Source organism: Zalophus californianus, chromosome 4 (genome assembly GCF_009762305.2).
Source record: "Zalophus californianus isolate mZalCal1 chromosome 4, mZalCal1.pri.v2, whole genome shotgun sequence".
Classification (NCBI taxonomy): domain Eukaryota; kingdom Metazoa; phylum Chordata; class Mammalia; order Carnivora; family Otariidae; genus Zalophus; species Zalophus californianus.
The window spans coordinates 171482437-171710532 of NC_045598.1; the positions used below are offsets into that span (position 1 = coordinate 171482437).

Below are 228096 nucleotides of genomic sequence, written 5' to 3' on the forward strand. Positions count from 1 at the left end.
GCATGGATCAGAACCACCGGGGTGTTTGATAAATGCAGAGTCCTTGGCCTCAGCCCAGACCTGCTGAAACAGGATCTTTGCGAGTGGGAATCAGCGGTTCAGAAAGTCCAAGCCCTGGCCACTGCCAACATTCGTCCTTGTTAGCCCACAAAAATATCCATTTCAACACCTCAAATGATTCTCCTGCACATTAAATTTTGAGCATCGCTGCTCTGGCGTTTTGCAGCCCTCGTTCACACCAGGAAGCGAGAAGAGGGGAGGCAGGGTACCCCTTCGCAGTGCGTGCGCGCTCCCAAGCGCCAGGTCCTGGATGCGGGAAGGCAAGTCGTGTCTTGAGAACGGGGAAGTGGGCACCCAGTACCTGAGTCCTGGAGGGCGCCACACCTCGCCAAGCGACCGCAGGGCCTGACTCAGCGGCCGCTGTCGGAGTGAAGGGGCAAAGGCGGCTCTTTCTGGGCTCACGACACCCGGCTGCGGCGCGCACCTGGGGCGGCTGCCAGGTCTGGGGACGCGCGGGGGCGGCGCGGGGGCGGGCTCCTCGGAGGACCGCTTGCGCGGCGGGGGTGGGGAGAGGAGGAGGAGATAAGGTTGGGGGGCGTTTGAGACTTAGGCCTGCCTCCCACCTCCCCAACCTCCGCCTCCGCGGCCACCTTCCGCTCTATAATTGGCCGCCGGCTGGCCTTCCTTTCCTCTTATCTGATCCTGGGCGCCTGGCAGGAGGGAGGCGCCGGAGAGGACGCAGCTCCGGGCTGCACAGAGTGGGGAGCTGGAGTGGGAGAGGGAGAAAGAGAGGGAGAGGGAGAGAAGAGGCTAATTAAAAGGGGGCACAACGCGGGAAGCAAGCGAGAGCCGTGCGCCGCCAAGAACCAACTCACGGCGAATTTGGATCCTACCTAGGCGTCGAGAGGTCCCCATCTTCGGCTAGAACATTCCCCTGCACAGGTCAGTTCCAGTCTTTCTCTGCCCTAATTCGGGTCGGCTTTGAAAAATCTAGTCGTTAGGAAGGAAAAGTGGAGAGGGCGAGACACCTGCAGAAGCAATGCAATTCCATGGGGGACCTTTTCTACGCGTGCGCCCAGGATGGCCCGGAGACCTCTGGGGTGGGATGGGACGGTGCACCCAGATGCCTCCCCGCGGGGGTCGCTGGACAGGGAGTTTGGAGGTGCTACGTGATGCGAATGCAGAGACAGCGACAATGCCTTGTGTTGCTCCCGGGAACTTTGCCCTGTACTTGGGTGCTGTGAGCGCGCGGCGGGAAGAAGTGGGTTTGGCTTCGAGACTGGCGATTCCAGCATTTCCAAGTAGAAGGGGCTTAGTAGAGGCGACAATCTGGTGAGAAAGGGGGCTCAGGAATTTGTCTTGGAGAGATGAATATGAAGAGCACGCTATTTCTATTTAAGTTGTATTTGGGGGCGCTTGGAAGAGAAGTCGGTGGAGGTCCTGGGAGCCAAAATTCACCCAGCCCCCCCTTGGTACGGCCACAGATCAGCGCTGGGGTCAGGCGCTAGACGCAAAGAGGAGCAAGCCGACCGAGCTTATTGATGGAGGACGTTGGCAGTAACAGCTCTTCTGTGCCTCTGCTCCAGGAAACCCGGATGCTTCGCGCGTTTTGCTTTGGTGTCTGGACGCAGGAGGTTGCGGTTTTGAGATGCATGAGCGGGCTGTGGTGTTGGAGGGTCCTCTCTGCCCTGGCTTTTCCACCCCTAATCTCCTCCAGTTTTAGCCCTTGGCACCCCCTTCCTGCTTCGAGCCTCCTGTTCCGCACGCAGCGCCTGGCAGAGATGCCGCCGGTGGAGCTGGGCTTTGGCATGCAGTGCGCACAGGCAAGACAGGGTTCGGGAAAGGCCAAGAGGAGCCAGTGTGGAGCCACAGGAGTGGCCTCTGTCTTTGGCGAGCGCCTGGACGCCGCCTGCAAGTCCTGGACCACAGGCACTCCGATTTTGGCCCTGGGTTCTTGGGTCCTCTGCGTGAAGCCTGCCCTCTGGCACAGGAGCTCAGGGTTGACTGGAGGTCACCCCTTCTACTTAGGTACAGGCTTAGGACTTGTCTTTAGGAGAAATGTCCAGATGGAGCTTGCATGCAGCTCTCACAGGGGCCAGGATTTCCCCCTGAAAAATGCTTCTGGAGCTGCTACCCAAGCCCCCTTCCCTCTGGAAGGTTTGGACTCCCTTTTGGAAGTTTTGGAGAGTCGGCTGGGTAGCAGCTGAAGGAAATAGGAGAGGGAAGAACAAAGAAGTATGGGGTAAGACTTTGGTGGCTCTATGGGGAGCAGAAATGCAAACAAGTTTTCCTGGAATTCCCCTTTAAGACTTAGGGGCTCCTCCCTGACAAAGGGCCAAGGAGGGCACTTCCTAATTGCAGCATGGGATGAAGAGGTCTGTGTTCAAATCCTTACACAAACAGGCTTAAGCTGGGTGCAATTAGGAAAATTGGTGTTCTGTTTCTGGTAAGGTGGTCCAGTTCTGCACACAGAGAACTCACAGGGACGTTTGGAAGGAGTAAATGAGTAAGTGAGTGAATGAAAGGATAGCATTTGGGTTTTTGCTTGTTTCAAAAGAGCAATTTGGATGGATTTCCTCTGAATCTGGCCCTAATAACTTGGTTATTGTAAGTGGACTTCAGGATATTTTTTTAAACAGCTTTATTGAGATATAATTCATATACCATGCAAGTATACAATACCATGGTTTTTATATTCACCGAGTATATTCACGGAGTTGTGTAGCCATCAGCACTTGCAAGCAATTTTAGAACATTTTTATCATTACAAGAAGAAATTCCATACTCATTAGCAGAAACTTCCCATTTCTCCCCAGTCTGACCCCCCACCCACCCCCCACCTCATCTCCTGACAACCACTAATCTACTTTTTGTTGATATTTCATTTAAATGGAGGCATACAATATGCTTGTGGTCCTTTGTGAGGGGCTTCTTTCACCTAGCAAAATGTTTTCAAGGTTTATCCCTGATGTACAGTATACTCACTCAACACTAGGCATCTCCTCCTTCTGCCTGGAGAGCCCTGTGCCAGGATAGACCTGAATCTCCACTGCAGCCCTGGCCTCCTGGGGGTCCCTTTGAAAGGACAGGAGCCGCATTGGTGAGGCCTCTCAGTCATTCCCTGGGAAGGATTTCTTGAAACCCATCAGAATTCCTGGAACAATTTTGGGCAGGTCCCAGGCTTCAGGATTGATGGGAGGAGCCCTTTGGCCCTTTTCCTGCTGCTAACGGTCCAGCTGAGGATTTCAAAGAACACTTGGGGCCTTCCATGCCTGTCTTGATTTTCTGAATCAGCCAGGGCTGTCTTAAGAATGGGCTGAACAGGGTCGCCTAGGTGGCTCAGTCGGTTAAGCGGCTGCCTTCGGCTCAGGTCGTGATCTCAGGGTCCTGGGATTGAGCCTTGTGTCTGGCTCCGTGCTCAGTGGGAGCCTGCTTCTCCCTCTTCCTCTGCCTGTCCCCCAACCACTCGTCCACTCTCTTTATAATAAATAAATAAATCCTTAAAAAAAAAAAAAAAAAGAATGGGCTAAGCAAAGTGGTGTAACTTAAGGGGCACTGGGTCAAGCCCCAGCCCACAAAAGGCTCCTTGGGGTGTGTGCCCTTTGGCTCTTAAATACTTCCTAATGTCACCTAGTAAAATACAGAGATCCTTGGCTGACAGTTGAGCAGTTATGTGACTCTAGAGCCACATTTGCTGTCATTTTTATCCAAACTCAGCCAAATGACTGTTGTTTTCCTGGCCTGTCATGTGTAACCCAAGATTCCTTTCAAGGACAAGGGCCTTCCTGAATTACTGCAGGCCGAGGTGGTATTGTTTGAGTCCCCCTGAGCTAACACATTATCTGGGATTATGACAGTTTGTATAGAACAAGGTCATTGGTAAATGAGACCCAAGATGGTCCCCGGGGGAACAGAGGAGACAGCAGGGGTGTGGGCGGACAGGAAAGCTTAAAGGAAAATGAATAAAACAAACTTCCTCCTTGGCAGATTTGCCCTTGATAGGGCTGCTGGCATTTTTTTTTTTTTTTTTTTGAGTACCTATTGAATACCTGCCTTTTTCTCTTTCAGAAACACATTTAAGTCCCTCAAATACTTGCAGAAGTAAATATTTTTCTTCCTTTAGAGATCAGATCGCTGAGCTTCTGGGATATAAACTACCTTGCCTGGGGTCACAAAACCAGCCTGTGACAGATAACATGATTAAGAAAAGTCTGTATAAGATTTCAATCCCACTGGATACATTCTCCATCAGCTTCTTGGATAGGGGGTGGGGGAGGGTTGTGTGACGGAGGCTGTCAACTGAGGCCGTGTAATCTAGTAGCTGAAACCAGGTGGAAGGCAGAAAGATATGGGGGAATCTAAACTTGCTCCTTTTGTGCCCCTGTCCATGTTTCTTAACCTCTCTGAGCTTTAGTATGCTCATCTAGAAAACAGGAATAACAGTAGCCACTCTATAGGGTTAAGATCTAAGATGATCTAGTACAGAGCCTGGAAGACAAAAAGTGGCTGCTCTTGTCTACTGCAGCTTCTTCCTTCTTTCCACGTTCCCCATCTCTCTTTCTCTGCTCCATTTTTTGAGAGGATGATGACTAGAAAGGCTATGGGAATTCTGAGAGCAGGGTGTCTACGTCAGGGCGTAGAGGCTAGACTTCCCATTTCTTTGAGGTGATTTTTTTTTTTTAAGATTTTATTTACTGGGGCACCTGGGTGGCTCAGTCAGTTTAGTGTCTGCTTTCAGCTCAGGTCATGATCCCGGGGTCTTGGGATCATGTCCTGTGTCAGGCTCCCTGCTCGGCGGGGAGTCTACTTCTCCCTCTGCCTGCAACTCCCCCTGCTTGCGCTCTCTCTTTCTGACAAAATCTTTTTTTAGATAAAAAAGATTTTACTTATTTATTTGAGAGAGAGAGAACACAAGCAGGGTGAGGGGCAGAGGGAGAAGCAGACTCCCCGCCGGGCAGGGAGCCCGATGCTGGGCTCGAACCCGGGACTCCAGGATCATGACCTGAGCCAAAGGCAGACACTTAATCGGTTGGGCCACCCAGGTGCCCTCCCCACCCGAGGTGATTTTTTTATCTATACTCTTGACGAACTTTTCCTGCAAGGGGCCTTTGTTGGAGCTACACTGGCAGGTGTCTCTTAACTTCCAATTTAGGGAACAGTGCTTGGTCTCTTTCCTCCCAGAAATTACCTGGATTGTTTATGAAAATTGATCCAGAGGGAGACTGGCTTTGCTGAGTTCATCAAATGATTTAGGATGTGTCTGTAACTAGGAGCACTCAGGGGACGCCTTCTAGGATAAATATCTGTTCCTGGATGGCTTTCTGTCTGGTTTTATACACAGATTGGTATCTACAATGAAAAGAATTGATATCTAAAAATGATATTCCACTGCAGGTTTTTCGCCTCTATTCTTCCTCTACCTCCCAGACCTGACCCCTGCCATGTCCCAAAACTGTGCTAAGCATTCAAAGTACAGTGGGTAACAATACACTTTGGCAGGTAGAAATGCAAATAGCCAATTACGGTACCGTGTTATGTGCCATAGAATGGAATATAAAGATTACTACCATAAGAACCATAGGGGGAGCATCTGGCCCAGATTTGGAAGGTCAGGGAAGCCTTCCTAAAGGATGGGATATCTGCACTGAGATGGGCAGCTACCCTTTATACTGCTTATAATATAGAGTTTAGTTAAAAACAATGCCCCATTTCTTTGACCAAGGAGCTATGTCAGTCCTTAAAAACAGAAGAGAACAAAGAAAAGCCAGGTAATGGATCATTCCTGAATCAAGGAGCTGTCACTCGAATTTGCCATGCTTTGGGGATGGCTGTGCCTTCTATAGCCTGTAGAATTTACAGCACCTAGTTTAAGACTGAGCAGCTGCATTTCTGAGGCCAATTTGCAGTCAAGTCCCTTGCTGTTAATCTACCTAGGGTCTTTATATAAATTAGTGAAAGGTGGTCTCTCTGAGCATAGCCATGCGGTTGGAAGAAGAAAATAGTGCCTTCTCCTCTGAATAACACAGCTTTTCATACAACTTGGAGAGCAGAGTGTCTGCCCATTTCACTCATCACTCACTCTTGGCCAAGGGCAAATTGTGCAGTGAATCAACTGCAACCGGTACACATAAGCCCTGATCATTCAGTCATCAATTATTCAATCAATCAATGTTTATTCATGACCTTTTATGCACTTTGAACCTTTTTGATTATGGGTTAAACTGCCATATAGATATCTTCTAGTACCCCAAATCCAGAAGGTAAAAGTAGTTACCGAGGTCCTGCAGTTAGATGGAGAGTTGCAGTGGGATAAGGGGAAGATGCAATCCCCTGGAGGTGTGCAGTGAGGGATGTAGGCGCTACATAGCACGCTACACGTTCTGTAGGCGCTACACAGATTATGGTCTGCTGTTTGGTGCCCTTCCACACACTGTTACTTCTCCCCGCTGAGATAAAACTACCGGGATCGAATATGTCACTAAGCACAAATACATAAATCAAGTATATCACTAAGCACACTGTTAGTTCAGCTGAAATATTTTTTTTTTCATAGCAAAGCTTTCCTGAAAAAGGAAGCAAGACGATGCGTTGATACACATTTTGGTATAATTTCCCTATCTCATTGTGGCCTGATAACAAACAGTTCATAGACTGGCGATTTTGAGGAGCACCAATCTAGGTAACGTGGGCCCATATCTGGCCAGGAAGGTGATCTTAGATCCTTTCTGTTTTTATACCATTTACCGTCTTCCTCTTTCCGTTCTTCTCCTCCTTCTTTTTTTCTACCTTCTTTGTCTTTATAATTTTTCATCTCCTTCCTGTTTCCTTATTTCTAGCTTATTATTTCTTTCCCTTCCATTGTGGTGTTGTGAATTTGATTCAGTTTTTTTTTTTTTTTGTAATTTAAAAAGCAAAATGAGAGGATCCCAAATACATAAGATAAGAAATGAAATGAAATGAAAATAGAAGACAATCACAAAATTTACAAGAGGAATTTACAAGACTAGAATAGTAATTATAATTATTGTACATCAATACATTAGAAAATGAGGATGTAATGGATTATTTTTAACAAAATGGAAATTACTAAATTACTCAAATACTCTAGGTTTACAGAAATTGTATATTATAAATAAGACAATAGGCATAAAAATTTTTAAAAGTAGTTAAAACGTAGTTAAAAAGTAGCCTCCCCCAAATGCCAGAATTCCATGGTTTTGCAATTAAATGCTAAAAAAAAGGAAAAAAATGTACAAAAAATTCAGTAATAGCAATACTATTATAACTGTTCCAAAGGACCATTTATAAAAAGAATGGAAACTTCGTATTTTTATGAAATATGTATATACTGATATACACATTTGACACAGCATAAAAAAGAAAGCTACAGATCATCTCACTTATTACTATCAGTGCACTTATTAATATGAATTAATGTGTATTAGCAAATAGAACCCAGTAACACATCAAAGAATAATATGCCTCTCTATTGTCATTGCAGTTGCTTTTTATAGGCCGTTATCAGGAATTATGAGTGCTCTTTGTTCTTCTTTTGTTCTTTTTTTAATATTTTATTTATTTATTTGTTAGAGAGCGAGAGCACACAGCAGAGTGAGTGGCAGGCAGAGGGAGAGAGGGAGAAGCGTCCCAGGGACACTGGGATCATGAAATGAACTAAAGGCAGATGCTTAACTCACTGAGCCACCCAGGTGTCCCTGACTTTGTTCTTTTTAAAAAGATTGTTTTGGATTTTCTACGTCCTTTGCATTTCCCTGCAAGTTTTTAGAATCAATTCGTTAATTTCTATAAAAAATGACTTGAGATATTTTATAAGATTGCTTTGAATCTATAGATTAGTTTGAAGACTTCCTAACAATTGGGTTTTTCAATCCATGAACATGGTATACTGTTCTGTGTATTTAGGCATTTTTAAGTTTCTCTTAGGAATTCAGATTTGTTTTTTTTTCTGGTTTTTACACCGAAGAATGTGGAACATACCATGTCTTACTGATTTCTAAGTATTTTGTGTTTATGATGTTATTGTATATGGAATTTTACAAACTATTTTCTTTTCCATTTGTTTGCTGCTAGAAGAACATGATTAATTTTTGCCTATTGATCTGTGTCCTGCAAACTTCCTAAATTTACTTATTAGTTTAAGTAGGTTTTTTTTTCTTTTATATGTTCTTTAGGATTTTTTGTGCAAAAAATCATGTTGATTTTCAATACAGTTTTTCTTCTTCCTTTCCTTCCTTCCTTCCTTCCTTCCTTCCTTCCTTCCTTCCTTATTGCACTGGCTAGGACCTCTAGTAAAATGCTGAATGAAATGATAAAAATGTTACAGCGTTGATATCCATGTCCTATTCTTGATCTTAGGAGAGAAACATTCAATATTTCTCCATTAAATATGATTTTTCAATAGATGCCCTTTATCAGATTGATAAAGTTCAAAGCTCCCCTCTATTCTTATTTGCTGAGTTTCTTTTAATCATGAATGGGTAGTGGATTTTTCAACTGCTTTTCATGCTTCTAGTGAGATGATATATATATTTATTTATATATTGGTCTAAGATGCAGAATGATATTGTTTTAAAATATTAACTAGTCATAACATTTGTAGAATATACCCCACTTGGTAATGATTTTTATTATTTTTATATATCTTGGTGAATGGATTTTTGTTTCTATGTTCATGAGGGATATTCTGTAATTTTTATTTTTTTATAATGACATCTGATTTTGATAAAAGGATTATGCTAGCTCACCTCTTTTTTCTGAAAAGGTTTGCATGGATTGATATTTTATCTCCCTTGATAGAATTCACTAGTGAAAGCATTTGGATTGTGATTTTCTTTTTAGGAATATATATATAGTAAATATTTATTTGAGTATAATTGACACACAATGGTACATGAGTTTCAGGTGTACAAGACAGTGAGTGATTCAACAAGTTTATATATTATGTTGTGGTCACCACAAGTGTAACTATCTGTCCTGATACATTGCTATTACAATGTCATTAACATATTCTTTATGCTGTGCCTTTTATTCCCATGACTTATTCATTCCGTAACTGGAAGCCTGTATCTCCCACTCTCCTTTATCCATTTTGTTCAACATCCAAACCCCTCCCCTCTGGCAACCATTAGTTTGTGAATATTTTTAATAACAAATTCAATCTCTATAATAGATAGAGGGCTGTTTGGATTTTCTGTTTTTTCATGTGTCTGTTTTAGCAAGTTGAGTGTTACAAGGGTTTTTTCCAAATAAGTTAAATTGTTGGACTTATTGGCATAAGGTTATTAATATTTTTCCTTTCTTCCTGTGAAATATGTAGTGATGTAATTTCTTTATTTTCCTTGTATTGTTAGTTGTGTTTCCTATCTTTGTTTCTTGATCACTCTTTCTTAAAATTTTTCAATTTTATTAATATTTCAGAGAAGGAAATTTTGGCTTTGCTAATTTTCACTAATATTAGTTTTATAGTTCTTTGACTTTTACTCTTATCTTTATTAATCCCTTTCTTCAACTTAATTTGGATTTAATTTGCTCTTATTTTTCTGGCTTCTTTAGGTGGAACATTGAGATCATTGATTTTAAGTCTTTCTTCTTTTTATGTAAATATATTAACCTCGAAATTTCTCTCTAATCCCTCAGCTGCATTCCACAGATGTTCATGTGTTGTCTTTGTATTTTTGTTCCCTTCAAATATTTTTCTTAATTTCCATTTTGATTTCTTCTTTGACCTATGGATTAATTAGAAACACGTTTAATCTCCAGTTTTTGAATTTGTAAAGATATTTTAATATTGTTGATTTCTAATTAATTCTGTTACTGTCAGAAGGCATACTCTGTAAACTTTCAAACTTTTGACATTTTTTAAGTCTCATTTTATGGCCCAGAATATGGCCTATTTTATAAAACTTTCTATGTACACTTAAAAAAAACAGTGCATTCTGCAGTTGGTGAATGTAATGTTCAATAAATATAAATTTGTTGATAGAGTTACTAATATCTGCTGTGTTCTTACTGATAGTTTGTTTAGTTCTTCGTCAGTCTCTGAGAGGAGTGTTAACATCTCTAGCTTTGCTTATTATTCCATTCTTCCATTCCATTCCATATCAGTTTTTGCTTCATGTATTTTGAAGCTCTATTATTAAATGCACACACATTTACGATGGCTAAGTTTTTTTGATTCTTGACTCTTTAACATTCTGAAGTATCCAGGATTTGAGGAGAGTTTTTATCTTGATTTTATTTCTCCTTATTGTGGTTCACTCTTTTCTGAACATGTCCCTTCTCAATTTCCAGTCTCTGGAGTTCCTGAACTCTTCTGCTCTTTGATTCTTTATGCTAATAAGACTGGCTTTCCACTTTATCTCTAGTCACAATGCCATGCCCAGTGAGGAGTTCCCTCAGGGAGAGAAAGGCTAATCACCCAGCTAATAGTACCCAAACGAGGTTTTCTTTATTCCTAACTTAGAACTACCCAAACGAGGTTTTCTTTATTCCTAACTTAGAAGTGTTATGTCATGATGCCATGTCATGATGCTAACAGAGAAGAGTAATAACCACTAACTTCCTCTGGGGCTTGTTTTTAAGTAGACCTCATTAGCCAATCCTGGAAACTTCTTTGATTCTTCTGGATGTGAGGAGGGTGGCATTTTCATTGGAGAGAAGAAATAAGGAATGGTAAACAATGTCAACATGCTGGGTAATACATTAGATCTGTTTTTAGTCTTTGCTTTTTAATCTACAGATCTGTATGACCTAGATCATTGATTGACTGTAAAAGTTTCCTTGTATACTGTGAACATTAAAGTGTAAACAAAGGAGGGTTGGGGAAAGCATCTCAGAGGTCATATTTTCCAGGTCCCCTTCCTTTCTATAGCATCTGTTAGGGGCAAAACCTAACCTGCTACTGCCTCTGAGCTTCTAGTAAGAGAGAAGAACCAGTTCTAAGTGTGGAGAATTTTTGCATCCAAATCCACATCTCTGTGGGTCAGTCCAGTGATTCAAGTTTGATTTGCAGAAGCTGCACAAAATGTCTTGTTTTATCTTCCACATGAAAGCTCTTCAAATAGTTGAAGACATTCATCACGTGCCTCTGATTCTTATTTTTCCTAGGCTTAAAACATGCTTAAAAATCCCCAATTCTTTTAAATCTTCTTTGCATGAACTTGTCAACTAGACCTGCTAAGTCTTTTTTTTTTCTTCTAAGTCTGTGAGTTGCTCTTGAGTCAAATCTTCCACATCCTCATATGGTTGATTATTTTGAATCTATATAGAGCTGTCATCTGGAAAATGATAAAATATGGGTAGGAATATATTTTGAAAAGTTTAAAGCAGTTCACCCATGCAAATAATTGTGTCTCTATCATTGTCTGCCTAAACCTTTTGCCAAGTTAATCCCAACACCTTAATATGATGGGGTAGATAAAGACTTCTTGGATTTCCTTCCTCCTTTAGTATATACTCAAGTAGTAAATTTGTTGATTGTTACCATTACTTTGTCCTTTGTGTTCCTTCAACCCGTTGCTAACATGGAATGAAGTAGAACTTTTTGAGAGCTTCCTGTGTTCTAAGTACATTATCTGCATTACCTCAATCATTGAATAAAGTAGATGTTAATTTGCACATTTTGTATAAAGAAACCAAGTCTAAGTGGTTAAACCAGTTAGCCAAGTACCCCTAACAAATTATTGGCAGATTGTCTTCCTACCTCCCAGTTTTCTATTTATACCACCACTTTGTGCTAACTCTGTTCTATTTCATACTTATTTTATGTAGATTTGCAATGTATTTGCTGGTGATCTTTCCTTTCAATAAAATAGTGAGATCACTGAGGGCAGGGATTATGTAGTATAACGTTTTGTATTTTCCTTAGAACCAAGTAGAGAGCTTTGGTTTCTAATACTACAAATAACACACTCTCTTAAGGTCCCTTAAGGCCATATGCCAGATGGCTAGCAACAGTTTTGTTTAAGTTCATAGTTTTTTTTGTAAGTCAGCACTCATTGGATAGAACGTTATCCAAGATTTGAATGTATAGGTGTGTGTAAGTCTGTGCAAGTGTTTGTATATGTATACGAGTGGTTTACAAAAACTTTAGAATAAATGTTTTAACGAATTTTGATAAAACTGGCTGTACTCAGAGCCTTTGCTCCTTATTAAACTCAACTACACAAGTGACATTAAATAAAACAAACACATGAAGTAGAAGAAGGGCAAATTAGTCCTAACCAGGATAGTTTGAAATTACTGACTACGAAATTGTGGCAGTGTTTTGAGAAAACTTGTACTAAACATTATCAACTTTCCCAAAATTGGGTTTATACCTTCTGAACTTAGAACTAAGTGGCCATTTTAATATGTTTTTAAACAACAGCAAAAAAATTAAGGCAGAGTTGTTTGTGTTGGGCAGGCTTTTAGGCAAAGTTTCAACAAATTAGGCTTTGACATTTTGGTAAATGTTGAAGTATCTCATGGCACTTTAATAGGAATTAGGATTTTTCTTGCCCCTATTTTACTGTCCAAAAATTTGGAGACTTGGCAGAAAACCTTGGGAAAACTAAAATTCCACTTCTCTCAATATATTACTCATCCTAATTTAAAGTAAACAGTAAAAAGGAAGATTTAAAGATAAGCTATGGATACAATTCTTTCCATATAAATAATACTGTTTTGTTTTTTTTTTAAGATTTTATTTATTTATTTGAGAGAGAATGAGAGATGAGAGCACGAGAGGGAAGAGGGTCAGAGGAAGAAGCAGACTCCCTGCTGAGCAGGGAGCCCGATGCGGGACTCGATCCCGGGACTCCAGGATCATGACCTGAGCCGAAGGCAGTCGCTTAACCAACTGAGCCACCCAGGCGCCCATAAATAATACTGTTTTAAAAAAAATTACCAAGAGTAGGGTAGAATTAGTTAGTTAATTAATTAAAATTAAATTTTATGAGAGTCCATAGTCTCTCATGATTCGTCTCCCCCTCCAATTTACCCCACTTCATTTTTCCCTTCCTGCTATAGTCTTCTTCTTTTTTTAAACATATAATGTATTATTTATTTCAGAGGTACAGATCTGTGATTCAATGGGTATTAAAGAGGGCACGTACTGAATGAAGCACTGGGTATCATATGCAAACAATGAATCATGGAACACAACATCAAAAACTAATGATGTAATGTATGGTGATTAACATATAAAATAATAAAATTTAAAAAATAAATAAATTAAAAAAATAAAATTTTATGAGATGCAGATTAACTTCCAGTGTGTCACGTTAATTATTGCTTCAAAACACCTGGGCATAGGAATTGTAGTATTTTGAAGAGAACAGAGAAAGGCTTTTGGATTATGGCTTGTAAAAGGATCTTTTTCTCCTATGTTAAAAACTGTCATGTGGTATCTGATAAAAGTCCTTGATTAAAGTGTATGCTGGAAACACAAATGCAGTGTGTTTCCTTACTTCTCCTTTTCTTTGCCTTGTTCTGATTAAAACCTATGGTTATGGTGTTGGGACACAAAACCTTAGACTATTTATTTGCGTTGAGAGAGTGATTCTGCTGGTATGGTTTTTTGGGGGTGTAGTGGACAGCTCTCTGGGTGACTGGCAGATTTGTTGATTTCCTGGTTGCAATAGGGCTGAAGCCTACTCCCATATCTTTTCAAATCCTCTGTATTCATGCCTTCTGTCTACATAAATGCTACTCACATCCCTTTGGATAATCCACCTAATCTTGTTCTTTTTGCCTCTGTAGAGTGAGGGTTCTATATATGCCCCAGGGTCATCCTTCCTTTAATTCATCAAAATTTATTTACCGTTTGCCCAACTTCCTCTGTGTTGTGACAAATGGTTGGTTTACTAATCTGCAGTGAATCAATCCAAGCTAAAACGCTCAATATATATAAAATAAATATATATATGTTAATCCCTTAATGTGTTGCTTATTCTTTTAGGGTAGGCACTTAATGTATTGCCTATTCCATTAGGAATTTTAAGGAGCTGCCAATATGTGAATATCTTAATCCAAGGAAATTAGCGTTTGGAAACGATGGTAGCCTGATAGAGGAAGATATTTTGGGGGTCTCTAGATACAATTGAGTACCTTCTTTAATTTTCATGATAGAATCTTAACTTGATTATTTACATGATTATCAAAGGTTACAGATCTCCCTTTTACTCGCAATGCAAGAGTTGCACACACTGCCATTAGGTATTATAAAAAAAGTACTTGCCAAAAAAATTATTTTGAACAATTGCTTGAAGGAAATACAATTATTTATTCCTCTGGAGTCACTGTATTACTCTGGAATAACACCAGGATCTCAGAGGTTTTTTAAGTGCATCAGTCATACTGCTTTGAGAGTTCACAGACTTACACTTCACTGTATTCATGAGATAACTGCTCAGTTAAAAAAGAAATTAAAGCTTATGTGATGTGGCCAAAGCATATTCAGAGGAAAATTAATGGCCTCAAATAAAGAATCATATTATATTACTTTAAGATTCAAAAAAATTTACAAAGAACAATGAAAAGCAAATAAAACGATAAAAGCAGAAAAGCAAAAAGAAGCAATTCCTAATGATAAATGCAGAAATAAATAAATTAAAAAAAAACATAATATTGACAAGTTAAAAAAAAAGCTTGTTCTCAAAAAAACTGCAAGGTGGACAAATATATAGATTCTCCATTCTGGAGGGACGGGAGAAATCAGAAATACACTACTTTAATACTGGTAATGGAGCTGTAACCAAGAAAGATATGTTTTAAATTGAGAGATCATACAACTCTGTGCTAATAAATCTTATAATTAAATATGTCTCAAATATCACAGTAGACATACCAAAAATATTATTTGCTATTTATCTGAAATTTGCCTCAGATCCTTTGTGAAACAATATTGGAGAATGAATGAATGAATATATGAATGAAAAAATGCCCTGGGTAGAAGAAAGCTTTTGAGATGTCTTTTTACTCTCTGTGAAAGGACTCAGAATCTCTCCTCGGTAATGGCTTATAATAGAGTTGTGGTCAAGAATTTGTAGACTGGCCTCATAAATTAATACCAACCAGTCACCCTTGCTTCTTCTCTCTCCATGCTGCTTTTCCCTCCCTCCTTCTTTTCTTCCTTTACTACATTTGTCCCCTTTTCATCTCTCTCTCTTTTTCTTACGGTTTTTCTTTCATTGATCTCCTCGTGAAAAAGCAAACCTTGGACTTGTTTTTAGATTCACACATGAGAGAAAAAAAAGTTATAAGAAAAGATGAAAGGATTATGGATTTCATCCCAGTGAAATAGAAGCAGAATAGTGATTCCATATTAGCACAAAGTGTTTTTTTCACGTTCTTTTTGATTACCAGAGGAAAGGGCCCATATATCATCTTTACTTTGTAGGCAATAGAAGGCAACAGTAGAACTTTCAACTTTATGTGAAAAATACTAGAGGAACACATTACTGTCAAGGAAATTGTGATTGTCTGATGACAATGGTCATTTTAGGTAAACTTTTGGAATTTATCCATTTGGAAAACTCCCTGGGCAATGTATGCCTTACAAATAGTCACAGAGGACTTTCTGAACTTCTTTTCCTATATATTTCAGATCATTTTCCCCATTTGCAGCATCGTCTCAGAAAATTTTCTTTTATCAGTTTATATTTCAGAGTGAAATATATGGTGCCCTAGGGAATGAATTACTTCCTGACGTTACTAATCCATGTTGGCTTGCTTGCCCGTCCTGGATGACTACATATACTTCATTTTCAGGCTTCTCAAAATCTTCCTCTGCTCTCTATTTCCAGGACTGCTGCTGCATCCCATGTGAAAAGCAGAGGATAAAATGAAGATTTCCCAGCGCAACATGCAAAACTGGCTGTTTCCAGCTCTGCTGGTCATTGCTTATTTTTGCGCCATTGTCCAGGGTCAAGGTAATGCAAACCTTTAAGATAATCATCAGGGCCTTGGACTCTAGCTACATTGGTTCTGATTATTATTTTTTATTTTATTTACCCTAATACTGTTGCATGGGTTCTACTGTGTTTCTAGGCAGGGTCATATGTTGGCTTTTACTCAGTTTTACCAGTTGTTTACCTTGTAGAAATGTGCCACAACTTTGATGAGGGTTAAGACCTCACCAGGGACTGAGCATAGTAATTTTGTGGTGGTTTGTTAAACAGCTCATTCTTCACATGCTTCTGAAGAGGCTGTGCAGATTTAATTAGGAAAAGCCAAATTTGCATGCTACAAAATCAGTTCCATTAATAAGGAGCTATGATGGGTGTATGTACCCCAGTCATGCCTTGTCTTTTAAATAGAGGGTCTACAAAATATTTCTACCACTTCATACCTGGTCTTTATTATTTTGTTCCTTTCTTAAAACTAGCACATAGTGTGAAGGTTACTAAAAGCCTGACAGAGGCTGCTGATATGCCATTTTAAGCATTTCCAATGATTTCTAGCTTTGTTTTCATTGAACTTAATTTTTGAAATCTATCTGTATTACTGGGATCTGCACTTTTATTCTCAATTTCCACTCGTTTTTATAAAGTATGCTAGGAGTTAGTAAACTACCAACTCATGGGCCAAATCTGACCCACTGCTTGTTTTGTCATCAAAGTTTTATTGGATGCAAATATTTGTTTACCTATGTCTGTGCCTGCTTTCACATTGCGAAGTCGAGTAGTTGTGAAAGAGACTGTATAGACCACAGAGCCTGAAATGTTTATTATCTGGCCTTTTGTAGAAAAAGCGTGCTAACCTCCGAAGTAAGTGCACAACATGTATAAGTAAGCAAGACTCCATTACTAGGTTAACATAATAATCTTGCAGAAGCAGAAATGTTGGTGCTGAAATAGTCATTCATCAGCTTAGCAAGGAAATCTACATGTGATAAAGAAAGTTATTTTAGGAGTGTTAATGTCTAAGGCTTGGAATTTATGGTTAGAGAAAAGTCAAATGTTAAGAACCACCCCACCCTGCTTCCTTAAAGCGAGGCATGCTTGTTTGGAAAGGCATGGAACTTGACCCTTTGCATGTTCAAATAGTGTTAAAGCCATATTTCCAACTGCTTCGTGCAACACATAGGAAACAGTTGGACAGACAAATTCTGGTTCCCCTACTTACATTAATACAAGGACGCTTTTGGAAGTGAGACTAGAAATCCCAGATAACTTACCATCTAAATTGTGGGATACTCGACATAAGGCCTTTGGAACAAAGGGCAGGCAAATCACAAAGCCCTTCAGAGCTGCCATCTTAGTCTAACTTAATTCAGAAATGGTCATTCATGGAGTAACTGATCATGCAGAGAGCCCTTCTGGGATACTTTTGGGGATGCCATCGACCAGATACACATTGTTGGCCAAATTCCATTTTTAATGAACATTTATGGGGCACACACTGTGTGTCAGGTTCAGGATACAAAGTGAGTAAAACTTCACTCTTTGTCTTCCAGCAGCTTACTGTTACTAAGGAGACGGAGGTATAGGCAGATAAATGGCCATGCAAGTTTTGGTGGGGGGGGTGGTTGTGTAGCAAAAGACAAAGATGGAAAGGCATACTGGAGCCAGACTGTGGAGGATTTTAAACAGCTCCATTTTTTAGAGAGACTCTGATAGCAATATCGATGATACTCGTATTTGTGATTTATAGGGGCTTGGGGAATAAGTAAGAGAGATCATTAGAAAATTATATCGACTATCTGGGAAGTAGCTGTTGGGGGCCTGAACTGGGTAGGAGAATATAAAGAAGAGAATGAATCCAAGAAACATTTCAGAGGTAGAAGGGATAGAAGTTGTTTTCGGATTAGACATGGAGGGAGTTGTGAAAGGAAAATGTCAAAGATGACTCTAAGGCTTTTTGCTGGGGAACTGAGTAGATGGGGCCTTTAATTTCGACCCCTATGTTATTATTGCCTTTGTATCTTTGTGTCATAGTTGTTTGTTTACCTACGCTCGTTAAAACAGTAATTCTTTCCTTAGGGTCTGTATCTCTGATACAGAACAGTGGCTCAGTCATAGTATACATTTGTTGAAGAGATTAATAAAAGAATAAGCAGGGCGCCCGGGTGGCTTAGTCAGTTAAGCGTCCAACTCTTGATTTCGGCTCAGGTGATGATCTCAGGGTCGTGAGATCAAGCCCTGCATCGGGCTCCACGGTTAATGGGGAGTCTCCTTGAGATTCTCTCCCTCTCTCTCTGCCCCTCCCCCTGCTTGTGCACATACACACACACACACTCTCTCTCTCAAATAAATCTTTAAAGAAATAAAAGAATAAACAATGAAGCAATGTTAAGCTGAAGATGATGAGGTCAGTCTTAGATACATATGGAGCTTTAAAGGGCTTGTGGAACATTCAGGACAAGATGTCCGGTGAGTAGTAGTGGATGGTCTGGAGCTTAGGTGAAAGAGATGAGGGCAGGGAATATATATGAATTGTTTTGTGCTTAGCTGATAGGGACCCGTGAACCAAAAAGGCATGGCCTGATGGAGAGAAGTGAGGATGAAATATGGAGGACATCAACAGTTAAGAAGTTAAAGGAAGAAAAAGGATGATGGAAATTTTCAAAAAAGCAATTGTAAAGAGGGTCAGGGGATTGTAGTGGCCTAGAAGTGAAGGCTGCAGAAACTTTCAAGAAGGAAGATAGTGGGACATGTGGGAGGAAATCCTAATAAGAAAAGGCTTTGGATGTCATTGACTTCTTTGGCTTTTAGGAAAGTATGTGAGACATTTGAGAAACTGAATCTTAGTTCTATCTACCATGACACCATTTATTTACATGTTTGGTTTGAGTAGAGAATAAAGAATGTGAAATGCTTTATTTGATTTATTTTCTGCTTTTTTTTAAAGATTTTTTAAATTTAAGTAGTCTCTGTACCCAACATAGAGCTCAAACTTACAACTCCGAGGTCAAGAGTCACATGCTCTACCATCTTAGCCAGCCAAGCACCCCTGATTGATTTTCTACTTTCAATTTTTTTTTCAAGTTTATTTTTCAGTAATCTCTATACCCAACGTGGGGCTCAAACTCACAACCCCAAGATCAAGAGTCGCAAACTCTTCTGACTGAGCCAGTCAGGTGCCCTTGATTTTCTACTTTTAAAGCAGACATAGTAGCGAGTTCTTGTGCATTGGCCAATTTTGACACTAATTTGCAAAGCCACATGTGAATGTGTTTGACATTCAATACAGTACTTTGCTAAAGGCAGGTGTGTTGACTTGCTAGCCGACACTAATTACTCTCAAACTTTATGTTCTTATAGATATTTTGGAGTCACATTTATTCACAAAATGAAAAGAAAAGGTCAGTGTGGTAGGCAGAATAATGTGCTCACAAAGATGTACACATCCTAATTTCTAGAACCTGTAAATATGCCATATTATATGGCAAAGGGGAATTTACGATTGCTGATGGGATGAAAGTTGTTCATCAGCTGACTTTAAGATAGGGAGATTATCCTGGATTACCTGGGTGGGTCCAATTTGGATCCAATCACTGGCATCTTAAATATGGAAGAGGGAGGCAGAGGAAGCAACGTCCGAGTGAAGTCATGTCAGAAAGACTTTGCTGACTATTGATGGTTTTGAAGATGGAAAGGGGACTCAAGTGAAGGAATGCAGGAATCCTCTAGAAGCTGGAAAGGACAAGAAAACGGATGGTCTCTGAGTGCCTCCAAAAGGGAATGCAACCCTACCTACACCTTGATTTTAGCCCAGTGAGACCCATTTCAGGCTTCTGACCCCCAGAACTGTAAGATAATACATTTCTGTTGTTGTAAGCCACTAATACAGTCAGTATTAAAAGGCATATAGGAAATTAACTTTCCCCCTCTTAAATTGCTTAATCAACAGAATGTGCTTTACACCTTAGTGTCTCCAAGTAATTCTTTCTGAAGAACTTTCTGTCTCCAGAGAATGTGAATGCACATTGGCTCAAAAATAGCTGTTTATACCTAGATTATTCCAGCGTCTTCTTTTCAAGACAAGTTGTGAAATGAACTGGAACACAGAAAACATATTGTTGTGTTGGCTGCAATAAAAAAAATATTACATGACAGAATGGTGGGACTAATACTTTCTCAGTATTTCATAGTAAATCTGCACTGGGTTTCAGCAGTATTTGTTTTGGAAGGTTATAAGCAGAAACCACTGAAGGTAAAGTAACTGTCATTTAAAAACCTCAAAGCATATAAAATTGGAGACTTTGCATCAGGGCTAGATTTAACTTTATAAAGATCTCTGTGTTAAGAAATTTACACCTATTTTTTTGTTGTTAGTAGTAGTCAAACATGTTTGGACAGTTGAGAATATTTTCTTTACTGCTCTTTTCAGCATCTTTATAATGGGTCATGAAATGAAACATAGTAGGTTCTAAGCAAGATAAAAACTCCCCCCCCAGTATATCTCACAGTAAATTTCTCTATTTTAAGTTCTCCTATTTATAGAACATTGGGCAACACATTTATTTATTTTTTTAAAGATTCCTTTATTTGTGAGAAAGCAAGAGAGGGGAGGGGCAGAGGGAGAGAAATCCTCAAGCAGACTCCCTGCTGAGCGCAGAGCACAACCCAGGGCTCAGTCTCAGGACCCTGAGATCATGACCTGAGCCAAAATCAGGAGTTGACCCTTAACCAATTGAGCCACCTGGGCACCCCAGGGCAGTGCATTTAATTGAAAAATAACTGAGATAAAAAGCCAAGATTTTTGTTGTTTGTTTAGGTGTTTTTAGATCCCTCAGAAAAATAAGCCAAATACTTCTCTGCTGCTTAAAGGTCATTTACTTAATAAATATAAGAGGTTGTTCTATTGATACTGCACCCAAAACTATGTTTTGAAAGAGAACACATTCTCACTGCCCATACTACTCCATCTTGATCAGTTAGAGGTTTTTGGTTGCAAATAAAAGAAACCTTCTCTGGCCAATTGAAGCAAAAAAAAAAAAAAAAAATGTATTTACTGGTAGGTAACAAAGTAGCTCATATCGTTAAAGTAAAAGTTAAATAATTAAGCTTTGAAAAGGATGGGACTCTAGGAACACCCTGCGTAAAATTTCTAGGAAACAGTGACCATTTTTTATTAGGGCATGTTATTGCAATGTAATGATGGTCTCTTTTCCTTCCTTCCATTGCTGGACACAAGTTTCAGATTCTTGGGAGAGTCTGCCCGACCCTGTTTGAGTCATTTTCTTACCCCTTAGTCAGGGGAATATGGCTGATTGATAACACAGCTGAGGCCCCATGCGGTGCAGAGGAAGTGTTGTTCCAGGGAAGAAACCAGCAGGGTACTAAAAAAGGCAGACAGGAGGCAATCATGGGTAGTGAAGAACAGATCTTCATTTCGGTTTTCCTGTATAAAAAGTAATGTTTCAGGAAATTAATGAAAATATTTTACTGGAAATAAATATTTGGGGGTGCCTGGATGGCTCAGTCGATTGAGTGTCCCACTCTTGATTTTAGCTCAGGTCATGATCTCAGGGTGGTGAGATGAAACCACGAGTTGAGCTCTGCATTGGCCGTTGGAGCCTGCTTAAGATTCTCTCTCTCTCTCTCCCTCTGCCTTTCCCTCTGCCCTTCCTGCCCCACCTCCCCAACACACATGCTTATGCTCTCTCTCCAAAAAAAAAAAAAAGAAATCTTTGCATAAGTTGTCACATGTCAAAAGAGCAAGATTTCTGTTGTTGAGTTGAAGTGGAAGAAAGGAAAAAAGAAAGCGAGAAGGAAGGGATGGAGGGAGGGAAGGATGGAAAGTTACCCCTTTAATAGGCACATTATGAAATAAAATTTCCCAAATGCCTATTGATAACAGCGAGGCTTCAATAAATCACGTGAACATTCATTTTCTGCCTACAAGATTTGATTTCTATGAGAATAATTGTAGTGAAATTTGGTGGTTTAAAAAAACTTCCCTCTCAAAAAAGAAACCCACAACACAACAAAACAAAAACAGCCCTATACGTTCAGTAACAAGCCTAACCCTGCAGTAGAGACGAAAATAAAGAACGGACCCTCCTCATTCTTCCTCCTCCATTCCTCTTCAGGATGAAATACATATATTCACAAATGTTGTATTTGGCCCAGTCCCACACAGGAAGCCTGGCTTCACCATGCAAGGAATGAGTTGGTTGGCTTACTCTGGGTTCTCGGTGTGGGCTAGAAGTCAAACTTTATACTCGTTTTTTGTCTTCTTAAAAAGCTTAGGATTTTAACTAACATGAATTAAATTCTGAGTCAAATTCACATCAGCATTTGTAATATTACTGGAAGTTAAGGGTATGTATAGAAGCACCTCCTTTGTGCTTGCAAAAAGAAAAATCATGGATCTGGCATCAAATATACCCAACTTTTTGTTTCATGAGATAAGAGCAATGATTTCTGTACTGCATTTACAGCGTTTTTCTCAATCTTGGCTACCATTGCTCTGATGCAAGTCCCAGGGTCTGTCTACCATACAGAGAAAAAGGAGTTAACTTTGAAGTTTGAAACTATGACCTCATGCCTCCTTCTTTCTTAACTAGCCTTTTTTCTTTTCACTCTTTTTCCCCTAAAGGCAAAAAACTAAAGGAAATGTGAGCTTTGTGTCTAACCAAGATTTTCTCTTACTGATTGTGGTAGTATTTTTGCTGATCTAGCAATAGATGTGGTCTGTTGATAAAAGAGAATGGTGGTATTGCTTTTTACTAGCAGTCATAATGGGACTGTAGTCATATGCATCATTGTTATCCTCATCACTTTCTCCTGGGGGTTCAAAAGGCTATGGTTATTAACTAAAAAAATGTGGCAGAGCTATAAACTCAGACCACATTTAAAGAACAGTAGCCTGGTGGGGCACCAGGGTGGCTCAGTTAAGTGTCTGCCTTTAGCTCAGGTCATGATCCAGGGGTCCTGGGATTGAGCCCTGCATTGGGCTCCCTGCTCAGAGGGGAGTCTACTTCTCCCTCTCCCTTTGACCATCCCCCCCTTGCTCATTCTCTCTCTCAAATAAATAAATAAAACCTTTAAAGAACAGTAGCCTGGGTAGAAAATGCTGTAAAGATTTCTAATCTTGGGGCACCTGGGTGGCTCAGTTGGTTAAGCGACTGCCTTTGGCTCAGGTCATGATCCTGGAGTCCCGGGATCGAGTCCCGCATCGGGCTCCCTGCTCAGCGGGGAGTCTGCTTCTCCCTCTGACCCTCCCCCCTCTTATGCTCTCTCTCTCTATCTTATTCTCTCTCTCAAATAAATAAATAAAATCTTTAAAAAAAGGATTTCTAATCTTGAACTTAGGAATTCTGAATATTGTTGACTTATTTGCCCTCCTTGAGAAGTCAGCACACCTGGGGTACTGACAGAATTGGTTGATCCTCTTGCAACTGTCTAGACTGCGTCCTCCACCGTCCTTGTTGTACTTCTCCACTTGATGGTTCCCAGGCATGTCAGCTGTCTTTCACCAGGGCATTCATGCAGAACTTGGTAATAAGCTTGGCCAATGAGGTCTACCAGCCCACTGGCAAGATTTGGCCAAGCAACTGGATATATTGTTTAAAATTGTTTAATACTTATTTTAAATTTTCTTCCATAAGTAATAAGAGCCTACCTATAAATAGATTATTCTCATCAAGTTGCAGACTAAGCAAAAATAGTAATAGTTTTTCTGTTCATCCAAATGTTAGATTTATTTTTTTTTTTAAGATTTTATTTATTTATTTGAGAGAGAGAATGAGAGATAGAGAGCACGAGAGGGAAGAGGGTCAGAGGGAGAAGCAGACTCCCTGCCGAGCAGGGAGCCCGATGTGGGACTCGATCCCGGGGCTCCAGGATCATGACCTGAGCCGAAGGCAGTCGCTTAACCAACTGAGCCACCCAGGCGCCCCAAATGTTAGATTTAGCCACCTTCCTCTTGAATTTCAAAATATTCTTATGATAAATCCATATTTTCCCATAAACGAGAGAAATGTCAACTCTTTGTTCCATTGAGAATGGCTAGCATTCTCTACTAAGAGGGAGGAAAGGGCAACAGAAAGAGAGTACCTACCCTTAAGATTGTGTCCTTCACTGCTTATTGATTTTGAATGAGTGGGTAGTTTGTAGAGGAGTAGGTTACTCATTCATCTAGCTCAATGAAGGGTGCCTTCTTAATATGGCTTTTCTGCCGAAGAAACAGCATTTCACTTGGGGTCAGGGACTGTCATTCACCAGTATGTGAACTTGGGCAAGTCTCTAGCTTCTCTTTGGTTCCCTTATATATAAAATCGGTATGGCACTGTATTTTTGTGAGAATTAAGTGAGCTTTTGAGATCATCTCTTAGATGATATAAAGGCAAGAGAAGCAAACATTTACAGTCTACTTTTTCTAAAAATAAAGTTTTGGAAGAAACAATCACTGAAGTTTCTTTAATAAGTGACAGAACTAAAATACAATTAATGCCCAAACCCCATATTGTGCTACATACCTATTAAGGAGAATGTTTGCTTCCTCCCCCTCTTTCTGTTTCCTAAAGTGAGAAAGAAAGGCAACGCATGAGAGTGGGTAGTAAGTGCTAACTTTTCTGTTACATGTAAGCTTTTTTTTGACAAACTAATTTCAAAATTATGAGATCTTGCCATTTGCAATGACGCGGATGGAACTGGAGGGTGTTATGCTGAGTGAAATAAGTCAATCAGAGAAAGACATGTATCATATGACCTCACTGATATGAGGAATTCTTAATCTCAGGAGACAAACTGGGGGTTGCTGGAGTGGTGGGGGGTGGGAGGGATGGGGTGGCTGGGTGATAGACAATGGGGAGGGTATGTGCTATGGTGAGCGCTGTGAATTGTGCAAGACTGTTGAATCACAGATCTGTACCTCTGAAACAAATAATGCAATATATGTTAAGAAAAAAAAAAGATAGCAGGAGGGGAAGGATGAAGGGGGGTAAATCGGAGGGGGAGACAAACCATGAGAGATGATGGACTCTGAAAAACAAACTGAGGGTTCTAGAGGGGAGGGGTGTGGGGGGGATGGGTTAGCCTGGTGATGGGTATTAAAGAGGGCACGTTCTGCGTGGAGCACTGGGTGTTATGCACAAACAATGAATCATGGAACACTACATCAAAAACTAATGATGTAATGTATGGTGATTAACATAACAAAAAAATTTAAAGGGAAAAATATTATGTAATTAAAATCTTCTTAAACTATTTCTTTTGAAATTCTGGAACACTGATGTAGGGTTCCAAAAATATGTTTTGAAGTTTGAATGACATACACAAGAGTAATATAGACCTACCCATTTTGTGAACTATCAGAAAAGATTAAATGTACTGGCATGACTCATGATCATATGCTGTGTATCTTTCTGAAAGATATAAATCAGCTACACTTCAAGAATGGATCAGACTTTATAATACATAATTATTTTTTATTTGGTCCTTTTTATTTTGGTCCTTTATAATCTCTTTCTCAAATGTTTTTAAATGAAGATCTTATTAATATAATATGTCCATGATAGCCTTCTTAAATGACCTTATCATAAAAAATATTGGATTACTAAAGTGAAAAACCTAAAGGCATAAAAACAGGTCCCAATAGAGTAGATTATAAAAGCTTACATATTCCAAGATGGAAAAAAAAAATCATCCTTGTAACATAATGAACATTTTACAAGATTGGCTTTAATTTAAACTAGACTAGAGCATTAAATTTTAACCCTAAGTTATAGGTCTTTGTCATAAGGTCAGTACTATTTGAATAAATGCTTATCTCTTGAATAAGAAACAGATGCTCTTGGGTTTGTGTCATTGTGCAAACTGATCAATTCATTAATGAGGTTATAGAAGGAGCATATTTTGAGGCTGATGAAGTCATGTGTTTTGATTTCATTATGTTGACTCTTCAGTTTAACTAATGGCAGCTTAAATGTTTCAACATTTAAACAACTTTTGTTTCTCTTTTTGCAGTGGCTCCACCCACACGGTTAAGATATAATGTATTATCTCATGACAGTATACAGATTTCATGGAAGGCTCCAAGGGGGAAATTTGGTGGATACAAACTTCTTGTGACTCCAACTTCAGGTAAAAACAGTTAATTGTGTTTTCACAATTAGCAACTTTTTACACATAGATAAATCATTTGAAAGTTTTGTTTTTAATTTCATATTTGAACTTGAAATCTTACCCTCTAATCAAGGAAATAATGTTCCTAAGGTCTAAAGAGTAACTATTAGGCTCCATAATTCTCCTCAGGAGAAATTTCCAGACTATTAAAATCTTCACTACCTCTGTTTCAACATAGTATGAATACTTTTGGTCTGTTGACACTTAAAAAAAATACAATACATCTGGAAAGCCAACAGTTGTGACCAGCTAAGTAAATTATGATTAATTAACTTGATAGTATATTACTCAGCAATTATACATTAAAATGATAAAAGCTAAGTAGACACTGTGAAAATAAGTGATAAATTAAAGCAGGAAAAGTAAAAGATTTATTGATCATGAAGATAAGTAGTTACGCAAAATTTTTTAAATTAAATTTTTGGTTTAATTTTTTTCTTCTATTTTATGTTTTTATTATACAAGTACGATCAATGAAACAATACAGAGTATGTAGAGGATTTGCCATTGTTACATAGGGCCATGGAGACAAGGACAAGGTCAATAGCATGAACTGCTTGAGCTCCACACCTGGTTCTGTGGTGTATAAGAAATGTCATTTGGGGGATGCCTGGGTGGCTCAGTTGGTTAAGTGGCTGCCTTCAGCTCAGGTCATGATCCCAGTGTCCCGGGATCGAGCCCCGCGACGGGCTCCCTGCTCAGCAGGGAGTCTGCTTCTCCCTCTCCCTCTGCCTGCTACTCTGCCTACTTGTGCTCTCTCTCTGTCAAATAAATAAATAATCTTTAAAAAAAAAAAAAAGAAATGTCATTTGGGCAAGTTATATAACCTCTCCATTCTCCGGTTTCTTCCTGTGTAAAATGCACAAACAGCACTAGTTCCCACCTCATGGAGTTGTAAGGCTTGGAACTCAAAATGTGATCTGAGAATCAGCACAGGCATCAGCTGAGAGCAAATGCAGAATATTGGTCCCCATCTCCCACCTGCTGAATCAGCATCTGATCTTTACAAAGATCCCCAGATGACTCCTATGCATGTTAAATTTGGGAAGTACTTGTGAGGACTAAATGAATTTATAAAGGTAAAGCACTTAGAACAGTGATGGTTAGATAGTCAGAGCTCAATCATATTGCCCGTGATGATATAAAGATGATTTGAGCATGTCTCTCAGATCTCATTTCCTTTCCTAGGATCCTGTTTCACATAGTCTGTAAGAAATATTTAATAATAGAATATTTGTATAATACATATATATTTATATACTTATAATAATTTTTCCTCTTTATTGGTGATGAAGATGGTTATATGGACCTGGGCTCCTTGCTGTTGGAGTCCTTTTCCCAACTCATTTAATGAGGCTGACAGATGCCCTGTTGTTTATAATTGTGGACATCTTACCCAGTGGTGGATTTAAAATCTCAAACAAAACAAACAGCTGAAACACCTGGCTCCTTGCTTGGCCATGAAAAACGAACCTTCTAGAAGGCTATTAGTAAATATTACCCACAGACTCCTTAGATTGATTCATGGTTCAGTGATACTGATGCCAACTTTACCCATGTTGGCTCACAGAAGTGACACACTTGCAGAAAGCAATATTTCATTCTCAAGCCTAGTTCAGAATTTTAATTTTGAAGTATAGCCCAATTTTGAAATAACTTTGACTTCTAAAAATGCTGTTTGTGTTCTGAAATAAGCCATCATGGGGAATTCAAGTTTAAGAGATTCTTGGGGCAAGTTAAGATGGCAGAGTAGTAGGGGGACCCTGAACTTACCTCACCCCTTGAACACAGCTAGATCAAAAAGCAAATCATTTTGAACTAGGAAATCGATCTGAGGATTAAGAAAACAATCTGCACAATTAGAGGGAGAGAACATGGCAGACGTGAGGTTTGGAAATGTGAATTGGGGGAGAGAAAAGCTGCGGTGTCACGGAGGGAAGGAAGCCCTTTTTGCAGAGAGAAGACAGAGAAAGAGGGGGAGAGGAAGAGAGAGAGTGGAGGCTAGAGCTGCTTACACCAAACCCAAAAGGTCAACACCAAGAAATATCATAGTGAAACTTGCAAAATACAAAGATAAAGAGAGAATTATGAAAACAGTGAGGGACAAAAGGTCCTTAACCTACAAGGGTAGACATAAGGTTAGTAGCAGACCTGTCCACAGAAACTTGGCAGGACAGAAGAGAGTGACACTGATATACTCAGAGTGACATGATATATTCAGTGTGCTGAATGGGAAAAAATGCAGTCAAGAATAGTATATCCAGCAAGGCTGTCATTCAGAATAGAAAGAGAGATAAAGAGTTTCCAAGACAAGCAAAAACTAAAGGAGTTCGTGAACACCAAACCAGCTCTGCAAGAAATATTAAAGGGGACGCTTTGAGCGGGAAAGAGAAACCAAAAGCAACAAAGACTAGGAAGGAACAGAGACAGTCTACAGGAATGGCAACTTCACAGGTAATACAATGGCACTAAATTCATATCTATCAATAATTACTCTGAATGTAAATGGACTAACTGCCCCAATCAAAAGACATAGTGTATGAGAATGGATAAAAAAAACCAAACCCATTGATATGCTGCTTATAAGAGACTCATAGACCCAAAGACACCTCCAGATTGAAAGTGAAGGGGTAGAGAACCATTTATCATGCCAATGGACATCAAAAAGAAGCTGAGTAGCCATCCTTATATCAGGCAAACTAGATTTTAAACCAAAGACTGTAGTAAGAGATGAAGAATGGCACTGTATCATAATAAAGGGGTCTATCCAACAAGAAGATCTAACAATTGCAAATATTTATGCTCCCAACTTGGTAGTAGCCAAATATATAAATCAATAATAACAAACTTAAACTCATTGGTAATAATGCAATAATAGTAGGGAACTTTAATACCCCACTCACAGCAATGGACAGATCACCTAAGCAGAAAATCAACAAGGAAACAATGGCTTTGAATGACAGACTGGAGCAAATGGACTTAACAGATACATTCAGAGCATTTCATCCTAAAGCAGCAGAATACACATTCTTTTCAAGTGCACATGGAACATTCTCCAGAATAGATCACATACTGGGTCACAAATTGGGCCTCAACCAGTACAAAAAGATGGAGATCATACCATGCATATTTTCAGGCCACAGTGCAATTAAACTTGAAGTCAACCATAAGAAAAAATTTGAAAAGATCACAAATGGAGGTTAAAGAACATCCTACTACAGAATGAATGGGTTAACCAGGAAATTAAAGAAGAAATAAAAAAAATAATACATGGTAGCAAATGAAAATGAAAACACGACAGTCCAAAACCGTTGAGATGCAGCAAAGGCAGTCATGTAAGAGGGCAGTATATAGCAATTCAGGCCTTCCTCAAGAAGCAAGAAAAGTCTCAAATACACAACCTAAGCTTATACCTAAAGGAGCTGTAAAAAGAACACCAAATAAAGCCTAGAACCAGCAGAAGAAGAGAAATAATAAAGATTAGAGCAAAAATAAATGATACACAAATTTAAAAACCCAGTAGAACAGATCAACACAATGAGGAGCTGGATCTTTGAAAGAATTAACAATACTGATAAACTCCTAGCCAGACTTATCAAAAAGAAAAGAGAAAAGTCCCAAATAAATAAAATCATGAATGAAAGAGGAGAGATCATAATCAATACAACAGAAATACAATTATAAGAGAATATTATGAGCAATTATATGGCAACAAATTGGGCAATCTGGAAGAAATAGATACATTCCTAGAAACATATAAATGACCAAAACTGAAAAGGAAGAAATAGAAAATTTCAACAGACCCATAATCAGCAAAGAAATTGAAACAGTAATCAAAAATCTCCCAACAGGGGCGCCTGGGTGGCTCAGTCGGTTAAGCGACTGCTATCAGCTCGGGTCATGATCTCAGGGTCCTGGGATCGAGCCCCGCATTGGGCTCCCTGCTCGGCGGGAAGCCTGCTTCTCCCTCTCCCACTCCCCCTGCTTGTGTTCCCTCTCTTGCTGTCTCTCTCTCTGTCAAATAAATAAATAAAATAAAGATCTTTAAAAAAAAAAATCTCCCAACAAATGAGTCCAGGGCCAGATGGATTCCCAGGGGAATTCTACCATTTAACAAAGAAGTAATACCTATTCGTCTGAAACTGTTCCAAAAAATAGAAATGGAAGGAAAATTTCCAAACTCATTCTATGAAGCCAGCATTACTTTGATTCCAAAACCAGGCAGAGGCCTCACTAAAAAAGAGAATTACAGAACAATATCCCTGATGAACATGTATGCAAAAATTCTCAACAAGATACTAGCCAATCAAATCCAACAGTACATTAAAATGATTATTCACCACGATCAAGTGGGATTTATTCCTGGACTGCAAGAGTGGTTCAATATCTGCAAATCAATCAATGTCCATACACCACATTAAAAAAAGGACAAGAACCATATGATCCTCTCAGATGCAGAAAAAGCATTTGATAATATACAGCATCCTTTCTTGATAAAACCCTCAAGAAAGTAGGATAGAAGGAACATATCTCAATATCATGAAGGCCATACTTGAAAGACCCACAGCAAATATCATCCTCAATGGGGAAAAACTGAGAACTTTTCCTGTGAAGTCAGGAACATGGCAGGGATGTCCACTCTCATCACTGGTGTTCAGCATAGTACTGGAAGTCCTGGCCTCAGCAATCAGAAAACCAAAAGAAATAAAAGGCATCCAAATTGGCAAAGAAGAAGTCAAACTTTCACTCTTCACAGACAACATAATAACTCTGTGTAGAAAACCCGTAAGTCTCCACCAAAAAATTCCTAGAACTGATACATATTCAGCAAAGTCGCAGGATATAAAATCAATGTACAGAAATCTGTTGCATTTCTCTACACCAATAATGAGGCAGCAGAAAGAGAAATCAAGGAATTGATCCCATTTACAACTGCATCAGAAAGCATAAGATACCTAAGAATAAACCTAACCAAAGAGGTAAAAGATCTGTACTGAAAACTATAGAACACTTATGAAAGAAATTGAAGAAGAAGACACAAAGAAATGGAAAATCATCCCTTGCTTATGGATTGTAAGAACAAATATTATTAAATTGTCTGTACTACCCAAAGCAATCTATGCATTCCGGGCAATCCCTATCAAAATACCACCATCATTTTTCACAGAGCTAGAACAAACAGTTCTAAAATTTGTGTGGAAACAGACAAGACCCCGAATAGTCAGAGGAATGTTGAAAAAGAAAACTGAAGCTGGGGGCATCATAATTCCAGACTTGAAGCTGTATTACAAAGATGTAATGATCACGACACTATGGTACTGGCACAAAAACAGACACATAGTTCAATGGAACAGAATAGAGAACACAGTGGACCCACAACTCTATGGTCAACTAATCTTCGACAAAGCAGGAAAGAACATCCAATGGTAAAAAGACAATCTCTTCAACAAATGATGTTGGGAAGACTGGACAGCGACATGCAGAAGAATGAAACTAGACCATTTTCTTATGCCATACAGAAAAATAAATCCAAAATGGATGAAAGACCTAAATGTGAAACAGGAAACAATCAAAATCCTAGAGGAGAACACAGGCAGCAACCTCTTTGACCTTGGCCGCAGCAACTTCTTGCTAGGCACACCTGCAGAGGCAAGGGAAACAAAAGCAAAAATGAACTATTGGGACTTCATCAAGATAAAAATCTTCTGCACAGTGAAGGAAACAATCAAAAAACTAAAAGGCAACCTAAGGAATGGGAGAAGATATTTGCAAATTACATATCAGATAAAGGGCTAATATCCAAAATCTATAAAGAACATATCAAACTCAACAGGCAAAAAATAATCTAGTTAAGAAATGGGCAGAAGACATGAACAGACATTTCTCCAAAGAAGACATACAAATGGCCAGGAGATACACAAAAAAATGCTCAACATTACTCTGCATCAGGGAAATACAAATCAAAACCACAATGAGATACTACCTCACACCTGTCAGAATGGCTAACATTAAGAACTCAGGAAATAACATATGTTGGCGAAGATGCAGAGAAAAGGGAACACACTTACACTGTTGGTGGGAATGCAAACTGGTACAGCCACTGTGGAACATAGTATGGAACTTCCTCAAAAGGTTAAAAATAGAAATACCCTATGACCCATCAATTGCACTATGAGGTATTTATCCAGAGGATAAAAAAATACTGATTCAAAAGGGCACATGCACCCCAGTGTTTTATATCAGCACTATCAACAATAGCGAAATTATGGAAAGAGAGCTCAAATGTCCATCAACTGATGAATGGAAAAAGATGTGGCATATATACAAAAATATATACATATATATACACACACGTATATACATATATACGTATACATATATGATATGGAATATTAGTCAGCCATCAAAAGGAATGAAATCTTGGCATTTGCAGCAACGTGGATGGAACTAGAGTGTATTATGCTAAGCAAAATAAGTCAGTCAGAGAAAGATAAATACCATATGATTTTACTCATATATGGAATTTAAAAAACAAAACAGATGAACATAGAGGAAGGGAAGAAAAAATGAGATAAAACCAGAGAAGGAAGCAACCCATAAGAGACTCTTAACTGTAGAGAACGAACTGAGGGTTGCTGGAGGGGAGGTGGGTGGGGGGATGGGCTAAATGGGTGATGGGCATTAAGGAGGGCACTTGTTGTGATGAACACTGGGTGTTATATGTAAGCAATGAATCATTAAATTCTACTCCTGTAATCAATACTACACTGTATGTTGACTAACTTGAATTTAAATAAAAGCTTGGAAGAAAAAAAAAGAGATTCTTGAACATCATTATGACTTTAAAGGTCAAAATACGAGTTTCCGATTTGTGGTACCTCTGAGAATTCCCCATATCTGATCTTGAAAGTTTATTCTTTTTCCTCCAGGTAATTGGTGTTTTAACTTTCCCTGATTAATTACTGATAATACTAAACTATTCAGTATACCATGTAGGTGGCATTAAAGAATCAGGGAGTCTTAGAAGTGACTTGTGTAGCCTCTGACCCAAATCTCAGCCAGATTCTTCAATCCTCTCTGCCACAGCACACCCACAAAGCAAACCTCCAGCTCTTACTTAAACACCTCCAGAGACAAAATAAAAATTGAGGGTGAAAGCAAATTATTTCTTCATGAATACTGGTTATATTTTTTCCAGTGACTCAGTGTCCTTACTACAGTGACCCAAGCCAATAAGACGGTGTTGACACTCTGTTATCTACTTGATCAAACATAAAATAGAGTGAACAAAAAAGTAATAAATGCATCCAGACACAAAATGTAGACATTTTAGCACTGCAAGATGTGTTCCAAATACAGTTTATACCAGTCTTTCCCAAAGCGCATTCCATGGTAACCTGCAAGATGCTCATAACTGTTATACAACCATTTAAATGGTTTAATGGTCAAAGAAATTCAAGAAGTCCTATTTTCTTTAAAGATTTTATTTATTCATGAGAGACAGACAGAGAGAGAGAGGCAGAGGGAGAAGCAGGCTCCCAAGGAGCAGGGAGCCCGATGCGGGACTCGATCCCAGGACTCCAGGATCATGACCTGAGCCGAAGACAGACGCTTAAGCATCTGAGCCACCCAGGCACCCAAGAAGTCCTATTTTAAAGAGTTTCATTGCAGAATTCTCAAAGCCTTTAGTAAAATAATACACCTATGCCTCTCAGGGATTCTAATACAGAGTATTCTAAGAAACTTTTTTTTTCTTAGTGAAACACACATCAAGAAAGATTTATGTGGTGCACTTTGTAGTAGATGAGCTTTAAATAATAGACGTTTGTGAAACTGGGTTTAATATCTTGGACATAAATGCATTTGGCAAGAAAAAGGCTCAGTTCTGCCTTCTAGTAGCAGGCAGCATGGATGATAGCAGCATCAAATTCCAGACATAACATCATTAATTTTATGAGACTATGATTACAATATATTGTAATCTGTGTTATGTTTAATTCATTCAGCAAATTTCAGATCCTTTTTGCTGTTAGGGCTAGCAGGGCGGAAGCTTTCAATTTCTCCTTTCTCAGACTTAGTACCTACTGCCAGAAATTAGAAAAGAAAGGCATATTTGGAATTTCGCCTAAAAGTTGAATATTTAACCAACAGTATTTCCACAAAAGCCTTAGATGTCAGTCTAATTTGATGGAGAGATAATGGAGGTTTGAAATCTTTTCACGATGCAAGCTAACATTTAAGTAGCCGGGCAGTGACTGGTTCTGTCAACATCCTGAGCCAGTTACGCTCAGACTTAATATAATTACATTGCTAATGCTTTAGGGATGCTTTGACTCAGTTTAGAGAGACCATAGCAAAAATTCCAGCGTAGATAATGGCACTCAGTCTGCCTTTATCTTTCCCTTCACTTTTAAGTGGAATTCTTTCCTTGAAGACTGTATCTGATGTTGAGGGCTTACTGTCTTCTAATCCTGTACTATGTCTTTCCCTAGTGTATAAAAGCAATAATGCCTTATGATGAAAGATTTTTGTAAATGTGTTTTGTCTAAATTAGACAAGTTATCTAATGCAAAGAGTACAACCAAGAATGATAAAGAACAATGTTAAATTTAAGTGCTACGTGCCTATGCACCATTAGGTATATATTTAAGTGTTTTCACCTTTTAAAATCTTGATTGCTGATTAATAAATTTTCTTAATGTATCCAGTTAACCTGTTTCTTAGTACTGATTTATCTTTTTGTTTTATTATAGGTGGCAAAACCAATCAGTTGAATCTCCAGAACACTGCAACTAAAGCAATTATTCAAGGTCTTATGCCAGACCAGAACTACACAGTTCAAATTATTGCATACAACAAAGACAAAGAAAGCAAGCCAGCCCAAGGTCAATTCAGAAGTACGTATTTACAGTTCTTAAAGTGCTACCATGGGACTCTGTTCCAGCTCTGAGTTTGAATCTGTGGTAAATATTGTAACAGGTTAAAATTGGATTGTTTAGATGAAGACATCTTGAGAGATATTTAGTGAAATCATCCATGAGTTCCTTCTATCACTAATACACTTCTGCTCCTCCCTTAACCTGTTGCACTGCATGCCTGTTTAAATCCTCTAAGTTTTACGTCTCAAATGCTCTCCTTCACACTGTCCTCGGAAACTTACCCAGACGTCTCATCTGCCCGGTACCTAATAGGTGCTCGATGAATACTTACGAGTCATTCAGTGGGTGATGCCTACACCTGCTTTATAGTATCCCTAGCAAATGCCAGTCTAGCCTCTACGTAAACAATCTATACAACACGGAATTTAACTCTTTTTAATAATGAATCAGTTGACTTTTATCATCGGCCTATTATGTGCCAGGTCCCATGACCAAGAGCTCTGTGAACATGGTAAGTGTTAGGGAGAGAGATATGTTCCGGCCTCTATGAAGGGAGATGCTCTCTCTGTCCCAATAATGGGCTGGGATAAGAATGGATGGGGGATGGCTTCATATTTGAGCCACTTCTCAAATAGCAAGTTGGGCAGACAGGGAAAGGCAGGGCATGCCAAGATATTCTAAGCAATGGAGAAAGCTTTGAGGCAGCCCAATCTATGTCATTAGAATGCCTTTCCTATATTAAGTTTAAAAGTTGTTCTTACAGGCTGTGCTTCTTCTGTCTTTCAGGAGATAGATATTCATTCATTTATTCTTTTTTTTCCATTTAACAAATATATATTGCATGGCTGCTAAGTGTCAGGCCTTATTTTAGGCACTGGGAACATAACAAGCCACTGCCCCCATGGACCTTATATTCTCGTGAGCAGAGACCCCAGCAACTACCTCTTCCTGGGAGTGGTCATTCATATATGGACGGCAAAGGTTTTTTTTTTTTTTTTTTATGTATTGTGAAAGCAAACAGAAGAGGCCTGTCCTGGTTAACTTTCTGTTTACTTCATTGTTAATACAGACTCTTTAAAAATTCCAATTTTTAAGGGATAATTTTAAACATATTTTAAAAAATCAGCAGGATAGTATAATAAACCCCTAAGTATCCATCAGTCATTTCAACAATGAGCTATTCATGGCTAATCTTATTTCATATACTATCCTCACCCCCCACTCTGCCCTAATTTTGAGGCAAATTCTGGACATCGTTTCAAATAACAATAGCTTTTCAAATCCTGCCATTAGATTAATCCACAAATCTGGGAGGCTGTGGGATTTATCCATGAATCTAGAACTGTGTGTTGTTCCAGCTGGATTTTCTGCCCCTCTCTCCTTTTTTTTTCTTCCTCTTCTAAGTAATGTTTTATGGCATATATTTTGTGATTTTTTTTTTTTAATTAAAAAGCCCCCGACTTGGTTAACCTGCTACCTCTTAAAATTTCTGAACAAAGACATTTGGTAAATCCACCTGTTAGTAGTTCATGCAGATGTTTTAAACATGACATTCTTTTGAGATTCACATTATCTGGAAGCTCTGGAAAAGGTTTTTTATGTTACTTCCAATATAAATCAGCTTCTGTCTGCCTTTATTGGCACTATACTTGCGTTTCTGGCCTCTGACATTTCAACATGAGTAAGCGAAATAACTCTTCTTAAAGTTTATGAGAAGCAGTGAAAGGACCTGGAGACATTTTACTTTAGACTGAAGTCATTGCAATTGATTATTCCAGATAGTCCATTGACTGAGCATCCTAACAAACAGGTAACATGAAAAATCTTTGCCAATAGCTAGTTACTGAAAACACTTCAAAGGAAATGCAATTGTTTTCAGCTTGCTTAGCTCTGCTGAAATTATCTTATTGAGACAGTCTAACTGGTAAGTTGGATAACTTATATGTAAGCAGATATATTTTTTAGCTACATCATTATTATTGTCACGGATTTGTTCTTTCCAAGTAAAAGTTTGCAACAGTGATATTAAAAGAACTTTGGATGGTTTTCTTTTTCATTTTGCTCCTTGTGAGATGGAGCTAAAGTCTGGTTTCCCCTCCCTGGAAAACTTCCACGGTTGGGTCCAGGAAAATGATGATCCAGACAAATGCTGTGCACCTAAGTTTGCAGTTAGTGTAGAGATTTGAAGTCCTCATAAGTCCATCTTCTGATACACAGGGAAGCATGAGAAACAATGCTTTTGGATTTTGAAGATAGAAAGGCATGTCTGATCTGGTGTGTGTATTTGGCCAAGCAAATCAAGCATGGCCTCAAGTTTTCTCATCCGCAAGTGGGGGTAATGATATATGCCTATTACTGTGGGTTAATGCACTTCAGCACATAGTAGGACATGGTTGCTGTTGTCATGATTAATGCCACTTTGCTTATGACAGTCTGTTTTCCAGTTTAGTTTGCCTCCTGCATGAGGAAGACAGCAGCTTGGTGTGACATTGACATATGTGTTGCATGTTATATGTAACGTAGGGGCACAATTGAAAGTGACTGTTATATATTATATATGTATATAATATCAGAATGGTTTATGGCCCTATTTTGGCAAATTTTCTTTTTGGCCTCCATTTTCCTCTCTGGAATGACATTTTGCTAATCTCTGCCTGCAAAATCTTGCTCATCTTTCAAGTCTGGCTCAAATGTCACCTTCCCTGTGAGGTTTCCCTAAGTCTCCACCTCTGGAATTATTCTTTGCCAGATCTATTTCTGCTTCTATGAACACTCAGCACATTTGTTCTCATATTAAAATTGCAGATTTCTTTTACAGGATGTAAGCAACTTGAGGCCATGACCTATGGGTGGGTGGGGTTGAAGATATATATTTGGAAATTATCCACAGAAGGGTGAGCATTAAAATTGTGGGGCAATAAAATTATAGGCGGGGTGTGCAGAGATACAGGGCAAATTTAGTATATGATCATGTTTCAGGAATGGAAGCAGAAAAAGGATCCAAAAAATGAGAATATAAAGGACGGGTCAGAGGAATACAAGAAAATCCAGGATAATGCCTTGGTAAAACTGACAAAGAAAAGAATTTAAAGAAGGGGGTGTTCCAAAGTGGTTAAGGCTTGTAAAGAAGTCAGAGAGTGAGGTCTGAAAAAAATGGATTTAGAAAGTTAGAGGGTCAGTGGGAACAGCAGGATCAAGGCATTTTATTATTATTATTATTAATTATTATTTTAATCTTGGAATTTAACCTCTAGGTACCAGAAAGCCAAGGATGGTTTCTAAGGAAACAAATAACAGAACTAGAGCAACATGACCTTGGCAACTGGCAAGTCTCAAACCCCTTCAGCAGAGGGATGGAAATCAGTAGAAAGAAGAGGAGGGGGGCGATGATAGAGACAGGGTTAATGGAATAACACCCTAGAGAAGGCAGGAAGGAAGGTTCAGAGGAAATCATTCCTTCCCCTACATAGCCCACCCTGCAATAAATCTGCTGATTTCCATTAAGTGAATGCAACAATTAAATGCGATAGCTCACCAGAGGATCCCTTCTGCCTTTTCATGGGTGTTTTATTTGTGCAGAAACCATTGCCATTGGCGGTGGTCTGAGCTGACGCAGACAAGTTAAGGTGCCAAGCAATAGCAGGAAACTGCTGTGGAGTATAAGCAGTGGAGAGTGAAGGCATGAAGGAGTAGATTGGTATGGGTTTATTAATTCTGGGCCCCTGAATAGTTCATACCGAAACTGACGAAGAAATCCTACTACTTATTAGTAGGGAAGCTTTTTTTTTTTTTAAGTTTGGAAGGAAATTATTTTGGATTCTTCACCTTCTGTTGCAGACAGACCAACTCCAAATGAAGATATTTGTGGCCAAGATCTTTCTAGAACAGGGGCCAACTCATAGGCCTTGTTCAGAGACCAGAAGATATGGCTTGAATCCTAGGCCAATACTTTCTGGTTTTATGAAATATGTTTTAATTACTTAGCCTCCTGGTCTTTCCTTCCCTCATGTAGGAAAAGGGGGTAATCATGCTGATTTTATAGCAGGTTGAATTTATTTGATACATCTGCCCATAGTGAGTACTCGACCAAAAGAATTCCTTAAGTGTTTTCCACACCTTCCCACGAGGAGGTGAAATAAAATAGCATTTCCAGTCTTTGGGAATGGAATTCTACCATGGAGCTAATTTCTACCTAATACTCTCGATAGTTGCAAGGGTTTTAGTAAAAATCATTGAATATTTTCTTTTAGACTTTAACACGACATGTTGCTATGTTTCTCCTTTTCTTCCAGTTAAAGATTTGGAAAAAAGAAAGGAACCAAAACCCAGAGTCAAGGCTGTGGATAAAGGAAATGGGAATAAGCCATCTCCACCTGAAGAAGGTCAGATTTTTTTTTTTTTATTTGCTCATTTGGGGGTTGAGTTGTTTTAATAACACAAGCAGTACACACATACCTGGCCATTGGCCCCATCACGACATTCCTTCCCTCCTCATACCCGCCGCCACTACTTTTGTCTCCCTTCCTCTCCATCTTCAGTACCTTGCCAAGTTCTCTTGGATTTATTTTCTATTGAAATACTGGACAGAGTCTGTTCATTTCTTTCCATGTCTATTGCCAGTACTCAGCAAAGCTGCCATTTCTTTTCTGGTATACAGGATTATTTAGCAAAATCTCAATTTGTTTTCTACTGAGAAGCTTGAAGAATCTTTTCAAAACAAATCTGACCTTACACTCTCCCCACACACACCTTAGAACCCGTTCAATAGCTTCCCACTGCTCTTGGAACCTTCAAGCCCTGCCTACCCTTGGAATTTACCTGTCCCTTCCTCTCCTTCCTTATCAAACAGCTCACTGCTTTCTAGCCCCGCCGGCTCTTTCAGATCCTTTAAAGATCTGGTCTCTCTCTGCTGCATTGTCTGCATGAGACACTCCCCCCATCACCCACTCTGCGTAAATACCTCCTCTTTTACCTGCAAGGCTTTCTTTGAAACACTTTCCTGACTACTGTCCTCCTTTACAGGCTCTCATAGAACAACTGATTTTCTTTCACAGCATTTGCCATAGTTATAATTTCACATTTCCTGAATTGGATCCTTCTCTCATTAATTTTCAATGATTCTCCTTTTTGTTATATCCATTTTTAAGACTAAAATATCCAAGTACTGCTTTAGCTGTATCATGTAGATTTTGAGATTTATTATTAGCATTATGTAGCACATACTATTTTCTAATTTCCAGTAGGCTTTCTATTTTGATCCACAAGTTACTTAGAAATGTATTATTTAATTTCCTTTTTTCTAGATTTTATTTATTTATTTATTTATTTATTTATTTGTTTGTTTGTTTGTTTAGAGAGTATATGAGCAAGGGGAGGGGGAGAGGGAGAGGGAGAGAGAATATCAAGCAGACTCTGCCCTGAGTGTGGAGCCTGTCACGGGGCTCAAACCCACAACCCTGAGATCATGACCTGAGCCACAATCAAGAGTTGGACACTCAAGTGACTGAGCCACCCAGGTGCCCCAGGATTGTATTATTTAATTTCTAAACTTATGGAGAGTTTTAAAAAAGATATTTATTTGTTTTTGGTGTTTAGCAAATTGCATTGTGATTGGAATATTTTTTAAAAATTTGTGGAGACTTATTTTATTGTTTAAATGTGGGCAATGAGAAAAATTTTAATCTCTTTCTCTAATGTATGATTTGTCCGTTTCTCTTTGTAACCCTGGTAATTTTCCTTTAAATAATGGGCTAGGTACATGTAAAATAAAAGTTGTATTTTCTCAGGGACTTTTTCTTTTGTAATGGTTCTCTTTATTTTTAGTAACTGAATATTTGACTTGAAGACAGTTTTGTTTAATATTAATATAGCAGTACCGGCTTAATTTTCTTTAGTAGTCACATAATACATTGATTCTCTATCCTTTAACTTTCACCCTGTTTGTGTCCTCAGGTTTAAGGTGAGTAATCTTGTGAAGAGCATTTAGTTAGATTTATAATATTATTTCTTACAATCTCTGTTTTTTGATTGGTGACTTTAGTCTACTTAGATTTGTTGAAGTTACTGAAAAGTTTGGGTTTGCTCCTTGTTGTGTGCTTTCTATTACTGTACATTTTTCCCTGTGTTTTCCCTCCTGTATGCCTGATTTATTTAGAATTGGTCAGTTTTTTAAAAATGCATTCCCCCCTGCACTGAACTAAAAGGTATTAGTAAAAAAAAAAACAAAAAACCCACAAAATTTTGTATACATTACCTTCAATTATCCATCTCCTGTATTTTACATAATTCATGGCAAATACATTTAGTTTATTTTTTATAAACTCATATATATATAAACTCATAAATATAATAACTCATAAAGTTATTATATTTATAATAATTATTATTTTAACAGCCAGGGTTTGTCTAGATTTTCCCATGTGTATGAATTTATTTGCTCAGCATTCCATCTTGTATGTCAGACCTTCTCTACATGTTCAGTTTCCTTTAGAGAAGATCTGTGTTGATAAACTCAATTTTATTCATACCAAAAATATCTTCACCAACCCCCCTTGGTGTTGAAAGATTAGCTGGGTGCCAGGCTGAGCGTTGTTGTCTCTAGCCATTTAAAAGATGTGTCACTATCTTCTGGCTCTTGTTTTTGACAAGCCTGTTGTCAGTCTAAAGGTTGTTCGTTTTCAGGTCATTTCTCTTGCACCACACCTACACCTCTGTCTATTTGTCTATCATCTATCATCTCTCTTGTTGTATCTTATATCTGCCTCAGACCCATATCACAGAATTCATTCTTACCCCTCTCTTTCCATATTTATAACCCTTTTGCAAGAGCCTTGGGAAACATGGCTCCCAATATCTTAAATATATCTGCTTACATGCTCAATCATAAAAGTAGTTTTAGAATTTCAAACCTATACACACAGTAAAAAAATCTATTAGAGTTCACTATATGCCTTTAGTGTGGGTGTATAATAAAACATCTGTGTTCAAAAGGATCTTGGGTTAGTTCTTTTCTTCCCTATTCATTGTGGTTTTGTCATTCATTTTTAATACAGCTGGATTAATTTATGAATGCATAAACATTAATGTGGTTCCAAGAACAAAAAAATTATACAAAGGGGTAATACTCAAGAGAAGTATCACTTTCCTTGTTTCATCTACCTAGTTTTACTCACCCCTTCTAAGTAACCAAACTCATTAGTTTCTGATTTATCTTTCCTATTTCTTTAAAAAAAAAAAACAGATTTGTAAATATTTTTCTGGAGGATTTTACATGTAAGTTCTCAGCTGAGTTTTGGCTTAGCATTCTTCACCATGTGGTGCTTTAAAAATGGCACTCAAGGTGAAATCTATCTTCTATCCATGGATTAGAGTTGGCCACAGAATTTAGCTGTAGCTTGATATTCCTAAATATTCTAAGTTCTTTATTTTTTCCCTGATTCACCTTCCTCCTGCCCTTTAAAATGAAAGATCACGTGAAGCGAATGAAATACAGGAAAATGGACAATGAAAAAGTAGGAATCACTTGGACATGTGCTTTGATAACTGTGATGAACACCCAACACAGACCTTCTCTAAAGGAAATTGAACATGTAGAGAAGGTCTGACGTACAAGATGGAATCCTGAGCAAATAAATTCATACAATGGGAAAATCTAGACAAACCCTGGCTGTTAAAATAATAATTATTATAAATATAATAACTTCAGCACTACATTTGCTTTACTCACTAAACACGATTATAGGGGCACCTGGCTGTCTTAGTCAGTTAAATGTCTGCCTTCAGCTCCAGTCATGATCCCAGGGCACTGGCTGTGGGGGAGAATTAGACAATTCTTACAAAAAGTAAGTTGTCAACAGTGGCGACAATCCAGGCAAGAGTTAGGGCTCCCAGGAGATTGGGGAAGAATGTTCACAGGGCCCGAAGGCAACAAGAAGGCCTTCCCCACCCAAGTTGTGATGTACCACTTGCCACATCCCCTCTTCCAAATGCGTTAGTCCTGTGATTCTCAGTGAACTCCGCTGCTCCTTGTTTTGTTTACAGTCTACAATTTTTGGTCCAGGAGTTGACATTTATAGTCGTTCAGATACAATCAGACATATTTCACATAATTTAGAATTTTGGTTTAAATGTAAAGAGCTAAGATCCTTAACAGAAGTTGCTGTACAGCTAAAGAGTTACTTGCTTTCAATCAACTGTACATGTTTCTTCAATAATCCAAAACAAACTCACAAACAAAAGTGGTATTTGCCTTTGAGCATAATACTGGCATGTTTGCCTCAACGGCTATTTCTCCTTGGTTGTCCAAACAGCTTTCTTCAGTTATTTTTGGTGTTTTGCACAAGAATGCAGAACCCGATTGAAAAAGATTATGAAACAGTTAGGAAAAGTTGCACAGAGTTTGTTTTTTTTCCCTCTTTGTGGTTTTTCAATTAAGACCTCTGACCCGCTTTGCTTTTTTTTTTTTTTAATAAAATAATTTTTTCTTTTTTTTTTTTGGTTTTCTACAATGAGGAGATAAGGTGAGGGTCTTTTTCTCCTAGGAAAAAAATGAAATGAGCACAAGTTATTCTTTTGAGGATTGGCAAACTATGTCTCACAGGCCATGTACAGTCTTGTTTTCTTAGATAAAGTTTTATTGGAACATAGCTGTGCTTGATCCTTTACATATTGTCTGTAGCTGCTTTCCCACAAAACCCGAGCTGAGCAGATGCAACAGGTATCCTATGACCTGCAAAGACTAAAACATTTCCTATCCTGCCCTCTTCAGAAAAAGATTGCTGTTTCTTATTTTTGAATGTGCTGGAACAGAATCATTTGATGAACCGAGTAATTTATTTCTTTCCTGAGAACAGCTGCTCTATGTTGGCATTTCCAGTAAGGATTGCGTAGATGTGCTCTCCCATGGAAACCTTCAGTGGATGCTGCTTCTCATACTAGCTATCCCATTTGACGTTTGTTTTAAATCTGAAACATGGCAACTCCCAAAAGTCGGTTGTGAGATTAAATTAGTTAACATGTGTCGAGTGCCTAGAACATAGTGAGTGCTACAGGAGTATTGGCTACTGGTACTACAATGTATAGTTTGCATGAGTCAATATAATCATGGGCCAGTCTTTCATGTTATTCATTTAACAATAAATGCATAGAGGAAGTTTGGTGATTACCCCTTAGTGCTGAGCACTGTGTTAGGCACTGGGAATTAACTGGTGATCACGGTAGGCAGGACTCTACCCTCACTCAACTAAGAGAGTCTGGCAGGGACTCAGCATCCTTAGAGAGGAGTCAGGCCTGCATTTACGTATCATCATTGTGGTTGAAAACAGCCAGGACACATGATTATTCTGAAGGTATATTTTTACTTCCTAGGTTTGCTTATTTCCTGTTAATAGTTTTATGGTTTCTTGGCTCACAGTTAAGAGATAAATTTGAAGTTTTACCACCTTTTCCACCGGTTATTCTGGGTCTTAGATCTACCAGGCTCAGGCAGGACTAGGAGTTCAGTTCAACAAGAGTGGGACTGCTGGGGGTCTGAATTTTGGTTAAGGCAGGAGTCAGAAGATCAGTGACAGCAAAGGGGAATGGGTGGGGCGTGAAGGTCAATGCTGGCTAGATCTGGACCCTTGGAAGTGAGAGGGGAGGGATTGGGTTCATTCATAAACTGGACATTGGAATCAGGTTCTGGGCTGGAAATCACGCATTAAAGTATTTAGACGGGTGCCTGGCTCCCAGACATGCTTGGTAGATGTTTCCCTCTCCTTTTCCTTCTTCTTCTGCTTCTCATCCCCTTCCTCCTTTTCCTTTCTTTTCTTTATTGTTATAGTAACTATTATCTAGACAGCTGATACAGTGTGCCAGCAATGGCACCGGGGTGGACTAAAATATCTCCGCTCATATGCACAGGGAGAGTTTGAGGAAGGGTCTCTGTCTACCCTGTGCTCTGAATGAGGGAAAACGTCTTGAGAATTCATAACCATGGGCCTATACTATGTTCAAATTAAGCATTCAGATTTACCCTCTTCAAGTGCTCTGGGATTCTTCCATTCAAGAGATTACTATAAAAATTGCTCAGAGTTGGTAAAAGTAGGGTGCCTGACAGATACAAACACAAAATCACGTTTGAGGCACAACAAATAACTCAAATTCTAAAGATAGCCACAGATAAAGCAATGTCAAGAAAGAGCTCATAATCCAAACTTTTGAAACACAGAAGTAAACCATGTGCCATGAGTAAGAATCAGAAGACACAGAAGGGTGGTCTCAGAATCCCATGGATTTCAATTGTGGAATGATTACATAAAGACTATAAAATAAACAATATTATTAAAGTCATAGAAATATTCAAAACAAGAGAAGAGATTGGCAGACTACGAAAAAGAGAATATGTAGATTTGAGAAGGGATCAAAAAGAACATAAAGAGTCCTGAGGAGCCTAAATAGATAGCCACACCCTGAATCCTTGTTGGGGAAAAGGTAGAATGTCAGATTCAAAGATAAGATTTCAAAAGGCAAAATCAGAATGAGGAGGAATAGAAGGAGTGGTTGAAACCATTTCTAAATGACAGAGACCTAGCTATATGCTGTTGTATGTTCTTCAGTTTTCTGGCGTATTAAATAAAACCCCTGTTTTGAGGGATGCCTGGGTGGCTCAGGGGGTGAAACCTCTGACTCTTGATTTCAGCTCAGGTCATGATCTCAGGGTTATCAGATTGAGCCCCGTGTTGGGCTCTGCACTGGGTGTGGATCCTGCTTGAGATTCTCTCTCTCCCTCTGCCCCTCCCCCATTAAAAAACCCCACTGTTTTTAAAAAGTGATGTTAAGTAATTTTATTTATTAACTTATTAAGAAAAAGGTTGAGAAGTTCAAGTTCAGCTTGCTCAATAAACTGGTGACTTGAGGAAGAAAAAATTAATTAATTTAAAAAAAAAAAAGGTTGAGAAATCCTGATCTGTTACAGGTGTGTGACAGAAAAGCTGTGATGTAATTATGGTCCTGTTTCCCCTTACTTCTTCCCTCCAAGAATTCCATACCATTTCACAGAAGCACAGAGCAAGCAAAGAATTGTCTCTCAGGTATAAGGCATTAGACACATCATAGGTCCCTGAGTCTGGGTAAACATGCTCAAAGGAGACATCAGAAGATGATATGAATTGCTTTCCAGCTTGAGGTTTAAGAGAATAAAGAAAAACATTTTCATCAGAATACCTTTTCCTTCCCATACGGAACTTTCTTCCCCCCCGCCCCTTGTTTTCCTTATTACTTTGGGAGACCACTGTGGCTTGGAATACAGCACACAGGTTTTGTGGTCAAACATCTCTTGCAGTGAAATCTTCCCTCGCTTGCTACCTAGCCATGCAAACTTAGGCATACAGCAGCACCCCCTTATCTGCGGGGGATGCGTTCCAAGACCCGCAGTGGGTACCTGAAATCAACGGATGGTACCGAACGCTCTATATACGAAGTTTTTTCCCTATATGTGAATACCTATGATAAAATTTAATTTGTAAATTAGGCACAGTGAGAGATTAACAACAAGAACTACTAATAAAATAGAATAATTATAACAATACACTGTCATAAAAGTTCCATCAATGTGGTCTCTCTTCCTCTCTCAAAATTACCTTAGAGTCCCATACTCACCTTCTTCTCCTTGTGAAGATGTGAGATAATAAAATGCTGGCATGATGAGATGAAGTGAGGGGAATGATGTAGGCACTGTGATGAAGCATTAGGCTACTCTTGTCCTTCTGATGATACTTTAGGGGGGGATCACCTACTTTTAGACCGCGATGACCACGGGATAAGGGAGGCCCATGGGTGAGGGGGGACTACTGCATTAACCTCTCTAAGCCCTAGTTTCTTCATTGGCAAAAGCAGCATAATAGTCAAAATAAGCATGCAGGGATGCGAGGATGAACCGCTGGCCCATGGATGACAGGCCTGGGACATCTCAGGCACCTAAGGACTGTCAGTCTCCAACCTATTTTCCATTTCCTGTTTCCTTAATGTCTTCATTTCAAAGAGAAAATAACATACAGAATGCAATAGAGTGTCTTACATTATCAACAGCTATTTGTTGAATATTTGGACGCGGCTTGTTTTAGACTCAAGGCGAGAGGGTCACAGTCCTGTGGAGAAGGTTCAGAAAGACTGTGTTAACAGAAAGAAGTCTTTATCATAAAAAAGGCAGAAAGCTGATTTCTGGGGTTTTTTTCCTTGATGTGAAGCATTGCAGTTCATGTTTTCAGGGATTCAGAGAGATACAAAGCAGGATCAGTCATTCAGAAAATAATCATTGAACACTTGCAAAGTATGTTATACCTGTGTATATAAAATGACAGGATCTCCTGAGGGTAAGGGGATGAGACTCTCCTCTCCTCCGCACTTGATAAGACATTGTAGAAGGATTTTGACACCTTGTCTCTGGACCTCCAACAAATTTTATCATTCTTAGCCTGTGACTTCTCTGGTAGTAAGAGATCATAGTCCTTCCTTAAAGAAGTTTTTAAATGTCCTCATTTTTTGAAAGATTTTATTTATTTATTTGATATAGAGAGCCATGAGCGAGAGTGAGAAAGAGCACGCACAAGCAGCAGGGGTGGAGGGAGGGGGGTAGAGGGAGAGGGAGAAGCAGGTTCCCCGCCGAGCAGGGAGTCCAATGCGGGCTCGATCCCAGGACCCTGAGATCATGATCATGACCTGAACCAAAGGCAGAGGCTTAACTGACTGAGCCCCCCAGGAGCCCCTCAAGTATCCTCATTTTTAAAAGCACTTGTAATGTATGGGTTTTTTTTTAAATCAAATACTTTACAGCTGTGAGCCCCGCTATAGATTTTGGTAGTCTGTCCCCTGTAGGAATGCTTAGTCTTGTCTGACTGATACCTTCCTTCTTGTCTAAGAATTTTGTATTAAACATCTTCTTTCTATACCTGCAGCCCTGACTGTTGGTGTCAGATTGAGTAGGTGTCTCAGCCTTAGAAATTGCAAAATGTCAGAATCTGTTTGTTATGGATGAGTTGGAATTACAGAAATGATTGGTTGCGTTTTTCAGAAAATCACCTAGCAACCAAAGTGAACATACACCCAAATCACGTAGTACTATACACAGACGTGAAAATAAATGTGAATGCAATACACTGGCTTCTGAAGTTGAGAAAGTTTTGTTTTTAAATAAAGCTGTTCAGGTGAAAGAGCATCTCTTGAGCCTGTATTATCTTAGAAAAATCAGGAAATAACCAGGTAATTAAACAAATAAATTTTAGAGCAAACTCTATGTAAAAGTATTTTAAAAGGACCATATATTTTTCAAGGAAGTAAAATCTATTTTAGGTATTTTGCATAGGGGTAAGTAAAGTTTGGAGAGGATAGGTGGAAACAAATGGTGGGGGGCAGAAGGGGGGATAAAAATTGAGTCACAAGTCTCAGAGATGGCACCATTTTGGGGGAAGAAGAGGGTAATTTTATTAGAATGAAGTGTGGAATAAATAGGGACGGGTCAAGTGGACTTGAATTATGGAAAGCTTTGAAGAGTACCATGAATAGTTCAGGTTTAATTTGGTAGGTGGGGGAAGGAAGAAATAATCTCAGAATTTCAAATGGGAAGGTGCTTAGAGAGCCGTGTAGTTCCATCAGTTGAGAGGATGATTGAGACCTGTCAGTAATGCCCTTGAGGGTTGACTTGCATCTGCTTTCATTGACAGAGATCTCACTGTTTCCCGAGGCAGGGGTCTATGGAAATCTTGACTGTTACTTCTTTCTTGAGTTGAGGTGAAATCTGTTTCCTTGTGGGCATACAGAACCCTACTAATCTATCCTTTGTATGACGGTCCTTTAAATATTTGAAGACAGCTATAGTGTCTTCTCCTGGTCCCTTATAGCTTTTGAGCAGAGAAGAAATGTAATGAATGTGATATTTATGGGACTGTCAGTTACTGTTAAGATGCAGGGCTCTGAGTGACAGCTGAGATGTTCTTTTGGTTGTGTTTCGGGGATTGGGCTTCATATGCCTACAAGTTGTCATGGTATTATTCATCCCGGGTTGGATAGAGGGCAAGTGGGTATGACTTTGATTTCATGCTCTTTTTAATGGCTCCCTCCCTCCTCTCTCCCCCCTCCCCTCTTCCCTTATTCCTTCCTTCCCTCTCCCTTCCTTCCTTGCAAATACTTCTGTGAAGGGAGTTGCATAGGACAATAGCTAAGTGGTTCAGGCTTTGGCGTTAGTCCTGGATTTGAATTTCAGCTTTTCCACCTCCTCAGTGTGAGATGATGGGCAAGTTACTTAACCTTTCTAAGCTTCTAACCTTTCTTTTTCAGTGGAGTGAGAAGAACACCTACCTTGTAGGATTAATATCAGGCTTAAATGGAAAAGATACAGGCAAAGCATCTGGTGAAAGCAGTCACTCAATGGCAGGTCTTTTTATTATTGTAAAAAAAGGAAGTGAAGACAACACTGCAGTCAATAAATAAATAAATAACTACACATATATATATATAACTATGTAACTATATAACTATATATCTATATCAATATCTATACCTATCTATATCTATCTTTCTATAGATAGAGAGATAGAGAGATAGATAGATATAAAGAAATTTATTATAAGGAATTGGCTCACCTGATTATGGAGGCTAAGAAGTCTGCAGGTGTGCCACCAGCAAGCTGGAGACACAGGAGAGCTGATGGTGTAAGTTTTAGTCTGCAAACTGGCAGGCTTGAGGTCCAAGCAGAGCCAATGTTTCAGGTTGAGTCCGCTGCTCCAGCTCAAGGCAGTTAGGCAGGAGCAGTACCCTTCTCCTCAGTCTTTTGTTCTGTTTAGGTCTTCAGTCAATTGGATGAGGAATGTGCTTACTCCATCTATAGATTCAAATGTTAATGTCATCCTGAAACAACCCTCACAGACACCCCCAGAATGACATTCAACCAAATGTCTGGGCACTTTGTGGACCAGTCAAGTTGATACATAAAATTAACCATTCTACTATGTATCCTATTTCTAGAAAGTAAGGAGTCCTGCAAAAAAAATAACAACAGAATAAAGGAAGAGAGTGACAGAGGAGTGCTGTTTTAGGTAGGGCAGTCATCTGTCAGGGATGCTCTGAAAGGTAAGACTAGACTAAATGAGTGCTCAGCTCACTCTGATTCATGTGAATGAACACAGCTGAGATGAGCCCTCTGGTCCCCACCTGCTAGATGGACAACTTGTAACATTAATATGACAGATAACTAGTGACCATCCGTGTTGTATTGAGGACATTTTCTATGGTGGTGGTACATGGTCTGATGAAAAAGGCACGTTGGACCAAACCTTTGGAAGACTGGGCATCCAGTACTGACTGTGGAGTAACCACTGATACATTCACTTGTCTCTCTGAACCTCAATTTCTTTTCTAAAAAATGAGGACAGTAATGGTACCCCCGAGAACGTTAAAAGAACCAGAATGTGCCAATGTACTGAGAAGCCCTTTTTAGAACCATTGGTAAAATAGTGTTAACTCTTTTTAAAAAAATCGTCAGTGATGTAGCTGAAGCCAATCTTGGAAGTGAGCTTTTGGTTTGGAAATCTGCACTTAACCTCATGAGTGACTTAAGTGAAAAATTGTTTTGTGACCACAGTTTTCCTTCAGATGTCTTGGTTAATGAATGGCCTAGCTAGGTATTTTGCTAGTGGCATAGAAAAAATAATTTGAAGCCACTAAATGAATCTGACCAGTTGTGGTGAAAATCATCGTGAGATTTTCTGAGTGCATATTAAGATAATGTGAGTAAAAATAGTACATGCTCTCCTTTCGTTCAGCTTCGCCTCCTGCATTGGATAAATAGCAAGGAAGACAGGCAAATCTGATACCTAAATATCTGTAATCCACTTTCCCAGTGTGGCAGTGCGCCAGGGTGGGAGGAGAGACCAAGTTTAACTGAGCCGTCATGGTTTGTTTTTCTAGTGCCTTGCTGGAGGTATGAATTGTATGAAAAGAGGAATTCCTTTTTAACAACACAGTTCAATGTAGTTCACATTCATTGATGTGCTTCTTGCCAAAAGCTGAACCGGAACAAAGGAGATAAAAAGAGAGGATGCAAAGTTCTTTTCTCTCAATGAGTTCAGTCAAATCAGGGAGATAGAAATGGAAACAAATCATAATAGTCCAGGGTTATGAATATAGCAAACCATGTACAAATGCAGAGGCAGTAAAGAGGGGCAGATAATGAGTCCCGTCTGAGGACTATTGGAAAAGCTATGGAGTTGTGAAGTGTGACCTGGGTTTTGAAGAATGAATGGGAGTTTGCCTGGCAGAAAAAGGTTGCTTCTGTCAATTCTCTCTTTTCTGTTTTCATTAACTATGTTGGTGAACACTTTTATCCATGAATACGTTGTAAATATTTCTATTTAAGCCATAATTAGGTCATTAATTTGAATGCTATTAGAACAAAAAGAATAACATGGTACAAAAGGAAGACTTTTAATTTGGTAATTTCATGTCATTCTCACCAAAGTAACACCTCCGCCTCCACACAATTACTCTTTATATCATGTTTATTTTTATAAAGCATTTTTAAAAATCTGAACTTATGTTGTTTTGCTAGAGTGTGTTTCTTCTTACCAAGAATTTAAGCAGCTGGAAGGCAAGAACTTTGTTGTGTTCCTGATTGCCCAGAACAGTGCTTGGCATATAGTAAATATTAAATACATAATAAATAAATAAATAAATATTATCCAGAAAATTAGTCTCATAATATCAAATTAATAAACAAGTTTAGAGTAGACTGGTTTATACTAATTCAGGGTGGTTGTATTTTTTTTTTTTTTTCATGAATAGCTTTTCAGCCCACTGAAAAGCTTTTATTAAAAACCCTGGGGCAGTAGGTGGTTGGGGAGGGTTCAGTTCTGCTGCTTGATTCTGGAGGGATTGGCCTGGAGCACAGCCCCTGTGGACAGGTAGGGGTGCTTGAATTAACTTGTATTTTCAACACAAAATTCTTTCAGGATGTCAGTAGCACAGTGAAATTGGTATAAAATGACTGTTAAAGAGATGCTTTTCACATGGGCTATTTAAGTACTAAGTACATTACATTTGGAAGGGAAAAAGTTTTAGACAATTGGCAATGCTTGCAAATGGCATATACTAGCTCTGGCGGTCGCCGCAGGGGCCAATTCTGTGGGACACCGCTTCATATGGACTTTTTCCTCTGCTTTCTAAATTTGTATGATGTAGAGTGCCTTACAGAAGTCTGTATAGCCCATGGGGCCCATGAGTGGCTCAGTTGGTTAAGCCTCTGATTCTTGATTTCAGCTCAGGTCATGATCTCAGGGTCCTGAGATCGAGCCCCACATTGGGCTCCACGCTCAGCAGGGAGTTGGCTTGAAATTCCCTCTCCCTCTGCCTCTCCCCCCACTTGTGCTCTCTCTCTCTCAACTAAATAAATAAAACCTTTTCTTTATTTTTTTTAAAGAAGTCTATACAGCCCTGTGGCTAAAAGCTTAGGTTTTATTTTGTTTTTAATTTTTATTTATTTATTTTTTTAGAGAGAGAGAGAAAGCATGGAGGGGAGTGGCAGAAGGAGAGGGGGAGAGAGAGAGAATCTCAAGCAGACTCCCCGCTGAGCACAGAGCCTGACAGAGGGCTCAATCTCCCGAGACCATGAGATCATGAGATCATGACCTGAGCTGAAGCCAAGAGTCAGTCCCTTAACGACTGAGCTACTCAGGAGCCCCCCAAAGCTTAGATTTTAAAGACATGGTACTGGGGTCAAAACCCCAGGTTTGCCACCTCTTCACTCTGTCACCCCTTGGGCAAACCACTCAGCCCATGTATATCATCCTTTTTGGCCAGAAGTGGGACCAATAAAAAATGGTACGTGCATCATAGAGCTGTTGTGAGGACTCAATCCATAGATGAGCGTAGAGGGCTTAACGTTGAAGGTCAAGATATCTAACTTTCAGATAGGGAGATGTTGGTTTCTCCCGGGCCTCCTTGTCCTGCTCATGCAGAGGGTGGAGCACCTACTGTGAGCTGTTCCTTCTGATGTCATCTGTGACCTCAGTGTTACACTTGTGATCTAACCTGTAGATTGGGTGCTTTCCTTTGATTGCCATCAGCTGTTTAGCTTTTTTTTTCTTTTTACACTCCCTGCATTTTCAGAATTGCATTTTAGATAAAGTCCATGTTAAGCCAAGAACTGAATTAAAACACAGTTCAAGAAATCATTTTCCCTGCACCTTTGCTTTAACGTTAAATGCAACACGGAGGGCCAAAAGGATTTGTTTTATTATAATAATTAAGTACAGAATACTGTTTCAACAATGAAAGGATATGTACCTATCCCATTTATTTATTTATTTAGTTTGTTCGTTTATATTTTACCAATAAACTGTTTATAATTTGATTTTAAGAATTCACAGTCCTATTTGACTATTAGGCTGACTTGATGACTAGGATTTCATGTTTTTTTGGGGGGGGAGTTCTTTTTATTTAATCTTTTTATTTAAAGTCAATTTAATTAACATATATTGTATTATTAGTTTCAGAGGTAGAATTTAGTGATTCATCAGTTGCATATCATACCCAGTGCTCCTTACATCAAGTGCCCTCCTTAATGCCCATCACTCAATTACCCCATTCCCCCAATCCACCTCCCCCCCAGCAACCCTCAGTTTGTTTCCTATGGTTAAGAGTCTCCAGTGGTTTGCCTCCCTCTCTATTTTCATCTTATTTTATTTTTCCTTCCCTTCCCCTGTGTTAATCTGTTTTGTTTCTTAAATTCCACATATGGATGAAATTGTATGATACTTGTCTTTCTCTGCTTGATTTGTTTTGCTCAGCATAATACCCTCTAGTTCCATCCACATCATTGCAAATGGCAAGATTTCACTTTTTTGATGGCTGAGTACTATTCCATGGTATACATATACCACATCTTCTTTATCCATTCATCTGTGGATGGACACCTGGGCTCTTCCCATAGTTTGGCTATTGTGGACATGTGCTTGTCCCTTTGAAATGCATTTTAAAATGACATTTGGCTACAGAGTTTTATGACATTTATCTGGGCTCCCAGGTGTGTCTGGTTTTCCACCATTTGATTCCTTAGCACATTTTAAGATGCTTAATATTTTTTTTTTCCCTGACTGGTCTCTCTCCTTTGGAATGCTGACATGGATAACATATTTTCCAGTGGAAGGAGATGGCATTTGTCATCAGTGCTGAATCTGGGCTCTTATTTTTAATAAGATTTGAATATATGCAAAAATTCTTATTTTTTGAAAAGATTTTATGTATTTATTTGAGAGAGAGACAGAGATAGCAACAAAGAACAGGAGCAGGGAGCCCAGTGGGGGACTCTGATCCCAGGACCCTGAGATCATGAACTGAGCCGAAGGCAGACACTGACTGAGCCACCCAGGTGCCCCGAATATATTCAAAATTTAATAAAATTTGAATATATATTTTAAAAGATTCACTAGAGCAGCTGGAGTCATGTTTGAGATGTGTGATTATTGAACTTGAACATGGCGACTTTAAAACTACCTCTTGCCCCAAGTGCTTGAACATTGGTCTGCCTCGGGCACAAACACACTTGGCAGGGTACGCCCGGCACGAACTATATACACAGTTTGTTCCACCTACACTAAATCTTACTGGAGTTGGACATGCTGCATTTGTGCCTGCTACAGTGGGAAATAGCCCTTAGCGTCGTGCTTAGATAGATCTTAGAGCTAATAATCAGGGTTTAGGGCATTTAAAAAAATACTGTTTCCACAGTTCCCAAGTGTGTGTGCACTAATCTTGAAGAAAAATCATACTTTGAAACACAAAATCAGGGGCGCCTGGGTGGCTCAGCTGTTAAGCGTCTGCCTTCGGCTCAGGTCATGATCCCAGGGTCCTGGGATCGAGCCCTGCATCGGGCTCCCTGCTCGGCGGGAAGCCTGCTTCTCCCTCTCCCACTCCCCCTGCTCGTGTTCCCTCTCTCGCTGTATCTCTCTCTGAGTCAAATAAATAAATAAAATATTAAAAAAAAATGCAAAACCAATGGTAATATTTTGACTTCCGAAATCCAACAACATCTTAAAAACTGCATCATTCTGCTGATATAACAGATACCGGTCTTTAGTTAGAAAACAGGCCATACAGCGGCCTTAATTTCAAATGAAGTATGTGGAATTGTACCTTGTCTTTAAGGTTTGGTGTTTAAATTGTATGATGTAAACACTGAAATTATTTTTCTAGTCAATATTTTCTGCATTCCAGGTAGGATTATTTTTGATAAGTCACTTAATCTGCTATTTTTTAATGGTATAATAATCATTCAAACTCCTCTCTCCCCCAGAAAAGGTAAGACTTTGCCTACAACCCACATATCACCAGAGGGTGCTACTGCCACCCCAATTCCTTGGTTCTTCTCACCCAAGACAATCACTGTCTTGGACTCTGTCTTCATCACCCAACACCCCCCGCCTCTCCTAAACATAGATCTACAGTGTCCATATATATTTTTAAGAAGGGAATATTTTTATATTAATTATTTTTACCTTTATAAAAAGATGTCATGCTAATAGCAATATTTTGGGATTCATATTTCCCCCCACCAAACATTGCTACCTACCAGATAGTAGTATGTAGCTAAGATTCATCCAGATTGCTGCATTTCAATGTAGCTCACTTATTTTTGCTCTCACATAAAATATCAGTTTTCCTAGTCCTCTTCAAAATAAGCAGGGAGAAATTGCTCCCTTTCTAAGACCCTATCTACAATGCACTCAAACAATTTATTAGAAAATGAAACAGTATCCTCCCAATAGTTTTGGAAAAGAAAGAAAAGGACTCTCCATTTGAAGTATGTTTCCCCATAAAAACTGAGAGAAATAGATTCTTAAAGCTTCAAAAGACTTCAGTTTTCCCTGATTATTTCCAAAAACCAAATTAATGTTTATCCCATGACTTCTTGCAATAATTCTGTTTTAGAATACTTCAGTGTAGTGGTTTTGTATCTGATTATTAAAGAAGGAAGATTTGGTGCCCAAAAATGTAATATATAAACTTTGGATTTATTGAGCTGTACTGTTTAGCTTCCATAATGAGTACCTGATTATTTCATTGGCAAGTACATTTTTTCCCTTTTGGTAAAAGGATCTAAGTATTCCATGCATATTTATGTCTGGGGGAAAAAAGATTTTTCTAGAATAAATGTGGCCTGGTAGGTTCAGGGGCATCTATTGAATTGCCCAGTCCAACTGTAGTAGGTTGATTATTTTTCCCCTTTGGGGAAAATATTCATAAACACTTCTGTGTTTTGGTTTTCATTACATAAACTGTATTGTATATCAAATATTGTTTTATTGTTATTTTAATGTTAGAAAACAGATGAGATAGGGACTAGCTGGGCAATTTCAAGAAGTTGACATGGACACAAAGAAACACTCGCACTCTATGATCACCAGTCCTAATATGAACTTTGAGCAAAGTTAAGTAGCCCATTTGGAAGCACAAACTAGAGTATGAAGCAATGCTACTAAGCGTACTAACAATACTGCAAAATTCTAAAGGTTCTAGTACACTAAGAATATTTTAGTGTCTTGGCTCTGGAGGACACCTAATCAAACACAAACCCAGCCTTCAGCAGACAGCGTCTTCCTTTGTTGCAAAGATCACTCCGGCTGAGACTTTCTGTATGGGTAAAGCTTAGGGTAGTTGTACTCTGGCTTCTGGGCATCTTTTCTAGCTCCTTATTCTAAAGCCTAATTGAGCCATTTAAAAAATCAATTACTAAATGATTTTTAGGGACAAAATCTTATTGTCACATGGATACAATATGTGCAAGAATTTAAATATGGGGAAACTCCTTTTCCAATTTTCTTCTTCCACAAACCCTTCCTACTTTAGGAAAGGTCTGTGTATTTTTCTTTTTTTTTTTTTAATTTTTATTTACATTCAATTAGCCAACCTATAGTACACCATTAGTTTCGGATGTAGAGTTCAGTAATTCATCAGTCGCATGTAACACCCAGCGCTCATCACATCACACTGTGTACATTTCTTAGATTAAATGCACAGCTGTGATTTTTCCTGGGATTCAGGAAACCCCTATTTCGTTTCTATCACTTCCGCCAACATAGGCTTATCAGAACAGGAGAGCCGCCTCTCTGCCTTCTGGCCATCGTCCCGTCTCTGCTGACTCCCTCACACTGGTGGCTAAGGCCTTTCCTGGAAAGAATCTACAGGCTAAAACCCAAAGCTGGATGATTTTTTGCAGACACTACTCTCTAAAATACACAGAAGGCTTGAGTTGCCAGAACGGTGTGAACCTGCCAGTGTTTTGCTAACTATTTCCAGAACACTCACTGCTGCTAGCTGTTACCACAATTTTTTCCTAGTAAGAATGCATTTAAGGGAAACGTTGTAAACACACGGTTGCTTTAGTAGGAACTTTCTTGTATTATTAGCACTAAGTTATTGGAAAGATATAAAATAGAATCACTTTTTTTAAAAAAAAGTTGCAACAGCGATATAGATCATTTTCTGGGTTGCGCTTTGCAGAAGTGAAGTTTTTCTGTGAAACTCCATCCATTGCTGATATTGTGATCCTGGTTGATGGTTCATGGAGTATTGGAAGATTCAACTTCAGACTGGTTCGGCTTTTCTTGGAGAACCTGGTGACAGCCTTCAACGTGGGCTCAGAGAAGACACGAATTGGTACATGTTCTGTTATTAGCAGAAGTCAGCTGTCAGTGTAAATATGCTGGGAAGCTTCATAAGAGATTTCAAAAACTTTAGAGAGCAGCTTTCAGAATTATAGGATCAGCTGTGGTGATATTCCTAGGAGCACAGGTTTGGATCAATAAATATCTATTCCTACTAATTTACACTGAATGATTCTGTCATTCAATTAATTATTGAACACACTTTAATTTTCTAAAAAGTCAAAATCTTCTGTGCCTTCAAATAATAACTTTTAAAGTTGCAACTGGTTTAGGAACTTTTCGGGTAGAAATTTTCTTTTTATTTAAATGAAACAGCTGAATCCAGTGGAATTTTGAACTAAGAAAATTGGAAATTGGAAATAGATTTAGAGTACAAAATAATCTTTGCCAAGTTAATCCAAGATCAAAAAAAGTTATAAATCTTTGAGCAATATATCCCACTTTATCATATAGAGTCTCATAGTTTCACTTTTATATAGCCATTAAGGAAAATCATTCCTTTGAGGATAAAATTGAACCAGTAAATCTAGACCTTTTATCTACAAATATAATCAGATTTGTTTTTTAAATGCCAAGTACCTAATTAGGTGCTACTTCTAAATGGCTAGAAAATATGTACTTTCCTCCTGCTCCAAGATATGTCCAAAGTAATTCCTTAAATTGATGCCAAGAATTCTTTTTGAAAATACACAGTGAAGCAGAGAAAGAATTGTTATAAAGATCAGGCCCTTTATTACTCTGGTTTCACGAACAGTCCACTAGATCTTTGAGTAACCCATCATTTCTGGGTGGGCCGTCTCATCTTTTTTTACCAGGTCTTGCACAGTATAGCGGCGACCCCCGAATAGAATGGCACTTGAATGCCTTCACCACAAAAGATGAGGTCATCGAAGCGGTCCGAAATCTACCCTATAAGGGAGGAAATACACTAACAGGTATGTTTCATTCAGTTTGTGTTTTTAGCAACTATCAGGCCAAAGATTCGTTTCATTTCTTCATTCTGCCACTTTGTAAGACTTGGCATAGTATTTTTAAACCAAACTAAAATCTGAAATTCTTAGATGGCTTTTTTCTCAAACTCAGCCTTAAGAATTAAAACCCAGACACGCCATTCCTTTGGCTACCTGAATGTAATGTCCCCAGAAGGGCGTGGTTGGGCCAGAAGGAGATGGAACAAGGCCGAGGCTGACAGTCTTAGAGGGCTGGCCGTCTTAGCTTTTGCCGGTTCATTTTCCTTCCTCTTTTCACCTGGATTCTCCTCTAGCCACCCCATCATTTATTTTTTTAATTAATTAATAATTTTTTAAAAGATTCTATTTATTTATTTTAGAGAGAGAGCGAGCTCAAGTGGGGGGAGGGGCAGAGAGAGAGGAAGAGAGAGAGATGCCAAGCAGACTCTGCACTGAGCATGGAGCCTGATATGGGGCTTGATTCTGGGACCCTGAGATCACGACCTGAGCCAAAATTAAGAGTTGGACACTCATCGATGGAGCCATTCAGGCACCGCAAGCCACCCCATCTTTAAATGGAAACAAATTTCTACCTTTTTTATTTTCAAGGAAGGTATTTTCTTTGCCCTTTTTCTGCAATCAGTAGTTATCATAAAAATATTTATGGGTCTTTGGCTCACCAGTATTTTTGGTAAACAAGGAATGTAAGAATATTTAGATTATAATTATTCCAGCCACAAAGGGTTATCACAGGTTTTAACCTTAGTACCTGCTCTTTTCTTCTGTAAGTGCACAATACAGATGCTCATTTTAAATAGTAGCGATGCTATCATTGACTTTTAAGTAAACCATTGAAATCTTGGTAATTGCTTTGCCACTTTGAGGCATAATCTTTTTGTTAATACAACAAAAAACTTCATTAAACTCAAATCTTATAACAATATTGCAGCATTTCTTATTTTTTTTCTAAAGGATTAAAAGTGTTACACTCAAAAGGCAAGAATTCAGTGATCATTTTGGATCTGCTTCCACTATCCCTAAAAAAAGAGACAGAGAATTTTTGGTTCTTTAGGCCATCATAAACAAATTTTTGATAATATTTGGGACTGTTGCTTCTGTGTGGGTATTCCTGCTTCATCCTAAATTATAAAGGTTTACATTTTCTTGTACACAGATCTGTCAACATCGATTGGCCATGAATTTAATGTTCTTTGTAAATGCTAGTTTCTGAAATGAGAGACTATTCAGTTATTCATATTACCTCTATTCTGATAGATTTTAGGTTTTCATCAGATCTGTCAAGAAAAAAAGGTCATTGTAAAAATGAAGATGAAAATTCATATCTAATAAAAAAAACTTTTTTAAAATTTTATTTTATTATGTTATGTTAGTCACCATACAATACATCACTAGTTTTTGATGTAGTGATCCAAGATTCATTGTTTTTGTATAACACCCAGTGCTCCATGCAGCACGTGCCCTCCTTAATACCCATCACCGGGCTAACCCATCCCCCCACCTACCCCTCCCCTCTAGAACCCTCAGTTTGTTTCTCATGGTCTCTCATGGTTCGTCTCTCCCTCCGATTCCCCCCCCTTCATTTTTCCCTTCCTTCTGCTAATGTCCTCCATGCTCTTCCTTATGTTCCACAAATAAGGGAAACCATATGATAATGGACTTTCTCTGCTTGACTTATTTCACTTAGCATAATCTCCTCCAGTCCCATCCATGTTGATGTACAAGTTGGGTATTCGTCCTTTCTGATGGCTGAGTAATATTCCATTGTATATATGGACCACATCTTCTTTATCCATTCGTCTGTTGAAGGGCATCTCGGCTCTTTCCACAGTGTGGCTATTGCGGACATTGCTGCTATGAACATTGGGGTGCATATGGCCCTTCTTTTCACTACATCTGTGTCTTTGGGGTAAATACCCAGGAGTGCAATTGCTGGGTCATAGGGTAGCTCTATTTTTAATTTTCTGAGGCACCTCCACACTGTTTTCTAAAATGACTGTACAAACTTGCATTCCCACCAACAGTGTAAGAGGGTTCCTCTTTCTCCACAACCTCTCCAACATTTGTTGTTTCTTGCCTTGTCAATTTTTGCCATTCTAACTGGTGTAAGGTGGTATCTCAATGTGGTTTTGATTTGAATTTCCCTGATGGCTAATGATGATGAACATTTTTTCATGTGTCTGTTAGCCATTTGTATGTCTTCTTTGGAGAAGTGTCTGTTCATGTCTTCTGCCCATTTTTTGACTTGATAATTTGTTTTTTGGGTGATGAGTTTGAGAAGTTCTTTATAGATCTTGGATACCAGCCCTTTATCTGTAGTATCATTTGCAAATATCTTCTCCTATTCTGTGGGTTGCCTCTTTGTTTTGTTGACTGTTTCCTTTGCTGTGCCCAAACTTTTTATCTTGATGAAGTCCCAAAAGTTCATTTTTGCTTTTGTTTCACTAGCTTTTGAAGATGTATTTTGAAAGAAGTTGCTGTGGCCGATGTCAAAGAGGTTACTGCCTATGTTCTTCTCTAGGATTTTGGGGGGCTTTTTGTTTTGTTTTGTTTTGTTTGTTTTTTGTTTTTTTTTTCCCAGAATTCTCTAGGATTTTGATGGATTCCTGTCTCACATTGAGGTCTTTCATCCATTTTGAGTTTATCTTTGTGAATGGTGTTAGAGAATGGTCGAGTTTCATTCTTCTGCATGTGGCTGTCGAATTTTCCCAGAACCATTTATTGAAGAGACTTTTTTCCATTGCATATTTTTTCCTGCTTTGTCGAAGACTATTTGACCATAGAGTTGAGGGTCCATATCTGGGCTCTCTATTCTGTTCCATTGGTCTATCTGTCTGTTTTTGTGCCAGGACCATGCTGTCTTGGTGATCACTGCTTTGTAATATAGCTTGAAATCGGCAATATGATGCCCCCAGCTTTGTTTTTCTTTTTCAACATTTCCTTGGCGATTCGGGGTCTTTTCTGATTCCATACAAATTTTAGGATTGTTTGTTCCAGCACTTTGAAAAATGTCGTTGGAATTTTGATCGGGGTGGCGTTGAAGGTATAGATTGCTCTGGATAGCACAGACATTTTAACAATGTTTATTCTTTGGATCCATGAGCATGGAATGTTTTCCCATCTTTTTGTGCCTTCTTCAGTTTCTTTCATGAGAGTTCTGTAGTTCCTAGAGTATAGATCCTTTACCTCTTTGGTTAAGTTTATTCCGAGGTAGCTTATGGTTTTTGGTGCTATTGTAAATGGAATCGTTTCTCTAATTTCTCTTTCTACAGTTGCACTGTTAGTGTATAAGAAAGCAACTGATTTCTGTGCATTGATTTTGTATCCTGCCACATTACTGAATTGCTGTATGAGTTCTAGTAATTTGGGGGTGGAGCCTTTTGGGTTTTCCACATAAAGTATCATGTCATCTGTGAAAGAGAGAGTTTGACTTCTTCTTTGCCAATTTGAATACCTTTTATTTCTTTTTGTTGTCTGATTGCTGTTGCTAGGACTTCTAGTACTATGTTGAACAATAGTGGTGAGAGTGGGCATCCTTGGCATGTTCCTGACCTTAAGGGAAAGGCTCTCAGCTTTTCCCCATTGAGGATGATATTCACTGTGGGTTTTTCATAGATGGACTTTATGAACTTGAGGAATGTTCCCTCTATCCCTATACTCTGAAGAGTTTTAATCAGGAAAAGATGCTGTATTTTGTGAAATGCTTTTTCTGCATCAATTGAGAGGACCATATGGTTCTTCTCTCTCCTCTTATTAACGTGTTCTATCACATTGATTGATTTGCAGATGTCGAACCACCCTTGCACCCCGGGGATAAATCCCACTTGGTCATAGTGGATGATCCTTTTAATGTATTGTTGGATCCTATTAGCTAGGATTTTGGAATCCATATTCATCAGGGATATTGGTCTGAAATTCTCCTTTTTGATGGGGCCTTTGCCTGGTTTGGGGATTAAGGTAATGTTGGCCTCATAGGATGAGTTTGGAAGTTTTCCTTCTGTTTCTATTTTTTGAAACAGCTTCAGGAGAATAGGTATTATTTCTTCTTTAAATGTTTGGTAGAATTCCCCAGGGAATCCATCAGGCCCTGGATTCCTGTTTTTTAGGAGGATTTTGATCACTGCTTCAATCTCGTTACTGGTAATTGGCCTATTCAGGTTGTCAATTTCTTCCTGTTTCAGTCTTGGGAGTTTATAGGTTTCCAGGAAGGCATCCATTTCATCCAGGTTGCTCAGCTTATTGGCATATAGTTGTTGATAATAATTTCTAATAATTGTTTCTATTTCCTTGGTGTTAGTCGTGATCTCTCCCCTTTCATTCATAATTTTATTAATTTGGGTCCTTTCTCTTTTCTTTTGGTTAAGTCTGACCAGTAGTTTATCTATCTAATTAATTCTTTCAAAGAACCAGCTTCTAGAGTTGTTGATCTGATCTGCTGTGTTTCTGGTTTCTTTTTTTTTTTTATTGTTATGTTAATCGCCATACATTACATCATTAGTTTTTGATGTAGTGTTCCATGATTCATTGTTTGTGCATAACACCCAGTGCTCCATGCAGAACGTGCCCTCCCCAATACCCATCACCAGGCTAACCCATCCTCCCACGCCCCTCCCCTCTAGAGCCCTCAGTTTGTTTTTCAGAGTCCATCGTCTCTCATGGTTCATCTCCCCCTCCGATTTCCCCCCCTTCATTCTTCCCGTCCTGCTATCTTCTTCTTCTTCTTCCTTTTTTTTCTTAACATATATTGCATTATTTGTTTTAGAGGTACAGATCTGTGATTCAACAGTCTTGCACAATTCACAGCACTCACCATAGCACATACCCTCCCCAATGTCTATCACCCAGCCACCCCATCCCTCTCACCGCCCCCACTCCAGCAACCCTCAGTTTGTTTCCTGAGATTAAGAATTCTTCATATCCGTGAGGTCATATGATACATGCCTTTCTCTGATTGACTTATTTCGCTCAGCATAACACCCTCCAGTTCCATCCACGTCGTTGCAAATGGCAAGATCTCATTCCTTTTGATGGCCTCATTGATCTCTGCTCTAATCTTAATTAATTAAAAAAAAACTTTTAGGTCAATAAGTTACTCATATTGTGGTTTAATTTTGCAGAATTGGAAGACTTTTTATTAGAGGTGATTGGTTTGTGTTTATTTTTTTCTTGTTTTCTCCCAGGTCTTGCTTTGAACTACATTTTTGAAAATAGCTTTAAACCAGAAGCAGGAGCAAGGACCGGAGTGTCCAAAATTGGCATTTTAATCACAGATGGAAAGTCCCAAGATGATATTATTCCACCATCTAGAAACCTCCGTGAATCTGGTGTAGAACTCTTCGCCATAGGTATGTGTTGTCATGGTCCTATTTCAATAATGGGCACAGACACACAACCACTTGAAACAATGTGTAATGCAAAGGGCACTTCATTGAAAGCCAGGAGACCTGGACTGTTTCTAGTCCTGACTCTAGTCATAGCCAGTCTTGTGACCTGAGCCCAACTTCATTACATTTAAGATGGAAGTGGTGGTAACTTTCATGTACTCTATAGTGTGAGGATCTGTGGATGAGATGCCGTCCATAAAATGTGAAAAGCATAAAGTAGCATGCAAAGATTAGGTACATGTTTGTTAGCTTTTAATTAGTGAAGACTTTATCTCTCTCTCTCTCTCTTTTTTTGTAAAGATGTATTTATTTATTTGAGAGAGAGAGGAGAGAGGGGGAAGGGGCAGGGGAAGAGGGAGAGAGAATCTCAAATAGACTCCCCGCTGAGCACAGAGCCCGACTCGGGGCTTGATCTCATAACCCTGAGATCATGACCCTGAGATCATGACCTGAGTTGAAACCAAGAGTCTGATGCATAACCACTGAGCCACCCAGGCGCTCCGGGACTTTCTCTTTAGTATCACTTTATAGCAATCTCTTCTCCGGTAGTATAGGGAGAAACCAGTTTATCATTTTCAAGGAATTCAGGTCCTGCAACTATTTAGAAAGCATAAAGTTCTAGATAGGCAGTATTATTTCTTTGAGAGGAACTCTTTATAATGTATTGTTCTTGTGGAAAAGGATACATGTGGCACATATTCAGAATAACTGGAGAACATTTAGGTGATGCAACTTTGCTCTCGATTAAAATATTTACAGTTTCTTTGGCAGCAGGAATGTCTTTTACTTAGTAGAGACCAACCAAAACAAAACAAAATCCCCAAACAGGAAACAATTCACCCGAACCCTTCCTAGATTTTCTACTGAAAATGTGGTTTATAGAGTGTTCCATTCAAGAAGTTTGTGCTCACATGCTCTCTGCCAGGCATTGTGGTGGGTGCTAGGACACGGAGATAAGGAAGGCAAAATCCTTGCAGAACAAATTCTTCCCAAGTCCTGATGACCTTTTCTTCTCTTTTCCAAACTGTTTGCAACAAACTATTTAGTTTGGAAAGGTAAGAGAGAGATGGTAGAGATTTGGGGCTATCTTCCCTAGAATATACTTTTTGTTGTTTTTATTGTAGTTAGAGGTTTGTTTTTTTTTTTTTCCTAGACTATTCTTATATATGAATACAAACTTGCTGGTTTTACTTAAAAGCCATCAAAAGCATTATTTTTTTTAAAGATTTTATTTATTTATTCATGAGAGACAGAGAGAGAGAGAGAGAGAGAGAGAGAGAGAATGGCAGAGGGAGAAGCAGGCTCCCAAGGAGCAGGGAGCCCGATGCGGGACTCGATCCCAGGACCCTGGGATCATGACCTGAGCCGAAGGCAGACGCTTAACCATCTGAGCCACCCAGGCGCCCCATCAAAAGCATTATTGACATTAAGTCCATTGTCCTTCATGTACTCGGTGCTTTTTGTTCCTGTGGACACAGATCCATCTGTACATTTTAGAAGCTTTTGTGTAAGTCCTTCAGGCAAGAAACGTCAGAGAAATGTATCTAATTTTTATTTTTTATTTTACTATCCTGTTGTCCAACAGAGGAAGTCTTTTTAGACAATAAACTAATGGGGTTAATTTATGTGTTTAATTTCCATTCTGTGGTCTTGTTGATAATGAATGGATAAGTTTTTAAACAAAACTTTAAGTGAACTCACAGATGTAATTTGGACTTTTTCTCTGGAAATTACCTGGAAATCATTAGAATTTATTATCTTATAACCCCCTAGAGCACATCGTTCAGACAACTAACACTGTGTCACTCAGTATGTCGAAGGTGGAAGATAAATCAAATGGCACAGCCAGGCATCTGAGAAGTCATTCATGTTGCCCTAGGTAATCTCTCTTCCCTGCTTCCACAGCACCTTTAAAAAAAAAAAAAACACAAAAAAACCTTTAGGTGATTGTAATGACGGATTTATAAAGAAAGGCTCCTTGTTTGCTGAAGCCTGGGGAAGAGAAATCTACCTCCACACCCATAAAACCCAAACCTGTGCCTTCCTTTTCTATTTATATTTTCACTTACTCATTTTAATTTACGATCTTCTGAGAGGTGGCATGATACAGCGGTTAAGAGCATATGACTTTAGATCTCGACTACTTGGTGGGAATCCCAGCTGTACACTTACTGGTGTGTTTCCTTGAGCAAGTTAATTAACCTTTCTGTGCAACACCTTACAATGAGAGCAACAATAGTACCAAATTCCGAGGGTTGATTGTGGGGATGAAATGTGTTCATATACATAAAGCACCGCAGTTCCTGGGGCAGAGCATGTGCACTCTAAGTGTTAGCATCCACTGCTAAGATAGACTGGGAAAGTTGCATGGGAGCTGAGGATTTTCTGTCTCCCTCTGTTCCCTGCTGCATTCCAAACACCCAGCATTGTGCTTGACTTGTAGCAATGGAATTCCACAAAGTTTGCGGGAGAAGCAGAGCTTCCCTATTTGCATTAGCAAAATTGCAGTGGTTACTAGTCAGCCAGTTGTACTTGAATATGTTAAAAATTTTTTTCCCAAGCTGTCTCTTAATGCCATATAATAATACTATAAATTGTAATAACAATACTTTTATATATATAATTTTTATTCTAACAGTGGCTCTTAATTTAAGTAAACTTATTTTCTAGAAATTGAAACCTAAGGTATTGATAGTTTAGAATGCTGGTTTAATTACTATTGCTTCTGCACTGTTCATGCAAGACAGACGTTATTATCGTCCTGTTAAGATACGCCGAACAAAATTAGGATGTAATCATTTAAAAATTATGCCGAAGGTGATTTTTACAAAACAGTCTAACGTGAAATGCACCTTTTTAAAGTAGCAGATGTTTGATTGCCGGGGGGGTTACGATGGGCTCAGGACAGGCTCACGGAGGTTGGTTTTTCAAATGGGGCACGAATGTCATGACCCTCCCTGTTGTCCTCAATGCAAGGGGTGAAAAACGCAGACGAGAACGAACTGCAGGAGATCGCCTCTGAACCAGACAGCACTCATGTCTACAATGTTGCCGAATTTGACCTGATGCACACAGTTGTGGAGAGCCTGACGAGGACTGTGTGCTCCCGGGTGGAGGAACAGGACAGAGAGATCAAAGGTAAGGCGAGCAACAGAAGGTAGTCATTCTGTGCAGGTGGGTATTACTCTGCCCAAAAGTCTATTGTGGATTATGAAAATTCTTATCATTTTTCATGTTGACTTTCTAAATAGAGCCCTTTATTCCCCTAAGACATGAGTCATGAGAGTAGAAAGGGAATGTAGTGACAGCCCACTGAGGGAGGAATAGTTTAACCACTAGATCATTTTCTCCATGGTGTTGCATTTAGACCATCATGAGTGTTTGTTTTTAACTAAACTTTGGAATTTGAGGTAATTGTACATTCATATAAAGTTGTAAGAAATAAGATCGAGAGAGATCGTGTATCTATTACCAAGTTCCCCTTAATGGTGAGATATTCCAGAACTCTAGTACAATATCCCAGGCAGGATATTGGAATTGAGAGCCAAAGTACAGAACACTTCCATCACCACAGAGATCATTCCCGTTGTCCTCTTATGGCCCCATTCCCTTATTCCTCCCACAACCTCTCCCTCACCCCGGACAACCCCTGATTGGTGTTCCAACCCTAAATGTTTTCATTTTGAAAATATTATGTAAATGGAATTATGTGGTATGTCCTCTTTGGGGACTGACTTTTTATTCAGGATGATTTCCTGACCTTTCATCCTACTTGTTGCGTTTATCAGTAGCTCTTTCCTTTCTACTGTTCTGTCGTATTCCATGATATGGACGAACCACAGTCTGCTTAACTGTGGACACCCTGAAAGGCAGTCAGAGAAAGACAATTATCATATGATTTCACTCATATTGGAATTTCAGAAACAAACAGAGGAACATAGGGGAAGGGAGACAATTATCATGATTTCACTCATATTGGAATTTCAGAAACAAAACAGAGGAACATAGGGGAAGGAAGGGAAAAATAAAAATAAGATGAAACCAGAGAGGGAGACAAAGCATGAGAGACTCTTAACCATGGGAAACAAACTGGGGGTCCCTGGAGGGGTGAGGGTGGGGGGAAGCGGTAACTGGGTGATGGGCATGAAGGAGGGCACATGATAGAATGAACACTGGGTGTTACACGCAACTGATGAATCCCTGAATTCTTCCTCTGAAACTAATAATACAGTGTATGTGAATTAATTGAATTAAAATAAAATAAAATTATAAAAAAAGAAAGGAAGACATCTGAGTTGTTTTCATTTTGGGCCGTTACAAGTAAATCTGCTATGAATGTTCACATATAGGTTCTTTTTTTTTTTTTTTAAATGGGTTTCCTGATCACTTGGGATTTTTTTTTTTAAGATTTTATTTATTTATTTGAGAGAGAGAGCACATCAGAGGGGATAGGGTCAGAGGGAGAAGCAGACTCCCTGCCGAGCAGGGAGCCCGATGCCGGACTCGATCCTGGGACTCCAGGATCATGACCTGAGCCGAAGGCAGTCGCTTAACCAACTGAGCCACCCAGGCGCCCAACATATAGGTTCTTGTGTAAGTTTTCATTTCACTGGGATAGTGCCTGGAGTGCACAATTGCTGTATCATATTGTAGCAGCATGTTTAATTTAGCTTAGTGTTAGTTAGGAAACTGCCACACTGTTTTCCAGGGAGGCTGCAGCATTCGACATTCCCACCAGCAATATATGAGTGATTCTGTTTCTGTGCATGGTCACCAATATTTGTTGTTGTTACTATATTTTATTTTAGGGATTCTGATATGTGTGTAATGGTATCTCATTGTGGCTTTAATGTAATGGCTAATGGGGGCGCCTGGGTGGCTCAGTTGGTTAAGCGACTGCCTTTGGCTCAGGTCATGATCCTGGAGTCCTGGGATCGAGTCCCGCATCGGGCTCCCTGCTCAGCGGGGAGGCTGCTTCTCCCTCTGACCCTCCCCCCTCTCATGTGCTCTCTCTTTCTCTCTCTCTCTCTCTCATTCTCTCTCCTTCAAATAAATAAATAAATAAATCTTTAAAAAAATGTGATGGCTAATGAAATTGGATCTTTTTTGCATGCTTATTTTACATCTGTATTTGCTCTTAGGCTGTTCATATCTTTTGCCAATTTTCTAATTAGATGAATGTGTGTGTGTGTGTGTGTTTAGTTTTTAACTGTTAAGTTTTGACAATTCTTCATTTATATTCTAGATACTAATCCTTTGTTAGATATGTGGTTTGTTACTATTTTCCCCCAACCTGTATCTTGTTTTTTCATCCTTTTAACAAGGTCTTTTGCAGAACAAAAGTTTTAAATTTTGATTAGGTCCAATTTATCAATTTTGTATTTTATGGTTATAGCTTTTGGTATCTAGTCTTAAGTAACTACTCTTTGGCCATAAATGCTAAAAATTTTCTTTTGTATTTTTATTCTAAAAGTTTTATGTTTTACATTTAAGTCCATGATCCAGGTTAAATTTTTGTAGATTGGAAGTTTAGATCAAGGCTTTTGGGTTTTTCGCCTATCAACGTATAATTCTCAAGCACTACTTCCTGAAAATGCTCTATTTCTGCCATTGAATTGCTTGGCACCTTTGTCAAGGATCAGTTGGGCAAATTTGTGTGAGTTTATTTCTGAATTCTCTGTTCTGTTCTGTTGGGTCTATGAGTCTAACCCTCTTCCAGTATCCTACAAGCTTGATTTCCTGTAGCTATATAAGTCTTGAGATTGGATGGACCGAGTTCTCCCACTTGATTATTCTGTTTGAAAATTGCTTTCTCTATTTTTCTTTCTTTACCTTTCCATATAAATATTAGAGAAAGCTTTATTCTACAAAAAATCTTGTTGGGATTTTGTTAGGAATTGCATTAAATCAATTCTCAATTATCAAATATTAACATGGGGAGAACTGACATCCTTACTGTGTGGATTTTTTCCAGTCCTTGAACATGGTAAATTCCTCCATTGGTTTAGATATCCTTTGATTTCTTCATCAGCATTTTGTAGTTTTCAGGATACAAGTTCTATACAGGTTTTGTTCTGTTTACATCTCTGTATTTAATTTTATTTTGGGGAATTTTAGTTATATTTTATTTTTTATTTTGGTGTCCACATGTTCATTGTGAGTATATATGGATACAATTATATTTTTGTATGTTTATTTTGTGTCCTATGACCTTCTTATTTGAATTTGCTAATTCTAGGATTTTTTTTCCTCTAGATTTTCAGGGATTTTTCTGTGGAGGTGATAAATCATATCCTTTGCAAAAAGGGATAGTTTTATTTCTTTGCTTTTGATCTCTGTGCTGTTTATTTTCTTGCCTTGTTTCACTGGCTAAAATTTCCTGTCCTGTGTTGAATAAGAGTGTTGAGAGTGAACATCCTTGCCTTATTCCCCATCTTAGGATGAGACTTTCTGCTTTTCATGGAAATGGTTCATTCCATAGAATTTGTAGAATATATGTGTGGAAAGTTATTCATAGTATTATTCCCTTATTATTCATTTGATGTCTGTAGGGTCTGCAGTGATAGTCTCTGTTTTTTTTCCCCGATATTGGTAATTATTATCTTCTCTCTCTCTCTCTTTTTTTTCTTTCTCAGCCTTGCTAGAGGTTTGTTCTTAAAACAAAACAAAACAAAACAAACAAACAAACAAAAAACCTTTTCAAAGAACTGGCTCTTGGTTTCATTGATTTTCTTTATTTTTCCTCTTTTTAATTTCATTGATTTCTGCTCTTCTTTTTCTTTTTTTTTCTTTGTGAGGTAGCAGTTTTTTTTATTTTTTATTTTTTTAATTTAATTAATTTTTTTAATTGAAGTATCATTGGTGTACAATAAAAATGAGGTGGTGTCCAGAGTGATCCGATAGTTTTATTTTTTATTTTTTTTATTTTTTAAGTTTTAATTTTATTATGTTATGTTAGTCACCATACAATTCATCATTAGTTTTTGATGTGGTGATCCACAATCCATTGTTTTCGTATAACACCCAGTGTTCCATGCAGTACATGCCCTCCTTAATACCCATCACCGGGCTAACCCATCCCCCCCACTCTCCTCCCCTCCAAAACCCTCAGTTTGTTTCTCAGATGAACTCATGGTTCATCTCCCCCTCCAATTCCCACCACTCCCCATTTTTCCCTTCCTTCTCCTAGTGTCCTCCATGCTGTTCCTTATGTTCCACAAATAAGGGAAACCATATGATAATTGACTTTCTCTGCTTGACTTATTTCACTTAGCATAATCTCCTCCAGTCCCATCCATGTTGATGTACAAGTTGGGTATTCATCCTTTCTGATGGCTGAATAATATTCCATTGTATATATGGACCACATCTTCTCTATCCATTCATCTGTTGAAGGGCATCTCAGTTAATTCATATCTTTCAATAATCACTCTCAATGTGAATGGCCTAAATGCTCCCATAAAACGGCACAGGGTTGCAGATTGGATAAAAAGCAGGACCCATCCATATGCTGCCTACAAGAGACTCATTTTGAACCTAAAGATACATCCAGACTGAAAGTGAAGGGATGGAGGTCCATCTTCCATGCTGGTGGACCTCAAAAGAAAGCTGGGATAGCAATTCTTATAGCAGACAGATTAGATTTTAAACTAAAGTCTGTAATTAGAGACACAGAAGGACACTATATCATTCTTAAAGGGTCTATCCAACAAGAAGATCTAACAATTGCTCTTATTTTTCTTATTTTCTTTCTTTTACTGGTTTTGAGTTTATCTTGCTCATACTTTTCCAGATTGTTGAGATGAGAACTTGGATTACTGATTTGCAATGTTTCCTCTTTCTCTAATTATTGAAATGCTATAATTTTCCTTCTCAGTACTGCTTTAGCTGTGCCTTACAAATTTTGATATGTTGTATTTTCATTTTTATTCATTTCAAAGTAGTTTTTGATCTTCTTTGACCTGTTCTCTTTGACTCATTGATTATTTAGAAGTGGTTGTTTATCATTTCAAAGTATTTGGGTGTTTTTCTGTTACCTTTCTGCAAGTGGTTTCTAGTTTGATTTCACTGTCACTAGAGAACACACTCTGTGTGATTTTTATTGTTTTAAATTTTCTGAGGTTTGTTTTCTGGCCTAGGATATGGTCTGTCTTGCTACATACATGCCCTGTGGGTGCTTGAAAAGGATGTGTATTCTGCTATTGACATGTGCAATATTCTGTAAGTTTGACTGGATCCCGTTGGTTGATGGTCTTGTTGAGTTCTGTATCCTTGCTAATTTTTCTGTCCAGTCATCTTATCAATAGATTCTGGATTCTTTAGTTCCATGTCTGGGACATATGAGATGAAAGGAAAACTCAGGGGATTCACCACTATATCATTCTTCAGGTCCTGCAATTCCTCCCCCGTATAACTTCTTCTCTTTCAGTGTCTTCTTATGCTTGTCTTAATACATAGTTTCCAGAATTTTTAGTTGTACTTGGCAGCAGTAATTGGGGAAAGTACATCAATTCTATCTTCCTGGAAGCATAACCATCATGTATTTTTTTAACCTTCGTCCCTCATGATATCATTGGTCTGCAGTTTATATCTGGTTTACAGGGATGTGATCTGAGGAGAGGGTAATATCCAGATCTTCCTTTGAGAATTTGGTTTTATTTCCTGCCTTCATTGTATCCAGGGTGTGGATTGATTCTAATTGGCTACATCTCTTCCATCATTCCTTTTTCTCTGGACCAGATCTCTTGGGACTAGGTTTGACAGCCAAGCAGTAGTTTCTTGAATATGTTTCTCTGAGCTTTTAATGTGACTACTTTAGAGACTAATTTTTTTCCCACAAAAAAACTCTACCTGTGGTTGTTGATAGAGCATATAATATAGTCCCTGGCCATAAGTTAAGCGTTCAGTAACTATGTTTTTTTTTTTTCTCATTAATATGGTTGGTTATTAAGTTTGCTTTGGATAAGTCTTTAAAGGATAAGAAATCCTGAAGTTCAAGGTCTTTGAACTTTACATGTCCCAACTCTTTTATAGAGTCATTTATACCTACACAAAGTGCTTACATAGTGTCTAGCTTATAGGGAGCATTCAGTATATGTTAGTTGTCTTTTCTCCTCTTTTTACTTTTAGATAGTGGCCATTTGTTGAATTGAAGTCTTCTGTAAAGAGACTATACCCCCTGATGCTTAAAAACACAGGCTCTTATATCAAAAACTCAAGTATCAATCTCAGCTCTGATACTAAGTGTGAGACTTGGTCAAGTTATTTAACTTCATTGTGCCTTGGTTTTCTCACCTACAAAATGGGAACAATAGTAGTAACTACTGAGAATTAAGATAATACTTCTTTTTTTTTTTTAAAGATTTTATTTATTTATTTGAGAGAGAGAGAATGAGAGATAGAGAGCACGAGAGGGAAGAGGGTCAGAGGGAGAAGCAGATTCCCCGCCGAGCAGGGAGCCCGATGTGGGACTCGATCCTGGGACTCCAGGATCATGACCTGAGCTGAAGGCAGTCGCTTAACCAACTGAGCCACCCAGGCTCCCTTAAGATAATACTTCTAAAGAGCTCAGGAGAGTACCTTTAGATACACATGTGCTCAATCAGTGTTGTGTTTCTGTTTTTGTTTTTTTAATTATTCTATAGCAATGTCTTTAAGAAAGTTTTTTGGAGTCAAGGACTCTCTTATTAAAAGTTTGTATCCTCAGAACCTAACATAGTGGTTGGTATGTAATAGGCACTTAAATGTTTCAGTGAACAAATGTAGGAATGAATAATTGAATCAATTTGTCTAGAGATGAAATCTTAGAGATAGCACAAAGCCAATAGTCATTTCTGACTAATGGAGTTTCCTAGGCTTATGAGAAGTAATTTTGGGAAAGAGGTTCACTTAATGTATTTCTATACTTTAGCCTCAGCTCTTGCCACCATTGGGCCGCCTACAGAGCTGATTACTTCTGAAGTCACTGCCAGAAGCTTTATGGTTAACTGGACTCATGCCCCAGGAAAAGTGGAAAAATACAGAGTCGTGTATTATCCTGCCAGGGGTGGAAAACCAGAGGAGGTAATAAGGAGATGATATTTTCAAACCATTATTTTCATTCTTTCAAGTCTTTCACGGTAGTGAGGACAAGACAGAAATGCATGGATAAGGAGTCTGTCACAAACATTTAAAATTCGTTGGACTGAAATATATTTCCAAGTGTCTACTTTGTTCTCCCATCTCTCAGGTTATGGCATTCATACTTTCTCCTCCCATCTCTATGCAATAACCCTCAGAATGAGTCATGTGTTCATTTCTAACACAACTTATTTTGACTTTTTTCCTTTTTAAAATTATTAAGTTCTAAAGCAGAAGGAATCAGTAGTTCATTATATGGCCAGAACCCCTTTTTGCTATTCATGTAGTCTTTCTACTTTGGGAGTGGTCTGAATTGTCTACCTTACTGAAGATTGTGTGTTCCAAATTATGTGGTCATATAGTCCTCCAAGGTTTGGGATTTCCAGGACATTGGTGGAGATTAGTGCAACTGAGAAGCCATAATAAAGCATCTGTGGCTGGCCTTTTTCATGGTTTGGCCATCACAGGAGAGAACGCATATTGAGAGATGATTGATTGGATTTTTTTCCCATTTCCTACCTTTGACACAGCAATCACAGGGAATATGTTAAAATGTGATGAAATCTCCCCTCTTTTTTTTTTTTTTTTTTTGAAATGCAAACCTTTTGTTGTTCTAAACTTTGGTTGACCTCAGCATGTTTCACAGTATTCTTCCATATTATGGCAAGATTTTTAATTTTTTTTAAGTGTTCAAGAAGTAGATCAGGCAGATTTAAATCATCTGGACTGAAAAAGAAGTCAGAGTGCTTCCAATACTTCTATCTTTTTCATGACTAATAAGTCTGTTAAATGCTTCCTGAAACTCCATGGAAAAATGTCACATGTCAATTTTAAGTGGAGGTGGTTAAGATAACAATTAGCCTGGGAAAGACACTCTCCATCAGATATAACTTAATAAGGGACTTTTGGACATATTTCATAAAAGGTACATCAATTCCCAGAGGAATTCAAGGAGCATTGACTGCCTCAGTGGAAAAGACGATGTGGCACAAATAAGAAAATATTGAATGATGTGTTCTTGCTAGAGATATTTTGCTCTTTGGTTTCAATTCTGCATGTCAGATATTCCATACTCTCATTCCTCGAACTGTTCTTTAATTAGGTGGTGGTGGATGGAAGTGTGTCTTCCACGGTGTTGAAAGGCTTAATGTCTTTAACTGAATATCAGATAGCAGTCTTCGCAATATATGCTCACACGGCCAGTGAAGGCTTACGGGGAACCGAAACCACACGTATGTATTGAATTCTACTCCACGTCTGACCTTGTACAGCATTGCTTAGGTGGCCTTTCTTAAGTTGGAATTCTGCTCAGGTTGTATTGATGGCCACCCTGAATCCAATTCCTAGGCAATGGTTGTGGTGCTCTATGCGATATGGGTCCATGTTGTAGTTGCAGTTTGTAAGTGCTGCATATTCAGAGGGATATTATAGACCTCTGCTTTGATAAGGAGAGAGCAATCTTGGTGGTGAAGGACACAAAATATATGTATTCACTTAATAAGCAAGTATTTAGTGAATATGTATTATGAACTAATTTAACTACCGACTCATTCATGTCTCCTCATTTGTCTCTGCGTGGATGGGTATATATTCATTCACATATTTGTTCCCACCCAGCCACGCATTCTGTCATTTACTAAGTGACACAATGACTGTGTTTAGTCATTTAGTCAAGCTGCCTCATGGCAGACGCTTGGCAAGGGCCATAAAACAGTGGTCAGAATAGTCTCCTTGCTCTTGACTGGCTCCCAGAGAAACATGCCCATCACTGTAGTGGGATATAAGAAACTAGAAGTTGTTGTTCCCGCTTTTAAACATTCACTATGTTTGCCCTCCTGGGAGGGGTTGGCATAACTGTGTGAACATATTTAAGGATGAATATTATTTGAAAAGTAGACTGTGTTTACTTAGTAGATAGTAACACCTAGATACTTTGAAATAGGCAAGCATACTGATAAATGGCTGAACATTAATAAAAATATCTCTTGCAGTTGCTTTACCCATGGTTTCTGATCTTGAACTATATGATGTAACTGAGAACAGTCTGAGGGCAAAATGGAATGCAGTGCCTGGAGCATCAGGATACCTGATCCTCTATGCTCCTCTCACGGAGGGTCTGGCTGGGGATGAAAAAGAGGTAACCACCTGCTGCCTACTAGAGTCCTAGAATCTTTGACTTCCTGAAAATGGCTTTTTTTTAATTCTAAAAGTTAAATGTATAAAATTTAGAAAATTCACATTAAAGGGGAAAATCACTTGTAATCCCCCCACCTAGAAAGAGCTATTGTTAATATTTACTTAAGTCCTTTTTAATGCATTTTTTTAAACACAGCAAATGGGTATGGTTTTGTAGTCTCCTGTTTTTATTTTGTTTATTGTGAATATCTTTTCATACCATTAACTAATATTTTATATGGTTGTTTTAAATGGTGCTATAGTATTACATTGTTGTTTTGCATCAGGACATGTTTAATAAATTACGTGTTATTGGGCATTTCGATAATGTGTTGAATAAATATGCTTTTGTGATCATTCTTAACATATAACTTTGCAAGGTTGTCAGATTATTTCCTTAGGATAAATTCCTAGAGATGGAGTTTATCTTTTCCAAAGGGCATGCAAAGGCTTATGCTAAGTATTAGCCAATGATTCTAGAGAAATTTGTTATAATTTATATTGATGTATGCAGTTCACAGATGGTTGTTTCCACGTATGTACACTGACTTAGAAAGTTTTTTTCCTAATTTGAGAAGTAGAAAAATGTATTAGCATGGATTTTTTTGCATTTATTCCATTTGAAATGATGAATCTTTGACTTTCAAATGATTTATTTTAGGCTTTGTTTTTAATTTGTAAGGAATGATTACTATAATACAGATATTCAAGGAATGATGAGGAAATATCTGTAACACTTGGGAGTGTTTGACTAGGCAGATAGGGTGGTCAAAAGGGAGTTCAGAACTCAGATCTTTACTATTGTCTAAACATTGTCTTTAACATTGCTTCTGGTGACATAAATGTTTAGGGCCAAAAATATGGTGAATCTGAGTGTCAGGAACAGAGCATTGGTGATGTGTTTTTGTTTGTTTGTTTTGTTTTCACCTAAGGTTTAGAAAGCTTTAGTTCATTTGGATTTAATGTTGATCTGAATTATTTTGGCAGAAGGGACACTTAAAAAAATGAAGCTAGAAAGATGATCAGCTTCACCAAGAAGGAGAAAAATAAGAAAGAAAGTAACACCAGTTCACACCCAGTAGATTAGCACTTTTTAAAGTTTAGTAATAACTGCATATTAGTGAGCATATGGGAAACAGAATTATTCATGTAAATTGGTATGTAAATTGGTACAGCTGCCTTGGAGAATAATTTGAAAGATACCATCAAGTTGAAGATATGTATAACCTTTTAAGGAATATATCATAAGGAAACCTCCTGCAAGGCTTTTTGGGATACAAGCATTTGTTCAAAACACAATGTTGCAAACGATTGACATGTTCATCAATAGAGGGATGGAAAATAGCAGAATATTTACACAAAAGAATACCATAAAGGAATTAATAATGTCATCTCTGTCCCTGCCCATCAACATGGATAAACCTTGAAACAGAATATTGACAGAAAAAAAAGTTGCAAAAAATTATGTTGTTATGATTCCCTTTATGTACATTGTTAAACATACAGAACTGTATGTTATTTACAGATATATACATAGTAGAAGTAAATAACTGGATTAGTAAGGTACACCTCAACCAGAGGGTAGAGATAGGGAACAGAAAGAATGAGAAAGAATTTCTGTTTTATCTGAATATGTTAGCTCTTTTAAAAATAAAATCGGAAGACATTGGGAGGGTATGTGCTATGGTGAGTGCTGTGAATTGTGTAGGACTGTTGAATCACAGACCTGTACCTCTGAAACAAATAATACATTATATGTCAAAAAAAAAAAGAAGATAGTAGGAAGGGAAAAATGAAGGGGGGAATCGGAGGGGGAGACGAACCATGAGAGACTATGGACTCTGAGAAACAAACTGAGGGTTCTAGTGGGGTAGGGTGTGGGGGGATGGGTTAGCCTGATGATGGGTATTCAAGAGGGCACGTTCTGCACGGAGCACTGGGTGTTATACGCAAACAATGAATCATGGAACACTACATCAAAAACTAATGATGTAATGTACGGTGATTAACATAACGTAATAAAATTAAATTAAAAAAATAAGATCAGAAGCCAATATGACAAAATGTTAATATTTATTAAATCTGAGTGGTGGGTGCAACAGGGTGAATCCCATTCATTTCTCTACATTTATTTTATATATGTGGAAATATTTCAGAATTAAAATTTCTAATTTGACAATAACATTGGCACTTGGGTGATTGGAGACTGACTCTGGAGATGTTTTTCTTCCTTCCAAAACAAAAATAAAACCATGCTGTCAGGCAGTTGTCACACAACTAAGAATGTTGGCTAGTTTATTTGACTCCAAGGGTCAGAAAAGTCATCCCGGAATCAAAAAGCAAATTGCCACTTTGGATGTCAAGGTGGATTGATCTCTTCTGCAACCTGGAAAGAACTTGCAATCCAAGTGCATGGGCCCCTTTTTTGAATGGGGCAACAAAACTGGTCCAGCTCAGTCAGGCTTGAAGTGAAGAATGGGCACCCAGCCAAGGGACTGGTTTGAATTAGCCAGTGATGAGAGATGCCCATTTGGCTCTGTCCCCAGCTTGCTGACCTAGAGCTTATACTCTTTCTAGACAACATTTCTGACTCAGTTCCACCCACACTCTTCTGAGGACTGAATTTGTGAGGCTGTTATTCTGGCTGAGATTACAACTTGTCCAGATGTAAAGCGTTATCCTAAAACAGCACACATGGGTACGTTCAGTTTTGCATGGTTCCATGGCACCTGTTCCTAATATAAAATGACACCAGACAATGAAAAATTATGACTGAAGCGTTTGAATAAGGGGTTGTGAGGACACAAAATCTTACCCTACGAAGTCTCACCTTTACTCAGCCACACTGATCAACATGAATGGTACACATTGGCTAACGATCTGATAACGTGTGTTCTTTTTTCAGATGAAAATTGGAGACACCCACACAGATATTGAATTGAGTGGGTTGATGCCCAATACAGAGTACACAGTTACAGTTTATGCCATGTTCGGAGAAGAGGCCAGCGATCCTGTCACAGGCCAAGAAACCACATGTGAGCAGCTCAGTCATTCAGAGGAAATACTGGAATAAAAGCCCAAATACATGTTGGGATTCTAAACTGGGAATACTGGCTTTGGTTGAAACCTTTAGGAGCTAACTGTAACTTAAGAAAATGTGTATTTTATTTAGTGGCAGGAAATATACCAGTTGATTAAAAAAGGAGGGGGATGGCCCCCCCCAAAATGATGTCTGTGGGTTCCTGTTCCTAGGACTGGCATATTTATGCAGTAAGGAAACTAGACATTGTTCCACCCAACTGCTAAATTTAACTGAACTCCAGAAAAATTTGGAGCAAAGCGTACACAACACTTAAAATAATTATATTGCTTTTCTCTCTCCTATACTTTCTCTCTAGCCCCTGATGTATTAAGAGAGTCACTAAACTCTATAGGCTCTTTATGGCCAAATAGTCAATATGTATTGAATGAGTGAAAAGAATTGGTCTTTTCACCAATTTTCACTTTTCACTAATTGGGTGAGGAAGCATCGTACTTTGTGGCGATGGCTGACAACTATTATTTTTTCTCTTCCAGGTGTTTGCTGGCTCTATCAGCACTCTATCACAGGCTCGCGAATCGATTGATCGATTGCCTGGGTTTTAACTCTAACTGCTCTTCTCTTCCTACTAACTGTGACCTTGGCCAAGTTACCTCAGTTTTATGACCTATATAATGGGGATATTATAATCTCCTTGCAGGCTACTGTAAGGGTTTAATGAGAGACATGAGTTATAATGATCTGTTCCAGAGCATCTCAGACTCGTAGAGCATGTGATAAACCTTAATAGTTGGTTGTTCTATAAGCCTGTAAAAGCTCATAAAACTCTCAAAAATTATTGACAAATTTTAATCTGTTGAATCAGGAGAGGGCCCTTGAAGAAATACAGAAAACTATGGAGTTGATAGGAATCTGCAGAAATACCAATGCTTCTTCATATAATTTTAAAGCAACTGCAAAGAGTTCATTTTTACACCTTCCCACAAAGCCAGTGGGATTTATCCAGGGCAGGCCTCCTACTCATGGAGTCAACAAATACATATATTGAGAACTTGCTACACTGGGGATAAAGCCGGGAACAAAATTAATCCCTAATCCTCTGAAGTTACAATATATGGAGGGAGAGAGACAGTAGATCAATAAAATCACAATATAAGAAATAAACCAGGGACGGGAATTGGGGTTGATTGGGGTGGAAGCATTATTTTACGGACGATGATCCTGGAGGGCCGCAGTGGGAAGGTGACCTATGTTCAGAAACCTGAATGTTAGATGACTCAAGGGTTTTTGGCCTGAGCAATAGGAAGGATGGAGTTTCCATTTGTTCAGAGGGAGAGATTGAGAGAGAAGATTGGAAAAGGTGGCAGGAGTCGGTAGTTCGGTTTGGGACAGGTTAAGTTGAAAATGCCTAGTAGATCCCCAAGTAGAGAGGACAGAGGCCATCAACCTCGCTCTACAGGTGGGAAATTGTGGAGAGAACCAGCAGAGTGACTTTGCCAGCATCGAATGACAGTTGAATGAAATAGCTAAGATTTAATTTCAGGTGCCGTGGTTTTTGATCCATTAGGTTTCTTATTTATAGCAGGCTGTAATAATAGCATTGATTGGAAAAAACAGACACAGAAAATGTACCTAAATCTTATTTATTTCTAAGCACGTGTAACTTATTAATACTATTCATTCCTTACAAGGAAAGATTTTTTCTTTGTTAATTTGTTCGTTTTCTTTGTTGTAAGTTATTATCTGGGTAAAATTTTTCATATATGTGTCGTTTAGAAATCAAAGATGCTGGGGTGGGTTTTTTTTTTTGGCTTTTTTAGGTGTATGTTATTTAACATTTTAATAATTTTCTATTCCACTTACTGCAAAGTGCCTTTAAGTCCACCAAGAAACCTGAGAATCTCCAATGTTGGCTCTAACAGTGCTCGGTTAGCCTGGGACCCAACGTCAAGAAAGATCAGTGGTTATCGAATTGTATATAACAACGCAGATGGCACTGAAATTAATGAGGTAAGCTGTGGATCACAATGTCTATTTTTTTTTTTTTTTTGGTGGGTGTATGTTAGCTTTTTATGGCTGCATAACCGATCATTCCCAAAGCTGTAGTGGCTTAAAACAATACAAATTGTTTATTTTCTCTCACAGTTTCTGCCAGGAATTAGTGCGTCAACTACTTGGATCTATATTTTTGGCTTGGGGTCACTCATGAGATCATTGCCAGATACTGGCTGGTGCTGATGTCATCACAACAGCTTTTCATTCAAATGTCTGGTGCCTGGTCTGGGAAGACTGGATCAGCTGGGAGCCAGAGTAGCTCTCCGTGTCTTTAACTAGACTCTTTACATGATCCCTCCAGCATGGCAGTTTTAGGGGAGCTAGACTTGTTACATGCTGGCTCAGGAGTACCCAAACATGTATCCAAAGAGACAAAGAGAAAGAGAGGGAGAGAGCACTAGGTGAAAGCTGTGTCACCTTTAGTTACTCAGAGAAGTCACAGAATACCACCTCCACCACACGCCACTGGTAGGAGATATCACAAGTCCCCACGTGGATTCAACATGAGGAGGAATACAGGTCCCACCAATGGTGAGAGGCAGGCGGGATGGGAGATGTGGCCATCTTTGGAATATATAGTCTGCCCCAGTGCAAGGAGGTAGGGAAGTAGGTATCTTCCTAGATGTTGTAAACTAGAATTAATGTCAGTGTAATCCACTTTATCTCTCTCCTTTTGAGTAAACTACCATCTGAAAGATGCTAGTTAGATGAGTTAAATACAAAACTGAGTAATTCAAGTTTTGTGTAGGAAGATACTTTAAAATGGCAGAACTTACTAGAACTCATGAAGATACAGTATCTTACTTATACTCAGTCACTAATAACTTCTTCACAAATAATAATTTCTCCACAAATTCCTTCCTTGGGAATATATTTTAACAGGATAGATAGCAAAGTTATTATTATTTTTCCTCAACTTGATCCAAGAAGTTAAGACCAAGAGGGAAATATGTTGAATTACATCATTTCTATTTTCTGACCAGATGAAGAAACTGTTTTCATTTGCAGAAACAAACTGTTTCCTACAATTAAATCCAAGCAGTATTTTGCAGAATGCCCCCTCACACGGGACATTGGATAATGAAAGCACAATACTGCACATTTGCTAATATTTGGTATTTGTATATATTGTGAAATGATCAGCACAAGAAATGTACTTAACATCCATTAAAAAAAATTATAGCTGTTGTGGCCTTTTATGGTATTTTAGGTTATTTGCCATTATAAAGAATGACCCCAGACTAATATATTTGTTGAGAACTACATGTGTTTTTTTGTAGTGTTTTTCAATCTTGGAGATGCCTTTGGCACTTGCTATTTCTAATTTGTATTGTGCTGGGAAATTAGAAAACTATATTTGGTAAAGCTGAATTTAAAACATGAGAAAATGGTCTACGAATGAAAATCTGAGAAAATTTTATTTGAGTAAAATACATAAACAATATGTGGCTTTGTAGCATTTCCAATTTGACTGGTGTGTGTGTGTGTGTTCTTATTTCTTAATTCTTAACCATGCCATTGAGACTGAATGTTGCTAGACAAATGTCTTTTGTTTAAGTGTAACATTACTTTGCCTAATTTGGGAATATATGATTTTAAGGGTGAGTATTCCTACTATATTTTGCTTTAACTTGTGTTAATTAAGCTTTTATTTATAGGCAATACTACAGTTGGGTTTTTAGGAACCTTCCAAAACATTTTGGAATGAACTTTAAAATGTCCCAACCAAAATCTACTTAGTTATGTAACCTGCCATTGATCATAAGCTTTTGCTTTTGACTCAATTTATATTTCTCTGATTTACTTCCTGTTCCTCCCATCTTCCCTCCTTCACTTCCTCTTTCTCCCTTTTGTCTTTTCTGTATTATCCTTCTCTCCAACTGCTTGGAGACCAAGGAAGAAAAACGAAACAGGGCACCCAAATGTCAATGGTGATGGTGGTGATGGCAGCTAACCTGTGTAGAGTGCTTACCTTGAACCGGCCACTGTTCTGAGAGTTTACAGAAAGCCCCTCATGCAACCCTTAGAGAAAACATGGCTTGTCAGCTGAGGACAGGGCCATCTCAGAGAGCATGTGCTGGGAGAGGATTTGGGGAAATGTGCAAGCAGGATGGAAAACTAAAGTGCTGCCATTTGAGTTTTATAAATGAAAGGCCAGTTTTTAGACTCAGACGCAAGTCCAGTTCCCGACAGCTATGACTCAATAAGAGAGCCCAGAGCGGAGCCCAGTCCCTTGTTCCTCATCAAGGACTCTTTATCCATCCCAGAATTAGACTGAAATTAAGCTTTTAGTCCAGACTGTTTGAAAATTTTTCAAAAATAGTTATATAACCATGAGATCATGGTCATTTGTTATCATTTTCTCAAATTCTTCTCCTACATCTTGAAAGTACTACCAACAAAATCAGTTCCAGAACTCAGTCTAAAACATAATATAACTAATAAAAATAGATGACACCTTAAAGTTTTCATTTGATGGAATAAAATAATCAGTAGTTAATGCATAAAATATGGTCTGTTCAAAGGCAAATAGTGCTTTAATAAATAAAAGAGATCTTTTCAACAGATATATATATATATATGTATGTTTCAACATGTATGCTGAAAAGATATATACTTATATACATATGTATATGTGTATATATATATATATATATACACACACACACATATATAAAAGGGGAAAACTGTGTGTGTATATACACACTTTTTCCCTTTTTGTCTCTTGGTGTACCAAAGAAAGTTTGATTTTTAACTGCTTTGTGTATGTTTGATATCTTCATGAAATGCCTATTTGTCACAGATTTGGGACTTAGAAGTCAAGGCATAACTACCCATTCCAGCTAATAGATTTATGTCCTGGAAATTAGTTTAGGTCTTTGGGCCTCCCATTCCTTCTTTGTAAAATACCTATTATAAATACTTAGGGTTTGGTGGGGGGAAGAGGGGGCTAAACATGACAATGAATGTGAAGTCCTTGACATGTTGTAAGTGCTCAGTAAACCCAGCTATTATAATCCAAAACAACAGAGGCAATATGTAAATATCATTTAGAAGAACATGTCTTGAACTCCTATTTAAAATACGGATTTGTCTTTTCTGTGAGTTTAATGAAGCCATACTGTGCATAGGATTTTGAGTCCTGTAAAATACTTGTGTTGACGCACTGGGTACTAGCTGGTTTTCCATTGGGCAAGTTCCTTAATTTTTCAGAGTCTCAGTTTCACCATCTTCAAATTAAGGGTAATAATTAGCTACTCTACAAGGTTGTGGACTACTGGTTAAAGGAACTAATACACAGGAAGCATACAGACAATACCTAAACCAAAGTAAACATTAAATGCTAAGAATGACCTATAATATTATCAGGCCCAGATTCAGAAGAAGATAATTGATATTTTCAGTTCACTCCTGTAACTAATACCCTGGCTTAAAATAATAATCCATGATTATGCAACCTGGGCAGAGCTCAGCAAGGACAGCTTGGCTCTGCTGATCCATGTGGTGTCAGCTGAGGTGACCCTTGCATTCATGAGGGAGCTTGACTGAGCCAGAACTTCCAAGATGACTTCACTTCTGTGTCTGGTATCTCAGCTGGGGTGGCTGAGGTTGGTTGGCCCTCTTTAGCAGAGTGGCTAAGGGTTTCAAAAGGATGAAAGTGGAAGCTCCTTCCCCCAAGACTCACACTCTCTTTTTTGACCTGCAGTTGATTTCTTAGCGATGTATATGGTTTCTGGATTGCTCTGAGTTCTAATGAGCCCTTTATTATCTCTCTTAAAAATGATCTCTGATGCCTCCTCTATTCACTCAAAAACAAATATAATTCAACATGCAGTACTGAAGAAGCTAAACAAGGTCCTGTTCTGGAGGGGCTTACCCTCTACACAGGAGAAAATAAATATATAAAATAATCACAGGCTGTGTTTGGTGCTGGGAGGAAACAAACAAGGGCAGTGTTAGGGGATAGCCCTACTGAGGTAGGTGACAAGAGAAACCCCCTGTCAGGAGGTAAAAGTTAAGCACAATCCTGAGAGATGGCAAAGGTCTAGTTCTGAAAAGAGCTAGGATCCCAAAAAGCGTGAATTGCATGTGCAAAGGCCCTGAGGTGGGAAAGACATGGACTTGAGAGGTCAGTGTGGTTGGAGTCCAGTGGGTGATTCAGATTATGGCAAGAAAAAGGAGCACTGCTCCAGATTATGCAAGACCAAGAGGTCATCGCAGGATGCTTGATTTTGATTTGGAAGGCAACAGAGATAGCCAAGGAAAGTTTTAAGTAGGACAGTGACACATTTTATATTTTGGTAAAGGTCACATTGACTGCCGTGAGCAAATCCATATAGTAAGCTTAGTCACCTTCCCCTTAACCTCAGGTGCTATCATGTTTAGTCATTGATAGTATTGTAAATAATGGATCTTATTGATATTGCTCTAAATACCTCTTGAAAACATTTTAAATGGTATCTTTTTTTGACAGAGTCTGCTATCAGGTAAATAGGTTCATTTCTTCCATTCCTCAGCGTCTTATTATTAAGTGCCTATAAAGGTGAAGATTAGAATTGTATAATACAGAAGCTGACTGGTTCTAGAATTCAGTAATATTTTTGAAGTCTTTATAGCTTTGCTGCCAGGCCCAGTAAACTACAGACAATAAGAAAATGCCTTCTGTTTCCTGTGTCTGGAGAGTATCGGATGTAGCTGGTCCGACTTCTCTGTTTTGCAGGTTGAAGTCGATCCTGTTACTACCTTCCCTCTGAAGGGCTTGACGCCGCTCACGGAGTACACTGTGGCCATTATCTCTATCTATGATGAGGGGCAGTCGGAGCCTCTGACTGGAATTTTTACAACAGGTAAGCCTTATTACGGTTTGGAAGTTTCCAAGAGTAACTATATAGAAACCAGAAGCTGGAGCAGCTTCCTCAACTATGATTTTGAAGAGATTACATTTTGATCTTTGTTTGTGTTGTATTATTATTATTTTTAAAGATTTATTTGAGAGAGAGAGAGAGAGAGAGAGAGCACACGTGCTCATGTGTGTGGGGGAGGGGCAGGGGAAGAGGGAGAGAGAGAATCTCAAGCAGGTTCCCCACTGAGCACGGAGCCCAAGACGGGGCTCCATCTCATGACCCTGAGATCATGACCTGAACCAAAACCAGGAGTTGGGCGGTTAACCGACTGAGCCACCCAGGCGCCCCTACGTTGCATTAACAACTGAACAATTAGGTGACTAGAATGTGTACTGCTTAATTATTTTCTATCAAAGCAAAGGAAAGAGAGGAAAGATCATCTAAATTCAAAAGGTCCCAGTTAAGTAAATGTGTGAACTCTTCTATTCCTAATCTTACACCATTTCTTTTGTTCTATGGGCCTAAAAATTTCACAGCTTTCTTCTGTTTTCATATGCATGTATGTTAAGTTGAACTTCCAAAATTGCTGACACCCAACAATTTTTTGACCTGCAAGAATGACAGTTTCATACTATGTAACCTAAAACATCAATCTTTAGCCAATAATGTACTCATGTAGCCTGAAATATTAATACAACAATATGGAATCTTTTAATTACTAAAATAACATAAGGCATGACTGCATGATTTTCCTTTTCTATATATATTCTGTAGTCAATAAACACAAAAAGTTTTCGCCTCTTGGTGGCAAAAATTCTATTGTTTGCTTTCTGAACTTAACATTGCTTTGCTTGGGAAAACAATTGAGTGCTATACTGAGGACAGGAGGAGCTATTTTGGAGAGATCAGAAATATGCTCCATTGAGAAACAATGTTCACAGAAAAAAGTTCAGTAATTCCACAAAACCTCCTGAGGGCTAACTCCAGTTGGGATTCTCCTGGTGTCCTGTGAAAGAGTTTTAAAATCTCTAATTTCAGGGTGCCTAGGTGGCTCAGTGGGTTAAACGTCTACCTTCGGCTGAGGTCATGATCCCTGAGTCCATGATCTTGGAGTCCCGGGATCAAGCCCCATGTCGGGCTCCCTGCTCAGTGGGGAGTCTTCTTCTCCCTCTCCCTTGGCTCCTCCCCCTGCTTGTGTTCTGTCTCTCTCTCAAATAAATAAATAAAATCTTTTAAAAAATAAGTAATAAAATCTCTAATTTCAAGTAATAAAAATCAACGACTGAGAATGGCTGACACAGTTGGATGTTGGGCTCTTGTACATCCCTGAAGTATGAAACTGTGGAAGGTCTGATGAATCATTTTTCACTTCCGATGGCACCCATATATACAAGATTAAAAGGATGTCAGGTTCTTTAACCTATTACAAGGGGATGATTTAAGCACAAAAGCAAATAAAACTAAGAGGGACATTTCCCAGACCTCGAGGACACCAATTTGTTAATTTCCTCAACATAATGAGAAAATAGTATCTTAGTAAACTAATGAATAGGACACTCTTACTTTTTATAGTTCGTGAAAAGAGCCAAATAGAGAATCTAAGAGTTCTGGAAATTACTGGAAGACTTTAAAAACTGTGCTGTGTCCATGGTCTTCCTGATTTATACTGTGGGTAAATGCTGGCTGCAGAAACTTGAGGTCCCACTGCGCTGATGGGCATGGCTTTCTCAGCTTCCATGTGCTTTCCTAAAGCCAGGGGTTCCTCAGAGAGCCTTCTTCCCACAGCCCTGGGAGCTATGTGAGTTTGGCTTCTTTGCCTTCTCCATTCTCTGACAAAGTCTCCTTCCTTGGCTCACAGAGGAGGTTCCAGCCCAGCAATACTTGGAAATTGATGAGGTGACGACAGATAGTTTCAGAGTGACCTGGCATCCCCTTTCGGCTGATGAAGGGCAGCACAAGTTGATGTGGATTCCAGTATATGGTGGGAAGACTGAAGAAGTGAGTTGTCTGAAACAGACTGAAAAGTAATCTGGAGCATTTTCTCTGGAAGTGAATACCCACTGCACATTTGAGTTGGTCTTCACTTTAGAAGAGATTGAGAATCCCAGAAGTAATTAATATTTTGCCTGGCATGGAGTTTTATAAATGTCAAATCATATGATTTTTCTAAGATTAAAATGGCATTTTTTGGCTAGGGCCTTCATCATATATACAATATATTTTCAGGTCCTTTGACTTTCATAAACGACATTGAACAAAAAAAAAACTTCAACTGGTACTTTTGCAATATTAATAGCTTGTTTGTTGAGGGAATGGAAAGGAATTAGGTCTCTGCTTTGAATTTAAAATTGAATTCAATGGCCCTGGAGTTCTTTCTGCTTAGTTGTTTCTTGCTTATGCTGAGGATAACTTTTTTTCCTTTTTATTATTTTTTCTTAACTTTCACTTCTACTCCAGTAAACCCAGTTACTAAGCACCAAATGCTTTTCAGGTTCTCCTAAAAGAAGACCAAGACTCACATGTTATTGAAGGCCTGGAGCCCGGCACTGAATATGAAGTGTCGCTCTTGGCCATACTGGATGATGGGAGCGAGAGTGAGGTGGTGACCGCTGTGGGGACCACACGTAAGTGTCGGTCTGTTTGAGGGGACTTCACCAGTGGCCACCATCCATTCTGATACCCTCCCCCGCCCAACTGGTTGCCTGCCCATCCACCTTATTCCTGCCTACAGAGGCTTCAATTTCTCTATGTCCCCCAGAGTTCTTCATGTGTCCTCACCTTTTTAATGAAACTGCTATGTGAAGCATATGAGAATCCTAGGCTATCACCATAAAGGCAGAGACCATATCTGTCTTGTTCACCATTATGTCCCCAGCAGTAGCATAGTGCTTGTTATATTTTAACTGTGCAATAAATACTTGTTGAATGGATGGATGGATGGGTAAAATAATTTATAAGTGAATAAATGAGTGAACAAATAAGCTGAGGGCAAGCATGTCCAAGAGCTTTTGGAATTTCCCAAGTCAATCTTGGTTCCAAGAATCTTGTATAAAATGCACTCACTGATTCATTCATCCCTTCATTTTTTAAATATGAGGTATTAACCACATATTAAATTTTCTTTGATGAGGTTCCCTGGAATCAGATTCTGAGACAGAAAATTGCATCCAGAAGGTTAATTGAAGACTGTAGTTGGGGAGATACATCTGTAAGGAAGTAAGGATGGCAGGATGAAGCATAGGGAGAAGCTAAAACTGAGCCTTTGGCTAATTCCGTGAGGAGTTCTGGACCTGGGATGACCCTCCGCAGTTGTCCCAAACTGAGTCAATGAGGCTGAGTCTTTGTATCCCTGCATCTCCAGTATTTGGAGGTGGGCCATCCCATAACAGAGTCTGTGACCTCAGGGGGAGGCAGTTCCCAGAGCTCTGAGCCATTGGCAGCCAGTATTCCAGAAGCTGGTGATGAATGTGTTGACCCTGAAGAGGGGCTCTGGGCGGAGAATCACACAACTGCTCCAATGCGCTGGTTGCCCAGGGTGAATACATGACATAGAAAATGCGCTTATTCTCTTCCTTGGTGGTCTTGTTTGGCTGCCCTTTCACAGCGTGATCTACAGCACTGTTTATTTTCCTTTAATTACCGTGGTTATGCCCCATTTCACAGTAACAGGAGGTTTCACAAAGTTATATGTGTAATTCAAATGTTTATATGAAGGCTAGTATCTGTGATTAGAAACATTACTTCTTTGGGGTTCAGTTTCCTTATCAGAAGAATAGATATCACATCTGCTTTATTTACAGCTCATTTCTTCTTTCTTCCAACCGGAGTCAAGATGGTTGGGAAAAACAAGTGAGATAATATAGGTGAAATTTTCTTTGAAAACTATAAAATGCTATACACAAATGTGTAGTTACGATCATTACAGAATTTTAAAGTAATGAATATTTTTTTAGTTGACAGTTTTTGGACCGAACCTTCTACGACCATAGCCCCCACCAGACCTGTGACGTCAGGTAAGGACAAATAGAATTTGTCCCCATTTACCCAGAAGAAAAGTTTGATTTAAACAGAAGTTATGTTGTCCCAGTTTTATTTATTTTACATTATTATTTAGGAATGGGGACTTCCAATTCAAATTTTATTCCTTTTAGAACCTCTCAAACTTCCCTTAGCCCTAAATGCCAATGAGTCTTTGGACTTCACTGTGACATCTCTATCTGTTCCATCTTTGTTTTGGGTTCCTATTTAGTCTTTCAGAGAATGTTCACATAGCACATCCCAGGAATCTATTCCTTCTCTTGATTACAGTGACTTCTATTGCCCTCTGTTGAGAATTACTCACATCATGGTGTCCTTGCATTTCTGTGGGTAACCGAGACCTGGCTGGTCTAATGGGCTCCCCACCTCAGCTATTTTCTCTTTCAACGTAACTTCCGCCTCCCCCACCCCCATTATGATACACCTTCCAACTAGCTGTCAGAGTCAACTAGGTGAAACACAAGTTTGATTATACCGCCTTTTTTCCCACCTAAAACCCTCAGTGGCTCTCCATCACCCATTCATTCATTCACTGATTCATTCATTGTCCAGTTAATCTTTATCGAGCCCTTCTTTAGCACAGTGCCCCAAATCTCTTTATCATGACATCCAAGATCCTTCTGCTTTTCTTCTTGGACTCAACCATATTTTCCAAGCTCTCCCATTTCCTCCTGCCATCTAGAACTCCTAGCCTTGAAGGTGAGACATTGCCTCTCATTCCCACTACCTGGTACCCTCCCCCAATTTTGCCTGCTAAATGTCACTCTCTTCCCTCCTCTGTGACTTTTACTATTTTTGTCAAGTGTTCACCCCTGTATATCTCAAAGGCCTAACACGGTCTGACATAAAGGAAACACTCAGTGAATGTTTGCTGCATGAATGGATGAATGAAGAGAAGAAAGAATCACTGGAGATGGACAGAGTGAAATGAAGTCAGATGGGATAAAGGAGGGAGCCAGCATCTCGGGAGAGGAGAAGGAGTATGTTAGAGAGCATGGTTGAAGGGGTTTGGACAGATATCAGAGGAAGGATAATATCCACATGGGCTGAATGGATAGAGGCAGCCATGGTGAGAGACGTGTGCTTTGAGTGATGAGTGTTGAAATAGAAATGAGGGACCAAATGAATAGGCTGTATGTTGGATGCTGGATCATACACTGAGGCTGACCCCATCTGGTCCCTCATTTTTGCTTCTCCAGCAGAGCACTGGTGGGAGGTGTTCGTGGGCATGCTCCCCTGGAGGCTCCCCTTGCCCAAGGACTTCTCCCCAGTTCCCTTTACTGATACATATATATATATATATATATATATATATATATAGTTTTGAGGGGTCCATGGTCCACCTTGTAAGTATCTCTTAAACTCATTTCTATCTGCTACCCGTAGATATGATGCCCACCCCCACCCCGCCATTAACCACCAGAGCTTAATTGTTCTTCATATGACTCTACATTAGAGAGATATATTAAGTGATACTCGTTGCCATGTCCGCAGACGGTCTCTAGAGCTCATTTTGGGATATGATGGGTTAAAAGTTCTTTAATCCTTGGTTGTGCTTATTCCAGTTTTCCGAACGGGAATCAGAAACCTGGTTGTAGATGACGAAACCACTTCTAGCCTGCGGGTAAAATGGGACATTTCAGACAGCAGCGTGCAGCAGTTCAGGGTGACCTACCTGACTGCTCAAGGGGACCATGCGGAAGAAGTGGTAGGAACGGTCTGTATACGTACAACTGCCTAGAAACCATGCAGTTCCCTGACTAACAGAGCTAGTGAGGCTGTCTCCAGAGATCTGTGCAAGCTGGACTGCTCATTTCTTGGTGACTCTACCATCTCCAGAAACTAACGTTTTCTGTTCATGCAGACTTCCCTACTGGTTTCTTGATGACCTTTCTATCTCCAAAACTAGCTCCACATATGACTTGCTTCAAATTGAGAAAGTTTCTGAACCTTGTCTCCCATGCTGCTTCTGCTGCCCTGACAATTCGTTAGAGCACCAAAGTTGGGTCATACGTCGTCCACTGCATACCGTCACTGTGTGTATATACAGTTGACCCTCGAACAACATGGGTTCGAATTGCACAGGTCCACTTATATGTGGATTTTTTTTTTGATAAATACAATACAGTCCTGTGTATGTATTTTCTCTTCATACACAGTCCTGTGTATGTATGTATGTCCTGTGTATGTATTTTCTCCTCATAACATTTTTTTCTAGCTGACTTCATAGTAAGAATATACCATGTAATACATACAACATACAAAAATATGTGTTAATCAACTTTTTACACAAATCGGTAGGGCTTATGGTCAACAGAAGGCTATTGGTAGTTAAGTTTTAGGGGAGTCAAAAGTTATACATGGATTTTGGACTGTGCAGGGGCTCACCAGCCCTAATACCTGTGTCGTTCAAGGATCAACCACACACATATATAAACTTCTAACATATAGACTTTTAATATATACACATATACTAAACTTCTTTGCCCTTGGGAATATGATTAAAAGTTTCTATGCAAAGCATGCATGAAAGGTTGTCTTTATGTAGTTGAAGTGTTCCTAATAAGATAACATCCATTAATACATAGTTATGTTTTTCACTGACATCAACTCATTTTCAGCAGTTTTATAGTCATTTCTAACTTATTCTTAAATCTGACTATTTCCCTAAGGAGATTTGGATTTTTATATGCTGAGTTTTCTTTGTTTCATCTAATTTGTTTTTCTTTATTAGAAACCTGGGTACACTTTGAGTCATGGTCTTCCCGTGTTTTCTTAATTTACACCATATCATTCCTTTTATTCAAGAACCTGAACATTGTTTCCTGGACGTACTTCCTATCAGACCAGATAACTCCAGTTTGCATCTAAAGGAAATTTTTCTTTTTAGTCATGGACTATGCCTTCTTTAACCTCATTACTTGTATTTCTTGCCCCCTGCTGCATTATTTTGAGACACTCTAGGAAAGACATCTCCAAATTCATTATTGCTCAATGAATAACATTATTATCCTTTGTTCGTCCTCCTTATGTATAAAGGCCTTTGATGAAAAATTATTTTTATTTATGTGCTTACATAAACAATTATTTGAGCCTAAAATTGTCTCAGGAAAGTATTTAATTTCAGGCTGATAGAGGACTTGTTACAGAGCACAGTGATACCCTTTGGAATAAGTCACGTGCACGGTGAATAACCAGAAGGTCCACGAAATTGGTCTGGGGTACTTTTAGAGGTTGATGGACACTTAAACAAATTAAATTGAGTTATAAATTCACTCAGATCATACATTTCAAACGACCCACGATTGAAAAATTCAAAATAAAATTGTACTTAACAATGGTAACTAGGGACATAATTTGGATGTTTCATTTTCCCTGTTACTGTCCCATATTTTAATTTAGTTCCTAAAAATGAGACCCATAAAAACTTCCCAGAGTAAGAGTTTTGTTTTTTATTTCTACTCTTTCCAAGAAACATATTAAGCTTCTTGCTAAATTATCTTGCAATTTGGAAAGACTAACAATTTAATCTCATGCATGTACTTGTAAGTTATGCAAGGTAAAGTAATAATATTTACTTTGGGTTGTCTCTAGATAATAGTCCCTTTGCTAGTTTCTTTCATTTCACACTGTTTATTTTGAAACACTTGGACACCTACATGAAGGAAAAAAAAGACCAAAAGTCTGAAACACACATGTGGCCCCAGTTAAGCAAACCCTTCATAAAAATGAAAAATATTGATAAATTTGGTGGTGATTATTTACTGTGCAGAAGTGTTTTTGCTAAACCGAAGAAAGTACTGTGGAATTTTAAATATCAAGCTCCTCTACTGAATTCCACTTGAATTGGATTTGTACACACTTAATTTACAGGCATATTTTCAGGGACCCAACTGAGGATTAACTGAGAATTTATATCTCAGTGTTTAGGAAATGTTACTTCTACATAAGTGTATTATTATTATTAGAGACCGAAAGTGGGTGCATCTAGATTTAGATTATAAAACAAAAATAGGGTAAGCAGTTGCAAATCTGTATCAAAATTCAAAGGCCTTGAACTCCCAACACCAAATGAGTATCTTTAAGTAATAATGCGCGACAGAGAGAGACAGAGAGCTAAAGCACATTATAAAAGTGAGAAAGTTGTGTCAAGATAAGAGAAATGCCTCTTACCGTCTTACCAAATTTTCCTTAACTATAAAAGCTGATCAGATTTGCTTGAGGAAATGATCAAATGAGAGCATCGTATACGTCTGTAACATTAGTAAACAAAGTAAAACTTCAGTATATGGAAAACAAGGAGAATTCAATTTCCTTTTCCAGTCGAGTAAGTGAAGTATTCATATATTTGCTAAACCTAATCAAATCTACCAAATATTTCCAAAAAAGAGCTTTTGAACTTGCAGAAAGTAAAGCTCCTTGACCGGCAATGACTTTGCCCTGAATTTGTTGTCAGAGTATGGAGGCCTCACACTTCTTTATTTGTGAAAGGCTGATCAGGATTTCAGACTTTTCTAGAGCAGAGATGTCAACATCCATAACCATGACCTGAATTCTGATTTGCAAGAAATGTTCCAAAACACGTATACTCAGTGTGTGGCTCTGTCTCCTACAAGATAAGTTCAGATACTAAGATTAAGCTTTTAGAAACATTTATAGCGATTTGACAATCCTGCAACATCCAAGGACATGATTATTTTTTCCAGAAATTTTGTTTTACTGTATTTTATAAAAATATTAGTCTTCAATAGGTTGGAATTAAAATGGCAGCACCAAATCTACCCAGCCCCCTACCACAGATAGCATTTGACTCACTGTCTAGACACAGTTTTATAAGGTGGGAACACAATGAGATGCAGGGAACCCTATTTCTACCGATGAGATCCAGGCTGCTCCGAACAGCTTTGGGCAATAATGGAGCCAGACATGAAGTTCCATTTCTAAAAGAAGATTTAAAATGTGAAAGTTCAGTGGTTAGGTTTGCATCTCATTTAATCGTAAGCGTCTTTTATAGAATTGTTTTATAAACAAAACTGCCATCTGCTGTGATCTGCTGCATCTGTTTTTAGTAAGAGCCCATCTTTACCCTGCTCTGTGCAAACAAGCAGAGGCCAAGCAGAAGGAACTTTGCATTCCCAAGAGGAGATTTACATTTTATTCTTGGAAATGAATATCATTAGGGTAAAAAGGTTCAAGCGGTGTAGCCACATGAAGCACGGTGTAGTGGTTAAAGCAAGGCTCAGGCTAGATATCCTGGATTTCAGGATGGCTTCTTTACTCAATAGCTTGTAGGCCTCAGTTTCCCCATATGTAAAACTCATGTAAGGTTACTCCTTACCTCAAAAAGTTGCTATATTAAAATTCTTAGGGTAGCACCTGGCGCATAGTAATTGCTGGGTAAAAGATGACTATGATTATAAACCACAGCAACTACTTCCTAACAAGCTCAGTGATTCCTCTAAAATGGCTCTATTGCTTTTCAGAATTCCACCGTCTAAATGTGATTGGTTCCAAGCCCATGCACTTCTCAGTTTGAAAGATGACCTTATTTAAGGAGTATCAACATGGGTGGTTTGCTAAACAGACAGCTTGGACTGAATGCCCAGGCTCTGTGTTTCAGAGGAGTTCTATTTAAAAGAAGTGCCCTGAAGGAAGCTACATTGATGGGGTAATGCAAGTCAGGGCAACCCCTGTTCTTCCTTTACCTGTCCTTAATTCCAGGCTTATTTAACTCATTCGAGAATAAAGCAGAGCTCTTTAAAAAAAAATCTTCCTCCTGGGTCCACATCCATACAACCCTGTAGTATATTTCAGTGTCCCTTTCATCCAAGGAGTAAAATCATACTAATTCAATATAAAATCACCTAATTCAGACTTCCTTGTTAACAGTATATTTTAGAAAATTGCTTCTAGAGCTTAGCAGTACCTTAGCAACAGCTGCTTCTGGGTTCAACTCGAGGCTTCCTAGGGCTTATTCCATGATTTATAGGTCTCTTCCCTCATCCAGAAGTAGACAGCACAGCCCTTTGCCTGCTGGCATTCTACCCAGCCCTTGAGTCAGAAAGCGTCTCCAGCTGTCCCGGTCTTGTGACTCCTTTAAACACGTTTGGGTTAGTTCTTAGATCTTACTTAGCATTTTTCCAGCCATGATTAAGTTCCTCAAATGGCCTAGAGATGGGCCAGCATCTGACTGCAGAATCAGAGGCAGAAAGTCTTGTGGTTTTAACATTGAGAACATGTGGCTTTTCTGGTCCATATGCTCTTTGGGGGGATACCAGAATTTACACTACTGAGCTACGTGGCGTGTTACACCAATGCTTGTGCAGTGTGGACCTCACCCCTGCATTTCCGTTTTTGTCGCCTTGAGAGGTAGAGTGATGGTGATTTCAGATTGAGGAAGACATCTCCTTTTAGAAATAAAAAAGCTGCCTCAGTTTTTAGTCCTACTGGTAACTCTGTTTTGCTCTGGAAAATGTGGATTTAATGTGTGGTTCTGTTGTTCTTGGCTAGTTTCCATTCTTTTCTAAAGGGCTGGGATGGGATTATGTCTGAGAGAGTAAAGAACGGAAGGCTGAATTTTCAAGAGGATACTTAAGTGGAATAAAAAATGATAAGCAGGCTGGGTTGTAGAATGAACCCTCCTAAGCTATAAATGCCTGCTTTCCAAAAAATGATGATTCTCACTTCTGGGTACTTTACAAATGCTGAAAAGATGTTGAGAGAAGACTATTCATCAGAGCCTAATTGCTTCAAATTTAAACCTGCTTTAGAGGTTATAAGCTGAGGGCTGCTGTGAGGGCAATTCCAGAGAGAAATGCTTTTGCATGCATGCCTCTTTTTCTCAAGCACATTGCCTTGCTTCTGATTATTTCCAAGTCCCCATAGTCCTGCTCCATTAGTAGACCAGCAGGAATAAAGGTCTTAAGTAGCACCATGGTCCTTTGTTTTTCTCTTCAGGTTATGGTGCCTGGAAGCCAGAACAATCTCCTTCTGAAGCCTCTGCTTCCCAATACTGAGTACAAAGTCACGGTGACTCCCATCTACGATGATGGAGAAGGTGTCAGCGTCTCTGCCCCTGGAAAAACCTGTGAGTGAAGCCTTCTCTCTGTGCCTACTAGCTGACTAATTAATTGAAAATACCCATCCCCTGCAGTGTGCCCCAAAAACCACAGTGGAGTGTGGTAGAAAGAGCAAAAGAGATTGAGAGACAGAAAAATCTGAATCTTGTCTCCACCCAGGCAAGCTGTATGGCTTTGGGCAAGGTGAGCAAGCTGCTCTGGGCTTCAGTTTTCTCGTGTGTAAAAGCTAAGATTTAACAAACTACGTCTTCCTCTCCAACATCTAATTCATCACAAGTCCTGTTGATTCTCCGAGATGTGTTCTGTGGGCCAGTCCTCTTTTGTCTTAATCTGACGGCTCTGCCCTGATCCACACCTCACTCTCTGTCACTAAAATGAGCGCTTCCACTCTTTGATCCTTCATTCTCCTCCCAGCAGCTCGAGAAGCTTCTCAAAATACCAGTCAGCTCATGTCAGACCTCTGTGTCAGGTCTCCCAATGGCCTCCCACTGTACTCAGGATAAAATCCAGCATCCTTCCCATGGCCCTACAAGGTGCTCTAAGACCTGGACCCCACCAATTTCCTTAATCTCACCGCCTAACAAGTGTCCCAGCCATACCTCCTTTCCTTCTCTTCACTGGACATTTTAAGCTTGTTCCTGCCTTAGGACTGATGTACTATTCCTCCCATACAGAATATCCTTCCCCAGATGTCTGCATTTTGGGCTTTTTCTTGCCATTTTGGTTCCAGCTCAAAGTCACCTCCTCAGGCTTTTCTGACCACTCCATGCAAAGGAGCTCCCACTCTCTAAGCTCTCAACCTGTTCTTTGGTTGTTGTTTTGTTGTTGTTGTTTTATCATGTTATGGCAGTAATGACTACCTGATATTTTCCTGTTTACTCATGTATTTGTCTATTGTCTGTCTCCCTCCCCTGGAGAGCAGCATCATGAGAGGCCAGAACCTCATCCATACTGTTTGCCTTTTCATGCAAAGCTCCTACGGTGCTGGGTGGCTCAGAGGGGGCATCACTCAGTGTTCTTTTGGGTGACTTGGCCATGACGGTCAAGCAAGGAGCATACCCCAAGAAGCACACCGTTGGTTAAAGGCACTACAAAGTCTTAGCTGTCTTCATTGCTGCCTGGTTGTCTGTATTTGCATGAACTACCTCAGAACCCAGTGGCTTCAAATAGGAACCATTTTATTCTAGTGCCTGATTTTATAGGTCAGGAAATTAGGCCAGGCTTGCTGGAAATTCTCCTCCATGTGGTATGGATTAAGGTCACCTGGTGGCTGGGTTGGTCTAGAGCATCCAAAACAACTTTACCCACATGTCTGGCTGGCATGTTGGTGGGGACACTTGGAAGGCTGGACTCAGCTGAGCCTCTCTCTTTCCATGTGGTCTCCGAGCCTCTCCATGGACTGTTTCCAGCAGGAGAATCATAGTTCTTACATGATGACTCAGGACTCTTAAGAGCAAGAGTTCCAAGAGGTGGAAAGTGGGAACTGTCATGACAGTTAAGGGCTATGTTTGGCCCTGGTACAGAGTCACTTCTGCTGTAGTCTGTTGGGTGAGGTATTCATAGAACCCACCCAAATTCAAAGGGAGGGCCATAGCCTCCACCACTCAATGGGAGGAGGGTAAAAATCCTGCACCCATCTTTAATCCACCACAGTTACCAACCAGTTATGCATGACTGGGTGCAGAATGGTGGCACGGCCTGAATTCTGTAGTTGGGCACTTAAGTGTGACTTCTTCAAGTAAGTATACAAGTCCTGAAAATTCTGTAGCTGCTGGTTTAAAATAAGCACAGTGAATTCTGTTGTTCTGAGTCGGTTTTGGATTATTTTTAACACTCAAATATTCTATAAAGTTACTGTAAACCCTGCCACTGTGGGGAGGGAGGGAAAGGGAAGGAAGGGAGGCAGCGGGGAGGTAGTTGGGCTCCATCTAACTGCTGCTGACCTGGGCTCAATGATCTACTTTTAACTGTCCTATGTTAAAAATTAGCATAATTTGTAAAAGACTTTCATGATGAGCAAATATATGCACTCACACAAACAGAAACCATTTAAAGACTTAAATCTTATTGCAGAAATACCACCACATATAACAATTATCTGTATAGTAGAATTATTTCAAGGTGTTGGTATAGGATCTTCCTATTATAAGCAATAGTCAACACAGCTACATTCCATCAACAGTAACAGAAATGATGATAGTATCTGTCAATATGCACAGTGGTTTACAAAGGTTCTCCATATAAATGGCTTAATGTTTTAATAAAAAATTGGTAAACAATAATATATAGTTTTGAACAATATAGGCGATATGAAGATGAAAGCAAAAAAAAAAAAAAATCATCAGAATCTTCCCTCCTGGAGTTACCATCATTACCATGGTGTGAGCACCCTGGATATTGCTGTACAAACATACTTTGATAGTGGAACACAGTGGTGTGTAGACAGAAATGTTTAATAAACACTATTTGATTCAGTTTTACTCAAAATAAACTGAAGAAAAAAGAATGAGAATGACCTTGAATGAACTACTGATCTTCACATGAAAGTGTTTCACCACAAGAATTAATCTTCTACATATTTAATGTTTAGAACAACCATAGACTCTCAAAATCTCACTGTGTGTTTTAATACATTTTTACTTGTAAATATTTTTAACATTATGGGAAGCTAGCTTAGATTTTGTTAACAGTGTAGTTTGTAAAGATGGAAACTACACTAAACCACTGGTTTTCCTTTTCTCTGCTCAGTGCTGCCCTCCGGTCCCCAAAACTTACGGGTCTCAGAAGAATGGTATAACAGGTTGCGCATTACATGGGATCCCCCATCTTCCCCTGTAAAGGGCTATAGGATTGTCTACAAACCTGTTAGTGGTAAGTAATGCTTTGTAAAAAAATATTGTTACCATGATTAGGGATCTGAAATGGTTTTCAAGATAAGTTATTTTTGTTTTGATTTTTTTATCTTTGCTTTTATCTTTAGTTTTGAGAAGTGGGGAGGGTCCTAACTTTTTTGAAAAAAAATTTTTTTCCTTGTATGGTTAGTGTTAGGATAGATGTTATCAGAACAATGATGTTATGACTCCACCTAAAAAATGATTGGGCATATTTATGAGCAGAATACACACTTGTTATGCCCCTAACCTAGGCGCACGCCAGACAAGGAGCCAGCCGAAGGATGCCTTGACTCGGTAGGAGTAGGAAGCTTCTATGGCTCGGTGGATATATAAGCCCTAAACATGCAGAATCTCTAATTTCTAATTCCTCTTCTATCTCTTCTTGGAGTAGTAGGAAAAAGTTGGCTTACCAACTTTTTAGTCTCTTCGTTTTGGAAACTGTATTGGAAACTGTATAAAATTTGGAAACTGTATAAAGTTCATCAAAGCCCTAAGCTTGTGGTTGTAAAATGCTTTTCCATCAGCCTCTAAGCCGCCTGGATGAGGAGATCTCTCTCCCTCCTTACCTGCCACATCTTTCCATCCTGAAAGCGGGAGAATGGCGCAAACAGGGGGCAATTATGGCCTTGGTCCAGATGTCTGGAGAGATGAGGCACCTGTTACACTATCAACTCCTGACATTAAGCATTTCTGGGAAGTTTAAACAGAAAACTAAAAATAGATATTAGAGGGGTCTTGTCCATTTTCTGGACTTGGGCCTTCAACTCTGATTATTCATAAGAAAGGGGTTCTCTAATTATGTTTACTGATTTGGCAAGAAAATTTAAAGAGTATTCTTTCAACCATTAAAAATCTCTTTCTGCCTTCAAAGAGCACATGAGGCTCAATGTGTCATCTGAAATGTTGCTCTTGCCTCTGGAACACTTTTCAGCTTTTTTTTACTGTGTTCTATTATCCAGGTCCATACAAGTAAAATACCCCCACCTCCAATTTCTCCAGACAGACATCTCTATGAACTGAAAATAAAATAGCAAGAATATACCATGGATGCACTGGCTTGCTCAAGACTGATTCTTTGCGATCCATCACCAATTTTGTGCTTGCTTTTCTTTAGGCCTGAAGCATGTGTTAATTCATAAAACAACCTTGCTAGATTCGTTCTTTGGACCATTTTGTAAATACTTATCAGATTGTCTGAGGGAAAATAGCTTTGTTTTAGGCTGGTGATTGTCAAGTGATGCAATTTTGCTGCCCAACAGAGAGATTTTTGATTGCTACAACTTGGGAGGCTGAGGGGTTGCTATGGGCATCTGGCGGGTACTGTTAAGCATCTTACGAGTCACAGTACCTCCCCTTGCCCCCTGCCATCCCAGAATTAAGAATTGTCCAGCCCAAAATGTCCATAGCACTGAGGTTGAGAACTCTTGCTTTAAGTTAAGTGGAAGAATTGTATGTGGTCATTAGAGTTAAGATTTTCGTGCATGAGAAAATCACTACTGAGATAACATGTACGTATAGAAATATATAAATACGTTGTTGGGAGGGGGTTCTGAAGTAAAGTAAGGAGTATTTTAGGAACTTGTTAGTAACTCAGAACTCTTAAAGTATGAGCGCAGATGGGAAAATGCAGGAGGTAAATAAGTTTGTATAGGAATGCTTTTAATGCTAAATCAAAGACTCCACTGGGCTGAAAAAGAGGTGAAAATGTAAAGACACTGAAGAAGCCAATTGGTCAAGGGCCTTGGAATAATAGTGTCATCTGTCTGTTCTTAAAAATGCTCAGAGGAGGGGATGGGACATTTGGTAACATTGGTAACATTTGTGCTGGACCCCCATGTGGCAAGGTATAGCACAGCGTCCAAGGTAAAATCTGCTGCTCCTGTCTTTTGCGTGCCTGCCGGGGACAAGGTTGGGTGTCTGAGAAGGGACAATTGAGAATGACTTCTTCAGTTTGGCAAGTGCCCCAAAGCCTACAAAGCCTGTGGCAGTGTAGTAGCTCCACTGTGACAACCTTACAATATGGCAGATGGTGGATTGTGAGGTGGACCAGCTTCTCTGAATAAGCACTAGGGAAAGAACCGTATTTGAGGGAAAGGACTAGATCCCTAAAAAAAGCCCTAGCGTGGTAGTCAGGTATGTCTGTCTCAGAGCCAGATGGGGCTAGGTTCAAACCCCAGCTCTGCTGATTGTCTTCTACGTAATCCTGGGCAACTGAAACACAGTCGAACCAGTACAATTCCCGTCAGGAGTGTTTCCATTTTTCCATATTCCGGTGTAACTGAAATCACTCTTTCTCCTTTAGTTGCTGGCCCAACCCTGGAAACTTTTGTGGGAGCTGACATTAACACCATTCTTATCACAAACCTCCTCAGCGGAATGGACTACAATGTGAAAATATTTGCCTCCCAGGCCTCGGGCTTCAGCGACGCTCTGACGGGCGTGGTGAAAACACGTAAGACTGATGTCCCGTTGCCTCAGCCCCTGCATGTGGTTTTGCTGCTTTGTTTTCACTGTAACTCAACCCCTGCTTCAACTTGGCCGTTGGTTTTTGTTTTCCTCAGCATTGCCCTTTCTGGATGGTGTTTCATGGAAAGAAAGGTGTGCTCCTCGCTCAGGGCTGTAGTTCAGCGTCCTGGTTGGCAGGCTGAACATCAGAACCTGGCATTCAAACATACTTGATGGTGGCAGATAGGATTTCCTTCTGGAAAGTCTTTGTTGGCATTTTTCACATTAGGTGAAATTTTCCAACCAGCCTGTAGCCTGACATGGCCAACGCCAGTCAAAGTTGGGCCGGAGGGGGTTGGGGGTGGGGGAGGTTTGCCTTTTCTCAAAGTCTTTGCCCCTCCCCCCTTATGTGAACACACACACACATGCACGTGCATGTGCGCACACACACATACACACACTTGCCATCCATAAAAGATACAAAAAGGACTTTCTTCTGTACCTTTTAAGGGTTTTCATGCTGTCTGCCTACCATCTGGGACTTCTCATTGGCATATACCACTTCCAGACAGCCATGGTATAAGGCAATGTTTTCCAAACTCCAGCACGTGTGTTCCATATTCCTCAAGTTTGCTATCCTTCCACACCATCTGTTTAATATATTTCTTTAAATCGACTTACAATTTTTTTTACCTTAAATACTTTTCAAAGCCCACGTAATTATCCTAATACACATTCAAGATAATACGAAAATAATGAAAATAAACATGGTGTGGCTGTATGCTCATTCAAATCATGCTGAGTGCTCTCAGCTGTGCGAGCCCCACACCTGAGAAGGACAATCAAAAGTAGAAGTCTTAAATCTGCCACTTATTAGCTGTCGCCTTGAGCAAATGACTTAACTTCTCTGAGCTCAACTCTAGAATGAAGATAATAGGCTAATTGTGAGGCTTGCAGAAATAATGGGTAAAATGTCTGCCCTATGGCAAGCGCTAGTGAGTAACCGTTATTATTATTGTAATAATTGTGCTTTATACCCTTGGCCCATAAGTCACTCTCATCCCTCATCAAATAATTTATCTGATGAATAGAATGCTGCAAGAATGGGGCATATATTAAATCAGACCCCAAGCCACCTATTTTGGCCACCTACATGTTAGATAGGGCCAGGCTTTTCACTAGAGGAGGCTTCCTGAATCTTTTGGTATGGATTATCTTAAGACCTTAAAGGCTGGATTACAGAATCACTTTAATCTCAAAAGACATAATCTCAAAAGACATAGTCTTCAACGGATCTAGGCAGATGTTGGCCTGTGGTTCTGATCTTGTACTTGGCTGGTGCAGTGATGCCATTCTGGGCCCTAGGGTAACCTCCAAGGGGTTTTCCTGTTGTTCTGTTGTAGCAATGCCACTGCCCTTCCTTAGGAGCCCCCTAGACTCCCCTGCACACTTTCCCTCCCCCTCTCCTCCTTTCATTGGCTTATCTTCATTTTCCTCTCTAGATCACTCTTTCTCTCAGGGCCACTTTTTCTGTCTCTGTGATTTTTTTCTTGGCCTCTCTTTTCCATGCTCTGTCTTGTGTCTTTCTATCCTCTTTTCTCTGCTTCTCTTCTTCTGTCCCATTCCTCTTCTCTCCTTCAATAAATACGTTGGGTATTCCAAATACATCTTAAAAGAGAGTATTGACCCCTTTCTTGCTGCTTGCTGTGCCGGCCGCGCGCTCCCGTGCGCCCCCCCGGAGCCATGCCACGCAAAATCGAGGAAATCAAGGACTTTTTGCTCATGGCCAGGCGAAAGGACGCCAAATCCGTCAAGATCAAGAAAAATAAGGATAATGTGAAGTTTAAAGTTCGGTGCAGCAGATACCTTTACACCTTGGTCATCATGGACAAGGAGAAGGCAGAGAAACTGAAGCAGTCCTTGCCCCCAGGTTTGGCAGTGAAGGAGCTGAAGTGAACCTGGCCCGCTGATTTGAACTGTATTAAAGTTTTAAAAATTCTAAAAAAAAAAAAAAAAGAGAGAGAGTATTGAATTGTTTTATATTCTGTCCTTAAAATAAAAATTAGTTGGGCGTTTTATTTGTTTTCTCTCTTTCTCCCAGGCAGAGTAAAAGCCCATACAATGCAAATAAATTAATTTAAGGTGTTTGTTAAATTTAGTGTGGTGACATAAATCATCAATAATTCCCCCCCCCTTTTTTTTATGGAACAAGAACGCTTATTTACTCAGCATTGGGAAAAGAGGTCTTCTCTCTGATTTAACAGAAAGGAACAATGTGAAGATGTAAATTTTGATTAGACAAGATTATTTTTACCATCTTGAAAAATCATTTTAAACTATTTTTGTGATAAGAGGTAGTGAAGAGAGAGGGAAAAACAAGAGAAAATGATGTGGACAAAAGTCAGAGGTCATTAGAGAAAGTAAATATTAATTTCCTACTTTTTCTGCTTGAGTCTAAATGATAAACACCAGATATTTACCCCTTTCTCGTATTGGAGAAACACTATTTTTATTGCTTCCCCCAGATAACCTTTCTGTGAATTATTTTTGTATATCAGTGTTCTGTGATGAATGGGAATCTGTGTATTTGTTTTTTATAATTTTTAATGCGTTAAATCTTTCATTTTTACATTTGTGTTCTTAATAATACTTAAGAAAACACAAATAAATAAAGAGGGAAGATTAAAAATCACTCAGAATTTCACCATCCATTACATCTGGTCTTTTCCCTGTGAACAGATATTTCCTTTTTTGTTTATAAGTATCAAATAGATGGATAAAAAATTATCCATAATGTTTTGCACCTGCTCTTTCCAGTAATAAAATAGTTATCTTTTGTGCACTGATTTATTGAGTTGATGGATTTCCCACCACTGGCTATGGGAATTCTAATTCTTTGCATTAGAATTTTATTGTGTTAAAGTTCACTTCAGACTTGGGGACATTTATGGCATTGTCTGTAGAGTGACATAGGTGTGTTTCTATTTCATTCTAGTGTTCTTGGGTGTGACCAATCTTCAAGCAGACCAGATTCAAATGACTAGCTTGTGTGCTCGGTGGCAGGTGCATCGTCATGCCACTGCCTATAGGGTGGTTATAGAATCACTCCAGGGTAAGTGCAAGCCTGATTTTGTCAGGCACTCATGTACTTGGTTCTGTGTAAATCTCTGTGGACAACATGTAGGTAACATTAGACGAGAGCCCTCTTCTTGAGGAGGCGACGTTATATTATGGATCGTGCAGGATATGGAGTCAGAATGGCTAGTTAAGCCAATTCTTTAACCTCTCCAAATGATCATTTTCTCATCTGTTTAATGGGTATAACCGTGCCGATCTTGTGGCATTCTGTGAGGTTTAAGCTGAGATAAATCCACGTGAGACATTTACAACAGTGCTGTGCACACAGTAAGCTCCAGAGAAATGTTAGCTCTTACTGGTAATAGGAGACAAACAGCCAGGACTAACACACAGTAAAATTATACGGTGCTATTATTTTGGCATTTACTCCATGGGGATCTCAGTTTGCCTTTAATGTTTTTTCTTACTGACTCTTTTCATTTTGGGGGATAGTTGGTGAACAACAAACTTGTTCAGGAGATGGTTTAATATATCTATGCCATCATAGGCAGGTTTTTCAGTATTACCATTCTCAAGTACATCCACAGTTTGGGACTTAGTTTCAGAGTTGAAACACTAAAAATGTATGTTTATTTCAAGTAAAAGTTTCAAGAATAACAACAAAAGGCTGATTCCCAAAAAGTGAGTTTCTAGGGACTGTTAATCCTGTTTTCACATTATCAGCTTGGATAATATTCAGAAGATGAGATCAAATAATGAAAAATACTTTGATCTGATTTGTATTTTTTTTAAAGATTTTATTTATTTATTTGACAGAAAAAGACACAACGAGAGAGGGAACACAAGCAGGGGGAGTGGGAGAGGGAGAAGCAGGCTTCCCGCTGAGCAGGGAGCCCGATGTGGGGCTCTATCCCTGGACCCTGGGATCATGACCTGAGCCAAAGGCAGACGCTTAACAACTGAGCCACCCAGGCGCCCAATCTGATTTGTATTATCAGTAGAAAAGATATGTCTTGTTATTTGGGGGAGACTTTAGGAGACAATCTTTCAAATTTGGTAATAAAATTGGTAAAAAAAAATTTCTTTCTGGACAAACGATCATGGTTTTCTCATTTTAAAAAGTAGGAGCTAATTTTGGGGGTCTGAATGGGACTGGGCTTAGTAGACCATATCTTGGGTCTAACTACATCCAAAGTGCAGAAATCTCACTTTTGGTCTAATCCAGAGAGTGGAAAGCACAGATTAGTAGAGCAGTGAGGACATTTGGAAATACAGGGAGAATGTGAGAATAGAACATAAGCAACCCGAGAAGAGACTCCTGCCAACCCCAGCCAAGACAGTGTCTCAACAGACATGCTAAGCCACTAATTCCTTGATCCCCTGTGTGTGATCCTTATAAGGACCCCTTTAGCCTGGCATGACTAAACATATGGGAGTGGCTTTGTTCTGGAATAAATAGTGAGTAAGGAAAAGTCAGGACAAGTCGTATGGATTTCACGGTTGTATTTAATATGATTTATGGGATGTTTAAGCAAAAGCACATGAAAGCCATGCAATTGTTTGAGAAACAAGTATAAAATCTTGAGGAGTTATGTTTCATATATCTTTATAAAATGAGTTAAGTCACATTTTCATTAGAAGGGTTGACATTTAGTGGTATTTGTTAGGCTTTTAAAAAAATACCAAGGATAAAAATCACACTCCCAAACTATCCCACAATTTTTTTTAACCTTTTATATCATTTAAGAAGTTGAGATGAAGGGACATAGGCTCCTATGGATATTCATTGCCTTTCATAAAAATTATATAGACTGACAAAAAGATATATCAAAACTGGATTTATCAGTGGAACTAGTGAGCTCCATAAGTCTTTTTTAAATTAAGTATCTTTAGCATATTTGCAAACTAGCACTGGGATTTTTATCAGAAGCTAGGGGATGGATGTGTCTGATAACATTGATCTGGTAGTCTAAAACCTCAAAAAGCTCTTTCTGAAGCCAAGACCTTTGTCAGCAAAAAAAATCTGAGTCTACATTTCCTTCTTATCTTCAAGAGAAGTTAACTTGTACTCCCTCAGTACAGCCAAAAACCTCTTCGACTGAGCCTTGATAGCCTCAATTAAACAAGAATGAACAAAGTGTTGCTCAATTGATTTTTCATCAGCATTTATAGCTGGGAGACTTATGAGCCCAATTAGCTTACATCTCATTCATCTAGTTGTCTAACTGAATAATATTAATTAACAGACAGCAACAGTTTCTAATTCACAGCCTCAAAGAGGAGTGTTGGGGGTGGGGAGGGAGCGTGAGGATAGAAGTAGGGAGTATGTTTGTTTTAATATATAGTTTAGATCAAGGCATAGTCTTCCTACGCCAGAGTAGGGAAGAATTAGGTTGTGTTTCTTTTCTTTTTTTAACATTTTGACCTCCTTCACTGATTTCTCCTACGCCCCTCCACCCCAACTCCTGCCCCTGGCAACCAGGAATCTGTTCTCTGTATCTATGAGCTTGATTTCAGGTTCCTTTGAGTTCCTTTATTTTACAAAGAAATGCAACCATTATCCTGATTGGTGCCTTGATGGACTTGTGGTCAGATGCAGATTCTTCCATAGGCAGATGGTTTCAGAGCCCCCTTTGTTTTAACTTTGGAATATCTCCCATTGGCTACATATGCTGCCTGTGCAGAAATTTTAGTCCTTCCACCGAGAGGAGATACTAGAGAGAAGTGGGATCTAATTCCTCCATGTGATAGAGAAAAGCTTTGTCCCAGAGTGACCTATTTTTGAATGCTTCTGACCAATTCCTACTGTTTGACAAGTAATTTTTTTCAGTTGTTTTTCTCTTTTATTTTATTTTATTTTATTATGTTATGCTAATCGCCATACATTACATCATTAGTTTTTGATGTAGTGTAGTCCCCATGGTCTGGTCATGTGCATTTGTATTCTGAGATGAAGTCAGTGGAGAGGGCTCTGTTTTAACCATAATTGCTAGTCAACTTCTCTGGGCTTCAGTTTCTCTAAAATGACTTTTTTTTTTGAGGCTTTTATCTGAGGTCATACCTACAAATTTCCAAGGTTTTTGTGAATAAAGTAGTCAGGCTGTATCGTTCAGGTTTGTTTGTAAATGGTAGAAATGCAGATTGAAAGGGACTTAAGTTTAGGGTCAGTTAATTGACTAATATACTGGGAAGTTTGGAAGTGTCTAGCACCAGGCACATCTGGATCTAAGTGTTCAAACAATGCCATCAAGACCAAGTCTTGCTCTCTTCTGCTCTACGCTTATGCTCAGCCAGATTCTCTGAGTTGGCCCCAGTCAGATCCAGAATGACATCCTCCCAGCTAACGGCTTAACCAGTCTGAGTGAAAAGAGAGCTCCTCTTTCTCAGTAATTCCAACAAAAGTCCAGGAACTGAGTCATATTGGCTTGGCTTGGGTCACATGCCCCTAAATCTGTCATTGAGTTCAAGGGCATGAAATAAACTGGTCAAACTTGGTTGCCTCCCATCTCTGTATCTGGAGGAGAGGAGGGTTGTTATTCAGTTCTTCCCAAATCATAAAGACCAAGAGTGGGGAAGAACAGATTCAAAGAAAGAGGGAATAGACGCAAACCAGGCAAAAACAACAGATGTCCTCTACTCATATAAATATTATGACTTTTTTTATAGCCAAGAAGAAAAAAAAAAGAAAGAGTACCAGAAGGAAGAGGTCCTCTCAGGAGAGACTGAAATAAATCTGTGTTTGAGTCACTCATGCCCTTGCCAAATTGAAATTGTAGGCTTTTGGTTAATGGTAGGACGGACCAAAGTCAGCGACTTTTGGTTGGTCTTGGGTGGCTCAGAACCCCATGAGAGCCTCCATTAGTTCTGTGGATGCTCTGGGATTCTGTCTCTCTCTCCAGCTATTTTTGAGTTGACTTGGCACCCAACGTTGGGTATAGCATTTCCCTTTAAGTTCACATATTTAGATTCTACATGGTCCCCAAATTCCCTTCCTAATCTCCATAACTTGGTGAATTTCTTTCTAGACTGCTTAAGGAAGGTTTCAAAGGACGTTCAACTTGTCTTCTGTCTTTTGGTGTTGAAATGCCAGTTTGCGGTATCATTGACAAACAGAATGGGCAGCATAGTGGAGAGCCTACCTTACCAGACACCAGATCCAAAGCAAAAGATCATATGAAACAAAACATATTCTCAAGATTAAACTTTGTGAAGCAGTGACATTATGATTGCGGGTCAGGGTACTTGAGAGACCTGGGGATTGGAAGCATTTATATCATAAAATGCCAGCAGAGTATTCTGGATCCTGGATATTCTTTGCTTGTGGATCTCAGTAAGTACTCATAGGACATTTTGGTGAGTCAAGCTGATGGCATCGTTATCAGCAGAATAATAACCCAAATGATATATTCAGCCTTGCTTCATAAGAATGAAGGCACAAAGACAGATTTTCTTCCCCTTTTCCAAAAAAATAAATTAACTCCCTGCTTTTGGCACACGGGGTTGAGGAAATTAGTCATCATTTGATCAGTTTGAATGTTTTCCTTTAAGGCAAAGCCAGTAGACCTAAATCACACATGCCAAAAGCAACATGGATACATCCCCATTCATGTAACCCCTCTTTGTTATTATTGGGAATTAAAGCAATACTGTTTCCCAATAATTTTACAGTGCTTGTTCCAGTTTTCCAATGTTTTGAGATTTTTTGTTGTTGTTTTTAGCAGCAAAATCCATTTATATTCTATTGTCGAGGGTCTATAAAGTGTATGAGTATCCACGAGAAATAGAGATGACAGAAAAACACTTTCTAGAATTGATTCCTGGAGAGTTCCTGGAAGCTTTTATGGAGATGGATTAATAAATTAATAACAAACATGCCATAGGATGTTTGTTTTACAGGTGACTCACAAAAGCTTGCAAAAGACTCCAAAGTTGTGGGTAAAGGTTAGAAAGAAGCAGATTGTGTGGAGTCTTGAGCCTGGGAACCACAGACTGAACTTGGACATGAGCAGAGTGCAGAGTTTATAAACATTTTCTTACTATCAAATTCCTGTCATAGCGAGATACAATTTCACAAACACCTGAACAACTCTTTTTTTATTTCATCATTTGATAATATATATGATAAGAACATTTTTTAAGTAGACCTTAATTCATTCTGAACAAATATATTACTAAAGATTATATAAATTTCACTTTTGAAACTCCTTTATATTTTCAGTCATAAAAATAAAAAATAAATTTCAAATTCCATTTAGCAAGTAGCTTTAATTTATTTATATTTTTAAAAACCTTATTTATATTTTTTACAAAAGGATTTTGTCCAGACAAATTTTAAATGACATATGTCATGTTTGTCCTGATATATGTGTGTTGTACTAGATGTATGTTTTGTTCCAATGTATATTAAAATATAGATTGAAGTTTAATAGGTATTCTATATTCAAAATAGAAAAATTACTACTTCACATTTTTTGTATTTTGTACTGTTCTGTTTTTAAGTTTTCTATATTTTGTTTATATCTAATAATCGGCAACTAACACTTTGAAGTTCTTTTGAACCACTAAATAATATATATAATGTATTCAATCAATGTAGTTTTTAACACAGGTTTTTAAATTCGTAGAAATAAAGCTAGATAAGGCATTAAGTAGACTGATACAACTTATGGGTGAAATAAAGCTCAATCTAGAGCTTTTTAAATAATTGTTCTTTTCATGGCAGCAGTGATTCTTCCTTTTAACCAATTATCCATGTGGTAAAAAAAAAAAAGAAAAGAAAAGAAACACTCTATGCCAGTGAAGAAAATCAATTTGAAACCCTTCAGTAATTAAAGCTGCCAAAGGAGGCCGCTTTATCCAGTGGAGAAATAAAGCACTGAATCATAAGGGATCCCCTTCTGATCTCTGCCAGATATCACATTTGCTTAATTTCATATGCACTCCACAGATCTCAAACTGCTTTATTTAGAAAAACCATACATGTAACTTCCACTGTTTTATGATATATTAGTGGAAATTAAAGCAGCATCTTCTGAAACTGTGACTTAGAGTTCTGAATTTAATTTCAGTTCTGCTACTTAGCATATGGACTTGATTAGGAGACTAACTTTTCTGGCCTTCAGTTTCTTATCTTTAGATTGGGGATAATTATACATATAAGGATCAAATGAGTCGATCCACATAAAATCTTTAGAATAGTGCCTGGCACATGACAAATGCTCATTAAATACTGGTTATTATTATCATTCTTGTTGTTGTTTTATGAAATACAAAGCACAGAACCTGGCACACAGTAAGCCCTCAGAAAATGATGAGTATCTTTAATCCAACTACCCTAGACTCCAGACCCAAGAGCCAGCATTAACTTCTCCAGGAAGGCAAAGCCATCTTGCTCTGAATATGGGAATGAAGAAAGTAGCCAACAGTTGAACTGGGTCTACTATGTTCTTTGTGCATCTGCCATGGTGGAGACAAGAAAGAGAAGGTCCTTTGTGGAGATGGCTGTATGTGGCTGTCTTTTTGGTAGAAAAGAACTTTGGAACCAGGAGTTGGAAAATAGTTCCACAGAATGTAGAGCCCTAAGCCACAGAAGCACCATGTTTTACTTACTCAGTTAGGATTTTGAAAGAAGAGAAAATGATTTTCAGAGTGGATCCAGCCTCCTCTGAACTTCCTAGGAGTCTTCATTGCCATTAAAAGAAATCATGAGTGTCAGTTAGAAATGAATGCTGAGAGGTAGGAAATTGGGTGTTCTGGGGACTTCCTGACCGTCTCAGCACCACTCCAAACTCTTTTTTTTTAACTCATTTGAGAGAGAGAGAGAGCATGAGAGGGGGAAGATCAGAGGGAGAAGCAGACTCCCCGCTGAGCAGGGAGCCCGATGCGGGACTCAATCCCTGGACTCCAGGGTCATGACCTGAGCCGAAGGCAGTTGCTTAGCCAACTGAGCCACCCAGGCGCCCTGCCACTCCAAACTCTTGCCTGCATTTGTGGCAGTTCTGAAAATAATCTGGACCTGTGGATGAAGCTTCTGAGACCCTGGAAGCACACCTCTTCATCCACAGGCATAAGGACTGCCTAGAATTCTATAATCCTAACTCAGTACCTCTATTTTTATTTTTATTTTTTTAAGTAAGCTCCACACCCAGTGTGGGGCTTGAACTCACCACCCTAGGAGTAAGAGCTGCATGTTCTTCTGACTGAGCCATCCAGGCACCCCAGCATACCTATATTTTTAGGCCACTGGCAGGAAGGGCATCTTGTTGCCTGGTAGAAAGTTGTATGGGGCCAAAAGGATGTGTCTTTTTGTCAATTTGTAATTGATTGGCTGTGTTCTGGAGATTCATGTTGATAAAAGAATATTCTAATTTTTAAAAAGTAAGTATGCTCACCTCCCCACTTGTCCAAAAGATCAATTATGACATGTACACACAATTATATACACTAATAATTTGCCATTAAAGCATTGATCTCAGGAGTCTTTTATTCTCATTTTTGAACATATGAAAATGTGATTTTCAATTATAAAAAAAAATCAGTGGATGTATTAACTCTTTAGAAAAAGGTACAGTACCTAAGCAAGTATAATTCAATCTGAAGTTATCTGATTAGGCCATGCATATTAAGCATTTTAGAAGCAAATCATCTACTGATAGCTGTTTTTAAAAATTTCATGTGTGTATATTTTGCTTTATTATAGACACAAAAAAGCAAGAATCCACAGTGGGTGGAGGGACAACCAGGCATTGCTTCTATGGACTTCAGCCTGATTCAGAATATAAAATCAGTGTTTACACAAAGCTTCAGGAGATCGAGGGACCCAGTGTGAACATAATGGAAAAAACACGTAAGTCAAGTGTGTCCTCTCCGATCCCTGTCTCCCTGGACAAATAGTATTTTAGGTATCCTGTTTTGGTTCAGAAACTTTATTCCATTTAGAAAAATGTTAGCTATTGCTGCCCAGGAATATCTGTAATACAAGTTTTCTTCCTCTTCTCCAGTCCCACAATTCACTGCATGTGGCCCACTGATGTCATCTGTATGGGGTTTTTTCCATCCTCCGTATGTTTCACAAAGGACTATAAGGCCATATGATAGCAAAATGCTTGAAACAATGACCTTTTTTGTGATCTATATCCATAAGGAACGTTTGTGGTATGCAGAGTGTGAAATGAAGTTTAAGGCCCGGGTCCTGACATTCAAACAATGGCATATTACCACAGCTATGAGGTGGGAATGGAGCCAAGATGTTCCAAATGGCTGACCCTCAAGTTATTGCCTACTTTAGAGACTCTTGCACTCTTTCCAAGTTGGCTGCAGATCTGATGTACTGAAGGGAAAGGGAAAGTATAAAATTAAAACAAAACACTTCTTACATGTTCTAAAGACCAAGGAGAGTGTCAACTTCTTGGAATGGCTTTTAATCAAGGATTTCTGATTGTAAAGGCACAAACATGAAAATTGTCGTGAATTCTGGGGAAATTTGTGTACTTAATTCAGTATCTTGAACTTAGACTCAAAGTCCCTGTGGATTTTGTATCTGAATAAGTGGTGGGCGATGGGTTTTCTTGGTAGCCCCTCCATCTTATATCTGACATTTGGAAAGTTCTGTCTATGTATAGGTCTTTCAGTTCGTCTGGCACAGGCAGGAAGAAATCATCAGCAGTGTGTGACCTTCAAAAACAGACAGGGAAAGTATAACAAATGGCATCATCCAATTTTTTTCTAATATGAAGATTTTATTTCTTAACACTAAAATATTCCACATTTTATATTGCATATATAGTTTTAAGGTATAGTCTATATATCGTAAAATTTACCTATTTTAAATGTACAATTCAATGATTTAAAGAGTTGTATTGTCATTACCACAACCCAATTTTGAAACATTTCCATCAACCCAAGGAGTTCTTTCATACTCATTCACACTCTGTCCCATCTTCAGTCCCAGGCTATTTGCTTTCTTTTCTTTTCTTTTTTTTTTTTTTCAGGTTTTATTTATTTGAAAGAGAGAGAGTGTTTTTTTTTTTTTTTAAGATTTTATTTCCTTATTTTACGGAGAGAGACACAGCGAGAGAGGGAACACAAGCAGGGGGAGTGGGAGAGGGAGAGGCAGGCTTCCGTGGAGCAGGGAGTCCGACGAGGGGCTTGATCCCAGGACCCTGGGATCATGACCTGAGCCGAAGGCAGACGCTTAACGACTGAGCCACCCAGGCGCCCCTGCTTTCTTTTCTTATACATTTACCTTTTCTGGACATTTCAAAGGTGCATGTGGAATCTTTCACTTACCGTATGTTTTTGAGCTTATTCATGTTGTAGGACATTATCAATAGTATGTTTCTTTTTATGGCTGATTAGAATTCTATTTTATAGTTAGAGGATCATATAATTTTGAAGTTACTAGGGACCTGGTAGTGCACAAGATTTTGAATCAAACAGACTTCTTTGGGACCCTTTCTAACATGGTGGCCTTGGGCAGTTCCACATCTCTGAGCTTCTTTTTGCTCAGCAGTAAAAATTAAACACTTTTTCTCTTATCGCATGTGGTGGTGGTAAAGATCCAAGAGAACCTGTTGAGGAAGTTTTCTACCCATATCTTACTGAACAAGTATTCTATATCACCATGACTGTCTTCTTAGAAGTCACAAACTGATGGCCACAGGGTAGATATCACCGTGAAATAGGTTTTCTCTGAGCCATACATTTTTTTCCCCCAGGCTTTAAAGAATTTGTTGAAAGTTCAAAAGATTTGACAACCCAGGACACACATATCATGGTGCCAATCTGCTGAGACCAACTGCTATCTCTTTTATACAGTATATGTGCTCTCAAGTTTGTTCCTTGTTAATGTGTAGGCTAGTTCTTTGCTCATTTTCATTACTTGCCTGACCTTTAAAAATATTTTGGGTTTGTGATCCCTGGTCTACTTCAGCGTTCCCTAACCTTAACTCCACAAGTGTTAACTACCAACCCAGGGTTAATTTGGATAGCTCTGTTTGATGTGCTTCCCTTATGTTGGGGATATCTGGATTCTTGTAGCTTCTATCCACTGGCTCTAGTTCACCTTTCTGAATCAATGCAGATCAAGATTGCTCCCTCTTTTATGGGGCAGCCCCTCACATATTGAAGACAGGGACCATCTGTATGCCACATAGAGGATATAAACATATATCACCAGTTCACTGTGGTTCTTTCTACCCAAAAGAGTCTTTGGCCAGATGTTCTGCCCAAACATATTGATCTGTCTGCCATTGCTTCTCATTGATTTGGTTCCTGGATGTAGAACTTAGGATATGCCTCAATTTCCCACAATAAAGAAGATGGACAATTATAAAGATGACCCACTACTTCCACAGATTTTAAGATAAATACATCTGGCTTTAGAAGCATTTTATGGTGCTTTCAAGAAAGTTTTACAGTCCTAGTTTTGGTATTAAGATTTCTCACTTTTTATTTTACATTTGACACTTTTTAGCTTCAAAAGTTGCCTTTAAAAGATAAAAGTGATATATATTCACAATAATGGAACAGAAGGTAAAAAGTACTTTGCTGACTTCCCTCTTTCCCCATTCTTCCTTCCCACAAGTGCCCATTTGTACCAGCATGGTCTCCTTCAAGAAATTCTCCCTAATCTATCTCTCTCTCTCTCTCTCTCTCTCTCTCTCTCTCTCTCTCTCTCTCTCTATCCAATCTATATCTATATAGAGATATATTGATATATATCTGATAGGTTTTTTTTTGTTTCACAAATAGGATCATAGCATGGTATTCTGTGACTTGCCTCATTTCACATACTAATTAATCTCAAACATTTTTCTATATTGGTAATATACAGTTACTTCATTTTTTTTAAATGTTGAATTATTTTATTCAAATAATTATATTTTATTGCCTCTTAGGGGTACCTGGGTGTCTCAGTCGTTAAGCATCTGCCTTTGGCTCAGGTCATGATCCCGGGGTCCTGGGATGGAGCCCCACTGGCATCGGGCTCCCTGCTCCCGGCAGGGAAGCCTGCTTCTCTCTCTCCCACTCCCACTGCTTGTGTTCCCTCTCTCGCTGTGTCTCTCTGTCAAATAAATAAAATAAAATACATAAATAAATAAATACTGCCCCTTAGAATTGAAAGAGACCTTAAAATTAAAATTCATCTCTCCAACCTTCCTGCCAGTGAAGGAATTCCCTTTATAACATTCCTGACCAAGTAAGCAGTCTGCCTGAACTCAGATCTTTCCAGCTATCTGGTGCTCACCTGTTTCAAAGGGAATGGCTATAATTAGTCAAGAGTTTTCCCTCATATTAATCTGAGGTAATAAAAAGAATTTTCTCAGTTTTTCTTAAATTTTTAGTGCCAAATAAAGAACAAGAAAAGAATATAGTAACATTTAGGATGTTTACCTAATGATGCCATAATTTCCTTGCTCTTTACCACATGAACTGCTGTGGAAGTCACCACTCTCATGTAACTATCCCCCGTTCCTTTAGTCAATCACACTTGGCATATTACCTGAACGTCTCATCCCTTATCATCCAGGTTGAACTGATCTGGACACATGGTGGCCTCCCAGTGTCTTGCCATTTGGTCCTCAGAACTGAAAGTTTTCCAGAGAGAGTCTGAGCAGAAAAGAGAGCAAATTAGATTCCATTGGGGACCACATCCTGGGGATGCAGGGTGAGAAGCAGGGGGGAGTGCCATGAACAAGGATTGATGGTCAGTCCTTAGTTAGGCAGAATAGAAACGAAGTTTATTATATGTGTGAAAGAAGCCAGAGACAAATCTGAAATGGGTTGGCAGGAGTCTTGCCTTAAATCAACATTAGAACCACTTTGTAGTTGACAGTTTGATTGCATTGACTCCTGCTGGGTAAACTGAATTGTGGCAAAATGGCATTTCAAGCTCTCAGTCTGAGTTTAGGGGATGGATGGAGCCATTTTAACAGGCTGTGGCTGATTTATAGTAGTCACTAACTTCACTATATTCTCCAAGAAGACAATGGTCAAAATCATTGACTTTCCTGAAGAATTATTACTCCATGACCTCCCTCTATTCACCACAGATGTGATGGCTAATCCATGTTCCTTTTCTCTCTACAGAGTCACCTCCTACTCAACCACCCACTTTTCCTCCGACCATTCCACCAGGAAAAGAAGGTAAAAGAATAATATGATAATGCTGTGATTTTAGGTTCAGGTTTTCTCTTGGTTTTGTTTATTAAACAAACATTAAAAAGAAGAAAAGGGTACAAGGAAGAAATTTAAGAACACAATTTCATATCCCAGAGGTAATTCCTTCATGCATTTTGATGTATTTTTTTCTCTGATTTATTACAGAAATTTTCATTTTGAGTATATATTCACATAGATTTTGCTCTCATTTCAAAGTTGAAATCTAATCTTGATTTCATTTTTCTTTGGTAACAGAGGACCAGATTTTCTTTAATAAGCTTATAATTAGCAGATCTTGTGATCCCTTTCAGCTCTAAATTCAAACCATAAATTTGTAAAATTTTATAAATCTCAGGACTTAGAAGAACAACCTTACCAGATCCTTATCGTCCCTGGATTATTACCTCACCTGGAGATAGTTTATTCTATAGTATAAATACCTTTAAGGGACTAGCTTTAAGTACAACTTAATAAAATAAAAACGAAGTGCTTTTTTTTCCTAAAGAAAGGAGAAAGGCACATTATCTCATAGAATATTTATGTGCAACTGGCCTAAGATGAAAAGATTCAGATTATTGAAGAGTAAATTATTTGTTTCATCATAAAACAGAGTCAACCACAATGATGCACACTAATAAGGGGAAGATAGGCATAGATAATCTGAAACGGCACAGGACACCAAGGAAGGACTACTGAAAAATGTTTTTGGTGGAGTGAGTTTTTGTTGGTGTGTTTCTTGCTTGTTATGTTGGTATCAGTAATAACTACTGATAAGAGTCTCCCTGGGCTAGCATTAATGTACATTTCTTGACAAGTACCAATGGGTGGCAAAAAGGCATAGAAAGAATTTTAGAGCAAGGCTGGAACTTTGCTTACAGCCTTAGCCCAAATGCATATCAAATTGTAGATTAATCTGCTTCCATTATGTCCTGTGCCTGCCTTCTGAATTTGAATCTCTCTGAAGCTACTGACTCAATAAGCAGAGAATAGGGTACTTAGAGTAATAGCTTGGACTTTCTTCTAATAAGTGAGTACTTGAGAGTATTTGTTGCTACCTTCTGACTCTAAATCACTTTAGTTCCTCATTTTTCTATTCTTTAATTTTCTATTTTGGAGGGCTGAGATTGGTTGATTTTTGTCATAATTCTACATGTTTGATAAAACTTCTCAGTCATGAAGTCAAGCTTCTCCTTGACTACAGGAAAGAAATGATTATCAGGAAGTATAATGAGCAAGAGCTTAGAATGTGATTTATACCTTTCCTTTGGGAAAGAGCTGTAGTTACCAGAAGGAAACCATCATCTGCTTTATTGGTTGTAATAACTACTGTTTTCCCCTTATCTTGAATTCAAAATTCATTCCTGGTCTTCAGTATGCAGAGCTGCCAAGGCAGACCTGGTGTTTATGGTGGATGGATCCTGGAGTATTGGAGATGAAAATTTCAATAAGATCATTAACTTTCTGTATAGCACTGTTGGAGCCCTGAACAAGATTGGTGCTGATGGAACTCAAGTAAGGCTAGCTGAACAATCTTTAATTCATTCTATGCATTAAAAATTATCCGAAGCTGTTGTTATGGCTACTTGTCAGTTGATATGGGTAATATAGTGATCAGATCTGACCCTAAATGAGAGGATAGACAAGTCTGGATTTGGAAGCAGCTTACTGATGCTAAGAGTCGGACGCTCAACCAACTGAGCCACCCATGTACCCCTGCCACTGGAAAGTTTTAAGGAGAGAATAAAGGTCGTTCTGACTGTTTTATGGAGTGTGAATAGTAACACGGGTAAGAGTGGATGCAGAGAGACCATAGTCCAACACAGAGATGAGTTGGAGGCCTGGGCATGGGTGGTAACAAGGAGATGCATGGGTAGGAACAGATTCGGAATGTATCATGGAGGAATGGCTGAGAAAATTTGGAAAGGGGAACCATAAAAGAAAAATAGATAAATGCTAAGGCTTTTCGGGGAGCAAGGAATGTATTTTGGATAGAAGGGTCAGATGTCCCTAGAGATGGTGACATCTGCAGCAGTGGCCCTTGGAAGCTGGTAGCAGCTGAAGGCTCACACAATCAGAGAAAGCACTTTGAAAATGCTGTATTTGGGGCACCTGGGTGGTTCAGATGGTTAAGCGTCTGCCTTCGGCACAGGTCATGATCCCAGGGTCCTGGGATCGAGTCCCACATCGGGCTCCCTGCTAGGCGGGGGGGCCTGCTTCTCCCTCTTCCTCTGCCTCTCTCTCTCTGACTCTCATGAATAAATAAATAAAACATTAAAAAAATAAAACAAAATAAAAAATGAAAATGCTGTATTTATTCCCTCCCATGATCATTCTGAAAAGCAAACAAAAAAAATCCCAGTAAATTAAAGATAACCCCCAAATTCCACTGGAAGAAAAGCACACTATAGGAAATGAAGCCAGGAAGGCTTTTATTGTACTGGTTAAAAACATAAGAGTTTGGGGGCACCTGGGTGGCTCAGTCAGTTGAATGTCCGACTCTTGATTTCAGCTCAGGTCATGATCTCAGCGTCTTGAGGTGGAGCCCTGCATGGGCTCTGCACTCAGCAAGGAGTCTGCTTGAAACTCTCTCCCTCTCTCTGCTCCTCCCCTCACCCACTCTCTAAATAAATAAATAAAAATCTTTAAAGAAAAAGAACATGGGTTTTGAGGTAGGATTTACTTGGCTTCAACTGTGGGTTCTGCAGTGGCCACCCTTGGGATTTTGTGCAAGGCACATGACTTTGAGTGCCTTTGTCTTCTCGTGTGTAAAACGGTGGAGCAGTAGTAATTACTTCACAGGTTTGTTTCATGAAGACGTCCTTGTAAAGAATCCACCTCGGATTCTCTGACCTTTGTCAAGTTACAAGGCTGCTTTTTTTTTTCCATCTGTCAAACAAGAAAGCAAAAGGTCTACATACTTTCGAAAGAGATTGTTAGGAGACTGAGAGAAATTTTTAAAAATGAACTGTTTCCTGAAAAATACTTAGAGAACAAAAAATACTGCTTAATGTGTTGTCAGATTTGCTATGTAACCTGTGTGAAATTTTAAGCCAAGGAAATTGTGGTTTGGGTTAAAAAAGAAATTAAAATCATAGGTGTAATCATGCCCTTGTGTGTGCTCTCTGGAAGAAGTCTTTATATATGTGAAAACAAATACGTTGTCTCTCTCCAGGTTGCAATGGTTCAGTTCACTGATGACCCCAGAACAGAATTTAAACTAAATGCCTACAACACCAAAGAGACCCTTCTTGATGCAATTAAACATATTTCATACAAAGGAGGAAATACAAAAACAGGTAAGAATAACAGCAACGACAAAACTCAGCAAAGACCCAAAGTAATTCATCATTAATAATTACTGAAATGGCCTTTTTGGAGGCATAAGAATATAGATTGTTTTGGAAAAGATTTTTTACTGATCTAAGAACTTCCACCCTTCCCTCCCCAGCGAAACAAACAGGGGGAGGAATGAAATTGAACAGTTGCCTTCCTCTGTTTCAGGAAAAGCAATCAAGCATGTCCGAGATAGTTTGTTCACTGCAGAGTCAGGGACCAGAAGAGGTATCCCAAAGGTCATCGTGGTTATAACTGATGGCAGGTCACAGGATGATGTGAACAAAATCTCCGGGGAGATGCAATCAAATGGTAAGCCACGGATAGTAATGTTGCCATTGTTTTCTGAATACAAATTTATAGGCCCATCAGAATGATTTAAGTGTTTCTAAATCTTTCTGAATATTTAATGTAAATCTTTTTTAATATTAACTAGACAATGTGATTTTTATTTTTTTATTTTTTATTATGTTCAGTTAGCCAACATATAGTACCTCATTAGTTTTTGTTGTAGTATTCAGTGATTCGTTAGTTGCATATAACACCCAGTGCTCATTACCACACATGCCCTCCTCGATACCCATCACCTGGTTACCCCATCCCCCCACCCCCCTCCCTTCTGTAACCCTCAGTTTGTTTCCCGGAGTCCAGAGTCTCTCATAGACAATGTGATTTTTAAAAAAGGTCCCAAGTTACAAATCTAATATTTTGCTGTATTTTCTCTAATACTTTTGTTACATACAGGATGCCCTGTATAAGAAATTGTAGCAATTAAGTGCAATACTGTGAAAAGGACCATTATGAAGGGCCAGGGAGGGAACCTGATCACAGAAGCTCCTCAGCCTCCTCACCTGCAAAATGGAGATTCTCATTGGATTATCATGAAGATTACATTTTTTAAGACATGCCTGGCAAACAGTAGTTTAATATTTATTTGCCAAGCATGGAACGATGACCCACCTCAGGCTGCTAGCCTATTAATACCTCAGGTTTTACATGTTAAGAATAAACTGAGATAAAGTTTCTCTGTCTCAACTACATTTCATCCCATAAACCTTAAAATAATTATTAGAAGGATATAGCATAAAGATGTTCCTCCAATGGCAACAATTTTGTCTCAAGCACTAACTGGGGCATTGCCTGTCTTGAGTTTTCTTTAAAATGGAAAATTGCTTAGGGGCTGATGGAATAATTAGTATTTGGTGGCATGTGCTCATGCAGAATTCTGATGGACAATAAAAAATGAATTATCCACCCCAACCAGGCCTCCTTCATAAACATTTTAAACGCAGGGACATGTCTTACATTGCATTATTTTTATTTTGTGCAGTTTAAAATAATCAGAACTCTCTTCCCCTCCTGCCACAGGCTACAGCATCTTTGCAGTCGGTGTGGCTGATGCAGATTACTCAGAGTTGGTTAGCATTGGCAGCAAGCCCAGTTCACGGCACGTCTTCTTTGTGGATGACTTTGACGCCTTTAAGAAAATTGAAGATGAGTTGATTACTTTTGTCTGCGAAACCGCTTCAGCAAGTTAGTTCTTTGGAATTTGTACTTAACTCATGTTGCTTAATGGCTGAAATATTTCATACCAGTTAAATAATGAGTCCCATCTTGATCTGAGAAAAGAATATGTATTTGCAGAGCTGTTTAGTATGCAGACATTAAGTTTTGTGGTTTTGAGCATTTGGAAATAAACCTCCGCTCTCCCCCGTTTAGGGTTTTAGGTGGATAAAAACTTTCCCTAATGAGATGAGAGTCTATGTCTAGAAGCAACTCTGCCTAAACAGCTGTAGTAAATGGTTTTCAAAATGTAGTAAGACTGCTCATCAGGGTGACACATTAGAAGTGAGACTGCTCGCAACACATGCTCTCAAGAGACCACCATAGATTTTAATAGGTCCATGAGAGGAGAAGGAAGCCATGTCCTTTTGGTTGTAGTAGGCCAAGGGAGAGCATTTCAATCTTTAGGAATCTACAGAAAACCATAGCCACATGTGGTTTGGATTCCCTTCACAATTGACTTCCGCAAAGATTATGTTAGCTTCCTGTTCTCAGGGAAAGGATATGTTTGGAAAATATCTAAATTAGGGTTTTCCATTGTTTGTTTTGCTTCCTAGCCTGCCCGCTGGTGTACATGGATGGCGTTGGTCTTGCAGGTATGCATTATCACAATCTTTCCAAATACATTTGGGAAATACAAAACAGGTCCAGATTTTTTTTTATCTTTAAAAGACTAATTTTGAAATTTAAAATCCTAAAATGCCTGTTTTTTTTCTTTCTTTCTCTCTCTCTCTCTCTCTCTCTTTAGGATTTAAGATGATGGAAATGTTTGGCTTGGTTGAAAAGGATTTTTCATCTGTGGAGGGGGTTTCCATGGAGCCTGGTACCTTCAATGTGTATCCCTGTTACCGAATTCATAAAGATGCCCTGGTTTCCCAGCCAACCAAGTATGTTTCCCTTGCGAGATATTAAAGCCAATCATTTGTTATTGTATCTCAAAATGAAAATGATGTCAACTTGAAATATGCTGTATTAGTTCCCAGTAGGATTTTCCATGATGATAAGAACAAATGATTAGACTTCTCTGTTTAAAAACATTAGACTCACACAAAATGCCAGTTGAACTTTAATAACTGTTAGTCTGAGAAAATATATGAAGATAGTTGATCTTTACCCAACGCTACCATATACCAGTCATTGTTCTAAGTGCTTAAGCACCTTAACTCGCTCAAAGCTCCAAACAGCTCTATGCCTTAGATTCACTTATTATCTCAGTTCTAGAAATACTGAAATTAAAGCACAAAGAAGCTAAATGACTTGAGTGAGATCACATGGTTTGTTTAGTGAAAATGCTGGGGTTTGCATCTGGCAGTCAGGCCCCAGAGCCCACACCCTGAACCATGTCATTCCAGTGCCAATAATTCGGCTCATTTTTAATTTTTGAGAAGTCACAACAGCAACCCCACATAGTGGATGAGTAGTATTGGATGTATGTACAAACCACATTATCTACTTGCTTTATAGTTCATAATGCACATAGGATTCCTGGGCCCGTTTACAGCAAATTCCTGGTTCAAGGGATCATCTCTCAAGATGTTATCTGCTATTTTACATTCCAACATGAAACATTTTCAGTGTCCAGATGTTGTAGTGTGCACTTGTGCATGGACCAATGGGTGAGATCATATTAGAGTATTAAATTCATCTATCCAATGTATATACAAGTTGCTTTGCTAGCTTCTTCGAAAATATTATTTATTAAATTTTAGCCTATTACCATACTATCCAAATTATTTTATTGTACTTCATTTGGGAAGATATTATTTGAAATAAGTAGACCTCTATTAATAACACAAAATATTTGCTTTTATAGGTGTAGCTTCATTTTCTAGAAAATTGTTAAAAATGCTTTTGACCTATAGAGTATATGTGCTTTTAGATAAAGCCAACATCTGGTATTGCCTTTTAGCAGGTTTTCTTTTTCCACAGTCTAGGGATGCATAATAAAATGGGTATTTGAAAAACCCTCCATGGAGTCCTAGCCAAAAATGAGAACTGCCAAAGGGAAAATCCTCTCTACCCGACTGAAATGGCTCATCCCGGGAACAACACCGTCCACCTTCAAAATCCATTCACAGGCTCCCAGACATCTTACTCCACCTGTCACCAGCATTTGACACAGTTGCTCACTTCTTCCTCTTGGATTCACTCTCCTCACTGGGCTTCTGGGACACACACTCTTTTGAGTTTCTGCCTACATTACCGGCTGTTCATTTTCAGTGCTGCCCCCTCTTCTCACCTCCACTTCTTCATGCTGGAGGGATTAGGTCTGATCCTTGACATTCTTGTTTTCCTTGTCTATACCCACTCTCTGGTGATCTTTTGAGTAGTGTTCAGCATTATCTATATGCCAGCGACTCCTAAATTTGTATTTCCAGTCCAGACCCATTTCCCCATAACAAGACTAGCATATCTAATTGCGTACTAGGCATCTTGCTTGGCTATCTAAGTGGGCATTTCAAACTCTGCATGTTCAAGACCATGCTGACCTTCGTTCCAGAGCCAGCTTCACTTACAACCTTTTCCATCTTAATGACAATTACATCTAACCAGTTTCTCAGGCAAAAAATAGTGACTCCTTCATGTCCCACATCCACTCTACAAAGGAATCCATTTGTCTGTGCCTTCTCGCCATCTCCACTGCCTTAACTCCATATGGGGCGCTGTCATCTCTTCCCAAGCTCATTGCAGCAGGCTCCTAATTGGTCTTCCTGCTCCGCCGACCCTTGCCTTCCTAGAGGCTATTCTCCAAGTAGCAGTCAGAGTAATTCTTTTAAAATGTAAATCATGTCACTGCAAAATCTCCATGATTCCCCATTCCCCTTGCATTAAAAGTCAAAACTCTTAAATGGCCCATAGGCTCTACATTATCTGGGTACCTATTACCTCTTTGACTTCACCTCTTGTCTCCTTCAGTCCATTCTCCAGACATACCAGGAACACTCCACTTTGGTGTCTTTGTACTAGCTGGATGTCTTTGTCTCTTTTGAGGTTTTCTTCAAATCTAACTTTCTCAATGAACCTTTGCTCAAATGTAACCTTCTCAAGGAGGTTTCTAAGTGAAGCCAGTGGTGATGACTTCAATTAACACTGCAAAACAAAAAACACTGCAAAACAAACAATGCAAACAATAGCATTCCCAGTCCCCATTAAACTGCTCTATTTTTCTTGTTTTTTTTTTTTTTTATGGCATGTTTACCTTCTAATACACTGTATAATTCACTCTGCTAGAATTTAAGTGCTTCTACAAGGATAGGAACATTGTTGGTTTTATTCATTGATGTATCTTAAGTGTCTATTACAATGTCTGGCACATAGCAAGCACACAATAAATATTTGTTGAATGAATGAATGAACTAATATATAAACAAAATGAATGAAATATTTTTATCTATGCAAATCAAACTTTCATTTTCAAATTCATGCTAAAATCCCATATTCTTAAATTTATCCCCTTAATAACTATTATGAGGCTCCTATATATGTAAAGGGCTATATTTGTTGCTTTGGGGAAAAAAGTAAAAGTATATAAGTGCTCCACTTAATTGTTAGAGAGAGATAAAATGGTATAGCAGGCTCGGCTCCTCAGAGGCAGATCCAGAGGTGGAGATGAGTGTTCGAGGAAGCTGATGTGGATGTGCTCTCATGGAAGGGAATAGAAGGAGGTGAGATGAGACGGAGAAAAGTCAAGCCGTGAAACAATCTCACTGAAAGTCTCAGGGGGCCCACATATAGGAGTTCTGAAAATGAAGCTGCCTCCATTTGAATGAGCGGCTCTGGTCTTCATATGCCCTCAAAGACCAGTCACTGAAAACAAGTGCCATAAAAAAAAAAGGGGCATGACCTTGGGAGAGCCCTTCTTTCTGCTGAGCAGTCTCTGATGGGAGTTGGTATTTGAGAGCTGTCTACAGACATGACTCCCAGCAGCAGGAGTAATACATTCTTAACTCTTGAAGGTAGATCTAGCTGGTGCATCCGAGCACGAAGCATGGACAGGAATGCAACTAACTACAACCTTTAGTAGAAAGTGACAATGTCTTAAGTTTTATAAAAAGACTGTAGATAAACATTATTTATAATACCGAAACTTTTGAAATGACTTAAATGTTTGAGAAGAAGTGACCAGTTAGACAAATTATGGAATGGCCAGACAATAAAAGATTGTTCAGACATTAAATATCATACTTTTAAAAAATATTTAAGGAAATATGAAATGTGTAGTAAATGGTGCTAGGAAAAGGGGCAGCATTCTTTAAAAACTGGAGGGAAATGTACCACCTCAAAACAGTGGTCATCTCTGGATGGGATTAATAGTCCTCTGTTATTTTTTTTTTTCTGTTTTTCCAAATCTTTATAATTAAAGTGCATTTGCTTTTATGATCAGGTAAATAACTTTTTGAAAGGGATGCAGTGAAATATTATTTTCTTTCCATTTTTCAGATATTTGCATCCAGAAGGATTGCCCTCTGACTACACAATGAGTTTTCTATTCCGGATTCTTCCTGACACTCCAGAGGAGCCATTTGCTCTTTGGGAGATTTTAAATAAAAATTCTGACCCATTGGTTGGAGTCATTTTAGATAGTAAGTATATTCATTTATATGTTTGCACACACATGTATGAGTAATGTATATGGCGTGCCATCTTGCCTGTTTTGTGTACATTAGACCCTCGAACAGCATGGGTTTGAAATGCATGAGTCCATTTCTACAAGGATTTTTTTTTTTGATAAATGTGGTACAATACTGTAAATGTATTTTCTTTATAATTTTCTTAATAACATTTTATTTTCTCTAGCCTACTTTATTGTAGGAATATAATACATAATACATATAATATACAGAATATATGTTGATCAACTGTTTATGTTATAAGTAAGGCTCCTGGTCAACAGCAGGTTATTAGTAGTTAAGATTTTGGGAGTCAGAAGTTACATGTGGATTTTCAACTACTTGAGGTGTTGGTGCCCTTAACCCCCACATTGTTCAAGGGTCAACTATATATTGTAGAATAACTCATTTATCTTAAGCCATGAGTAAATACTAGCAATAAATTATGTAACGGTTGTTTCATTCATTCATCCACTCATTCTTTCAGCATGTATTCACTGAGTTTCTACTATGTGCCAGCACTAGGCTCTGGGATTCAGCAGTGGGCAAGGCAGAAAGAGACAATTACTGGGGTAGTAAAAATTACGGGATGAGCTAAGTTGATGGTGGGAGGAGTCGGAGGGTTACTGGGTGGGGAGGAACAAGAATCATTTTTTGCACATGGATATAAGTATAAGATTTTTCTTTTGGGTTCCTTGGCCCTATTCCAATGTGTGTGTTGGGGGTATGAGGAGGGTGGAGAGTTTTACACACAACACCAAGCAGTTCTCAGATACCAGCAGGATGCTGAGAATTCAACTCAATTCTAATACTATCTACCCAGAGATAACATCAAATCCCATGGGTTAAGTGTTCAGTCCCATAAGACTGTGCCCTCCCACCACCCCTTTCAGACTCCAGTTGCAAGCCAAGCTGTTACCTGTGTTTCTGATTGACTGGTTCTAAATCAGAGGTTCCAAAAAAAAAAAAAAAAAAAAAATCAGTCAATCAATTAATCAATCAGAGATTCCTCTGAGCTCTTCCTTGGGCTTGATTAATTTGCTAGAATGGCTCACAGAACTTAGAGAAACATTTTGTTTGCTAGATTACTGCTTTATTATAAAAGGATATAACTCAGGAGCAGCCAGCTGGAAGAGATGCTTAAGGCAAAGTATGTGGGAAGAGGCACAGAGGGTCCATCTCTCTCCAGGCAAGCCACCCTCCCTAGTCCCTAAGTATTCAGCAACCCAAAAGCTCTCTGAACCCCATCCTTTGTATTTTTATTAAGGCTTCATTAAATAGGCATGATTCATTAAATTATTGGCCACTGGCAACTGAACTCAATCTCTAGCTACTCTCCATTCCCTCGAAGTCCGGGAAAGAACTGGGTTTGAAAGTTCCAGCCTGGTGATGGGTATTCAAGAGGGCACGTACTGAATGGAGCACTGAGTGTTATATGCAAACAATGAATCATGGAGCACTACATCAAAAACTAATGATGTAATGTATGGTGATTAACATAACATAAAAAAAAAGTTCCAACCCTCTAATCACAGGGTTGGGTCCCTTGGCAAGGAGCCCTCCACACTTAGGTTACCTGAGGGCTTTCTAAAAGTCACCTTATTAACATAACAAAAACATCTTTATAGCTCTTATCACAGAAAATTCCAAGTGTTTTAGGTGCTGTGAGCCAGGAACCAGGGACCAAGACCAAAATGTATTTTTCATATATATTTGAATAACCAAATATATATTTCTTATAAATTACAATATCACAATGCCTAGTTCATATCCCAGAAAAAATGCCAGATTTGCAGCAGCATATTTTGGGAAGAATTCTGGGATGGGGATATACATTTGCAATTGTATTTGTCTGGAAAGAGAATAGGTCTGAAGACTGGGACATTCCATTGTTTGGAGGTTGGAAAGATGAGGGGACCCAGCGAAGGAATCTTCTCGATCACATGCTCTTGGATGTCACACATGATAATCATTTAAGAGGATTGTCAAATTTTCAGTTAATGTCACTGAGTTTTCTAACTACCTTTTTTTGTTTAGGATTCCAATCAAGCTAGGAACCAAAATGTGGTGGCTATTGTTAGGTGCTAACTCACATATTTGGATAAGGAATGTATTTAACATTTAGGCTTACCTCCAACTAGCATTTGTTTTTTGTTTTTTTAAAGATTTTATTTGTTTATTTGACAGAGAGAGCGAAAGAGCACAAGCAGGGAGAGCAGCAGAGGGAGAGGAAGAAGCAGGCCCCCTGCCGAGCAGGGAGCCTGATGTGGGACTCCATTCCAGGACCCTGGGATCATAACCCAAGCCGAAGGCAGATGCTTAACCATCTGAGCCACCCAGGCGTCCTCCAACTAGTATTTGTAAAAGGATTTTTCAGTACATGGAAATGAATCAACAACTAAATATGATATTGTGAAAGCATTTTGCATCCATACTGAAACTAAGGGAAAGCTGTAAATTAAAAAGGGTATAAATAATTAACTCCATATTCACATGGGACTTGAAAACAAAGAAATCTCTCAAAATGATTAAGACTAGCTTATTCCCAGGCACCTGGGTGGCTCAACTGGTTAAGTGTCTGACTCTTGGTTTTTGGCGTAGGTCGTGATCTTGGGTTCTGGAATGGAGCCCCACATCAGGCTCCACGCTCAGCAGGAACTCTGGTTCTCTGTCTCTGCCTCTGCCGCTCCCACCCCACACTCACACTCTTGCACGCTCTCTCTCTCTAAAATGAATAAATAAAATCTTAAAATAAAAAAAAGGACTAGCTTATTCCCTTTGAAATCACAGTGAATAATTAAATTGTAACCTAGGAATTAATTAGTGAAAAAATATTCCTTTTTTTCTTTTTTGTAATTCCTTGTCCTGAAGATTAGGAAGATTTAGTTTGTTTGTGGATTTAGTTTGTTCATAATAAAAGTCATATTGGGATATCACTTTGGGGGTGGTATAAGTTGCATGTCCTGGAAAAGTTGGTTGCTCCAGGGGTTAAATAGGCAAAGGGTTTGGTTTCTAGATCTTAAAATAGGATTAACTTTATTCTCCCTTTTTTTTCTGCTTCTACTCCCAGCTCTAGACAACCATCTCCAGGGAGGGTATTGGGGGTGAGAATACAGGCAAGGAAGTACAAAGGAAGAATATATGTGGGGTCCTTACTTCACTATCATCACCACATGATTAAGTCAGTTAATTGGCCAACTGAAAGCCTGGGGCAACCCAAGGATTATGGATCATTTCCTTACTTATCATTTTGTTCTAAACACAGCCTCTGCCTTGACTTGAATTTTATAAAAATTATTTACCCATTATAATGCTTTCTAAACTGTTTTTATTTTTCTTTGATTAGATGGTGGTAAAACCTTAACATATTTCAACTATGACTACAGTGGGGATTTTCAAACTGTTACTTTTGAAGGACCTGAAATTAGGAAAATTTTCCATGGTAGCTTTCACAAGGTGAGTAAAGCCTTATATACATATACTCCTTATTCTGTTTGCTTTGTGCAAAGCAACAGAGATATACATTCTTTATTCTATTTGTTGTGGGCCAAGCAACAGAGAAGTGTAAAATAAATCCCATAGTGCTTTGGATTTCATATTTCACTTGGAGTAAGCTTCTTCCAACTTGGTAGTTCTAAGATGCGACCACAAAGTGTGCACTTTTACCAGGTACCCCAAGAGATGTTGATAGAAGTGGTCCAGGTTCACACTTTGAGTAACAGTGTAATAGAGGATACTACATTACTAGGAGGACAGTTGTTAATTCGCTGCATTATGTGTGATGTGGAAAGGATTGCTGGTCTACCCAGCCACCAGTGACGATGAAAGCACAATCAACCAATTCATGTTAGTTTGTAGAAGATAGTTTGTACTGATATATTTATATATATACAGACAACCCATCGCTACCATTATAAAAGTTATTCTGAGGAGGGATTTTGTAAAACCTGACTGTAGTTTTTATTTTTATCTGGTATTTGTGATAGAACTCTGTTCCTTATGACTTCATATCTCTGAAACAGTTTTGGTGATCACTAGAGTAGCCATGCTTCCTTCCAACATGTATGGTTTCCTTTGTGTTTAGCAAATGATCCCTCTGATCTCTGGGCTGTTAAGTAATGCAACTTGCCAGTGTTGCATGTAGAGCAGAACATTTATAAGTGGTGCTGCAAATAACCTTGCCTCTTGATCCTCCCTTCTGTGTGTTGAGTGAAGGAAGGGATGTTGCAGGGCAGTCTTCATCTTGGCTTCTGTCTCCTGACCTAGAACATGGTCAAGCCCATCTAATTTACACATGGTTGCTACTTTCTGGGGTCTTGAATACCCTCTCTGCACAAGAACAACTATATACCAAGATCCTTAATCTTTTTTGCACAAGAAAATTACATACAAAAATTTTGTTGTTGTTGTTTAATAGGACTGTACAACCAGAGGTATAATATCTTAAAACCACGAGATGCACGTAGGGATTTATTAGTTCATGGTTCAAAATAATCCCATTAGCATCTCTTTGTGGAGATAGTGTCATTTACTCAGCAAGTTCCCCTTGTCTTGAAACAATTCTTTCTTGGTTAAGCAGAGTCTATTGCAAAGTAGTTAAGAAAAATTATAAAGGAGATGTAAGATTTCATAAGTGTTAAAAACACATTGCCATCATAACATAAACTTGTAAATCTCATTCCAAAGAATCACTTATGAGTCTTAGGTGCATGTTAAGCTTTACTCACCTTACTGGAAGATCTTAAAGACCTTACAAGTAAGAGTCATTAAAAATCCAGTTTAAATTTATAAAAACCTTCCAGTTTTTTAAAGTTATTTAAAAAAAAGCCTTCCTCTACTCTTTTCAGTACTGTTAATAAAGCCAAACAGCCAGACTAACCAAAAAGAAAAGGCTTATCATGTAATAAACTACTCCATTAATGGATATACTAATTGAAAATCTTGATGCAAATTCAATATGTAGAGATCAAATTTGATTTGCTCATAGAATTGTATTTAATTGAATACATTACCTTAGTTTCTTGTTTTTCAGTTGGCTTTAATTTCTACACTTTGGATATGAAGTGTGACCCCACGGTCTTTCAAAAAGTTGATAATTATATAAACAGATCCTTAAATGCAATTAAATAAGCAAAATATTTTTGAAAGGTTTTCAGTGTCTCCTGTTGTAAAGCAAAAGTTGTTTAAAAAAAAAAAAAACTTGAATATCTCCCCACAAGTAAATGGTTCTTGAAGCATGAATATTATATACAGGGTTGTCTAGCACCCAGCATGAAAATTTCTGTAATTTGTAATAATGAAAAGTATTCCAAGTTTCAAAAACATATGAGTCAAATTAGATCCTTCTAAATGATCATAAGAGAGATGTTAGTAGGAAGGAAGTAATGTGGGGGATTTACTCCAGCAGTGTTTCTCCAGTTGAATAATGGTTTAACTCCTCTTCGAAGGAAAAAGAATTCTCAAGAGCCTCTACTGTTGACTTAAATTATTTTTATCATGATTTAACATAAAACATTAAATGAAAATTGATATATATTCTTATGCTTTCAGTTCCTAGGCAACTATGAAACAAAAATAAAGATTGAATAAAACTAGTAATGTTAATGGGACACCTGGGTGGCTCAGTTGGTCAAGTGTCTGACTCTTGGTTTCAGCTCGGGTCATGATCTCAGGGTTCTGAAATCCAGCCCCCTGTCAGGCTCCCTGCTCAGCGGGGAGTCTTCTACTCCATGCTCTCTCTCTTTGCCCCTCCCCCTGCTCATGCACTCTCTCTCTCTAAAATAAATAAATCTTAAAAAAACCAATAAAGTTAAAAGTAACATTATTTTAATATGAAAGATGATGTTTCACTGATATTGACCTCTGCTCACAATGCAAATACAGTACTAGCTGCTATAACTCCCATAACTATTGCCTAGTACCTTTTTTCTTTGAACGAACACACCTTCCCTTATGTAGCTATTTGTAACTTTTTTTGGCTTTCACTTAATGTGAAATCATTATTTGCCTATTAATTCCACTCTTTGAGCTCCCGAAAAAAGTAGCCTTCCACAAAAAGGAAATACTCTAGAGGCAAACACCATCATAAACTGAAACGCATCTATAAGCACTGAAATTTCATGGCAGAACTTGCTTACAATGTGGTTCATTTAGAATATGCTTACCTTTGACACTCACCCCCAGAATAACACATATTTTTACAAATCCTCACAAAGAATGTGTAGACTCCTGAATATATTACCATAGACATGCGGATTCTAGAAATTTCACTTTGAGAAAACTGTACCACACATTAAGCCAAAGAGCTTTATTTCTTTTGGTCCTGGAGTCACCAGAAGGCATTCCTCCTTCCCTTTCAGATTCTAGATCTCCTCTCTTCATCTTAAATTAAATAAATATTATCAAAATGTGGTTTGCCGACAACTGGTAGTACCACAGATAACTTTTGCTGGTAAATCACTTAGCGTTTTTTATTTTAATATTTTTGTGTTCATTTTAATGTGCATTCAGAAAAGGCCACACTAATCCTGTCACTTCAGGGTGTTGCTGCTTTAGATGAAGGCTAGATCGTGATTCCTTTCAAAGTCATTAAAAAGTAATTTCAAAGTAAATAAAAATAGAAGTGCTACCTGAATGTGGGACAATCATGGTGGTGGTAAACGTAGACCCTCTCTCTTCTAGCAAAATTCATAGTGACAGAATTCCTTCTCTTGCCTGCTTTTTAGTGACGAGGCATGTAATTACATAAGATTGATATTTCTTCCTACTTCCTACCTCCTAAAACATCTTTACTTTTACCCAGATACACATTGTTGTCAGCAAGACTTTGGTCCAAGTGGTTATTGACTGCAAGCATGTGGCTGAGAAGGCTATAAATGCCTCAGCTAATATCACGTCGGATGGTGTTGAAGTCCTGGGGAGAATGGTCAGATCAAGGGGACCAAATGGAAACTCTGCACCAGTAAGTGGATAAACAAGTGGAGCTGTGTTGTTATTATAGAAAAAAAAGGGTTTTCCAGGGGAAAAATTTGGTAAGAGAGTGGATGGATAGATGGGTGGATGATTGGATGATGACTGGCTGGATGGCTGGATGGATGGATGGCTGGCTGGCTGGCTGGCTAGCTGGCTGGCTGGCTGGCTGGCTGGCTGGATAAATGGAAGAATAACAACCTCTTTAAATGAAATAAAACATTCAAAGTTCTTGGCAGTATACTTCTGCTATATTATAATAAGAATGCTCTGAGAATTAGACTAGTTTATTTTCTAAAGGCATTTAAAAATGCAAATAGTAAAATACTTATCAAATGACTTATGGCATAAAAGGTTGCTAATGAGAATCAAAACTGTAAATCACAACTCTAAGCAAATATAAATTCATGCAAATATGTGACTATTTTACATAGTATACACAGGAAATTTATTTAAGTTTCTCTGTTGCGTTAGATTTGGGCATTTTTAAACTAGATTTTTGTTATTGCTAATGTGAAGTTTACCCCTTAATCATAGATTATTTAAGTAACAAATCATTCTAAGATAATATATTTTTCATCATATAGCAGAATTTGAGACAAGGAGACTTCCAATTGGCAAAGAAATCACATTCTCTTCTCTCACTACCCACAAAAAAAGAATAGTGTACACAAGCTTTTGTTTTAACACCATGTGTTCACAGCTAATTAGCAATGTTTCCTAATTTGAGTCATTTCATAATTAGAACCAATTAGCCTGGAGGGCATTTTATTTTTGTAAATAATTCCAACTATTTTAATGAACATTTCTGTGTAACAGAATCATCAGGTTAATTATGAGTCACTATTACTGTCTTGTGCTTTCTAGATCTGTAGCACTAGCCAGCTATATGGAACTGGAGAATGCCTTGATGGTTCTGAGTCTTTTTAAGTTGAAGATCACTTTGTACAAATGAAATCTTCTAGTATGTCAAATAAATAAATAAATAAGATTGAAACAGACCCATGCTAATTGAAGGGGAGAGAGGACATGGAGTAGCAGGTTACCCCATCCTCCAAAGGTCCCTAAGGGAGCTTCAAGGAGCACGGTTCTAATTCTACTTCTAGTATGACCCATTCACTTTATATACCCGCAAACAGTCCCAGAGTGGCAAAGTGATTTACTTTGGGACATTTCACTATTTAGTGGCATTTCTCTTTGTGGTACAATACAAGGGAAATCCTTGTGTAGAAAGGGGAGCATTAATGCTTTCAGACTTTGATAGATGTGTGCTAGTTTAACGCTTAGCTTTGATGTATCTTTATTTTTTAGTATATGTGCTGCCGAAGCGAGCACTGATGTATCTTTATTTTTTAATTTAATTTTCTTATGTTATGTTATTCACCATGTAGTGCGTCATTAGTTTTTGATGTAGTGATCCACGATTCATTGTTTTCGTATAACACCCAGTGCTCCATGCAGTGTGTCCCTCCTTAATACCCATCACTGGGCTAACTCATTCCCCCCCAAAACCCTCACTTTGTTTCCTGGAGTCCATAATCTGTCATGGTTCATCTCTCCCTCCGATTCCCCCCCCCTTCATTTTTCCCTTCCTTCTCCTAGTGTCCTCCATGCTCTTCCTTATGTTCCACAAATAAGTGAAACCATACGATAACTGACTTTCTCTGCTTGACTTATTTCATTTAGAATAATCTCCACCAGTCCCATCCATGTTGATGTACATGTTGGGTATTCATCCTTTCTGATGGCTGAGTAATATTCCATTGTATATATGGACCACATCTTCTTTATCCATTCATCTGTTGAAGGACATCTCGGCTCTTTCCACAGTTTGGCTATTGTGGACATTGCTGCTATGAACATTGGGGTGCATATGGCCCTTCTTTTCACTACATCTGTGTCTTTGGGGTAAATACCCAGGAGTGCAATTCCTGGGTCATAGGGTAGCTCTATTTTTAATTTTATGAGGCACCTCCACACTGTTTTCCAAAGTGGCTATAACAACTTGCATTCCCACCAACAGTGTAAGAGGGTTCCCCTTTCTCCAGAACCTCTCCAACATTTGTTGTTTCTTGCCTTGTCAATTTTTGCCATTCTAACTGGTGTAAGGTGGTATCTCAGTGTGGTTTTGATTTGAATTTCCCTGATGGCTACTGATGATGAACATTTTTTCATGGGCCTGTTAGCCATTTGTATATCTTCTTTGGAGAGGTGTCTGTTCATGTCTTCTGCCCATTTTTTGACTGGATTATTTGTTTTTTGGGTGTTGAGTTTGAGAAGTTCTTCATAGATCTTGGATACCAGCCCTTTATCTGTAGTGTCATTTGCAAATATCTTCTCCCATTCTGTGGGTTGCCTCTTTGTTTTGTTGACTGATTCCATTGCTGTGCGGAAGTTTTTATCTTTTTTTTATAAAGATTTTATTTATTCATTTGACAGAGACAGCGAGAGAGGGAACACAAGCAGGGGAGTGGGAGAGGGAGAAGCAGGCTTCCCGCTGAGCAGGGAGCCCAATGAGGGGCTCAATCCCAGGACCCTGGGATCATGACCTCAGCTGAAGGCAGATGCTTTAATGACTGAGCCACCAAGGTGCCCCCATAAGTTTTTATCTTGATGAAGTCCCAAAAGTTCATTTTTCCTTTTGTTTCACTAGCTTTTGGAGATGTATCTTGAAAGAAGTTGCTGTGGCCAATGTCTATGTTACTGCCTATGTTCTCCTCTAAGATTTTGATGGATTCCTGTCTCACATTGAGGTCTTTCATCCATTTTGAGTTTATCTTTGTGTGTGCTGTTAGAGAATGATGGAGTTTCATTCTTCTGTGTATACCTGTCCAATTTTCCCAGCACCATTTATTGAAGAGGCTGTCTTTTTTCCATTGCATATTTTCTCCTGCTTTGTCGAAGATTATTTGACCATAGAGTTGAGGGTCCATATTTGGGCTCTCTATTCTGTTCCATTGGTCTATCTGTCTGTTTTTGTGCTGGGACCATGCTGTCTTGGCGATCACTGCTTTGTAATATAGCTTGAAATTGGCAACATGATGCCCCCAGCTTTTTCTTTTTCAACATTTCCTTGGTGATTCGGGGTCTTTTCTGATTCCATACAAATTTTAGGATTGTTTGTTCCAGCACTTTGAAAAATGTCATTGGAATTTTAATCAGGATGGCATTGAAGGTATCGATTGTTCTGGGTAACAGACATTTTAACAATGTTTATTCTTTGGATCCATGAGCATGGAATATTTTCCCATCTTTTTGTGCCTTCTTCAATTTCTTTCATAAGTGTTCTATAGTTCCTAGAGTATAGATCCTTTATCTCTTTGATTACGTTTATTCTGTGGTATCTTATGGTTTTTGGTGCTATTGTAAATGGAATCGTTTCTCTAATTTCTTTCTACAGTTGCATTGTTAGTGTATAAGAAAGCAACTGATTTCTGTGCATTGATTTTGTATCCTGCCACATTACTGAATTGCTATATGAGTTCTAGTAATTTGGGGGTGGAGTATTAGATTTTCCACATAAAGCATCATGTCATCTGTGAAAAGAGAGAGTTTGACTTCTTCTTTGCCAATTTAAATAACTTGTATTTCTTTTTGTTGTCTGCTGTTGCTAGGACTTCTAGTACTATGTTGAACAATAGTGGTAAGAGTGGGCATCCTTGACATGTTCCTGACCTTAAGGGAAAGGCTCTCAGCTTTTCCCCATTGAGGATGATATTTGCTGTGGGTTTTTCATAGATGGACTTTATGAACTTGAGGAATGTTCCCTCTATCCCTATACTCTGAAGAGTTTTAATCAGGAAAAGATGCTGTATTTTGTCAAATGCTTTTTCTGCCTCAATTGAGAGGACCATATGGTTCTTCTCTCTCCTCTTATTAATGTGTTCTATCACATTGATTGATTTGCGAATGTTGAACCACCCTTGCATCCCAGGGATAAATCCCACTTGGTCATGGTGGATGATCCTTTTAATGCATTGTTGGATCCTACTAGCTAGGATTTTGTTGAGAATTTTGGAATCCATATTCATCAGGGATATCGGTCTGAAATTCTCCTTTTTGATGGGATCTTTGCCTGGTTTGGGGATTAAGGTAATGCTGGCCTCATAGAGTGAGTCTGGAAGCTTTCCTTCTGTTTCTATCTTTTGAAACAGCTTCAGGAGAATAGGTATGATTTCTTCGTTGAATGTTTGGTAGAATTCCCCATGGAATCCATCAGGCCCTGGACTCTTGTTTTTTGGGAGGATTTTGATCACTGCTTAAATCACGTTATTGGGTATTGGCCTATTCAGGTTGGCAGTTTCTTCCTGTTTCAGTCTTGGGAGTTTATAGGTTTCCAGGAAGGCATCCATCTCATCCAGGTTGCTCAATTTATTGGCATATAGTTGTTGATAATAATTTCTAATAATTGTTTCTATTTCCTTGGTGTTAGTCGTGATCTCTCCCCTTTCATTCATAATTTTATTTTTTTTATTATGTTATGTTAATCACCATACATTACATCATTAGTTTTTGGTGTAGTGTTCCATGATTCATTGTTTGCATATAACACCCAGTGCTCCATGCAGAACGTGCCCTCTTTAATACCCATCACCAGGCTAACCCATCCCCCCACCCCCCTCCCCTCTAGAACCCTCAGTTTGTTTTTCAGAGTCCATAGTCTCTCATGATTCGTCTCCCCCTCCGATTTCCCCCCCTTCATTCTTACCCTCCTGTTATCTTCTTCTTCTTCTTCTTTTTTTTTTTAAATAATGTATTATTTGTTTCAGAGGTACAGGTCTGTTTCATAATTTTATTAATTTGTGTCCTTTCTCTTTTCTTTTGGATAAGTCTGGCCAGTGGTTTATCGATCTTATTAATTCTTTCAAAGAACCAGCTTCTAGTTTCGTTGATCTGATCTACTGTGTTTCTGGTTTCTAATTCATTGATCTCTGCTCTAATCTTAATTATTTCTCTTCTAATGGGTGGCTTAGGCATCGTTTGTTGCTTTTTCTCTAAAGATGTAGAGTTAGTTGGTGAATTCAGGACTTTTCTGTTTTTTTGAGTGAGGCTTGGATGGTTATGTATTTCCGCCTTAGGACCACCTTGGCAGTATTCCATAGGTTTTGGACCAATGTGTTTTTGTTCTCATTGGTTTCCATGAATTGTTTAAGTTCTTTGATTTCCTGGTTCACCAAAACATTCTTGAGCAAAGTGGTCCTTAGCTTCCAAGTGTTTGAATTTCTTCCAAAATTTTTCTTGTGATTGAGTTCCAGCTTTAAAGCATTATGGTCTGAGAATATGCAGGGAATAATCTCAATCTTTTGGTATCAGTTGAGACCTGAGGTGTGACCTAGTATGTGGTCTATTCTGGAGAAAGTTCCATGTGCACTTGATAAGAGTGAGTATTCTGTTGTTTTAGTGTAGAATGTTCTGTATATATCTATGAGGTCCATCTGATCCAGTGTGTCATTCAAAGCTCTTGTTTCTTTGTTGATTTTCTGCTTAGATGATCTGTCTGTTGCTGAGCGTGGAATATTGAGCTCTCCTGCAATTAACATATTGTTATCAATATGACTTTTTATTTTGGTTAACAGTTGGCTTATGTAGATGGCTTCTCCCATGTTGGAGACATAGGTATTTACAATTGTTAGATCTTCTTGTTGGATAGACCCTTTAAGAATGATATAGTGTCCTTCTGTGTCTCTACAGTCTTTAGTTTAAAATCTAATTTGTCTGATATAAGAATTGCTACCCCAGCTTTCTTTTGAGGTCCGCTGGCATAGAAGATGGATCTCCATCCCTTCACTTTCAGTTTGGATGTATCTTTAGGTTCACAATGAGTCTCTTGTAGACAGCATATGGATGGGTCCTGTCTTTTTATCCATTCTGCAGCCCTGTGCTGTTTTATGGGAGCATTTAGGCCGTTCACATTGAGAGTGATTATTGAAAGATATGAATTTATTGTCATCATGTTGCCTGTGAAGACCTTGTTTTTATAGATTGTCCCTGTAAATTTCTGTTGTATATCACTCTTGGGGTCTTTCTCCTTTTATAGAACCCCCCCTTAATATTTCTTGCAGGGCCGGCTTAGTGGTCACATATTCTTTCAGTTTCTGCTGGTCTTGGAAGCTCTGCATCTCTCCATCCATTCCAAATGACAGCCTTGCTGGGTAAATGGCTGCATGTTCTTCTTGTTTAGTACCCTGAATATGCTTGCCAGGCCTTTCTGGCTTGCCAGGTCTCTCTGGATAGGTCTGACATTATTCTGATGTTCCTCTCTCTGTACATAAGGAATCTCTTCCCCCTAACTGCCCTTAAGATGGTTTCCTTGGTTCTAAGATTTGCGAGTTTTACTATTACATGCCGGGGTGTTGGCCTGTTTTCCTTGCTCTTGGGTCCTCTCTGCCTCTAGAACACAAATATTTGTTTCATTCCCCAGATTAAGGAAGTTCTCAGCTACGATTTGCTCAAATATATCTTCTAGTCCTCTCTCTCTCCACCCCCTCAGGGATCCCAATAATTCTGACATTGGAACATTTCATGGTGTCACTTACTTCTCTGATTCTATTTTCATGGATTTTGAGTTGTTTCTCCCTGGCCTCCTCTTTTCCCTTCTTATCTATTAATTGGTCTTCTAGATCACTAATTCATTCTTCTGCCTCGCGTACTCTAGCTGTTAGATTATCTGATTAGATTAGATCTCATTGATAGCATGTTTAAGTTCTGCCAATTCAGCTTTCATTTCTGCCCTTAGAGACTCTATATTGCCATTAACTGATTTCTCCATTCTAGCTATTGTCTTCACAATTGCTACCCTGAATTCCATCTCCAACATCTTGGTTATATCTGAATCCATTTGTAAATCTGTGGCATAAATCACAGTCTCTGAGTCTTTCCTATTTTGGGGGTTCCTCCTCCTAGTCATTCTGTTGAGGGATGGTTGAGAGAAAGTATAGAGTCCAAATTATTGACCACAACCCAAGCAAGATGCGCCTGTTTTATAGGGACCTTAGGGTTGCTGGCCTCTTGTTTTCCCAGCCTGTCTCCTGTGGGAGGGACCTGCTGTGCTGTTATTCAGGCAACCCTTTTTGGGCAGAGTTGCCCTGTCCCCTGTGGCGGGGATGGGCTCAGTGGAAACCAGTTTTGGGGGGCTTTTGTTCCCTGGTGGCTTTCCCTGGAGGCTTTCTGAGTCTGTTCCGAGAGTCAGAGCAGAAGAAACCATTTCCAACCTTCCGCCTCAGAGCAGAGATTGCAGTCTGTTCTTCAGTGAGCTCGCCAGGTCACACTATCTCCGTTTCTGTCTATGCTGCTATAAACTGCAGCGGTCTGGGTTGTGCGCCCCTCCTCAGTGCTCCCAGTCCTCACCTCCAGGTTGGGGCACATCTCTGCCCTTTGTGCTTCTAAAACCACCAGCCACCCCCAGTTTGCATGTGCTGCCCTACCGCTCTGGGTTTCCATCAGGGGGACTGCCCTAAAGTCCTATCCCCCTGGCTACCAGTCTGCGAGTCTGTGCCCCATCCCCAGAGCGGGAGGCTATCGCTCATCGGCGGTGTAGGATCCCAAGGGCTCAGCTCCCTCCCCCTGCCATTTATCCTCCAGTATCTGCCCGTGGAATCACAGCTCCCCACTTTGTACCTTGAAACCAACCTCCTGTGATATTTTTTTGTAGAGATCCAGATGTATCTTCTTACATCTCAGGCTGATTTTGTGGGTGTTCAGAGTGGTCTGGTAGCTATCCAGCTCAATTCCGGGAACCGGTTGGAATAGGGTCCCCTACGCCTCTGCCATCTTTTTCTTGATGTATCTTTAAAAGTACGTTTGTTTTAACTTACCTTTGGAGAACCCATGGATTAGATGTTTGGAAAGAGAGAATATAAAAGCTATGGAAGGCTCTCTTGTTTTCAGTTATGGTAAGGGACTTTTAAGAATGTTTACATTATAACCCTTTCATGAGGATGGTACCAAAAGTGAAGAAGGAGGCCCTTCTCCTCCCAAAGCCAAAGCTTAGAAGGCCAAGAAACTGGGGCTGAAAGGTATCCCCGCCCCCCACACAAAAACATCCACAAAAGATTCACATGTCCCCTACCTACTGAGGGCCCAAGGTGCTGCATTTCTGCAGGCAGCCCAAATATCCTTGAAAGAGCACCCCTAGAAGAAACAAGCTTGACTACTATGCCATCATCAAGTTCCCTCTGACCACCAAGTCAGCCATGAGGAAAATAGAAGACAACATACTTGTCTTCATTGTAGATGTCAAGGCCAGCAAGTACTAGATCAAACGGGCTGTGAAGAAGCTCTATGACATTGTCGTGGCCAGGGTCAGTACCTTGATCAAGCCCAGTGGAGAGAAGAAAGCATATGTTTGGCTCCTGACTATGATGCTTTGAATGTTGCTGACAAAATTGGGATCACTAAACTGAGTCCAGCGGTTGGATCTAAATATAAATATTTTCACTATTAAAAAAAAAGAATGTTTACATTATATCAAGGAGTTGTCAACTCTTAATGTTTTGTATTTCATGCTGATTAAGAAGCACACCACATTCTGCTTCACAGAAAAAACTTTTATGATAGCACACTCCAGAATTTATAAGGCCCCATAATTAGCAAACTGGGGATTATTTTGTAGGGATAAATAGACATATATAGATGGATGCTTCGATGGATGAATGAATAGGCTCCAATTTAAGAAAGAGAAACAATTCTAGGTGTTTGAAATTCTGGGCCCAAATCACTTGTATTAATATTATTATTTTTTTAAGAAATAATGCATATAAATCCCTGACACTTAGTAGCATTTGATGAAGAGCAGCTGTTACTGAAGGATGTCAGTATTACCTTCTCCATCTCACCTTTTCTAAACCTCTAATGCTTAACACTTGATTATTTGTAGCCATCTATTATTTTCTTGCTCTTCTGAATATTTTCATTTTGCCTGTAGCCAGAGTATAAATCCCTTAAAATAGAAACCAGGTCATGGTCTTTGTTTACAACTACCTCCTTCTACCCCACAGTATCTAATAAATTCAGATGAACAGGTCAAGTTCTCAAGAAACACTTGATAGAAATTAAATAGAATATCATCTATTTGAATTTTATCATGTTTTTCTTAAAACGTTTTTTATATATTGTATTCCATAGGTGGTATTGATAATAGACAAGTTATATATATATATCCTACCTTCACCTAATTATAATTTGTATTTTTTTTAAAGATTTTATTTATTTATTTAAGAGAGAGAGAGAGAGTGAGAGAGAGTGCATGAGAGGGGGTAGGGTCAGAGGGAGAAGCAGACTCCCCACTGAGCAGGGAGCCCGATGTGGGACTCAATCCCAGCACTCCAGGATCATGACCTGAGCCAAAGGCAGTCACCCAACCAACTGAGCCACCCAGGTGCCCTATAATTTGTATTTTAAAATTACAGCTTTATAATTACAATTATATTAATTATATTTCAAAGTATACCCTATGTAATAATGGTACTCCAAATATATGACCAATTAAATATCGTGGAATTTATTTCTGAAAGCACAAGTGCCTGTAGGCTTTAAGTCTACTGGTAATAAATCTTTACTTTGGGGCATGAAAGAAAAGCAATTAAACAGAGCACTTTCTGTGGTAACTTCCAGCCTGTTGTAGACAAAGGGGAATTTATAGAAGTCAATAATTAAAGAGTTCTTTGTAAAGCTACTAAGAACAAAGTTGTGGCTTTTGTTAGAATCTAGAAGTCTACAAAGGATTACTAAATAGATTTTCAGTCTGCCCACTTATTGAAGAATTTGATTACGTTGAAATGGATAATATTAGATTAGATCTCAAGAATGTGATTGGAAACTCACTTGCTCTTTTGGGTAATTAACTGTTTGAGTCCAAAGCAAGAGAGAGAAGCTTCAGGTCTTCAGTTTTCAATTTAGAAGTCACAAGCTGGTAACATAATCTTGATTTACATCTGTACCCCAATACCGAGCAAAAGGGAACATGTAATGTGCAAGTTTTGGATTATTCCAGGAGTAATTATCACATAAGAGCGATTAGTAGTTTCTAGGTCAGCATTCCCTGGCAAATTCAGCAGTGGTTCAAAAAAAATGACAGATGATGGGAAAACTCTGAATATTTAGTCCTTAAAGAAAATAGATTCTTTTTAAACCAAAGTTGAGTGGAGGAGAGATTAATGGATGTAGGGATACAGTAACTACTATATTGAAGTTGCTCACATTTGTAATAAAAATAGCTTGTGTTCAGTAATGCGAGATGTTATAGATAGTGAAGAGTCCCTAGTGGGACTAAGCGTATAAATTGGCTTAATTTAGCCGTCAAAACACACATGGGAAGAAACTTAACAACTGTGTTTCTCCTTTCTGTTCTTCTCTCTCCTAAGAATTTTCTTCTACCTTTCCTGAAACCTGATGAAATTGTAATGCTGCCAGAGATGATCTTAGAAATATTTTGAGCTTCTGGCGTGTGATCATGTTCTTAGTGTCTTTCTTTCCCATTTCAAATCTAACACTTTTATGATTATCCAATTGATTTTTGTTTAGTCCTCTGCTATGTAAATAAAGACAAATACAAGTTATGTTACAGAGTTTTTTATAACATGATTTACTGAGTTAAATTTTTTATGTGGGAATCAATAGTAGACTAGTCAATGATGCTATAGAAACAAGTGTTCTTAAACTATAAGAAAATAATCATGTTTTCCTATGATTATATACTTTAATCCTTAAAATGATAATAGTAGCTAATATTTATTGCATGCCTGCGATGGACCAGGCAGTGTGTGCTTTTTCTGAGATTATCTTGTTTAATCTTCCAATAACCACAGGAAGAGACACTTATATTATCCCCACTTTACAGATTCAGAAACTGAGACTTGAAGAAGTTAGAGAGGGATCCCCTTTCAAAAAGTGAGGAAAATAAGATATGAGACTGTATCTGACTTGCACAGGGATACCTGCCTACCATGCTAAGCTCTCTTCCCCTGGGTCAGGCTGATCATTAAGGAACTTAAAGCAGAGGAGGGAGTTTGGTCTGTGTGTATGCCCTGTCTGTTCCCTGACATGTTCAGAGACTCACCATTATTTCAGTTCTGACCTTGAAAGTAAATGCAATCAAAATGTTCCCCCACAAAGTATGCCTACACCTAAACATTTTAATGACTACCAATAGGTACAATGGCTGTTAATTTTCATCTCTTCATTGAATTAATGCCATTATGGTTTCCCTTAAATTCAATGAATTGATTGAAAGCAAGTAAAAACACCATGTCAAATAGCTGGGAAGGGGTAGATGCTCAATAAATCTTAGCTTTGAGATGGAGTCAGTAAAAGTTAAACACCAAATTAAAGCAGAAGGTGGCCAGTGTCCTCCATGCTCTTTCTCCAGTATTCCTGTGCAATGTAAATCTCTCTAAATATTTGTATAATTTTAGGTATAGCTTGACTTCAAATTACAAGCTTAGTTATGCTATGCTGGAGAGATATCAGAGGATAAAATGTGGTAATGAGTGGAAAGTTGAGCCAGGCTACATTTTTATTCCCATTCACAGATCACAGTGACTCAACGGATGAGAAATATTTTAATCTTATTTTCATGCTAACATTTGACCCCAAATGACTTGCCTTTTGTGTTACACCCAGAACAAAAGGTCCAATAATGAAAAACTAGCCTTTGTAATTGGCTAAGCATTCCCTTGGAAGGTGTTATAAAAGGTGAAAGTAGGAGCTCATGCATCCCTTTTCTCTTGCTCTCTTTTTCGCACATATATTTTTTATAATGTTCGGTTAGTTAGAAAGGAAAGAAGTTACAAAAAGTAAAAAGAGTCTGACTCTTGCTCATTTTGAACCGCATTGTCTTGCATTTCAGGCACTCAAATATAAAATCTTTTGACATGTCTGTACTGTTTCCTACATAATTTCTCTACAAATATGTATGTCATTGCTTTTGGAATAAAAGCCAGAGGGTTTTTTTAATCAATCCCCAGAAATGTGCCTTGGAAAGAAGTCCCGAAATAAAGGCTGAGGAATCTAAGCTATTACGAATGCAAAACAATTATGAATAAATTTGTTGTATTCACACACACAAACACAGAAGGCTGCTGACTTCATCAAACTTGAAAAAGAAAAGGCAACCCACAAGCATTCCTCAAATGATAGTTTTGGCTTCATTCAGCACTTAGTAGGCATTCAACCCCTTGAATAAATAAGATGAACTCATAAGGATCCCAATAACTCCATGGGACATAAGTTTAGCCAAAGGTGTGTATGTAGACATCATAGTGTTTTAGGTGATTAGGTGGTAAACGTTTATTTGAAAAACTTCAAGAAAGCCTGGTCCTTACTGGGGCTAATGAAAGTCCTTTCCTTCACATACATCTTTCCATTCAATAAAATGCTTCTACACTGAGGGCTTTATTCAAAAAATGGGGAATTTCTTAATGGATGAATGACTTAGATTGAACTGGATCTATTTAATACTGTCATAATGGGCCCCATTTAATAAATGCCCCCAGACAAATGGCATTGTAAAGTTAGTTAGGCTGGTGTATCCGCATTTTAAACATTAGACCAAAGATCCTTTCACTGCAAAATGAACTACAAGAAAATGAAACATGCTGTTCAAATCCCAACCAGACCTCCAATTTCAACATGTGCTTACATTTCTTAGGTTCTTTCTTCCTAGGTCCCGATCTGCAGAATGGGGTTGACATTACTTATTATATATACCTCATAGTGGTGATCTAAAGATTATATGATACAGGCAAAGTCCTTAAGATGGTGCCTGGCACATTGTAGTTTTTCATAATATGCCCACTGCTATTGTTGCCATTATTTGCTTAGATTTTTCTCAACCAAAGTATTAAACAGATATGATAATTGTGGAAACAAACTACTGTTATATTTCTGCCCTCAGTACACATCACTTTTATTTAGATTCTACTCTTTTGGCCTTTGTATTATATTCTGCTGCACCTTAAAGAATTCAATAATGAAAGGGCTGTATATGCTCCATTAAAATAATATTTAGGGACACCTGTGTGGCTCAGTTGGTTAAGCATGACCTGATGTGGCTCAGGTTATGATCTCAGGGTGGTGAGGTTGAGCTCCGCATTGGGTTCTATGCTCAGCATGGAGTCTGCTTGTCCTTCGCCCTCTGTTCCTCCCTCTGCTCATTCTCTCTCAAATAAATGAATAAATAAATAAAATCTTTAAATAATAATACTTATTATTTATAACAACTATATTCTAGGCACTGTTATACGTATTTCCTTACATTAACTCATTTTACTGTTATACCTACTATTATTACACTAATGAATAGCTATTATTAAAGAGCTACTGTTATTATATTAATTTTACAGATGTAGAAAACTTGGACTTGAACACATTACATAATTTGTTCAAAATGACTTAGTTTGTGAGAGGAGGATTCGAGGCTTACACCCAGGCAGTCTAGCTCCATAGCTTCCTCACCCCTATGGTCCTTGAAATACTTTTGTTGCTATTGTTCATAAAAATCAGCATCGACATTCCTTAAAAATGTTTTAATTTGGGAAAAAACCTATTTTTCTTGGTCCAAAAACCTTAACAACTGAATTTTTGGATGATCTTTATTTTGTTGTATGTTTGCCCTCCACAGACTCCGATATCCTACCTATTGGGAACTTTTTTCTTTAATCTGGAAAAAAAGCAGCGAGCCATGCACGTATTTCTTCAAACAACTCAATAGTTGTATATAGAAACCAAGCCAACAAAAAAAAACTACGATGCCTTAATTCATGGATCTGCTTTCAAAATTTAAGCTTTACTTTATTAATCTTGCAAACCTCACTTGGGAAAGCATATTTGCAGCAAAGCACAGTTCTTACATATTACAAGAGAAAGCTTGCTTTTATTCTCTTTACTGTTAGATAGAGCAGGCTCTTCTGTGACGCCGCATGCATTGTTGAGTAACTATTTTGTAGTACTTTCTACTTAGGTATTCTCCATTTTCATCTACGGGACCCCTGACAGGGATGAGTAGTATTTTGGGGAGAAAATAAGGCACCAAGAAAGTTTCTAGCACTTGCTGAAAACACCACTTGCTAAAGGCAGTTTGTGGGTTTAAAATGAAAAGATTCCATCTTTCTCCCAGCTCTGTAATCGGTGAAACTTGTAATACTCAAAAATAATATCAGAAGAAACATAATATTAGGACTGGTTGGATCATGAAGCTAATGTCAGCCCTTAATAATATTATAATGATGTTTCTGTATATTTCAAAATGTACATTGGGTTTTGCCAACGTACATGAGTAGAACAAGACCAATATTTATGGAATGATCAATGGCTTAAATAAAAATACATCAGCACAGATTCTCACAATACTATTTGTGAATTTGTCACAACACTTACAATGTTGTAAACAGCATTCATGTGCCTACCTCTCGCTCCTGGTAAGATCTCTGAGGGCAGGATTTTGGTTTTGTTCATTTTCATATTCTAAAGTTTGATGTAGTATCTGGCTTGCATTACACACTAAAGAAAAATTTGTTGAATGTATATATAAGTGATTGAAGTCAGAATTAATTTGACAAGGTTTCGTGAATCCCTACTACCTCCCACATATGATGGGGACACAAAGATGAAGAAGTGGTTCTCTGTCCCTTGAAGAGCTCACAGTCTAAGGAGGAGCTAATATAAATAATCACACTGTATGGTGGGAGATGTGCCAGGAAAGAGAAACGTGGGGTGTTGTGGGGTGGCAGAGGCACTGGTCATGACCATGAGGGCAGAACGGGGCGAGTTTCAACAGGGGTGCTAAGATCCTTCAGGCAGAGATGAGAAGTTGTGATAAATACGGGAGTTTAGAGGCTGAATGGAGTAACTATAGACAAAATCTTAAATCATTGTGTGTCTGAGGAACAAAATCAATTTGATATTGTTAGAATGACTTTATTTACTGTAAAGTTATGTTACAAATGTATCAGTTCTATTATGTGATACAGGATATGAAATCATAATTGTAGACGGAGTGTATCTATTTTTTATTGAATGACAATTTTGTTTTAAATTGCAGTTCCAGTTACAGATGTTTGATATTATCTGTTCCACATCATGGGCCAATAGAGATAAATGCTGTGAACTTCCAGGCCTGGTAAGAATTCTTCTTTTATTAGTAGGTCTGTTCTTTATTGAAATGTTCTAAAATTGTATTTGATTTTCCCTGAAAATTAAATGCTATTTCATAAAACTCATAACAAGCCAATTCATTGTGATGATAATGAAAATCAGAAGAGGTTAAGAAGGAGGTGTGTCTGACATCAGCAGGACATACTGACGTGTGTGGCGAGAGCTGCACACCTCCAGGGGGTACCATTACACAGAGTCCAGAGGTTCTCAAACTTCCTGGTTCAGGAAACCTTTGCAATAATTTTTGCAAAGTTGCAATAATTTTTTTCATGGTACCACTAAGCCAAAAAAAATGCCAAACAATTCCATGTATGAATACATTAGGTCCAAAAATCTTAAGTGTTTATGCTCTAAGAACTCAGTAGCCATATGAAAAAATAATACACATGAATTGAAAGAAGAAAATGGGATTGTTATTTTATTCCTAAATAACCAGAACAACTTAGGAATGGGATGGATGAGCCTGTCGGGAGTACCCAATTTTTCATATGTTGGAATCTGATTGGACGTTGCCACCTCACTTCTTTTTCCACATTGATTTTTTCCATGGTACTTGCTTTCCATCATAGCAACTGCCAGAATCCCAGATTTGCAAGTATATGACATCATCAGAAAAGTATTTCAATATCTAATGTTATAATTGTGAACTACCTTGAGCTAGCGGTTCATATGAAGTCCAGTGGGTGCCGAACATTGCTAATTCTCTTAAGGTTTTAAAATGTTCACGGTGCCCCTGTAAGTTTGCTAAGGTGCCCCAAGGCATCTTGGAACACAGTTCTGAAATCGTAGTCATAATCTGTATAACCTGTGTGATGTTACAGAAAATCAATCTTTTTATCATTATTAATACCAAGTATAACCCAAGCAGGGGGGTTTCCTATAATGAGTTGAAAGCTTTGACTGTTGTACAATATTTAGAGAAAAGTATATATAGTACACATGGGCCCTCTGCTCAACATTTCCTGGGTTTCCGTTGTGAACGTTTCAGAGACTGAGATTATTTTCCACTTGATCATTTAATTATCATCCGTGCTCTATTCAGTTCCAGCTTTACTTTTCCCCTGATTCTTAAAAAGTGAAGCCTATTTTGTCCCTGTCCAACAGGACTGGTGAACCCTATGAAGGTCTGCAGTTTCTTATCCCGGTGCAGACTTCTTTTTGGCCAGTACTTCAAATGGGATAGCCATAGATTGCATGATAGCTGTTAGCAGGTGCTCTGTCTTCATGCCCCAGTAACTCATCCAGAGATGTTAGACTGATGTTCATAATCTATCTTGTAATGTCATGTGGCAACGAAATTGTGCAAGAGCAGAAAAATGAGCTCCTATCCCAAAGCTTTAGATGGATACTGTTGGTGTTTCCTTATGTTCAACCACAGAACATGAGTCATAAGGAAAGTTGTTGCAGGGACTTGATGATGCGTTTAAGCAATGTTTTTATTTTGTTTTATGTGTTTTAGTGCAGATGCAGTTGTTCTGATCGACTATCCCAACATGTTTTTTTTTTAATCCTTTGAAATAGAAATAAGACAGTGTTCAAGACCTTTAGTTCATAGAGTACTCCTACTCAAACGGAATGAAATAGTAACCAGAATCTCTTTTACACACACTCTGCCTTCCTTTCTTCACTTGCATCCCCAAGCTCATTTTATCAACATCCTTTGGTAATGATGATTATCAGTGACTCACTAGACACTCATTCATTTTTCTTTAAGGAAAATATTTTGTGGGCAGGAGAGAATATTCTTTGCCTTTCCACACCAATGTTCACTTGAAAGTTTTTTTTTTTAAGTGTCTTAAATCAAAGTGTTTTCTTTGAGTCCATAAAGCTATTTGTATAGGTTGTCTTGTTAACAGTTATGCTATTTTTTTTTTCCTCCCTTCAGAGGGATGAGGAGACCTGCCCAGAGCTACCACATTCCTGCTCCTGTTCTGAAGTCAATACCGGGACTCTGGGACCAGCAGGCCCACCAGTAAGTCTTGCCTCATTCAGACTTAAATGTTCTTTAACAATATTCATAGTTATCACTTGTTGTGTGTCTAATATGTGCTTGCCACTGTGCTAAACACGTATTTAATCCTATGAGCAAACCAAAGCACGGAGATGTTAAGAAACTTGCCTAAAGAGGGGCACCTGGGTGGCTCAGTTGGTTAAGCGTCAGCTTTTGACTCAGGTCATGATCCCAGGATCCTGGGATCGAGCCCCACCTTGGGCCCCTTGCTCAGTGGGAATCTGCTTCTCCCTTTCCCTCTACCCCCCACCCCCCACTTGTGCTCTCTGGCTCTCAGGTCATGATCTCCTGGTGTCGGGAGATTGAGCCTTACATCAGGAGTCTGCTTGAGATTCTCTCTCTCCCTCTGCCCCTCCCCTCCATGCTCTCTCTCTCTCTCTGAAAAATAAACAAATAAAAATCTTAAAATAAAATCTAAGCTTTTAGCCACAAGGCTGTATAGACTTCTTTAAAAAAAAAAAAGATTTTATTTATTTATTTGAGAGAGAGAGAGCACAAATGGGGGAAGAGGCAGAGGGAGAGGGAATTTCAAGCAGACTCCATGCCCAGCATGGACCCCAACTTGGGGCTTGCTCTCAAGACGCTGAGATCATGAGCTGAGCTGAAATCAAGAGTCAACTGATTGATCCACCCTGCGCCCCTGTGGTTGTTATTTTAAATAAGACTTTCCCTTTGTGTTAGTAAGATGGAGCAATTTTTCATTTGTCTCTGAGTCATTTAAATTCCTTTCTATACAAATGCCTGTTTATAAACTTTTCTGGGATTTTGTTGTGCAGATTTTCTGCTTATTAGTTTCTAAGTGGTTTTATGTATTCTGGAAACTAATCCTTTATTAATGATATGGTTTGCAAATACCACTTCCTGGTCTGTGGCTTCCTTGTTGTTTATGGGACTTTTTATTGTCTAGAAATTTTAAATCCAATGTAGTTAAATTTAATAATTCTGTGAGCTATCATTTTTTATATTTTTCTTTATTACTTCTTTTTAGCCACAGTTCACTTAGAAGTGTCTTTTTAAATTTCCGATCATATGTGCAATTTTATTTTTTTGTTGTATTAATTTTTTTGCACTTTTTTATGGAAGATAGTCTCCGTAGTACCAATTTTTGGACATTTGTTGATTCTTTGACACTTGCTTTGTGGCCTTTTGTCAAGTTTTACAGCTGTTCCCTGTATGCTTTAGAAGAATGTGTGTTTTCTAATTGTGGAGTTAAGAGTTCTAAATATAAATATCCAGTAAATCAAACTGTAAATTATGTTGCTAGAATCTTCTTTATCTGCATTAATTCTTCATCTTTCAATTGCTGAGATAGATGTTTAAAATCTTCTACTTCAATTTCAATCTGTCCAATTTTGTTTGTAATTCTGCTTTGTATATCCTGAGATTGTGTTACAGTGTACAAAAAATCGAGAACAGTCGTCTTGCTAATGACTCACAATATCATTTCTCTTTTGGGTTATTTTCCGGGTATGTGTATATATTTTTTATTTGAATTCAATTAGCCAGCATATAGTACATCATTAGTTTCAGATGTAGAGTTCAGTGATTCATCAGCTGCATATAACACTCAGTGCTCATCACATCACCTGCCCTCCTTAATGCCCATTTTCTTCATCCTTCTAGTTTCAGCCTTTCTGTTGTCTTTAAGTTTGAGATGAGTTCTGTTTAAATAGTATATGGCTAGGTTTTGTTTTCAATCTGGTTTTGCAATTTTTTTAGAGTTTAGTCCATTCATTCTGTTGTTTGTGATAATTAACGTCCTTGGGCAAATATTCCTATATCTACCACCTTACTTTTTGCTTTCTATTATTTGTCCCACATGATGTATATATGTGACTTCCTTGGTTGGTTGAGGTTTTATCTACTTATTTACACTTTTTGGCTTTTTGTTGTTATTCTTTTCTTCTCCCCTCCCCTAATTTGGAAATTATACTTCTCTGTGGCTGTTCTTTTAGTAGTCAACGAAGAGATTTTAACAAACATATTTAGCTTGACAAAGTCTAAAAAGAATCAAGATTTTCACCCTATTTCAACAGATAGATTTTCTTGGAATTTATTTCTCTTGGATCATCCTTTTTATAAATTATGCACTGTTGCTATTGAGTATTTTTTTTTAAGATTTTTTATTTATTTGACAGAGAGAGACACAGCGAGAGAGGGAACACAAGCAGGGGGAGTGGGAGAGGGAGAAGCAGGCCTCCCACGGAGCAGGGAGCCCAACACGGGGCTCGATCCCAGGACTCCAAGATCATGACCCGAGCCAAAGGCAGACGCTCAACGACTGAGCCACCCAGGCGCCCTGCTATCCAGTATTTTTTTAACATCACAAACTAGACATTTTATTAGCACTTGTTATAAATTACTATATGTTAAGACTTGCCTCTATACTTGCTATTTCTTTGCTCACAATATCTTCTGGTAACATTTTTATTTCTCCTGGAATATACCTTTTGGATGTTCCTTCTGTTTGTTTATTTGAGAGAGAGAGAATGTGCAAGCAAGCAGGGGGAGGGTCCGAGAGAGGGGGAGAGAGAGAATCTCAAGCAGACTCCCTGCTGAACACGGAGCCCTCCATGGGGCTCGATCTCAGGACCCCAAGATCATGACCTGAGCCGAAACCAAGAGTCAGACACTTAACCAACTATGACACCCAGGTGCCCCAAGATGTTCTTTTAATGAAAGACTACTGATAGTAAATTTTCAATTTTTGTTCATCGCAAAATGCTTTTATTTCCCATATTATCAAAAGATAATTTTGATGGTTGTTACAGGGATTGTTGATTGTACTTCCTGTATTCATTGCCACTGCTTCTTTTTCATAGTAGAATTCCCCGAGTTTTAGCTAAGTACATGGCCATTCACCTAGGCACTTGACTTCTTAGCGTCTGCACAAGTAGGTATCACCTTATGACCAAGTTCTGGCCAGTGAGAGAAAAGGGATATGCAATCAACCTAGACGTTGTTCTTAAATGAAAACAAAATAACTTCCTTATCCATCCTCACCCCTCTCAACACACTACTCTGGGAACATGTGGTAGTGGTTCACTTTGGTAAGCAGTGTCCTAGAACACAGCAGAGCAATAAAATGGAAGCAACTGAGCTTCCACGTTGCCTTACGTGGTAAAGCTACTCTAGTACACTGAACCGATTATCAGCTCAGATTTTAATATGAGAGAATAATAAGCCTCCTGTCTTCCTTAAAAATTTTTAATATTGGCCTTAATTAAAGCAGTGAGACAACTTTCCAAACTAATAAATGGGAAGATCTTGTTTGCAAGATCCCTTTGTGTTTAGTGATCTGAAGTTTCGCTACGGTATGCTCTGGTGTGGGGTTTTGATGTAGATAATCTGCCATTTTGGAAAACTTATGACTTCATGAGTTTCGATGGCAATGTTTCTCATTAAATTTGGAGTTGAGTTTCGATGGCAATGTTTCTCGTTAAATTTGGAGTTTTCTTAGTCACTATCTCTTCGAATATTGCCTCTCTCCTATCATCTCTATTGTGTTTTTCTGAAACTCAACTGATGTATTTTTTTACTCTCACGTCTCTTAATTTTTGTTATTTATTTCTGCTTATATCTCCAGGCTTCTTCTGTGTAATTTCTTCAAATTTAGTTTCTAGTGTATTCTATATTTAGCTATGTTTAATATGCTATTTAACCTATCCATTGCATTTCTGATTTTGATGACTATATTTAGCACAGCTAGAAGTTATATTTGGTTCCTTTTCAAAACTTCTGGGCATTTCTATGCTCTTTCTTCTTTTGTAATACTTCAAAACTATTTTTTCTTTCAATATTTTAAGTACAGTTTATTTTTTTATCTGATCATTTCAATATCTGCATTGTATGTGTTTCTGAGTCTGCCATTTTTTTTTCTGCTGATGTTACTCATGCTATCTTGTTTCCATATGTACTGTGTGATTTTTGGGGGGTGTATATTTGAGCCGTATTACTTGAAATTTTATCTCGGGGGATATTTTGAGCCAGTTTGGGGCTGTATTCCTCCAGAGAATATCTGTGCCTGCTTCTGCTAAGCCCCTGGGTAGACAACCAACTGAAATCCACCTTAGATGTTTGACTTTGGAGTTGTGTTTGCTCCTGACAGGCAGTATGAATTCTGATCTCTAGAACATCTGAGAATCAGCTTCTGTGTAATATTTCTTAGCAAAGATGTTTCCTACTCCTCCCATAGCTACATTGGAACATTGGAAGCAACATCTTGGTCATCCACCTGCTATTTTTAATTGTTTGTTTGTTTGTTCCCCTACCTGATTCACAGTGAAGCTTTTCAAGTTCCTCAGCTTTAAACATTTCATTTTCAGCCCTGCCCCCACCTATCATAGGCTCAAGTTCACATTTCCTTCCTTTGTGTGGGCTATACAATACAAACTTTGCAGCAATCCTGAACCATTTTCCCCATCCTCCCCCAGGGCAGTCTCTGTGCACATGCTTGCATCTCTGGTTTTTCTTTATTCTTTATTCCTGGTATTTATGCATTCAGTTCTTAATTATAACAATGTTTGTTTTATTTTAAGCAGCATTAATAAGCTTTTTTAGCTGGCGAGTTTTCAAGTTTTTTCATCTGCAATACTGCTGGAACAAGTTATAAAATATTTACATATGACCTAAGAGTCAAACTTTGTAATGAGAAAAAAGCAGCAGAGAAGTGAAAGAGAAGGGTTGAGCTCTGACTTGGAAAGAAAGATATAAAATAGGAGAAAAGTTATTAAAATTTTCAAATATTTAAAGTATAATCAACTATTCAAGAAATAGTATTTGAAACAATATGCAATAAACCCTGGCTAATGATTTAACATAGGTAAATTCTCATTCAAGAATTTACACGTGGGTATTTTGTGCCAATAAAGCTACAAAACAGCTGTAGGAAGGTATGGGTGAATGAACCATATTCCCCTTGCCTAGACTAACCCTTTCTTATTTTGTGGAAATTAACATCCACAAAAATGTATTGAATTCTTGTCATGTGCTCAGTGTTGAAGGTTAAGGGTAAGGTGCAAAATAAGTTACAAAAATAAAAGGCTTTTAGACATGGTGCCTCTGGCATGAATAGCTATGAGCCAAATTGTCACATCTGAACAAAACCTGCAGTGAAAAACCAATCATTAAAGATGCGCAGAAAAAGTTAAAGAGTTTGTGCCAGAATGGTATATTAATTGGGATGCATTGCACTTGCTGCAAGGAACAGAAAATTCGAACTGACACAGTAGTGTAAACCACTGGGACACTTAGATATTTATTGTTTGTGCAACAGAAGATTTAGAGGTGGATGGTCCCCCAAGCTTGTCCCAGCTTCCCACTTTCTTTTCTATAGGCTTGTGGCCTCTTGATCACATTAGCCCAAAGTGACTAATGTGCCCATTCCTGGTTGCAAAGGAGGCGGGGCAAGCAAATCCGTCTTTTTCAGCCTTTGTGGTAGGAGAAATAAAATGGACAAGGGAGTCAGGAAAGACTGTTTGGTAGCCAACCAGCAGTGTCTGCCACTCTGGGGAAAAATAATTTGCATCCCATATAGCAGTGAAAGGTGTGGTATCCAAATATATGAGGAATTTCTACACATTAAAGAGAAGAAGACATGCAACCCATTAGAAAACTGAGTAAGATATAGAAATTGATAGTTGCATTGAGACTAAATGCAAATGGGCAAATGTTATGAAAAAATGCCCCATTAAAGTAGTGTTAAGGAAAATGAAAATTAAAATAAGAGTAAAATATTATTTTTTACCAGTTAGTTTGGTAAAAATGTAAAGTTTGACAACATTGTTGGGGGAGGAAAAAAAATTTCCCTCTACTCTTCTGTATTCTTGGCTAAGACACCCCTTTAATAAAAAGATTAACAGAAGAGAAATAATCAAGAGTTTAATGACACACATACCTCCTGTTTACATGGGACATACCGAGGAAAACTGAATAACTCCCCAACATGGCTGAAGCCAGCATTTTAAATATCATCTTCAGCTAAAGACAAAAAAAAAGGGTGGGGCTGTTAGGGATGGAGAGTCTGTTTAGGGAGGTTACCAGGAAAGGTGCAGCAAACAAGGGTGAAGCTGTTGTGCAGACCCTAGTCTCTGCCTTCTTCATAAGTAAGTTTCTAGAGATTTAGAATCATCCTTTTTTTCCTGGTACAGAAGGAGACACCTTTACAAATGGAGGCATCCCTCATAAATGTAATGTCTCTTGTAAAACTTTTACTCAGTTTTTGGTTTTCAGGGCTTCTCCTGTGTCTGCAGTTTCTTAAATAATCAGACTAAAATAATCCTTACGCCAAAGGGGCACACTGTGAGGTGACAAATTCTGCTCCCCTTCAAGATCAGGTGGTGACTAAGGTTTAGAAAAGCAGGAACCCTCTTAAACTCTTGGTAGATGAGTAAACTGGCACAGGTTTTTTGGAGCACAGTTTGACAATATAATCTACCTACCAATCAAATTTCATTTATAATTCTACTTGTCGATATCCTAAATATTAACAATTGCACTTAGATATTAAAGTTTGTACTTCAGGGCTGTTTAAGGATGTTAATGGCAGAAGTGTTTAAACGGCAAAAAAAAAAATGTGTGAGAAAACCCTATGTTTTCGGTCATAAAGAATGGTTAAACAAACGATTATATATCCAAGGTTTGGAAAACTACGCAACTCGGTCAGAATAAGCTAAATCATATGTTACGTCATGGAAAAGAATCTCTAAAATAATTAAGTTAAAAAACTTAGGAGTATGTAAGAAGTGTGATGTCACATATGTAATTTATAATACATCATATAATAGTACAAAAATACTATAGGTAATAGTTTCTATAGGTACATATATACATATAATAAAATTTTTTTCGAAGATTTTATTTATTTATTTGACAGAGAGGGAGATCACAAGCAGGGGGAGTGGGGGAGGGAGAAGCAGGCTTCCCGTGGAGCAGGGAGCCTGATGCGGGGCTCGATCCCAGGACCCTGGGATCATGACCTGAGCCAAAGGCTAGACGCTTAACGACTGAGCCACCCAGGCACTCCGCATATAGTGCAATTTTATAATTATATTTTAAAAGTCTGGAAGAGGGGCGCCCAGGTGGCTCACTGGGTTAAGTGTCTGCCTTCGGCTCAGGTCATGATCTCAGGATCCTGGGATCAGCCCACACAGGGCTCACTGCTCAGTGGGAGAATCTGCTTGTCCCTCTCCATCTGCCCTTCCCCCTGCTTGTGCTCACTCTCTCTCTCTCAAATAAATAAAATCTTTAAAAAAAAATTAACGTCTGGAAGATAAGCAACCAGGTGTTATTGGGGAGGGGAATGAATTTAAGTGTTTAAAACAAGCTGGAAGGAAGAAACCTTAAAGGCCACCAGATCCAGTCTTTACCCAAGTGATGTGAGTGTTCTGCTGATGGTACACAAAATGCCTTTCAGGAAATAAATTGGAAACACACACTGAGAAAACTTTTCCATTTTCAGTGCGCTTTTAATCCTTCTGCTCAGGTGAAAGAGATATTCTCAATCTGGTGCACACTAATACTTACTTGTCTCCCTTTTTAACAAAGAACAAGCCCATGGCTTACAGACTTCAATAGGAACAAAGTCTAGCTAAATTTAATAACGTTATTTATAGTGTATTTTTAAGGTTACTTTCTATTCTTAATAAGTAATACATTTTCCATTAACTATAGTGCTATAATGTTTGCTTTTAAGATTAGATTTAAGTGAAATAGTGAGTCAATTGAAAAATATTCAGTGTAGACACATATATATTTATGCACATATATACAAAGAATATGTTCACAAGAGTACATATACACATACGTATGTACATGTTATTATGTACACATATACCTAGATAAGGAAAATAATATTAAGTAATTGTGCAGATGGTGCCTTAATAGGGCAAAAATATTAGGGAAAATGCAAATAACTGAAGTTTCAGTAACACTGATTAGCCTTTTATGGTGTAATTAAAATAAAAATCCCAGTCTTGACTTACTGCTTCAATATGGTCACAATTAAAAAACTATTTTTATACGCTTTTTATAATTTAATTGAATAGTCTCAAAGTTGTGGTATAAGACACACCATTTTAGATTAGCAGTGTATTTTATTTGCATCCATTAATAGTAGCAGTTTTACACACTGAATTTCAAAATACTGTAGCTTTTTTTAATCTGAAAGGATTTGGCATAGAAAGCTTTCTCAAACTATGAAATCATCAGCAGGAAGAGGTGAGTCTAGGTGGCAGATTTCCAGTAAAGGATCATAATGAACATATACCATTACACAATGAGTTGGCCTTTATTCAAAATAAGAATTACATAATCCATATTCTTGAAGAAAATGGATGAAATATGCTGTTTAAGACTTGTCTTTGTGCTAATACTTAACATCTGTTCACCAGGGTGGTCCAGGGCTCCGAGGACCGAAGGGCCAACGAGGTGAACAGGGTTCAAAGGTAATGTTCTCTCTGTCTCTCTGTACCTCTGTCTCTCTCATAATTAGCAATAATATAATTTTGAAGTTCAGTACTGTTTACTCCTTGCAATCTAGAACCCTTTATGTTTTTGTGGAAAGTTGTGTCTAAGTCTTTTCCCTTAAAGACTTCTGTTTTTTCATAAAAATATTTAAGAACTTAGTGAAAGAAAGGTTGGTTTCCAGGTCAAAAATAGAATGTCAGTGTTCTGAGTGGCTTAGTTTCAAAGCTTAGTATTCTTTTGTGTATATTCTTCTCTTTCTCAACCTACAACAAAGTAAGGAGAAAACTGAATCACAACTAGGCAGCATTCCCTCCCAGGTAATTTCCCAAGTTTTAGAGTCCTACTCCCCCCCCCGCTATGTATAATCAAACACACAGCTCTGTTTTCCTTTCTCACTGCCCAGGGCCACCACGTGTGCTGGTGTAGGCAATGCGCTGCACAAAAGCACCGGCTGAGACGACCAAGCCCTGCCAAGCCATGTCCAGGCACACGTTTTCCTACTTTGCACAGAGGCACCCTAAGGGATGGGCAGAAGCCCAGCCACTAATTGAATTCAGGCCTCACCATCTTCTATCTGGCTTTTGGCAAATCTTCTAACTGGTCTGCTGGCTCCAGTGATTTTGATTTTCGGATCGATTCTTCACATCTGCCCCCAGATTTATTTCTTTAAAGTTATGCTGGGTCATATCATGCTTTTAAATCTATAGTCATACACTCTTGCCTTGAGAATACAGTTCACCTTCCTTGGTGTGGCATTCAAGGTTCTCTATAATTAGACTCCCCTTTTCATTTGTACCTGTTGCCCCACATGATCTCCTCTCCACCCACCTTGCAGTCTTGACTTACTGCTTCAATATGGCCACTTACTCAATTTGCATGGTATTTTTTCATGGGGAAGAGAACACTGCAAAAGTTTTTACTGTAAAACTGGAAGCAAGTGCAGCAAGGTAGGAGCGAATATGGGGCGGGGGGAACGGTAAACGAAAGAAGACTGAAGGTAATGAGGCACTAGCCAACCCAAAACATGACATATCTCCTTTTTTTTTTTAATTTTCTGATATTGTGACACATATCTTAGGCATAGACTTGATGTTTCTCACCTGGCTCTCTCTCTTATGGTCCTACAAGGAAGGCCAGTGATTTGAAAGCTTCTTCTCAGACAGCAATACACTGGGTCTTCCTCAGTTCCACCTCAAGGCAGTGCCCAGGAGCTCCTGCAGATTCTGGCCTCCTCCTCCCACTGGGGTCCCAGCCGGGTCCCATTGTTTCTCCAACATTCTCACTGGATGATGATTCTGATCATGAAGACTTATTAGGAGCTCAAAGATGTTTGATGATCCCAACAATTGACGATATCAGTTATCAGTTTCTTCTGTTACTCTCTCAACAGTCTCCTTAAGAACCTCACCCACAAACACATCTTCGGCTACTCCAAAATCCATCTCAGCTCAGACATCTCTCGATCCCCAGACTGTTGGACATGTCCACATGTCCATTTCCACAGGACCACTACTGAGGCGGTTGGTTTTACATGATGATTTTAATGAATCACCGATATAAGTACGAAGCGGTTTTAGGAAACTGTCTTGTTAGACAAAGATCCTTACATGTCTACCAATGCCATAGTGTAGGAACAGATAAAGTATACCTTCCATATGGAAAGCCCCATGCTGTATTATTTTCCATTTTGTGGGTCCATATTTTAATTGTAGCAAACAGATAATAAGAATTTAGAAGCTTAAAGCAGCCATGCTGCTGGGCTCTCTGAGTCATTTTTGTCTCATACTGTATAGAATAAAATGAGACCACATAGTTTCTGCCCTTCTCCATTATCAGTTCCTCAATAATATTTAATTGACATATGATTAAATGATTATAAGCATTAACTAATATTTGTCAATTACCGGCTTGTTTCTTCCATCATATTTTTTAAATCTACCTCTATCTCCCCTCCTCATACACTATGTCTCTTGTAAGAATAGTTTTCATTTGTTTTCTGCATCCTCACTTCCAAGTGTTTTTTTTTTTTTTTTTTTTGGTACATAAATGTTCATAGTATCTTTACTTACAATAGCAAAAAACTGGAAATGATTCAAATGTTCATTAATAGGTGAATAAACAGTTTTCTATATATCCATGCAGTGGAGTACCAGTCAGCAATCAAAAGGAACATACTATGGAAACATGCAACAAAATGTATGAACCTCAAAACCACTCTGACACATGAAAGAAGCATGAACCAATGAAGTTCATAGTATATAATTCCATTTATATATAACCAGAATCATACTTAGCCTGCATATGACTTCTGTTCCTATAAGAATCCTGTAAAATTGCTCTTATTAAGGTCATCCATTACCTCCTTGTTATCAAATCCACAGGCTATGGCCTAATTCCTATCTTACTTGAGATCTCTACAGCATTTGATATGGTTGGAAACCTTTTTATTAGAAACTCCCCCGCCCCTTGGCCTTTCCTACACTGCTCAGGCTTCTCTTTTTCTCCCCTCTACCTGCTTTTCATCTCATCTCTATCAGTTTCTTCTGTTACTCTCTCAACAGTCTCCTTAAGAACCTCACCCACAAACACATCTTCAGCTACTCCAAAATCCATCTCAGCTCAGACATCTCTTGATCCCCAGACTGTTGGACATGTCCACATGGTTATCCCTATGAACCTGAAACTTAACCGACTACGCTCATAATCCGTCCCCACTTTTTCTTCTGTATTGCTTGTCCCAAGTAATGGATTCGTCAGTCTTACATTTAACATGATATCCAGGTGTTGGAAGTCTTAACTTATACTAGTTTTCACTGGAGTCCCAGAATGAGAGAAGGGCAAGAAGAAGAGGTTTAGGATGTAGTTTTTCTAGAACTAAGATTACAGAGGTGATGGACCAAGGTCCAAACTATGGAGATAAGAGCTGCTAATGTGACAGGAGTGCCTGATCCTGAGAAGAAAGAAAATCAAGTAATATTACACTGAGGGCAGGTCATTAGGCAGACATGGAAGACAGAGGAATGGTGGGGTCAAAATGAGGAAGCAAACAGGGACTGGGGGCAAAGTCTTCAGTAATGCAGGAGTGCCCCCACGATGGGTGGCTGACAGGGGTGGAGGTGGAGAGAATGTAGTTCAGCTGGATGGTATGAACCTACATGCCACGGACCAGGAGGGTGGTCTTGAAGTATTTCTGTATTTTGGATTTGTTATGGAGTGTGGGGGGTCTAGTTACTCATATAGTTGGCATAGCCTTCTTATTTATGGAAGAAAAAAATTAAAGTTGCAGCAACCCCCATGTGTTTACTCTTTTGGTTTACTGATGACATCTTGTCTGGGAGGCATGTTGTCTTGCTCTATCCTATCAGCATTTTGTGTCTTAGGAACATTCCATAAGGAAATAAATTATAAGTGCTCTAAGAAGAAATATCTGTTGAGTACCGAGAATCTAACTTACCTCTGGAATGATTATCTTCTCTTGTGTTCCAGGGACCAGAGGGCCCTCGAGGTGACACAGGCCCTCCAGGACCCCAGGGTCCCCCTGGACCCCAAGGACCAAGTGGTCTGTCCATTCAAGGAATGCCTGTGAGTAGTATGTAAACATTTGGGTGGATTTTATTGTGATCACTTTTTCATGAGTTATAAAGAGTGCACTTTTGTCTTCTGTGCTCTTTATAATGAGCCTCAGTCCCTTCCAACCCCTAAAAATAAGAATTGAGAAATGGAAGTAGTAACTGAGAGTTCATGAGTACATTCATTAGCCATTTTTTTGTTAAGTGGTGAGGGTCTTTTGCAAATAGTTACATCCACACAGAGTAGGTATATCCATAAGCAATTTGTCTAAGGAGAGAAACAGGGCTATTACATGTATTGTCCTTTTTCTTGTTGGAGCAAGTCCTTAACAGATGTAATAAAATCTAGAAAGTAACAAATTCAAGTTGTTCATTATGTATTTGTAGTAATCATGGATATAGATTCATGGAAGCCATTTGTTTATGATTTTTATCTCAGTGGGCATCAAAGGACAGTGCACTTAGTTGGAGTTTTAGATTATAGACAGTGTACTTTTATACAGCCACTCTGTTTGTAAAAGCTGTTTGTATCACGGAAAACAAATTTAATGCCACTCACTGATTGTCATTAATCTTCCTCTAGGGATCAGGATTTCAAGAGTAAAACCAATTTCTATTAAATAAAATTAATATTTGAAGCAAACAAGCCTTTTAAGCACATTTTAGCCGTCTTTCTGGGCATATGATTCTTTCGCCCTCACCGAGAAATTTTCTGTTCTGGGTTATTTTCACAGTTTAGAAATCATTAGCATTCCAGTTATGCAATTGCTACTACTACTAATAAGCCTTTGATAAAGTCTTGCTACCTGCCAGATTCTGTGTTTGCTTTTTCATTCGTTTATCTTTCTAGCCAAAACAAAAGCAAAACTCTAGATAGAGATGAACTCTAAAAATCTAAGCTATCAAAGTATCGAACTGTTCCATCTCTCACACAGATGTACAGTCTGGGCTCAGCCATATCAGACTGTATGTTCTGTGTTTAAACTGTTGTGCCGTATAAATGTTCAGCTCCGTAGGAATGCTTACATACAGGGGGGAGCATATGTGAGAAGTGAAACATGCCGGCTTTGGATGTTAGCGCGAAAGCAAGTTAATGTTGAAAATGTTAGCGCAGTCAGAGGAGAGAAAGAAAAGACAAAGAATTGACCCTACATGACCTTAACCCCGAATGCTTTTGGCTATTCAGGGAATGCCGGGTGCTAAAGGAGAAAAAGGAGAGACTGGCCTTCCTGGCCCACAGGTATGAGTTTTACTTTTTAGTCTGCAAAAAAAAAAAAAAAAAATGCTTTTAGCTTGGGGCCCCTGGGTGGCTCAGTCAGCGAAACGTCCAAGTCTTGATTTCTGCTCAGGTCATGATCTCAGGGTTGTGGGATCGAGGCCCACATCAGGCTCCATATGGAGCCTGCTTAAGATTCTCTGTCTCCTGGTGTCTGGATGGCTCAGTCATTGGGCGGCTGCCTTTGGCTCGGGTCATGGTCCCGGGGTCCTGGGGCCCTGGGACGGAGCTCCACATCGAGTTCCACATCAGGCCCCCTGCTCGGCAGGAAGCCTGCTTCTCCCTCTCCCACTCCCTGTGCTTGTGTTCCTTCTCTCACTGTGTCTCTCTCTGTCATAAAATAAATAAATAATCTTTGGGGAAAAAAAAAAGACTCTCTGTCTCCGTCTTCCTCTGCCCCTCCCCCACCAAATGTTCTTAGCTCTAGAGCCTTGCCAAGGTTAGGGGGGTGGGCAGGAAGGTGGGAAAGGCTGTAGCTTCTAAAGTCTGCTGTGACTCTACCAGTAAGTGGCTTCTGTATTAAAGACTGTTAGCCTGTATCCATTCACTTTAGTAGTCTCTGAGAGTCATACTGATGCTCTGGAGGGCGAGCCTGGGTGGGGAACATTTCTTTCATATAAATCATTTCTGGATTCTGAATTCATCTTTATGCTATTACGTTTGTTTGGAGGTCTTGATCTATTTCAGGGAAGCTGGGTGGAAAGGCAGTTGATTTCCAATTTCCGTGACTCTGACTTTTTTTGGTCCTTGCTCTACCTAGGGTATCCCGGGAAGCATTGGTTCACCAGGACGCGATGGCTCTCCAGGCCAGAGGGTAAGGACCTGCCCAAGGTTGTTAGCACAGGAGATTCCTTACCAAGTCATTCTTTGTTTCTGATAGTTTTCTATGCAAGGAAGTCAAACTAGGTGGTTTTTTTCCTTATCATTCCTCCTCTCTGTCTACATTCTGCCTATCCTGTGTCTATTTCCCTTCACTGACATCTTCTATGTCCATTAGTTTCATCAAAACCTGAGAACGTCGATCAAACCTTCCCAAATTAGCAACACCTCTTTCTCAATGTTCCCATAACCGGAATGCAATTTGCACTGAATCGTGCCCATCGGTTTAGCAGGTTTTCCAGCTTTTTTTCAATTTTCTAGACACAAACCTAGAGGAAACCAAGGATCATAGGAGTTGAAATTTAAGTATTATGACTATGCACAGTGTTCTTCATTTATTTGCTATGTGTCAGTTTTCTAGTCTTTTAACCTGTTCGTGTGGACAGCAGTGAAAGACGTTATAAGGATGGTCAGGACAGGAGAGAGTTAACATCCAGTGTTTGTTTAGTCAGCACGTTTTCACTAAACCCAGTTTAAAGTTCTATCCTCAAAGAGTTTGTAGCTTAGTGGGAGAATACATAACCAAAGAAGAAACTGTAATGCATACTATGGATGGAGGCATTTGCAGAGCCCTATGAGGGTATTTACAAAGAATAGAAAACTAAGCCAGACTTGACAGGTTGGGGAAAGCTTCTTGGGTGAGGCACCATCGAGGCTGAGTCTCAAATGAGAGACAAAAAATGTGCATGGGAATAGGAAAGCTATTGCAAGCAGAGAACAGAATCTACAAAGGGGTGGAGATGAAGAGAAGGTGGGCCATTTCCAATATTGCACAGAGTTCAGTGTGGCTGGAGAGTAGAGTGCAGTGTGTGCATGAGTGGGTGCATATCTGTGTATACACACGTACACACAGATTTGGAAAGACTGTCAAGAAATGAAGCTGGAGAGGTAAACACAAATTCAAGTAAATCTTTTTTTTTTTCCTTAAACTGTCACTGATTTAGGATGTGGGTGGCTCCACAGTTTCCCTCAAAGCCTGAATTATATGGAGTGGCAACCACTCAGATCCAATCCAATGAAGGACAGCACATTTGGCAAGCAATGCTTATTTTTGGAACAAATTACCCACTGGGTTAGCAAATGATTGGCTGGAAGACTGACTTCTCCACTCAAACAAGACCTGCCTTTAGCTCAGGGTGGCTATATGCCTCAAGAATAAGGAAATTGTTTTTTTCTATAGAAGCATAGTGTGGGGCCTTAAATTCTTTCCATGTTCTTTTTTTGTTTTTTCACCAAACTTTCGTTTGCTTAAAATCTGTTTAATCTTTGCCCATTAAATGGAACTACTGAGTCTGTAAATCATGTCCACGTAACTTCATCTAAAGGAGGCATTCTCTAAAAGTTAGATTTATGTAGGTTTCTTGTATATGTGGAAGGAGTATCTAGAAGTATTTATGTGCTTTGGCAAAGGGCTTAGGGCAAGATCCTGTTTGGTTACACACCTAGATTCTTCTGTGATTCCTGAAGTTCTGAAAATGGCAATTCTAAAGGTTTGGTTCAGTGAATTTACTTCATTTATCTATGCGTGGAGACAAGTCTTGGCAAAGAACTCCCAAATCAAACATATTGGATTGGTGTTTGGATCATTGGGTTTTAGAATACTTTCCTTTAAAAATTCTTTTTTTCCTTTTAAAACCAATATACCAACACAGACTTTTAATAATTATTGTGCTGTTCCTTCAAGCATGTTTTCTTCTAGAGAATGAACAATCTTAGACCTGTAATAAAGTGAGGAGATATCTGTATGTGGATTTTACTGTCCTCTCTCCCTCAGTATGGAGGCAAAAAAACTTTCAGAATGTGTTCAGTTCCTATTTTGAAAAATTATTGGATGGAAATGGACTTACTTTAAAAACTGGCTTTCAGAAGATACTCATTCTTTGCAGGGTCATGTTTAAAAAGTATTGTGCAAATTCTGTGACAGTTGTTTTAGAAAAGGACAATAGCATTCCAGTGTAGAGCTTTACGGGGTGCCATTCACACAAAATAAAATATAATGGCGCCCCCTAGAAATAAAATGGAGGCCCTGTTTGAGGGAGCAGCTGCATCGATCTTATTTAATAAGATATTAGTTGAGCACTTACCTTAATTGAACACATACTGTGTGCCAGGTTCTGTGCTCAGCCTGGAGAGAGTTGTCCCTTGCTGTCTCCAGAGAGGAAGGAACCAGAAGAAGAGAGATTTTCAGTAGCTAAAGGAGGCAATTCCTAGACCATCAACCTGGAGGACATGGAAGGGTGTGGTGGTATCAGGAACATGACTCTTAACCTGGGCCAGGAAAACAAATGGGTCTTCCTCAGAGACAGCAGAGAAGGAAGGAAAAGTGGATGAAAACGGAGTTGTTCAGGTGGCTCTGATCTGTTTAGTCAAATATGTAGGGGGTTAAGGAAAGTAAAAGGTCTAAAACAATGAGATAGTTACTTAGCAGGATTGTAAAGTAGGAGGTCCTGAGCCAATATTTATGGGGATCATAGCAGATCCAGGACACGGAACACCTTGATGGAGGGCCAGGTCTTTCTGGGACAGCAGGTCTCTGTGGTTCGACAGTGGGAGAGAAGTGTTGCTGAGAGTACTAGGGACAAAACTTCATGATTATTCCCCCTCTGCCATAGCCATCTTAAAAGGCAAAGAAAAAAATTAAAGAAATAACAGTAACAACCAAGGTACAGAACAGACACTGGATGATGAGACTTCCCGCTGAAATACCTGAAAAGCCACTTCCAGAAAACAGTCCCGTTAGGCTTGACTGTCCAAGGAATTGGGAAGGCAGAGCTATTTTGTCTTTTCATCTCATTACCCCCTGAAATCACTTCCTGTTGCCGCACCTTCATTGCCCCTGATCCTGAATGAGGAAAGCCCACTCTAGACAGAGGCAGCGGTTGGAATAAATCCGTGTGATGGTGTCCAGCCAATGCCTCTCGGTCCTTGGGCTCTCTCAGGAGGTGAGAGCATGAGGCAGGCTGTAAGAGCGGTAGGTTACTCCTTCCTGCTCATCCATCTTTCTTTTTAATCTCTGTCTTCTCTTGTTGACAGGTAAGAACTCCCAGCTCAGAGGGAGCACCACCACCTTGACTGTCGGCTTAGGGAAAGGTTAGCACCTCTTTCCTAGAGCTGGTGTCAATGTTACCCCTTAATTTGGCCTGGAAGGAAGGAGAGCTTAGCAAAAATAAAAAGGAGAAGATTAAACGTCTCCTCTTTAAACAGGGAACATGTTTTCTAATGTTTTCTGGCTTATTCTGGCTTTTCCCATGGGGAATCTTTGACTCTTCGAGGCAACTCATACTAGGCCTGGGGCCATAAGCACGTCCAGCAAAAGTTGGACTTCTTCACTGAAGAAGTCTTGGCCTCCTGCTGGCAAGTGACGGAGCACAGTGCAGGACCACGTTCTAAAAGGCAACAAGGGCTAAGAGAGGAGGTCTCAAATGTTCATGCCACAAACAAGAAATGGTCACCATGTGATGGGATGGAGGTGGTAGCTGAGATTATGGTGGCGATCATTTGGTGATACATAAATGTATCAAATCAGCATGTTGGTACCTTAAACTTACACAGGTCATATGTCAATTATGTCTCAATAAAGCTGAGAAGAAATTGTATATTCAAAAAATAAAAAAAAATTAAGACGATAAATAGAAATAGAAAGCAACAGCGTAAGTCCAGATTCAACAGTTGAGTGTAGTCACCTTCCTTCCCAGCCATTCTGGCCAACAGCATTTGGGGTTCCTCTTTCTTTTTCACTGTATGTCTTGCCACTTTCCTCTTGTTCTTCCCTCTTCTTTCCTTGGTGTCTGTGACCCCAGGGTCTTCCTGTGATCTCTGAGCTCCTCTGATGAAGGGTGGGTCTGTCAGCCCCGACCCTAGACATTAGGTGGTCCTTAGTGAAACTAGGGGGAACAGGCAAGACATGGATGATGAATAGAAGAAGAAAGAACTGAAAAGGGAGGAAAACAGAAAACACAACCTCTTTTCCAGTTCTGAGGTTCACTTACGTCCAAGACCTCGAGCTTTCTGTCAAACGCTCCAAATAGAAACTGTAAAAACTATTTTTATTTTCCAATTCTTAATATGGTTAGATAAAAAAGGCAGAGAGACAAGAAATAAAAATGACAAGGAGATAGATCTTTTATGGCACCTGGAAGATAGTAATTCCTCCATTGTACGGAGGGTATTCGTTTTTAAATTCCAAGTAAACTGAATTTGGAATGCTTCCTTTGCCCCGGGTTACTGTTCTCTACATTTTCATGCCATAACCACAGCCTCCCATTCTCAGCTGTAAAAGATGAAATAGTAAAAAAAAAATCTGCATATGAATTCTGCTGAACTTGGGAGGTTATTAGAAGCAGGGTGGGCCAGTGGTGAATATGATAGATTTGGGCTGTTAGCCAGGCCTGAGTTTGAATCCTTACCGAAATGACATTGGACCAGTTACTTACTATTTCCAAGCCTCGCTTTACTCATCTGTGAAGTAGAAAAAATATTTGACTCTGTAGAGTTGCTGTGGGAATTAATTCATATAAAGAATTTCTATATAAAAAATTAATTTTAGCTAATCTTAGTACACTGTTTTCAATGTAAACCTACTAAGTCAGGACAGTATAATATTTTATAATGCCTGTGCTTGGTGTTTTAAGATGGCTTAGAAGATTTTAAAGAACTATTAAAAAAAAAAAAGAGTCTGAAGAAAAAACAAGTGGTTTGTTGCTGTTGTTTAACTTTCCTGGATTCCATGCTGAAAGGACACTTGCAACATGCTTCCTTTTGATGTGGGTTCGATGTATACAAAGGCCGTTTTTGTGATGAATGTCCCATTTCATCAAAGTGAGTCGGACTTAAAATATCCTTGAGAAATGGAACTTGAGTCAGTTATCTGGATTTAATTCCTGTCGTAAATGTTAAGCGGTGATGAGAGATTCATCTAAGGAATATTTTGTTAAATACGAAGATTCAAGATAATATCCCTCTTGAGGATCTTCCTCATTCAGAAGAGGAAATGTAAAAAGCCAGCACAAAGCTAGTGGAGAGGATGATTTGATTTTCTTTCTTGTGAGTCTAGATGGGTTTTTTTAAATCAACCACAGTGATGATAGTATATGCAGTTGGACCTTCACAGCTTATTTGAATGAAAATAGCAGGTATCACTATTACTAATTATTGACTAAGTGCAGGTCCTTTACAATGTTATGTTCTATAAACCTCAGAATAACCACAAATGCCAGGCACTGTTAATCCATTTTACAGATGAAGACTCTGAAGCTTAAAAAAAAATGGAAGCACTTGAACAATGCCATTCAGCTAGGAACTGTTGGAACCAGGATTATAATCCTCTCTGGCTCCAACACTGAGCTCTTTCTTTCCACAAAATTCTGTCTCATAAAGGTCACTGGCAGATTTTGCTCATGTAGAAAAGTCTTCCATTCGAGATATTTAATAAACAGGACAGAAGATACCTCGCCTAGAATTTCGGGGCTGGAAGACCCAATTTGGGCTACTTTCTTGGTGAAGTCAAAGTTGATAATTCACACCTAGGAATATATTTCGATTACTTTTCACGTTTATTTGCATGGTGGCACAGCTGGGCACATTTGAGAACAGTTCCTGGAGGAATTTGTCATATGTTATAACCGGTTTGCAGATACTCCTGTTGGAGCATAGGGTGCGGGTGATACCTGCCTTACACTCGGGTTCCAGTGCCATCCTTCAGGGTCAGGCCAGAGGCTTTATATTTGCAAACCAGCACTTCCTCAAAGTAAGAGATCAAGTCGTTTCAAGTTTTGCTGTATTTTTAAACACACCGATTCCTGGGCTTCGACCTCAGAGATTCAAATATGCAAGGTCTTGGGTGTAACTTTGGAATTTATCGTTTTAAAAAGCTAAATGGTTCTGATAATCAGCTAGGTGTTAGAATCACTGGATGGTACAGTGGGTTAGGCCTGTTGTTTCTCTAAGTAATTGTTTGCACAGAATTTTCCTGCTGTTTCAATTCAAGTCGTCACTTCAAGTTACTAAAAATATGTTTGCGTTTCTCTCTATATATACATTTAAATTATATATGTAATATATGTATATGTGAACATATTAAGAAGTATATTGTGCATATGTATGTAAATATGTGCACATGTTTATATATACATTTATACGCACACATAGGTACTGTGTGTGTGTCTGAAAATTCCCCAGGGTGGCTCAACATGGTACCATACGTAAGGACTGATCTTGGATATCTAGGCTGGGCCAGTATTTACAGAGTCTGTGGCTTTTTGGTGCCTGGCTCTTAATCTGGTGGTTGGTCTTAATCCTTTGCTGCAAGTAGCAGCCTTACTTCTTACGACTGACTGCCATGCTGATATGTCTGCTGGTGCTCACAGCAGTCCAGACCCATGCCACAGGGTGGAAATCATACAGCAGGAGTTTCTTCGAGTGTTTCTCTAACGCTCACTGCTTGGGGTTGCTTCCTCTAAACACACTCAGTGGATGCCAGCTATTGACAGATCGCACTATACCTGAGAGTGTGGTGTAAGTCAGAGGACCCTAACCATTGGCATCTTCCCGAATCTTAGGGTTAATATCTGTGACTCACCATTCCAGGCTTCAAAAAAGGCATGGGTGGTGTGTATCAGGATTGAGTCATGAGTTCTGAGCGCTATGTGATAGCCACATAAACATAAATATTCTAACTTCTGACTTTAATTTTAATTACAACATTCTTTGTGGGCACATCGGTTTCAGCCTTTAAACGCCATAGACAGAGAATTTAGAAACTACAAACTTTTTAAGACCCTACAGGAAATGCCCGCCACCTCAGTACATACATATATATATGCTCCAGAGCAAGGCAAGGGAAACTGCAAAATGGACATTAAAGAATCGTTAATTAAATGTCTGTAAAACAGTACATTTTGCCAGTTTCAGCCACAGGTAAATTTAGTATTCATTCAGATATCAGTGATTTTAAGAGCAAATGTTAGGGCTGATTTCCCTTTGCTGATAAATCATAGCCAACCATAACTTAGTAACTTGCTCATAGCCATCTCTTTTCGAAAACAAATTGTAAAAATCCTTTCCAGGTTTTAGAGCAAAACTTATTTTCAGTGTGGGTTGTGGGTGCATATTAATATTTTGAGATGGGAATCTCAGAAAAAGAAAAATGCCTGGAGCTATTCATGTTATAAAACATGCCTGTTTGTGGGTGGCTGACTTCAAGCACTTGAAAAATATATTGGTCGGCTTAAGTGAATGTCTACATTATGCTTATCACTTAATCTTCTATTCCCTGCTCTTCGTTCTTTGTTGCTTACTTGGGGTTTCCACTTTTTATGAGGGTGCTTAAGCCACAAACACATCTTCTCAGATTGGTTAGTTAATATGAAATGGAAAATTTATAGATATAGAAATGTCCTGCGAAATGAAACACATTTTTATTTGATAAGGGTTGGAGACCATTCATTCAGTGAGCTTTGATTAAAATTAAGCTGAATCACAATGCTAGAATTTGCCATTTATTTTGCCTTATAACATGCAGACATTTTACAAAGTTTTTCTTTTCACCAAGTTTATTGCTTTTGTATAAAAACCTGCTGCCCTCGCTCCTCACCCTGAGGTGAAGAGGTGAGAAGGGGGACCTGAGCCCTGGTTAAGCGTTGCCCAGCTTGAAAGGATGGGCTATAACATGAGGCCACAGTGGCCCATGAGCAGGGAGACTCATGTGATGGCCCAGTCATCCTGGGTCCCCTGATTTAAACATCTCTCCGGGAAGCCCTCTCTCCCTTCCCATGAGAAGATGAGCTATTCTTCCTACATGTTCTCTTGGAACTCTCTCGTCCATCATCATAGCACTCTGTCATTTTCTTTCGATTATTGGCTTTGCTCAAAACTGTAAATTGTAAACTGTAAACTCCTTGGAAAGACTGTCTTGTTCATCATCAGCTATCCAAATCCTACCAGAACGCACAGTACAGAGTGGCTTTGCGAATACTTTTCTAATGTGACCAATGTGTGTCTTACAACTAAAAATCTTTCGGCGGTAAATTTACTCGTGTGATTAAAAAGTTAAAATGTAAAACTCTTTACATGATGAAAAATGTGAAGTTTTTATTTTCTAGGGTTAGGAAGAAACTTTGGGAAAATGGTTTGATGATGTTTCCAAACTTGTATTAAGAGTAACATCCTTTTAGTTATAACAATGTGGAACAAGTACATTTTAATTTGCAATCAGGGAAGTGGGTAACTCACAGTAACCTTAAGCATGCCTTTCTTCTTCTTTCATTTAAATTCAATTAACCAACACATAGTAGTACATCATTAGTTTCAGATGTAGTTCAATAATTTTTCAGTTGCGTATAACACCCAGTGCTCATCACAACACGTGCACTCCTTAGTGCCCATCACCCAGATGCCCCATTCCTCCACCCACCTCCCTTCCAGCAACCTGTGGATGCTGACTGCTAACGATTCAGAATTGGCCCTTCCACAGAGAATTGCCCTTGGAAATGCCACGTTGGCCCCAGTCCATGACTAACTGATATGGGTGAATGAAACCTTACCACAGGTCAACTCTGGGGTGTAACTCACACTCCAGCTCTCTCCGTGGGATAAGCTGATGGCCAGACTTCAGCGAAAGCCAGTTCTCATGCCTCTTTCCCTGCCCTCTCTTGCTTCCTTCACTACCTGGCTGGTTTCTCCCAAAAACAGTCCATCTGTAAATCAAAGGCATAACATCCAGGTCTGCTTCTAGGAAACTACCCTTAAGATATTCACTGAAATGAAATTTCAGCTTCTAGGGTACATGACTCCTGATGCCTTTCCTCTGTGCTCATGGAGGGCTCAGGAGCAAGGACAGATGACGTGGCATTTCCTCCCTGCCCTATATATTTCCAGAATGATTATACCCGAGACTAATACTTATTCAGTCAACATGATAATCAGAGCATTTCTTCCAGGAGCCTCAATTTTGTTCAAATTAAACATTTTGTTAGTACCTATTTTGTGCCAGCTATGTGCTAGGAAAATATTAGGAATGGAACAAAGAATAAAACATAATCCTGCCCACTCAGCTTCTGGTAGGTAGAAGAACACGAAGTGAACAAACATCTTGTCTAGTATCCTCTTTTGGTCACACTAAAGCCCTGGCATCTCCACCAAGTTTAGCTCCTGTTATGTAAGAGCATTTCTCTGTCTTCCCTTCCAGATGAGTCACACGTGGGGTCTAGAAATCAGGTGAACGCAGAACGGTTCACAACAACATCCTTTAGTGCCCCGTGGAAGAGAGCCCCAACAGATCACGGCTTTGTCATCTCCTTCCATGTGATTGGGAGGGGGGTGGACATGCGTTCTTTCCTGCAGAACTTCCTTGGAATAATGCAGTGTTCTTTTAAGAAAATATGCCATGGCTCGCCTCCCTCTGTAAATCAAATTGCCCCTGAGTTTTGGGGTAGGCCTTGTGCTGCAGGGCTGATTGCTTGGCATCACGTTGGCCGTGTGTCATGTAGGGGCCCACATGGGTGCGTGTGTCCTCCCCATCCACTGCTAGAAGAATTTTAGGGCAGGAAGCCAAAAAAATGTCCTTTTTCAAACATCTTCTTAAATTATTGACTATGTACCCAGAGTCCATTTTTTTCTTATGTGAACTTTATTGAGGAAATAATAGATTTTTAAATTCCTTTTGAAAAAATGTTTTTAATTCCTTTTTTTTTTTTTTTTTTTAATGGTAAGGTCTCCTAACCTCTTTTGGCCCCAACTTACCTCACTTATAACATGAAGGGATTGAACTGGAGGAGTTCTCAGGTCCTATTCATCTCTCACGTGTTCTGATTTTTTATGGCCTCTTCCCGGACATGTTATATTTAAACAACATGCAAAATGATTTCTTTCAGACTATGTCAGCATTAATTTTTGCTGTTTAGTTAGCAAATCCAAGAAAAGGTGTGTGTGTGTGTGTGTGTGTGTGTGTGTGTGTGTATGTAATTTAATCTATATCAGGGTCTAAGCTGCAGTCTTCTGACTTTTTTTTTTTTTAAGTAAGCTCTATGTCCAACGTGGGGCTTGAACTCATGACCCCAGGATCAAGAGTCACATGCTGTCCTGACTGAGCCAGCTAGGCGCCCCCTGACTTAGTGTATTTTTGACTGAATATCTGAAATGATAAAACAGAAGTGTTAGTAAAAAAAAACCCAAACAACTAGCTTGTGTATTAGTATAGGATAAATGCTATAAGAAACAATGCTAAAATCTCAATGGTTTAATGCAGTAAAATAAAATAAAATCTGTTGTTGGTTCACAACCCTATGCTGTCAACGAGATAGAAGAGTAAGGAGATCTAGTCTCTGCTGTCTATGGTCACTGAGGAACTTGGGGTCTCTCCATCTTGGGAGACTTTAATCTTCAACACATGGGCTCTGAAGTTGCTACAAAAGGTGAAAAAAAAGTGGAGGATTACCCACAGGAAATTTTCATAAGCCAGAACTGGAACTGGCCCCTTTCCATTGGCCAGAATTCAGCCCTGTGGCTCCAACGTGATTGCTGGAACAGGAGGATGGGAATTTTGCCTCACACTGTGCCCAGGGCAGAAAAGGAAAATCATAAATATTGGTGAGCTCTAGAATCGTCAGCCTTATCTGGTTTTCAGACTTGTCAGTATTGGAGTTGGAGAGCATGCAGGAGAGGGCCTTGCTGCCCAGTGCTGTTCCTACACACTTATCCCGCCCCTCTCTTCATGCCCCCTTATGTTCCTTTCTCCCTGTTCACACACCATTTCCCTTCTTCCAGCCTCATTTTTACTCTTTTATTTGACACCTTGAGGTAGGGGGACATAATGTGAATGTGGAGGGGGAGCCATAAGAAGATGATTTTCATGGACAAGACAAGTGGAAAAACAGCTCACTGGAAAACTGTCATGAGTTTCAGAAAGGGAGTTGGGGGAGGCAGCGAGTGAGCAAAGAGGGGTTGGTTTGACTTGGTTTGATTTGGTTTGAGATGGAAGTGGGTTATTCCAAAAAAAGACAAATCTCAAGACAAAAAGTTCACTTCTCCATGGAGTAGAAGATGATGTTTTGATCCATATTTTATTAACTTCCTATAAAATTCAAATTGAAGAACCTCATTCATGTTTTTAACTACATTGTTAGTTAAGAGACCGGCATCCACAATTAAGAACTACAACCATTTAAGAGTAGCTCATTCCAGCTGTTATATTTTTTCACATAAAACTAACACATACATACCCACATTGAATAATTTAGGAAGATATTTTTAAAAAGAACATAATTTGCTTTCTGCCTTAAACTCTTCCAACATGGAATGGGAAGCCAACATCTACTCATTTGTAAGCCGGCGATGACACAATTTGAACAAGCTTGCCCAGCAGTCAAAGCTGTATCATTGCAAAAGGAACCCCCCCCCCCAACCCGTAGTCTCCTGCAGGCTGCTCCTGAAGAGTTGCAGTTTCAGATCTTGTAGTAATTTGTAATGTAGGTTTCTTTGATAGGTAGTACTTGCCCCAAACTCTTGCTGACTCCAGGTCATGAAAGACTAACTCATCTTTTTGTCTTTTTGTCTGATTAATTACCAAGACTTCATCTCCTTTTTCATTTGCTATGCTTGGTTTAATGGAGAAAAAAAAAAAAAAAAGCACTTTCTGGAAACAAGTTCCTGTTTAGTTTGTAAGTGGCATGTCTTAGACCTAAAATTCTTGTGCTGGACAATTTCATAGAGCCAACAGACACAAAAGTCTTGCCAAGAACAGTTCTCATGAAGGTTTTAAAAGCAGTGAATCCTTAGAAGTCCAGAGCAAGCCACAGGACTTGCCCCCCAAATATTAAATGGGATTAGGCACATCTGTTCTGAAAACCATATAAAGCAAATGCATAGTTGACACATTGTGTTTCTTTTCTCCAGGGCTTTCCTGGAAAGGATGGATCCTCTGGCCCTCCAGGACCACCAGGGCCAATTGTAAGTATTTCCACAAACTACTAGGATTTAAAGCATTTCATTTCTTTTGAGAAATTTTCTTTTGCTCAACTTTTCACCTGGGCAGCCATTTTTGCTCTAGGGTAACAACTCACTCTTTGGTGCAGTGTTCTCCCTACTATATCCATGTGGCTTGATCATTCTATCAGAGCCACTCTGTCCATATGATCCCCTGCATTGATCTAGTTTTTATTGAACATAGGTAAGGCTTGAATTTAAAAGAACTGCACCTGACTGATAACATGACTACTAAAAAATGTCTCCCCTGCTTTTTTGGTAGTTGGGAAAAGGAATGAGCAATGGATCCTGAAGTCTTGGTGTTGAGAGGGAGGGAAGTGATCACTGCGTGTGTTTGTTACTTCTTCTTGAGAGCTGGCTGTCTTTGATGAGAATGTATGAGTACTCACGTTTGCTCCATTTTCCTGTCTCTCTATTTAGGGCATTCCTGGAGCCCCTGGAGTCCCAGGGATCACAGGAAGCATGGGACCTCAAGGTGCCCTGGGGCCACCTGTGAGTATTACATCAGTAGCCAGTCATCTTTCGCTTAATTGGGTGTTTAAATTTACCAGCATCTCTGTTGAACAAAAATGTTTATTCCTTACTGGACTCTGTGGCATCCATAAAGGAAACCAGAGAAACTCCTGGGGGAAAGATTGAGATCAGGCTGTACATGTATCATGGCTAGAGACAAATGACCCCAATAGGGAACAATCAGCTATGATTCTGTTTACATATTATATTTCCATTGTTTGCTATTCTGTATTCGTCTAAGTAAATTCAATGTCATCTTTACAGAGATTGGGCATAAAAGCTATGTGTTAATTAGGCCTGTCTCCTGGGCAAAAAAAAAAAAAATACAAAGTTGAGAAATTCAAGGATGAGTAAGGATGGGAATAGATTTTTTCTTTCTAAGTTCTACAAGAAAGACAGGATTTCCCATCAAACACACACTCACACATAAGCAAATAAATTTAAGTGAAAGCCAGTGAATGAAACTAATTATCTCCCATTTTTGTGCTTCTCATCTCTTTGGGTGTTCAAGTGTGATCAATAGGAGGGGTAGAGATAGGATGGGGGAGAAAGAAATGAGCACATCTGGGTTGGTTTCCTCATGTGTAAGTTAAGGTGGTTGCATTAAATGGCCTCCAAAGACATCTGTTGTCTTCTGTGACTTTCAAGTTGTTTCTTCTAGGTGTAGGTATTAGTCAGCATTCTGACATTATCTGTGATATACTGAGCCTGTATCCACACACTAAAGTAACGGGAGATGTGTAAGTGTATGTATGACTGCAAACAGGTGAAGAATTTGTGGAAGAGTGCAATCTGAAGCGTGAGGGTAGGAGAGGTTAATGAGAGAAATTTCTATGGCTGCCATACACATTCCTACAGTCTCAGTGGCTCAAAACTACACAAATGTATTAACTTACAGTTCTGTAGATCAGAAGTCTGACACAGTCTCACTGGGTTAAAATCAAGGTGTTGGCATTTCCTTTCTGGAGCTTCTAGGAGAGAATCTATTTCCTTGTCTTCTCTAGCATCCAAAGACTTCCCACATTCCTTGGCTCATGGCCCACTTCCATCTTCAAAGCCAGCAGTGTTTCAATAATCACATTTCCCTCTGAGCCAGTCCAGAAAGGTTCTTTGCTTTAAGGACCTATATGATTGTATCTGGGCCACTGGGTAATCCTCAATAGTGTCCCTAGATAACCTCGAGATGCTTGACTAAGTCACACTTGCAAAGTCCCTTTTGCCACATAAGGTAATATACTCACAGGTTCTGGGGATGAGGGCATGGACTCTCTGGGGTGGGGGCTGCTTTTTCTGCCTACCACAGTGAACAAAACATAACAGAAACATCGGTTCTCATTTGGAAAGACACCTCTTTCCCTCTTGCCACATTACTTTTTATTCTCAAAACTCATTTCAATAAAATTTCACCTCAGAGTCCTTTCCCAAGATAGGAACATAAAAAATGCCTCCAGATTTTAGCCAGCATGTCCCTATTTGCACACCCGAGTGAATGCTCTCCTTAGCAGTCACTTTACAAAGCAGTATACTCATTCCAAAAACAATGGCCTTGTTCAAAATACTATTATATCTCCTCTTTTTAAATCCAGCTGATAATGGGTCACAGAAAAAGATTTTATTGCTTTATCTTCACACGTCTTTTTTTTTTAAATCCACAATCATATTACTGAGAATGGTCATGCACATGGAAACATACTCTACACTCACACATGTGATCATATGCAAACACACACGCACACACGCACACACACACTCACTCACTCCTGTCTCTACCATTCTTTTACTGCAAACTTCTCTATGCATTTGGCCCAAGGCTATTTCTCACCAGAAAAGTGATTTGAAAACCTCATCTCTGCTACCAGGCTTCGGTCAACTTCCCAAAATGTGCTCCTGGGAGCAAGAGTTCCAGAATATTTCAACAGGGCTCCGAGAGCCATGGGGGGAGGAGGGGGCTGGTTAAAGAAGTGTCAGAGACCATGCATACACAACCTGTTTCTCAGAAAGCCATGAGAGATTTTAGGACATCAAAAGTTTTGAGGCCTCCGGAAGTGAAATGAGAAAAAACAAAAGCTGCTTTAATATGATCTAATGTATGTGTGCCTGAGCCGCCCTTTTCGTTCCTCGCACTCTTGTTGCCGACACCTCCTAGAACTAATTTCCCTTACCCCAAGCTGGGTTGATCCTGAGCCACGAGGAATGGAATGGGAAAGGAGAGCTGGCTGGGAGGTCCTAGGGGAAGAAAATGGGGTGCATGAGGGGTGCAGAACACATTAGGTAAGTAGAACCCCACCCTGTTCATCCACCTGGCCGGTTGTAGCTCTCGAATAGACTCTAAATATGGGGCACACCGAAATGCCAATAAACTTTGTCCCAGAAACAAAGCCCTTGTTAATAGTATTATCTTCAATTATTGTAAATCCACGGGAAAGGGCCCCTTGCTGGTGGCATGAGGGCCCTGTGCCACTGGCATTTAATCAGAGACAGAAACCATGTAGTGTACAGGCACTGGGTGAGGTTGCCCCAGTCGTAGGCTTTGGGGATCCTCTCAAAAGCCGTCTGTTCTCCAAACTGTCCAGCCCACACTTCCGAGCGCTCTGGGACGTGAGCAGCCAGAGGCCTGCTGGCTGCCAGTCTGGCATGACCAGTAAGGCAGGCTCGGCATCCTGGTGTTAAGGCCTTGACTGATTTCCCATGGATGTCTGTCTAGGAAGGCAGGAAGGAAAGAGACCCAAGAAAGACAGACTGCCCCACTGAAGATAGCAATGTGTTTCCTAGGGCGGTGCCAGGAACGTGCGTTTTCCTGCGCTCTGACCAGGGTGCAGCATGTGTTGGTTCCGCTGCTGCCATCCTATTTCCTACCTGAGGTTTAAGTCTAGGCTGACAGGCAGGGCCTCGCCTGCAGTGCAGCAGTTGGTGATGAAGCACATGTTAGAAGCGGCCATGCGTTAGCATGAAAGCAACACGGGTAGATGGGTCCACTCCAGCATTTAAAGAGCACCACATTAGAAGTCAGGATGCCTGCGTTCTAGATGTGGCCCTGCCGTGACCTTACCTAGCTGTGCAGCCACATCCCTTCAGCAATTTATCTAGGCCCTCAGGATGTCAGTTTCCCAATTCATTCATTTAAAACGATGTACCGGGTAGCCACAATATGGACCAGATACATGGGGGAGAGGGGTTCCTAGGGGTACAAAAGATGACCAAGATATTTTTCCACATCCATGGCAAATATAGAGAGAATAATGTTTTTTCTATAAGTAGGGATAATAAAAGGCAGAAAGTGAGAAATACCTTAAGGGAAAGACATGAAGTTGCCATAGCCCCATTGAGAGACAGAGAGACAAAGAGGGAGAGACAGAGAGATGCAGAGGGAGATCCCACCTGAGTTGATGGGGTGGGGAGAATAGCACCTGAACAAGGCAGCATTTCACTTAGATCTTGAAATGTGAGTGTGATTTCCACCCACAAAGACAGGAAGATGGCATTAATGGGGATTGTAGTAAGACATAAGGCAAACACAAGGCACCCCATCTTTTATACATTTTAGTATTTTTCAGCTCTTTCTCTTACTTCATGGCCACTGTCACAGTTTTATTCTGACCTCTCTTTGTTTCTCAGAGTTTATCACAGGAAGCCCTAAGTGGCCCCCTTGCTCTTGCCCTGGTCTTGTCCATTCCCCAGCTGCTGAGTGATCCTTCCTGTACCTCTTTGATGTGTCATTCCCTGGCTTCAGTCTCCTCACTGGATCCCTGTAACCAGGGGATGGGTCCCAAATATTCAGCCAGGTATACATGGCCCTTCATGATGGCCCCTTCCTTTACCTTCCAGCTGACCTCCTACCATCTCTTCCTTTGGAGTTGAGTCACCTAAAATTATGTAGAGCTCCCCAACACATGCCATACCGTTTCACACTTGTTTAGACTTCGGGACATCCTTCCATTTGTCTGAGCTGTTTTCTCCTCCTTTTTCCACCTGGTGAGATTCTGGCTGGTCTCTCTTTAAAACCGTGCACTTCATGTGTGAGGCCCCCCTCACCTCCTCAGGCTGAGACCACATCCAGCCCTCCACTGAAACAATCCATTCCTCAAGGGCAGAAATGTCATCATACTCATACTCATAAGGTTTTGTTCCTAGATTCCAGCTCTGTTTCATAGAGGGCTCTTATAGGGTGTCCTTTTTAAGTCTTATTTGTTAATATTTATAATGACCTATGATTCAAAGTAAATGAAAACGTTCACTGCAAAAAAAAAAAAAGAAGGAAAGAAAGAATGAAGTTATGTTTGCATTCCAGTTAGGCTGATGTGCAGGGGAGTACTAGAAGATTATTCTTAGATTATTTCTCCATGGTCTAACATCCGAGCTAGGATGTTTTGATTTGTGTTAACAGGTATCTTTAATATGTCGGACTTGGGCCATGATGAGATCATTCCTCTTCCCTCAGCATTAAAATTCTGTGAATCTATGAATGTAGCTTCTGCAGTTTCTTTTCTTTACATTTCAAGGGTTCCTAAAATTATAGGAAAATGTGCCATTTTTCCTGCCTACATCCACAGGGAATATGTGTTTTCCCTCAAAGCGTACTTTGGTGGAGTTATGGACCGTCCTTTGCTAAGGAATTTTTATTTTGTTTTTGTCTTACTTTGCAAAAATCAAAGGAAAGGTGTCAGAGATGTTGGAATAAAAAATAACTCTTTGCTGTACAGATATTCTACTAAATGGATCTTTCACTGAGACTGCCTAGCTGTGTCCTGTAGCTACTTAATAACCAGCATCGTGAGGCCGAGTTTGAGGAATTTCAGGTCGGATTAAACACATCCATTCTTATGTACCAGAAGGGGCTGATGCTGTGTGTTTTTCCTTATCACTAGGGTTCACCCTCTAATTTCTTTTTCTAAGTTTCAAGGAAGCCAATTTAATAAATGATAGCTAGCAATGGAGATGTCAAATAGTGTATTGGTTCAGAAATAAAAATATTTGAGACCAATTGTTTTTAAGAAATGACTCAGATTAACACCGAGTTCTGAGTTGCTAGGGTTAGATTGGAGGGACTCATGATTGCTTTTTCATTATTGTTTAGCTAGGAAACAGAGTTGAAGATATTGGCTTGCAGAATTGTTAAATAGTGTTCTCATTCACTTGGCTAGAAGCACACTTTGTTGGGGAGATCACGGGCTCTGGAGCCCAACTGATTGGGTTCTGGTTCCAGAGTTCCCATTTTCTCACTGTGTGATCGTGGGTGAGTTATTTAACCTCTTTGTGAATCACTTTTCTTATGTATAAAGTGGAAATAACATCTCCTAGCGTTGTTAGAAAGAATGAATTAGATTATTTTATAGGAGTCTTTAAATAATAAGAATTAAATGAATTAATCTGATAAGGCTGTGACAGAGTTAAATGGGTTAATACACTAAGAACAGTGCTTGGAACATGGTAAAAGCACTTCAGTGTTAAACTGTTTGTATTTACTAGTAGTTTCTGAATATATTAATATTGTAGAATATTTACTTATTTTTGTTTGCTGATTTTTGGGTTTTGTTTTGCATCTGATGCTTGAAAAGCTGGTTCCACTAAAGGTTGATTTCATGATAACATAAGTAGCTCTTTTCTCCAGTTAGACCTACAAGGGGTCATTACTGCATCTTTAGGGATTTGGCCACTTGTGGAGCCTAAGACACCAGTACATCTATATCTCAAAAGAATTGCGAGGGAAGAATGCCTTGTAAATCTTACTTTTGCAAACAGTTTTTATAAAGGAGATTGGATACTTTTTAACGGAATCAACTCTTGGATACTTTTTACAGAATCAACTCTTTCTAATCATCTAGAACACCTGAGAATGTCTTAAATATCTTCATTTTTTTTCAGTCAAGGCAGGTAAAATGAAGCTGCCATCCAGACTTGCAGTAAAATTCAGCCATTCATTCATTCATTCATTCATTCAGTTAACATATCTTTGAGCACTTGCTCGGCCCAAGCACAATCCTGGGAACTGCGGAACAGGAGTTTGTGAGCTAGACACAGACTGACTATGGAACTTACACGCTGAGAGTGGTTATAGTGAGGATATGCTTTCCTTGTAGAGTTGGTGATTCTCCCCTGGCAAGTCCAGCTTTGTATTTTTCATAAATTCTGTTCCATGTGTTACCCCGTTCCAAATAATGACGACATTATGAGATCCTAACACATTATCCTTGTAAGGAAGCCCGGAGACCATTTAACTCAATGGCCTGATCCTGCAAAGAAGCTCAGAAGAGTTTAAGTGGCTTACAGATCCTATCTCATCTGTTTTTCCCCAAAATATTAGTATGAAAAATTTCAAACAAAATTCAAAGAATTTAGAGTGAACACCTATATGCCCAGCACTAAAATTGTACTATTCTGTGTATGAGTTTGTGTATATTTTTCAATAACATTCTCTTGGGTTTTGTTGATTATTGATCTCATTTGTAATCTTGAGAAATTATGGTACACTAAAGGGTGGATTTATTCTTCTAGTTGAAGTCAGCTAATATTTTTCCTCTCACTTTATTGACAGAACAAAAGGAAGCTCAAGGTCTGAGGAAGTAGACAACAACCCTAGATTTATAATGACTATTTCAATTTAATATTGGACTTAGTTGAATGTTTGAGTGACTCTTTTAGGCAGGAAACAGGCTAGGCGGTTTTAGAAATAGAAAGTAATATAAGTTATGGTTTCCAGTTTTAGAGATCTTACCATCTACACAAAGAGAAGAGAAATCCACGAGCTGACTTGTAGCTAAGTACATTGGACAATAATAAAAAATGCAGTGTCATATAACTGATATTGGAACTAATTACTGCATTAGAATATTTCTCCTGTTGCTATTTAATTTATAAGATTTATGTTTATAAATACTTTAATATTTTTCTCACAATGTTTTCATACACTGAGTAGATCAGGTCTGTGGGGATGCGAAAGTGTAATTCTGAGGAATAGAAGTTAGGGAGGTTGGAACTAGAAAACAAAAGACTTTGAATTGAAGAACCAACTTTGTCACATGGGTGTTAAGAATCGCTGAGTGGTTCTGAATAGAGGAAGAGCTGCTGTCACTCAGTAGTCACTGAGCCTTCTAAGTTGTATGCTGGTAGTATCTGAGGAAGGACCCGTGGTTATGTGGGGGATGAACTAGAAGGGGGGGGGTCTTAGTTAGGTAAGTCAGTTAGAAGGAAGTTTCAAATGCCCTGGTGTAAGACAGTGAGGGTAGCACCTGGGTCATGGAACAGAAGGCTATGAGAGATTGCAATGCAAGAAAGTGTGTGTGTGTGTGTGTGTGTGTGTGTGTGTGTGTGTGTGTGTGTGTGTTGAATAGGCATACGAGATGCAAGGGAAGAGAGGAGAAAAGACAGAACCAGTGGTGGGCTCAAGCTGCTTGTACCTTCTTCTCTTCCTTTCTCAACTCTGGCTTCAGTGACAGCACATTTGTAGCTTGAAATCAACCATGGTAGATAGATTTATGGCTCCAGTAGCAGCAAACTCTGCAAGCTGGGGCATCTTATTTTTCCAGAAAGCCAATTTACCTGCACACCAATGGTGTGAAACGAGAATTTTGAATTTAGGTGACTGTTAATGGAATAGAGATTCTGGAGAAGATACTTGGTTGGGACCTGTTGAGTTTATTGTAACAACGGGGAACCGTCTGACAATGTGGGTAAATTCCATCTGTAAAGGCTATTTGCTATCCTTTTGGTAGACACATAAAAATGTTGTTCAGTGGATCTATTACATTGCTTCAGAGTTGAAACAAAAAGATGAAATGCTCTGAAGACACATGTTTTGCTTATTAGTATAATTTCATTATAGAAACACTTGAAATCTCCATTATTTTTTCAGTAAAAATTTTTACGGTAATAATACAGTTTCTTACAGCTCAAAGAGTAGCTAAGCCACACAACAAAATAATAATTCAGTTGAGAATTCACGTTAATATGAGTTCCTGTTATCGGGGAGAAAAACTGTGTGCTGTGACGCAGACAGAAAGCAGAGTTATGGGAATCCACAAATCTCATCTCTTACCTGAACCCTTAGGATGGAAGATCATTTACTTCCTTTGAGAGATATTCTTTTAAAAATGGAAACAATTTAGCTATTCAGCAGAGGCTTGTAAAATAAATCATGAAGCATCAGTAGAGTACGATTCACGGAGCGGTGCTTAGGGTGGAAATATATAAATGACCTATTCGGTGATATGACGTCACAAAGCAGTATTGCTGCATGATCTCAATTTCATGTGAAAAAATACTATGTCTACGTATTAAAAGGCTGGGGGAGTAAAATGTTTAAAAGAGTTACTTCTGTTTGCTGTTTGTTTATTCCTGTTGTGTATCGATTTTTGCTGCAGAATCACTAGAGCTAGGAAAAACATCTTAATAAAATAAGAAAAGATGCACTCTCATTATGGCCAGCTGAAGGCAGTGTTACAAGTAACTTGACAATTTAAATTTTTTACAGGGTATCCCTGGAGCCAAGGGAGAGCGCGGAGAAAGAGTGAGTATCCTCTGGCTCTGTTTACCAGGCACAACTGGCTGCACACTTTTCATTGCATAAGGCTGAGACTGGATGACCGTCGACGATCCTGACTGTTACTATTGTGACTGTTCATCGCTCTTATTCCGTTCCCTCTCTCCTCCCTCTCCTCAACCCACTGGACTGTGGGCATGTTGTCAGGTGGAAAAACACCCCGTGGGCTAGAAGCCAGAAGAGCTGGTTTCTAGTTGCAGCTCTGCTACCATTCAGCTGGATGACCTCGGGCCCCTTTCTTTAAGGATAAAATGGAGAGAATCAAACTCCGCTAACTCCAAAGTGGATCTGATGACAAAATTATATAATGGACATCAAAAGGCTTCAGAAAAATAAAAACTCTATGCAAATGCCAAGTAGTAGAAAGGGGCTTGTGTTTTCTCTGATGGGCGGACATTGGCAGCCAATGGCAGACGCAGAGTCAAGGAACTGGCTGGGGAACTTAAATCAGTTTATTTCCAGGGCCTTCTCTCTCTTTTGAGAAATTGTGCGGCTGCTCATATAATTGTGCTGTCGCCTGTAGTAGAAACAACCGTGACTTTGGGCCCATCCAGTCACCTCTGTGAACCTTTGGGCAACGTGTTTAACTCTGTTCATTTATCAAATGGGTTTAACATTTTTCCTTGGAGTTGTTGCTAGTATGAAATTAGCCACTGCCTGAGAAAGTGTTAAAGTGTGTAAGCTCTAAAGAGCCATAAATGAGGTATTCAATATATATGGGTTTGTGTCAAAACTATGAAATTCTTCTAGAATCTGGGACCAGAAATACTTGATTTGTCATTTAATGAAGGTTCCCAGGAACCTTGCACCATGAATGTCAAATTGCTTCCTCCTTCTCTGCACCGTGGGGGCCAATCCTATCTGCTGTGGGAGCCAACAAGGTGGGAGCAGGGGGTTGAGTCAGATCTGCATGCCGGAAGTCCAGCCATGGGGCTGGGCTTGTGGCCGAGACTCAGAGGATGCTTTCTTCTCACGCAGGGGGACCTGCAGTCTCAAGCCATGGTGCGGGCGGTGGCACGTCAGGTGTGCGAACAGCTCATCCAGAGTAAGTGCATTATGGTTCCAATGTCGTTCTCTGTTCCTTGTCCCAACGGGGATCTGCCTTGCCCAGAAGTTAGTGACTCGGGAAAACACCATGAAAGCTTTGTCTTGGTGCAGATAGGTAAGCTTTACAGATGGTCATAACTAACCCAGGTAAGAGGTCATTACAGATCACCCTCGAGTCCTGTATCCATGTCACAGACACCAGCTTCCTCTGTGGCATCTGTCCAGGAGCCTTCCTTTGGCCTGCATAGATTTAACTTAGCTGCCCAGATCAGATCTTTTATTCTTTCCTTGTCTTCAAACGGTTAGATTTTTTTTTTCCTCAAGTACTCAGCACTTGAAAGTTGTCAGACTAAGGAATCAGAAGCTACTTTCAAGAAGATGATCCATACTGTTGATTTCTATCAACTCACTAGATTTAAATCAATACCTGCTTTTTTTTATCCTTTTCTTTTGGTTAGCCCAAGGTCCTTGGCTTCATTCTTCTTTTTTGTTAAATTTAAAGTCGATTAGCTAACACATAGTACATCATTGGTTTCGGATGTAGTGCCTCATGTCTTCATTTTAAACTTGAACTTTCCAGTAGCACAGTATTCCAGTTACTTGTCTGTGTTCATTCACTTGCATACCCACCCATTTTGCGTTTTCCCCAGGCCCACTGACATTTTGTCTCAGTAATCTAACCAGAGGGTTACTAGTATGGGCCCTTTGCCAATAATTTGCTCAATTCCAGAAAGATCTAAGGCCAGGTAGAGATGAAATAGTCAAACCCAGCCATCTCTGGCCTAGCTCTGTAGTCAAGTCTCCTACTCTGGTAGCACACCACTCCGCCTTCATTACCCGAGTGGCTGTCTTAGCTTTGGAAGGTTACGTTTTTTTTAACCCAGGAATGTCGGGGAGTCCCATAAGTGTCCAAAAAGGCATAATGGCTAGTTCCTAAATCCCATCTGTCGTAGCTAAACCCAGATCTCATCTTTGGGAAGGCATCGAGTGAATGTGCACATCAGCTTGGGAGAGTTTTCATTAAGACATAAATTGTGCAAACCATGTACAAAGCTGTCATCTTCAGACATAACAGTAATGCTCCCTATATTTTAACTCTTTTTCATTTATATTATATTGCCCAAATTAAATGTGTGTATCTGAGAGAATTGACCAGTTTTAATGAAACTATTTAAGTTTAATGCCAAAGCAAGATCTTTAAAAACACAATAAATTATAAAAGCTAAATTGAACACTGAATACGTCTAAAGCTAACCTGTACCTTGGATTATTTTGTAGGTTTCTCATTTCAAGTATACAGTGTAAAGAGGCAAGGAATTATTTTAAAGAAGTCTAGTGGTTAAATCCAGATAGGACTCACTGACCACAGTATGTGGGGGATTTCACAATAGTTGCTGTCATATTCCACTGTAGAATAAAAATCTTATATAAATATATGATCATTTAAGACATGCCCTAAAAATTGAGAGTTCAAAATTGCATCTTTCCCCTTCGGGAATTCTCAGATTCTTGTGAATGACTTCGAGGCAATGGAAGCCAGCAGGGAGTGATGCAAGGAAGCTGAAAGAAGCCTGTAGAATAGGGAGGCCCTGTCTGTGGATGCAGTTGGGAGAGAAGAAATAGAAAAGATTGCACACAACTTTATGAGCAAGACCCAACCCACGCAGGGGCTGTTGCTGGCACCTCAGCCACCTTCCCACATGCTACTTCAGGTTCCTCTGGGCTCCTTATTCCATTGCTTCGGTTTCTCCTCAGAACTTGATTCATCAGTTAGCATATCATTCCTCACATGCTCAGTTATCTGGATTTTAGTCCAGAGCTGATCAGCAGAATTACTCTAGGAAAGGTGACGTGGAAAACTGTGTGAGACCAAAGTGATGATAGCTAGAGAAGTGATAAAGGAAGAACCTGGAAAAGCAGATGTGGAAATGTCGACCCCACTCAGACAATCGTGGACATGCCTACAGATGGCCTCCGAGTCATCAGTTGCGGTCATGGTCCTGTGCTTAAGAAGGCATTGAATATATTTTAGAAATAATCCCTCTAGAATGGTTACTGTTCTTTAGATCTGAATGTTAGAAAAGGGATAGGTTTTCATCTAGAAAATTCACTCATGTGGGAAAATCTTATCTTCTGATGTTGCCGGAAAACTGAGACGTTATGATATCAAGCACTTTACCAATGTATACTTCTGATTATTAAAATATGTTCTTCCAGGCATAACTGAGTTAAGGGATTATAGGAGGGAGAGCCAGATTTAAAACAAAATAAATAAAGCTAGTGGGAGTATCTGCAGCTGGGACCCAAGTAAAGGTTCCTGCAAAAAAAAAGCTTGGCAACGAAGAGTCAAATTGAAACAAAACACTTGTCTGGGGGTTTGTGAGCAAGAGGGTGGAGCAGGCTTTGTGGGTTGGAAAAAAGACAAATAAGTTCGGGAGAGGGGTGTTGCTAGAGAAGAGGGGCAGCTGGGTGAGGGTTTAGGGGTCAGATAAATGTTGGGGGCAAAAACCAAATGTACGACTTCTGCCCATGATGTTTACTGAGGTGCTGATGTGAGCTGTGGAATTCCAAACACTTGAGATGCGCCTTGAATACGGTCCAGCTGTTAATATCATCCAAAGTAAAATGTCATCATTTTTAAGTTGGAAATCAACATATTTCAGAGAGTGTGCTTTTCCCTCTTGTGGTTGTCGAACGGAATGGTTCGGAGCCTTGACCGATAACACCGCTGGTCTTCCCTTTCTGCGTGTGACAGTTCACTGAAGGATGCCTCTGCCCTTTGTGTCTCAGGTCACATGGCCAGGTACACGGCCATCCTCAACCAGATTCCCAGCCAGTCCTCATCAGTCCGGACCATCCAGGGACCTCCTGGGGAGCCTGGCAGACCGGGGTCACCTGGAACCCCTGGTGACCAAGGACCCCCAGGGACCCCAGGCTTCCCAGGAAATGCAGGCGTGCCAGGGAGCCCGGGAGAACGAGGTAAGCTGAGCCACCTCTCCCATTGGAACGCCACTGAGGGGTGTGCAGTGAAGCACGGCGTAAACAGTGGTGCTTATACAATGATGATGTCCAAAATAATGAATGTTCATTAACACCACCCATCTCTTCTCCAGCTTATTTATTTTTCCCCAAGATTGAGTAAGTTGAGTAATCTACAAAGTATTTCGTCAAGAGCCATATCTACTCGTATGAAAAAAGAGGATCCGGACCCCCAACTCACCTCTCAGAGGCTTTTGAGCTAATGAGAGAAAGGTGTCCCCTCTAGATGGAGGAATTAAGAACAGGTGCCCCTTCCAGGTGGAAGAATTAGAAAATGATGCCCTCCTCTGGACAGATGTGGCATCACACATATGTCATGGTAAGCGGAGAGCTCACTTCCGAGGTCAGATGCTTTTTTTATGCAGTGCCCATAGTGGGCAACAGTTGGTGGCAGCCCTCAGGTGAGTCATGGGTCCTATTGACAACTGATTTACATATGCCTCCGTAGACCATGCCAGCTATGAACTTCAAATGAAAATACTGGTTGTGGTTCATTTTCCTATGATATAAGGCAGCATTTTATGTATTAGTTTCACGGGCCAATGTTTTATCTTTTCTACCAAAGCTTCTTGAGAACAGAAATCCTACTTAGCCTTTTCTGTTTTCACCTGCACGTCTTAGCAGTGTTGCATAATACAATAAGACGACTTTGACTGAATTTCATTCAGTTCTATAATTGACCTAGCTCTCCCACTCTAGATTAAAGAGATGTGGGAAATTGGCATTACATATGAACCACAAAGAAAGTGATGGGAAATAAGACAACTGATTAAAAGTATTTTCTAAGACCCCATGTTCTAGAATGTGGATCTGGGGGAAAACCTGTTACCTATTTGCCATGTGAATCCTGTTACTTTTGTGAGCCGGGTAGGATATGTTCCTTTTATCACATTGGAGATGTGACATGCAGATTCCAAAGTTAGTACTTTATGGTCATTCTTGATCCATGCCAACAGGCTACGTGCCCTTCTGCCTCTGTGTTTTCATATGCCTTGTTCCCCGCTTTGGAAATGTCTTTTGCTTTCCCTGTCTCCAGTGTGTTCTTACTCTTAGTGCAAGGCTCAGCTGCACTTCTGTCTGAGGAATGACGTTTTCATTGATTGCCCCAGACCACACAGGGGCTCCATCCCCAGGACCCTTGATGCACTGTCTTTCCTGTGCATTTTAGCACTCATCGGGGGGAGGTGAACAGCTCGATTGCCAGGAGTAGCATCAGTTCTGAACCGCATTGCACATGATAGGTCCTCCCTCAATAGTTGTTGCTCTCATGGCAACCCAGTCCTGGTTTCCCTTTCAGAAGGTTTTTCCCGTGCCAGGACATGAAATCAGCCGATGTAGAGAAAGGCATGGTTCCCTCACAGCACTCGGAAGATCTGGCAGCCGGGCATCCTCTGATGGTGTTGGTGATGGATCACCTGTAACGTGGGGGGCACAGGGCCAGTGCCTGAGTCACTCTCAGCAAGTCACAAGTTGTGTTTGTTCTTTTTGGAAGTCCTATTCTTGTTCTTGCCAGACTGAGTCTTCCCTGCTCCGCAAGAGGAATTGAATGCTTCGACCATAGGAAAATATTCCGGAAATTCTAAAACAGTGGCCCAGACAGCCTTTGAAATATGAATTTCTGTGGTATAATTTTCTGACCTACGTACGTCGATATACATGTATCCCCAAAGAGTGTAGTAGACAAAGCAAAATCCTGTCCTGCAAATACATGGAGAGTGACAGTGTGACAGAAAGTGAGACGTGCCCTCTGAACATGAGGGAAAGTGATTTTTAGATGATCACCAATGGATGGTCATGGTTTTGCATTTAAGGTCAGGGTTTATAGGTCAAGGCTCAAGGGACTTTTCGTTCCTAGCAAAGTATTTCAGTCCTATTGCAGTTGGGATTTGTTGCTGTAAGGAAGACAATGATTTTTTTGTTTGATCTTGTGGTCCAAATACCCAGGAAGTATTGAGAGAGAGAAATATCTACTTTTCCACTAAATCAAACAATAGAATTTTAAAACTGAAGACACTTTAGCCGTCTTTTCTCCTCACCCTATTTTGTGTAAAAGAGAGCATATGAAGATAAGCCCAAAGAGTCTTGAGATCAGCCAATGTTAGGACTAGAAGTAAAAACCAGAGGTTGTGGGGCTGTTGTTGTTGTTGTTGCTATATATAAAATATGATTATCACGATGCTCTCTATAATATTGAAAGGACACTATATTGTAGTAAGTAAAAATAAGTATTATTACTCAAGAGTGTATTTAGACAAATGCTAAACTACAAAAGCAAGGCAAAAAGAAATATGGTGTTGAGTACTCTGGCCTAGCATTTAAGTGAACCTCACTTTCTTGGGGTCTTCTATGTGTCTCACATGAGTCTTCCTAAAAGAAATTCACCACTCCATTGACTTGGCGAATTTTTCATAGGAAGTGCTCCATCTGGTTTCCCTATTATAATTTTTCAAAAATTTTTACAGTATGCTCTCTGCCCCCATAGGGCTTGAACTCCCAGCCCTGAGATCAAGGGTTGCATGCTCCACTGACTGAGCCAGCCAGGTGCCCCTAATTTTTCAAAAGTTTTTTGAACTCTTTTACAGAGGATGTACAGTAAGAAATACATTTTGCATCACGATGTAGTGTGCATGTCCATGTGTATGCATGCAAACTTGTATAACTGAGGCAAAAAGAAATACTACTGATCCTTACTATGGTTTCCTGTTTTCCTCCGTTAAAAGGGCTGAGGGGCAACCTTGTATTTTATGACCTCGGTTCAAAATGCACTGATTAACCCAATCATTATCATTGAACTAGCCAAAGAATGTGCATTTTTGGAGAACAGAAAAGGAATTACAAATACTCCCCCCACCCCTGCTCCATATCAGCAGTGTGAAATAGAGACTGTTCTCGACTTTCCTTATCACCCAACAGAAGACTGTATTTTGCCTCCATCTGATTAGCTACCTCCTTTTCATTAGTACTTCATCTCCTTTAACTTAAAGTATTTTTCATAAGTTTGTGGGGAATCGTCGTTTAGCTATGTTCTCACATGGATCGCAATATATACAGAATCCTTAGAAGTTAGGGATTTGAAGGACTCCCGCAGCTCACGTTGTTCATCTAAGGCTTGAACTCCAACTTGGACTTGTCTGATTATTAGCATCCAGGAGTAAAGAGGTTCCATCTGCGTAGCATAAGCAAGATGTTCTGTAGCCCAATTTCTCACCTGCTTTTTCTTCTTGTCACTTATACTACATGGCTCACATACAGCAAAGAAAAGCTGTCTTCAGGTAAATGGCTCTATAACCTGGCTTCCAAAGTTCACAAAGCTCTAAAGTTTCTCTTTTGTTCCCCGGCCTGAAACAACTGAGTCCTGATTTTTCTGACTTGACTTGTGACGCTCCAGTCACAACCTTGTGTGATTCTGACTAGACCCCAGAAGACAGCTCCATTTCTAATTCTGATCTTTGTGTAATCGTTCCTGGATGACTAATCTCCTATTTTCTTATTCCATTTATTGAAATGTTCATATTCCTCACTGGTGTCTTGAACCATATATTAACCCAGTCAAAAATAAGTTGGCTGGTCTATAGTTGGCCAAATTGAGTTCCTTTATTTACTTGAAAAGAACTGGGATAGTTTCCTGATTTCAGTCTTTATGCAACTCCTTCAGTTTCCATCATTCTCCAAAAAATATTGGATCACAGGAGCCATCCAACTGAAGAATTCATGTTCAGATTGTACATCCATAAAGGGAATTTATATCTGATTTATTTTGGACAATAAACCAGCAAATATTTATTGAATGCAGGGTTCATGTAAGGCTTTTGGGTTGACAGTGTGTGAGATAATACTATTTATTTATGGCTTTCACTTATTAGGCACTAAATGTATCTGCCAATATTGTGTTCAGTCCTATATACACACTCTCTCATTTGGATAAAATAGAAGACATAGTTTGGATAAGGAAGGAATGTGGAACATTACTGAATGTGCAAGTTGGGAGAGTAAACGCAAAATGAGTTGTGTAGAAAGTAAATGCTGTCAGAATTTAGAGGAAGACATCACTGTGGGCTTTGAAAAGAAGGGTTCCAGCATTTATTAAGCGGCTAGTGTTGTTAAGCTACTATTAGTTGCTTGGTACATTATTAACGCTCATAAAAATCTTACAAGGTCAGTATTAGCTCCATTTTTTTAAAAAGATTTCATTTATTTATTTGAGAGAGAGAGAGCATGCATGAGCATGGGGGAGGGGCAGAGGGAAGGAGAATCTCAAGCAGACTTCCCGCTGAGTGCAGAGCCCAATGTGGGGCTCCATCCCAGGACCCCAAGATCATAACCTGAGTTGAAACCAAGAGTCAGATGCTCAACCGACTGAGCACTGAGCCACCCAGATTACCCTAGCTCCATTTTTAAGTGAGGAAACTGAGGCTCAGCTAGTTTGTCAGTTGTCCAAGGTCACCCCGCTGGACCATAGGGGACCAGAATTCAAGTCCACATCTGCATGATTCCAGAATATCTGTGCTTGCTCCACTCTGTCCTGTTGCCACCTTGGAATTCATGGTGTAGTGGGGGACTCCCATGGGAGAGGCCAGAACCATGCAGGGGGTCTGGTGGACCCCGGTTTCGTTTTGGCTCCTGCTAACCACAATTCACGGCTCAGTGCACACAAACAAGTCAATGGCTGAACTGACCAGAATGTCACAGTGGGTCATGGTTGTACTATTCGCAAGCTCCCTGCACACTCTGTTCTGTTTTTGGAGAGCCTTGGGACATCCTTGACCTGGCAAATGACCAAATTTGAGGTGATTTGGTGGATAAATATGAATGTGATAAAAATATTTTCCATGATTATACATTTTGACACTTGAAAGTTTTTCTAGTATTTTAGCATGTGCCCAGGCTATAGAAGAGTCCAAGTAGGGGAATTACCTGGGGGGAAGCTGGTCATGGATCTGGCAACTTGGGGTACACCTATAGAATTAGTGTAACATCTAACCCTAGGAGAAATAGAGGAGAAACCTGGAACGAGGCAATTCAGTCTTGTTTTACTTGTGATATTTTAGAAGAGAAACTGATTTCACTTCACTACTTGTGATGCTGCTTACCTGAGTAGCAGAACAGGATGTCGTTTGGGGCATCAATCATATGTACGTCAGGATCTGAGCTTGGCCACTTACTAGCTGTGTAATCTTGGCTGCTTAATCGTACACCCTAATCTTTCTGTATCTTCATTCACTCACCTAACCAGCACTTACTGAGCATCTACTACACATCAGGCACACTGTCGGGTGTTAATGACATAGTAGTAAACAGGGCATACATTTCCTACCTTTCCTGTCCCTAGCATGGACACAGATATTAAACAGACTAACGAAAACTACATGAATAGTTTCATTTAGTTACATTGGTTGTAAGTGTCACGAAAAAAAATCCATGATACTATGCAAATGTAGAAGAGGGGGCTCTGACTTACTCTGGCATGTCAGTGATGTTTTAGCTGAGACCTGAAAGCTTAGGACTTTGACATATCAATAAGAGAGTCAGAGGAGAGCATTCTAGGCAGAGACAGCAATAACATGTGCAAAGATCCTGAGGTGGGAAAGGGCTTGAAACTCTCAAGCTGTGATTCTCAATAGTAGTAAACATATTGTCTCCTTTTCAACAAGTAATTTACATCTCTTTTACTGTTCAAAAATGAAATTCATAGACAATACATATAACCTGCCTTCACACATAATTAAAAAAAAACTAGGCTACCATCTAGTGTAATGTAAAGAAGTAAAACTAAAGTAATTTCTCGTTAAACTGTTTATTCCAATATGCAAATTCTCAGCATGACTACACTGGAAGCATAATGAAGCCAAAATGTATTTATATTAAATAATTACTGAGACGGCAACAGCTACAAGTTAGCTGAGCTTTATCAATAACATGTCTTTCTGCATTTGTGTCTACTGTGTTCACAGTGAAGATCATAAGAGCAAATACGTCATCAGCATTATGCAAATAACTGTAAATTATCTGTAAACTATCTACTTTTTCAGACACCTGTTCCTTGATTAACAGATCTCTTGGTTTTCCATTATATTTCTTTTTCCTACTGGGGCTCTCTCCAGAGAGGCCTGATACTACTGCCTAGACATCTCCTCCCACCCATCGACAGTGGGGATGTCTTTACCCATCCTAGTGCCTGGAAAAAGTTAAGTGGAAATGACTGGGAGGTATCATTCCAAAGATTTCTCTATTGGAATGCATTGGTTTCTATAAATGTCATTAGCACTTTATACCTACTCTGTGGGATCAAATATTTGGGATGCGGTATTATCATTGAGGATTAAAAAAAAAATCATCTTTAATCACAAGACAACTTCATGTTTTTGTGTAAGAGCTTGATGCAAGGGCAGTTTCCTCACTCTGTTGCCTGGATTAATTTTTTATTATTCTTTGAGGATATAATCCCTGAACGACTTTTTGAAATTGGAAAATTATTCCTCTTGAGGTTTCCCTGCCACAGAAGACAAAATTTCTAAGGAGTGAATGTAAAGAAAGACAAGATTTAAGGATCAATTCTTATATCAGTCCTGAGGTTCTGCGGTTAATTTGAAAAAGATGGACTTTGTTCCGGAAAATGAGAAAGGGGGTTGTGAGAAGGATGAGAAGATGCAACACAACCGAGCCACCCCCCCTCCCCCCCGCAAAGCAAACACAGGTAGAAAAGGAGTCAGCCACACTCTGGTGGCTAGAAGTCAGTGACAACTCCCTTCAGAGACACAGAAATGGCAGTCAGAGCCGAGAAGAGCTGCATATACCCAAAAGCTAAATCTGAGTCCCTACAGCTCATGCCCCTCACCTGGGAATCAACATGCCTGAGAAGGCTGGGTCTCAGGACGATTCGAAGTTGGGAGAGAGAAGTAGGGTTCTTGCATTCGCTATTTCTGTGGTTGAAAAGAGCTGTTGGCACCGAAGATACATTTGGCTGAAAACTTTGGTCACGAATGCAGAATAACAGCATAGCAGTTACCAACCAGGAATGCCTCAATGCTAAGCATTTGTGAAACTTCTTAATGTCCCCTTTATCCTGGTTTATTCCTGGAAAAGTTATGTTTATGGGACAGATCAACTTGATTAAAGATAGAGGGTTGGCAGGGCTCTTGTAATAATTGGCTGGTTGATGCTTAAATATTTACAAGTATTCCCTGTGATGTTGTATTATCTTTGATACTCGGTTGCACAAGGCATAGTCTTTTCACTGCTGTTAAAAATCTGCTGACGTGTATGTTTCTTTCCTCATCCCCTTCCTACCATCTCCTGAGAGATGAACTCCAGAGAAATGAAGGTAGCTTTCTCTTCTCTCACCCAAGAGCTATGTCATAAAGTCCAGTTTGAATGTGCTTTGGAACAAGACTTTTCTCTAAAGGTCTGATGTATTGTTTTCTCGTAATGTAGAGTAACCTGAACGCATTGAAAGGAATCCTTTTTCTTTTTCTTCATTGTATCCTCTTTTATTTTGTAAGGGTTTTTTTCCCCCTCTATTACAAATTGACTGTTTACATTCAACATGGCTGCAGAGAGAAGCTCTATGTGTTAATGATTTATTACTATATAACAAGTTACCCTAAAACGTAGCAACTTAAAACAACGAAACCTATATGATCGTGGTTTTTCTGGGTCAGGGATTCAGGAGTGGTCTAGCTGGGTGCTTCTGACTCTGGGTCTTCCATGAGGTTGAGTCAAGATGTCAGCAAGGGCTACAGTCCATTTTGCCTTCTTTTTTTTTTTTTTTTTTTTTTTTTTTGCCATGAAAGCTAATATAATTGTTTCTGTAGCTTAAAATATCTTGAAACCCTTCATTGGAGGGTCTGTGTAGTAGATCTGATCAGATTCTTGCGTTGGATTTCGGTCCCTGTCTGGGGTAACGGGTATCGTGCTAGAAATAGCACTCAAGGTTAATGCCATCTCAGCATGATATCTTTGTATGGTCCCGGTTCCTATTTTCTAGTTTACTTCAAGTATGTACTTTTTGCTCTAGCCAAACTGAACTGCTCTGTGCTCTCAGTATTAGTCAGCTTTTGCTGCATAACAAACCACAAACATCTCAGTAAGCTACAACAATAAATATTATTTTTTTCACCACATATCTGTGGAAAACAGGGGCAGTTCTGCTCTGCTGGGGCCCTGGCTGGGAGGGCTAATAGTTTCCTAGAGTATGTAATCCTCATGACAGGGGCAGAAACGAAACAGGGCAACACAACCACCGAATCCTCTTTCAAGCCTCTGTTCGAGTTATTGCCTCTAACATCTCATTGGTCAAAGCAGGTCACACGGCCATGGTCACACCCAACCCCAAGAGGTAAGGAAGAACGCGGCCCAAAGCAAGAGAATGGGCGTGCCAGTCTTTCTCAGAGTGATGAGGAAGTTTACCACATTCTTCATACGTGCGTTTTCCTTTCCTGCTGCCCTCAGTGCCGATTCCTGTTGTGTGCCTCTCTTGTACCCGTTCATGGATTTTCACCTGGTCTTCCCACTCCCTAGAACCTTCTTTCTTCCTCTGGCTCATTCATACTCCAACTTCAAAACTCATCTCAAGAGTCCCCTCTGCCAGACCACTCGTTCCTCCCTGTGGTTTGTTTGGCTCGTGTGTTGGTTGTTGCTACCCTACTCTACTCCAGCTGAACTAGACTGAGTAAACTCTCCCAGAGCACATGTGTCCACCCCAGCAGTTTCTCATTATACTGTCATGGTTGGTGTACTTGTTTGTCTTCCCACTGGACTGTGAGTTACTTGAATGGGGCTGTGCCTTTCATCTCTACATCCCCCCGCCCCACCAAGAAGCCTGAACGAGAATTGGATCCATGAATAGATGGCTACCTCACTAGTGTGTGAAACAGATCATTTAGCGCCCAGGTAGAATATACTTTCTTGAATTGCCTTTTAATAATTTCACTTCCGTTAATCCTGTCTCACCAGGAAGGCTGCATATTCCCCAAAGACCAAACTTAATGTCGATTTTCCTTTTATTTTCCATAATACCTGAAGTGCAATAGTCGTTTTGTGAATCATAATTGTGTGATTTATGGTGTTGATTACTACTTGGCTAGTTTTTTTGGCTGCCATTTGTCCTTCATGCTAGAGCCATGAAAAAAAAACAGAAGTCTGCTGTGTGGCTATAGGACATCAATCCTAAGACATCCTGTTAATAGCCAGTTACTGCCAACTTGACAATGTCAGCATTTTCTTCAAGTCATTTTTTTTTTAAAGATTTTATTTATTTGACAGAGAGAGAGAGAGAGCATGAGTGAGCAGGGGGACGGGCAAAGGGAGAGGGAGAGGGAGAATCCCAGCAGACTCCATGCTGAGCGCAGAGCCCAATTCAGGGCTTGATCTCCTGACCCTGAGATCATGACCTGAGAGGAAATCAAGAGTTGGACGCTTAACAGAATGAGCCACCCAGGCGCCCCATGCTTTTAGTTTTTAAAAGTAGTATTTGCAGTTCATAAACACACTTGACTTTTAAGTGCCCCCTTCCCTCATTTCCCAAGGTAGGATAATCACAATCAGATAGCTTTGGTAATACCCCATTATTATTAAACATAAGATCCAGTCTTTAACATTTAAATGTTAAATGTTAAATCTTCAAGTCATTATTGTGTAAAGTTAAGCCAGGAAAACAGGGTGAGATTTTTAAATAGGAAGGATTTTTCAACTGGGTAGGAAATATATAAATAGAAAATACATTGGACATTTCAGTGCCCAAATTTTAGTGTGTCTCATTTAGATGTCTGTGGCCAAAAGATCAAGGGACCTTCTGCTTATTATGCCTGTGTGTGTGTGTGTGTGTGTGTGTGTGTGTGTTACTATATCCATATGTAAATATTGATAGAGGCAGAGAGTCACTTTCTTTTGAATGTAGGAATGTACTTAGCCATTTTCTAAATTTCTGGCCTCGAACATAAACAAGTAAAATGGAAATATAACATGTAATAATTTAGATGATAAAACTAAAGCTGTTTATATATTAGCTATGGTAAACTATTTTCAGTGAATTTTTTAACATGGCATTTAAAGTGATAAATACAATAAATAAATATACCAAAATGCGTTTGTATAGCTGAGCGAAAACATACATAGAAAAGATATATTCATTAACTTTTTTCATTTTCATTGTTTCTAGGTTTAACTAGCTATAAGATGTATTCATTAATAGTGGATTCTTCATGATTATTATGAAGGGCTGTTGGCCTTAATGAATTTTTTTAATAGATTTTATTTATTTATTTGACAGAGACACAGCGAGAGAGGGAACACAAGCAGGGGGAGTGGGAGAGGGAGAAGCAGGCGCCTGGCTGAGCAGAGAGCCCGATGCAGAGCTCAATCCCAGGACTCTGGGGCCATGACCTGAGCCGAAGGCAGAAGCTTAACGACTGAGCCGCCCAGGCACTCCTGCATTTTGTTTTAAACTCTGCAGACACTGGCCTCATCCCAATGCCCTGACACAGCTCTCTTCTTTTCCAAGAGTCGAGAGCATCATATCACTTTTCATTTCTGCAAGGAATGAAAACTAGACCAAGCTCAAATTTAAATATCATCAACTGGTTGAATATTTATGCCAAATCCGAAATGTTCATTTTTGAAGCCATAGAAATTGGCTTATTTTTCTGTTAACTTTGCATTATTAATAGTTTTCCTAACGGTCCATGCTGGAAATAATACAATGGCATTGAAGGGGAATCAGTCAAAACTTGAGAGCTGAAGCTGGTCGACCGGCGTTTGATCTGATACTCTTATTATGTGCCCCTAAGATCATAGTATCAGTTTGCAAAACTATGTGGACAAAAATCCAGGATTCCTGGTGCCAAATGGAATCCCTGTTCGTTTTTGCCATGTAGCTGCACGTGTGAACGGCCTGCAGACGCCTACGTGGGGTTGGTATGCAGTGATGAAGGGCGCTCCTCCTCACCCTCTCTCTTCCCTTCTTCCTTTACAGCCTCCGTGCTGCCCCTCCCCCTCCCTCCTCCCCGCTGCACTTCCTTCCCCCCTCTCACTGCCCAGACATCAGTGTGTCTAATTTAGATGTGTGTGGTCAAAAGACCAAAGGACCTCCTGCCAATATTACCATGTCTCAAACTGATAGAAAAACCTAAAGTGCAAAATATCTTGTTGTCTTGATCTTGATCTGGTAGTGGTTCCTTTGACCACCGGACAGCCCTGCTTAATGCTTTGACATGTTTTCCTCTTGCTTCTCTGTGGGACTAGCTCAGTGTTTATGGGTGGAGTTGAGCTCTGCAGGATTTTTCAGTCCACTTTACTAATTGTATTGCTTTGCAGCACCCAGCAGGGGCGGATCCATGTTTTAAGGAACCTGAGGCTTCAGCACTTTGGATTTCCTCTTCGAGAAAAAGAGAGTGAAGTTACCAAAAAAAAAAAAAATAGGTAGATGGTATTGGAGAGGTTCTGTGCACACGAGGGGCAAGGGCGGTATCCAAACTCCTTTGGCCAGCCAGAAGACTGGCTTCTTATTCTACCACTCCCAAACCTGCTGTAGCCAAAGTCCTGCCAAACCTCTTTGCATTCCCCAGGCACGCCCAGTTCGCTTTCATCGGCAGGTCTCTGTACACGTACTTGCATCTGCCCTTCTTTGCGTGGATAACGCCTGCTCTCCAAGACTTAGCTTCAAGGGTCAGCTCTATTGGAGAGCCTCCTGTGATTCCCCACAGATACCTCAATTCTGTGCTTTCATATTTGTTGTAGCTCTTCTCAGACTGCATAATGGCTCTCCATTTGTCCCTTTCCCTACTACCGGGTGACCCACTACAGGCAGGAAGGGAAGCTTCTGACTCTCAATAGTTAGAGCCTGATACTGGGACTGGACCAGGCAGATGGCTTCCAGTCAGCGCTTCTCCCTCCTTTAGCTGTGCATCACTGCCTTTCCAAGCTCCCATGCCCCCCTGCTCCTGGGGAGGTTCAGCCAATGGGAGGCTTTAAGAAGGATTAGAGGGTTCGAACAGGGGAGAAGTCAGGATATTTCTCCCCTCACCCAATCCCTGGCGCCCCTGCAATTCTGGTTGTGTTGACAACCCTTACATAGCTCCTCCTCCCACTGGAAATCTCTCCCTCTGCTTCTAGATCCTACCAGAAGGTTCTAGGCTCTGGGCTCCAGTCACACCATTCCTTTCCATTTTCCCTATGCTCCTCAAGATGAGAGTGACTTCCCACTCTTGCTAACTTATCAGTTGCCTCATCATCTTTAATTGGCTTCTCAGTCCTTCCATCACCCATGTAAACAAGTCCCTGGATTCAATTCTCTTTGCCTGAACAATCTAGAGTGCTTTGTCTTTCCCTGAGTCCTGAATTATACTGTCATAGTGGATGGGCAGTTATTTTATAAAAAAGACAGTAAGAAGGGAAACTCTTGGCAATTGTTTGCAAAGTTTGTTTACATTGAAAACAATCACGTATTTTCCAATCTTTGTCCTCTTAGCCGAGACCTTAGCCAAAACATGGAGTCCCACATGCTGGTACTAATGCTACAGGCCAAAAATGTGAAAATAGCAAACTCTGGAAATTGCACAAAGTATTTAGTGAATTATGTCCAATTAATCTGCCACCTTGTAGCTAGGTATCTGTCCGGTATTTTGCTTCTAGTAGGCATTCAGACATATTTTGAGTGGGAAGCAGACTGTGCTTGCCATTCATTGTCAGCATTTCCTAGGTAACAGACAATATAATAACATAGCTGAAGCTCTGTCTCACTGTTTCTGTGACTTTTTGGTACAGTTACAATGAAAGCATTGCCCGGGCTTTGCATATGTGCCTGGGCATAAATCCTGGGAGTTGCTCAAAATGTCTGGGATCAAGAGACTCACCGCGGTCCATGGAGTAGCATGAGGCTCCAGTGTGGAGTGCTTGGTGTGGTCAGAGGGCAGAGAAATGAGTAAAATTTCTCTATTCAGAGACCAACAGGCCAAAGAAAATAGGAAATGGACAACCAAGTGCCAGATCCTAGACATGTAGTTACTGGGAGCCAGAGAGAGCCACTAAACATCAACCCTGATCTTGCTCAGAGCAGAGGGAAAGAATGCCGACTGAGGGAAGTAGGCTGAGGAAATGTGATAACCACAGGGCTGATTGCTGAGCGTGGGGCCAGAGCAAATGTGCAGACTGACTCGGCAGGTAGCTCGGGAAGCCTCGACTGCAAAGAATAAGACAAGAAGTGCAGCCTGCTCACTTGGAATGAAAAGGCAGGGAGGACAGTGGTTCAGCGTCTGGGCTTCGTCACCATCCTGACGGGGTTGAAATCTTGGCTCTTTTACTTCCTAGCTAAGGGCAGCCCCCTTGGGGGTTAATAGTAGTGCCCGCCCTCTTGGTTCTTGTGAAACCTAAACGAGCTCACACATATCAAGCCTCTAGCGTTCAGAATCTACTGAGTTCATTTATAGGCTTAGCTGATAAACTGGCCACATTCTTGGTTTGTCAAAGTCTGCAGTTGAACTTAGTATTTCATTCATTCATTCATCTGTTTGACACGTATTTCTTGAGTGCCTTAGTATGTGCCTGGAGCTGGGAATATAAATGGACAGGTCTCTGCCTTTGCAGACCAGTAAAAGAAAATATTGGAGGTTCAGTGTTAGGTTTATGGTAAGGGAGAATCAAGTAGCCCTGAAATGGTTTCTAATGAGACACTTAAAAAAGAATGAGTATGACAAAGGTGCCTCTCTGATGGGGGATGTTGGTGATGCATGTGTAGGGGCAGAGGGTATATGGGAAATCTCTGTACTTACCATTCAATATTGCTGTGAACCTAAAATCCCTCACAAAAAAATAAATTTATTAAAATATTTTTAAAAGAAAGAACAGATGAATGGATAGATAATCTCTCTGATTATCCTAAATATTTTTGGTAACTCAAAAAAAAACTAAAGATATTTTAATCTTATTTAAAATCATATTTTTGGAAAGCTAGATCTTCATTTATATCAGCTATGCTCAGTTTTCAGAAATGGCGGAAACTTAAACTTAATTGTGCCTCTAAGAAACACGAGCAGCTGACACTGTCGCATGAGGAACTTGTTAGAAAAAGCAGTGTTCCCACAAGCCAGGCACGTGAAAGTAAAAAGCAAAGCTCCAGGGTAAGGAATTTTGTTTGTTGATCCTTCAAAGGCCAGGCTTGCTTTTAAGAGTCAGCTGCATGTTGGTGTAAACATGTAGTCATTCAGTTAGGCTTCTAGAACTTACTGGGCCACCTACTATGTGTGAGGTTTGGCTTGGATCCGACACTAACAATAAAGAAGACATGATCCCTGCCGTCAGCAGGCTCGTAGTCTTAGGCTAAGTGAGCATGAGGACAAGCAATGCAGTGGGGTAGGTGCCAGAGGAGGCAAGGACAATATGGAATCAGAGAATTCATTCATTCATTTATTCATTCAGTAGGTAAGTAAGTAAATAAGTATCTGTAAGTTTCATACTATGTGGAAGATACCCTAGCCATGTCAGGGATACAGCCATGAATCAGATCCATAATCCCTGTCCTCTTGAACCCAGTAGGCTTCTGCTCATTATGGTTGCAGAGAAGCCTTAGCTGGGTCTTGAAGAATGAGAAGTATTTATGGAGACAGCCAATGTGAAACGGGTGTTCCAGAAGGAGAGGCATCCTGTGCACTCAGGAGTCCCAGTGCCTTTGTGGTGGGAATGCAGGCACTTGGCTCCGGGGACTCCATCTCAACAACAAATGGCTCCCACCTTCAGCCCTTACAAAGAGATTGACGAGAGAAGCCCTTAGTATGGGTGATGACAGCGTTTTGTCTGTAAAGAAGGACTATGCCCAGATTCCACTGCCCGCTGACATTTCATAAATGGGTGGACATTTCAGGACATTTCACTTCTTTCCTTTTAATCATGGCTTACAGGCTTATCAAAAGTATATGCAGATCTATGGGCGCCTGGGTGGCTCAGTCGGTTAAGCATCTGCCTTCGGCTCAGGTCATGATCCCACAGTCCTGGGATCGAGCCCCGCATTGGGCTCCCTGCTCCACGGGAGGCCTGCTTCTCCCTCTCCCACTCCCCCTGCTTGTGTTCCCTCTCTCGCTGTCTCACTCTCTGTCAAAAAATAAAATCTTAAAAAAAAAAGTATATGCAGATCTATCTTTAGAGATCTGAGGTCTCTAAGCTTACCTTTTAATTTCAGTCCTCATCTTAAGCCCTTAATTATTGATTTTAACATGATTTTTTCATTCCAAGAAGATTTACAACCAAACTCAGTTGTCATGGACATGAATGTTTCTGCAGTCTCAGAACCATAAGTGAACACGTGGACAGATATTAATCTATTAGCCTATGTGTACTTGGAATAAATCCTCATTTCAAGGATAATAAAATCTAAAATTCTCTGTTAATGTAATTATATCCTTAGAATTTTTTCAAGACATTTTAAGGGGCTGGAATATTTTTGTGAGACTCTGCCTCTCTTACCTTGATTTGTAGTAGAGGTAATATCAAATGCCACTTGTTTTTCTCTACGTAACTAGAAAATTAAAACAACCAGAATCCCTACTCCCCAGTCTTCCCCACCTTTTGCTTTCTTAATGAAGAGGCAACGGTAAGTCAAGAAACTCTTAACAGAGAGTTTTTCCTTTTTTTTTTTAAAGATTGTATTTATTTATTTGACACACAGAGAGAGAGAGAGATTGATCACAAGCGGGGGGGGGGGGGGCGGGCAGAGGGAGAGGGAGAAGCAGGCTTCCCACTGAGCAAGGAGCCCAACGCGGGGCTCAATCCCAGGACCCTGGGATCATGACCTGAGCCACCCAGGCGCCCCAACAGAGAGTTTTTCCTAAGAGTACTTTCCTGCATGTCCTGTTCAGCCTCATCAACTGCATCTCCCACTTCGGAGAATCACTGAGAAGCCGTGTTGGTAATGTTGATCCTTGAGTACGGTAAGGTCATGGGAGGCCTCTGAGTCATCACACACTTAATCATGAGCAGCCTGCCATTAGTCATCTGTGTATTTTATTGTGTTCTAATTCTTTAAAAATTAGTGGTTCCCTGTGGGGAAAGTGACTCTCATTCAAACAGAAGAAGTTTCTGCTAAATTCCCAGACGCCTGGTGGAGTACATTTGCAACTGAAAGAACACCTACCAGCTGAAAAGTACTTATTCCAATTAGCTACTAAACTAATAGCTAAACTGGTAGCTAATTGGGTAATATCCAGTAGATGTACCCGAGGTGTTTTCTGTCTGGACAACTTGATAAGCAATTGAGTATTACGTGTTGATTAGTCTGAGTATGTTGTATGCTTTTTAAACTCAGATGAAATTGTATTTTTACTCTTGAGAAATTACTGTCTCCCTTATGGGTTCCTAAGACAAGAGTCAGACCCGAAACAGGAGGTCATCAGAGGCTCAGTGGTCAGTGTCCTGCTCTCCCCCTAAAGTCCTGGTCTCTTGTGAGCTCAGAAAATCCTCCTGAGACCAATGCAATAGGCATGGGTGTTGGGGAAGCATAGCAGGGGTGGGGCAGCCCTGAGGACCACTAACAAAGAAGGAGGACTTTTTCAAAGGTGCCAGATATACCTTGGCCCCAAAAGGAGGTCCCAAGGAACACAACAGCTACCAGCGTTCATATCAAGGGACAGTGGTGATGTGTGCCGTGTAGAAAAAAGTGCCAGTGGCTCACCAATCTTTTTTATTTTTTTCCCCCAACTATTCCCAGAGCAAATACTACATGAACGCCTTTCTTTCTGGAAGTTATAAACAAGACGTGAAAAGTGATTCTTTGCAAGGGACGGAGTCCTGGCTCCTTGTGTCTCTTCATTTGTCTGTTGTGAATACGCACCGCCTTTAGGAAAAGGGAAAAGTTATTTGTCACTTTAAACATTTTAAATCACTGGCATGCCTACCACCTCTCAAATTGGTTATTGTCATTTATTTATGTTTCCTTCCAGGCTTAGCCAATTCACACATAATTTCTTTGTAAGTGTAAATCACATACAGATGCAATGCTGCGTTCTGCTACTTCAAAGCATTGTTGTACATGAAAAACAGGCACCAGAGACCTTCTGTGATGTGAGCTGGGGTAACCCGCCCCCCGCCCCCAGCTGATGCAACTCTCTCAGGGACGGGTGGGCCTCAGTATAGCATGTTCTCACCTGTCCGGCAATTTTGTGATAGGAGTTGTTTGGATGATGAGGTGGCAGAGTATATGTTTCTTAGGGGTTTGTTTTTTTTTTTCCTGAAAACGTATAGTTTGTTAATAGCACTGTAAATTATTCGGAATAAGGAATCTGCTCAGTGGAAAAGAAACATGAATAGGTTTAGATTTTTATGGGGCTGAATCAGCCAAATCAAACACAGGCTTTCCTGAAGCTTCCAAGTTTTTAATGGAAACTCACGCTCTTCAGAACTTTGCTGCCTAATTATAATTCATGCCTTTTGCAGATACATTACAGGGTGGACCGAAAGGAAAATGTTAGACATGTTCACTTGTGATTTCTGTTGTGTGACCGTGGAGTGCCAACTGCATATGTCGAATGGCCTGGTGTGTGTAAAAACACGGGCCAGATCCTGGCAGGCTGAACCCCTTCAGTAGGAAGGTGGATAGACTTACAGTATTGCAAATACGGACAGCATGCTCATCTACAGAACCAGCCTTCTATATGTGGTTGTACATAATTCATAGTGTCAGAATTTAATTTAAAAGTCCCCTGGGAACCATAACCCCAAACCAGCCACATCATTATCTTTATAAGAGAGGTCTTTTTGAAAGATTTTGCCTAGATTTTATTTTAAGACTTTTTCTTTCTTTCCTTTTTTTTTTTTTTTTTTTAAACAGGTCTAACTGGTGTCAAGGGAGAAAAAGGAAATCCAGGCATTGGAACCCAAGGTCCAAGAGGCCCCCCCGGACCAGCAGGTAAATCTTCCTACCTAACAGGAAGCTGCAAGATGGAAATCCTAACACTTTTATTTATTTGACATCACCGGTGAGGAGAATGGCCACATTACATCCATATTACATTGTATCTGACAGCAATGGCTGGGTTTCTCACTCATTTTATTGGAAAGCCAGTTTGTTAAGTGACGATCCTCCCAGTACAGAAGCCTTAAAGGCTTCTACCATATTCTGGGATCCTATTGGCTTCATGAGTTAGGCTGTGCTAGACTATGCTGTAGTAACAAATAATCCCAAATGCTTAGTAGATTGACACAATAAGGGTTTATTTTATACTTCCCCAAAGTTTGATGTGGGTAAGGTGGCCTTTCCCCCTTGCTGGAAAAAAAAGGCCTCCAGGAGAAAGATAAAGGAGGCACATCAGCTTTCACCTGCCTAAATGGACAATGACATATATCCCAGTGATGCATATTTCACTGCCTGGAACTAGCCAGTCTCTGTTGAGCCACATGGGAGGCTCCAAACACAGAGGGACACATGGATGTTTGATAAACACTCAGAGTTTCTGTCACCATGGCCTTCTTACTGGATGAGTTTCGTGTCAGTTTTGAGTTTTGTGTGTATTGCTTTGTGTTTTTACAATGGTCTCCAGACTATGATCCTCATTATTAGACTTGTAAGTTTGCAGTCCTGTTGGACATTTATAATCTGGTTGTAGCCACATCAAATCAAATAGTTTATAAATTTTTTCTTTCCAACCTAATAGTGATTTTGGGAAGTACTTTTCCTAGGAGGGATTCCTAATGGAAAAGATTCACTTTGAGCACAAATGCTCCTATCCTTAGAGCTTCTATGAGAGGCCGAGCTAGCATCACGTGTTATATAGAAAGGCTGGTTGGTGAGCGTTGACTGAATGGGACTGAGCCTAATTAGAGCTGCAACACTTTTCAAATATAAGGTGATACTTGTTCCTCATTTTCATTTAGAACTAGAGTTGAAGAGTTCATTCCAACTGGAGTTGAAGAATCTCATTTTTAGTTGAAGAATGCCTTTTAAACACTATTGGAATCTAGACCTCAAAGCAAACATAAAAACACCCAGCCTGATAGACTTCCAAAAATCACAAAAATTTTCATCTCCCTCCTATTTTCACTCAATCTAAGTTCTCCATTGATACAAGGTAGCCTAAAGACATTTTGGATTAGTATTTTAGGGCTGATTTCAGACTTTGCCTTTTTCTCCTGTAGGATAATTTCTTTCACACTCAGGCTAATGTATTTCAATTACCCAGGGTCATAAGGCAGTGCAGATTATGAGGCTGAGATTGAGTGAGTGTGTGTGTGTGTGTGTGTGTACGTGTGTGCCGCGTGTGCTTGTCTGCCCATACACTGCATTCGTAAGGAACTGCATTGGGAAACAGGAGCTCCATAAAGAAAGCCATGTTGACAGTGGTATGTATTTTTCCCTTTAATATCCAAGAGGTGACAGAAAAGAATACATTTTGCTTTCCAGTTTCCTGAACTGATTGAAAGTATTCTCCAGGAGAATGTATGATTACAATATGATCCTCTGTCCAGCAAGTCCAGTTTAGGAACAAAAACTCAATGAGCAGAGAGAGGTATCTTATCCTAATTGTTAAGACATGTGAGCTGGCTTCTCTTAAGAGACTACCAAGAGTTTCCTTCTTACCATCCACTCTGTGATGGTCAAAGACCAACTGTTTTCCTTTGTGGGTGCTTCTTAGGACCTTCAGGGGAGAGTCGGCCAGGAAGCCCCGGGCCCCCCGGCTCTCCTGGGCCCAGGGGTCCACCTGGTCACTTGGGGGTGCCTGGACCACAGGGTCCTTCTGGCCAGCCTGGATACTGCGACGCTTCTTCGTGTTCTGCCTACGGGGTAGGAGGTAAGTGCCTCTCGTGGGCTTTCAGCAATGTTTCGCTACAATTAGAGCTATATTGATGAGGGTGCGGTAAGCAGTAGACCAGTTATGGGAGGGAGGCAGAACTTGAATGCCTCATTACCTTAAATTATCCAGAGACCTCTTCTATAAAGTGCAAATTACTATCAAGGCTACCCCTTCAAAAACCTTAAGAGGAAAATGAAAATAACACAACTCAATCTTCCTTGTTTATAAATGGCAGTCCACACTAACTTGACTTCTGACCTCATATTTGGTCATTGGGGGACATGTTTGAACTTTCTGTGGGGGCCCTAATTCTGTGTTACTGCTGTGGTGTGGGCGTGATGCCTGTCATATTTTACTCTTGTTTTGGAAAAGCCTCAAAACTTACAACTTCCCCCTAATGCAGAGGGCCCCCTAGATACTTTTGGGTGACATTCTCCCCACCACATGGCCACCATTTTCAGTGACCAAAGATAGTCTTAAGAAGAAACAAGAGTGACCATGCCTGTCCCTGCCTCATTACTAACTCTGGGCCTGAGATTGTGAAAGATAATGCTTTCTAAAAACATCTGCAGCCTGCATGTTGGCGAGTTGTGCAATGGGACATTTTCTGACATAGTCACTCTTGGAAGCATCAAGAGAGATGTTCAGAGACTGCTTTGGGGCAATAAACTTCTTAGTCAAAGAATTTAAGTATTCTGCTTTAGGAGAAATTTAACCTTATTTGCCAGAGGAACTGGTCAGAGTTTTGCTGATGTGTTTTTCTCTGTTCATCTCTTCCCTCCCTGTTCTCTCAAATCTCCCTGTCCCTTACTAAGATCTGATTCCTTACAATGATTACCAGCACTGAGGTGGAGCTGCTCCACTCTGATTCCATTGGCCTGGGCAATTGGCTACGGATCCAGAACTGTCCTGTTGACCCCCCCCCCCCCGCCCCCAGCCCCTGCCCCTAACCATGGGCACTCCGCTTCCCTGCCTCACCTGCTTCTCCCCCTGCCCACTGTCACGTCTCTTGCCCTCCCCACTCCCGACACATACACTGATAATACTGGAAATTAACCAAATCACAAGTGTCCGTTGTAATAGAAACTGACTGCTCTGTATCAGCCTGGATGTCAGTATATGACTGTGCACCAAGAATTTATCCCCAGCTTTTCTGTGTGAAGGCTCAGTAATAGCTGTCTGAATGTGCCTTCTCCTCCTTCCTGTCCCCACACAAGATTGACAGGCACCTTTCTCCCTGACCATGCTCCTCTCCATCCTCCTCTGATGGCCTCCCTTCCTGACTGTCCCCCTGTGATGGGTTTCTAACATGAGATCAGTTTTAAACATTTATTTTTCTGTTATAATTCTGCTGAGATTCAGGGTTCCTTTTGTAAATAAAACACATATTATTTAAGCAGTTGGCCGTGATTCTAGTTTTCTAACCATTTCTGTAATGGATCTGTCCCTTCTTTGCTAACCATGTGAAACCTCGCGGGGAAGGTGCAAGCGGCATGGTGGGTCAGGGAAGCTACTCCTTTCCACCCGAGCAGGCTTTCTCTCTCGTGTATTGACCAAATCTGTGTCTCTTATGGACCTGTGTGAGGGGAGAATATCAATTTACGGTTCCTGGTCCTATCAAGTCCCCACCCCACTCTTCCTCTCTAGCTCCCCATCCCGATCAACCGGAATTCACTCCTGTCCAAGATGAGCTAGAAGCCATGGAACTGTGGGGCTCGGGCATCTGATCGCCTCAGGACAAATTCGAAGACCAACCGCAAGAACTCTTAGAGAAACTTATTCAAGAAGAATGTCATTATGTGGTTTGTATGCTACCTTTGGGGGGCTTGTCTCAGCAGCCTAAATCTCCTCCTTGGATATTGCTAATATTGGCATTATTAGCAAAAAAAAAAATTATATTTAAAAAAATCCCCTTAATCTATGACACCACAGGATTTATTTTTCTTTGTTATTTTAAATGGCATGCCAGATGATTTGTTTTTCCAGAGAAGAGTGCTCAAAGGAAAATTGGCACACACAAAAAAATTGAACTCTGGAATCTTTTCTGTATTAGATGATCTCAAGTCCTAAAATGCATCAAGACAGCTATGATTGTATTCAAAGGAAATGGGGCCCTCGCAGAATAAGAATTTAAAGAGATTCAAAGATTATGCCATTTATCCCTATCTCCTCCGGCCTTGCTGAAAAGAAAAAGGGATATTATTAGAGAAACTACCTCTTGATTAACTGATCTGCCCAGCTCTGAGATCACGTGGTACCTCATTTCACTGGTGTCTAAGAATATGTATCAGAATATAACCTTTCTGAATTTGGTGATTTTAAAAATAGATTTAGTTTTTTCAGTGGTTTGACATGTAAAACAGTGACTTTCCACCAGTTCTGATGCAAAGAGATCCAATTTTGATGAACGACTTATCCAGCAGTATTCCAAGGCTTGCCCTCTTTATCTACATGGATTCCTTTGTACATGCAGATAAGTTTTTTGCAAACCCATTTCCATTCTCTTTTATAAGCAAATAAAAATTTAAAACAACGTATGTGGATTCTTTTTATTGCATTTCTAAATGTCACCTTAAACTTCTGTCTTAGCTGAGTTTTAACCAGAAAAGCAACAGTTGGCTTCCTTTAGACAGGCATTCAAATTTTCATTCATTCATTCATTCATTCATTTACTCATTCATCCTGTGTAGTAAGAAGCTTAACAGAAGAAGCAGTTGATATGGGCCTAAGAGACTGGTAGAATTTTTTTTTTTTTTTAAGATTTTGTTTTATTTATTTGAGAGAGAGAGAGAGAGAAGGAGCATGGGGAGGGGCCGAGGGAGAAGGAGAAGCAGACTCCCGGCTGAGCAGGGAGCCTGATGTGGGGCTCGATCCTGGGACTCCGGGATCATGACCCGAGCTGAAAGCAGATGCTCAGCTGACTAAGCCACCCAGGCACCCCAACACTGGTAGAATTTCATCATTCATTTAAAACCCCCAAGAAAATGTAAGACTGGGGCTAAATAAATGTTCACCGATAGTTTACCAACAGTTGACTAAAGAGCCATCTTTCTTCTGGTATTAAGAACGGTCTGAAAAACTCTAGAAAGGAAGAAAAGATATGAGATTGAACCTAACAGACTCTAACACCTGAACTATAATATATCTTTTGCTCACAAAGGACAAATCTAGGTATTTGAAAAAGATTTCAGTTCTATTATTTGCTTGTTGAAAATAAAATGGAAGAGAGTCACAAACTTAGTGTATGCTCTTTTCCTGTATTATCTCCCTAGTAACAGCGAATTTTAAAAAGTAGAGATGGGGTCATTTATAATGAGAAGTTGGATTCTTCCTAGATCAGTAAGGTCTTTCGACCTTCTTTGGTTTCCTTCACCAAACAGATCTGATTTAAGACCTCTCCAGCCAAAGGATTCAAACAGTAAGTTCTACTTACGTGCCTTTGGGGATCAAGGCAAAGAGTTTTTTGGTGCCTTTGCGAGAAGTGAAAGAAGACCTTGAGCAGATAACCAACAGCTGTTTCCTTTTAGTTATGGCAAATCATTCCACATGTAGGAAGCAGGACTGATGAGAAAGAAAGCTTGCACAAGGTTGATCAGAATGACTTGACCCAGAATCACCTAAGAGAACTCCTCTGTAAATGACTAGGGTATGTCATTAGTCACTTCATATCTTTGTATCAGATTTCTTAGTCCTTTAACAGGTGAGTAGAGAGAATATTCTGTGTGCTTGGCTCTTGGAAACGCATAGTCTAATATCGTGCCACTAAGAGGACTCTCAGAGTCTGTAATAAATGGTGACGTATAAACCACCGGAGGTTCTAATCCATTCATATCATTCTTGAGTTGTGCAGATACGCTTGGCTTTGATTTCACTTGATGGTCTAAATCTGTTTAAGTTACAGGAAGGTTCCATTAGTTTGGAAGTGTCATCACTTGGACCCAGTATTTCAGATTTTTATTGAGTGAAAACTCAGATTCAGGACTTTTGTGGTTATAATAAATTGCCTTGTGAAAAGCTGATTTTGAGTTGCATTTTTATTGACTTACCTATTTTGGCAGGAATATACTTATATCTTAATTTATAGTTTATCCTGTTTCTGAAAGTAAGAAAGCATCATCCCATATAAAGAAAAACATTACTTTTCAGAATTCTCATCACTTCTGTTAGAAACTCTCAATGTCTTTGGGGAATAGTCATTTTAGGGTAGTATCTTATATTCAGGAAAACCTCAATTTAATTGCAGGACGACCCTCCCTCTTTTTTCCTACTTCCTCTGCCCCTCTCCACCCTCTCATAACTAATCTTGCTGTGTACTAGGAACTGTTTCATTCTTAGGATAAAAACGTGAATAAGAGAAATGTGGGCTTATCCTCATGAAGCTTCCTCTCTAGTGCTAGAAAAGACGGGAAAGGAGTGAGTAAACAAGCAAGATTCATCTCCAGTTGTGTCGGATAGTATGAAAGACACAGGAAAATTGCTGAGAACGGAATATGAAGAGGATATAAAGGCGCATCTGTTTCCATCTGGGTGGACAGAGATGGCCTCTCTGAGGGGCTGATGTTTCAGTTGAGACATGAAGATAAGAAGAGGCATGGAAGGAGAATCCAAGCCCAGATCTTGTCAAATACAAAGGCCCTTTGTCAGGAAGGTGCTTGTTCACGTTCAAGGAGCTAAAAGGCCAGTGTGGCCGGGGAGTGAACAGGATAAGGCTGGAGACCACAGCAATGTAGGCAATGTGCCAATTAGCGATTTAGATTTTGAGTCCGTCACTAGCTTAAAACATACCCCTGATCATGTCACTCCTCTGCTCCATCAATTTTTTCTCATGGAACTTAAAATCTCAATCACCAGCTGGAATCCTGCCTACATTGCTGTGGTCTCCAGCCTTATCTTGTCTCAGAAGGAAGCAGTGTGGAACAATGAGCCAGGACATGGAGGACAGTTTCCCTGCTCTCTTGTGTAACCAAGAAATAGATGCATATTGTGTTAGGCTCTTGAGACATTAGGAACTGGAAGAGCCACATTGCTGGAATTCTCTTCTGAAGCTGTCATTAAGCAGTTACTCCAGGCCAGGTCTACTCCAAAGTCTTTAAAGTTGAACCAGTGAGGTTGGGTTGTACTATGCTGCGGTAACAACAATTTCTTTGATACTTCCATATCTGCATGTACCTCCATGATTGCCATGAGAAGAGAAGAGAGGCCATGGAGAACCATCTCCCCCAGCTTCCTCCAGAAGTGACACACGTTACTTCCACTCACATTTTGTTGATCTATGTAAATCGCATGAGCCCACTGAACATCACAGGGGTGAAGAAGTACAATATTCCCACATGCTAGGAAGCAGAAGAGAACCAGAAATATTGGTGAGAAGCAATAAAAGCTACTCCTTAGGTTTAATTCATTTGATCATCACAGCAACCAACGAGCTAGTTCACTATTGTCTTAATTGTCCTGCTGAAGGGACAGCAGCACAGAAAAGTTAGGTTACCTACCTGAGAACACACAGCTAGAAATCAAATGTAGACATTCTGACTCAAAGTATCCACTCTTAATCTCTAGGCTACTCTGCCTCACATATTGGTAACTCTTACATTTTAATGGCAAAAAGGGATGGTGATGGGGCTTATTCAGGTATGAATTCCTGGACCCTGAGGAATGCCCAAAGATTGTGCTTCAGTTGTCTGGATTGGAAACTCTGCGTGTTTTTTTTTTTTTTTTTTTTTTTTTAACCAAGCACCTCAGTGAACTACAGTTTGAGAAACACTAATCTGAGATCATTTTGGTTGCACAGTGGAGAATGGGTTGGTTGGAGGAGATCACAGTAGATGAGGGAACATTAGTAATACTATTGTCATGGTCTGATGAAGGCTTGTGAAGGACTGAACCGAAGTGGTGGATTTGACAGGATTCATTAGAAACGGAGACGAAGAGAGGAACGTGCCTGGGATAATCCAGGTGTCTGGCATAAGCGACTGGGCGATGGAGACACATCTGTCCCTCCCAGAATCACGGATTTGGGGCAGGGATGTCGAAAAGTTCAGTTTCAGAGATAAACTGAGTGTGAGGTGCTAAGTAGGTGATTTGGAGCTTCCAGAGTAATCCAGGTCAGAGACATAAAGTTAAGAGTCATGTGCATGTAGGTAGCATTTAAAGGCCACAGGAATAAACGAGATCCCCTGGAGATTTTTCCTCTTCTCTCCCTCTTTCATTTTTGTTTCCACGGATTCTTCAACCTGTTTTTTTTTCCTATTTTATTTTGAAATGTATCTTTCAGCCGAGTAGTCTCCAAACTACAGCCATAATGAACTAGTTGCAAAACCCTTAATGCATGTTCTTTCTTATTTCTCTATCTTTGACCTGCTTGCCTTTTTTTTTTCCCACTTGGAAAGCCCTTTTCTGCCCCACCTCAGTTTAAATGACCTACTTATATTTATATTCAACCTCCAAAACTCACCCGGGTTCCTCTTACTATATGAAGTCTTCCCTGAACCCCACCACAACCACCTGGACAACCATGACACCACAGTCCCCTTTTCTAGTTGGTTCTTTAACCTCCGTGTCCCCATATTATTTGTGTGCATTCTTTAGGAGTTCTCCAACTGCCCACAGCGTGCTTAGCATTGAAGGCTGCCCAGTAAATGCTTGTAGAATCATTTCATCCTGGCACAGTTTCATTTATAACCTGTCCGCAGTCGGAAGGGTTTTCTCTATATATTAGCCATTACATTTGGGAGACAGGAATAATGCCTAGGAACAAATGATCAGCTTCTCTAGGCACTTGCAAAATGAGATCTATTAAGTATTGCAGAATGTGAGGAAGAGGTATATAAGTCATGTCTTCCTGTAAATCTAGTTATTCATGGGCTCATGTACCCATCCATCTTTCTGTGCATGCCTGAATGCATCCATCAGGTTTGTAATTAGTACCTGCTGTGGGTTCAGCCATGAATTGGGGTGATGAAGAAGAAAAGATGAATACAGAGTCATAGGAGCTTCCTCACTTCCTGCTGGAATTGGAAATGGGTGAGGTCATTTGTACCAGATTGTGGAAGATCTATCCCAGGCTAAAATGTTCAGATTTCTGCCTGACGGCAGTAGGAAACCTGGGTATCTAAGCAAAGGAGCAATCTGGTTGCCCTTATTATTTGGAGGCACAATTTTGTTCCAGTGTGCATGACAGACTGGTGTCGGGGACGGTCAAGGAAGGAAAAAGACATTTCATGAAGACTTCCCATTTGCTAGCTTCTGTTCTGGATACCTTACGTTAAGTTGATTTTCACAAGTTAAGCTAAAGATTCCCTTTTTACAAAGGCTCAAACACGTAAGGTAATAACACATCCAATGTTACACGAATACATAGAAAAGGCGAAGAAGGGTTTCCAATTCTGGTTGCTGCCATAGCTCATGGCCCCTTCCCTGTGTGTACTGTGCTGCCAGTTTCTGTAGGTCAGAAGGCGAGGGCCGGCCCCACAGCCCTGCAGTGGGGAATAGGAGTGGGGGCCTGATGAGCAGAACTTGATGATGGATGGGATGAGGGGGGGTGGGGAGGTCACAGGCAGAAGGTAAGAAGAGCTTCAAGATTTCAATTTTGGGAGATGGAGCGAATGGTGATATCACTAAGTGAGCTAGAAACTTGAGGAGGAAGAGAGAATTACTTTAGTATGGCACACTGGTTTTTGAGGTTTTTCTGCTTTTTCCAGAGTAAGTACAACATGAGCAGACAAGGGGGACTTCAGAAGGACAAACAGGGTGGGATGATTGGGGATGACTAATTTAAACTACAACAGCCGGGCAGGACTTAATCTCTCTGGGCCATCCCCAACAGAAGGGCTGTTCAGATGTAGAGTGGAGGTTTCCAAGGTGTGAACCAAAATATTTGGTTTAAAAAAAATCATAACATCTTATTCTGATTTGATGTGGCCTTGGAAACACTGACATAAAAGGTTCATTTGTGCTAGACAAGCTCAGAGTTCAGAGAATTCCTTTGCTGCAAAGTCCTGGTTCTTCTAGACTCTTTAGAATGATTCTGTCACTAAGAAAAATTAACCAAATGAATAAACTTGCAATATTTTTACATTATGTATCAGACTGAGTAATTTGCTTACACATGTGGCTGACACAAGATATTCAACTGTATTGTTAGATGAAAAAAGCAAATTGCTGAACAGTATGGATGATATTTATCTATTATTCTGCTCTCATCTATCCATAATGAAAGATTGGGGTGAATAAACTCCAGACGCCTAACCGTGGTTATCTCCTGTGTTTGCGGGAATTGCAGGGAACTTTCCGTTTTTTAAGTAAAGTATTAATTTCACCGAAATGCTGACTTTTGACATTTCTGTATTGCATGAAAACATTGTGCAAAAGACATGTGCTCTCAGAATCTTAATACTTTACAGGAAAATCACAAAAGATTTTAAAATAAAATTCTGCTTTATAAAGACTTTACCTTCTTAATATCCTTGTCATAACTAATGACTTGGAATAAATGAAGAAAAGTGAGTCATTTTTAGGATATTTAGAAAGATCGTAGGCAACGATAATTTTAAAAGCAGAACAAAAGGGGCAGGAGGTTAAATGCATTACCAGGAGTGGTGGACTGATTTGCTTGTTTTGGTAGCATTTGTAAATGCATAAACGTTGGTAATGATTTATTTTTTTCTCTGTATCTTGCTAAGTAATAAAAAACACATGCTGGCTGACTTACCATATTTTGTTAGTTGTTTGTTTCTTTGTTTAGTTGCATTTTATCTCACTGATTAGAAAAGACCCATGACCCATGTGGTGAAATTCAGCTTCATTAACTTAAGTTTAAAAGAAATTTTATAATGAAATCCAGAGAAGTAAACATACCTTTTTTTTTCATATCTAAAATGAATGTTGTATGGTAACAAAGCATGTGAGGACTTTAATAGGCCCACAGTGAGCACGACAGCAAAGGGAAGTGTAATTACTGAAGACATTTATCTCCATTTTTCATTCTCCTGTCATCTGGCCCAAATCAGTGAATCCTGATGAAATTGTATCCCTGTTATGCACTAAAAACTATGTCACAAAATCATTAACCAGCTCAGCTTTCATTGTGAGGAGTCATTTTTATTTGAATGTGTCACTGACTAGATGTATTGAAGAGAGGTCAGTTATTAGAAAATTCACGTATTTTCACTTTACCTGTCCTTTCTCACGTCCTGCTCACATTATGCCTGTGAACTGGCAAGTTTGGAGGCCGACAGGATTCGACTTCCCAAATTGAGTTCTTTTTATGCATGTGCCAGCTATCCAATTTGGACACCCCAAGTAGAAGGCCAGCTAACTAACTCTTCCATGTCCGCTGGCTGCCTGCTCGTGTCCTTGGAGCGTTGCCAACGGGTTCTATCTGATTCCACTGTCAAGTATGAGCATGGTTTATCAAACCAGGACAGAGCCACAGCTCTCGTGACTGAGAGCAATGGAAAAGTTAGAAAAAATGGATATGACTCAAAAGCCGGTTGTGCAGGGAGTAATAACAGTCTGTCCACATTCTACAGCTTTGGGGATGTTTACTTTTCTTCTCCTGAAATATCTACCATTCTGTATCTGGGTGTTTTCTAAAGGAATTGGAAATATACCTGTATGGGTAAAGATAGCGTTCAAGGATGGGGAGGGATCATGAACCCAGTAGCTTGGCAGTGTGGCTTTTATTGGAAATAGGCTGATGGCTTCTATTGTTATATTTCTAGACAGCTGAACAATGATGTTTATGGTTACCAGGAAGACTGTGGCTTGGACACTGTTTTAGAATCTTGACATTTATTTGGTTTTTGAATTTTTATTCCTATCAAACAGGCCCTGACTACAGCAAAGGCAGGTGTGTTTGGAAGCAATCACCTGCTTTGTTACTTGTTAGGGATTATATTATCTTGGACTTGTTGTCCATACATTCTTTCCTTAACTGATGAAAGTCTAGATTCCTTACCTTCCTGACTCCAGTATCACCAAAGAGACACTTCAATCTGGTGTACCGATAATTTCCTATTGGCTTCGATGTTAGAGACTAGCTGGCTTCCGCTAAAACTATATTCTCTTCTTCTTGAATGCAAAGTAGATTTTTATTGCCCAGACCCCCTCAGTATGGCTATATAACATGTTCTCAACCAATGAAATATATATGTGACTTAGGAGTCAAGGAAGTTCAGATGTGTGTGTGTGTGTGTGTGTGTGTGTGTGTGTGTGTGTGTTGTTTACTTGCTTTTTTCCCCATTTGCTACCTGAATGCTGAGGACTACAGGGTCTTTTAGGAGGCTGGGGTCATAAGATGGAAGGTGTTTGGGTTCCAGAATGACTTTGCAAAAGGCCAGTGACTGATTAGGAACATCTGCATTACATTGTTACATGACCAAGAAATAAACTTTTATAGAGTAACAACAGCCCAGAAATATGTGTGTGTGTTATATTAGCTAACCTTATTGTAACTAATATAGCTGCCATTACTCATGCAACAAATATTTATTATAGACTGTGGGCCTGTTATGTGCCAGACACTCTTTTAGAGATTTCCATGAGCCACACACTGTGTTAGGTGCTGGGATACACAAAAGAAATGACACATTCTCTGCCTTCAATAAGCTCAGCTCATCAATGGAGCAATAAGCAATTATAACACAATAAAACAATGGTTATATTGGATGTAGTGCATGGGACAGAGATGGCAAGGGAGAAGAAATACTTAAGAATGCCTGGAAAGAACAGATGTATGAGCATTGGTGGAAATGGGATTGGTAGAGAATAATTGAAGAGAGTTTATTCCATGGCATAGAGGCATGAGGACATGCTTGTTTGGCAATTACCAATGGTTAAGGAGGACTGAAATGTAAAGTCCTACAATAGAAGTAGATGGAGATGAGAATGGAGAGGTGGGCTTACAAAACTCTGACAGAGTCTTATAGGCCTTACTGAGGTGTGTGGATTTTAAGCCAGGTGATGGGGAATCCCCAAAGTATTTTGGTTTGGGAGTGATATGAAGAAACCTCTACGTTAGAAGTATCTCTTTGGCTTCAATGTAAGGATGGATTTTGGTATGTGTTGGCTTGAGTTCTTTTGGATGAAACAAGGATTTCAGGGCGGGTAGTTTATTTGGGAGGTGATCTAAAGAAATAGCAATGAAGAGTGTGCAAATGAGACAGGGAACAAGGGAAAGCCAATATAAAAATAGATAATCAGGGGGGTAGGGGGATGGGTTAGCCTGGTGATGGGTATTGAGGAGGGCACGTTCTGCATGGAGCACTGGGTGTTATGAACAAACAATGAATCATGGAACACTGCACCAAAAACTAATGATGTAATATATGGTGATTAACATAACAATAAAAAATTAAAAAAAAATTAGATAATCAGGATCATTGCTGTAGGCTGCGGGGATTCAGTTCCTTCATGTCCTTTGAGGAGTGAGAGACTGCTTTCTACAACTGTCTCCAGAGGGTGGGAGGCTGAAGCTTTCCTCCTCCGACTCCCTGTCTCCCATTGGTTGAGCCTTGGTTTTGGGGATATTAACTTCTAATTTCGGGGACTGTCTTTGCATGACAGTACTATGAGACAGAAAGTAGAAGTTCCTAGCATACGCATGAGATAGGACGCTGCCAGCAGGGTTGAGTCTGAGCTCACAGAACTATCCACCATAACTCTGGCTAAGCCATAGGTGAGCAGAAGGGATATGTAATAGGAGGAGAGGAATGTGAGTCCGGGAGACTAGTTAGGAACCATTGCGATTTGCCCAAGTTATTACATACATTTGGACTATGGGAATGTGTTTATGGCGCAACGACGACATATCCCTGGAGTATTTCAGGCACATGGAATACATCAACAAGACTGATGCACAAAAATCGCTCTCTCATTTGAGCTTGTATTCCAGTGAGAATGATAGAAAATAAATAATAAACCTAATAAGTAAGTAAATGACACACACACACACACACACACACACACACACACACACACACACACACACATAGGAAGAATGTGTTATGGAAAAGTAACGGCAAGAGGATTGAAGGAGCTGCGGGTGAGAAGGAAGAGGGCCATAGTTTTAAAGAAGGTGGTCAGAGCAGGCCTTCTGAGTCTTTGAGCAAAGACCTGAAGGACAGGGAGGAGTGAGCCATGGAGACCCTTCACGGCAGTGGAAATGGCAAGAGCATAGGCCCTTGGTGGGAAGATGCCTGAGGTATTCCAGAAGCAGTAAAGACGTTAGCATGGCCAAGCAGAAGGAGCAGAAGAAGAATTGCAGGAGATAAGATGAGAGCGGTCACTGGGGGCCACATTACATACTGGCCTGTGGGCCGTGGTATAAATGTTGGCTTTTACTCCGAGATAAATGGAAAGTGTGGAGGTCATTTGAAACCTTCAAGAAGCAATTTTGGTAGAATGGCGGGGGCAAAGGCTTGAGAGAATTGAAGAGAAAAAGAGGGGCTAAAAAAATGGAGAGAACAAGTATATTCCACTCTTTGGATGAGTCTCGGTGCAAAAAGGAGCAAAGAAATAGGGGAGTATGTGGTGCAAAAAGAGGGGTCAAGAAAAACTTTTTTTTTTTAACTCCCTTAAGAAGACTCAAATTTGTTTCATTCTTTTTCTTATTTCACTGTCGTGGCATACTGGGGTAAGGGAAGCCACAGGTGAGTGCCCAAAGGTTTGGTTAAAGGGTCAAAGTGGATCACCTCTTTCTTTCCCACTCGATTCAATCTGTCAAAATTCCTGCTAACTCTGGCTTAAAAACCACAGAAGCCAACCTCTTCTTTCCTTTGCATGTTGGGTAAATTGTATATAAAATATAAATATATAAAATATCCACTTCCCCGCCCACTTCCACTATCTCCAAGGTAGCAAAATACCTCCCAATCCCTTGACTCTGCCTTGGAAAACATCAACCAGCATGACACACAAGCATGACACGCACTGGATGTCCCCGCACATCACACAAGCGGAGGTTTGAAATTTGCTTGCATGGTTAGGCTTGCTTTCTTGTGTTTGTCTTTCACTGTGAGAATGTGCCTCATGCCCCCAGTAGCCACTGGCCCAAGGACGGCCAGAGACGTGTGGAAGAGACCCAGACCCAAACTGTTGCTTGAAAGCAAACCCAGTTCCAGTTGGCTGAACTCCAGCCGACTTGCACACACATGAAAGGAAAAAAAAATGATCGCTTTGGAGTGGTGGTGTGCAAAAGGGTTGTGGCAATAGCTCAGAGATCTCATACTTAACACCTACGAATATAACTTTATATGACCTCTCTCTAGGTAACGTATTCTGTCGGCTGTCCGCACCCCTTCACTAGAATGTAGACTTCAGTGTGAAACTGAAACCCATTCCAATGTGTGCCTTTTCTTTAACAACTCAAGTAACGAACTCCATTCTCTGTGGACACTGATCGTGTCCCACAGATTCAACTCAATTCTGAAGACAGATCCTGGAGACAGTCAGATCCTACAGGCTAAGGGCTCAGTCCCCCACTCAATACCAACAAAAATCCAGGTTGTCACCTGTGCCTCCTGACTGGCTATAAATCAGACGTTCCCACGCCTCCCTCCTTGGGTTTGATTACTTTGCTAAAGCAGCTCACAGAAGTCAGGCAGCCCATTGACTCACTAGACCACCAGCTTATTACGAAGGGTATTAAAAGGATACGAATCAACCGCTCCATGAAGTGACACATAGGGTGAGGTCCCAAACACAAGAGCTTCTGTCCCCATGGGGTTTGGGGCCCGGCATGTCAACGTGTGGATGTATTTTGGTTCACCAACCTGGAAGCTCTCAGAACCCTGACCTTTTGGCGTTTTACAGAGGCTTTATTACAGAGGCATGACTGATTAACTCACTGGCCTCTGGTGATTTATTCAACCTCCAGTCCCTCTCTCCTCCCTGGAGGTCGGGGTGGGACTGAAGGCTCCAATCCTCTACTCTGTGGCTGGTTCTGGCAACCAGTCCCCATCCTTAGGTGCGATCCCAAAGTCATCTCATTAATATAACAAAATACATCTTTACCACTTTCATCAGTTAGGAAATTCCAAGAGTTTTAGCTCTGTGCCAGAAACAGGATGAAGACCAAATATATACATTTCTTATTATAAATCACAATAGCACACCATGATAGCAGGAAACTTATTCCCATATCTATTTCAAGCACCTAGAATAGTTTCTGGAACATAAATATTGGTTGAATGACTGAATGAAATAGAGCAGCTGATCCTTTGTTAATATAGACTGGAGAGCCAGCTGATTAGTCATCGCTTCCAAGGTTTAGACTTCGGGGTCCAATTTTCTGAAGGATACACATATTCACATTTCTCCTGATTTACTGACTCTACATATACACGGTGCTGGTAACAGTGCATAATAATGAAATAACTGGCAATATTTTTCTCACAAGTTGAAAAATATTTTATTTGGATTTTGTGAATTTGCCAAAAAGTCAGACAGTTGCTTATATTATACTCAAAATTTTAAATTTTTAAAATTAAAATTTAAATTTAAATTCTAAATACCAAGACCCTTTTGAGTTTTGTGATTGCGGAAGATGTCGGATGGCATCATCATTTCAGAGTGGTGATTCATGATTTAACATAGGCTGACAAGCTGGAGCCCCACAACAGCAACCTATAAAGCACAGGTGTCGCACTTGAAACAGTAGGGTCTTCTAGGGGCCTCTGTTTGCAAGGCTTTAATGAGTATTACCTTTGGACTTGAGAAGTGAGGGCAGTAAAAGCAAAGTTAAGCCTTGAAATAAAGATCTGTTTGAAATCAAAGGGTTTCTCGTGGACCAAATGGCACAGATACAAATGCGTGTCTCCTTCCGAGGTCCTGTTTATGCTGTCTTCGTGTGGAAAATACATCCTAAACCTTCCTGGCGGCCAGCCTACTAGAAGTTGGGGCGTGTGTGGGGCACCCATCTGTTTTACCAGTAGCTGATCTCAGATTTACATGCTTCTAAGGTGAAGCCCCGAGCTGTCAGGATGCTGCAAAACTATTCAACTCTCTTATTTCAGATTTTGGGGCAGAGAGAGAAGATACCATTTCTCTGTAAGAGCCTGTATTTAAGTTGAAATGTAGCCTTCGTGTCGGTCTTGGAAAGATCATACGTTCTTAAATAGGGTTCTATCCAATTCAAACTCAGCATTGTGGAGCTTGGCAGCAGAACCCCTCCTGGGGCTCGAAGGCTTTGCAGATTCAGAACTTGCTACCTGTTCCGCTGGGAAGTTTTCAGCCAGGAAGAACAGTGGACACTTAGTGTTGTTCTTGGCTACATGTGGTACTCAGCCCCTTCAACAGGAGAGAAGGTCAGAAAACAAATCACGCAGCAAAAAAAAAAAAAAAAAAAGGATGGGTTCACAAGCACAGCGACAGTGTCTGGGTGCAGCTAGCAGGGAATTCGCAACAGAGGAGGAAGGAACTATGGTGGGAATCTGGTCACGGCCGTTTGCATGTTTTTTAAACCTCCTTCATCTAAATTAAACCTTACAGGTAAAACAAAATTCTGCTTTGCTGTCACTTTTAAAGATGGCAACATTGCTTCATTATCACAATCCTCGCCTCTGGGTCAGCACGTGGCCCGGTCTGTCCACACCAAGGGACATTATCAGTCTCACCGGCCCTAGTTCTTTGTATTTGCTTTGTAAATTTGGAGTAGGAATTAGGACAGGCAAGAAAAGGATTGCATTCTGGGCAACGATGCCTTTACAAGGCCCGCTGTAGAACCTAGCTTTGTGTTGGTTTGCCTGTGAAGTGCTGATGGAAGCCGGGGGACGGCCCCGCCTGCAGAGGAGGGCAGGCCACCACGCCTACGAAGGAGGCCTTCCAGTGAGACGCTCCCAACTTGGGCTCAGACGCGACAAGGAGATGGCACTGGACTTCAGCACAGTATCTCCCGTGTGGCCAACTTCTGCTGGCGTTGGGCGAGGGTGACCTCTTAGGGCCCCTCAAGAGTCAGCCTGACAGAAGGAGGTGCCAAACCAGCGATTACAGTGGGTACAGCCATCTGCCGTGTAACACGGCATACGCGGTCCTAAAAAAAATAATCCCTGGATGGTGGAAGTTTGCACTCCCAAAATAACAGGGATTATGGGAAAAGGGGAGTTGGGGCAGGAAGCTCAGACCTTGTACCATCTTGGGATACAAGAAAACTATCATAATTTTAAACGTAACTTCCTAATAAACATGATAGTAAATATAGAATGTTGTTTTGACAAGACATGACGTTTGCTTAGTGGAGGTGTTTATAGTGAGGGGTTGTGGCTTTTGAACTACGGAAAACAGGTAAAAGGAAGATTCCAGTTTTTCGAATGAAATGGGATACTGGAGGTAGATGGCTGTGGTCCTGGCCCTTGCCCTGGTTTTCGTCCCTCTGCATTGGCTTCAAATGGAAATCCGACTTTTCTGGTTTTGTTAGTTCCCACCTCTCATAAAGAAGCTGTTTGTGTGACCCCAATGAGAGGAGACGAGTGCTCTCGTGCTGCATCGGATTTGGGGTTACCTTCAACCCCCAGCAAATGAGTGCTTTTCAGGCTTCAGCTGCCTGGAAAACAGGTGATTCTTGGGAAGTTAAGATTACGCTCTTGCCTCTTTTGTTTTCAGTGTTGCCTCCTCTGTTCATGAGTGTGCTTAAGGCCGACTGCCGCCTGCAACAGCACACTCTCGTTTCAGAGCTTTGCGATGCCTAAGGCTTTTCCTTTGCTGTGGATGATCAGGACATCCTGTGTTTTCCTGAGAGAATCCAGTAGGCGATGCACTTGGGGAAAACTGAGAGAGGTGTTTTCTATTATTCTACCGCCGGTCCATTATGCGCAGCTGGATGGTGTTTTTCACGTTTACCTGGTGTTAGCTAATAGTGCAAAACTGCGTATGAACCAATACAAATTTGGTTTTGGTGATTTGATTCCTTATTTATCTGCACCAATTTGCACATTACACATAGCCATTATATATATATTTATCTGTATCTATATATATCAGCTTTCTTTTCCTTCCCATGGGACTCTTGAAATAATTACGGTTTCCTTCTTTTTCTGTAAGACAACAAAAGTTCTCTTTTGTTTCTTCTATTCATTTCAGTCATGACTTCAGTAGGAGCCACGATTCCAGGGGTCGGGCTTGTCCTCCTCCCTGAGGTTACTGGGGCCCCTACAGCGAGTTGTGATTCCTGCTCGGCTACCTGTGGCGCTCTCAGGACACGTACAGGTCAGGCTGTTAAAACTCCAGAGCAATGGCAAAAGGGCAGGAAGGTCTATAATAGAGCCGGCTTCGGAAGGCCATTTACAGAGTGCAAAGGCCTCCCTGCTCTGCTTTTCTCCATATGCAAAGTGGAGTTAGCACCTAACGGTGAGGAGGAGCAACTCAGTCCACCAATATAGCCTTTGTTTAGGTCTAGACGGTTCTACAGGGTCAGGTGACCCCTCCCCCACCAAAGGGGCTCTCCCACAGCAAGTGAGAGTGA

The 228096-nt window shown here is 39.6% G+C and overlaps 2 protein-coding genes across 6 annotated transcripts; both read left to right on the forward strand.

The window, feature by feature from the left end:
• Positions 1–615: 615 nt before the first annotated feature.
• Positions 616–213164, forward strand: COL14A1 (collagen type XIV alpha 1 chain). Of its 5 annotated transcripts, none has more exons than XM_027624793.2 (48): positions 616–942; positions 15807–15932; positions 25920–26036; positions 34832–34975; positions 39250–39339; positions 57485–57640; positions 58464–58583; positions 63797–63961; positions 66977–67138; positions 73911–74062; positions 75222–75351; positions 76111–76256; positions 79200–79329; positions 81205–81344; positions 86110–86236; positions 88092–88231; positions 88725–88857; positions 90187–90246; positions 91837–91988; positions 97229–97358; positions 100099–100221; positions 102547–102696; positions 105685–105801; positions 113467–113613; positions 117858–117914; positions 119302–119441; positions 121102–121225; positions 121431–121574; positions 122631–122795; positions 123383–123421; positions 123574–123712; positions 127266–127408; positions 130782–130891; positions 134238–134396; positions 149442–149519; positions 151440–151526; positions 159956–160009; positions 163518–163613; positions 164787–164840; positions 165637–165690; positions 177645–177698; positions 178155–178226; positions 186715–186750; positions 187762–187828; positions 190621–190809; positions 208679–208756; positions 210480–210635; positions 212286–213164. In XM_027624793.2, exons 2-48 carry the CDS (start codon positions 15845–15847, stop codon positions 212363–212365), a joined length of 5394 nt encoding a protein of 1797 aa, XP_027480594.1. In that variant the 5' UTR covers positions 616–942; positions 15807–15844; the 3' UTR covers positions 212366–213164. The 5 variants fall into 5 exon arrangements, with proteins under 5 accessions (XP_027480594.1, XP_027480609.1, XP_027480629.1 ...); XM_027624799.2 differs by having other exon boundaries at positions 617–942; positions 91837–91979; XM_027624819.2 differs by lacking the exon at positions 212286–213164 and adding an exon at positions 211454–212037 and having other exon boundaries at positions 617–942.
• LOC113939183 (60S ribosomal protein L38-like) lies at positions 103887–105453 on the forward strand. The gene has a single exon (XM_035727292.1). It carries the CDS (start codon positions 104433–104435, stop codon positions 104643–104645), a length of 213 nt encoding a protein of 70 aa, XP_035583185.1. The 5' UTR covers positions 103887–104432; the 3' UTR covers positions 104646–105453.
• Positions 213165–228096: the final 14932 nt, after the last annotated feature.

What these genes read in the sequence shown, in the direction of transcription:
- COL14A1 (XM_027624793.2), top strand. Translation starts at nt 15,845, where the DNA reads ATGAAGATTTCCCAGCGCAACATGCAAAACTGGCTGTTTCCAGCTCTG. An exon ending in GCCATCTCCACCTGAAGAAG is followed by an intron (nt 39,340 to 57,484) that starts GTCAGATTTTTT and finishes TGCGCTTTGCAG; the next exon opens with AAGTGAAGTTTTTCTGTGAA. An exon ending in CTGCGAAACCGCTTCAGCAA is followed by an intron (nt 122,796 to 123,382) that starts GTTAGTTCTTTG and finishes TTTGCTTCCTAG; the next exon opens with CCTGCCCGCTGGTGTACATG.
- LOC113939183 (XM_035727292.1), top strand. Translation starts at nt 104,433, where the DNA reads ATGCCACGCAAAATCGAGGAAATCAAGGACTTTTTGCTCATGGCCAGG.